The 260,993-nt window shown below is 32.4% G+C and overlaps 15 protein-coding genes, 1 long non-coding RNA gene and 1 other non-coding gene across 28 annotated transcripts; 6 read left to right on the top strand and 11 right to left on the bottom strand.

Annotated features, from left to right (window-relative positions):
• Positions 1-5,312: 5,312 nt before the first annotated feature.
• On the bottom strand, positions 5,313-6,902 carry LOC105784949 (probable inorganic phosphate transporter 1-5). Its single transcript, XM_012610884.2, has one exon. It carries the CDS (start codon positions 6,900-6,902, stop codon positions 5,313-5,315), a length of 1,590 nt encoding a protein of 529 aa, XP_012466338.1.
• Positions 6,903-12,192: 5,290 nt separating this feature from the next.
• Positions 12,193-13,782, bottom strand: LOC105784948 (probable inorganic phosphate transporter 1-5). The gene has a single exon (XM_012610883.1). The coding sequence runs from the start codon at positions 13,780-13,782 to the stop codon at positions 12,193-12,195; it is 1,590 nt and encodes a 529-aa protein (XP_012466337.1).
• A 33,277-nt stretch (positions 13,783-47,059) lies between these two features.
• LOC128039821 (cytochrome P450 CYP749A22-like) lies at positions 47,060-47,834 on the top strand. The gene is made up of 2 exons (XM_052628441.1): positions 47,060-47,327; positions 47,440-47,834. The coding sequence occupies exons 1-2, from the start codon at positions 47,060-47,062 to the stop codon at positions 47,832-47,834; spliced, it is 663 nt and encodes a 220-aa protein (XP_052484401.1).
• Positions 47,835-50,785: 2,951 nt separating this feature from the next.
• Positions 50,786-56,329, bottom strand: LOC105796494 (receptor-like protein 7). Of its 2 annotated transcripts, XM_052627930.1 has the most exons (8): positions 52,731-56,329; positions 52,526-52,564; positions 52,369-52,436; positions 51,983-52,238; positions 51,763-51,884; positions 51,385-51,460; positions 51,166-51,292; positions 50,786-51,082 (listed from the first exon to the last, which is right to left on the bottom strand). In XM_052627930.1, exon 1 carries the CDS (start codon positions 56,304-56,306, stop codon positions 53,151-53,153), a length of 3,156 nt encoding a protein of 1,051 aa, XP_052483890.1. In that variant the 5' UTR covers positions 56,307-56,329; the 3' UTR covers positions 50,786-51,082; positions 51,166-51,292; positions 51,385-51,460; positions 51,763-51,884; positions 51,983-52,238; positions 52,369-52,436; positions 52,526-52,564; positions 52,731-53,150. The 2 variants fall into 2 exon arrangements, with proteins under 2 accessions (XP_052483890.1, XP_052483889.1); XM_052627929.1 differs by lacking the exon at positions 51,385-51,460 and having other exon boundaries at positions 51,166-51,344.
• A 21,846-nt stretch (positions 56,330-78,175) lies between these two features.
• LOC128039706 (receptor-like protein 7) lies at positions 78,176-96,424 on the bottom strand. Its single transcript, XM_052627927.1, has 2 exons — positions 94,667-96,424; positions 78,176-78,277 (listed from the first exon to the last, which is right to left on the bottom strand). The coding sequence occupies exon 1, from the start codon at positions 96,422-96,424 to the stop codon at positions 95,279-95,281; it is 1,146 nt and encodes a 381-aa protein (XP_052483887.1). The 3' UTR covers positions 78,176-78,277; positions 94,667-95,278.
• On the top strand, positions 88,573-89,370 carry LOC105796499 (uncharacterized). Its single transcript, XR_001134463.2, has 2 exons — positions 88,573-88,740; positions 89,059-89,370. It is a non-coding gene; the product is annotated as an uncharacterized LOC105796499 (long non-coding RNA).
• Positions 92,038-136,610, bottom strand: LOC105796495 (receptor-like protein 7). Of its 6 annotated transcripts, none has more exons than XR_008194180.1 (4): positions 133,615-136,610; positions 133,131-133,500; positions 132,907-132,991; positions 132,338-132,822 (listed from the first exon to the last, which is right to left on the bottom strand). XR_008194180.1 is itself a non-coding variant. In XM_052627924.1 (2 exons), the coding sequence occupies exon 1, from the start codon at positions 134,996-134,998 to the stop codon at positions 133,163-133,165; it is 1,836 nt and encodes a 611-aa protein (XP_052483884.1). In that variant the 5' UTR covers positions 134,999-136,610; the 3' UTR covers positions 132,338-132,991; positions 133,131-133,162. The 6 variants fall into 6 exon arrangements, 1 of the variants encoding a protein (XP_052483884.1); XR_008194181.1 differs by having other exon boundaries at positions 133,131-133,858; positions 136,105-136,610; XR_008194179.1 differs by lacking the exon at positions 132,338-132,822 and adding an exon at positions 92,038-92,137 and having other exon boundaries at positions 133,131-136,610.
• LOC105796496 (receptor-like protein 43) lies at positions 92,134-94,667 on the bottom strand. The gene is made up of 3 exons (XM_052627928.1): positions 92,586-94,667; positions 92,361-92,445; positions 92,134-92,276 (listed from the first exon to the last, which is right to left on the bottom strand). Exon 1 carries the CDS (start codon positions 94,112-94,114, stop codon positions 93,185-93,187), a length of 930 nt encoding a protein of 309 aa, XP_052483888.1. The 5' UTR covers positions 94,115-94,667; the 3' UTR covers positions 92,134-92,276; positions 92,361-92,445; positions 92,586-93,184.
• On the bottom strand, positions 130,643-199,212 carry LOC105795594 (receptor-like protein 11). Of its 2 annotated transcripts, XM_052627926.1 has the most exons (3): positions 197,233-199,212; positions 195,663-195,685; positions 130,643-130,697 (listed from the first exon to the last, which is right to left on the bottom strand). In XM_052627926.1, exon 1 carries the CDS (start codon positions 199,182-199,184, stop codon positions 197,523-197,525), a length of 1,662 nt encoding a protein of 553 aa, XP_052483886.1. In that variant the 5' UTR covers positions 199,185-199,212; the 3' UTR covers positions 130,643-130,697; positions 195,663-195,685; positions 197,233-197,522. The 2 variants fall into 2 exon arrangements, with proteins under 2 accessions (XP_052483886.1, XP_052483885.1); XM_052627925.1 differs by lacking the exon at positions 130,643-130,697 and having other exon boundaries at positions 195,631-195,685.
• On the bottom strand, positions 144,332-199,810 carry LOC105796497 (receptor-like protein 35). Its single transcript, XM_052628433.1, has 5 exons — positions 199,690-199,810; positions 189,480-190,827; positions 189,200-189,431; positions 144,747-145,798; positions 144,332-144,532 (listed from the first exon to the last, which is right to left on the bottom strand). The coding sequence occupies exons 2-4, from the start codon at positions 190,610-190,612 to the stop codon at positions 144,779-144,781; spliced, it is 2,385 nt and encodes a 794-aa protein (XP_052484393.1). The 5' UTR covers positions 190,613-190,827; positions 199,690-199,810; the 3' UTR covers positions 144,332-144,532; positions 144,747-144,778.
• A 2,209-nt stretch (positions 199,811-202,019) lies between these two features.
• Positions 202,020-206,253, bottom strand: LOC105796492 (probable magnesium transporter NIPA1). Its single transcript, XM_012626221.2, has 9 exons — positions 206,063-206,253; positions 205,772-205,972; positions 205,599-205,655; positions 204,495-204,585; positions 203,949-204,109; positions 203,678-203,805; positions 203,266-203,403; positions 202,708-202,800; positions 202,020-202,393 (listed from the first exon to the last, which is right to left on the bottom strand). The coding sequence occupies exons 2-9, from the start codon at positions 205,899-205,901 to the stop codon at positions 202,223-202,225; spliced, it is 969 nt and encodes a 322-aa protein (XP_012481675.1). The 5' UTR covers positions 205,902-205,972; positions 206,063-206,253; the 3' UTR covers positions 202,020-202,222.
• A 4,268-nt stretch (positions 206,254-210,521) lies between these two features.
• Positions 210,522-217,288, top strand: LOC105796491 (uncharacterized). Of its 4 annotated transcripts, none has more exons than XR_008194176.1 (10): positions 210,522-210,597; positions 210,974-211,529; positions 211,889-212,329; positions 212,609-212,960; positions 213,428-214,689; positions 214,806-215,000; positions 215,077-215,513; positions 215,815-215,890; positions 216,090-216,217; positions 216,904-217,288. XR_008194176.1 is itself a non-coding variant. In XM_012626220.2 (7 exons), exons 2-7 carry the CDS (start codon positions 210,998-211,000, stop codon positions 215,112-215,114), a joined length of 2,982 nt encoding a protein of 993 aa, XP_012481674.1. In that variant the 5' UTR covers positions 210,522-210,597; positions 210,974-210,997; the 3' UTR covers positions 215,115-215,594. The 4 variants fall into 4 exon arrangements, 1 of the variants encoding a protein (XP_012481674.1); XR_001134460.2 differs by having other exon boundaries at positions 212,447-212,960; XR_001134461.2 differs by lacking the exon at positions 210,522-210,597 and adding an exon at positions 210,637-210,786 and having other exon boundaries at positions 212,447-212,960.
• A 2,894-nt stretch (positions 217,289-220,182) lies between these two features.
• LOC105796490 (chaperone protein dnaJ 20, chloroplastic) lies at positions 220,183-222,639 on the top strand. Its single transcript, XM_012626218.2, has 2 exons — positions 220,183-220,783; positions 222,281-222,639. The coding sequence occupies exons 1-2, from the start codon at positions 220,364-220,366 to the stop codon at positions 222,428-222,430; spliced, it is 570 nt and encodes a 189-aa protein (XP_012481672.1). The 5' UTR covers positions 220,183-220,363; the 3' UTR covers positions 222,431-222,639.
• Positions 222,640-229,000: 6,361 nt separating this feature from the next.
• Positions 229,001-235,104, bottom strand: LOC105796489 (DEAD-box ATP-dependent RNA helicase 42). Of its 2 annotated transcripts, none has more exons than XM_012626214.2 (5): positions 234,990-235,104; positions 233,581-234,518; positions 230,250-231,312; positions 229,535-230,000; positions 229,001-229,400 (listed from the first exon to the last, which is right to left on the bottom strand). In XM_012626214.2, exons 2-5 carry the CDS (start codon positions 233,656-233,658, stop codon positions 229,202-229,204), a joined length of 1,806 nt encoding a protein of 601 aa, XP_012481668.1. In that variant the 5' UTR covers positions 233,659-234,518; positions 234,990-235,104; the 3' UTR covers positions 229,001-229,201. The 2 variants fall into 2 exon arrangements, with proteins under 2 accessions (XP_012481668.1, XP_012481667.1); XM_012626213.2 differs by having other exon boundaries at positions 234,822-235,095.
• Positions 235,105-238,506: 3,402 nt separating this feature from the next.
• Positions 238,507-238,623, top strand: LOC128040099 (U5 spliceosomal RNA). The gene has a single exon (XR_008194759.1). It is a non-coding gene; the product is annotated as a U5 spliceosomal RNA (small nuclear RNA).
• A 1,786-nt stretch (positions 238,624-240,409) lies between these two features.
• On the top strand, positions 240,410-242,060 carry LOC105796488 (glycine-rich RNA-binding protein 2, mitochondrial). The gene is made up of 5 exons (XM_012626212.2): positions 240,410-240,566; positions 241,137-241,270; positions 241,358-241,426; positions 241,525-241,631; positions 241,714-242,060. The coding sequence occupies exons 2-5, from the start codon at positions 241,150-241,152 to the stop codon at positions 241,846-241,848; spliced, it is 432 nt and encodes a 143-aa protein (XP_012481666.1). The 5' UTR covers positions 240,410-240,566; positions 241,137-241,149; the 3' UTR covers positions 241,849-242,060.
• A 3,354-nt stretch (positions 242,061-245,414) lies between these two features.
• LOC105796487 (UDP-glucuronate 4-epimerase 6) lies at positions 245,415-247,365 on the bottom strand. The gene has a single exon (XM_012626210.2). It carries the CDS (start codon positions 247,230-247,232, stop codon positions 245,871-245,873), a length of 1,362 nt encoding a protein of 453 aa, XP_012481664.1. The 5' UTR covers positions 247,233-247,365; the 3' UTR covers positions 245,415-245,870.
• Positions 247,366-260,993: the final 13,628 nt, after the last annotated feature.

Raw genomic sequence — 260,993 nt, 5'->3', positions numbered from 1 at the left:
AATGGATTTTCATTAAATTTAAATATGAAACATTTTAATCTTTAAATTTTGATTTAAAAATTAAAGTTCAATTGATAACATATATTTAGTTCATAGTATTACCAATTGAACTTTAATTATTAAATCAAAAAGTAATGAGATTAAATTATTGAAATTAAAAGTAAAGAGACTAAATTTTAAAGTCCAAAAATAAAGGGTTGGGGTATAATTAAACCTTCCAAATTGAACATGAAAGGAATGTATTAAAATTTATATATGGTGTAGGTTAAACAATTAGATGAATTATAGAATATATTGCGACCATCGTATACCAATTTTATCCATAAAAACAAAACATAAAGTACAAAATCATAGATATATGATTACAAAAGTTTAAATACATATATCTATTTAACTTTGATGGGAAATACCAAGCAAGTTCTTAGGAAACAGCTAAATGAATCAAGTCATTTTGCTCCCCTAAGATGGAAAATCTAGTCCACCTGATTGACCTAATTACTTCTGATGGTTTTTTTGGGGGTTAAATGATGCTATTAGTCCCTGAACTTTGTATAAGTTATAGGTTTAGACTCTAATTTTGTAGAAGTTAAAATTGTTTGGTTAATTTTTTATGCTTGTCCTTGTACTGTGCCTAAGGTTGAGTTGGATCATTATTAGTCCCTATTTTTTATAATTTTTTTGAAATTTCTGTCTTGATATAAATGACATCAAATTTAAATTCATAATTGACTTTTTTATAACTAATACATGGAAATAGCAAGTGACGTGATATTATATATACGATAATATGTTGTTACATCAAATTTTGGAAATAGCAAAATTTTTGCTTAGGATTGAAATTTTAAAATTCATAAAGTACAAGGACTAAAAATGACCAAATTAAAGTACAAAGACTAAATCTACAATTTATGCATAGTATAGGGATTGATGACAGAATTTAATAATTTTCTATTGAGATTAAGTAGGGTTTGAACTAAAATTTGAGTCGAGCTAGATTAGATCTCTAAATGGGGTACAAAGCTCTCCTAAAATTATCTTCTTCACCCACAAGGCTTGAACCCGAGACTTGAATTAAGGGGCATTGAATTCCTTAGCAATTGCTTCTTTAAGGACATATAGTTAATTATTATTTATTATTCACCACTGAGAATTACAAAAACTATGATATAGTTCTTTTCAAACCTTTGTAATTATATGCTTTAATCTGGCAATTGTATACAAGGGTTTGTCTACTTAGACCTTATCTTGACAGTGCATATTGTATTGACCAGGAAAACAGGACTTGGACAAAAATAATAATTTTTTTGAGGTTGTCAAGGCATACATAGACCCACGAACACAAGAAATTAGAGACAACAATATTGGGATTAATTTATATTTTGAGATTATCAAAGTTGATTTAGGCATATGAATACAAAAGAAATGAGAGGGGCATTAAAGTTTGGACTTCATATAACATTGTTTTATTAGGTGGAGGATTAATTGATAAATTAATGCCATAGGCCAATGATGAATCTAAAAATTATAGATAATAAACTGATAAAGGGTCGGTTTAATTGATCCATTTTCTTTTATAGGTTCAATTGATGAATTGTTTGTATTATTCAAGTGCTTTTGTTTTCGAATTTTACTTAACAATTTTGTATACCTCACTTGACTTGTCGGGTATGATACAAATTGCTACGGCTTGAACAATCAGTCCATTGTCAATATTTTTCAATGAAACTAAAAATGGTGGCAATCCCCCTCTAGAGATTGGGTATTGGTAGAAGTGAAAGTCCAAATTTTTCTTGAAAGTGATAAGTTTGAGAGTTAAAACACAATTTTATTAATATATTAATTTTGTAATCTTACAATTTGTAAAGGAGTTATAAAGCAATATCGGAATTCATCGATATATTTCTCGAAACAAACAAAAAGGAAACGAAAGCTGAAACATAAATCATGGATCAACTAAGTCCTCTTGGAGACTTGCTTAAGAGTAAGAAAGAGGAATCTCATGTAAATACCGTTGAATAAGGTTTGATCCTATTAATGGGGATTCCGTAAATATTCTCATTCCAAAAATAGAAAGTTCGAAACAATTGTGATTTTTTTGGAGATTGGATGCAATTACTAATTGATGATCTGGCATGTACAGAATGAAAACTTCATTCTCAATTCTACGAGAATTTTTATGAAAGACTTTCATTTGCTCCTCTTCGATGGAAGTTTTGTTTTCCCAGAATGTATTCTAATTTTTGGCCTAATTCTTCTTCTAATGATCGATTCAACCTCTGATAAAAAAGATATACCTTGGTTATATTTCATCTCTTCAACAAGTTTTGTAATGTGCATAACGGTCCTATTGTTCCGATGGAGAGAAGAACCTATGATTAGCTTTTCAGGAAATTTCTAAATGAACAATTTCAACGAAATCTTTCAATTTATTATTTTAGTATGTTCAACTCTATGTATTCCTCTATCCATAGAGTACATTGAAGGTACAAAAATGACTATAGTAGAGTTTTCGTTATTTATATTAACAACTACTCTAGGAGGAATGTTTTTATACGGTGCTAACGATTTAATAACTATAAAAGGTAGGGGGAAAATGGTGCTCTCTTGCCTAATTCCTTTCATCCTTGAATCCATCCACCATTGAGTTTGTTGACCCTCATTGCCTTCTCTAATTTTTTGTACAAATTTTTTTATGGGTTGTGTTAGAGTTGTGTGACCCAAATTCTAAGAGATTGCTTACAAGTCAAGTTAAACAAAATATATCTTCTTTCTAGAAGATTTAGTATTTATGAGTATAATATATTTAACATTTATTAACATAATATATTTGACTTTGATTAGAATTAAGTTTTTTTTAACCTATAAATAAATGTAGTCGAAATTCCTCTTGTAATCATTCGAATTCGACACAGTGAATTTTCTTCTCCTCTACCCGTGGTTTTTTTCCCGAAAGGGTTTCCATGTAAAAATCTATATGTTCTTTATTTTTATTTCTCTTTTCTTTATATCGTCATTACCGACGTTCTATTTTCACAGATTGAAATTTGGAATCAGCAAGAGACACATTAATGTATTTCTCGCATTTGTTAATCAGAAATTGGCACTCTCTCCTCCATAACAATCCCTTTTGACTAAAGTGCATCGTTGATCTCTTCAAGAATCTTCATTTTCCTTGTTTTTAATTATGAATCCTTATCCTCTTTAGTTATTTTTTGAGTTAGCCCATCACTATTTGCTCCATTAATTCTAAGGTCATTATATCTATTTTCATTCTTCAAGAGTTCAATCATGACCTAATTATGTATTAACACTCAAAGAATTTAGGTTACATAACATAAATAAATCCATGAATTATCATTATATAGTACTAGTGTATTAAGTGACACTTTATGTCTCATTTACATTTTTGCACCAAAGTGTACCCTCATTTACTTTTCTTGATGAGTCAACTCATCACTATCTTCTCCATTAATTTCTGGTAACTGGTAATTGCATCTCTCTTCTCCAGTTGCTTTTTATTTTTCTCTTTCTTTTAAGTTTTTGACAAGCAATTATAACCAAACCGAACTTTTCTTTAGTTTTTAACAATCTCTTCAAGTCTTTAGTTTCCTTAATTTTAATTATCGACACTTATTCTCTTCAATTTTTCTTTTGAGTCAATCCATCACTCTCTTCTTTATTAATTTCTGAGACATTATATCTATTTTTATTCTTCAAGAATTCACTCATGGATTAAAAAGCCCATAAATTATCACCATTTCACTTATCATTGGTTCTTAATTTTTTGATAATAAAATAACGTAATAATTACAACCTAGCAGAAGTAACATTTGAAGTTGAAGATAAAGACTTTATTTTTAACGAATCTAATCAGCAGCTTTAGTAGGGGACTTGAAATACTTGTGGACTCATATGACAAATCCTTCATAATTTTTAAAATTAATTATTTAATTTTTAAAATTTTGTTAAACTAAATATTGAATAAATTTGTAAACAAGATATATACCCTTTATAAACTTAAACATTAATTATTTAATTATATTTTTATTACAATAAAATAAAATTAAATATTCAATTCTATTTTATCACAGTAAAACATTAATTTTTAATTAACATTAGCATTAAAGTTCTTATAAATTAAAATTCCTTAATCTATTATTTTATTACATTAAACATTTTTTATTTTTATTTTCTATTTACATTAATATATATTTTGATTACTTCACGTGCAACCTGAGTTAAGAAATATAATAATAACTAAAATATTTAACTAAATATTATAATTATCATGAAAAATATTTAAATGGATAAAGAACATAAGTTCAATAAATAAATTAATTATACAATAAATAAATTAAAAACAAAACAATTTAACATTTAATTTAATAAGGAAAATATTTGATGTATTAGCAATAGAATTTTGGATTCCACAAGGAGGAATATGGTGATGACAAGTGTTCATAGAGTATATTAAAATATTAGAAAAATATGTAAAAGAAATGAAACACATGATAATTTTCAACTTTGCTTGTGTAATTAAAAAAACATCTTGACAAAGGTACCAAATATTAACCCTTTAATGAAATTATTTTATATTTTATTAATTAATTTAATAAAAATAATTAATAAAATAATTGATTAATAATTGAAAAAAATATTTGATTCAGATAAGTATTTTTAAAAATAGCTAATTTTAATTTAAACTTTAAAATAAAAAAATTAGTTGATATTCAATTTAATAAAATTATTTAGATAACAAATTTTATGTGGAATTTTATTTTAATAAATAATTAAGAAAATATAATTTAATAAGGATTTTAATAATACTGATAGTAAAAATAAAAAAGTCATTATTATTTGGTTTTCATTAAAAATTATTAAGGGCATAAAAGATATAAACGTTCACTATTTTATGTTTTAGAGTTAGTTCTTAATAATAATAATTTAATATATTGATGTAAATTTTTATCACAAGCGGGTGATTTTACCATATATTTTATTTATTTTAAAAATTTTAAACATAATTTAAGGACACGTAAAAAAATCACAACCTGAATTAAAAAAATTCTTATAATAATAATGTATAGTCTCTATATGGAATATAAAATATAATAAAATCATATAAATATGAATAATATATGTACCTAAAATATATTAAATATTAAGGAATTATATATACAAAAAATATGTTTATAAATAATTTATAAATATATATTTTAAAAACAATATTATACTATTACTTCAATTCCTTGTCCTTGTTATGGTCTTATTCAGTTTATGATCTTAAACATCCTAGTTGAACTTGCTATAGCTCAGACTGGAACTTTTTCAACAGAAAATCTCTGCTCATACCCGTTATCTTCTTCATTTTCACCTGTTATATCTTCCAATGATCTCCCCATGGTTTCAGGTACTAAAAGAGTGAAAAGCATGCCCAGACAGTTGACTGCACCAAGCACGATCAGTGCATTTTTAACTCCGATACCAGTATGGTAACCTTTATCAACCTTATCATGATTTGTGCTTTGTGCAGCATACAAGAACCCTAATGAGCCTACAATGGCACCAGCTTTTCCGGCCGCTGCTGATATCCCGTGGCAGGTTGATCTCAGCCTGGCAGGGAAAATTTCAGCCGGCACGATGAATGTGGTGGCGTTGGGTCCGAAGTTGGCGAAGAAGAAGGTCAATGAATACATGATGAGGAAACCTGTGTTGTGAGTTTTCCAGTATGGGTAAGGGATGGCAAGAGCAAACATGAATACAGACATGAAGAAGAAGCCCATCAGTTGGATTGCGAACCGGCCAAGGTGTTCAATGAAAGCCACCGTAAACCAGTATCCAGGAACCGTGCCGCAGAGTGCAATAAGTGTTTGAGCCTTGGCAATTTGGTAAACCTCTTTAGTTGCACTCATGGTTTCCGCTTTAGGGAGCCAACCAATTGCACTGAAGATATCTTTTTGGAACAGATTGGAACTGTAAAAGGCAATGTCCAACAAGAACCAAGTTGAGGTTGTTCCAAGCAAGTGTAATCCATGGCGTTTGGCAAATTCCTTGCTGAATAGACCAAATTGTTCTCTCCCTATCTTATCCACCTTCTCTTGTTCCGCATTGAGTTCCACCTGCAAGACCTTAGACATGTCTGCAGCTGCCTGTTTAGCATTTCGGGCTACAAGGGCGGTGTAACGAGCTGTTTCAGGCATCTTCATTCGCCAGTAGTAAGTGAGAAGAGCTGGAATTGCACCAAACATCAGTATGATCCGCCAAATATAGTCGGCTTGGGGTGCCGTTGAGTGTTCTCTGTCAACATTATATGGAAGGGCCTTGTAGGCATGATCAAATGCAGCTGACACAATCAGAGCAACAATCCCACCTGTTAAAATTCCGAATCCTTGCATTGCAAACACCGCCGCAATAAACGCTCCGCGAGTCTTCTTGTTGGCATATTCAGACATGATTGTGGCTGACAAGGGATAATCACCACCGATTCCAAAACCAAGCCAAAACCTGAAGAAGCAAAGGGTTGCCATTACACCATCTGGGGACTTTCCAAAGGAAAGTCCGGAGGTAATGGAACAGATCACCATGAGCATCAAGGTGAGTCCATAAACTCGTTTTCGGCCTAATTTATCACCGAGCCAACCAAAGAAAAGCTGTCCAGCCAAAGTTCCGCAAAAGGCCACACCATTAACAGCAGCTGCAATACGAAGAGGCAAAGTTCCAGGCTTTTTAGAAAGTGCATCGAAGTAGTAAATACGACCGAGCAATTTTGTGATAAGAGAGATGCTAAAAAGGTCATAAGCGTCAGTGAAGAAACCCATTCCAGCAATCACAATTGCAGTGAAATGGTACCATTGTGTCTTTGCTGCATCTAACGCATTAAGAACTCCAAGCTGGTTTGCCATTGCTGTCTTTTTTACCTGAAACAAGATCAAATAAGAAATTAACAAAACATATATAGGAATTCTGGGTTTTTTCAGATTAAAATATCCCATGTCCCAAACTGTTTCAGCTTTTCATCTGGGATGATTACTGGAACATCATTTTTCACATGCAGCACTCTTAATTTGTTGTTCATCGTATTATATAAATTCTTAAAGATTCAGAATTGCCTAACCTTTTGAAGCCGAAGATGGGGACCTAGCTAGTTTTAGGCATAAGGGAGAAACATGCCTGAGTTTGTAAGGTGATTGAGTTGTGTGATTCATTGGTGATCAAAACCAAAGGTATTTAAATATTAAGTCCCCAAGAATGAGCTTTGGGTATCAAATGGCATATACCTTTTTCATTCCTTTCATTATTAACAAGAAAATCAATGGAATTTGACAACAATGGCGTTGCTATTTATTCAGTATATATATCAATACAATAATTCGTCTCGTTACATTGCCCATTTTCAGCTCAACACGAAAACTATCCTAGATGATATCAAAGACAAAAGGGACAGCTTAATAATTTTAACACTGATTTGACGTGTTGCTTTCTTTATTATTTCTTTATTTTATGTCAAGTTACGGGTACATAACTAAATCAAGTAAATTGCAAAATTAATTATAGTTAGTATTTTCTTTTTCGTTTTTCGCTCAATTACTCTTAGCTTATTTCGGTTAAATGATTAACGATGATGCTCACTTGTTATTTTTTTTATTTTCCATCTAACTAAATTATATTTATTAAAGTCCTCGTGTAATGGTAATTTAGTAAAACTAGTTAACTTTTTCTTTTACGATGTAAATATTAGGGGTGTTCACAGTTCAGTTAAAAATAATTTAACTGACAGAATTGATCTAATTGGATTAACCGGTCGATGGCAGAATTAGTTTGGTCAGAGGTCAATTAATGATATTTTGGAATTTCGGTTTTCAGGTAATTCGGTTCGAATCGAGTAATTAACCGAATTAACCTATTAATCGAAATATTTATTATTTTCAAGACTTATGTAGTGTTTCTAATATCTTATTTGTTGTTTTCACCTCCATTTAAAGTTTTTTGAAATATGAAATAAAAGAAAACGAACATTAGCAATGTATTTTTTTTATAAGTTTTATACTTATTTTAACCAAAAGACAAAAACATATAAATTTCTAATTAAATTAACTGAAATATTTTAGTTCGGTTAATGTATTTAAAATTTTTTTTGACTCGATTAACGATTAAAAATTTTTACATTTCAGATAATTCGATTAATAATAAGTCGATTCGAGTATTAACAAAATCCACTTAACACTCCTAATAAAATCGCAGGGCAAAAGGTACTTTCAAGGTGGAAAAATGCAGGCCAAAAGGACGGACAAAAAACAAGAAATCAAGAAGAGTATAGCAGATCAAGGTTGAGAAATCAATAAGAAATCATGAAGCTAAAAATTAGGACATTTGATAATCTTAGAGTTTAGTTTCGGTTGTTTTATGTTTTAAGAATGCTTTTATTATTTCCTTTTCTTTTAAATGGTTATATATATATATATTCTTATGATTATTTATAGTATTTCTTTTATATTTTTATTAATACATTATTTATAGTATTTCTTTTTATTTTTTATTAATAAAAATATGGATTTATTTAATTCTTTGGTAAACTCGATGATTAAGACACTTGTTTTGTAAATTCTGATACAACACATTCTATCCCTAAGATAGAAGTAGTGCAAAATTAATCTAAGGCTCTGGAAGCTACGATAATATTATTCCAAGAAGAAGTTATTGATGTTCGTTGAAATGGATGTCCATTGAGACTAAAATGAAAAAAATATTGAATATCTACAAATCATAACAATTTATCTGAAAAGAAAAATGACTTGAAAAATTATATGTTGCGTCTTTTTATAGACATTTATTAAAGAACTAGGACTAGAAGATTCTTTAATTTAAAGAATTCTATTAGTTGTTTGTTCTCAATGAAAATTGATTATAAAAACTCACTAGGTAAAGTTGAAATTGGATGTCTTGCATTTATGAAATGAATATGGATTTTGATAGATGCATCTACATGATAATCTCATGTGTTATCAATTCGTAACTTGTTATTTGTGAGCTTGTTTGTTGAAAAAATATATTTTCTGATTATGTAATTAAGAAAATTCTTCTTGTTAATGTTAATGAGTTTATATCTTAAGCTTTTAATGATTGTTGTGTATAAATTAAAATAAAATTTGTAAAGCTTTTATTTATATGCAAAATGGTTTAGAGAAATTATTGATTGAATGTCTCCAGTTAATATTTAAACTATTATTTATGAGAACGAAAGTTCCTATTCCAACATAAGATTATGTTGATTTACATACTACAACACTTGCACATCAAGCCATTGAGTAATAATAAATACTTCCCTTTGACTAGAAGCCAATATTTTCCAATTTTAAATTTTTTTGGATGTGAGATAATGTTTCAATTACTCCACCACAACGCACAAAGATGAGTCCTCATGAGGTTGGAATCATACATTGATATGAGTCTCCTTATATTATTAAATGTTTTTGAGCTATTAATTGTAAATTTAGTTACGACATGATTATTAATTACAATGAGATAGTTTTTCCAACGTTCGGGGGAGAGAATAAACATTTGAATGAATAAAATATTTGGAATGAATTATTATTATCTAATATCCTCGTACAAAACAATGTGAACTAAAAGTTTATAAGATAATTCATTTTACAAATTAACTGCCTGATGCATTTGCTAACCTGCATAAAGTAAACAAATCTTACAAACCCATTGAAAAATACTCTAATTTCAACAGCAAGTCCCAACAGGGCAACCCTTTAGAATAAATGAAAGTAATGCATACTTAAAGCATGATAGATCAATTAGTTTCAAAAATGAAAATTTTTGTAAAAGAAAGTAATGAATTTAGATGGTTACATAGTGGAAACGAGTGCTCCTGAAAAGACTCAAGACATAACTAATTATAAAACTCAAGAAGAGATTCAAGAATCTGAACTGAAAATGAAAATAATAAAAATAAAGAGATCTCGATAAGTTGTGTCAATACGAGAAAATATGGAACCGAAATTAAAAATTTATCAACAACGTTCTTACTTATAATGTTGCTATCAACAGCAAAAGAAAATGAGGATCCTGAGCCTAAATCTGTTGAGGAATATAGAAATAGAAAAGATTGACCAAATTGAAAAGAGACAATTCAAATAAAATTAAATTCAGTTGCTAAACATGAGGTTTTTGGACCTATAGTCCAAACACCTAAGGATGTAAATTTGGTAGGATATAAATTGATGTCTGTGTGAAAACAAAATAAGAAAAATGAAGTCATAGGATATAAAGTGCGACATGTAGCACAATGGTTTTCACAAAGGCCCTAAAGATGTAAAGTTGGTGGATATAATCATGTTTAAATATCTTATTAGTTAGACAGTACATGAAAAACTTGATATGCGTCAAATATATGTTGTTACAGCCTACCTATATGACTCACTGGATGGTGAAATTTATATAAAAATCCTTAAAGGAATTAAAATCCCAAAAGGATATAGTGTTCCCCTAGAAAATTGTTATATTAGATTAAAATAATCCTTACATGAATTAAAATAATCTAGATATATGTGGTATAATTGTCTTAGTGAATATTTGTTAAGAGAAAGTTATAAAAATAATGAAATTTGTATGTGTTTTTATAAAAGGTCTAAATTAGATTTTGTGATAATTATGGTTTATGTTGACGATTTAAATATTATTGGAACTCTTGAAGAGCTTCAAAGTACAACAAATTGTTTAAAGAAATAATTCGAGATGAAAGATATTGAAAAAAAAATCTGTCTCGGCTTGTAGATCGAACATTTAAAGGATGAAATTCATATCCATCAGTCAACTTATACAAAAAGATCTTAAAGAAATTTTACATGGATAAAACATATCCATTAAGTACCATAATGGTTGTAAGATCACTAGATGTTAATAAAGAATAATGAACTTTTGGTCTTGAATAGGGGCATTAATGTATCTTACAAACAACGTACGATCTGATATAGCATTTGCTGTAAGTTTGTTAGCAAAATTTAATTATTTTCCAACACATAGACATTAGAATGAAATTAAACATGTATTTAGATATCTTAGAGGAACAATTGGAATGATGTTATTTTATTCAAGTTCAAGATCTCTATTAGTTGGTTATGCTGATGCTAATTATTTATCAAATCCACGTAAAGGTCAATCTCAAATGAGATATTTATTTATGTTTGGAGGTACTGTCATATCATAATGTTCAATAAAACAAACATTAGCTGCTACCTCTTCCAATTATGCAGAAACAATTGTCATGCATCAAGAAAGCCAAGAATGCGTTTGACTAAGGTTATTGACCCGGCATATTTAAAAGATATGTGATTTGTCTCTATAAAAAAAGATGTCAACTATGTTATACGAAGATAATGTTATGTATAACTCAAGTGCTAAGAGAAGTGGGCACTCATGCATTTATGCTTCTTTTTTTTTCACTTGGTGACATTGGAGTCCTTGCAAGCTTCACATTATCCATCCTAAATTTCTTAAATTAGTGCTTGACATAGTTTTCTTGTGACAGAAAGATGTCGTTCTCAAGTTGCTTGATCAGAAAACAAATGAAGTAGGATAATTCTCCTACCATACTCATCTTAAACTCGTTTAGAATTATCTTAACAAAGCTTTCCCCTGGCACTAATATATGTGAAACCAAAGATTATATCATCAGCATAGATTATTCCATGTTTGATGAATCTGGACACCTAAATATTTCTCTCATTGATAAAACCCTTCTATGCCATTAATTGCATCCTTTAGTAACTTGCAATATCAGCTAATTTAGGTTTCTTTGCTATTGAGACAACAATAGAGTTCTTTTATTTGCCAGTAACTTCATCCTTTTGGAACTTGCTTTTGAGACAGCAACAGAATATGTATAGTGGGAGAGTGAGTAGAGAGGTTTAGGTAACATTAATGATTGAAACAATTTGCTTTCTCATTTGCAAAATAAAATGTTGCTTTGAATATTTTTTTCTTGTATTTTTTTATCAAAAATTGAAAGGTTTTAAAAGTTATAAAATTCAAAGGTGATGGTAGATGATTAATTTTGTGGGATGTTCAATGATATCATAGTTTACAATTTATTGTTTTGATATATAACTGCTTCAGTTTCTTGTCCTTGTTATATGGTCTTATTTAGTTTATGATCTGAAACATCCTAGTTGAACTTGCTATAGCTCAGACAGGAACTTTCTCAACAGAAAAGGTCTGCTGGTGCCCATTATCTTCTTCATTTTCACCCGTTATATCTTCCAATGATCTCCCCATGGTTTCAGGCACCAAAAGAGTGAAAAGCATGCCCAGACAGTTGACTGCTCCAAGCACCATTAGTGCATTTTTAACTCCGATACCAGTAGGGTAACCTTTATCAACCTTATCAAGATGTGTGCTTTGTGCAGCATACAAGAACCCGAATGAGCCTACAATGGCCCCAGCTTTTCCGGCCGCTGCTGATATCCCGTGGCAGGTTGATCTCAGCCTGGCAGGGAAAATTTCAGCCGGCACAATGAATGTGGTGGCGTTGGGTCCAAAGTTTGCGAAGAAAAAGGTCAATGAATACATGATGAGAAAACCTGAGTTGTGAGTTTTCCAGTGCTGGTAAGGGATGGCAAGAGCAAACATGAACACAGACATGAAGAAGAAACCCATCAATTGGATTGTGAACCGGCCGAGGTGTTCGATGAAAGCGACTGTAAACCAGTATCCAGGGACCGTGCCGCAGAGTGCAATAAGTGTTTGAGCCTTGGCAACTCGGTAAACCTCTTTAGTTGCACTCATGGTTTCAGCTTTCGGGAGCCACCCAATAGCACTGAAGATATCTTTTTGGAACAGATTGGAACTGTAAAAGGCAATGTCCAACAAGAACCAAGTTGAAGTTGTTCCAAGCAAGTTTAATCCATGGCGTTTGGCAAATTCCTTGCTGAATAGACCAAATTGTTCTCTCCCTATCTTATCCACCTTCTCTTGTTCCGCATTGAGATCCACCTGCAAGACCTTAGACATGTCTGCAGCTGCCTGTTTGGCATTTCGGGCTACGAGGGCTGTGTAACGGGCTGTTTCCGGCATCTTCATACGCCAGTAGTAGGTGAGAAGAGCTGGAAGTGCACCAAACATCAGTATGATCCGCCAAATATAGTCGGCTTGGGGTGCCGTTGAGTGTTCTCTGTCAACATTATATGGATGGGCCTTGTAGGCATGATCAAATGCAGCTGACACAATCAGAGCAACAATCCCACCTGTTAAAATTCCGAATCCTTGCATTGCAAAAACCGCCGCAATAAACGCTCCGCGAGTCTTCTTGTTGGCATATTCAGACATGATTGTGGCTGACAAGGGATAATCACCACCGATTCCAAAACCAAGCCAAAACCTGAAGAAACAAAGGGTTGCCATTACACCATGTGGAGACTTTCCGAAGGAAAGTCCAGAGGCAATGGAACAGATCACCATGAGCATCAATGTGAGTCCATAAACTCGTTTTCGGCCTAATTTATCACCGAGCCAACCAAAGAAAAGCTGTCCAGCTAAAGTTCCGCAAAAGGCCACACCATTAACAGCAGCTGCAATACGAGGAGGCAAAGTTCCAGGCTTTGCAGAATGTGCATCAAAGTAGTAAATACGACCGAGTAATTTTGTGATAAGAGAGATGCTAAAAAGGTCATAAGCGTCAGTGAAGAAACCCATTCCAGCAATCACAATTGCAGTGAAATGGTACCATTGTGTCTTTGCTGCATCCAACGCATTAAGAACTCCAAGCTGATTTTCCATTTGTCTCTGTTACCTGAAACAAGATCAAATAAGAAATTAACAAAACATAGGAATTCTGGGTTTTCTTTGATTAAAAAATCCCATGTCAAATAAAAATGGAAAAGGCAACAAGTTGAACAAAAACTGGTTCAGCCATTAAAGCAACCAGTTTCAGCTTTTCATTCTGGGATGTTAACTGCAACATCATTTTTCACATGCAGCGGTCTTTTAGTAGTTCATTTTATTACATAAATTCTTAAAAGATTTAGAACTGCCTGACCTTTAGAAAAGAGACCAAGGGTATTGATTTAGGTTGTGGTCCAATGGTGATCAGAACCAAAGGTATATAAATACAGATAATCTCTTAAGTCCCCAAGAATGAGCTTTGGGCATCAAATGGCATATACCATTTTCATTCCTTTCATTAATACCAAGAAAATAACTGGAATTTGATAACAATGGCGTTGCTGTTTCTTCTGTATATCAATACAAGATGTCATTACATTATCCATTGTCAGCTCAACACAGCAACAATCTTAGACAATGTCAGAGACAAAAGGGACAGGTTAAATTGGACGAAAATTGAAAATAAGTCTAACAAGAATATTTATAGAATATATTGTGATTATAATATACCATTTTTCCCCATGGAAAACAAAACAGAAACTACAAAATCATATATATGATAACAAAAGTTCTTGATGATGACCAGCTTACATAAATATATTTGTTTAGCTTCGATGGAAGTTTCCAAGCAAAGTTCATAGGGAACGGCCAATGAATAAAATAATTTTGCCCCTAAATCTGACTCACCTAATTGGATGTCAAAATTCAAACCATATCTGTTGTAGTATATATTTGACAATTATTTGATTCGCTTTATTCGTTCTACTATATCAAATTACCATTTGATTTATATATATATATATATATATATATATATATATATATATATATATATACTAATTTTACCCACGGTGCATATTTTACCTAATGAACATAATAAATATTAGAAAAACTTACTATAATTAATAATAATATTTAATAACATAAAATAATTAGGTGAGTCAGATTTGATTGCTACCATTTTAAAATAATTCATATAAATTATAAATTTTCGAATAATTACATATTAAAATAAATTTTAAAATCATAAATTTAGTTGTTAATATTTATTTATTATCACTTTTACTCTAATTTTGAATCATTTTGAATCATTTCGATTCTCAATTATGAATTGAATAGTTAATTTTATAGTGTCAAATTTAGATCTTTAACAAATATTTATATATAAAAAGTAATATTAGTTTTGAAATAATTTAATATCTTAAATCTTAAATCTTAAATTAATATTTAATTGCTGAAAAAAGTAAAAAATGCGTTTAGATTTAACAAGTTTTATTTAATAATTAAAAGTTGAAATCCAAAAGAAAAACAAAATTAATATTTAAAAGTTGAAAGATAAGCCTTTTAAAATATTTAATATAATATTTTGTTTCAAAATTTTTTATTTAATTTATTTAATTAAAATTTGAATTGAAAAAAATATTTATAATTAAGACTTTATAGTAGAAAATTTAAAAAAATATGAATTTACCATTTAAATAGTTAATTTTAAAAATTATTAAGGACAGATATGTCGTTATTTTAATTAAAACGTGAAAAAATAGAAACGTGAAGTACATATATAATTATTATGATATAATGCAGGAGGATGTGGGTTCGGGTGCGCCGAAGTGCATTATCCTCTTATTTATGGGTCGGAGAGTGACTATGGGTAGTTTTAAGTATTTTGTAAAAAAGAACAGATATGATCAGAACTTATAATGAGATTGTTGAAAATAAATAATTTTAAAAATACAATGGTCCTTGCCATTCGAATGTTACTTTAATTAATATTTAAGAATATTCTTCAAAACGTTGATTGAGTCTTAACTTGATTCGTATAGGTTTTGTTGCCAATGCAAGGGACATGGATTCGAGTACACTGAAGCGCATTATCCTCCCATTTATGGATTGATGATCGAATATGAGTAATTCTAGGCACTGTGTTAAAAATAACATATATAATCAAAACCTATAATGAGATGCTCGATGTTAGTAATTACATCCTTTATTATTTTTAAAATCAAATGCCTATTCAAATTCAAATTCTAAAGCACTATACCCTTGATTTTATCATCCATAATCGAGTAGAGTAGAGTGTGTTAACTGTAAAGTGTGCAATATTCACTATCGCCTGGATTCATTGTCATCATGAAATTTAATTTTGATTATAATTAGTATAATTAAATAATTTATAATTAGGATAGTGAAATTTAAATTAGAATAAATGGTTTAAGAGTGAAATATGAGATCACAAAATTGTGATTAAACCAAAACTTCAGTGGTTAGTTAATTATTTATTATCAACAGCTACTAATGACAAAAGCTATGGTATATAGTTATTTCCGAAGCCTTTTAATATGTTCAATGCAAATATATACAGAAGTTGTGTATACCCAAATTTGATTCCTAGAACATATCTTGACAGTGAAAATTGAGTTGCCAAAATATTGGATATTCGGATTTTGATATTATCAGGCTTTACTTAGACATACAAACACACAAGTAAAGGGTATTCAACATATAAAATTGTTTTATTAGTGTAAAGAAGAGGATTAATTGATTTATTTACGCTATAAGTTACTAATGTGGTATACATGGAATTGTCACGTTAGTAAAATAAATAAATATTAATTTTTCTATTTCTTTTGGGTGATTTGGTAAAGATAGCTAATTCAAAAGAATAAAGTAGATGACTAAAATATTTTTTTAAATAATCTCATTATAAATTCTGATCATATTTGTTCTTTTTAAATACAATGCTTAAAACTACCCATATCCGGTCCCGAACCCATAAACAGTAGGAAAAAATACTTCAAAACACTCGAACTCATGTCCTCCTACATTAATAACAATATTCATTCAATCGAACTAATATTCAATCATTTTTTTAATTAGAACTATTCCAAGATTAAACACAAACTAAACCATAGATATCATCTTACGAAAAAAGTTTCCTTAATTAGTCGGTCAAGATTTAAAATTCCCGATCGGCTCACCTAATCATGAGACTGACGACGACTCTTAAGTCTTAATCCATTTTATTCTGTTCTTAAGGGAAAAAACTCTTAAATATTATTTATTAAATTAATGGACGAAAATGTCAACATCTAGCATATTGTTTTTCACACTTCTGGAATATGTTTATAATATTATATAGTTGAATGCAAATAGCAAGCAATTGTAAACAAGGTTGTCTCTAAAACATAAATAGACAACATGCACTGAATTGTCAAAAAAGCAAAACAAAAACCGGATTTGGACAAAAACATTTTATTGTTTTTATCCAAACCTATTCAATGTTTATTGTAATTAAGTTTATTTTAATATTTATATATTTTTAGTATTCATAAATTTGAATTTATAAGAACTAATCTCAATTGTATTTAAATTCATATATTAAAATGGACTTAATTCAAGTATAAAGTGAAAAAAATATGAATTTCATGTGTTGGTCGATGATTAGGGTATTCACTGTTCTAGATGTAGCCTAAGTTCGAGTCACGTTAATATTTATAAAAATTGCATTAACTCAATCACAAATTACAACATCTCTTTAACTAAAATCCTTTAAATGTGTAGCAATTTTTTTAATAATCTTGTTATAGGTTCTAATCATATTTGCTTTTTTGGTACAATGTTTAGAATTATCCATAGTCTCCCCAACCCATAAATAGGAAGATAATACACTTGAGCACTTGAATCTATATCCTCCTATATTAACAATAATTCCCATACTAATCAAATTAAGACTCAATCAGTGTATAGCAACAATTTTAAGTTTTCACAAAAGAAATTACACTTAAAATAAGCATAGTTGAAGCTCAAAATTGAAAAAACTGTTCATTATTGATTGCAATTAATCGTGTCTATTCGAATTTGATATTTCAAAATAAAGTATATGAATCAAATAATTTAATATAATTAGATTCATTAATGAGTTATTTTATTCGGTTTAACTGAAAAACTTTAAAATCTTTTTTTTTGGTGAATTATAATAATAATTAAGGTAGAGCCTAAACAGCAAACGTAACTAGTACGACTCGAACCCAGGTCATACATGAGGCAGTGAATACCCTTGACTATCAAACCATCATGGGGTCCAAAATCTTATTTTCTTTTAATTTTGAAGAAAATTAGAGAGAAAGATTTGAATTAGCTGTTCTTAAATAGAATATTCATGTATTTATTACCGAATTGAATACTTTGATATAATTAGTTTTGGGTTGGAAAGGGTAGATAAGAAATTTTTTTTAGTTAGATCGGTTGGATTAAGAAATTATAGGAAATCTATTTTCTTTTAATTTTGAAAAATGAAAAATTTGAATTTATTGTTCCAAAAAGGACTACTCGTTCCATTTCATGTTCGAACAACACAACTGATAGAACAAAAGCTCTAGTGCAGTTAATGTTTTTCTGATTGGTATGTTTGATTGAAAGAGCTGATTGCATCTACCTATAAATAGGCCTGACTGCCGCACATTGGTGAAAGGTTTTGGAGTGTTTTTCGGTTGTTTTGTAGAATCTTCTTGGTTGTGTAGTTTGACATTCCTTTTAAGTATTCCTTAGAGAGTTTACATTGATTGTAAGTGAAGTAATTGGGAGCTGTTTGTAACAATTTAGGTTCAATATTGACCTGCAAATATACATGTGTGTAAACGGTAGTTTGAGTTTTAGCCAATAATTGAATCGAACAAATTGTTAAATAAAATCATTTTCTTTGAGCGAGGCTTTGCGGAGATACGATTGTTGATCCGAATTGCATTAAAAAATATTGCATGTTATTTCTTTCCTTACTTTGCATTTTGTTCTACCTTGTTAAAAATTCATTCTTCTTAACTTCAGTTCCAACATAAGATTGGACGAAACTGTTTTGAACGAGTGCAAATTGAGGCTTTTCAATTGGTATTAGAGTAGACTTTAGATATACATGAAGATCCTGAGTTTGGGTTTTCATTTTGGAATCCATGAAGGATGATGGTTTGATTACTGAACCACCGTTGCTACTTAGTTAAAAAAACTATGCATATTGGAAGGCTTGTATGAGGGCTTTTATCATGTCTTTTTGTGAACTGCTGGTGATGGAATCACATGTTCTTAAGAAAGAAGCAAATACACTACCAAAGAAAGAAAGGTTACTCTTGGAAATTCGGAAGCTCTAAATATGATTTTTAGTAGAGTTAATTTGGATAAACTTAAAGTCATTTCTACGTGCGGATCTACCAAGGAGGCTCTTGCGAAATCAACATGAAGGAAATGATGTCGTATGCATGTCTAAGATTGGAACAATCAGGTTTGGAAATTTTAAAATCCTTTATTTTATGCAAGATCATGTTAGATTTCTAATAAGACTTTCTGTCTTGGTGATCGTTTTCTTGCGGATAAATTGGTACATAAATTGTTGTGGTCTTTACTAGAACGGTTTGCTAATAAAGTCATGACAATAGAAGAGAGAAAATATATTATCACTCCAAAACTGGATGAGTTAATAGGTTTACTCCAAACCTTTAAACTGAATTTGGAGGAAGCAAAACGAATGAATATTAAAAAGTATATAGCATTCAATAGTTAAAAGGTTGTTCCAACAATGAAACAGACAACGGAGGCTATTGATGAGATCAATGAGCAATTAGCCTTAGTCACAAAGAGCATGAAGAGATTCTCTAAGAAATGAACCAAATGAAATTTTGGTGGGCAAAAGAAGACTCACATGAAAGAGGAAATAAGTGTTGGTTTTTAAATCAGCAACAAAGTTTAAAAAACAATCAAAACCGATTGTAACAGTGTTTGAAGGATTAAAACAGAAGCAAGACAAAAAAAAGGTGAATGAACAAAGTGTTTTTTTTCATTACTTGAATAAGAACATTGTTACATACATAAATAGTTCAAAATACGTTGAAAGAAAACAAACCTTGCTTGTGCAAGTATCTAAAGGTTTACATCAATATAATGACAACCTAAAATGACTACTAAATCAGCTAAGCACACAATTTACCTTAGCTGATCAAAGCAAAAAATGATTACAACATTAACTAGAAAAAGTCAACTGAATAAAACAAGCTACTGTCGAATTACACCATGAACATTAGCATGCTTCTGCTGTGTTCTTGGTTCTCTGCATGCAACGTCTGCCTAGCATGGTTTCTTGCATGTTGCTGTTGTTGTTGCCACCTTTGAACAATAAGTGTTTAAACGTTGCTAAAAGGGCTGTTTGTATCATCCTATAAATATTACATAATTCGAAAAATACATTAAAAATGTACAGCCAACGGAAAAACATAATTTTTATGATTTTTGGGCATTCTAAAACCTATATATGACAAAAATAAGAAAATAGGAGTGAGTCGTCATATAATACTCAAGAAAATATCTTGAAAAACACCATTGAAGCTGATTTTGAAACAGATTTTCATCAAGATTGAAGATCCCTTTTTGATTTCTTTTGAGATTATGATGAGTTTATTTGTTTATTGTGATTATACTATATTTTAGATGTTTTTATTTGCAAGCATGAACTAATTTTCTAAACACCTAGATCTTGATCGTAATTATATGTGCTTAATTCTTGGTTTAATATTTCTAGACCATTGATCCATGTTTGATGTGCTTAAATCAGATGATGAATAGACTATGTTTAAGAGTAAATATAACGTAATTGAGTGGAGTTGCATAAATCTGAGTGCATGTGCTTAAATCGATTTAAGACTCCTATATAATCCCCTTTGGTTACATCGTTTACATGCACAGTGCAAATAAAAGGCTTATCATAGTGTTTTTATTTTGGGGGGTTTTGAAATTTTGCAGGAAATGGATAACCGGAAACACAAAAAGGACATCAATGTTTCGCCTGGTCCTATCCCTGTAGGCTGGGTTTTGGATACCAAGTTCAAAAAGGGTGGACTGAAATCAAGCTATATATTGAAAAATATGGTATACAATATAAGTAAATTAATATACTAACATTTTAAATTGAAACATATCCAATTATTTGAGTCATCAAATGATATGTCTAATAATTTAATAATGTGCGTGAATGTGAGTTGTACTTGAATATATAATATAAAAATAATTTGGATTAATAAATTTAATAATTTGTTTGGATTAAGTCACACACACAAAATAAAATAATTATATATTATTATTTACCATCGTTGTCTAAATTATTAGTGATCAAACATAATTATAACTTATTAGGTTTCAGTTATTAAATAAAGTATAAGCAAAATATATGCGGATATTATAGTAACTAATTTTAATTAATTATGGGCCAAATAGAAAATAAGATTAATGTGTAAAAGTTATATATTAGGGTTATAGTATTCAAATTACACATACATAATTTTTCGACATCACATCTTTAGAAAAAAGAATCACCTTCTCTAAAAATACTTATTTGTCAATTTGATGTGTGCTGATTTGGGAGATCAAAACAATAAGACTCGAATATTTCAACATATTGATGGATTCCAGTACATTTTTGCATATGCTTTTTTTTTATTGTTGATCTAACATGACGGAACCTGATTTATTGAGTTGTATATAAATTTTTTATTAAGTTATATATATATATATATATGTATATTATTTTGTTGATACAGGAAACCAACAAGAAGAAGAGGATGACGGAGAGGAGTGTTAGTTCACTTGCGACAAGCAGAGAGTCGGAGTCAGGAAAAGGAGAATGAGGAAGAGGAAGAGGAAGAGGAAGAGGAAGAGGAAGAGGAGGAGAAGGAGAATGTTAGGGTTACTGTTTAGGGTTTTTCAAGGTTTAAGGAGGTGATCCTTGTTTCATCGTGCTCTAAAGTTTATATAGAGAGTTACCCCTTGTCCTATAGTGCCATGTAGCTGACAATGCAATGTTTTGCAAGGTTGTGCGTGTTGGCCAAATGGTAAGGCTGTTATAGGTTAGTTGTCGCGCGCCGTGTAGGGTACTGTGTGGTCCTCATCTGACATTCTCGTCCTTAAGGTTGCACGAGGTTGTTTCGCCTTAGTGGTCTCCACGTGGAAGCATAGTGGGTCGTCACCTTCCCCCTCTCCTACTAAAGTTCCTCCTCAGTTTGCTTCACCTCTTCCTCTTATTTACATAGGGCCTCCTCCAACTTTGCAATTTGGGTACAATCCCTTTCCCGATCAGCCAGGCACCCTTTGCAATGGTCCTTCAAATTATTCTTTTCTTTGTGTAGTGAAGTCATGCCCTCCTCAAAGTATTCAACCTAGACCCTCCAGATTTTACCCTCCTCTCGAGCCCTAGCAAAGACAACCTCTACCTCAGCCACCTCCCCTCTTGCTCTATGTCCCTATTTCTTCAACATGTTTACCTCTTCCGAGGCTTTCTCCAAGGCACTTGAGAACTTATCTCTTTTCTCCTAGACCACAAGGTAGTGCTTTGAAAGATAGTTCAACTCTGTACAGATGGCTCAAAGGTGCACAAGTTTTCAAGGGGCATGGTCCACTTAATGGAGAAAATCAAAATTGTGCCCAAACTTCGGCTCCACAAGTATATACTTGTGCCTATTCGGACTCAAGTTGCTAGCCTTCCCACACAATAGATTTTCCATGGAAGGGGACCTCTATCGTCTAGATAACAACAATAGCATAAGGTGTGTTTTCTAGTTTAACTGGGATAGCCCCTACAAGTTTTGAAAGGCTATCATATAGGGGACCTCATCCCGCTCATGACACAAGTCCTTGCTAGCTGCATGCTTTGGAGCTATCCCATAGTAATTAAACACGTTACATGTGAAATGGTGGGGTAGGAAGTTAAACCCTACCTCCAACACATATAAGGGCATAGAACCTAGGCCTCCTCCGCCGTGATTGGGCCCCCTCACTGCATTTAGGGAAAACACATTATCAGAGATGCTAAAATCATATCGATGGTGGTTTGGCTCCAGTGCCATGTAGCAGAGCAACCATTGCATTCCCTTTTCTTGATGGTGCACTCAAATGAACAAAACACCACCACCTCCCTCTCCAACCAAGGGGGCTCTTCGTCTTCTTTGTCACCCTATATGAAGTATTGATCCCTCCTCCCCTATTTACCCCGACCATTGTCATTGACTTAGTTAGAAAAGAAATTAAATACGAAAATTCAAAGAAATTGAACCCTTAACCTCAACAGAAGCTTTAACCGAACAAGAAACGACGATGGTGAAAGAGCAGTGAGAGAAAATGGAGAACAACACTTAGAGAATTTTGAGAACGACGAAAACAAGAAAACTTAAATAGTTAAGGTGTGACGGCCCAATTTTTGGTGGTATCGGAAAATATGGTTTCGAAATCCTATTTTCGTAAATCAAGTCCGTAAATATTAAATATGAATATTTATGAGGATAATATTAAAAACATTGCAATATTAAAATTTTCCAACTAGGAAACCTTAGGGATTTTTACCATATATAAAAATAATTTGGCCAACCTAATTAAATCTCCAAATCAAGACACGGCTGTTATTTTTTTTTCCTTTTCTTTTCTTTTTCCAAGTTAAAACGGCTGTTTCTATTTTATTTTATTTTATTTCATTTGTTGCATGAACTCACAAGAACCAGCCAAGCAAAGAAAACTAAAACTGCAACATCACATTTTACTCGATTCCCTGCAAATCCAACTCTTATTTCTTCAACGAAACACCCCAAGGCACGTGTGTTCTAACCCATGTTTTCTTCTTTTTATAGACTCCTATATTAATCCTCTTTGCTTGCATCGTTTACATGCGCAGTGCAAATAAAAGGCTTATCATAGTGTTTTTGTTTCTGGTGCTTTGATATTTTGCAGGAAATGGATGATCAGAAAGACATAAAGGACATCAAGGTTTTGCCTGCTCCTATCCCTGAAGGTTGGGTTTTGGATACCAAGCTCAAAGAGGATGGTACTGAAGTCAAGGTATATATTGAAAAATATGGCATAAAATATAACTATTTATATATTTATATTTATATTTCATAGTTCTTAATAAAAAATTTAGAGTGACAAAAATAAATTGGAGTAATGAACTTCGCATTGGAAGCTTCGCATAACTCGTGCCGTAGTTGGATTAATTAATTATAATAATAATTGAGGAAATTGCAGTGCTACTTATGTCCAGCCACTGAACAACGATTCTACACATATGAAGATCTTATGCGATATGTGAGATATGCCAAAGCTGCCAAGGTTTCCATCTATAGTCCCGTAAGTTTTAACTTTTTTTTCCCCTTATTTACTTCTTTATTTTATTTTAATTAAAAAATAGATTCGAAAGAATTAACTAGAAATGCATTGGATAAGAGATTTTCAAATTTGGATCATCCTTAATAATAAATAATAAAAGGGTAAATATATTGTTTGGTACTTGTGTTTGGTTTCGATGTTCAACTAGGTACCTAAGTTTTTTGGTTCAAATTTGGTATCTGTGTTTGACTTCAGTTTCGTATCCCATACAAGTACTTAAGTTTTGCTTCAATGCTCAGTTAGGTACCTAAGTTTTTCTTTTGCCCCCATTAAGTACCTATGGTCTTTTTACTAGAACACAGATTACAAATATTTATAAGATCGCATGATGTTGTTTGGTTTGAGCACCAAATTGAGACAAAAAAACTTATATACAAAATTGAACATTAAAACCCAATATAGATACTAAATGATATATTAACTCACAATAAAATTGTTTTTTTCCTATAGATAATATTTTGATAACTCGGCGAATAATGGTCTAGTTTTTGATAAAAAAAAATTATGAAATTTGGTCGATTGACTTGACAAGACCTGGCTTGTGAACCTGTTTGCAAAATGTTGAATGCATACATATTTATTTATTACGATTATGTTTTAAATTTATTTGGGTCATTATTCATTTGTATTTATCCTTGTTTGACAGTATTTTGAGGGCAACATGAAGAAAGAAGGCTATAAAAGGTTAAAGAAAGAAGGCGAAAGCTAGTATTGATTTTAGAGAGGAACAAGAGGATGAAGATAGAAATATGAGCCAGCTTGAGTGAAATCTGTGGCAAAATGTTGTGTTTAATTAACAAATGTTGATGGATTGTGTTTCTATTTTGCAATGTTTGGGTCAGTTTGAATTTCGTATTATTTTATGTAGTGAGTTTAATGATCAAAGTTTGGTTTTGGTTTCAATTGAAATTGTTTTCCATTGTTAATTTCAAGGTTTCTTTTTTTTCATAAATTTTGACGGGACTGAATCTTCCATTCAAGTGGTTTTCTGATCATAAGTCTTTCTCTAATTGGAGCACATGCTGCAATTTCATATAAATCATGTCCCTAATTCTTTATTAATCAATTAAACAAGATCTTTTGAAAGCAATGAGAAGCCTCATCCGTAATTTTCACCCATAAATTGTCAAACATAAAGTTATAATCCTATTCTTTCTTTCCCAAATCATTAAAAATAATCATAAAGTTAGGGATTGTGGGTTTATTCAAACAGTTTGGAAATCAGTGGTACCAAGGAGTTGTTGGAATGTTTTCTTTAATTTGTCGCTCCTTCGTTCGATTATTTGAAATATTAGGAATGAAGATAAATTAGAGTTCCAGAATAGCGAATGGACTGTTTTTTTTTCTATTGTTAGCTGGTCCCTTTGGAAGAGTCAGAATGACTTCATATTCAATCAGGCTAGTGGCAGTAGCCATTATCTTCTAACATTGGCCGAAGCTTGGACGAGCTCTTTGTATATCGAAGGAGCGACTGAACATTGGCCATGTAAGTCTATGACTAAGAGATAGTGGCAATTCCAACTCATGGATGGTTTAATGAATGTGGATGGTTTGGTGTTAGCGACTAGACCGAAGGTGGCTATTGGTGGAGTGATGAGAGGGTCAAATGGAGGATGGATGGGGGGTTTCGACATGATGATAGGTATGTCTAATATCTTTCAGGTTGAATCTCGGGCAATGCTTGAAGGATTAAAGCTAGCTTGGGCACAGGGCTTCCGTCAAGTGGAGCTAGAGAGGGATAATGCTTTGCTAATTGACGTTATACAGAATGGGTTAGCAACGAGAAACAATTATAGCGAAATTAGGCTAATACATGACCGGTGTCCTAAAGATTAGGGCGTGAAACTCCAACATATTTTGGGGGACAGTAACAAGGTGGCAGATCGCATCATCAAAGAGGCTAGAGGAGGAATGGAATAGTTGATTATTCATGTGGATCCACCGGCATATGTGAGAGATTTATTGGAGGAAGATGTCCATCGCGCAATACGTATAATGGTTGATGGAAAATAATAGTGCTGTATTTTTAGCCTATGGCTAAACTCTTATTTATTTAACCAAAAAAAAATAATTTTAATATCAATATTTTTATTTTATAAATATTTTGTGATTTGTATAATTTCAATAACCTATTTTTTTTCTAAATTAGTTGTTTATTCAAAATGCTACTATTTTAGAAATTCCTCATCTAAAATTTTTAATTACAACTCTAAAAGTATATTAATTAATGTGAAATCCCATGTACTTAAATTTGAAATATCAACCAATGAGGTAGTAAGATTGAAATTTTGGATCCAAAATCATATTGTATAAAATTTGTTTAAGTTTGTGGTTTAAGTATCAAGAACTACAACATGTGGACACAATCCAGATTTATTCTTGTTTAGGTTTACATATATCTTGTTTTCAATTCATTTGTGCACTATAGTAATTTGATTATGAATATAATTATTCAAACATGTATTATTTGTGAGTACTTTGTATATATTATACTTCGAATAACTAATCAATATATCCACGATGAAAATTTTTAACTTTGAAATTAAAAATTGCAATATATCCTATTTATTTATATTTTAATTTTGTGAATACAACTTGAAACATTAAAACAAAAAAAGAAAAATTGAAGCATTAAGTTGCCAACTAGGAAACCTGAGGTAATTTTACTACATATATATATATATTTGAACAATCTCATTATAAGTTCTGATCATATTTATTTTTTTATATAATGTTTAGAACTGCCTACAGTCTTTCCCTAACCCATAAATAGAAAAATAATACGCTCCCATAAACTCAAACTCACATTTTATTATATTGACAATAATACTCATATTAATCAAATTAAGATTCAATTCATACCATATAAACTTAATTTAACCAGCCTAATTAATTCTCCAAATCATGAAACGGCTGTTTCGCCCTTTTCCCTTTCTTCAAGATAAAACGGCTGTTTTTCTTTCCGTTTTCTTTTATTTTATATTAAACGGCTGGGTTTCTCACCAACTCCAATGGTCCACAGTTATTTAATTTTGTAATTTCTTGCATGAACCCAAAACAACCAGCGAAGCAAAGGAAAAGGAAACTGAAACTGAAACTGAAACTTTTTTTATATTCTTTAACATAACTTTAAAACTGGTTGAACAAGATCCTAATGTCATATTGTTTAATTAAATTTAATTTTTGAAACTGTTACATAAAAATTATTTTGATTTTTTATTATAAAATATATAGAATCTAATCTTCGAATAAAGAAAATAATGCAATTTCAAATCTTTCAATAAATGAAAAACCTAGAAAAGATTTTTCCGTCTTGTTTTTTCTAACTTGGACATGTTATTGTAACTTCCAAGCTTGGTAGTCGAAGCATGTCGATCAAAAGACCAAAGTCCTAAAAAAATCTAATCCGAGAATTGAAAATACAAACTAAATTGAACTAATGGAGATAACTTTGTCAATTCCATGTCTCATGTAGATGTACAACTTTATCTCTCTCTAATACCTATAAATTCATTTCGTGTTCGTTTGTTTTTGAATCATTTGATATATTTTGTTTGATTTTTATTTTATTTTATTAAATACATATGTTTTTATTTTTGATTTATAATTTATTTATACTTTTTATATTTTAAATAATTTTTATAAGTTTTTAATCCAAAAATAAATTTTAATAAATTTTCTTTTTAAATTTTTTAGAATTAGAGTTAAATTGACAAATTTTGTAAATGTACTTGATGGTTAAATTTATTAATGTTTTAGAATTGGAACTAAAATGATAAAATCATTGAAGACTAAATTTGTTGACTTGTTTAGATTTAGGATCAAATTGATAGAATGTGTAAACACTGAAGGGTTAAATTTTTTATTAGGCCAATTAAAAAAGTCCACATCAGCTTCCATCACTTATCTAACAACAACTAAGGATAAGTGAAATGTATGAATAATGTGACCAAAGATGGTTCATGGTTGTGACATTTAAGTTTCGGGAATCTTGGATTTCCTGTCTTGAAGTTATTGTCAAAAGCAAAGATGATGAATAGATTGCTAGAAATTAATCCTCTTGATCAACTATGTGAAACTTGTTTTAATGGAAAACAACACAGACAAAGTTTTGAAGTTGGAAAATCTCAACGAGCCAAGAGACCATTGGAGCTTGTACACTCTGACATAGCAGGTCCTTTTGATATACCTTCACGTGGCAGAAACATGTACTATCTTACTTTTATTGATGTTTTAATAGAAAAAGTTAAATATATCTTCTTAAAACAAAATCAGAAGCACATGACAAATTTATCGAGTTCAAATCTGTGGTAGAAAAATAGAATGGATATTATATTAAGATACTCAAATCTGATAGAGGAGGTGAGTATACCTCGAATTCATTTGAAAGCTTCTACAAAATTGATTTGCTGAAAGAAAGAGCTGCACTATTCTTGATATGTCAAGAAGCATGGTTAAAGAGAATCATTTACCAAGAACTTTTTGGGTTGAAGCTACTTAATTGTTTATTTGTTAAACTGATGTACATGTCCAACCAAAATTGTGCAATACAAGACACCAAATGAAAGTTTGAGCAATCAAAAGCCAGGAGTTGGACATCTCAAGATTTTTGGATGCATTGCATATGCTCATGTTCTTGACCAGATGAGAAAGAAGTTCGATGAAAAAAAAGTGAAATGCATTTTCATTGGTTATGAAAAAAGAAATAAGACATATAGACTATACAACTCTTTCACCAAGAAAGTTATTATTTTAAGAGATGTTGAATACGGTGAAGCTGATTACTAGAGATGAAGCGAAGAAGAAAAGAAAATTGAAGGATTGTTTTTTAGTTATGATAAAGACAACGGCTTCATCAATCAAGATGAATAAGGTGATGATCAAATTACTCCACCAAGTCTTGTTGCAACAACACCTACAACATCATCATCATCAACCAATAGTAATATGAACAGCTTAGAGGAAGCACCTGCAACAATGCTTAGTTTACACGATATTTATGATGCCACAAAACTAATAGAAACAACACTTGGTTATTCTTTATTCTGTTTAATGATAGAATGTGATCCAATAACATATGAAGAAGCAAATGAAGATGTCAAATGATATAAGGCAATGGGTGAAAAAATTACAACAATAAGAAAATTTGGCACGTGGGAGTTAACAAGTCTGCCAGAAGGATATAATCCAATTGAAGTCAAATGACTGTACAAAAAAAAGACTAACAAATAAGGAAAAGTGAAGAAACAAAAAGAAAGACTAGTTGCCAAAGACTACAAGAAAAGACATGGAATGGACTATCATGAAGTATTTGCTCCAGTCGCTAGAATTGACACTATAAGGCTTCTCATGGCAATTGCAGTAGAAAATAAATGGAAGATTTATCAGATGGATGTGAAGTCAGCTTTCCTTAATGACTACCTAGAAGAAAAAGTTTACATCGAACAACCACCTAGGTATAGCAAACAATGACAGGAAGACGAAGTCTATCACTTGAAGAAAATTTTATATGGACTAAATCAAGCCTCAAGAGCATGGAGTTGGTGAAAAGTCCATACAAGCACGCCTTATATATGAAGAAAAATAGAGTTTGTGATATCATGATCGTGTGCTTATATGTAGACGATATGATTTTCATGAGAAACAATCCAGGTATGTTTAATGACTTTAAGAATTTGAAATGACAAATATTGGTGAAATGCCATACTTTCTTGGAGCCAAAGTGAAACAAATGAAAGATAGAATATTTGTGTCCCAAAAGAAGTGTGTAGAACATATTTTAAGTAAATTCAGAATGAAAGATTGCAAGCTAGTAGCCACACCAGCAATAGGCATGAAAATAAGTGTTGATTCAACTAGAGAGCCGGTAAATCTGACGTTTTTTAAAAACATCGTTGGAAGTTTAAGGTACTTAACTATCACATGACTAGACATCATGGACGTAGAGGGATTAGTTAGTAGATACATATAGAAGCCAAAACAAGATCACCTGATTGTAGCAAAGAGAATTTTGAGATATTTCAAAGGTACAATGGATCATAATTTATTTTATACACACTCCCAAAGTTCAAAATTGGTTGGTTATTCAAATAGTGGTTATAGTAGTGACTTGGATGAGTGCAAAAGTACATTTGGATATTTATTCCAGATTGGTTCAACAACATTTTCATGTTCATCAAAAAAACAACAAATAGTAGCCCTCTCAACATGTGAAGTAGAATACATGGTTGTTGCTACGTGAATATGTCAAGTAATTCGGTTGAAGAATATTTTGGGGGAATGTTCTACTATACAAGAAGGTCCAATTATAATTTATGTTGACAACAAGTCTATAATATCTCTTACAAAGAATCTAGTGTCTCATAATCGAAGCAAACATATCGATACAAAGTATCATTTTATTTGAGAGCAAGTGAAATAAAAATATGGAGTTAGTTTACTACAAAATGAAACATTAATTGATAGATATTTTTACAAAAACCTTTGAAAATGGATGCATTCCATAAATTCAAAGAAAAACTTGGAACGAAAAGCTCGATTTAAGGGGGAATGTTAGATGCCAACCCAACTTTTCAAGGTCAGCTAAACATGGTCATGAAAAGTTGGAAAATATTAGCCTACAACTTCGAAAAATTAGTAACGTGGCAACTTGCTAATTGTTACTTAAGGGCTAAACATGATGAGTTGGCTAGGCATGATTGGAAGCATTATCCATAATAATGGATAAGTGTAACAACTGGATTTCATGAAATAATGATCCGCAATAATACATTATCTAAAGTTGCAAAAATAAGAGCTTCAATCCCACTTGTAAATAATCCAAGAAACATGACATGTATAAGGACAATTGAAGGTACTAAAGAAACAAGAACAACAACCACTAATTTATCAGCTAATATATTCCCAAAATGTCGAAAACTAAGTGATAAGGGTTTTGTGAAATCCTCTAAAATGTTAATAGGTAAAATAATAGGAGTGTTTTGAATGTATTTACTGAAATACCCCAATCCTTTTTTTGAAAGATCCGCATAGAAATATGTTATTGATGTGAGTAAAGCTAAAGAAATAGTAGTATTTATATCATTCGTGGCGGTGGGCCAACTCTCCATAAGGTAATTGTATAAGTTTCCGAGGTAACAAAGCACCAGACCATTTAGAAACAATAATAAATAGAAACATAGTTCCAATAAAGGGAACACATGGACTATATTCTTCTCCAATACAAGTTTTGCTTACGTCTTGAATGAATTCAAGAACATATTTGAAGAAATTTTGACTGGCGGTTGGAATAGTTTGTGGATTCCGAACAATGATAATGGCAGAACCTAATAAGATATCAATTACAACCTAAAAAGTAATAAGTACTTGGGCCTGGACTTGGAAACCTACTATTGCTAATAGAAATGTTAGTCTACTTCCACACTAGAGATATCCTATAACTCGTTTAGTGCATTGATGGAACATGATATACCATTCATATCGTCCTTTGACATAAATAGAACTATACTTTTAAAAAATAAATTACATTGATTCAATCTTCTCTTGCATACTCAAATTCAATATTTTTTTACATCGACGAAACTAATCACACAATATTCATAGTTTTTTTTTGTGCGATTCAGGATATAATAATTGATTCCATAGATTTATGTAGTTCCAAAAAATAATTTACTTATCTTATTATTAATCAAGAATTTCGTATATAGCTAGAACGACCTTCACAAATTACAACCATTAATTTGTTAAGAATTAATCAAATTGAAGCTATAGCGTCATCATTTGCTGGAATCAAAATATCTGCGAGATTGGGATCGCTATTTGTACCGATTAAACAAATTATTGGAATTCCCAAAGTGATACATTCTCAAAGAGTCGTATATCTTTCTTGATGATCAATGATGATTACAATATCAGGAAATCTTGTCATATATTTAATCCTGCCCAGATATGTTTCCAAGTGAGATAATTGTCTTTTCAACATAGTTGCATCTCTTTTCGGAAGACGATTGAGTCCTCCATCTTTTGTTCTATTCTTAAGTCCCTAAACTTATGGAGCCTTGTTTTTGTAGTGGGCCAATTTGTTAAAATACCACTAAGCCATTTTTTATTAACATAATGACATTGAGCCCTTATTGCAGCCCATACAACTGAATCAACAACTTTATTTTTTGTACCAACAATTAATAATTGTTTCCCCTTGCTACATCAAAAACTAAATCACAAGCTTTTGATTAAAAAAAGATCAGTTCTAGTCAGATTTGTAATATGAATAGCTTTACATTTTACAGAGATATATGGCGCCATTCTAGAATTCCATTTCCTAGTACCATGACTAAAATGAACTCATGCTTCCAACTTCTCTTCCAAATTTATGTTCCAATATCTTCTTTCCACTTCTCTTTCCACTTCTCTCTCTCTCTCTCTCTCTCTCTCTCTCTCTCTCTACTAGGGATTGGTCGTTTATCCACGAGCCAAGCCATTACTTTCTATTCATTATTCTCTTAATCCCTATTAACAAATTAACAACTCAAATGACCACAGCAAATTATCTTAAGAATCATGAAATTCTATACCTATAAAAGAGCGGCCTGATATATCATGAACTGTTTGAAATGCAAGAGTCAAATAATTCTCAATGGTGGAAGAAAATATCTCTCATTTCTCCCCTGAATAAATTCTTTTTTTTTTGTTTCCAAAAGAATGTTGTTATGTTGTTGTGATTGGAGCAGTAATCCTTTAAATTCGGTATCAGCGGGTATCATACCCTCAAGCACAATGTTTTCTTTTAAGCCTTTCAACCAATCAATATGACCCCGTAGAGCAGCTTTTGCTAAAACTCAAATAGTTCCTTGAAAACTTGCTTAAGATAAAAACTTTGAGTGTTTAGAGATGCTCTCGTTATTCCCAATAAAACGGCTCGATAACAAATTGCTTTCTCTAAAGCACGCCCCATTTGTTCTGCTCGCAATAATCCAATCAATTCCTCAGATAAAAAAAATTAGACATTCCATCTTCTAAAACCAATAGTTTTGATGTTATTTGACATATAATAATTTTTATATGCCTATTATGGATCTGTACCTCTTGAGATCGATAAACCTTTTAGATCTTATTAACCAAAGAGAGCCAACTTTGCACTATAGTTAACTTAGCACCAATAACGAATCCCAAAGCATTCCAAGAATTCTTGTTATACATTCGTTCTAGCCCTCAATTCTCCTTTTTAGGTTCATCTATTTTGAATCAATCGAATGCATTTCTAACACTTGTTCCACTTTTGGAAGGCCTTGCGTTATATTACCCGATCTTGATTTTTCATATATAAATAAAACTAATGTATCTCTTTCATAAAGGATTTCTCCATAATGCCCATGGACAGTTGCTCCCAGAGTCGCCATATAAGGCTTATCCGATCTTATTATAGAATCAGCTTGAACAATAAAAACTTGAACCAATTTTTGGCATGGTCCGCTTTTGGCTATACATGCATTTTCAAAAATAAATTACCCAAGACTAATTATTGTGGACGTTTCTTCACAATAATTATGATGATAATGATGATAAGGAAAATACCAATTCAAATTGACTACATACAAAAAGATGTTACAGTATGGATTGAAATTATAAATTTTGCCATTTTCAGCTATTAAATAATAGTTAAGTACTTGAAAAGCCTGTTTTAAATTGTCAAGCCCCAAATATATTATATGGAATCTGACATTAATCCTCGCATTCCCACTAATTGGTGCACGTGAGATGCATTTCTTTTAGCTCTTGAAAAAGATATTATATGGAAGGGTTAAACAGGTCAATCATCCTAAAATTAGGATTCATTTATTTTTGCAAACCATATCTCAATAGATTGACATAATTTTTCTATCGCATTGATCATTTGTCCTTGGGGATCTGACAATAATCCTGTCATTCCCACTAATTGGTGCACGTGAGATGTATTTCCTTTAGCTTTAGAAAAAGACATTATATGGACTGGGTTAAACATGTCAGTCATCCTAAAATTAGGATTCATTTCTTGTCGTAAACCATACCTCAATAGATTGGTGTAATTTTTCTACCGCATCGATCATTTGTCCTTGGGGATCCGACAATAATCCTGTCATTCCCACTAATTGGTGCACGTGAGATGCATTTCCTTTAGCTCTTGAAAAAGACATTATTTGGACTGGGTTAAACATGTCAGTCATCCTAAAATTAGGATTCATTTCTTGTCGCAAATCATATCTCAATAGATTGGCGTAATTTTTCTATCGCATCAATCATTTGTCCTTGGGGATCCGACATTAATCCTCTCATTCCCACTAATTGGTACACGTGAGATGCATTTCCTTTAGCTCTTGAAAAAGACATTATATGGATTGGGTTAAATAGGTCAATCATCCTAAAATTAGGATTCATTTCTTGTCGCAAACCATATCTCAATAGATTGGCGTAATTTTTCTATCGCATCAATCATTTGTCCTTGGGGATCCGAAATTAATCCTCTCATTCCCACTAATTAGTGCACGTGAGATGCATTCCCTTTAGCTCCTGAAAAAGACATTATATGGACTAGGTTAAATAGGTCAATCATCCTAAAATTAGGATTCATTTCTTGTCACAAACTATATCTTAATAAATTGGCATAATTTTTCTACCCCGTGTACATTCCCAGAATGATGGTGTTTTTCCAAAATCAAACTTTATTTTTCAGCATCTTGGACTAGCCATTCCTTAGAAATAATTTTTGCTCTTTTTGACACAATGCTTAAAATTATCCATAACCCCTCCCTAACTTATAAATAAGAGGATAATACGTTTTAGCGCACTCGAATCTACGTCTTCCTGTATTGACAACAATGCATATGCCAATCAAATTAAAACTTAATCGATGGTGATTGATGATTTTTAATTTCAAAAATAGTGTTAAAAACCTCCAACATATCCTATTTATTTATATTATAATTTTTTAAATACCACTTGAAAACATTAGGAAAAAAAATTGAAGCATTAAAGTTGCCAACCTAATTAACTCTCAAATATTGAAACGGCTGTTTTTTACTTTTTCTCTTTTTTCAAGATAGAATGACTGTTATTTTATTTTGTAATAAACGGCTGTCTTTTCTTCTTACCAAACTCCAAAGGTCTGCTATCATTTAATTTTGTCATTTCTTGCATGAACCCAGAAAAACCAGCCAAGCAAAGGAAACAGAAACAGAAACATCACATTATACTCGCTTCCCTGCAAACCCAATTCTTTATTCTTTGACAAAACAACACAGTGCACATGTTTTCTAATCCATGTTTTTCTCTTTTTCTAGACTGCTATATAATCCCCTTTGGTTACATCTTTTAGATGCACAGTGCAGATAAAAGATTTATTCAGAGAGTTTCATTTTTGGGGTTTTGAAATTTTGCAGGAAATGGGTGACCAGAAAGACAAGAAGGACATCAAGGACTCACCTGGTCCTATCCCTGTCAAGGACTCACCTGGTCCTATCCCTGAAGGTTGGGTTTTGTATACCAAGTTCAGAAAAGATGGTATTGAAGTCAAGGTATATATTGAAAAATATGGTATAAAATATAAGTATATGTATAATATTTGATAGTTATGACAGAAAAATATGGTATATTTGAGTCATCAAATAATTCGGATTAATGAACTCAGCATTGGATATGGTGTTCATCTCATCTATAAGATGCCACATCCATAGCCTGTACGATAGTTTAACAATATGTGTCGGTATGTGAGTTGTATTTAAATAATATAAAAGAAATTGGATTAATTAATTTTAACAGTTTGTTTGGATTAATTAACAATAACAATTATTGAGAAAATCGCAGACCTACTTTTGTCCAGCCACTGAGCAAGAATTCTACACTTATGAGGATCTTATGAGATACGTGAGGTATGCCAAAGCTGCCAAGCTTTCCATCTATAGTCCTGTAAGTCTTTACTTCTTCTTTTCCTTATTATTTTTAAAAAAATTTTAATTAATAAAATGGGTTCAAAATAAATCAGTAATAAATAATTAAACTGTTTACCTATAAATAATATTCTTTTGAAGCAGCTCGATTAATATTGATCGATAAAATTTTATGAATTTTGGTTGATTTGACTTAACAAGACTTGGCTTGTGAACCTGTTTAGAAAATGTTAAATGCATACATATTTATTTATTATGATTATTTTCACATATGTTTAAAATGGATTTTGGCAGCTTATTATTCATTTGTATATATCATTGTTTGACAGGAGTTTGAGGAATACATGAAGAAAAAAGGCCAAAGCTAGTTTCATTTTGGAGAAGAACATGAAGATGAAGATAAAAAAATGAGCCAGCTTGAGTGAAATCTGCAGCAAAATGTCATGTTTAATTCAATAAATGTTGATGGGTTGTGTTTCCATTTCGCAATGTTTGTGTCAGTGTGATTTTCATTTCATTATATGTACTGTGTCGTTCAATGATAAAATTTGCTTTTGGTTTTAGTTGAAATTGATTTCCATTGTTACTTTTAAGGTTTCCTTCTTTTATTTTTGATGGGGACTGAATCTTCCATTTAAGTGGCTTTCTGGTCATAAGTCTTAACTAGATGGTCTTGGGTTTTTATTTTTTACCAATTGAAGGTGTGATCTTGGCTTGATGGTGATGGATGCTCTTAAACGTTGGTGTATTATTTTGTTCAAGATGGTCTTTTTCTGAAGATCAAATGACTTGATGAGTGAATTTTTTGGTGTGGTATGTTGTTGAGATGGGGGAGGGGGTTGATTTGCTGTGCTTTTTGAAGCTTCAAACGCTGCTTGTGTTTATGGAGTTTTTGGGATTTGCTTTATGGCATCTTTGGTTTTAAGATTAATTTTGATTTGTTATAATGAGTGTTCAATTCAACCCTTTAAGAATAAAATTTTGACAAACTCAACTAGTAGCTCTAATAGAGACTTTCTTGGCAACGAAGAAATTTTGCCAAAATCTTGAACAAGAAAAGAGAATCTGTTCCAACAAATTTGACAGATTGGAGAGGTCTTTAAATTTCTCCATTGTTTCTTTAAATTTTTCTTTCTGGTTGATTTCTTACATTGATTGTTGTTTGGTAATTCTAAGAACATGGAACAATCTGTTCAAACAAACTTGACACATTGGAGAGGTCTTTTTGGGGTCATGTCGGATTAAACCCTTGAATTTTTTCCACCAGGGAGATCAATCAATGGTTAAACCTCCAACTGGGGTAACTGAGGAAGGGATTCGAGTTTGACAGTACTCTTTAAGGCAATTTCTTAGAAGGCCTCCAAATGTTGGTGTGAGTCTTGACGGGGATAATCTTTTATTGTTCAAAATTTCTAATGCTGAAGCCGGGGACTAGTTTTGGAGCATGGTCCCTGGCATATTCAGAATAAGCCTGTTATTTTGTGAGAATGGGAAACTAATATGAAATGATTGGATTTTGATTTGGAAAAAGTTCCCTGTATGGATCCATCTCAAGCAGGTTCCTCTAGAACTGTTTATTAAGAATGGATTGAGTTACACTGCACGTGTTTGTGGCACTCCTTGATACATGGGTGGGGTTATTATTTTTAAACAGAGGTTGGCATATGCTAATGTTTATGTTGTGGCGTTTGCAAATCTAGTCTCATCTAGGTTTATAAATGTTATGCTCAATAAGAATTGGTGTCGAAACTAATAAAATAATTTTATTAAAAATATAAATTTTTATATAGCAATGATTAGGGTTAAATCTTTAGTAAAAAGGAAAATTAAAATTAAAACTAAAATTATGTAAAGAAAATCACAATTAGAATTTAAGAAAAATCGATCGATGAAAATTTAGTTAAATACAAAATTTCGGTTTGGATTCATAGATTTGATCATCGATGTAAAGATAATTTCAATATTTTATTATAAATTGGTTATAGTTATTAACGAACGCATAACAACTAATATTTTCATACTTTTTGGATAATCAAGATGACCACCATTGATTACTCGCATTATCGATGAATAATCCTGTAACAAACGCCTAGAATTTATTTTGTTAATAACATTAAGAATGAAAGAGACACAATTATAGCTAATGAATATACAAACAAAATTTATTTAAATTATGTCAGATATTCAAATAACATGAACTGAAAGTAACTTATACCCTTTCATACTATTTGCCGTAATTATGAAAATAATTAAACAATTACGAATTTAATCATTTTAAGATAAATATTTTAAGTTATCAAATATGAGCACTATATTCGGCAAAATCTTAATATTTGGTAGGCTTTGGATTCTTTGGAAGGAGGGTATTCATCTAGATTTGGTAGCTATTACTAACCAATGTTTTATCTTGTAGTACTCTTTACAAGAATAGAAAGATCCTTTTCATTGTTGTTTATGGAAACAATGGTGGTAGACTGAGAAGGAATTTGTGGGCTCACTTGGGAATTAAATAATTAATTGGTTCTAGTCTCTGGTTGCTTGGGGGGGGGGGAGATTTCAATGTAATTGCCAGACCTGAGGAGAGCTCTAATTTTGAGGGTGCCCATTTGATTACCTTTGGTATGAGGGATTTTTAAATTTGCCTAGACAATTTGGAAGTTCAAGATCATGCTTGTAGTAGTAGGTCTGGTTTTACATGGACTAACAATCAGTAGGAGAGGTTTGTAGCAAAAAAGGTTGGACTAGGTGTTGGTGAATCCGCATTGGATTAGCATGTTACCTCGGAATTTCAAAGGCAGTGGTAGAAGATTTGTTACAGTATGTTCTCCCAGCTGAGGCTCGGGAAAATTTGGTAAAAGGAAATTACTAATGAGGAGATTAAAGATGTTATATTTGAGCAAGGTAATAACAAGGTTCTAGGCCTTGATGGATATTCATCCCTATTTTCCAAAGCAGCTTGGTCTATTGTGTGCAAGATTTCATTATAAGATACTTCTTCCGAACATAAAAAATTCACCCTGCTTTCAATTCTACCATTGTTATTCTTGTTCCCAAGTGTCAAAATCCTAATTATACTACCTATTTCTTGTTGTTCAATGATTTACAAGTGTATTACCAAGATAATGGTTAAAAGACTCTCCATATTTCCCTGTCATGATCTCTTCTAGTTAGAGTACATTTGTACAAGGTAGAAGCATCATTGATAACACGTTATTGGCACATGAATTAGTCAAAGGCTATGGTAGAAGTACCCTCTCCCTCAGATGTGCTCTTAAGATCGATATTCGAAAAGCCTTTAGTTCTCTTAATTGGGAGTGTTTACTTGTTGTTCTAGATGCTAAAGGAATGTCGAACTTTGTTGCAAGGAGATGGAAACAAGAGTTCACTTGTTCTATGGATGTAGTTTCTGAAAGATAGTTTGGAAAAGTATCCTTGATCTCTTATCATATTCAGAAGAATGTTATGGACAAAATCAAGAACTTCAATGAGCTTGAACCAAACTGAAAGAGAAGAGTTTACTTACTGTATCTTGAAACTAGCTTGTACTTCTTTTGTTTATTTGATTTGGAAGGAAAGCAACCAAAGGCAATTTAGGGGACTGTCTAGTAATGAGCAACTACAGTGTCGCGGAGGACCCTAAAATGGTAAATTTTAATTCTAATCATTTATAATTTATAAAATTTTAAATTAGTAATGGTAAAATTATACTTTAATCTTTTCAAAAATGATAAAAATTTTAATTTAACCTTTTAAAAGTTATAAAGATATACACTATTAAAATCATTAACTAATTGTTATAAATGTAAAAAGAGTTGTCCAAATTAGATTAGAGGGTAGAGGCCATTGATGGGGTTGTATGAGTGTTTTTACTATATTTATACAATTATTTAAGTTTCGGACTCAATTGATATTACTTAATTAATCGGGCACTAACTCAGTAAAATTATAGAAATATATTTTTATAATTGAAATAAATTATATTATCTGAATATATTTTAATCTTTTAATTTTTAACAAAACTCAATAAAATAATGTACATGTGCTTGAATTTGAACCTGTGTTATTTACATCAATAAGACATTAATTTTATCACTAAACCAAAACTTTATTTTAAAATAATATTTACATTTTAATTTTATTATGCAAATTTTATTACCTCCATCAAATATATATATTAATAATATTATTGATCGAGTTAGTGCCACAAATTAACTCGATACTAACTTGAACCCAAAATATCATAATTTTCAATATTTACCATTTCAACTTAAACTTCATTTAATTTTTAATTCTTTTATAAATATATTTATTAAATAGTTTTTTTCATTCTATGTATACCATAATCTAATATTAAATTAAATTTGAATTAAAAAATAAATATTTGAAAGTCAACCCACTTGGTAAAGTTGCTTTTTTGGTCATAGTTCCTCATAATAATGTTTCCACTATATGGGGTGCAATCGCTCAAAGATTAATGGCCATTTTTTATGTGGTACAATCACGGGTTGCACATGAAGTGTCTGTATTTCCATAATCACTAAATAATTATGGTATAATAAAATTTTAGCCTTTAAAATTTAATTTTTATCAAATTAGCCATTATATTTTTAATTAAGTTTGAACTCAATTTTTTTGAAAATCAAATTTAATCATAATATTTTTAATTAAATTTGAACTCAATATATTAATTATTTTAATTAACTATTATTTTGAATAATATTGCTTTGAATTAATTATATGAAGTCAAAGTATATTTGACATTGACTATAGTGAAAATGCTTTAATGATGATTTAAATTTTTTATTATAATATTTGAAATATTAAATAAATTAATATATTTTAATTATATTCAACAAATTTAGATAATGAATATTACTTTATACTAATTAAAGTAATTAAAAATACATTATTATTTATATATTACTGTTTTGAAATTTTAAGTTTGCTTTTTTATTATTTATAAAGATTTATCACATTTATCTATAAAATTTTCATCTTATTAAATTTTTGTTTAATTAAATTCATTGAATAAAAAGATTCATCATACTTATAAATAAAAATTTTGATTATGTTAAAAGATTTTTTCATTTTAAAGGACCTTCATTAAATAAATTATATAATAACACATAAAAAGCTTAAAATTTATATTGAACTATTTTAAATTTTAATTTTTTATTAAATAGACAAGAAAATATATATTATTTAAGTTTTCAATATCAAAGTTTAATTATAATATATATTTATAATTCAATAAATATAACATATTGTATTTATTTTAATTATATATTATCTATGAATTATTATTGTTAATTTATTGATTATAAAGAAAAGAAAAGAAAAGAAAATTGAACAACAAGGTGTATTAATTTACAATATATCAAAATTTTTTTATTACACAAATGATTTAATAATGATTAGGAATTTTTTTTGTTTGTTTAAAAAAAGAGCATTGTAGACCATTACATATAATTAATCTAGAAATAGATAAACCGATAAAGTTTGTATGCGGCACATTCAAAGTAAAATTAGGGAGTTAAGACCAAAGGTGAAAGTCAATGTCCATTCCATCTGCAGCCCTTGCTAAACAATCAGATAATCTGTTTGCATACAGTACACATGAATTAAACTAACATTCCAATCACGCCTCAACAAATCTTGAATTGCATTTATGACGTGCAATTCCGGCTAATTAATCATCAAGATCCCCTTAACATGGTGCAGCGCTTCCAAATAATCTGATTTTAACAACACATCTCGACAACCAAGTTTCCAAGTTTGTTCAAGATCATCAAGTATGTCCTAGAATTCTGTCTCATATGCGCTACACAACCCTATGTTCCTTGCAAATCCCTGGCACCACAAACCATCTGCATCTTGTATCATACCATCAGCCATACCTATTCCACTTTCCAAATTCTGACTACCATCCACATTAATTTTCCATTTTCCCACTGGCGGTGGAGACCATAAAAGCTACGTCCATCTTCTCCAACTCTTTTTGGACCTTTGCCCCTGATTCAATTGACTGGCATACACAATCTCCTTTTTATATCTCATGCAACGATAAATAAATCTTTCATTATTTACACAATCAGCTTTAAAAATACAATAATCATTTCTTTTTTTCCACAAAGACCAACATGTGACCGCGAATAAGATATCTTAGTCTTCCATATCATTGGAAAACAACCAAGGTTTGGTGAGGTTAAGACTTAGCCAATCCTCAATATTTAAATTATAAAACTCCGCTAACATGTCTTTGTTGACCAGATTAGTCTAGCAGTGGACCGTTAGCGAGCATTTCCTCAACATATGGTCAATATCTTCGACACTAGCACCACAAATATGACAACTCAGATCCAAAGTTAAATGTCTTTTAACTCTTTCAGCATTAGTTAGTAACTTCCCCTTACCAACCAGCCACAAGATCGTCCGAACCCGTTGTGGACACCAAGATTTCCATATAATTCTCCATCTCAGATTCATACAACATTCCCTCTTAGTCATGGCTACATAGGCTGATTTTGTAGTAAAGCATCTTCTTCTTTCCCATTTCCAATCAGGCCAATCCATAGTCTTTTCATCACAAGGAGGACGAGTAATTGCAATCTTGATCATGAGACAGAAGTAAAAAAGGCAAAACGATTCCAATTCCAATGTCCATTCTCAGTCACCAGATGTCAAACTAAAACATGATAACTCGGTAACAAATCTGGTTGTGACACATAAGCCGCAAGAGCCTCACTGTCCTGGATCAAAGTATCTCTCCAGATGTGACACATAATTAATATATTTTAATTATGCTTATGAGTTAATATTTTAAATAATATTATTTTGCATTAATCATATAAATTGAAATTATATTGTTTAATAAATTTTAAATTTTAAACATATAAAATCACGTGCAAAATAGATGACATTAGAAATTAATAATAATTAAGTTCGATAAAAATAAAGGAAGATAAAGAGATTGAAAATTTAAATATTTGTACACACAAAAAAAAAACAAAAGTGTAACTCATGGAGAAGAGAAAGAAAGCCCAACAATAAAATAATACTGAAGGTGGCTATATATGCAAGTATCCCTAATTCTAAACCTAAAATTATGTATTTATAGGACAAAATTCGTAATAAAGAGAAAAATAAAAATGCCTTTAATAAATAAAATGAGTTTTTCTGGGTTTTTGGTTGATTTCCATCACAAACTAGGTCATTTTTGGGCCCCTTTCTAATTTATTTTTTGGGTCTAAGCTATGAAATAAGTCCATGTAGATCTCTCGATTCCCTTTAATGTGGCCTATTATGAACCCAATTAATTAGAGTTCTTTATCTCATGATATGGTCAAAATATTAAAGCAAAATAAGCTGAAAGTTCAATCTGTAGACACTTGTGAAAATTGAAATTAATCTTCAACCTTAATTTTCTTAAATCATTTTGCCTAATCCATTAAAAAAGTATGAGTCAAAATAAGGCATTATGTACTTATCACATGTTTTCTTTCGCTCATATCTCGAGTGTGATAAAATCTAGTAGTACTAGAAATCATATGTGTGAAAATTATGTATTTAACACACGTGTGTTTGAAAATAACATATAACAAATAATGAAACGTCAGTTTGAAAATAATAACAATTACAATGATATGAAATATGTATGAAATTAAAAAAAAGTTTAAACTGTGAGTAAAATGAAATTTAAATTGGTAAATAACTGAGATTAGAAATATTATATGCACTTCAATTGTTTTATTCTAGTATTGCCATTTTCCTTGAGTTGGTCTCGAGTTGAGTTGTGACACCACGTTAATTAATGACTCTATTAATATAAACAAACAATGCGGATTAAGCAGTTTGTGTAATAACATTAAGGGTAAACTATGTTAGTAGTCATTCAACTATTAGTAAATTTCTTTTTTGGTCACCCAAGTATGAAAAGTTAAAAAAAATGATCACTCAACTATTTAATTTTGTCTTTTTGCCACTGGTTGGGTAACGATGGTAGCTTTTAGATTTTGGTATAATAGCAACTTTAACCCACAACCTTTATAAATTATGTTAATCTTGATTTTTAAAAAAAAATCAAACCTCAACATTTACAAATTGTGTCATTTGGTCTCTTTCTCTTTGCAATTTTTTTGTGTAACATTCGTGGTTAATTTTAAAAGAAAAGAAAAGATAAAATGATTACCTTGGATTTTTAGGTGTTTCCATTTTTGTATTTCTTTTATTAAATTTAATGATATATATATATATATAAATATATATATATATATTTAGCTTTTAGGTGAAAGGGCCACAAAGAAAAGTAAAACGCAAATAAAAATTCAAATTATATAATGCATAAGTATGGAGTGTTAGAATTTTTAGAATCAAGACTAAATGAACACAATGTATAAATGTTGAAGGTTAAAGTTGCTATTATGTGAATTTTAAAAGTTGTTGCCGTTAGCTAACTAGTGACTAAAAAGACAAAATTGAATAATTGGGTGATAATTTTGTAACTTTTCATAGTTGAGTGATGAAAAAGAAATTTACTAAAATAGTTGGGTGACTACTAATGCAATTTACCTTAACATTAATATGTATAAATATATCAAAATAAAATTTTGTTTGAACTAGTAAAACTGATTTTATAAATGTTAGCAGCATTTGTTCAAATCTATTTCTCGTAATATTATTATAAGAGTATTTTATTATTTCAAATAATATGAAATCTAAAAAATGAGTTGAATCTAAAATATTATAAATTTAATATATTTATCATTTTAATTAAAACTTTATTTAATTTTTAATATTTTAATAAATATATTTATTACATAATTTTTTAATATAATATTAAATTATAATTTAAATTAAAAAAATAAAAATCTTAAAGTCCACCCACATGGTAAAGTTGCTTTTTTTTGTCAAAGTTCCTTGTAATAATGTTTCCCACTATATTTGGGGCCGCAATTGGATAAAGATTATTTGACAATTGTTTCCTTCAACGTGATAGGAGTGAACATAATATGAAACACTACTATATCTCTTTTCAATTATTTAATATGAAACATAATTTTGGTAATTTTTTTTACTTGAATCCCGAATCCTAAGCTTCCAAACTCAAACCTAAATCCTAACCCGTAAACTTAATCCTCAAACTCAAACCTAAATCTTGAACTTAATATTTTAGTTTAAGGTTCAAGGTTTCAGATTTAGAATTCGAGTTTAAAGTTTATGGTTCGGGGTTCAAGAATTAAGTTCAAGGTTCAGGTTAAAAATTACCAAAATTATATATTAATGACATGAAAAAATTTACTAAAATGTGATGACATGATGCCCCTATTTCATACAATCTTTTCTCTTAAACTATTATTAATTTTAACCAACATTTAAAAAATAAATTATTATTATTTTTAATGTAAATACTAACTATAAAATATGATATCTTATCATGTGTACTTGTTCAATATGGAAATCACAATATAAATACAAATGGAATATCTAGATTCAGGGGTAGAGAAGAAAAAAGAGTGGCTTGATGGAGCTTGTAATTCTTGTCCCATGTTGTTTCTTCCTCATAGCTTTAATAAAGTTCTTTTATGAGTACATGTGGATACCTCCCCGTATACAAAATATGATGAATTCGCAGGGAATCAAAGGACCTCCTTATAAATTCATCTATGGAAACAACAAACAAGTTACCAAAATGAGAATGGAAGCATTAAGCAAATGTTTGGCCTTAACAGATGATATATTTCCCAAAGTACAGCCACATTTTTACACCTGGATCAACAGATATGATAAGATCCATGCATGTTTTTCATTATGGTTTCTATGTTATGGCTCCAAGAAAAGATAGATCCTTTTTCTTTTATGTGATTAGGGAAGAATTATCTTTCTTGGAGCAGTGTTCGAGCTGAACTGGTGATTTCAGACCCTGAACTTGTCAAAAAGGTTCTAAGAAATAGTGAAAATTTCTTTCCGAAAAGGAAGCTTTCAGATATTGGTGAGAAGCTCTTGGGAAATGGGCTTGCGTTCATTGAGGGGGAAAAATGGGCAAAGCATCGAAAGCTGGCCGATAAAGCTTTCCATGGGGAAAGGCTAAAGGTAAATCCTCGAAATATATAAATTAGTTGTAATTATACATAGAATACTGCAATATAATCAGAGCACTAACATATTGGAGGATTGTTTGGGCAGAACATGACTCCAACAATAATTGCTAGAGTTGAAACAATGCTAGAAAAGTGGAAAGCCCAAGAAAGCAAAGAGATTGAGGTATTCGAAGAATTCAGATTATTGACTTGAGAAGTGATATCAAGAACAGCTTTCGGTAGCAATTACTTGGAAGGGGAGAAGATTTTTGTCATGTTGAAAAAGTTGAACATACTGGTGAGCCGAAATATTTCCAAGACTACGATTCCTTTCATTAAGTATGTTCCCTCTAAACTTAATTTGTTAATCCCATGTTTTTCCTTGATTGTGTTCTGTTGAAGTTGGTCTGCATGCAGCTAAGAAGCAGACAAGCTGCCGAACCATGCAGTTGCAGCTGAAGCCAATGTTGATGATTTAGTTACTTCAAGTTAATGTTTTGTTGCTTAGTTAGTTTGAACTAAGTTGGTAATATGTTTGATGTAATCAGGTGCTGATAGATTGATAAATCAGCTTACCTATGTGTGCAAGTTATGTTTAACTAGTTTCAAGACTACTTAGTGGTAGTAGGTAATGTTTAGGTAACAATTTGTTTATTTTTGACCAGCTCATGTCTGGTATATGTATTGGCATTATGCCATCTTTCAAGTTAATGAAAAATTCATCAAAGATTCAACATCAAACTCTCTCTTCTTGCTTTTCTTTTGTCTTTCAAGTTCGATTCTCTTTTGTTTGCTCAGCAACTATCGAGCTTTCAAGCTCAAGGAACTGCTTACTTCCTTCATTTTTCACATTCTTAGTTCCAACATGTTCTCAATCCCCATGGATATAGTTTTCTCCTTATATATGGCTGACCTTGATTTGCTTTATGGTAATCTGCTGATTTGCTAGAGTCTGAAAAACTTGAAAAAGGCATACAAAATTGTGTGATGGAGATAATTAAGAAAACAGAAAACAAAGTTGTGAGTGGAGAAGCTGACAGCTTCGGTGATGATTATCTGGGATTACTTGTAAATGCTTATCATGATTTGAACGATAAAAACAAGCTTTCATTAGAAGACTCGGTAGGTGAATGCAAAACAATCTACTTTGCTGGACAATCAACTCTAGGTTCATTGCTTTCATGGATAGTCCTACATTTGGCAATCCATGGAGATTGGCAAGAAAAAGCAAGAAGAGAGGTGATTGACATATTTGGTAACCAAAATCCACTTCTTGAAGGCATCACCAAACTCAAAACGGTAAGTAAACTATAACCAGGTATTTAAATAGTGATCGCTACACTAACATATTTCGTTTTTGCAAACAGATGTTTATGATCATCAATGGAACTATCTAAGATTGTATGGTCCAATAAATGGCCTGCCAAGAGAAGTTGCAGGAGAAGTTCAGTTAGGAAAGCTAGTCTTGCCTGCTAATATAGATATTCTGGTTCTAAACAGCGGACTTCATCGTGACCCTTATTTGTGGGGTGATGATGTGCATCTTTTTAAACCGGAGAGATTCTCCGAAAGGATTGCCAAAGCTACCAACTACAATGCGACTGGATCGGGACCTCGATCTTGTGTTGGTATGACCTTTGCAATGATAGAAACTAAGGTTGTACTCTCCATGATTTTACAACGTTACACCGTTACCCTCTCCCCTATGTCCACTCTCCAATACCTATTATTTCCCTTGTACCACAACATGGAATTCAAGTAATACTTGAGTCACTGCATAATAATGCTTGTAGTACATAGTTGTTAAGAAATAGGGGTTTAGCATAATTGGTTTATGTTTGTTTTTTATTAGAATAAAGACATGTTTAGGTTATCTATTAATACAAGTCGTTTTTCTGTATTATGATTCGACCATATAATAACACTTAGTATTAGTTAAAAGTTTAATAATCAATAAGCTAATATTTACTCCTCTTTTGTTTTGCATGTAAAAAGTATTGAGAATAATATACAAAGGATATTAATGTATTTAATTGATATTTTATTAAACAATTTTGTTAAAATATATAAATATACAAAGACGAATCTTCTATACTTTGGACAACTAGATTCTAGTAGCACATATAGGACTTGTCCTTCTACTAAAACCCATTTTACAAGCCAAGAAGATCTTGTACACAATTTCGTTGAAAGAATCATATTTAAATTTGTTATTTGAAATTTGGTCATCAATGAAGATGTCTTACGATATTATAAAATTTTCATTTCTTTAGAAAATGCACTCCAATTCCAAATTTCTCTCTCTCTCTCTTTTTCTTCTTCAAATTTTATAAAATCAATTGAAATTTGATGAAATTAATGAATACTAAAAATTTTATCACACGCGTTTACATGTAAAAGTCACAAATTTAAAACACAAATGTGTATTTAAAATAACACAATAAATAATGAAACATATAGTTTGAAATTTGATGACTCTTTATCATTTGATCATTTCGGACTATATCTTGCTTGCATTTGCTTAGTTTTTTTTTTAGTGTTTTATATGTTTTAAATTCATTTTAGTTTATTTTACTTTTTTATGTTTGCATAGTAAACATGATGTGTTTTTAGTGTTTTCACACATTTAGTTTCAATAAGATGTTTCATGTGGCATTTGCAAGTAAAATAGGTTTGGGAATATGTCAATACATGGAACCATGAGATTAAATACACTAAGCCTAAAGTTGATCCAATTTGATGAGTGACAGTTCAATGCTTAAAGATTCAAAATGTGTAATTTGGGCGCATTTAGAACTCCTGATCGGAACACTACTTTGGGTGTACTTTATATTGTCGAAAGGGGTTTTGAAAATATATTCAAATATCGGAACACCAATGCTAAAACGCATCAGGGAGAAATCCAAAAGTAAAAAAAAAAAATTACAAGCTTCAAATTGATGGACAATTTTACAGCATTTTTGTATTTGGATCATATCTTCTAATATATTTAGAGTTTAGAGTTGAAATTTTTACAATGAATGTACAAGATGCAGATATGCAATCAACTTTCTTTGATTTTTTGCTTTAGGAGTTGTTAACTTGAACGAAGAAGTCAACAAATAACATGTGAAAAATGATTCAAAAAGATGACAAAGAAGCGGGCCTAGCAATTTATTACTAGCAAGTCCTTTGCATTGTCATTTTCCTCTTCCCAAATCTCTATAAACAACCTTTAGTTTTAGAATAGAAGGCAACGTGGAGTTGAGATCATGATCATTTTCCTGCTAGTTTTTGTTTGTTTCTTTATCCTTGTAAAATCTCAAGTTTCTTATATCTATTATGTCTTTTTCACCTAAGTTTGAGTTGTTATATTTTGTTATGGTATTTTAAGTTTTCAATGCTGAGGTAACAGGGTGAGACTCTTGGAAAATATTAAAGTAAATTTCATCATCATTTGAGATAAAATTAATTATCAATCACTTGTCATAATCATACTTGCAAAGTAAGATTTTTTATTTATTTGTTATAGACAATAGATGGCACAATGAATGCTTAGATAAATTAACCTTGGTTTGTTGAAGACATAAAATTGGTATAATAAATATTTGAGTTCTTTTTTATAAGTTTTGAAGTTATTAAGTGATTATAACATCATATGTTATATTTTGCTCTGCATTTGAACAGTTGAACTTTCATTATTGCATCATACTTTGCTTATTGATTCATTTGCTGAATTCTTGGGCTTATCAGACAATCATATTGGACACTTATTTGATGGCATACCTTTACTTATAGATTCATATGCTTAATTATTGGACGCAAGTTGCTAAATTATCCTATTGGAACCTTTGTGTGGATGCTAATTGAGCAATAACATTAAGTATTAAAATTTAATCTTAATATGATACAAAAATTGGATTCTCTAACCTCAACACATTTTCTTTCCAGATATATATTTTTTAGTTTTTTATTTACATTTCTAGTGTTTTTTCTCCTACATTCATTTTTGACACTCATTCCAAAGTTAAGTATTTGTTTTAGCATAATACTTGTACCTTTTAAGTTCTAAGCAACTTTCCTATGGATCGAACTCGGCGCCTCGAGATTTTATTGCTCGAATATAATCTACACTTAGGTTGTAAACTTAGAAAACGTCTGTCAAAACTAATTAGTGATAACACATGAAATATTTATGTTACTACAATAAAAAATTAAATTACTTATCATAATATCATCATCAATCTTGAATTAGTGTCGAATTAAAAAAAAAGTTATTCTAAGTCTTTGATCTGACATGTTAATTTTTGTCCATTTTCTTGATTACCATAACCTACACAAACACACACCTCAAAAAGGAAAAAAAGCATTAATGGTTTATTTTCAAGCTAAATTATGAAGGGTATTTACAATTATTATATTTTCTGATTTGAATTTTCATAAATAATTTGATTCTTAAAAATATAAAAGTGTACCATTCAATTCTTTCAATTAAATTTTGGTATTGCCCAAAAGAACAAAATAAAATCAATTTATCAATAGGTTTTTTAGTCCTAATTTATTAATGAGTATCAAAATTATAAATATGTCCGAATTTATCAAAGGGTTAATTCACTTGATGTCCCTAAATTATAGATTAAATTTTAAATTAATATTTAAACTTTAAAAATATATTTAAATCATCGAATTGTAAGTAACATTCTAATTTGAAAATTTTAATTTTGGACTAACAAAGAAAATAATATGCTAATTATTATTTTTATCATAGTATTACATACAAGGTTTAATTGGACAGTATTTTTTAAACTAATAAAATTATCATTGAAAGGATAAATAAATTAATATAAAAACAAATGTTGGGCTGCACTAAAACCCGGACCAACAGGTCCACCCTTTACACCCGGACCTATAACCCAACACGTGTTTGATAAAATATAAAGCCAATGGCCCTTTACACAGTCGGTCCAATGACCATCAGATATGGCTTTCATCAATGTCATGTCATCAAATCTCCTTAGCTGTACAGACATTCTGAAGAAGAAAAAATTTGAAGTTAAAGTAAATTGCATATAAAAGAAAGCTTGGAAATTCAGTAGTAGTTAAACATTACATACCCCAAATGGCTTGTGAATTGAAGCAAGGCATGCCATCATCCTATATGTCTTCAAATATCTGCAACTGCCAATGATAATTCAACCACATCCTCTACTGTATGCACATTAAAGTCCTATAAACCTGATACTATTGATGGTAAATTCCATTGTCAAGATTTAAGACTATGCTTTCTCAACATCTGCATCAGAATCAAAACCAGATACAAAATAAAGCATTACCATCTTGTAATATAACATCTAGTAGGTTCTTGGACAATGTGAATCTACCAACACCAAGCAATACCATGCTCAGGGGCTGCATAAATTGCAAAATAAGCTTTTCAACTATATAGCAATTCCCAGGAACAAGGAAAAAAGAGGCTTCAGCCTAGCATTGCTGCCTTTGCTTCAAATCCCCCAACTTAGTGTTGTATGAGGATCAGAACTAATCTCACTATCAGGAAATAATATTTCATCATTCTGAAAGACGAAACATTCGAGGTACTGCAGTTTGACCTTCAAACTTATTCAGAGACAAACTCAGTGCCCAAGTCTCATTCATTTGAACAAATAATTGTAAACATGTAAGTGTGTTTGTTTGTATGTATATATATTTACCTGGTGAAGAATTTCAGAACCAGGAGGAACAAGAACCAACCAAGGACCCTTTGTCACCTCTTGCATCTCTCTGTTCAAAAACTCTTTTGGTGATGCGAAACGCCATCTCTGATTTTAGACACCTGTTACAATTCTATTATTATACTTTGGGTTGTTTCTATTTGAAATGCCACCACTTACATGCAATCACTTGAAGCTTAGGGGGATAGAGGTCATTTACCTATGACAGAATATGATACAAAAGTCAAACCACCAAGGATATAACTTCTGCAATTTTATAGAAACCCAACGGTAGTTCAACCACACCCTCTCCTATAATTCAACAAGCACGTTTTTGAAGCAGATGAATCCCATTTAATGAAAGAAAATCTCTCTTTGTTCCTTTGGAATTCAAATTCCATTGTTGCTAGAACAGCATTTTTAGATCTTGTCACATTAACCTGGACTGAGTGATCAACAAAAAATTCCACTGGGACCTGGATGCAAAATGAATTAACAGTTATACACTCATGCCAAGCTACAGAAGGAAAAAAAGTGCATATAAAAGCAAAATTACAAGCCAGTGCATTGATCTTGTTAGGATCATTGCCTAGATTCTTCATGTACCTCATTTCAGTCCATTCCATGTTATGGATCAAGTACCTATGCAATTCATCAAGGTAACTTTGTCGTTGCTACAAGAACAAATACAATATGATATGATAGTGAACTTTGTCAATATTTATTAAGAAAAAAAATGCTCATAGTCATAAGAAACTAGTACCGTCTGACTCTACTTTCCATGTCCTGCTTCAAGTACCTCCTGCATGGCGAAATGGTAACATAAAATTACAATAGAGTCTGGAAAATGAATGTCAATGTACAAGTACGATATGATAGTGAACTTGGTAAAGACAGAGAAAAATGCGGTTATGAAAAACAATATATATCAACAACTATCTTTTCAAATTAGAAAGACTAATGCTTACCAGCTAATTTTGAAACAAGAATTATGATGGAGTCACCTACATCTTGTTCTGTTTCTTTTCCCACCCTTTTTGAACTTGTTAACCCATTTGTTTCCCAACTCATTCAGCACTGTATATCCAATACATAGCCCAACGACCAATCCACTAGCGTAACCTATCAACACAATTTTCCAAGTAGACATAGCATATAACCATGAATCTTCATCTTCCCAAGGAAGTGGTGGCATTGGAAGACCAACTTCATTGCATTTCTTGGACAATGGTTGACCGCATAATTTTGGATTCCCACGGTAAGAATCATTTGAAAATGTAATGAACTGATTGCTTTGTGGTATGCTCCCTTCAAGTTGGTTGTAAGACAAGTTCAATGCTGCTAAGAAAGTTAAATCTGTAAGCTGTGGAGGAATCTTCCCTGACAGCTCATTCTGTGAGAGATCCAAAGACTAGATCTTTTAGGTTTTGAACTGCTACTGGGATTTCGTCGTCGAAGTTATTATACGACAAGTTTAGCACTTTGAGTGACCTCAACATTTGTATTTCTTCTGGTATTCTCCCATGGAAACTATTGTTGGAAAGGTCAAGACAAGTAAGAATTGTCAAGACTTTTTGGTACAACATTTCAATCCCTTTATTAACAATTGTCACAGAATCTTGATAGTATTGCTCTCCGATATAAACCAGCTTAGCTTTGTCGTCATTTGTTATCTGCATCATTGCCTTCAAGCTTTGCAAAAATGCAATGGACAAGTCACCTGAAAAGTTGTTGGAAGCAGTGTCCAATATGCGTAGCTTTGGAAACCCACGTTCCGTGTCGAATTTTGTAATGGTGCCGTAGAATCTGTTTGCTCGCAAAATGAGAACCTTCAAGGAAGGCAGCTTCTCTAACCAAAATGGGAATGTATCATGAACCACAAGTGCTGTGCAATTGGCTAATGATCTTGGCAGCTTCCCTTCCAATTTATTCCCACCTATTTTGAGTGACCTTAGTTGAGTGGCTTGAACGAAATCAATGGATAGTTCACCAGAAAACTGATTTGAAGCAATGTCCAACACATCCAAAGTTGGGAAAACAAATTTATGTTTAATTTGACCATAAAATCTGTTTTCCCGCAATATGAGAACTTTTAGCTCAGTCAGTTTCTCCAACCAAAAAGGGAATGTATCATGCATCATGTTGTTTCCCACATCCAAAACTTCAAGCTGAGTGCATTCCGCTAATGATCTTGGCAACTCTCCTTCCAATCTATTCTCACCAACGTTGAGAAGCCATAGTTGGGTTGCTTTTGAAAATTTTGGTAAGATTCCATTGAAATTATTTCCATGAAGATCCAACCGACTCAGAGCACTCATATTGCCCAAGCAATTTGGAATTGGGCCACTCAAACTGTTATAAGATGCATTGAAACCACTAAGTCGACTCATTTTGTATAAGCAATTTGGAATTGGGCCGCTCAAATTATTATTAGAGACATCGAGGTCAATGAGTTGACTCATATTGCATAAGCAATTTGGAATTGGGCCACTCAAATTGTTATGAGATGCAGTGAAATGCGAAAGTTGACTCAAATTGCAAATAGGTCTAGGTAAGGAGCTTTGTGAAGAAGTTGAACTCTGGTTGGGTAAAAGTTGGTCCAAAGATGAGAGATGGTTATTTGCAAGATTGAGATAATGCAAACTTTTCTTCCACGCCCAGTTTGGTATTGCACCACTTATTTTGTTATTTGAAAGGTCAAGTTCTGTTAAATTTTCTGGACTCCTTAAAATCTCTGGAAACGAACTTATGTTACAGAATTCTAGATACAATTCCCTCAACTTTGGAACGGAGAAGTTTGCATCACTTGAGGGAAGCTGATTTGGAAAATCAATCATATTGAAAGAAAGGTCAACCCATGAAAGGGTGCTCTTCCACAACCAATTAGGCACAACCCCATAGATATGATTGTTAGAAAGATCTAACTCAACCAACTTGTCTTGTGCTTTGATGAATTCGGGAAATTCAGTAAGGTTGCATGACCTTAGGCTTAGGCTCTCTAATAGGGGAAAAGTAAGACTTTCGTTGTCACTTTCGGTTACCAAGTTTATGTTGGACAGCGTCAGATCCCTCAAGTTATTCAATTGGACAGACATGTCAAGCTTCATAAAACTAAAGCTATTGCCTTCAATATGAAGCCTTTCAAGCCTTGGAAGTTGAAGCATTGACTTTGGGATTGGTCCTGTTAAATAATTATTGCCTATATATAGTACTTTAATCAAAGAAGAAGATGCATTGGGGAACTCATCAATTTTCCCAACCAATTGATTGTCTCCAAGATACAAGGTCTTCAACGATGGAAGAGTAAATAAAGAAGAATGTATTGACCCAAAAAGCTTGTTCCCATCCAAATAGAGATTTACAAGATTAGGAACTCCAAATCTATGAAACGAAGGGATTAAACCACTGAAATTATTATATCTTAGATCTAAGTTCACCAGGTGACTAAGATTTGCAATTGACGATGGAATGGGTCCAAAAATATTGCAATAAGAAAGCTCTAAATTTGTCAGGAACTTCAGATTTCCAATTGATTCAGGTAGTTTTCCACTAAAATTTGTATAAATAAGCGACAATCTCTGTAAAGCACTGTTTGAAGGAAATTCTGGCAACTCACCCATAAGTTGGAAGTTTAATGAAATGTCAATGCTTTGAATTTTTGGCAATAAGAGAATTCCGGTAGGAAAATGGCCACTCAAAGTGCAATCCCTCAAACTGAGAGAAACCAAACGAGAGGAATTTACCAAGAAATTGGGAGGTAAATAAGAGATTGGGTTCCCATCAAGGACAAGTTTGGAAAGAAAAGAGAGTCTTGAGAGTGAAGAACATAATGGACCTTCTAAACCACAGCTTGACAGACTCAACACATGCAGGTCTGGAAGTACAAGAGATGTGGTTTCACACCATTTAGTACTTTGAGTCGAAATGTCGACACCATCCAAATAAAGCTCCGTGAGAAACTTCAAATTCTTGATAAATGTCTTGAAGTTTGGTTTCTCTAGTTTCAGAGATAGTAAATAATAATCATAACCATTTCTTTGATAGCAACTACCTTGATAGGATAGATCAAGAGAAACTAACCTTGTTAAGAATGAGATGTTCATTGGAATTTGGCCATGGAAACATGAGCTTGAAAGGTTGAGATGAGTAAGATTTTGGAGTTTATCAAACCCATACGAAAACAACGTGGTATTAAAGTTATTTCCAGCAAGATTCAGATGTTGAAGATGATGGAGATTGACTATGGAGTGAAAGCTGCCTGAAAGGTTTTTGTAACTAAGATCAATGCCAACGACATGACCATAAGCATCACAAGTGACTCCTTCCCAAGAACAACAATCAGTGTTGGGATCCCAAAGCTCGAATTTGGAAGAGAAAGTAAAATTAGGGGCATAATAAAGATGCTGCTGCAATTTCAACAGAAGAGATCTCTGGTCATCAAGGCATTGCTTAGGGAGATGAGTTTGAGGAGGTGAAAAAGACAAGACAAGAGGAAGGAAGCATGAGAAGAGAAAGAGTGAAATAAGGAAATGAAGAGTGTTCATGTTTGGTGGGTGTGGAGGAGGATTGTTTCCATACAACTTATTTATACACAAATGTGTAGTTTACATACAATTTTTTTATTATTTTTGGACTAACGTAGAAAATGATGGTAAGAAAGACTTTTTGAGATTCCAAAGCTAAAGTAGCAACAAACATTCGTCAAATTAACAAAGAGAAAGTAGTTGAATTTGCTTTACGTCTTTCCTTTTTATTTCCTTCTCAACGTACTAAAGCAAGGGATAATAATAATAATATATTAAAGCTCTTAGTCATAATGCATGTATCATTTATTCTTAATATCTTAACAGTAATTTATTCCATTCACACTTAATTTTCTTTACATCTTGTTAATTGAGTATTAGATCGATTGGTATAGGTATTATTATCAATGTAAAATGATGTAAGTTTAAGTGTGCTAAGACGATTATCCTCCTACTTTTGGATTAGAGTAGGGCTTTGGATGATTGTAAGTATTATCTAACAAAAGAAACATATTTAAAATTTCACTTTGAAGTTAATTAAAATTATAAAAAAATGAAAGAAATGGAGATGGTTCTTTTGCTCCATCTTTAGTCTATATGAATAATATTCCAAGGTTCCGTCTTTTCTCCTTAAGCAATGGATTAAATTCTAAATTATTATCCCAACTTTAAAACATTTTAATAAAATCCTCAAAATAACTGTCTAATTTGAAATTTTTAATAATTTTAATTTTGAACTAACAAAGAAAATGATATTATTAGCCTTATTCTTAATTTTTTGGCATGCATGTAAATGTAACGGTAAACAAATCTTGGTTTGATTAGAAAAAATCAAATTTCGAGTTAATTGAATTAAATTATTCGAGTAAACTTAGATAAGTATTTTGAGTTTCGAGTTCGAATTGAGTTGAATTTTATAATTTGAATAACTCGAATAATTAAAATAACAAATTGGTGTAAATAAATTTTGGTCCCTATCAAGTATGAAAATGAACAAATTGGTCTCTATCAAGTTTTTTTTTTGCTTTGAAAAGTTTTAAATACACATGGTTTCAAATTTATGTGCTCTAACATGAATTAGTTATATTGTAACAATATTTTAAATTGACATGTTAAGTTTTTTTTAATTTAACTCGAACAATTTCACTCGACTTGATTCGAAAATTTTCAAATCGAGTTAGGATGGTAAAATAGGATTTGTCAACTCGATTAACTCAAAATTTTTCACTCAATTTGATCTAACACTCACATGTATGTAAATGTTTAAAACTAAGTCCTCTTACCTTTTTCATTTAAAAATCTCAACGTAGTCATTAAAATCGCAAGTATTTTTCATAAAACTTTTCAACTTGAAATTTTGATTAGTTTATCCTCATATGACGTGGCATATGATTAATATAATTAAACATATTAAATTGAAATATTTTATAAAAACTACCAATGACGATAATAATTTGACTAGATTTTTAAATTGAAAAAGTAAAAGTATTGATTTTTAATTTTTAAAGTATAGGGTCAAATCTCAAGTTTTATACAAATACAGGACTAACAACGCATTTTAACACCCCAAATTATGGGTTGAATTCTAAATTAAATAATAGTATGAGATATTGTTAGTCTTAATCTTAATTTTAATATTTAGCACTGCATACAAATGTCTAAGTCTTGATAAGTATTAAAAAGTAACATATTTTAACCTCGTTCTTAATGTGTTTGTCGAAACCATTTTTAAAAAATAAAAAATTTTAAGGTTGTCGACTTTAAAAAATGAAAATTGGGAGTCGCCACCAATCTTTTATTAAGGTGTGATTGGGTCACCTAAAAACGACTTTGGTCTACGAATTTTAGAAGAACGGGTCCGGGAGTCGGTTACGCATGAGGAAGGATTAGCACCCTCATTACGCCCAAAAATTGGTACCTAGTTAATTAATTAATGTCTTAAGGTTGAAAATTTTAAAAATATAATCTTTAAAAACTTAAAACGTTGCATATTAAGACCCTTTTCAATTTAGAGAAGCAAAAATGCCACACCCAATACGTTAGGGCACAACATTCTAATTTCCCCCAAAATGAATTAGGTCAGAATACTTATACAATAAAACTTTAAAAGAACATCCACTCATCCAAGATTTAAGAAATCACACCCAATACGTTAGGGCACGATCCCTTTAGAATCCCAAACTCGAATATTTCCTTTACTTTAAAAGAACATCCACTTATCCAAGATTTAAGAAATCACACCCAATACGTTAGGGCACAATTCCTTTAGAATCTCAAACTCGGAATATTTCCTTCATGATTTTTTAAAAAAATTTTCATTTCGAGAAATCAATGCGTCACATCCAATACGTTAGGACACAACGTGTTGAATTCCCAATAATGAGTTTTTATTTTAATTAAAAGAATATCCATTTTGAAAAAGTTTGATTTTAAAAATCGAGTAAAAAATGTAATGTTATGCTACATTAAATATATAATGCAATAATAAATACTACGATAGCATAGAAATAATACAAATATATGAACAAATAAGTAAAATAATGGCCTGCAAAATATCAAATAAATAGACAAGATAATAAAAATATATGTAAACATAAATTAATAGACAAATAACTGAAATAAATAAATAAAATATACATACATCCATGAAAATATATAAGTTTAAAATAATTAAGATAATATCAAAATTAATAAAACATGTGTCTAAAATATACGAAAAATATTAGTTTTTTTTAAGGTGTAAATACATGCAAAAGAAACATATTTATATATATACATATAATAATAATAATTTCATAAAAAAAATTAGAAATACTGATTTTAAGAAAAATATGAGAAAGGACTAAATTGGGTCGGAAGTAAAAAAACAGGGGTAAATCCGCAAATAAATAAAAGTAAAAGGATTAATTTGAACGCGCGAATTACATAGAGGGGCTGGAAGGGAAATTTTCCCTTCTCCTCTAAAACGACGCCGTTCAACTTAGACCCAATTGAAATAAAAATAAATAAAAGGGTAAATTAAGAAAAATAAAAATAAAAAAAAACTTAATTACAAAAACATTAAAAGGCGGAGGGGCTAAATAAAATAAATAAATAAAATTCGCAGTGGTATCACCTTCTCCCCCTTTTTAAAATCGTAAATAAGTAAAAAAAATAATCGAAAGAAAAAAATAGTAAGCCACCTTTAAAAAACTGCCAATCGTTCTCTTTTTTATTCCTCTTCCTCCTTTTTTCTCTCCTTTCTTTACAATGAAGGGAGAGGCCTCTATTTATAGTTGAGCCTCCCCAAATCCAACGGTACAGATCAATTACATCAACGGCTGAGATTAAAGGGTATCTCTAAGATTACAAAATCATATCTTCTAAGATTGCATATCATATCAAAGATTATACATCATATCTAAGATTGCATATCATATCTAAGATTGCATATCATATCTAGGATTGCATATCATATATAAGATTGCATATCCTCAAAAATTATGTTTCCATATGTGAGCCCGGGCTAAAATTGGGTATTACAGTGTTTTTGGGTGATTATTCAATTTTAATGGTGAATTTTATGCTCCTAATCCTTTAGATTCATGATTTTATGCTTAATAGAGCATTTGGGAGTAAAAGAAGCGAAAAATGAGTGAAAACCGGAGCAAGCTATAGAAGCCACACAAGCTGACCCATTCCACACGGCCTACCACATAGCCATGTGGTAGACTATATCAATTTTAAGGGATTTCACACCCAGCTGCGGAAAAATGCGATTTTTAGGTTTTTTGGGCATTCTAGGATGTATATATGACAAAAATAAAAAGAGAGGAGTAAGCCGCATAGAATATTTAAGAAAACAACTTGAAAAAAATCATTGAAGCCGTCTTGGAAGATTTCCGTCAAGATTGAAGATTCTCAGATTCTTAGGGAGTTATCATGAGTTCCTTTATTTCTTTCGGTTATTCTATCTCATGGATGTTTTTATTTTCGAGTATAAACTAATTTTCTAAATACCTAAGAAAGACGAACCCTGTGATGAATTCTGTCATTTGATTTTTATTTTACATAATAGACGCTTAGTTTCTTATTTTCAATTATGTGTGCTCAATTCTTGGTTTAATATTTCTAGATTATTGATCCATGTTCAATGTGTTTAAATCAAATGAAGAATAGATCAAGTTTAAGAGTAGATCTTGCGTGGTTGAGTGAAGTTGCATGCAATTCTAGAAATAGGACAACATAAATCTACCGAATTAGAGTCAAATCTAATAAGGAATCTATAGAACAAGTCAATGCGATAATAGGGATTTTAATTAGACTGAAATTTCAAAATCAACCTAGCTTTCCCACTATATTATTTCTTTGACAGGAATTTGGGTCACGCAACTCTAATAGTTAAATAATAGAAAGACGGTAATTACTAGTACGTTTATCTTCGTGAAAATGATATCTTTATTCACTATAACTATCCTATTAATTGATAGGTACAATTACTTTAGTCAAATTTTTAATTACTTTTATGACCCATCAAATCTTTCTTTTTCTTTTTTTTTCTTTTTTTTTTTTTCTGATTTTTAGTATATGAATGTAATGGTCTCCCACTTCATTTAAGTCTAAGTCATTATAAAAACAAGGGTGGAAATTATGATGACGGAACTTAACATAATTTCTTCGAAAAAAGAAAAGATGGAATTGTGGTGAGTGTCTTAGCTGATTGAGATAAATTGATGGCTCAAAGACTAAATTTCCTCATAATTTAGTGACTTTTCAATAATCTCCTTAAAGCGTATGAAATGAACAGATACACACTGAAATTAACGACTAAAAAAAGTCAATAATGGGCTGCTTTGAGGAAAATATAAACTATCCTTAGTCTTTGCTTTTAATCTGTGGAATTGTTTGGCACTTTTCTTATAATATTTCAACTTGAGTCCTCACTTTAAATTTTAAACCCTTTATTATGTGCATTAAATCATAATATTTTTATTCAAATTTTAAATAAAAAGTTTATCTTAAATTTAAAAGTCCAAAATTGTGAGTCCATTGTTTACAAAAGTAAAGCTAATTTGAAATACAGATATTCAAGGATTAATATTTACATCTATTCCAAATTCATTATAGATAATAATTAGAATATTTAAATTTAAATATGATCAGAATTTATAATATCAAAATTCATAGCAATATTAAAATGAGGGAAAGTAATTCCAAATTGATAGTGGGCACTTTTTCACTCACTTTTTCGGTCTTTTAAAATTCTAAAGTGATGAAACTTACTAATTTAATTTCTGACTTTCTTTTAACTTATTTACATTTCCTGAACTTTCTCAACATATTAAAGCAAGGGATAATAATAATTAATTATTATTAGAATAAATTACACCAGCAGCCATTTAATTTTGATCTCAATAACAAAACAGTCACTCAACTTTTAAAAAATAACAAATTGATCATTAACATTATTAAAAACTGACAAATCAATCACCCACTAACATTTTTCGTTATAGGTCTAACGAAACAGGTGACGTGGTCAATTAACTTGCCACAATGGAAACCCATTTTAAGAATCAAACAAAACACTAAAAGAAGAAAAAGATGAGGAGGAGAAGAAATGGATATGTTGAAACAAGAAAAACCATCATAGATCCAAACTTTTCCTTCCTCATTGTTTGTTCACCCCCTCCCAACTTCCCGTCGCTTAACTCGGTGAAGAAGACCTTCCTTAATAATTTTATAGATTTCCTTAACAATGTTTCATTTGTAAATCAACCTTGATTTTATAGATTTTTTTAACTATTTCTAGATCTAGGGTTAGATTTTATTGGAAATTGGGGTTATAGATTTTCTCTCTCTGTTTTTGGGTTGAGTCATTACAATTTATTGAAAAAGGGTCGAGATGAAGAGGTAGGACCCTTGTTCTCGTGTGGATGAACCTTGGATATTACAAGAGAAGAAGGCCTAAACTTCTCTCTTTCATTTTACTTTCTCTTCTTTTTTGTGCCTTCATATTGGCTCCTCACTTCTTTAAATTTTTTTTTTTTTTTGCTTTATCTCATCTCTTAAGCTCTTCTTTTTCCTTTCTTGGGCTTCAATTAATTGCCTTTGCTTTTTTTTTTTCTCTCTCTTGTTCATTCATCTTGACTTCTCTTACATATTTTTTAACATATTCTTTTGGTGTACAAAATGATAGTATTGCTAGAGATATGGATGTAAATGCTCCTATTTGTTCTTCAATCTCTAATGGTTAGTAGTTAGTACTATTTTTTTTGCACCTTCTTGGTATAATTGAACAACCTTTCATATCAGGAATGTCGAAACCCTTTTTTGAAATCAAATTTTTATTTTTTAAAATGAAAATGGAGTCGCCATCAATCTTTTTTATTTAGGTGTTGTTAGGTCACCTTGAAATTCAATCATTTTAATAAAATGTTAAATTTACTAAAATGATGATTTTTTGTCTACAAACTCTGGAAATGAGTTCTAGAGTCAGTTACGCATGAGGAAGGATTAACACCCTTATAATGCCCAAAATTGATACCTAGTTGATTACTTGATGTCTTAACATCGAGACTTGTGGATTAGAAGAAAATTTACAATACGACCCTTTTTTTTGGCATGATGTTATTTGATTAAAATACAGCTAATTAAATCAAATTTTATGAAAAATGCCTTTGTATTTCGAGTTAATCGGGAAGAAAATCATGTCTCGTAAGTTAGGGCATAATGTCTCAAATCTCCAAAAATAAGAAATTAAATCAAATTTTATGAAGAATGTCTTCGTATTTCAAGTTAATCGAGAAGAAAATCATGCCTCATAAGTTAGGGCACGATGTCTCGAATTCTCGAAAATAAGAATGCTCATTTCTTAATTATTGCTCAAATCTTATATATTTTTAATTATTATTTCTTCCAAAAAAGAGAAGGGATGTTTGATTATTTTGGTTCGAGGGAGAAATTGTACCCTGTAAGTTAAGGGCACAATTTCTAGAAATCCTCAAAATAAAGAATATCGCCTTAGTCTTTATTCTTTTATGCACTTATGCCTAAAAATAGATGTATGTAGCAATTGTTTACAATGTAAGATAATGGAAAAATTATGGTAAAATAACATAAATAATAAAACAAAATGACAATAATATAATGAGTACAAATGAAAAGCCAATAAAAATATTTAATTAATAATATTATCTAATAATACTAATAATGAAATAATATAAAATTCATGATAATAATAGAATTATGTTAATAAAATATTGGTTCTTTAAGCTTAATTTTAACAAAATTAATATCAATTAACAACTATAATTACTTAATAATATTAGTAATATCAATAATTAAAAGTAAGGATCAAAATTTAAAAATAAAAATCGACGGTAAAAAAATAAAAAAGTAAATATATGGACTTAATTAAATGAATGGAGGATTAAATTAAAATTCAAACAAAACGTAAAGCACAAATTGCAAGAAAAAAATAAAGGAAAGGGGAATAAAGGACTAAATTAAAAATATAACAAAACAAAAAGCCTAAATTATAAAGAAACAGAACTTAAAGGATTAAATTAAAATAAAGTAGAAAACTTTAAGGGGTCAAATGGAAATTATCCCCTTCATATTGACACGTGTTACTCCTCAAGGGGTCATAGTGGGTCAGAGGACTAAATTGCAAAAGAAATTAAATTATAGGGCAAAAATTAAAACAAATAAAATGAGCAGGACTAAATTAAAAAAATGAAAAAGTGAAAGGACCAAAACTGCAAATATCCCCTCACTTCAAAAACACCCGAATCGTAAGGGGAAAATAGGTCAGTTTTTTGGTTGAGTTCAAAACGACATCGTTTTGGGGTTTCTGAAGCTAGGCCAAAACGCCATCGTTTTGATATGTCTATATAAGTTAAAATTTTGAAAAAAAAAATCATTTTAGCATGTTCTTTAAAAACAACTTCATTCTCCTTTTTTTTTTCTTTAAAGTGGCTTCAAATCCAGCCATGGGGCCAGCGAGTCTCCGCTGTGGCCGCCGGTCACCCGCGACAGAAACCGTCGCCTTCGGTGGCCAAAGATTGCCAAATAAATTCCCCATAATCCTTTTCCGTGTAGATCTCTGATCTAGAGTCAAAATCACTAAAATCTTAGCCAAAATCTCAAAAAATGAAAAAAACCTTTCGGTTTCTACTCTCTTCGACGAGGCTTCTCAAGTCGAAGGGGACCTCTGACGACGGCGCAAAACAGGTAAAGTTTCTCCCTTTTTATTTTTTATTATTTCAAAAAGAGAAAAATCAAAATAAAATAATAATAATAAACAATAAAATGTACCTTTTTGAATTTTGTGGTATTTTTATTTTGATTCTTCTGATATATTTTTTTGTATTTCGATTTTGTTTTTTTATTTCGGTGTATTCGATCCCCTTTTCGTGTTACAAAGATCGGTTTTTATAACTGAAATAATATTACAATATATGTTTTTTTCAATTTCTTGTTTCTACTTCTTTTCCTTTTTTGTGTTTCTTGCAAAGGCGATGGAAGTCAACGGGGTTGCTACTGCCATTTTGGTGCAAGGGGAAAGGTTTTCGGTGTAGTGTCCGCTGACATGCCGAGGAGCGATGCAGTAGGGGGCTAAGGCAACTAGGGTTTCTGCTGAAAGATTAGGATTTTGGGCCATTGAGCCTTCTCTTTGTATTTGGGCTTGTAATAATTTTTTGGGCTCTCGAGCTTTGTAAATGGATTGTTATTTTTTGCTATTGTTTTATTATTGGGCCCGAGCAAAATTGGGCTCTTACAATTGCCCTTATTTGATTATTGTAGTGTAACGGGAATGGAGCAAAGACTTTAAATGAGGACCAATTTTGTTCAGTCCCGTTGAATCTTGACTTCTCTAGTGCCTCTGTTTTTCAAGCAACTCACTCTTTCAGTTCCTTGGTTACTATACTTTACTGTATTCGCTTCACTACAACTTTAGGAAGGTAGGATCTAGTATTACGATTTCATCTTGCTCCATTGCAACCTCAAGGAGTTAAGATTTGTTGTGGTAAATTCAATCTGACCCACTGCAACTTCAGGGGTATAGAATTTGTAGCTTCATCTTGCTCCATTGCAACTTCAGGGAGATAAGATTCACTATTGGAACTTCAGGGAGATAAGACTCGCTATGGTAGATTCAACTTGACCCACTGCAACTTCAGGGGAATAGGATTTGTAGCTTTAATCTGCTCCACTGTAACTTCAGGGAGATAAGATTCGCTATGGTAGATTCAATCTGACCCACTACAACTTTAGGGGCATAAGATTTGTGGTTTCACTGATCTGTTACACCGTTCTCTAGGGAACAGGACCTGTAGAATCCGTTTCATAGGCCTATATTTCATGTCAAACGATTAGAATGTTATGATCGGAATGAATTAAATGCTCCTAAATAGATGTATATGAATGATATTTGTATGAATGCAACATGCCATTTTTTAGAATAATCCCCTTTTTAGTGCCAAGGTTGACATTAATCGTTGTTCGTCAAGGTTCTATCACTGATGTGTTACCATGCCTTTTTGTTCAGATCTGGTATCTTTGATAGGAAACCCGAAAAGGTAATCACAATTTGGACTATTTGTTTCGTGATGTTTCCAACTTTCAAATTTGGTTAGTTCTAACTAGTGGTCCTGTTTCAGGTCCCTGTACTATTTAGAGATTTTTCATAGCAGCACGTAGAAATCCTTTTAGTTTAATATTGTTTGTCCATTAATCGCCATTTTAATGCAAAAATGTTTGAATAAGGTCGTAACAATGGACAAAATTAAAATTTATTGGGAGTAAAGCTCTAAATGAAAAGATAATCAAAATAGCAGACATTGCTAAAACATAAAACAAGTGAAATGAAATTAGGTGCCTCAGATATCGTAGCATGAACTTCTTCGCACAAACTTTTTAAGGACCATTTTGAGCCTAATATGTGTTTAGGGGATCTAGAATACTTCGTTGATGCTTCAAGATACATATTTTTTCCTCCTTGTTACTTCTGAGGGGACAAGGCTACCATATACCCTACCTTTGATCAAAATTTGAGCCGCCTTTTTTGGGTTTTCAACTCAAAACTCCTTTAGTCTCAAGACGCCCTTTGCGGATTTTTTCCTTGGCCTCTCCTTTTGTTTTTTTGTTTTTTTAGGTGAAATACCTCTTTATTGAATCTGAATTCACAGGGTTAGGCAAATCTCTGCCATCCATCTCGGTCAAAACCAATGCTCCACCAGAAAAGACTTTTTTACCATATAAGGTCCTTCCTAATTTGGCATCCATTTTCCTCTAAAGTCTTCTTGTATGGGAAGGATCTTTTTCGGCACTAAGTCCCCATCATGAAATTCTCTGGCGTGAACCTTGTTTTCATAAGCTCGCATAATTTGTTTTTGGTACATCTGACCATGACGGATAGCTTTTAACCTTTTCTCTTGGAACAAGTTCAACTGATCATATCGAGATTGGATCTATTCTACTTCATCTAACTTCAACTCTGATAAAACTCGCAAAGAAGGAATCTTAACTTCAATGGGCAAAACCACCTCCATTCCATAAACCAATGAGAAAGGCGTTGCCCCGGTTGAGGTTCTGACAGACGTTTAATAAGCATAGAGGGCAAATGGTAATTTTTAATTCCAATCTTTATAAGTCTCTGTCTTTTTCCCATTATCTTCTTAATGTTCTTATTTGCTGTCTCCACTGCATCATTCATTTTTAGGCGATATGGTGACAAGTTATGATGCTTGATCTTGAATTGGTTGTAGACCTCCGATGTCATGCTGTTGTTCAAATTCAATGCATTGTCAGATATGATCCTTTCTAACTTCTATATCGACATTTGATCTTTTTCTTCAAGAATTTGTTAACTGTCGATTTTGTGACATTGGCATAAGAAGCGGCATCTACCCACTTGGTAAAGTAATCGATGACCACAAAGATGAATTGGTACTCGTTGAAAGCTTTTGGCGAGATTGACCCAATGACATACATGCCCCGCATAGAGAAAAGCCATGGAGAAGTCATAACATGAAGAGTTAAGGAAGGCACATGAATTTTGTCTCTATAAATTTGGCTTTTGTGACACCTTTTGGCATAATTGATACAATCACCTTCCATGGTGGACCAATAATATCTGAATCTCATGATTTGCCTAGTCATTATAAAACTATTAGCGTGTGTTCCATAAACGCCTTCATGGACTTCTTCTAAGATTTTCTTGGCCTCTACGACATCTACACATCTTAGTAACACCTAATTCTTTCTTCTTTTGTATAGGATCTCCCCATGTAGGACATACTTATTAGCCAGTCTTCTAAGTGTCCTTTTATCATTCTCGATTGCCTGCTCAGGGCATTCATGATCCTTTACATATTGTAATATGTCATGGTACCAAGGGTGATCATCCTTTTCTTCTTCCTCGATATTGTGACAATGGGCCGAAGCTTCATAAATACTCATCTGGATAGGTTTTACATCCTCTTGTTTGTTCACTTTGACCATAGAAGCTAAGGTAGTCAAGGCATCGGCCATTTGATTTTCATCTCACGGGAGGTAGCAAAAGATGATGTCATCAAACTCCTTAATTAACTCAAGGAGCAGCCTTCGATAATCAATCAACTTGGGATCTCTTGTCTCTCATTCACCTTTAAGTTGATAGATCACTAGTGTAGAATCCTCATATAACTCCAACATTTTGAATTGCATTCTATAGCTACACGAATACCCATGATACATGCTTCGTATTTTATCATATTATTTGTGCAATCAAAGTCAAATTTACTGGTGAAAGGATAATGATCTCTATTTGAAGATACCAGGACTGCCCCAATTCTGTTACCCATGGCATTTGAGGCTCCGTCAAAATTTAATTTCCTGGGATATTCTCTTGGAGCACCTTCTTTAGTGGTTGAAACATACATCAAATCCTCGTTTGAAAAATTGAAATTTAAATACTCGTAATCTTCTAGAGCTCTGCTAGCTAAGAATCCGCTATTGCACTCTCTTTTATTGCTTTTTGGTTTACATAGATCATATCCAATTCGGATAGTAGAATTTACCACTAGGCCATTCTTCCATTTAATGCAATCAATTCTATCATGTATGGTACAACATGTATTATCTCAGCTTCAGGGTAGTCCAGGTTAAGGCGCAACATGATTTCTCAATTGGTGAATATATTGTCTCACATTCAGTGAACTTCTTACTGAGGTAATACATTGCTCTTTCTTTCCTCCCTGACTCATCATGTTGGCCAAGCAAATACTGCCAAGTACAGTATCAGTGGCTTATCTGGGCTAGGTAGCATCAGCACTAGGGCATTGGACAAGTAATGTTTAACCTTATCGAAGGTTTTCTGGCATTCCTCATCCCATACACCTAGATCATGTTTCTTAAGGAGACGGAATATGGGGTCATATTTCTCAGTTAGTTGTGAGATGAACAGGGTAATGTAATTTAATCTCCCTAAGAAACCCCAGATCTCCTTTTGGGTACGCAGTGAAAGTAACTCTTGTATAGCTTTAAATTTATCCGGTCTATCTCGATCCCTTTTGCTGCTAACTATAAACCCTAGCAATTTACTCGACGTGGCCTTGAAAGTGCATTTTGCAGGATTCAACTTTAGCTGGAATTTTTTCAACCTCAAAAATAGTTTCCTCAAGACTTTTACATGCTCCTCTTCTGTTCAGGATTTTTTGATCATATCATCGACGTAAACATGGCTCTTTGATACATCGCTCCTATATTTTTCAGCCTGAATGGCATTACTTTATAGAAAAATGTTCCCAACATGGTTACAAATATGGTCTTTTTCATATCTTTCATATGCATCTTTATCTGGTTGTATTTGGAGAAACTGTCCATGAAGGAGAACAGTGAATAACCTGTCGTGTTGTCCACTAAGGTATGGATGTAAGGTAACGAGAAATTATCCTTCAGGCAGGCTTTGTTTAAATCTCCATAGTCTATACATATTCGTACTTTTCCATCTTTCTTAGGGACGAGGACTATGTTGGCTACCCACTCCGAATATTTAACCACTTGTAGGAAATCAGCATCAAATTGTTTCTTAACCTCTTCTTTTATTTTCAACAGGACGTCGGGCCTCATCCTTCAAAGTTTATGTTGAACCAACTTGTATTCTTCCTTTATGGGAAGCCGGTGTACCACAATATCAGTACTTAGACCAGGCATGTCTTGATACGACCATGCAAAGACATCTTTAAATTCTTGGAGTAACTCAATGAGGTCTCGTTTTGTCTCTGCAGTGATGCAAGTTTCGATCTTCACCTCTTTCTTTTCTTGTTTGTCTCCTAAGCTCAAAATTTTCACTAACTGTTTGTGAGGTAGAATCTGTTTCTCATATTGTTCTAACATACTTAACAAATTAGGAGATAAGTTGTAATCTCGATCATTTTCAAAGTCTTAAGGTTCCTGCTCAAAAGGAGACTCTAAGTCAGCAGCAGCGGCGCTTGTATCATTGATATTTGGAGACCTGTTATAGGAATAAAAGAAGACCCCAAAGAACAAATGAATTTAAGAATAATTATCTGTGTGGTATGAGTATGAATGAAATGAAAAAATAGAAGAATATTTGCCAAATGAGACACAAGGATTTATTATTTTATTGAAATAAAAAAGTTTTTTTTTTATTTTTTTATTTCAAAATTTAACAAACCAATTGATACCCAATGAGATTAAAGAATATATAATTATTTAAATCTAAAATATGAAAAAAAAAATACTCTTGCAAAACACAGTTAATTTTTATTTTTTGTGGTCTCCACAAATGGCCAGCTACCTGTACCAGGACACTGGCAAATAACCGCCTGCAGCGGTACATTCCTCGGCACCATTCTGCATAGCCATGGCACCGCAGCTCTATGAGGAGCACATACTCCTTCCCTCCAAGCTCCTATATAGGAGGATCCAATAAAAATACAAAAAGAGGTTAGCACCGCCGCCGCCAGATTTGCCCATATGTTAAGAGTATTCATCAGTTATCACGCCGTAATCAATGAAATTCATAACCCGATAACAACGGTGATTCCATTACCATTTTTTTTGTTATTAGTATTTTTCTTAGTATTGTAGCATACCAATTCTTCCCTGCATCTGGGAAACTAGTTTAATCCTCTGTTTCATTGGATAAATTTCCCTACAAAGTATGTGTACATTGTAATGATAGTGTGACACATTGTTGGCCTTTACTAGACTGTAAGACATAATTTCTTTCATTATCTTTTAATTATTATTATCATATTATAACATAAAAAGTTTAATTGAAGGGTATTTTTTTAAAGTAATAAAACTATCATTGAAAGTATAAATAGACTAATCCCAATACCAATTTAGAATAGAATTATTGTATTTAAAGCAGAAGTTCAGAGTTGGGTAAACTAAATCCTAAGATAATAAGATCCAACATCCGCGTATGATACAATCTACATGTAAGAGAACGTCGAGTGCAGCATATCAGTTTTGGGATAATCCTTTTTGCCATATGCTTCTCCTTTTCTCAACTTTATTCTGCCAATCTGTGCTTTCTTCTCAGACTATTGGCCCGAAAATTAGAATATGAAGCTTCTCATTTCACTTGCAATTATCATGTTTTTCATATGCATAACATGGCTAATTTTTATTTCTTGTGAATAAATATTTCATTTCTGTAAATTCACTTAAATGTTTCATAATGGGAGAATCATTTGAAAAAGCTATCATATTTATAGTGTTTTACATTGTTTGTCAACTCTGGAAAACGGATCATATTTTAAGATATCTAATTTTTCATCATTTTATTTACTTATTTTTAAAGTAATAAAATTGTTATTAAAAGATAAATTAATTATTTGTACAAAACGAATGTCAGATTGCACAAAAACTCGGACCAATAGGTCTACCCATTACACCCGAGCCTAAAGCCCAACATGTGTTTGACAAAATATATAGCACAAAAACCCAAACAAAAAAGACAAAATTTATCATGCTTTGCGTGGTTTTCTACTTGAAGCTTAGAAGGACAGAGGTCATTTCCCTGTGACAAAATAAGAAACACAAGTCAAACCACCAAGAATATAACTTCTCATAAGCATACAAATATGGGAATGTTGCATAGGAAAAACAAAATCACTGTGTTACCACTCCTGCTGCTTAAATTAAGGAATTGCAATGTTGTATGATCCAAAATTAGTTTGTAACATCAATCTTTTCAAAATATAAAGACTATAGTTTCAAAAGGAAATGTATACCTGTTGACTTTAATACATGAATTCCGACACGATCACCTAGATCTTCTTCTTTTCTTTTCCGTGTTTTTGAACTTGTCAACCCATTTGTTTCCCAACTCATTCAACACTCATATCCGATACATAGCCCAATGACCAAACCACTACCATAACCTATCAAAACAATTTTCCAAGTTGACATAGCATATAACCATGATTCCTCTTCCCCGGAGGCGGTGGCCTGGAAGACCGTCTTCATTGCATTTCTTGGACAATGGTTGACCGCATAATTTTGGATTCCCAAGATAAGAATCATTTGAAAATGTCTTGAATTGGTTGCCTTGCGGTATGCTCCCTTCAAGTGGGTTGTAAGAAAAGTTCAGTGCCTCTAGGAAAGTTAGAGTTGTAAGTCGTGGAGGAATCTTCCCGATAGCTCATTCTGTGATGATCCAAAGACTCCGGATCTTTTAGGTTTTGAACGCTCTTCGGGATTTCACCGAGAAGCTATTATAGGACAAGTTTAGCACTTTGAGTGACCTCAGATTTGTATTTCTTCCGGTATTCTCCCATGGAAACTATTGTTGGAAAGGTCAAGACAAGTAAGAGTGGTTAAGATTTTCTCGTAAAATGCCTTAATCCCTTTGTTGAAAATTGTCACCGAATCTTGATAATAATTCTCTCCGATGTAATCCAAACTTAGCTTTGTCGTCATTTGTTAATCGCATCATTGCCTTCAAGCTTTGCAAAAATTCAATGGACAAGTCGCCTGAAAAATTGTTGGAAGCAATGTCCAATATGCGTAGCTTTGGAAACCCACGTTCTGTGTTAAATTTTGTAATTGTGCCGTAGAATCTGTTTCCTCGCAAAATGAGAACCTTCAAGGAAGGCAACTTCTCTAACCAAAATGGGAATGTATCATGAACCATATTATTTCCAAGGTCCAGAACCTCAAGTGCTTTACAATTGGCTAATGATCTCGACAACTTCCCTTCTAATTTATTCCCACCTATTTTGAGTGACCTTAGTCGAGTGGCTTGAAGGAAATCAATGGATAGTTCACCAGAAAACTGGTTTGAAGCAATGTCCAACACATCCAAAGTTGGGAAAACAAATCTATGTTTAATTTGACCATAAAATCTGTTTTCCCGCAATATTAGAACCTGTTGGTGCAACAATAGAATCAAGCAGACTCAGCAAGTATCTTGTCGAGCAAGCCTCGAAACTTGCTGAGCAAATAAACAATTTCGAGTTAAAGAAAGAAGAAAATAAGCTGGGGAAATTTGAGAGAATATTGATGAACAAAACTGATTTGATTCATACAAAAAAACAATGGCTTGAAGCCAGTACATAACTCAAGCATAAGGCTTGTCAAAATCAACAAGTAATTACCTACCTCCACTAATTACATAGAAACTTGAAATCTTAGCTTGTAAACTTATACAAAAGTGTGTTTACAGCTCATACATAAGCTAATTACATCAATCAGAAAGCTAACTTAGTTAGAAATGAACTAACACTCATTTCATCAACTAAATATAACAAAATGAACAAAATGAGCTTGCATCGCAGCCTCTTGCATCTGCTCCACTTTGCTTGGTCTTCATGGCTTGTATGGAATCGAGTGTTGGCTTCATGCTGACCAACTTCAACACTCCTCCTTGGTTAGCATGGTGCAAACACCTAATTTTCTTCTTAAATGCTCAAACCTTGTGACATTAAGGGCTTTAGTCAAAATGTCCGCAAGTCGGTCCTCTCAATTGCAAGTGAATTAGCTTCACTTTCGAGCTTGCTCCATTTCTCGAACAACATATAGCTTAATGCTAAAATGCTTTGTTCTTCCATGGAACACAGATTTTTGGCAATTGCAACAAGAGATTGATTGTCACGAAGATCTCTGTTGCTTCCTTTGATCCATATTCAAATCACCAGATTTTCCTAAGCCAAATGGCTTGGTTGATAAGACTTGTCTGCGCCACATACTCGCTTCAGCAGAGATTGTGCCACCAGACTTTGCTTCTTCGAGCTCCAGCAGAACATAGTGAACCAAGGTTGAAAGCATACCCCGAGGTGCTTTTCATGTCATCTATCGATCCAAATTACCACTATCAAGTACCCAACTAGATTTAGATTTCCTTTCCTCATTGTACCTTAAGCCATAGTCCAAAGTGCCTTTGACATATCTCGAGCACTCTCTTGGCGACTGAAAATGCTTCTCATTGCAACAATGCAAGAACCTTGAGAGCAATCCTACAAGATACATTATGTCCGGTCTAGTGGCGATCAAGTATAGCAAACAACCAACTAGACTCTCAGTAGGTAGTTTCACATACCTTCTCAAAATTTCCTTGGCTCGATAGTTTTTCTCCAACAAAGAATGGTGTTTTAGTTGGTTTGTTGTTTTGCATGGAGAACTTGGTCGAATCTTTGTGGCAAAGCTCTTCCGACTTAAAAATATCCCATTCGTGCTTGAGTCACCTCCATTCCAAGAAAATAGGACATCTCCCAAGATCGACATTTCAAACACCTCTTGCATCTTGGTCTTGAAATTAACCAAGATCGCCGATCTCCTCCTGTCACCAAGAAGTCATCAACATATAGGGACACAATGAGTTGTGTTTGTGTCCCTTGCTTCTTGACATACAAGGTTGGCTCACTCTTGCTTCGATTGAATCCCAGATCACCAAGTAGCCATCGATTCTGCATGTGCCCTTGGAGCCTGTTTTAAGCCATATAGGGCCTTCTTCAATTTGTAGACCATATGCTCTCTCCCACTATTTCAAACCCTTGTGGTTGTTCAACATAGATGTCTTCATCTAAAAACCATTCGAAAGGCTGATTTCACATCGAGTTGATGAATTTTCCATTCGAGCTGGGTGCTAAGGCAATCGCCATCGATGGTGTCGAGCCCGCCATCGGTGCAAAGGTCTCCGTAGTCCAAGCCATACCTCCGATCAACCCCTTGACAACCAACCTTGCTTTCAGTTTGTTCAAGGTACCATCAAGATTTTGCTTGGCTTTGTACACCCATTTCACCCCAATCACCTTCCTTTTGATGGCCTTTCAACCAATTCCTGTGTCCGGTTCTTCTCAATCATGCCGATCTCCTCACCATTGCTCGCTTCCACTCTTTGCCGAGCTTCACCTCTTCAAAGTTACTTGGTTCAACTATGGCTATATGAGCCCTTTCATAAATCTCACCATTGATCTTGTTCCTCCGACCGGTTCATCATCAATGTCCATTTCAGAACACTTTGTTCGCTCACTTGGTTTGTTGTAAGTTCTTCGAAACTTCCTCGTGTTCATGCCTTTCCCGGCCAACATGACCTTTCATCAAATACCACATCCCCGCCATCGACACTTTGTTTGTTGAAGGATCCAAGATCCTATAGCCTTTCTTAACAATGTCAGAGCCCACCGTAAGACCGTGTCGAGCCCTTTCGCATAATTTGTCCCTTTTAACAGCGGTACATGTGTGTAACATATGCATCCAAAGACCTTCGATGAGCCGTTGATGGCTTGAAGCCAAACCAGCCTCGAATGGAGTCTTCGATCCAAAGCCTTGGTTGGAAGTCTATTTTGAATGTATGTTGCAAGATAATCGCTTCGCCCATAGTGCTTTAGGCGATTCTTCGAATCATTAAGCACCGCCATATCCATTAAGCTCCTATTCTTCCTTTCACTTACACCATTCTCGCTGAGGTGTATAAGTGTTGGTAAGTGGTTTTGATGCCCGCCTTATCACGAAGGCTTGGAACCGAAATGAGGTGTACTCGGTCCCATTATCGACCTTATGGTCTTCACTTGCACTTTGTTTCGCCTCACAGCAGCTTTAAACTTCCAAAACACAAGGGCCACTTCGATTTCTTTTAAGTAAAGCCAAGAATATCTAGAGAAATCATCAACAAACAAAGATGAAGTACTGCTTCCACTTAGTGACTCGATCTTCATAGGGCCACACACATCAAGTGTGCACCAGTTGGAGTTTTTCGAGGCTCTCCAGCTTGATTCATGGAAATGGCAATCGGCTGCTTTTCCTAGTCGACACACTTCACACACATCATCATGGTCCACCGAGTTGATGAAGTTTTCAGCCAGTCTTCTCGACCATTCGGCCATCGATCCGAAGTTGGCATGTCCCACCTTTGATGCCACAACTTAGATTCATCCGATGTGGTCATGTAGGCAATGTCCGACTTCTTTGTCCATCAACCACAAAGCTCTTATCACCATAGGATCGCCATCGCTTTGGATCCACTTGGATCACCGATTTGGCAATCGCTTGTCCTTGAACACCACAGAGTAACCTTTCTCCAAAGAATTGAGCTATCTTGAGTAGGTTTCACAATTTCGTGCACCAGAGCACATTTGAGATCATTTTGGCACTGTGGAGTGCATATCAGCACATCACCTTTGCCTTCAGCTTGAATAAAGTGCCCATTACCAATTTTGACTTTGGTTCTACAGTTTTTGTCTAAAGACTTGAAGATTGCAGCATCAGGTGTCATGTGATTGGTGCATCCACTGTCTAGGAGCCAACCAGATGAAAGCCTTTCCTGAGCAACTGAGCATGACACAGCAAAGACTTGCTCCTCTTGGTCACTGTCCTCCTTAGCTACTCGAGCCTCAGCTTTCATCTGTTGAGACTGGTTCTGTCTTGTTTTGGTCTTGCTCTTGCAAACTCTCTCAACATGACCCTTCTTCTTACAATGTCGACACACAAAGATCTGGATTGAACCAAGATTTTCTTCTGGATGACCAAATTTTCGCAGGTGCTTGCAAGTTTGACCTTCTCTTCTCGCAAAGATCATTCTTTGGCTTGTCTCTCCGTGCCTTCTTGCCTTTGTAGGCGATTTGTCCTTGCTTGAAAGGCACCTTCTTGATGCTCTTCCAGTCTACTTGCTCTCCTCTCGCTCTTGAGCATATAGAGCATTGATCAACTCGGCCGAGGAAATGGTGGATGATCCTTGAGTCCTCGAGAGATGAGATTTTGCCTCATACCTCTCGAGCAGAGTTGCTATTACTTTCTCCACTATCCTAGCTTCATTAAACCGCTCTCCAAGGAGCCCGATGCTATTAACCACGACCATAATCCTGCCGAATATTGTTTGATGCTTTCTTCTTCTTTCATCTTTAAATTCTCAAATCTCTCCTCAAATTCAAGAATCAAGCTGTCGCCTTGTCCTCTCTGTCCCTTGAAACTCTTCTTGCAACTTATCCCAGTTCGTTTTGGTGATTCACAGTGCCATAATCCTTGTGAAAATCACATCCGACATCGAGTTCAATGCAAGACATGGCCTTGTGCCTCTTGGTCCTCTCATCAAGATGTCAGCCTCGATCCGAGCCATCGTTGATTGCCTCTAAGTGGTTCGGTTCAACATCCGAGTTGACCACCTCCCACGGATCATAAGCCCGCAGTAAGTCTTCATTTTGACCACCCATATGTGATAGCCTTCTCCATTGAATACTTGAGGTGCAAATGGTGAAAAGCTTGATGAAGCCATGGATTTGTATAACAGTCCCTTAAGAAATAAGCTCTAGATACCAATTGTTGGTGCAACAATAGAATCAAGCAGACTCAGAAGTATCTTGTCGAGCAAGCCTCGAAACTTGCTGAGCAAATAAACAATTTCGAGTTAAAGAAAGAAGAAAATAAGTGGGGAAATTTGAGAGAATATTGATGAACAAAACCGATTTGATTCATACAAAAAACAATGGCTTGAAGCCAAGACATAACTCAAGCATAAGGCTTGTCAAAATCAACAAGTAATTACCTACCTCCACTAATTACATAGAAACTTGAAATCTTAGCTTGTAAACTTATACAAAAGTGTGTTTACAGCTCATACATAAGCTAATTACATCAATCAGAAAGCTAACTTAGTTAGAAATGAACTAACACTCATTTCATCAACTAAATATAACAAAATGAACAAAATGAGCTTGCATCAGCAGCCCTTGCATCTGTTCCAGCTTTGCTTGGTCTTCATGGCCTGTATGGAATCGAGTGTTGGCTTCATGCTGACCAACTTCAACAGAACCGTCAAGTAAGGCAACTTCTCCAACCAAAAAGGGAATGTATCATTCATCTTGTTGTTTCCCACGTCCAAAACTTCAAGCTGAGTGCATTCAGCTAATGATCTGGGCAACTTCCCTTCTAATCTATTCTCGCTAACTTTAAGAATATATAATTGGGTTGCTTTTGAAAATTTTGGTAACATTCCACTGAAGTTATTTCCTTGCAGATCCAACAAATAGAGATCATTCATTTTGCCTAAGCAATTTGGAATCGTGCCGCTCAAATTGTTATGAGATGCATTGAAATTTCTAAGTTTACTCAAATTGCAAATAGGTCTAGCCAAGGAGGTTTGTGAAGAAGTTGAACTCTGATTGGGTAAAAGTTGGTCCAAAGATGAGATATGGTTATTAGCAAGAAACAGATACCGCAAACTTTTCTTCCACACCCAGTTTGGTATTGCACCACTTATTTTATTATTTGAAAGGTCGAGAACTACTAAATTTTCTAGACTCTTTAAGAACTCCGGAAACACACTTATGTTACAAGATTCCAGATACAATACCCTCAACATTGAAAAAGAGAAGTTTGCATCATTTAAGGGAAGCTGTTTTGGAAAATCAATCACATTGAAAGAAAGGTGTAAGAATGAAAGACTGCTCTTCCACAACCAATTAGGCACAACACCATGGATATGATTGTTAGAAAGATCTAAGTCAACCAACTTGTCTTGCCTTTTAATGAATTCTGGAAATTCAGTAAGGTTGCATGACCTTAGGCTTAGGCTCTCTAACTGGGGAAAAGTAAGACTTCTGTTGTCGCTTTCAATTAACAAGCTTGTGTTGAACAGCGTCAGATACCTCAAGTTCTTGAGATGGACAAACATGTCAAGCTTCATGGAACTGAAGCTATTGCTTTCGATATAAAGCCATTCAAGCCTTGGAAGTTCAAGGATTGACTTTGGGATTGGTCCTGTTAAATAATTATTGCCTATAGATAGTACTTCAATCAAAGAAGAAGATGCATTGGGGAACTCATCAATTTTCCCAACCAATTGATTTTCTCCAAGATAAAAGGTCTTCAACGATGGAAGAGTAAATAAAGAAGAATGTATTGATCCAAAAAGCTTGTTCGTCTCCAAATTGAGATTTTCAAGATTAGGAGCTCCAAATCTATGAAACGAAGGGATTAAACCACTGAAATAATTATATCCAAGATCCAAGTTCACCAGGTGACTAAGATTTGCAATTGACGATGGAATGGGTCCAAAAAAATTGCAACCAGAAAGATGTAAATCTGTTAAGAACTTGAGATTACCAATTGATTGAGGTAGTTTTCCACTGAAATTTGTATAAGAAAGCGACAAACTCTGTAAAGCATTGTTTGCTGGAAATTCTGGCAACTGACCCATAAGTTGGTCATTGCCTGAAATGTCAATGCTTTGAATTTTTGGCAATAAGAGAATTCCGGTTGGAAAATGCCCATTCAAATTGCAATCCCTCAAACTGAGAGAAACCAAACGAGAGGAAATTTCCAAGAAATTGGGAGGTAAATAAGAGATTGGGTTCCCATCAAGGATAAGTTTGGAAAGAAAAGAGAGTCTTGAGAGTGAAGAACATAATGGACCTTCCAAATCACAGTTTGACAGACTCAACACACGCAGGTTGGAAAGTACAAGAGATGTGGTTTCACACCATTTAGCACTTTGAGTTGAAATGTCCACACTATCCAAATAAAGCTCTGTGAGAAACCTCAAATTCTTGATTAATGTCTTGAAGTTTGGATTCTCTAATTTAAGAGGCTGTTGAAGTTCGTAAGGCAATGAAAAACGGTTGTAGAAGCCAGGGTAGAGAACTTTGTAATATCTCAAATAACAAGAATCTTGATTGGACAGATCAAGAGAGACTAACGTTTTTAGGAATGAGATCTCCACTGGAATTTGGCCATGGAAACATGAGCTTGAAAGGTTGAGATGAGTTAGATTTTGGAGTTTATCAAACCCATAGGAAAACAGAGTGGTATTAAAGTTGTTTCCAGCAAGATTAAGGCGTTGAAGACGATGGAGATTGAATATGGAGTGAAAGCTGCCTGAAAGGTTTTTGTAACTAAGATCAATGCCAACGACATGACCATAAGCATCACAAGTGACTCCTTCCCAAGAGCAACAATCAGTGTTGGGGTGCCAAAGCTCAAATTTGGAAGAGAAAGTAAAATGAGGGGCATAGTAAAGATGATGTTGCAATTGCAGCAGAGGAGATCTCTGGTCATCAAGGCATTGCATTGGGAGATGAGTTTGAGGAGGTGAAAAAGACAAGAGAAGAGGAAGGAAGCATGAGAAGAGAAAGAGTGAAGAAATAAGGGAATGAAGAGTGTTCATGTTGGGTGGGTGTGAAGGAGGATTGTGTTTGGCATACAACTTATTTATGAGTGATTGGCATTGCATGCAATTTCTAAGTCATTTTGCCAAATCAAGACTCCATCAAAATACTGTTCCACCACTTAGTCTTTTTGGTCAATTTTTTCCAACATAGGATAATAATTTATTATTTAAAGCTGTTAGTGATGATGCATAAATTATTTATTGTTAGTATTAGAGATAAGTTGTTAAATTCACACTTAATTTACTTTATGTCTTTCCTTTTTGTTAATTTTAATTTTGAAGAATGAGATTTTAATATTTTATGGATCTCATTAAATTATTAATGCCAAGGTTGTAGTTTTCTTGCCCACTCCTTACTCTATATAAATAATCATTTAAATCTAAGTTATTAAAAAGACTAAATTATAGCACTTTAAACCCTATTAGAACCATTACTACGCATAGAATGAGCAAAGATGACAATTCAACTGATATTTTGAGTTTAAATTATATATTTTAGGTATCGACTTTTTAGCACAAAAATTACAAATATTTTAACTTTAATTTATTTAAACTCGTAAATTTTATCATTTTATGTTATATATAATTATTTCTACATCATTTAATTTTTTTTAAATAAAAAAATTACAATTTAATTTTTTAAGTAAACTTTGTTATAGCACCAGAAATATAAATTTTAACTTATAATATAAAATCAATTTTTTAAGATGAAAAGATCACTTTTGAAGGGACATGGACGGAAGCGTCAGTCCCGTAGTACGGAGAAACGATAAACATTTGTTGAGAAGGCTAAGTGCGGATTCTAAGCCTCATGAACCCTTTTTGGGGAATCTCGACAACATTTGGCTAAATGAATTTAATGGCTCATGCTTTTTGGGGAAAAATAAATAAACTTAATAAAAATGAAATTTTATTGAATAAATGAAAGAAACAAATGCTAAAGCTTTTTGGGAGAGAGAGCTTTTACAGAAAAGATGAGTTAAATCTATGTCACTCCATCCCCTATTTATAGTACTCAAAAGACCTAGTTTATTCCTTTCTAAATTCTAAAAGATAAATAAAGATAAAAGCTAGAATTAAATCTAAATAATAATCTTAACAATAATCCTAATATAATTAAAATTCAAATAGAGTCTTGTGTTTATAAAATCTCTTTTTTGAACTATTGCCCCCAAGTTTTCCACACTTTGCATTTTCGGCACCATTTCTTTCCTATTTTGCATCCTGACCCATTTTATCTTCAAATTCATGATTTTTGCCCCTAAATTTTATTTTTCCTTCAATTTAGTCCCTACAATATAAAAACCATAAATAGCTCAATTTAGTAGGATCATACTCAAAATAAAATATATATGTAATTAATATATAAAGATATGTCATTCCGAGTATTATCAACAACGTTCAACCATTGTGTACAAATCAAGTCACATTATAAAGACAAAATTATAGTAAGTTTCTTAGTTGGATGAGTGGAAATTTTGATGATACAATATATACAACTTTTCACTTTTAAAAGAAACATTTTTAAATTTCGCTTTCAAACTTTCTTAGACTGTATTTGGAGGAGAAATTTGGAGAAAAATTTCATTTCTATATTATTATTTAATTTTAATATTTCTTATGTTTTATATTATTAAAAATATTTATAATTTGATTTGAGTTGTATTTTACAATTTAAATAACTTGAATAATTCAAACAAAAATTGGTGTACATGCTCCTTTGGTCCTTGTCAATTTTAAAATTTAACAACTTGATCTCTCTCAACCAAAATTACAAAATAATTTAAAATAATTTTCAAAATATTCAAAATAATTTTAAAATTCAAAATATTCATAAAAATTCCAAAATTTTATATTTTTAAAAATTAAAATATTTTTTTATTTTACATTTTGGGGAGATGAGATTGAGAAAGAGAGGATGAGAAGAGAAAGAAGAAAGGTAGAAAAGGTGAAACAAGGAAATGGAGTCTCATGTTGGTTGGGTATGAAGAAGGATTATTTTCATGCAACATTTTATACATAAATTTGTAGTTTCCATAAAACATTATCCTTTTACTTAATAATTAATTCCAATGCATATCATTATTTACAAAAGTAAAGGTAATATGGAAATTTTTGAAATATTTTAATTAAATCCTTAAATTAGTTATGATGATTCAATGTGCAAACTATTTAAATTTTGGTTAAAATATGTTGTTAGTTCTTGTATTTTGGTCAAATTTAAGATTTAGTTCATATATTTAAAAGTTAAAATCTCAGTGCAATCATTAAATCGCAAGTATTTTTGTAAAACTTGTCAACTTGAAATTTTGATTAACGTGTCATCTTATGGCGTGACATATGATTGATAAAATAAACATATTAAACTGATAAATTTTGACAAAAACTATCAACGATGATAATGGCTTGATTATGATTTTTAAATTGAAAAGTAGAAGAATTGAATTTTTAACTTTTAAAGTATAGGGATCAAATGTTAAAATTAAAAATTAAAAAATATGTTAATTTTTTAAAAAAATACATAAAATTGGAGTAAAATGTTTGACAGGCGTGTGGAAATATTGCAGCCTATTGCCCTATTGTTGCTTTATGCAATTAATCTTTTATTGGCCAAACAAACATGAGAAATGAGTGGCAAAAGTAATTCCAATTTCCAATTATATAATGGTAACCACTAAAAGCAAAAGTAGTGGGAAACATCCACCAAATCAACAAAGAGAAACTGCAAAATCATTGATTTCAAACCCATGAATCTTCCCCATATTTTAAAGTCATCCTAATTTACAATTTTAAAATTTTTCATACTCTCTTCTTACTCTTCATATCAATTTCTTTATGTTTCACACTTATTTTGCTTTACCAATGTCTTTTTTGTTTTTCCATTTGTTAATTCCAATTTTGAGCATGATATTTGATTGGAATTTGTTGGGTTGTTTTCTAGTCACCATCAGCCCGACTTTAGGGTAGTTTGGGAGTGTGGCCGTCTAGGGCTCTAAAAATTTCTTTTTTTGATACAATGCCTAAAACTACCCAGTCTCTTCCCAATCCATAAATAGGAGGATAATGCACTTCGGCGTACTCGAACCCACGTCCTTCTGTTAAAATAAAAATCTAAGTAAAATTATAAAACTAATCCCTACAATTTTTGTTTTGAATGAATTTAATTCTTTTGGCTTTTATTTCTACCGGGGATAGTTTCGTTGAAGTAAATGATTTCTTCTCTTAGCTAAGTAATTTTCTCTCGCATTATGAGTACTTCATATTTGCTTCTTTAAATTCAAACCAGAGTCATATCACAGCAAAGGATGATGATGAAGCTATTAGTCTTAATGGATGAATTATTTATTCTTAGTCTTAGCATTAAGGTTTTCAATTCACACTTAATTTGCTTTGCATCTTCAATTTTTATATATATATTTTTTCAATTCTAATTTTGAAATGAGATTTTATTGGTCTTAGTGTTCTTATTGATGCCAATATTTTAGTCTTTCTGTCTCATCCTTATTCTATATATATATGAAAATTTTCTTATATCTAAATTATTAAAAAGACAAAATAGTAGCAATAATAACATAAAACCTTGTTGGAGTCATCACCACGCAGAGAATGAACTGTGTCACCACTCCTGCTGGTTAAATTAAGGAATTGCAAGGCTGTATGATCCACAGGAAAGACAACCCATGGTTGCACATTATTCAGGTCCCATGTCTGCAACTATGGCTCGACCATGATTAGCTAAAGATAATTCAACCACACCCTCTCCTATAACCACATTAAAAATAGTTACATTGATGATAAAGTCCTATAAACCTGATTTTTTTATAGTAAAATCATTCTATTCTTAAGATTTATGATCATAGACTTAACCATAAAACTAAAAAATTTTGCCAACACTATGCTTTCTCAACATCTTGTAAGTTCTTGGACGATGTGAATCTACCAACACCAAGCTATACCATGCTCAGGGGCCGCATAAATTGCAAGATATAGAAGTAAATAAGTTATATACTCCTGGTAAAATATAGAGGGAAAATTAGAAACTAGTGGATTAATCTTGTTAAGATCATTGTCAAGATTCTTAACAGTGTCTCACATGCTAGTGAGGTCAACTGCCGGTGGCACTCCAGTATAATCCTAAGATAATAAGATTTCATGCAAATTACATGTAAGAGAACATGAGCCACCTTAAACAAGATGTAGACTTGCTTCGATGATAAGCCTTTGCACCTTATGCATATCCTTTCTGTACTTTATGTTGGCAATGCACGTTTTCTTTTCCATATAATAGATAACAAACTGCAATCAACACGCCTTACTGTCTTCTTAGACCATTAGCCTAAAAATTAGAACATGAAGCTTCTCATTTATCTACCAACAATCATGTCTTTCATATGCTTAAACTTAATTCAAGCATGATTAAAGAAGATGTCAAGGAAAAGATAATTAGTTAGAAAGTTTTACCATTGTTTTCAAAGATAAAGTTAACGATCTTTGCTTGAGTTTGTCCTGTTTCAAAGAGGCACATCTAGCAGTGGTGTCTCTTTGCAGAATCACTCTGTTAAATGTGGCTTTCATCAACATCAACTCATCATATTATCTTCCAAGCTGCACAGAAATAATTTGAAAATAAAATTCTGAACTAAAGAGTAAATTCATATTAAAGAAGGCTTGGAAAAGCCATGATCCTGGTTTATAATATAGCATTATTGGCATGAAAGTTCAGTGCTAGAGACAAATTACGTACCCCAAATGGCTGTGAATTGAAGCAAAAATGAATCTCACAAGGGAGATTCTTGATATTAGATTTTGCATATCAAGTATGCTGCTCATGTTCAACTCACAATATTCATATAGCATTTCAAAACTCATCCTTACCATAAATGAGTTCGATTAAATTAAAGAAGATTGGTAGCCAAGACATTGGGGAGTTTGGCCACTGCTACAAAATCGAGAGAAAAAAAAAGAATTTCAGTATCTGGATTTAAGAATTATGGATTAGTTGCTCTAACAGAGGAATGCTTCCTAGGAAATAAGTTATAGAAAGGATTTACATGAATCATATAGAAGTGAGTCTATGTAAGTGCATCATCACAAACAGCCAAGGACCCTTTTGTCGCTTCTTTCATTGCTCTTTTCGAAGAGTCTTTTGGAGTTGCAAACCTAATGAGCCGTTTCAGCTTAGCCTGTTTCAGTACCTCTTGCATTGCGAAATGATAAAATGAATGTCAATGCTACAAGCCTACGACTACAAATACCATATGATAGCGAAGTGTGTCAAGGGACAAAAAATAAGCTTAGGAAATTCAGAGTTAGTTTGTAACATCAATCTTTTCAAAATATAAGCCAACGACTACAAATACCATATGATTTTGAATAATTTGTGAAAGATAATGGTTCTTGCAGTTTTTTAATTTTAGTTATTAATATTTTTATCACTTTTCAAAGATAAATTAAAGAAGTGCTTTAGGTTGTTTGCCAACTCTGGAAAGCACACCACATTGTAATTAAGACATCATTTAGAATGCCAAATTGGATTGAGTCCCTTACGTTATATCCACTGCTTTGCATTCGCATTCAAATATAACTGGCTTTTTATTGGTTGAATTGGATTCGAAATATAAACAATTAATTTTTTTTTGAAAAAATCATTTAATTGAACATTATAAGTATGAGTTAACTCAACAGAGTCGGATTAATTATCTGATTTTGTATTGAAAATCATATAATAAACATGTCGTTGTTAAATAGTTGAGATTGGATTTTTTTTTCATTATCCAATCCAAGTGTTCTTATTGATGCCAATGCCAATGTTTTGGATGCTTAAAATATTTGGGTTTGGATTTTTTTTCATGTGTTTGATGCTTAAAATATTTTAGATGCGGGCTGCCTTGATTTTATATCATAATTGCTTATATATAATTTAATTTTTTAAATGTAGAAGTGTAGCATTACAATCTTTTAATTAAACTTTGGTATAGCACCCAAAAATAAATTAACTTATATGTGAAATCAATTTACCAATAAGCATTTTAGTCCTAATTTATTAATGAGTATGCAACTTATGAATATGTTAGGATTTATCAAAGGTTAATTCACTTGATGTCCCTAAACTATGGATTATATTTTAAATTGAACTCTAAACTTAAAAAATTTAATTAAGTCCTCAAACTCTAAATCACATTCTAATTTGAACTTTTTAATTTTGGATTAACAAAGAAAATAATAGTGTGAGATATTGTTGGCCTTTGGCTAACATTGGAAAGCATACCAGATTCTAAGATGACATTTCTTTCACCATATTTTAATTCTTATTTTTACCATATTATTACACACAAAGTTTAATTGAATGGTATTTTTCAAAGTAATAAAATTATCATTAAAAAAGATAAATAGACTACTGTAAAAACAAGTGTTGGGCTGAACTAAAACCCGAATCAACAGGTCTACCCTTTGCACCCGGACTTAAAGCCCAACACATGATTAATAAAATATAAAGCTAATGTCTCTTTGGAAGAGCAAAGGGTGGGAGTAGCAACATCTGCATCTCTTTACACAATTAGTCCAATGTCCATTAGATAAGGCTTTCATCAGCATCAAGCTATTAAATCTCCTCAGCTGTTAGGATCATTGTTGGGATCACTGCCTAGATTCTTCATGTACCTCGTAACTGTTCATTCCATGTCTTGGATCAAGTACCTATGCACTTCAACAAGGTAAATTTTTCATTGCCACAAGAACAAATACAATATGATATGATAGTGAACTTTGTGAGAAAAAATGCTTGTAGTCATTGTCGAAGTGATCGGGTCACCTCGTAATTTGATCGCTTTGATTTTCTAAAATAAATATTTAAGGTCTACAAAATTCAAGAAACGGGTTCGGGAGTCAATTACGCACGAAGAAGGATTAGCACCCTTGCGACATTTAAAATTAGTACTTAGTTGATTAATTAAAGTCTTAGTGTCATGAATTAAAAAAATTGAAGAGAGTTTAAAACATGATCGCACTTTGCATCATGTTACTAAAAATCACTTGAATAAATCAAAAATATATGTAAAAGGCCCTCTTATCTCGAGGTAACAAAAGGTTATATCCCGTAAATTAGGATACGACATCTCAAATCTTTGAAAATAAGCTTGCTCTTTATTTAAATTATTATATAAATTTCACGTGTTTTAATTTTAAAAAGATATTTGGTCATCTAAGTTTAACAAGAAAGCCAAGCCCCGTAAGTTAGGGTACGACTTCTTGAATCCCCAAATACAAAACATTGTCCTTGTCGAAACCATCTTTTTTGAAAACAAAAATTTAGTTGTCGACTTTAAAAAACAAAAATTGGAGTCGCCACCGATCCTTTATTGAGGTGTGATCGGCTCACCTTAAAAACGACTCTGGTCTACGAAATTTGAGAAAACAGGTTCGGGAGTCAGTTACGCACGAGGAAGGATTAGCACCCTCGTAACGCCCAAAAATCGGTACCAAATTGATTATTTAATATCTTAATGTCGAGGGTTAAAAAGATTTTTAAAATTCAAATGATGAAATCTGAAAAGGATAATCAATTATTCAAGTCATGTGAAGAAATTGAGACCCAATACGTTAGGGTACAATTTCTCAAAATCCCTGAATTTTGAATATCACTTTTGCCTTATAAGTAAATATTCGTTTCGAGGAAGCAATTATGTCATGCCCAATACGTTAGGACATAACAAATTAAGTTCCAAAAATGATTTTTACTTATATATTTTAAATAACAAATATTCTCGGTCATTTGGAATTAACAAAGAAAATCGGAACCCAATGCGTTAGGGCTCAATTTTCCTCGAAAATCCCTAACTTTGAATATCGTTTTTTATTTTGAAAACCTTTGAATCATAAAAATAATTTTAATGTTTTGATAAAATCAAAATATTTATTTTTTTAAAGTATGACAAAATATTGATGCATATATATTCATGTATACAAAAATAATAAACATAATAAATAAATAAATAAATAAATAAATAAATATATGTATATATATAAAGTTTATAAAACTAAAATATAAGCATAATATTTAGTAATTATAAAAATATTGACATATGTATGTATATATATATATAATTTAACGGATATATTTATAAAAATATGGAATAACATAGGTATATGTGTATATATATTATAAAAATATTTATTTTGGATCATAAGGTATAAAAATATAAATATTATAAAAATATATACGCATACATACGAATATAAAGCTAAGAAAAATAAAATAATAATAAAATATATGATATGTATATAGTATATATTTAAAACATTTTAAAAGGTATATGTGTATATTAAGAGGCATATGCGCATATAAATAAATATAATAATAATATAACATATAATAATGAACTAATAACCATACAGTAATAATAACGTCAATGAACCATATTGACAATATAATAAAAACTAAAAATAATAAATTAAGGATTAAATTAAAAAAAAATCAACAGAATTTAAAAAGCTAATTACAAAATAACATGAAAGGGAGTAAATTAAAACACGCACAACAGGGGGAGGACTGAACGAGACATTTACCCAAACCTACAATGTTGCGCAGCATAGGACCAATTTAAAACAATTATAAAACATGCAGTAAAATTTAAAGGAAATATAAATTTAATTTAAACAACCCCAAAAAGCAAAGGACCAATCGCGCAAATGGCCCCTTTTGAACCCCTATAAAAGCCCATTTTAAAACCCTAAAGCCATTCCCTTTCTCTGCCATTTTTGTGGTGCGCCGCAACTCCTCTCAAAGTCCCCTTCTCTGCCGCTCCGACTCCGACCAGACAACGGCGAAAAGAGGCCTTCAATCGCCTCCAAAAAACAGTAAGCCCTCCTATTTTCCCCTTATCCCTTTTTGTTATTCAAAGAAATCAAAGAAAAACAAGATAAAAGAATAAAAACAGTAAAAAGAAGCAAGGAAAAGAAACCTGAATTCGTCACCTTCAAAATGTTTTTTCTTTCTCTGGTATTTCTTTTTCAGTTTTCAGCAAAAAATTTGCTAACCCCTATTACAGTTTTTCGATATATGTGTGTGTAACCCTTTTACAGATTTGATTTGGCTTTAAATAGCCAAAATAACGAAAAGAAAAAAAAACCCCCGAGAACCTCTTTTCCACCTTTTACTGTTCGTGGTTATTGCAGGTACAAACGTGTGGCGTGCGCGAGTGCTGAACGTGGAGTGATGTAGAGCTGGAGATTGCTGCGACTTGGGGCGTTGTTGTGAGAGAAGAACGTGGGCAGTTGCGGCGCTGGCTTGCTAACTGCTAGGGTTTCTGATTTTGTTTTGTTTGGGCCACTCTGTAATTGGGTCACAAAAAATGGGCTTTTAATTCAGCTATTGGGTCGGGGTGTTATTGGGTTAAAAATGGGTTTGTAATTTATTGTATTTTTATTTTAAGGTTTATGTATTTGGGCCCGGGCTAAAATGGCCTATTACAGCCCTAATTTTAATTATTTCTTATAAGTTGTGTAAAAAACGGATTCACTATTTAACACAATACGAGATTGGGCCATAGTGAGGAGCAAATAAATATATCTAAACCTAAGGGAAAATATGGTTAGGTCTAAAATAAAAATAAAATGGCTACACGAATAAAGAGAAAAGAAATCGAAATGGTCATGGTAAAAATGATAATAAGTAGGTAGTTGAGATCACGTTAATATAATAGTAATAATGCAACACAAATTGATTATAATAATAACGATAATGACTATAATATGATTGATATTTTATTTAATAATATAATGAAAAATAATAATAACGCAACACCAATTTATAATAACGGTATAATAATATGCATAATAAAATATAAAAGTATAGCAATAATAATATTAATATGCATAAACAAATAATAATAATAATAATGAAAATGATAATATAAATGACAACAATAATAATAACAATAATAATAAATAATCTATTTTTCTAAGTACATAAAAGGTAATAAATAATGGAATAATAACAATAATAAAGGCAAAATAAAAAATGCACAATAAAAGGAAAATACAAAAAGCAAGCCAATTAAAAATAAAAACAAAAGGAACAATAAGTAAATAAATAAATAATGTAAAAAATTGATTAAAATTGAAAATAAATAAATAATAAATGAAACAGTTTGTAAAAAAATTTGAAGTTAAATAAACTAAGGATCGTATTGAAATTGGAATAAAATTAAGGGGTATACATTGTAAATAAAAATAGGCTAATAAGGATTCAAATGTAACACGTTAAAAAAACATGGACCGAATAGGAAAATATCCTTTGCCCTTATGCAGGACTAAAATGAAATAAAATTAAAATTTCGTGGTAAAATTTTCCTTTTTACTTTCCTCTCTCTATCGGCCTCCCGAGCTTAGATCTGTCGATCACCGTCCGAAAAAATAAGAAAGTTTTGATTTTTTTTTTCTTTTTTTGTTCTTTTTTCAAAATAAATAAATAAGAGAAAAAAGATCACCTTTTGAAAGTTTTTTTTTTGTTTCTTTTATTTCTTTTTCCCCTTTTTTTCTTCAAAAACAAAAAAGCCCCTTACAAATCTGTCCAAATGGCTTTTATAGCCGTTTCATACAATTTTTATATTTTTTCACTGTTATTGCTTCTGATTCTGTCTTTTCCTTGCAGGAGTAGTTGGTGGCTGACGTGGGAGGAGCGGCGGCTTGGGTTCGGTTAGCTACTATATTTTTTTTTTTAGGCTTTCGGGCCTTTTAAATTTGTGTCTGATATTTTTTTCTGTAATGGACTTGGACTTACATTGGATTTTTATTTATTTGGGTTTCATTTATGGGCCGGGCAGAATTTTCCCAACCGAGTGATTTTCTCCAAGAGACAGGGTCTTAAATGATGGAAGAGTGAAAGAAGAATGTATTGATCCAGAAAGCATGTTCCCTCCCAGATATAGGTTGACCAGATTTGCAATTGACGATGGAATGGGTCCAAAAAATTTATGGTATGAGATATTATTGGACTCAGGTCTTAGCCTTTTGGCACTGCATGCAAATGTCTAAATCTTTTTTACCCCATGAAAATAATGTTTAGCAAGTTTCTTAGGTAGTTGAGATGGATTGATGGGCTCAAGTAGTGGAAAAAATTAATTTCAATTAAATTTTTTTTTCAAAGTTTATCAAGCCAATTAAAACACTATGAGATTAAGCAACATATAATTTTTATTTTTTGTAAATAAATATTTGAACAAAGAGAATGGATTGTATAAAACTGTGATTCCATGTCATCCTTATCCCTCTCTAATAGGAGAATAACAAATCAGATTTTTCTCTTGATTTTTAACTTTTCCTCTTAGAAAATTCAAATCTAATTAAAATGCTACAAATCGAATAAAAATCTAATTTGTCATTCCTCTTCTATTAGGAAGGATAGAGATAACGTGAAATCACAGCTTTATACCATCTTTTCCTTAAATAAATTCTTTTAAATGTTTTACAATGATAAAATTGTCCCTTGAATTAATTCTTATAAATGTTTTACAATAAGAGAATTGATTTTCTTTATTAAGGTCACATATTTATTTCTAATGTTTTAGATTGTTTGCCACACACCACATTATAAGGCATCATTTCTTTCATATATTTTAATTTTTATCATAATTTACTTTTGTCTAAATCCAAATGAGCATTTTTAGTACTAATTTATTAATGAGTATGGAACTTATAAATATGTTAGGATTTAGCAAAGGATTAATTCCTTAAATTATGGATTAAATTTAAAATTGACCTCTAAATTTAAAAATAAAATTTAATTAAGTCCTCAAACTATAAATAACATTCTAATTTGAAAATTTTAATTTCGGACTAACAAAGAAAATATTAGTGTGAGATATTGTTGGCCTTTGGCTAACATTGGAAAACATACTAGATTTTAAGACATAATTTATTTCATTAAATTTTAATTATTATTATTATTATTATCATATTATTACCTAATTCAACCATATTTTTTGAAATTAATAAAACTATCACTGAAACAATAAATAAACTAGTATAAAAATAAGTGTCGGGCTGAATTAAAACCCGGACCAACAGGTCCACCCTTTACACCCGATCCTAAAGCCCAACACGTAATTGATAAAATATAAAGCTAATGTCTATTTGGAAGAGCAAAGGATGGAAGTAGCAGCATCTGCGTCTCTTTACACAATCAATCCAATGTCCATTAGGTATGACTTTCATCAACATCATGCCATCAAATCTCCTCAGCTGTACAAATATTCTGAAGATAAAAAAATTTGAAGTAAAAGTAAATTATATATAAAAGAGAGCTTCGGCAGCCATTTCCTTGTTTATAATATCATTATTAGCATGGAAATTCAGTAGCACTGAAACATTGCATCCCCCAAATCCACAGGTACCTGGATGCAAAATGAATAAACACTTATTTATACTCATGGAAAACTACAACAGGAAAAAAGTGCATATAAAGCAAAATTACAAACCAGTGGATTGATCTTGTTAGGATCATTGCCTACATTCTTCATGAACCTCACAATTGTACATTCCATGTCCTGCTTCAAGTACCTCCTGCATTGCTCAATGGTAACATCAAATTACAAGTACGATATGACAGTGAACTTAGTAAAGACAGCAAAAAAATGAGGTTATGAAAACCTATATATATAAATCAACAACTATCTGTTCAAATTAGAAAGACAAACGCTTACCAGCTAATTTTGAAGCAAGAATTCTGATGGAGTCACCTACATCTTCTTCTATTTCTTTTACCACACTTTTTGAACTTGTTAACCCATTTGTTTCCCAACTCATTCAGCACTGTATATCCAATACATAGCCCAACCACTAATCCACTAGCATAACCTATCAACGCAATTTTCCAAGTAGACACAGCATATAACCATGAATCTTCATCTTCCCCTGGAGGTGGTGGCATTGGAAGACCAACTTCATTGCATTTCCTTGACAATGGCAGCCCACACAATTTTGGGTTCCCACGGTAAAAATCATTTGTAAATGTAATGAATTGGTTGCTTTGCGGTATAATCCCTTCGAGTTGGTTGTAAGACAAGTTCAATGCTGCTAAGAAAGTTAAACTTGTAAGTTGTGCAGGAATCTTCCCTGACAGCTCATTCTGTGAGAGATCCAAAGATTCAAGATCTTTTAGATTTTCAAGTGCTAATGGGATTTCACCAGAAAAGCCATTGTTGGATAAGTTCATCACTCTGAGTGACCTCAGCATTTGTATCTCTTCTGGTATTCTCCCATGGAAACTATTGTTGGAAAGGTCAAGACAAGTAAGAACAGTTCAGATTTTTTGGTAAAATAGTTCAACCCCCCTGTTAACAATTGTCACAGAGTCTTTATAATAGACGTCCCCAATGTAAACCCGCTTAGCCTTTTCGTCATTAGTCATCTTCGCCATTGCCTTCAAACTCTGCAAAAATTCAATGGACAAGTCACCTGAAAAATGGTTGGAAGCAATGTCCAATATGCGTAGCTTTGGAAACCCACATTCCGTGTCGATTTTTGAAATTGTGCCGTAGAATCTGTTTGCTCGCAAAACGAGAACCTTCAAGGAAGGTAGCTTCTCTAACCAAAATGGGAATGTATCATGAACCATATTATTTCCGAGGTCCAGAACCTCAAGTGCTGTGCAATTGGCTAATGATCTCGACAGCTTCCCTTCCAATTTATTCCCACCTATTTTGAGTGACCTTAGTCGAGTGGGTTGAAGGAAATCAATGGATAGTTCACCAGAAAACTGGTTTGAAGCAATGTCCCAGACATCCAAAGTTGGGAAAACAGATTTATGTTTGAAATGTTTAATTTGACCATAAAATCTGTTTTCCCGCAATATTAGAACCCTCAAGTAGGGCAATTTCTCCAACCAAAAAGGGAATGTATCATTCATCTTGTTCTTTCCCACGTCCAAAACTTCAAGCTGAGTGCATTCAGCTAATGATCTAGGCAACTTCCCTTCCAGTCTATTCTCACTAACTTTCAGAAATTGCAGTTGGGTTGCTGTTGAAAATTTTGGTAACATTCCACTGAAGTTATTTCCTTGCAAACGCAACAAAATCAGAGCACTCATATTGCCCCAGCAATTTGGAATTGGGCCACTCAAATTGTTATAAGATACATCGAAAGTGTCAAGTTGACTCATATTGACCAAGCAATTTGAAATTGAGCCACTCAAATTGTTACAAGATGCATCGAAAGTGTAAAGTAGACTCATATTGCATAACCAATTTGAAATTGGGCCACTCAAATTTTTATAAGATGCGTCGAATTCTTCTAAATTTTTTTTGACTCTTTAAGAACTCTGGAAACGCACTTATATTACAGGATCTCAAATCCAATCTTGTCAACATTGGAAATAAGAAGTTTGCATCATTTAAGGGAAGCTGTTTTGGAAAATCAATCACATTGAAAGAAAGGTTTACCCTTGAAAGGCTGCTCTTCCAGAACCAATGAGGCACAACACCATGGATATGATTGTTAGAAAGATCTAAGTCAACCAACTTGTCTTGTGTTTTGATGAACTCTGGAAACGCACTTATGTTGCAGGATCTCAAATCCAAGTCTGCCAACATATGAGAAGTTTGCATCATTTAAGGGAAGCTGTTTTGGAAAATCAATCACATTGAAAGAAAGGTCCACCCATGAAAGACTGCTCTTCCACAACCAATTGGGCACAAAACCATGGGTATGGTTATTAGAAAGATCTAAGTGAACCAACTTGTGTTGCCTTTTAATGAATTCTGGAAATTCAGTAAGGTTGCATGACCTTAGCCCTAGGCTCTCTAATTGGGGAAAAGTAAGACTTCTGTTGTCGCTTTCAATTAACAAGCTTACGTTGGATAAGTAGAGACGCTTTAAGTTCTTAAGTTGGACAAACATGTCAAGCTTCATGGAACTGAAGCTATTGCTTTTGATATAAAGCCATTCAAGCCTTGGAAGTTGAAGGATTGACTTTGGGATTGGTCCTGTTAAATAATTATTGCCTATATATAGTACTTCAATCAAAGAAGAAGATGCATTGGGGAACTCATCAATTTTCCCAACCAATTGATTGTCTCCAAGATTCAAGATCTTCAACGATGGAAGAGTAAATAAAGAAGAATGTATTGATCCAGAAAGCTTGTTTAATGTTGAAGAATAAATTGAGATCGGGATTGAAATGAGAATAAGAGAGAAAATTCAGAGAGAAAAAAAACAGTAGGAAGAAATAGAGACTGAAAACAGGATTCAAAATTGCCTGCCTTTCCTTTTCGGTCACAAATCATATATGGACAACCATAACCGCTATACTGCAATAGACAAAACGCATCCGTTTTGACTAAGTAAAACTCACCGTATCACTAAGCCACTTAAATGAAACGCAGCGTTTAACTAAGTATTATTTTAACAGTCTTAACAGAAATATAAACAAAGATGTGACCGTTAATGAAACCATAACATTTAATCTTAGATCCAAGTTCACCAGTTGACTAAGATTTGCAATTGACGATGGAATGGGTCCAGCAAAATTACAATAAGAAAGCTCTAAGTTTGTCAGGAACTTAAGATTACCAATCGACTCAGGTAGTTTTCCACTGAAATTTGTATAAAAAAGTGACAAAATCTGTAAAGCATTGTTTGCTGGAAATTCTGGCAACTGACCCATAAGTTGGTAATTAGCTGAAATGTCAATGCTTTGAATTTTTGGCGATAAGAGAATTTCAGTTGGAAAATGGCCACTCAAATTGCAACCCATTAAACTGAGAGAAACCAAATGAGACGAAATTTCCAAGAAATTGGGAGGTAAATAAGAGATTGGGTTCCAATCAAGGATAAGGTTGGAAAGAAAAGAGAGTCTTGAGAGTGAAGAACATAATGGACCTTTCAAAACACAGTGTGACAGACTCAACACACGCAGGTTGGAAAGTACAAGAGATGTGGTTTCACACCATTTAGCACTTTGAGTTGAAATGTTTACCCCATCCAAATAAAGCTCTGTGAGAAACCTCAAATTCTTGATTAATGTCTTGAAGTTTGGTTTCTCTAATTTAAGAGGCTGTTGAAGTTCGTAAGGCAATGGATCATAGTAGTTGCGGACGCCTCTATATGGGTCAAGAATGATGTAGTATCGCGAATAACAAGAATCTTGATTAGATAGATCAAGAGAGACTAACCTCGTTAAGTATGAGATATCCACTGGAATTTGGCCATGGAAACATGAGCTTGAAAGATTGAGATGGGTTAGATTTTGGAGTTTGTGAAACCCATAAGAAAGCAAAGTGGTATTAAAGTAGTTTCCAGAAAGATTCAAGCGTTGAAGATGACGGAGACGGAAAATGGAGTGAAAACTGCCGGAAAGGTTTCTATTACTAAGATCAACGCCAACGACATAACCAAGAGCATCACAAGAGACTCCTTTCCAAGAGCAGCAATGAGTGTAGGGATCCCAAAGCTCAAATTTGGAAGAGAAAGTAAAATGAGGGGCATAGTAAAGATGATGTTGCAATTGCAGCAGAGGAGATCTCTGGTCATCAGGGCATTGCATTGGGAGATGAGTTTGAGGAGGTGAAAAAGACAAGAGAAGAGGAAGGAAGCATGAGAAGAGAGAGAGTGAAGAAATAAGGGAATGAAGAGTGTTCATGTTGGGTGGGTGTGAAGGAGGATTGTGTTTGGCATACAACTTATTTATGAGTGATTGGCAATGCATGCAATTTCTAAGTCATTTTGCCAAATCAAGACTCCATCAAAATGCTGTTCCACCACTTCAGTTAAGTCTTTTTGGTCAATTTTTTCCAACATACAAAAGCAAGGGATAATAATGTATTATTTAAAGCTGTTAGTGATGATGCATAAATTATTTATTGTTAGTATTAGAAATAAGTTGTTAAATTCACACTTAATTTGCCTTACCTCTTTCTTTTTTGCTAATTTTAATTTTGAAGAGTGAGATTTTAATATTTTATCAATCTCATTAACTTATTAATGCCAATGTTGTAGTTTTCTTGTCCACGCCTTACTAAATCAAGTCATTAAAAGACAAAATTATAGCAATAAAATGTACTTTAAACCCTATTAGAACCATTATTACGCATAGAATGAGCAAAGATAATAATTCAACGGATATTTTGAGTTTAAATTATATATTTTAGGTATGGACTTTTAGGAACAAAAATCGATGTTACAAATATTTTAACTTTAAATTATTTCAAACTCGTAAATTTTATCATTTTTATGTTATATATAATTATTTCTACATCATTTATTTTTTAAGTAAATTTTGTTTTAGCACCAAAAAATAAAATTTAACTTATAATATAAATTCAATTTGTTAATTTGTATCCAAGTTGTAAATATGTTATGATTTATCAAAGGGTTAATTTTGGACCGAAAAAATGATAGTTAGAAATATTATAGGACTTTTAAGTCTTAGGTCGTCTTTGGCATTGCATGCAAATGTCTAAGTTTTTATTGCACAAAAACAACGTTCAACCACTGTGTACAAGTCAAGTCACATTATAGATTGATAGACACAATGAGTGAATTTTTTTTATAATAAAATATGTAGAATTTTTCACTTTTGAAAGAAACATATTTAAATTTCAGCTTTGAAACTTCCTTAGAGCATATATGGGTGAGAAATTTGGAGAAATATTTTCATTTCTATATCATTATTTAATTATTATTTTATTTTAATATTTTTTATGTTTTATATTTATTAAAAATGTTTACAATTCGAGTTTCAAGTTAAATTTTATAATGAAAACTCGAATAATTCAAACAATGATTGATGTACATACTCCTTTAGTCCTCATTAATTTTAAAATTAACAAATTGATCTCTCTCAACAAAAATTATAAAATAATTTAACTTATAATGTAAAATTAATTTGTTAATGAGTATCGAATTTGTAAATATGTTATAATTTATCAAAGAATTAAATCACTTTATATCTCAAAATTATACATCGAGTTTTAAATCATAATGGTTTAAATTGAAAATTTTAATATCTTTAATTTTGGACCAAAAATGATAGTGTGGAAATATTATAGGCCTTAAGTATTAAGTATTTGGCATTGTATGCAAATGTCCAAGTAATTAATAATGGACAAAACAACGTTGAACTATTGTGTACAAGTTAAGTCTTAGCTAGATTGATGGACACAATAAGTGAAAATTTTGATGATCCAATATATAGAATTTTCCACTTTTGAAACAAACATATATTTAAATTTCATCTTTAAAACTTTTCTAGACTGTATTTGGATGAGAAATTTGAAGAAAAATTTCATTTCTATATTATTATTTAATTTTAATATTTTTATATTTTCTATTATTAAATATTTTAAGATTTAGTTCATATATTTAAAAAGTTAGAAAGTTAAAATCTCAAGTGCAATCATTAAATCGCAAGTATTTTTTATAAAACTTGTTAACTTAAAATTTTGATTAACGTGTCATCTTATGACGTGACATATGATTGATAGAAATAAACATATTAAATTGACAAATTTTGACAAAAACTATCAACGACGATAATGGTTTGATTATGATTTTTAAATTAAAAAGTAGAAGAATTGAAATTTTAACTTTTAAAGTATATGGATCAAATATCAAATTTAAAAATTTAAAAATATGTTAATTTAAAAAAAAACATAAAATTGGAGTAAAATGTTTGAGAGGCATGTGGAAATATTGCAGCCTATTGCCCTATTGTTGCTTTATGCAATTAATCTTTTATTGGCCAAACAAACATGAGAAATGAGTGGGAAAAGTAATCCCAATTTCCAAGTATATAATGGGAAGCATTAAAAGCAAAAGTAGTGGGAAACATCCACCAAATCAACAAAGAGAAACTGCAAAATCATTGATTTCAAACCCATGAATCTTCCCCATATTTTAAAGTCATCCTAATTTACAATTTTCAAATTTTTCATACTCTCTTCTTACTCTTCATATCTTTCACACTTACTTTGCTTTACCAACGTCTTTTTGTTTTTCTATTTGTTAATTCCAATTTTGGAGCTTGGGATTTGATTGGAATTTGTTGGGTTGTTTTCTAGTCACCGTCAACCTGACTTTAAGGTAGTTTGAGAGTGTGGCCGTCCAGAACTCAAAAAGTTTTTTTTTTTATTTATTTTTAAAGTGAATTTTTTTAACTTTTTTAGTCTTTCGATTTATTGCAGGCAGAAAAAATATAAAATAAAAAAGGCTCAATTTTTTTAATTTTTGTATTACATTTAATAATTTTTTAAACAAAACCTTGATTTATTGTTTCGCTAGGGTCTCAAAAATATCAAAAACGGTCTCGATCACCATTATAAACATAGGTCAAATACAAATATATAATACCTCAAAAGATAACACTAAAACTAACAATGGTGTGATTTATTAGTACAAAATTGGGTTTTTGATTATAATGATTAAAAATCAAACCCAAAACACTTCAAATATACATAAAAGATATTATGAAAAAAATAAATAAATAAACAAAAGGAAACTAAAAATTCTATTTTTTAAACTTTTTAGTAGCAACTTTTTACATTATAGGTTTTGATTAAATCTATTATTTTGATACAATGCCTTAAAACTACCCATAGTCTCTCCCCAACCCATAAATAAGAGGATAATGCACTTCAATGTACTCGAACCTGCGTCCTCCTGTTGAAATGAAAATTTAAGTAAAATTATAAAACTAATCCCTACAATTTTTGTTTTGAATGAATTTAATTCTTTTGGCTTTTATTTCTACCGGGGATAATTTGGTTGAAGTAAATGATTTCTTCTCTTAGCTAAGTAATTTTCTCTCTCATTATAAGTACTTCATATTTTCTTTAAATTCAAGCCAGAGTCATATCACAGCAAAGGATGATGATGAAGCTATTAGTCCTAATGGCTCGACCATGATTAGCTAATGATAATTCAGCCAAACCCTCTCCTATAACCACATTAAAAATAGTTACATTGATGATAAAGTCCTATAAACCTGAAATTGTTTATAGTAAAATCATTCTGTTGTTAAGATTTATGATCATAGACTTAACCATAAAACTCAAAAATTTTGCCGACACTATGCTTTCTCAACATCTTGTAAGTTCTTGGACGATGTGTCTACCAACACCAAGCTATACCATGCTCAGGGGCTGCATAAATTGCAAGATATAGAAGTAAATAAGTTATATACTCCTGGTAAAATATAGAGGGAAAATTACAAACTAGTGGATTAATCTTGTTAAGATCATTGTCAAGATTCTTAACAGTGTCTCACATGCCAGTGAGGTCAACTGCTGGTGGCACTCCAGTATAATCCTAAGATAATACGATTTCATGCAAATTACATGTAAGAGAACATGAGCCACCTTAAACAAGATGCAGACTTGCTTCGGTGATAAGCCTTTGCACCTTATGCATATCCTTTCTGTACTTTATGTTGGCAATGCACGTTTTCTTTTCCATAGAATAGATAACAAACTGCAATCAACACGCCTTACTGTCTTCTTAGACCATTAGCCTGAAAATTAGAATATGAAGCTTCTCATTTATCTACCAACAGTCATGTCTTTCATATGCTTAAACTTAATTCAATCATGATTAAAGAAGATGTCAAGGAAAAGATAATTAGTTAGAAACTTTTACCATTGTTTTCAAAGATAAAGTTAACGATCTTTGCTTGAGCTTGTCCCGTTTCAAAGAGGCACATCTAGCAGTGGTGTCTCTTTGCAGAATCACTCTGTTAAATGTGGCTTTCATCAACACTAACTCATCATATTATCTTCCAAGCTGCACAAAAATAATTTGAAAATAAAATTCTGAACTAAAGAGTAAATTCATATTAAAGAAGGCTTGGAAAAGCCATGACCCTTGTTTATAATATAGCATTATTGGCATGAAAGTTCAGTGCTAGAGACAAATTACATACCCCAAATGGCTGTGAATTGAAGCAAAAATGAATCTCACAAGGGAGATTCTTGATATTAGATTTTGCATGTCAAGTATGCTACTCATGTTCAACTCACAATATTCATAGAGCATTCCAAAACTCATCCTTACCATAAATGAGTTCGATTAAATTAAAGAAGATTGGTAGCCAAGACATTGGGGAGTTTGGCCCCTGCTACAAAATCGAGAGAAAAGAAAAAAAAAATTCAGTATCTGGATTTAAGAATTTGGATTAGTTGCTCTAACAGAGGAATGCTTCCAAGGAAATAAGTTATAGAAAGGATTTACATGAATCGTATAGAAGTGAGTATATGTAAGTGCATCATCACAAACAGCCAAGGACCCTTTTGTCGCTTCTTTCATTGCTCTTTTCGGGGAGGTGAGATTGAGAAAGAGAGGATGAGAAGAGAAAGAAGAAAGGTAGAAAAATATGTTAATTTTTTAAAAAAATATAAAAAATCCATAAAATTGGAGTAAAATGTTTGAGAGGCATGTGGAAATATTGCAGCCTATTGCCCCATTGTTGCTTTATGCAAATAATCTTTATTGGCCAAACAAACATGAGAAATGAGTGGCAAAAGTAATCCCAATTTCCAAGTATATAATGGGAAGCATTAAAAGCAAAAGTAGTGGGAAACATCCACCAAATCAACAAAGAGAAACTGCAAAATCATTGATTTCAAACCCATGAATCTTCCCCATATTTTAAAGTCATCCTAATTTACAATTTTCAAAATTTTCATACTCTCTTCTTACTCTTCATATCTTTCACACTTACTTTGCTTTACCAACGTCTTTTTGTTTTTCCATTTGTTAATTCCAATTTTGGAGCTTGGGATTTGATTGGAATTTGTTGGGTTGTTTTCAACCCGACTTTAGAGTAGTTTTGGAGTGTGACCGTTTAGGGCTCAAAAAGTTTCTTTTTCCAGTTTTTAACATGAAATTTTTAACTTTTTAAGTCTTTCGATTTATTGCAGGCAAAAAAAAATATAAAATAAAAGGGCTTATTTTTTTTGTTTTATTGTATTACATTTAATATTTTTTAAACAAGACCCTAATTTATTGTTTCGCCTAGGATCTCAAAAATATAAATAACAGGTCTGGTCACCATTATAAACATAGGTCAAATACAAATATATAATACCTCAAAAAAAAACACTAAAAACTAACAACGGTGATTCCATTACCATTTTTTTGTTATTAGTATTTTTCTTAGTAATATTGTAGCATACCAATTCTTCCCTGCATCTGGGAAACTGGTTTCATCCTCTGTTTCATTGGATAAATTTCTCTACAAAGTATGTGTACATTGTAATGATAGTGTGACACATTGTTGGCCTTTACTAGACTGTAAGACATAATTTCTTTCATTATATTTTAATTATTATTATCATATTATTACATACAATGTTTAATTGAAGGGTATTTTTTTAAAGTAATAAAACTATCATTGAAAGAATAAATTGACTAATCCCAATACCAATTTAGAATAGGATTATTGTATTTAAAGCAGAAGTTCACGGTTGGGTAAACTAAATCCTAAAATAATAAGATCCAACCATCCGCGTATGATACAAACTACATGTAAGAGAACGTCGAGTGCAGCATATCGGTTTTGGGATTAACCTTTTCGCCATATGCTTCTCCTTTTCTCAACTTTATTCTGCCAATCTGTGCTTTCTTCTCAGACTGTTGGCCTGAAAATTAGAATATGAAGCTTCTCATTTCACTTGCAAATTATCACGTTTTTCATATGCATAACATGGCTAATTTTTATTTCTTGTAAATAAATATTTCATTTATGCAAATTCTGTTAAATGTTTCATAATGGGAGAATCATTTGAAAAAGCTATCATATTTATAGTGTTTTACATTGTTTGTAAACTCCGGAAAACGGACCATATTTTTAAGATATCTAATTTTTCATTATATTTTATTTACTTATTTTTAAAGTAATAAAACTGTTATTAAAAGATAAATAAATTATTTGTACAAAACAAATGTCAGACTGCACTAAAACCCGGACCAATAGATCTACCCATTACACCCGAGCCTAAAGCCCAACATGTGTTTGATAAAATATATAGCACAAAAACCCAAACAAAAATTATCATACTTTGCGTGGTTTTCTACTTAAAATGATTCATTGCCACCAATGACATGCAATGACTTGAAGCTTATAAGGACAGAGGTCATTTCCCTGTGACAAAATAAGAAATACAAGTCAAACCACCAAGAATATAACTTCTCATAAGCATGCAAATATGGGAATATTGCATAGGAAAAACAAAATCACTGTGTCACCACTCCTGCTGCTTAATTTAAGGAATTGTAATGTTGTATATATGATCCAAAATTAGTTTGAAACGTCATCAATCTTTTCAAAATATAAAGACTATAGTTTCAAAAGGAAATGTTTACCTGTTGACTTTAATATATGAAGTCTGACACAGTCACCTAGATCTTCTTCTGTTTCTTTTCCCATGTTTTTTGAACTTGTCAACCCATTTGTTTCCCAACTCATTCAACACTGTATATCCGATACATAGCCCAGCGACCAAACCACTACCATAACCTATCAAAACAATTTTCCAAGTTGATATAGCATATAACCATGACTGTTCCTCTTCCCCTGGAGGCGGTGGCACTGGAAGACCGTCTTCATTGCATTTCTTGGACAATGGTTGACCGCATAATTTTGGATTCCCACGATAAGAATCATTTGAAAATGTACTGAATTGGTTGCCTTGCGGTATGCTCCCTTCAAGTGGGTTGTAAGACAAGTTCAAGCCTCTAGGAAAGTTAGAGTTGTAAGTCGTGGAGGAATCTTCCCGATAGCTCATTCGTGAGAGATCCAAAGACTCGGATCTTTTAGGTTTTGAACTGCTCATCGGGATTTCACCGGACAAGCTATTATAGGACAAGTTTAGCACTTTGAGTGACCTCAGATTTGTATTTCTTCCGGTATTCTCCCATGGAAACTATTGTTGGAAAGGTCAAACAAGTAAGAGTGTTTAAGATTTTCTCGTAAAAGCAGCTCAATCCCTTTGTTGAAAATTGTCACCGAATCTTGATAATAATTCTCTCAATGTAATCCACTTAGCTTTGTCCTCATTTGTTAACTACATCATTGCCTTCAAGCTTTGCAAAAATTCAATGGACAAGTCGCTTTGAAAAATTGTTGGAAGCAATGTCCAATATGCGTAGCTTTGGAAACCCACGCTCGTGTTGAATTTTGTAATTGGTCCGTAGAATTTGTTTGCTCAAAAATGACAACCTTCAAGGAAGGCGCTTCTCTAACCAAAATGGGAATGTATCATGAACCATATTATTTCCAAGGTCCGAACCTCAAGTCTTTGTGCAATTGGCTAATGATCTCGACGACTTCCTTCCAATTTATTCCCACCTATTTTGAGTGACCTTAGTCGAGTGGGTTGAAGGAAATCAATGGATAGTTCACCGAAAACGGTTTGAAGCAATGTCCAATACATCCAAAGTTGGGAAAACAGATTTATGTTTGAAATGTTTAATTTGACCATAAAATCTGTTTTCCCGCAATATTAGAACCGTCAAGTAAGGCAATTTCTCCAACCAAAAAGGGAATGTATCATTCATCTTGTTGTTTCCCACGTCCAAAACTTCAAGCTGAGTGTATTCAGCTAATGATCTGGGCAACTTCCCTTCCAATCTATTCTCACTAACTTTGAGAATATATAAGTGGGTTGCTTTTGAAAATTTTGGTAACATTCCACTGAAGTTATTTCCTTGCAGATCCAACAATAGGAGATCATTCATTTTGCCTAAGCAATTTGGAATCGTGCCGCTCAAATTGTTATGAGATGCATCGAAATTTCTAAGTTGACTCAAATTGCAAATAGGTCTAGTCGAGGAGGTTTGTGAAGAAGTTGAACTCTGATTGGGTAAAAGTTGGTCCAAAGATGAGAGATGGTTATTAGCAAGATACAGAGACCGCAAACTTTTCTTCCACACCCAGTTTGGTATTGCACCACTTATTTTATTAATTGAAAGGTCGAGAAATATTAAATTTTCTAGACTCTTTGTTAAGTTTAGTTCCCATGCAAAGGTGGCCATGCACGACATGCAAAGGTGGTCATGCTCGAAGAAATAGCAGCAAACAGTGGTGCCATTGTGTGCAAAGAATCAAGTTTGAAGTCGCCAATCCACTTCTTGTTTTGGTTTCATTTTGATTGTTTTGTAATCTAGTTCATGTTGAACTAAGTAGGTAAATGTTTTGATATTGATTGATGAAAAGTCAAGAATGCAAGTTGTACAAGCTAATCTTGTAAGTTTCAATGCAAATTAGTGGAGTTAGGTAGTTGATTAGGTGATTACTTGTTTGTTTTACTTGTTGACCGAAATATGTAATGGCTTAATGCCTTGTTTTGAGTTAATGAAAAAATATCAGCTCATTTTCATTCATTCTTCTTCTCTCTTTTACATTATTCACCGCTAGTTTCATTTTCTGTTTTGCTTCTGAGTTTGTTTCTTCAACAAGGCTCGAGGCTTGCTATTCAAGCAAGATACAAAACAGCCTGTTATTGTCTCTTTGTTCCAACAATTGGTATCTAGAGCTTCATTCTTAGTGGACCTGTTGTATTAAACTAAGAAAGCTGAATGTCTTCCTCAAGTTTTTCACCAGCAGCCCCACCAGTCTTCAATGGAGATGGCTTCCACATATGGCTGGTCAAGATGAAGACTTACCTGCAGGCCTTTGATCTGTGGGAAGTTGTTAACACAGATGCTGAGCCAGCACCACTGAGGGCTAATCCCACAGTAGCTCAGATAAGGCAGCATGCTGATGAGAGGACCAAAAGGCATAAAGCCATGTCCTGCATCCAGAACTGTGTATCAGATGTCATCTTCACCAGAATTATGGCCTGTGAGACTCCAAAACAGGCCTGGGATAAGCTTAAGGAGGAGTTTCAAGGCACTGAGAGAACAAGGCAACAGCAGCTATTAAATTTGAGAAGGGATTTCGAGAATCTAAAGATGAAGGAAGAAGAAACAGTGAAGCAGTATGCAGACAGAATCATAGCAGTGGTTAACAGTATAAGGCTCCTTGGTGAGCACTTTGATGAGGCAAGAATTGTGGAAAAGGTCCTCTCCACTTTGCCTGAGAGATATGAGGCCAAGATATCCTCCTTAGAGGACTCAAGAGACCTTGCTACCATCTCTTTGACTGAGCTAATCAACACTTTCTATGCTCAGGAACAAAGGAGAGCTAGCAGAGCTGAAGATCACCAGGAAGGTGCATTCAATGCCAAGGCGAGAGAAGCCTCGAGCTTCAAAGTCGCAAGAGGCAAAAGGCCTTGGAAAAAGAGCCTAAGACGACATCGCAGGAGTAATGACCAGCCCTGCAGACATTGCAAGAGGCCAGTCATCCGAAGATGATCTTGGTTTAGGCGGATCAGATGCCAACACCGCAAGAAGAAGGGCCATGTTGAAAGGGTCTCAGTAAAAGCAGGAGTAAGCCAAGGCGTAATCAATTTCAGCATCAAAGGTTGAAGCTCGAGTAGCCGAGGACGAGAGTGACCAAGAAGAACAGTCTTTCTTTGTTTCTCGCTTAGTTGCTCGAAGAAATGCTCAAAAGGTCGGTTCTTTGGACGGTGGTTGCACTAACCACATGTCACCAGATGCCTCCTTGTTTAAAACCTTGGACGAAGTTATAAAACCAAGGTCAAGGTTGGAAATGGTCGATTTATAAGGATGAAGGAAGAGGAGAAGTCTTGATATGTACTCCCACAGCAACAAGATCATTCCAAATGTCTTTGTTGGTGCGAGATTGATGAAACCTTCTCAAAGATAGCTCAACTGCCGAGAAAGGTTATTCATTGTGTTCAAGGACAAACAATGCCACATTATCGATCCAAGTGGATCAAGCCTTATGATGATCACAATGACCGATAAATGCTTTGAGGTTCACTGGGCAAATGACTCAAACTCAAAGATACACCTCTGTTGATGACTCCAAGCTTTGGCATCAAAGGCTTGGACATGCCAACTTCGGATCAATGGCTCAGATGGCCAAAGAGGGTTTGGCAGAGAACTTCACCAGCTCAGTGGAGCATGATGATGTATGTGAAGTTTGCGAGATGGGGAAACAGGCAAGACTGCCATTTCCTACAAATTCAGCTTGGAGAGCTACTGAAAGACTGCAGCTGGTGCACTCTGATGTATGTGGCTGATGAGGATCGAATCACTCAAAGAAAAACAGTATTTCATCCTCTTCATTGATGATCTTACAAGGTTTTGCTGGATTTTCTTCTTAAAACACAAGTCTGAGGTAGCTCAAGTGTTTGTGAAGTTTAAAACTGCTGTAGAGAAAGAAACAGGTTGCAAGCTGAAATCGATAAGGACAGACAATGGCACTGAGTACACTTCAGCTCAGTTTCAAGCCATTTGCAATGATGCTGGTATCAAACATCAGCTTACAAATGTCTACACACCTCAGCAGAATGGGGTAGCTGAAAGAAAGAATAGAAGCCTGATGGATATGGCCAGATGTCTCCTGTTTGAAAAGAAACTGCCCAAAACCATGTGGGCTGAGGCAGTAAACACTGCAGTTTACCTTCAGAACAGGCTTCCTACCAAAGCTCTTGCATCCGAGACACCTTTCGAGGCTTGGTTCAGTTTCAAGCCTTCTTTGGCACATCTGAAGGTGTTTGGTTGCCTTTGTTATGCACAAATACCAGCAGCAAAGAGAGACAAGCTCTCTAAAAGGGCTCAACCAGGTGTTCTAGTAGGCTACAGCTCAGTCAAGAAGGGCTACAGGGTTCTGGATCCCTTGACAAACAAAGTCCAGGTGAGCAGAGATGTCATCTTTGATGAAAAAGCCTCTTGGAATTGGGAGAAAGATGAGCGAAGCGGTTTGAAGACCTAGTGCCTAATCAAGTGAACTTGAGCAGCTAGGACCGAAATGGATGTTGATGATGTGCTGTGAGAGGCACAAGGCCCTAGATGATATTTATGAAAGGGCACGAGGTTGCAATAGCAGAACCTAGCAGTTTTGAAGAGGCTGAAGCAGATGAAGGTTGGAAACTAGCTATGGTCAATGAAATCAACATGATTGAGAAGAACCAGACATGGGAGCTAGTTGATAAACCTGCTGGAAAGAAGACCATTGGAGTAAAATGGGTCTATCGAGTAAAACAGAATGCAGATGGCAGTCTGAACAAGCTAAAAGCCAGGCTTGTTGTCAAAGGATTTAGCCAAAGGTATGGTCTGGACTACCTGGAGACATTTGCACCAGTAGCCAGGCTTGACACAGTTAGAATGATAGTTGCCTTGGCTGCTCAACATCAGTGGACCATTCATCAGCTTGATGTTAAGTCTGCATTTCTTAATGGTTTCCTGGAAGAAGAGATCTACATCGAGCAGCCTCAAGGATTTGTGATCACTGACAAAGAACACATGGTGTACAGACTGAAAAAGGCTTTATATGGCCTGAAACAGGCTCCTCGAGCCTGGTATGCTCGAATTGACTCTTACTTGCTCAGTTTGGAATTTGAGAGAAGTCCCAGTGAACCAACACTGTATGTGAAGAAGAACCAAGCTGAAACTCAGCTTATCCTGTCACTCTATGTTGATGATTTATCGTAACCGGAGGAGATAGAAGAATGCTCGCAGATTTCAAAAGAAAAGTGATGGAAATGTTTGAAATGTCGATTTAGGCGAATGAACTACTTCCTTGGAATGGAAGTGAAGCAAATGAAAGGGAATCTTTCTTAGTCGAGTTCTTTTACTATGAAGATCCCGGATAAGTTCTCTATGAAGAACGCAAGCCAACAAGCACACCAATGGTCATTGGAGTGAAGCTTTCGAGGCAAGGGAGTGGTGAACCAATTTGTGAGACTATGTACAAGAGTCTCATTGGTAGTCTGTTGTATTTGATCGCAACAAGACCCGATATCATGTTTTCTGTTAGTGTGCTATCGAGATACATGAATTGCTGCAATGATCAGCACTTTCAAGCAGCTAAAAGAGTGCTAAGATACATCAAAGGCACCATTGATCATGGTGTATTGTTCAAAAGGGTGAAAACATGAAGGCGATAGGCTATGTTGATAGTGGACGGGGTTGGATCGAGTGATGACATGAGGAGCACATCCGGATATGCATTTAGTCTTGGCTCAGGCATGTTTTGCTGGAGCTCTAAGAAACAAAGTCAGGTGGCACAATCAACAGCAGAAGCTGAATATGTTGCTGCTGCATCTGCTGTGAATCAAGCCATATGGCTTAGAAAAATCTTGGCTGATTTAAACCATAACCAAAAAGAGGCAACAGAGATTTATTGCGACAACAAATCTGCTGTTGCAATTGCAAAAAATCCCATTTTTCATGGTAGAACCAAGCACTTCAATATTAAGTTGCATGTTATAAGGGAGATGGAACAAGCTCATGAAATCGAGCTGATTCATTGCAGTTCAGAAGTGCAAATTGCTGATATCTTCACAAAGGCACTCAATGTGTCTAAATTTGTTAAATTCAAAAGGGAATTAGGTGTTACTAGCATGGAAACTAAGGAGGAGTGTTAAGTTTAGTTCCCATGCAAAGGTGGCCATGCACGACATGCAAAGGTGGTCATGCTCGAAGAAATAGCGAAGAACAAGTGGTGCCATTGTGTGCGACAATCAAGTTTGAAGTCGCCAATCCACTTGCTGTTTTGGTTTCATTTTGATTGTTTTGTAATCTAGTTCATGTTGAACTAAGTAGGTAAATGTTTTGATATTGATTGATGAAAAGTCAAGAATGCAAGTTGTACAAGCTAATCTTGTAAGTTTCAATGCAAATTAGTGGAGTTAGGTAGTTGATTAGGTGATTACTTGTTTGTTTTACTTGTTGACTGAAATATGTAATGGCTTAATGCCTTGTTTTGAGTTAATGAAAAAAATATCAGCTCATTTTTCATTCATTCTTCTTCTCTCTTTTCTGTTATTCGCCTGCTAGTTTCATTTTCTGTTTTGCTTCTGAGTTTGTTTCTTCAACAAGGCTCGAGGCTTGCTATTCAAGCAAGATACAAAACAGCCTGTTATTGTCTCTTTGTTCCAACACTCTTTAAGAACTCTGGAAACGCACTTATGTTACAGGATCTCAAATCCAATTCTGTCAACATTGGAAATGAGAAGTTTGCATCATTTAAGGGAAGCTGTTTTGGAAAATCAATCACATTGAAAGGAAGGTGTAAGGATGAAAGACTGCTCTTCCACAACCAATTAGGCACAACACCATGGATATGATTGTTAGAAAGATCTAAGTCAACCAACTTGTCTTGCCTTTTAATGAATTCTGGAAATTCAGTAAGGTTGCATGACCATAGGCTTAGACTCTCTAATTGGGAAAAGTAAGACTTCTGTTGTCGCTTTCAATTAACAAGCTTATATTGTTTAGCCAGAGAGTCCTTAAGTTGTTGACTTGGACAAACATGTCAAGCTTCATAGAACTAAAGCTATTGCTTTCGATATAAAGCCATTCAAGCCTTGGGAGTTGAAGAATTGACTTTGGGATTGCTCCTCTTAAATAATTATTTCCTATACTTAATTCTTGAATCAAAGAAGAAGATGCATTGGGGAACTCGTCAATTTTCCCAACCAATTGATTTTCTCCAAGATACAAGGTCTTCAACGATGGAAGAGTAAATAAAGAAGAATGTATTGATCCAGAAAGCTTGTTCCCTCCCAGATCTAGGTTGACCAGGTGACTAAGATTTGCAATTGACGATGGAATGGGTCCAAAAAAATTGCAATCATCAAGCTCTAAATTAGTCAAGAACTTGAGATTACCAATTGATTGGGGTAGTTTTCCACTGAAATTTGTCTCAAAAAGTGACAGACTCAATAATGCATTGTTTGCTGGAAATTCTGGCAACTAACCCATAAGTTGGAAGTTGAATGAAATGTCAATGCTTTGAATTTTTGGCGATAAGAGATTTTCAATTGGAAAATGGCCACTCAAATTGCAGTTCCTCAAACTGAGAGAAACCAAACGAGAGGAAATTTCCAAGAAATTGGGAGGTAAATAAGAGATTGGGTTCCAATCAAGGATAAGTTTGGAAAGAAAAGAGAGTCTTGAGAGTGAAGAACATAATGGACCTTTCAAACTACAGCTTGACAGACTCAACACATGCAGGTTTGGAAGTATAAGAGATGTGGTTTCACACCATTTAGCACTTTGAGTTGAAATGTCCACACTATCCAAATAAAGCTCTGTGAGAAACCTCAAATTCTTGATTAATGTCTTGAAGTTTGGATTCTTTAATTGAAGTGGCTGTTGAAGTTCGTAAGGCAATGAAAAACGGTTGTAGAAGCCTGGGTAGAGAACTGTTGGAACAATGGCAGCAGAAAAAAGAAAACAAAGTTGCAAAACAGAATTTGCAAAAGCAAGCAAGAAGTATCAAGCAAAAGAAATCAAAGCAAAGCAAAAAAAGTGAACAAAATTGAATACTCAAGAAATTGTAACCGAACATTCACCTTTTTTTCATTCAAAATTTGAATATATAAAAGAGTTACAAATTTGATTCATTTGACAGATTACCTAATGACATAACTGCTCCCACTTAAACTAAACTAATACAAGCTTAAGTCAAATACAAAATAAGTGACATACCGACTTTTACATCATCAATCCAATCACAAACTTAATCCAACTAACTTTGGAAACTAGTTAAAGTTGAACTAAACTAAATTACAAAAGAACAAAACATCCAAAGTTGATTGCTTCATCTGGTTCAGCTTCAGTCTTGCACACCAAGCATTATCACCAAGCTCGACAGCCAACCATGCTGCTGGCCACATGTTGCTTTGCAGTCCAGCTTTCAACACTCCTCCTTGGACTGTAAGCAACACATACCAATTCCATTTCTCAATACCTCAAACCTAGCAGCTCCTAAGGGCTTAGTCAACATATCGCCTAATTGTGCCTCGAGCTACAATGAACAAGGCTGATCTCTTTTGTTTGTTCAGCCTCTCGAACAAAGTGTAACTTTATCTTAAAATGTTTAGTTTTCCCATGAAACACGGGGTTCTTAGCTATAGCAACTGCTGATTGATTGTCCACCCAAATTTCAGTTGCTTCAGCTTGTGTTTCATTAAGGTCCTGAAGCAATTTCCTGAGCCAAATGGCCTGATTGACTGCTGCTGCTGCTGCAATGTACTCTGCTTCAGCTGTGGACTGAGCAACAGTTTGTTGCTTCTTTGAACTCCAGCAAAACATGCCCGATCCAAGTGTGAAGAAGTATCTAGAGGTACTCTTCATGTCATCGAGGGATCCTGCCCAATCACTATCAGAGTAACCTTCTAATTTCAGTTCCTTCCCACTTTCAAACATTACACCAAAGTTAGCTGTGCCTTTGATGTATCTAAGAACCCTTTTGGCAGCCTTCAAATGCGCCTCATTACAGCAATGCATGAACCTTGATAGCAGACTAACACCAAACATAATGTCTGGCCTAGTTGCTGTTAGATACAACAAGCAACCTACTAGGCTTCGATAATGCCTCTCATCAACCCTTTGCTGATCACCATTGCTGGTCAATTTTTCACCTTGAGCCACAGGTGTGCTGACTGCTTTACAGTTATGCATGCAAAATTTGTCTAGGATCTTCAAAGCAAATGAGTGTTGGCTGATGAAGATACCTCGATCAGACTGGTGAACTTCCATGCCAAGGAAGTAAGTCATGATCCCCAAGTCTGTCATCTCAAACACTTGTCGATTTGGACCTTGAACTCATCAATGAGCTCAACTTTGCTCCCTGTCACTAACAAGTCATCCACATACAAGGAGACAATCAGCAAGGTTTCAAATTCTGACCTCTTAACATACAGAGTAGGTTCACTAAGGCTCTTCACAAATCCAAGCTTGGTCAGATAAGCATCAACTCTGTCATACCGGGCCCTTGGTGCTGTTTGAGCCATAGAGGGCCTTTCTTAACTTGTACACTTTGTCTTCATGCCCAGCAACTTCAAAACCTTCAGGTTGCTCAATGAAGATCTCCTCCTTGAGAAAACCATTTAGGAATGCTGATTTGACATCCAATTGGTGAACTCTCCATCTGCTTCCGAAATGCTAAAGCAAACAATGACTTAATTGTATCCGATCTTGCCACTTTGGAGCAAAAGTCTCCAAGTAGTCCACACCATACTCGCCGATCAGCCCTTCACCACAAGCCCGGCCTTGTGCTTGTTCGATGAGCCATCAAGATTGTACTTGGCCCGGTACACCCATTTAACTCCAATGACCTTCTTGTGTTCTGGTCTGCTCACCAACTCCCAAGTCTGATTTTTGTTGATCATTTCTAACTCATCTTCCATAGCTTTCATCCAACTTCTGTCCTTGGCAGCCTCTTCAAAGTCTGAGGGCTTAATCACAGCAACATTGCACCTCTGATAGACATCAGCCAAAGTCCTGGTGCCCTCATTTGGTATGTCATCTACAGCATCTTCACTTGGTCCCTCTTCTATAGGTTCATCAACCAAGTCCAACTGGTCCATTTCAGACATGTCAGCTTCAACACCATTCCAATTCCACACTTTTTCTTCATCAAACTTTACATCCCTGCTGACTAAGACCTTCTTTGCTGTAGGATCATACACTCTATAACCCTTCTTGTTGTCTTTGTAGCCAACAAAGATTCTGGAGTAGCCCCGCTCTCGAGCTTGGTCCTCTTCTCTCGTGAATAAGAGCATAACATATACTGACCAAACACTTTTAAATGTGTTACCATAGGTTTGACTCTATGCCAAGCCTCAAAAGGTGTTTTATCCTTGATCGCCGAGTTGGCGCCTATTGAGCGATACACCGAGGTGTTGATCGCCTCACCAAAACGGCTTGGAAGCTTGCCTTGAAACAATAAACACCTAGCCATATTCAAGACAGTCCTATTTTTCCTCTCACAAACTCCATTCATTGAGGAGTATAGATCATTGTGGTGATGGTGAATCCCAGCACTATCACAAAGCTTTTGAAATCTCTCAGACACATATTCAGAGCCATTATCAGTCCTCAAGGCTCTTATTTTGCAGCCTGACTGATTTTCAGCATATGCCTTGAATTTGCAGAAGGCCTCAAACACTTCTGACTTTTGCTTCAAGAAGTAGACCAAGCACAACCTTGTTAAATCATCTATAAACAGGGCAAAGTACATGTTCTCACTGATTGAAGGTGTTCTCATAGGGCCACAAACATCAGAGTGCACCAATTCGAGCTTGTTCTGAGCTCTCCAAGCACTTGTCGTGAGAAAAAGGCGGTCTAGCACGCTACCAAGTCGACAAACTTCACAAACATTCCCACTAACTTCAATTTTGAAATGTCATCAACCAAATTCAGCCTATGTAGCAGATCGATGGATCTGAAATTTGCATGGCCTAGTCTCCTATGCCACAAGTCAGTGCTTTCAACAAGGCTGGTGTATGCCTTTCTTTTTATTTGGCTAACATCCAGCATGAAGCACCTATCAGTCATAGAGACAGTAACTAACTCCAGACCATTCATGTCTTGAACAATACAGCAACCATCCTTAAAAACCAATGTATAGCCCTTTTCAACTAATTGGCCAACACTAAGCAGATTCTGGTCTAAGTCAGGTACAAAAAACACATCTGAGATCAGCTTATTACCTGAACCAGTGCTTATCAACACATTGCCCTTGCCTTTAGCCTCAATTAGCCTGCCATCTCCAATTCTAATCCTCGAGTGGAAGCTTCTGTCTAGGCCCTTGAACAGCTTCTCATCTGCAGCCATATGGTGTGAGCAACCACTGTCTAGTAGTAGCCAATCATTGTTGGCCTTGGTTGTGCCAACAAAACAAGTTCTTTGTGAACACATGCTCCTCCCGAGCTTGAATGTCCTCAGCAGTCTAGCTTGTTGCAGAGCAGCCTCCTTGGTTTGCCCTTGCACACCTTCTCCACATGGCCAAACTGCTTACACTTTCTACACTGAATATCTGGCCTAAACCAGCAATACTTTTCTGAATGTGTTGTCTTCTTGCAATGAACACATGGTGGGAACACCCTTTTTGCTTCATCTCTTCCTGACTTGACCCTTTTGTTGTGCCAAGGCTTCTTGCCTTTTGCATTCACACTCGAGCCTTCACTGGCTTTAGCCTGGAAGGCAGCTTCAGGATTCTCCTCCGCCTATTTGCCCTTCTTTGCTCAAGTGCATACAGGGAGTTTATCAGCTCAGACAATGAAATGGCTGATAAATCCCTCGAGTCCTCAAGTGAAGAGATTTTTGACTCAAATTTCTCAGGGAGAGTTGTAATGACTTTTTCAACAACTCTGCTCTCTGTGAAGTTCACTCCCAGGAGCCTAATGCTGTTGACAATGGCCATTATCCTGTCTGAGTACTGCTTGATGGTCTCGCACTCCTCATCCTCAAATTTTCAAAGTCTCTCCGAGGTTGATCACTGCTGTTGCCTTGTCTTGTCGGTCCCCATGAACTCCTCCTTGACTTGTCCCAAGCACCTTAGGTGTGTCACATGCCATGATGCGTGTGAATATCACATCGACACTCCACTCTGCAGACAGGCCATAGCCTTGTGCTTCTTAGCTCGTTCCTCAGCATGTTGCCTCATCTGTGCAATAGTGGGATTGGCTCTCAATGGAGGTGGTTCAGTATCATTCTCGATCACACTCCAGAGATCATGTGCCTGGAGGTAAGTCTTCATTTTAACTATCCAAATGTGATAGTTTTCTCCAGTGAACACAGATGGAGGTGGTGGAGTGAAACTCATCCTGCTAGACTGAATCCAGATGCTTCGATCTTACCAAATTTTGAACTTGCTGTTGGTTTTGATTTGAACACAACAGATTGCATACAAAGGCCCCTCAAAGACTCGGGCTCATGATACCATTTGTTGGAACAATGGCAGCAGCAAAAAGAAAACAAAGTTGCAAAACAGAATTTGCAAAACTGAAGCAAGAAGTATCGAAGCAAAAGAAATCAAAGCAAAGCAAAAAACAGTGAACAAAATTGAATACTCAGCAAATTGTAACTGAACATTCACCTTTTTTTCATTCAAAATTTGAATATATAAAAGAGTTACAAATTTGATTCATTTGACAGTTACCTAATGACATAACTGCTCCCACTTAAACTAAACTAATACAAGCTTAAGTCAAATACAAAATAAGCTGACATACCAGCTTTTACATCATCAATCCAATCACAAACTTAATCCAACTAACTTTGGAAACTAGTTAAAGTTGAACTAAACTAAATTACAAAAGAACAAAACATCCAAAGTTGATTGCTTCATCTGGTTCAGCTTCAGTCTTGCACACCAAGCATTATCACCAAGCTCGACAGCCAACCATGCTGCTGGCCACATGTTGCTTTGCAGTCCAGCTTTCAACAAGAACTTTGTAATATCTCAAATAACAAGAATCTTGATTGGATAGATCAAGAGAGACTAAATTTTTTAAGAATGAGATCTCCACTGGAATTTGGCCATGGAAACATGAGCTTGAAAGATTGAGATGAGTTAGATTTTGGAGTTTATCAAACCCATACGAAAACAGAGTGGTATTAAAGTTGTTTCCAACAAGATTAAGGCGTTGAAGACGATGGAGATTGAATATGGGGTGAAAGCTGCCTGAAAGGTTTTTGTAACTAAGATCAATGCCAACGACATGACCATAAGCATCACAAGTGACTCCTTCCCAAGAGCAACAATCAGTGTTGGGGTGCCAAAGCTCAAATTTGGAAGAGAAAGTAAAATGAGGGGCATAGTAAAGATGATGTTGCAATTGCAGCAGAGGAGATCTCTGGTCATCAAGGCATTGCATTGGGAGATGAGTTTGAGGAGGTGAAAAAGACAAGAGAAGAGGAAGGAAGCATGAGAAGAGAAAGAGTGAAATAAGGGAATGAAGAGTGTTCATGTTGGGTGGGTGTGAAGGAGGATTGTGTTTGGCATACGACTTATTTATACACAAGTGTGTATTTTCCATAGAAAAATGTTTATGTAACACCCTCTAACCCCGAACCGTCACCGGAACAGGATTACGAGGCATTACCGAACATATCAGACAACTTACGAATAATTTATAAATAAAATAACATTTGTAATATAATTGAATAACTAAGTCCTTGTAATGAACTTTCGAAGGCTAAAACATGTATTAATAATGAATGGGACTCGTTTAAGTACTCCGAATTTTTCTCTTTTTTTTTCTTTTTTTTATTATTATAAATTTCGACAGCACTTCTGCTTATTTTTACATAAAACCTCCTGCAATTAAAACTGTATCATTTCCAAACATAACCAATTCAACCAATTCATTTCACATTCTCATTCTATTCTAAATACCTTCTAACCAAACTCAATCAATATAATATCAATTTAAATTTATCAACGTACTAATTAAATTGAAATGGATAAACTTCTTTCATTATAATTCTTAGACTTATAATTCTAACATTTTTAACCATTTATATTCAAAACATAATAACTTTTATACCCATCCTATGTACATGCCACATTACCAAAGAAAATATTCATCACCAAAATTTGCTGAAGTCGGGTCTGGCTTCGGATGCTGAAACGGAACCTTTGACTTCTATCGACCTGCGCACAGAAACAACTGTACGCTGAGTATTTCATACTCAGTGGTATCACTATAATTCAATTTACAATTAAATACATTAAATCACACACATACTTTTTCATTACAATCATCACTACTAATAAACAATTCGATCTTTTTATATTATCAATTAATCTTATATATAAATATCATTCTTATTTCTTTATTTCAATTTTCATTTTTCACATATACTATATCATTCGAGATTGGTTTTATCAGTAAATTTATTTCATTTATCCCTATTAACTTAACTCGGACTCGGCGGATACACGGATTCCAACCAAACACACTAATAAACAGTAACCAGTAACAGTAGCAATATTCGACACACAAAGTGCCGAATCGGTAACAGTAATGGTAACAGTATTCGACACACAAAGTGCCGAATCGGTAACAGTAACAGTAGTCGGCACATAAGTGAAACACCCCTTACCCGTATTCCTTGATGGAATAGAGCACGAGGTATTACTATTTTTTTTTGTAAAATTTCGGCAGCATTTCTGCTTATTTTTACATAAAACCTCCTGCAAATTTTCAAAGAACAATTTCAAACGATCTTAATATTTCAACCAATTACAGTATTATATATGCATACACAATTTATTCAATAATAAACACCAACATTTTTAACCGAACAATATTTTACAAACATATTTATATCATATTAAATTAAGTCATCTATACATGCCATGTTTCAAAAGTATTGATTACAAAATACCCCGAGAGATGACGATAGTGTGGATGATTTCTGACTTCGTCCAACTTCAGGCAGATTGTTATCACTATAATCAAGAGAAAAATAAAGAAGAGTAAGCATATAGCTTAGTAAGTAACCACATGAAAAATTAATAAATTTCTCATAATATTACAAAGTGATATAATTTTAATCATTCATAAATTTCATTGTTTGCTCAATTTCCAGCAACCTGTTTTTCTGCATCACAGTCACTAATTTATTTTTATCTGGAGCTACAGAGCTCCAAATTGAGTTCTGTAAATTTTATCTGAAACTATACTCATATACCTTTCTACCATAAAATTTTCAGAATTTTTGGTTTTGGAAATTAGTACATTTTATTCTTCAAACCTTCCCCTTTTCACTGCTCGACAGCTCTGACCACCCTTTACTAAAATCTATACTCTCTGTGCAAAATTCATATAAGGTTCTTGTTTATTTCTACAGAAAATAGACTTAATGAAGAAATTTAAGTATATAAATTTCAACCCACAATTATTTTTTTACAATTTTTGGTGATTTTCCAAAGTTGGAACAGGGGATCTCAAAAGCAATTCAGCCCTGTCTCACTAAAATTTAAATATTTCAAAATATATAACTCTTTTGCTTGCTATGATTCTTTCATATGAAAATAGACTCATTCAGCTTCAATTTCATATATTACCCAACCTCTAATTCAAATTCCACCATTTATGGTGAATTTTCCAAGTTACCCAACTGTTGTTGTTTTAAGCTGTTTGTGACCAACTTGCTCTTTTGTAGTTTTGATACTTCCATTCATCTTACACATGGGTTGATTAAATATCAAACCCAATATTCCCCACACAATCATATTTAATTTACATGTTCAATCACCCTTCCAATTTTCCTGTTGAACACTCAGAATATTAACCGTTATTTGGTGGATTCAGCACGTAGCAACCACAAGTGAGTCGGGGAATTAGCACTTAGCAACCCCTTGGGGGAATCAGCACTTAGCAACCTCCTTTTGCACATTCAAAAATATGGTGGAATCAGCACTTAGCAACCACCAATGATTCGGGAAATCAGCACTTAGCAACCCCTTATACAATCCGTTACGGTGGAATCAACACTTAGCAACCACCAATGATTTGGAGAATCAGCACGATGATTTGGGGAATCAGCACTTAGCAACCCCTTTCATATTCGAAGACACGGTGGAATCAGCACTTAGCAACCACCGATGATTTGGGGAATCAACACTTAGAAACCCCCTTTTATGTTCAATGTATCCCGGCTTATTCCGAGTGTTCAACCGGAAACTTTGATTTTCAACGCTTTACTACCTTCCAATTTAACCACATTTTAGAGTCTATATCGAGTATTCGTTCCATTTTCAATCAAATCCCAGCAATATATATAAAATAACATTAAAATAATACATTAAATCACATGCATACTTACCTCGGAACAAAATATTTTGATTTTGTGATTTACTCCTCGACCTTTTCTTTTTCCCGTTTAAGGTGGTCTTCACATCTTTCTTGATTATGGAGCTTGGAAGCTTAAAAACCCTAAATATGGCTTTCCCCCTTACTGATTTCATTCACCATGAAGAAGATGAGCATATTTTGTCATCTTTCACCCATTTAATTCTATTTAATTACCAAATGACTAAAATGCCCTTACTTAAAAAAATCTTTTTCACTAATTCTATGCTCATTTTTGTCCATCAACTAACTAATGGTCTAGTTACCACATAAAGACCTTCAATTTAAAATTTCATAACAATTAGACACCTCTAAGATGTAGAACTCAACTTTTGCACTTTTTACAATTTAGTCCTTTTGATTAAATTGAGTGCCCAAACGTCAAAATTTTCGAACGAAATTTTTACAACAATTTTTCTTGAAATTGTAGACCATAAAAATATAATAATTTTTCCCTCGTCGGATTTGTGGTCTCGAAACCACTGCTCCGACTAGGCCTAGAATCGGGTTATTACAATAAGTGCCTGATCAGTAAGCCAGCAAATACCCCGTACTCTTCCATATCCTATGGCATGCCAACTATATCCGACTAGCCCGACTAGTTAATAGGGTATTTAATTCACTTTTCAGTATAATTTCCATTTTAGTTTAGTATTAATTAAAATTCCTTATTTCAATCAGTTTCACAGTATTGCAATAATTCATTACTTCCGTAATTTCACAGTTCAATTCAGTATTCAAACAATATTCAGTATTTCATAATTCAGTTCAGTATCGGTCTCAATTATACTTTTCCATTCACTATTCAAAACACAATTTATTACCGAAACATACTTTTCTCATTTCAATTTAATTTTCCAAATTCAATATAAATAAGTCACTTACCTTATTATTCACTTACCATACAAATAATTTTAATTTAATAATAAGTAATAAATAATTTGAATTATAGTAATACAAATCGTAAATCTCCCGATTTAATCCTCGATAGCTTTCTCCTTTCCTTTTGATGCCGATGTCTCGGGTTCTTTGTTAGCTACGAAAATAATAATAATTTTCGCTATTAATTACAACATTAAATTAAAATAATTAATTAATTTTTTAATCAATTCTTACCTTATTCTAAATTTAATCTTAACTAAGTTTACTTACTTTTCTAATTCAATTCACACTCTTTTCTATTCAAATTTCATCCAAACTCAAATTTAATTATTAAAATTTCAGCATATTTTTCTAATTTTGAATTTTCCTCAATTTAGTCCCTACAATATAAAATTATAACTTACTTCACAATTTAATCCTTTTATCAATTCTAACTTGAAATTCATTCAATTAAATCCCTAATTTAACAAATTGTCCAACATGAACCATGCTCTCTAAACTTATAAACTTCCAAAACCTCAACTTAATTTCAACAAAACTTTGTTTTAAAGCTTCTAAAACATCAAAATTAAGAGAAAAATGCTAAATTTAGCTAACCAATTAAACTTGAAGCTTTAAAATCCCAATTTTCCCCTTTTCTTTTCTTTCCCTTTTCTTCCCCTGTTTTCGTCTCTTTCTCTGTTTCTATTATGTTCTTCTTTTGTTTCTTTTTATTTCATTTGCTTTCTTTTATTTTATTTTCTTTTATTTACTTTATATTATAATAATATATATATATTTTATTCTAAATATCTATTAAATATTCAATCATTTATTCACATTTGTACACCATCAATATCATACAATTGTCACTATTTAATTTGTTTATCAAATAAAAATCTAATAATATAATTATTTAATTAATTAATATCTTTTACTTAAATTTTAAGTAAATAATAATTATAATACAAGTGTATATATATATATTATTACACTTGTACCATCTTATCACCAAACACTTGTCTTAATTTTAATTTATTCTATAATATAATAATATAATTAATATAAATTACAATTTGAATAAATAATAATTATTATAACAATTATATACATATAATATTTATAAATAAAATCTTGGATTTAATGCATATATGTCGCCTCTTTTCATGTAAATGGCTTAATTTCATTTTAGTCCTTTTACTTTCTTTTAATCTATAATTAGACTTTCACTCTTTATTCGATTTGATCCTTTTTTCTAATTATTCTTAATTAGACTAAATTCACCTAATTAATACCTAATTAAGCACTCAACTAAACTCATACTTACTCCTAATAATTATTTACTAACTCGGTTTACTAAGATAGAGGCCCGATAGTATACTTTTCCACTGCCCACGGATTTTGGGTCGTTACAGTTTATGAGTGATTGGCATTGCATGCAATTTCTAAGTCATTTTGCCAAATCAAGACTCCATCAAGTATTATTTAAAGCTGTTAGTCATGATGCATAAATTACTTATGATGCATAAATTACTTATTGTTAGTATTAGAAATAAGTTGTTAAATCCACACTTAATTTGCCTTACGTCTTTCTTTTTGTTAATTTTAATTTTCAAGAACGAGATTTTAATATTTTATCGATCTCATTAATTTATTAATGCCAAGGTTGTCATTTTCTTGCCCACTCCTTACTCTATATAAATAATCGTCTAAATCTAAGTCATTAAAAAGATTAAATTATAGCACTTTAAACCCTATTGGAACCATTACTACATAAAGATGATAATTCAACCGATATTTTGAGTTTAAATTATATATTTTAGGTATCGACTTTTTAGAAAAAAAATCCATGATACAAATATTTTAACTTTAAATTATTTTAAACTTAGGTAAATTTTATCATTTTATGTTATATATAATTATTTCTACATCATTTAATTTTTTAAAATAAAAAATTACAATTTAATTTTTAAGTAAATTTTGTTATAGCACCAAAATATAAATTTTAACTTATAATATAAAATCAATTTGTTAATGAGTATCCAACTTGTAAATATGTAATGATTTATCAAACGGGTTAATTCACCTTACATCGCAAAATTATACATCAATTTTAAATTGACACATAAACTTTACAATGCTTTAATTAAGTTCTCAAATTATGAGTAACATTTTAATTTGGAATTTTAAAATCTTTAATTTAGGACCAGAAAAAATGGTAGTATGAAATATTATAGACCTTTTAAGTCTTAAGTCTTTGGCATTGCATGCAAATGTCCAAGTTTTTATTGCACAAAAACAACGTTCAACCAATGTGTACAAGTCAAGTCACCTTATAAATTGATGGACACAATGAGTGGAAATTTTGATGATAGAATATATAGAATTTTTCACTTTTGAAAGAAACATATTTAAATTTCAGCTTTCAAACTTTCTTAGAGCATGAGAAATATTTTCATTTCTATATTATTATTTAATTTTTTATTTAATTTTAATATTTTAATGTTTTATATTATTAAAATATTAATAATTTGAGATTTGAGTTAAATTTTATAATTTAAATAACTCAAATAATTCAAACAATGATTGATATATATACTCCTTTGATTCCTGTCAATTTTAAAAATTAACAAATTAATCTCTCTTAACAAAAATTACAAAAAAAATTAAATAATTTTTAAAATCAAAATATTCATAAAAATTCTAAAATTTATATTATGTAAAAACTATAATATTTTTTTATGAAACCTTCAGATTGTTCAACATATATCTCATCATCAAGAAAACCATTGAGGAAGGCAGATTTTACATCGAGTTGATGAATCTTCCAATGATTCAGTGCAGCCAAGGCAACCAGCAGTCTAATTGTGTCAAACTTGGCCACAGGTGCAAATGTTTCAAGTTAATCAATGCCATACCTTTGACTGAATCCCTTCACTACTAATCTTGCTTTCAGCTTGTTCAAAGTTCCATCAGCTTTATGCTTGGCTCGAAACACCCACTTCACTCCTATAACCTTCTTGTTGGCTGGTCTTGCAACGAGCTCCCAGGTCTTATTCTTGTGAATCATGCTCATTTCATCAAGCATTGCATGTTTCCAACCTTGTTGAGCTTCAGCCTCTTCAAAGCAATTTGGTTTAATAGCAGCCACATCAGCCCTCTCATATATTTTAGCCAATGGTCTGGTTCCTCTAACTGGCACATCATCAATGCCCATTTTAGGATCATTTCGATCAGCTTCAGTTTGATTTGTCACCAGGTCTTCAGTAGCAGTCTCTGGTTTATTTTTATCCCAGTTCCGGCCTCACTTCTCATCAAATACTACATCTTTGCTCACAAAAACTTTATTGGATGAAGGGGCCAAGACCCTATAGCCTTTCTTGACACTGCTATAGCCCACCAGGATGCCAGGTTGAGCCTTCTTGGCCAACTTATCTCTTTTTACTTCCGGGACATGTGCATAGCATATGCATCCAAAGACCCTCAGGTAAGCAACTGATGGTTTGAACCTAAACTAGGCCTCGAATAGAGTTTTATGAACCAATGCCTTGGTTGGTAACCTATTTTGAAGATATACAACAGTGTTAACTACCTCAACCCACAAGGTTTTGGGCAAATTTCTCTCAAACAACAGACATCTTGCCCTATCCATCAAGCTTCTATTCTTTCTTTCACTAACACCATCCTGTTGAGGTGTGTAGGTGTTGGTGAATTGGTGCTTGATGCTTGCTTCATCACAAAAGCCCTGAAACATAGTTGAGGTATACTCTGTCCCATTATCTGACCTTAATGTCTTTAGCTTGTAACCTGTTTCTGTTTCTACTACAGCCTTGAACTTCCAGAATATTAAGGCTACTTCTGATTTGTCCTTTAGGAAGTAAATCCAATAATATCTTGAGTAGTCATCAATGAAAAGGATAAAATACCTGCTGTCATTCAAAGATTGTGTCTTCATATGGCCACACACATCAGTGTGGACTAGTTGCAACTTTTCAGAGGCTCTCTTAGCCTTGTTCAAAGGAAATGGCAGTCTAGCTCACTTTCCTAGCTGACACACTTCATACACTTCTTCTTTCTCAACTAATTTGGAGAAGTTTTCAACCAAGTCTTCTTTGGTTAGCTGAGCCAGTGACTTGTAGTTGACATGGCCTAGCCTTTTATGCCACAGCTTGGATTCATCCAAAGCAGCTGTATAGGCACTGTCTGAACCCTTGTTCCAGTCCATAACAAAACTTCTGTCAGCCATGGTCACTGACATGAGTTTCGATCTATATGGATCACTGATCAGGCATTCTTTGCCTTTGAGCACTATTGAATAGTCCTTTTCTAGCAACTGAGCTATACTAAGTAGATTTCTGTCAATTTCAAGCACAAACAAAAGATTTGAAACAAGTTTGATACTTGTAGGAGTGTTAATCAGCACATCTCCTTTGCCTTCTACTTTGATGAAGTGTCCATTACCAACTTTCACCCTTGTGTTGAAGGTTCTGTCTAAGGTCTTGAAAATAGCAGCATTAGGAGTCATGTGGTTTGTGCAACCACTGTCTATCAGCCATTCTTTTGTGGCTTTTCTTTTGGCAGCTGAGCATGAAACAACAAAGACTTACTCTTCTTAGTCATTACCTTCTTCTGCCATTTGAGATTTAGCTCTTGGCTATTGAGGTTGGTTTCGTCTCAGCTTGCCTTTGTTTCTGCAAACTTTCTCAGCATGACCCATCTTTTTGCAGACTTTGCACTGCACATCAAACCTGAACCAACAGTTTTCTCCCTGATGACTAAGCTTTTTGTAATGTGGGCAAGGTGGATATCTTCTTCTTACTCCATCTCTTTTAGGCATTCTTGCTAGGTCTTCTTCCCTTTATAGCTAGAGGAGCTCGAGGTAAATCTACTTTTAGCTTGGAATGCACATTTTTTATGCTCTTCTTGTTTGATGGCTCTTCTTTGCTCTTAAGCATAAAGAGCATTGATCAGCTTAGTCAATGAGATGCTAATCAGATCTCTCGAGTCTTCAAGGGATGAGATCTTGGCCTCATATCTTTCAGGCAAGGTTGAGATAACCTTCTATATAATTCTTGCTTCACTAAACTGGTCCCCAAGCAATTTGATGCTGTTCACAACAACCATGATTCTATCTGAATATTGCCTCACTATTTCTTCTTCCTTCATCTTCAAAATTTCAAAGTCCCTTATCAAATTCACTAATTTTTGCTATCTCGTTCTTTCAGTCCCTTGAAACTCCTCCTTCAGCCTATCCCAGGCCAGTTTTGGTGACTCACAAACCATGATACTTGTGAAAATCACATCAGACACACTGTTTTGGATGCAAGACATGGCCTTGTATCTCTTAGTTCTTTCATCTATGTGCTGCCTGATCTGAGCCACTGTGGGATTGACTCTTAGAGGTGCTGGTTCAACATCCGAGTTAACCACTTCCCATAAGTTGAATGCCTGCAAGTAGGTTTTCATCTTTACTACCCAAATGTGGTAGCATTCTCCATTGAAGACTGTTGGTGCAGCTGGAGAGAACCTGAAGAAGACATAGTTTTGAGGAATGAAAAATGACATGTCCACTTAGAAGATGAGCTCTAGATACCAATTGTTGGAACTAAGAATGTGAAATGAATGAAGTTAGCAGTTTCTTGAGCTTGAAGGCTCGATACTTGCTGAGCAAACAAAATATAACCAGGCTTGAAAGACAAAAGAAAGCAAGAAAAGGGAATTTTATGATGAATTTTGATGAATTTTCATTAACATTGAAAGATGGCATAATGCCAATACATATACCAGACATAAGCTAGTTAAAAATAAGTAAATTGTTACCTAAACATTACCTACTACCACTAAGTAACCTTGAAACTAATGAAACATAACTTGCACACTTAGTGAAGCTAATTTATCAGCTCAAAGCATTGACAAATTACATCAAGTACATTAACAACTTGGTTTGAATCTAACTAAGTTACAAAATGTTAATTAAAGTAACAAAACTAAACAAAAACAGCAGCACCATCTTCAACTGCAACATTCATGGCTCGGGTTGCTTCTCTGCTTCTTGGCTGCATGCAGGCCAACTTTAACACAAACCCATAAGAATGCAAAGTGGTATTAAAGTTATTTTCAACAAGATTCAGGTGTTGAAGATGATGGAGATCGAATATTGAGTGGAAGATACTGGAAAGGTTTTTGTAACTAAGATCAATGCCAACGACATGACCATAAGCATCACAAGTGACTCCTTCCCAAGAACAACAATCAGTGTTGACATCACAGAGCTCAAATTTGGAAGAGAAAGTAAAATTAGGGGCATAGTAAAGATGATGTTGCAATTGCAGCATTTGGGAGATTAGTTTGAAGAGGTAAAAAAGACAAGAGAGGAGGAAAGAAGCATGAGAAGAGAAATAGTGAAATAAGGAAACGAAAAGTGTTCATGTTGGATGGGTGTGAAGGAGGATTGTGTTTGGCATACAACTTATTTATTAAGGCACTGCATTAGGAGATGAGTTTGAGAAAGAAAGGATGAGAAGAGAAAGAAGAAAGGTAGAAAAAGTGAAGCAATGGACTGAAGAGTCTTCATGTTGATTGGGTATGAAGGAGGATGGTTTTCATGCAACACATTTATACATAAATTTGTAGTTTCAATACAACATTATTATTTTACTTAATATTTAATTCCAATATTCAAATCATTATTTACATTAAGTTGTTAATATAATTTCTTGGGAAGAAACATATTTAAATTTTTACTTTGAAGCTTCCTTAAAGTTAATTAAAATGATAAAGAACGAAAGAAATGAAGACCATTCTTTTTCGCATCTTTATTCTATATGAATAATATTCCAAGGTTCTGATCTTTTCCCCTGAATAATGGATTAAATTATAAATTAATACCTAAATTTTAAAATATTTCAATTAAGTCCTTAAATTATCAATAATTGTCTAACTTAAATTTTTTTAATATTTTTTTATTTTGGACTAACAAAGAAAATGATAATATGAGATTTTATTAGCCTTAGTCTTAATTGTTTTGGCATGCATGTTAATGTCTAAGGGTGGATTTGGATGGGCGGTGCGGTGCGTTTAGCTTATTTTTTATCTCATGTTACAGTATCATTATAGTATCTAATCTTACCGTCACCGTTGTTTTTAGACTAACAGCAAATAAATACACCACCTATCCAAAACTACCCTAAGTCTTCTTGGTGGACCACTACTGCATGAAATCAATGTTCAACCGATTTGTTTAAGTCATTATAAAGACAAATTATAGCAAGTTTCTTAGGTGATTTGAGATGAACCGATGGACACAAGGAGTGGAAATTCTGATGATTGAATGCACAAAAATTTTAAATTACGTGTAGAAGGATTTATCTATGATTTTTAAATTAAAAAAATAGAAACAATAAATTTTTAATTTTTAATAGGGATCAAATCTCAAATTTTAATTCATACTATTCATTTCTTTCTTTTTTTGTCCTTTTTTTCTCTGTTTAGATTCATAAGCAAAATAAAAATAGAAATAAGTAGGAAATTAACAAAGATAAAGTGGAAGTGAGAATTATAGAGTAAAAATATATAATTATAGAGTAAAATATTTGAAGGTTAAAATATATTTTAATTCTCTCTATTTTGTACATTTAGAATTTAGCTTCTCTATTTTTATTTTAGAAATATGATTTTCTACTTTTAAAATTTAAAATTTTGATTCAATTATACTATCATTAAAATTCTTCTATTAAATTCTCTGAGGTGATATTTTGAAATTTAAAAAAAATCAATTGGTAGTCATGTAACAATAAAAATAACTTTTAAAATATTTTATAAAGACTTTTCCTTAACAACACTCATTCACATCGCCGATAAAAAAATCCTATCGAAGCATATTGTTTTTAAGAAAAATTGACATTAGCATGTTGATAGAAATAACCAACAACATTAACTATTTTGACTAGCTAATTACATTATAAAAGTAGATGAACTAAATTATATCAAAATTAAATATATAGATTAAATATTAAGTTTTAGTATAGCTTACAAAAAGTGATGCAAACCTAAAAGAAATGGAAAGTAATGTGTCAGTCTCTAAGACTCTTATGTATGCAAACTATCAATAACCACGTAATGTTTCACGAAAAGTTAATCATATTAATAATTTGGACTAATTAATAACATTTAAAGATGTAGGGCCCAAATTATGTTAAAGATTAAAGTATATAGATTAAATCTCAAATTTAGACATATTAGAGGATTGAAACTGAAATTTAACATTTTATTGTAAAATTAAAAAAAAGGATAAAGGAAAGGACAGCAAAATGGTTGGATGTGCCACGTGTAAGGACTAATCTATTACATTATAAAAATATAGTGCCTAAATTATGTTAAAGAATAAAGTATAGATTAAATCTCAAATTTAGGCATATTAAAGAAACTAAATTTTAATTTTAATTTTTTTGTAAAATGTAAATTAAAAAGAAAGAAGGTGGAAACCAATTTTATATATAGGTATATAGATTATATATAATTATTCTTACATAATTTAATTTTTAATAAAATTACTATTAAAAATTTTAAATTAAATTTTGGTATAACACCCAAAAGAATTAATTTATATACGAAATTAATTTATTAATGAGTACTTTTATGTCCTAATTTATGAAGCAGTACCAAACTTATAAATATGCTATGATCTATTAAAGGGTTTAATTAAATTTAACACCCCAAATTATATGTTGCATTCTAAATTTATCTCTAAACTTCAAAAACTTTTAACTAAATAATAGTAAAATATATTGTTGGCCTTAGTCTTAGTTTTAATATTTGGCATTGCAAGCAAATTTCTAAGTCTTAGTATAAGAATAAAATATTATTAATCTTAATCTTATCCCGATCACTACTGCATGAAAATAATGTTTCTACCACTTCATTTTAGTCAATTCATAAAAAGTAAAGGAATTTCTTTTTAATCTAAAATATGGATTTTTTTTCTTTTTTAAATCTAAAGTCACTTCCAATTTTCTAGTGTTTTAGATTGTTTACTAACACTAAAAAGCACACCACATTGCAAGGCATCATTTCTTTCATTATATTTTAATTTTTTTTTTACGTAGACACCAAATTTTATCGGGATACAAATCAGCATTTTGTGGTAAATTCAATTTAACTCAATTTTAATTGTAGCAAAGCTTCTAACCGGGGGCTCTTTTTCCACCATTTTTCTTCTAACACTTTCGGCTCCCAGCACTCTGGAGGCATCCTCCATCACTGAACATTCTTCACTCACCTTCATCATTGCCACCACCAACCACATCAGCATCAGCATCAACATCATCATCTTCATCTCAGTCACCTCTCTCACCTCTAACCCATACCAACATTTTTAGGGTACAAAATTGTGCTCCAAGACAAAAGCATAGTGACACCCGAGAATCATCCAATTCATCTTCATGTATACGATTTCTATATCATTGCACAACGTTTAAAGAACTTCGATCCTAAAAAGGATATTTCTAAATTCAGCCTTGTTGATCCACCTGTGAGGAACACTGTTGGAGTGCCTGTGAATGGATGGGCAACCATTAGATTCGTCGCTGATAATCCAGGTAAACACCCTTCTTCGTCATTTCAATTACTGTGATTCCATTACCATTTTTTTTTTTTTGTTATTAGTATTTTTCTTAATCATTTTCATAGTATTGTGGCATTCCAATTCTTCCCTGCATCTGGGAAACTAGTTTAATGCTCTGTTTCATTGGATAAATTTCCCTAAAAAGTATGTGTACATTGTAATAATAGTGTGACATAGTGTTGGACTTTGGCTAACATTGGAAAACATACTAGATTGTAACACAAAAATTCTTTCATTATATTTTAATTATTATTATCATATTATTACATACAAAGTGTAATTGAACAGTAATTTTTAACGTAATAAGACTATCATTGAAAGGATAAATAGACTAATATAAAAACATACTAGATTGTAACACAAAAATTCTTTCATTATATTTTAATTATTATTATCATATTATTACATACAAAGCTTAATTGAACGATAATTTTTAATGTAATAAGACTGTCATTGAAAGGATAAATAGACTAATATAAAAACAAGTGTCAAGCTGCACTAAAACCCGGACCAACGAGTTCACCCTTTACACCCGGACCTAAAGCATAAAACGTGATTGAAAAATGCTTGTAGTCATAAGGAACTAATTACCATTTTCCTCAAAGATAACGTACCTCCTGACTGGATATTCCATGTCCTGCATTGCTAAATGAAACATAAAATTACAATAGAATATGGAAAATGAATGTCAATGCTACAAGTAGGATATGATAGAGAAATTTATTTTTCAACAACTATCTTTTCAAATTAGAAAGACTAATGCTTAATTAGACTAATGCTTACCTGCTAATATTTCAAAATAATTTTTAAAATTCAAAATATTTATAAAAATTTTAAATTATATATATTTTTCAATTGTAAGAATTTTTATTATTATTTTGTTTTGAAAAAGTTTTCAAATGTATATAGTTTTAAATTTATGTGTCCTAACATTAAATTAATTATCCTATAACAAGATTTTAATTTGATATATTTAATTTTTTAATTGAACTTGAATAATTTCACTCGATTCAATTTGACTCGAATTTCATTTCACTCGACTCAATTCGAAAAAATGTCAAATCAAGTTAGGATGATAAATAGGACTCATCAGTTCAGTTAACTCAAAAAAATTTTACTTGATTCGATTAAACACTCATAAAAAATCATCAAAAATAAATGAGACGGAGATAATTTGCTGAAGGATAAGATGAAATGTGTTTTAGAAATTAAGGTTTTTTTTCTTTGGCATGCAAGCTAATGTTCAAGTCTTTTTACCCAATAATGAGTACTCCTAAATCCTAATTATTAAGTAGTATCCAACTTATAAATATGTTATGATCTACCAACGGGTTTAATTAAATCCAACACCCCAAATTATGGGCTCAACTCTAAATTCAAGATTTGGCATTGCATGCAAATGTCTAAGTCTTTGCCCGATCCTTACCATATGAAAACAATGGTTTACCACTTTGTTTAAGTCAAGTCATTATAAACACAAAAATAAAGCATTTGTGTTAGCTGGTTTAGATGGATTGATGGGAATATATGGAGTGGAAATTATGATGACCACACAATTTTTGCGAAACTTCGATTGGTACAAAATAAGTGCGAGGCTGTACCAAAACCCAACATGTGTTTGATAAAATAAAAACCCAATGTGTCAGCAAAAGGTGGGAGAAGCAGCAGCAGTTGTCTCTTTACACAATCAGTACAATGTCCATCAGATATGGCTTTCATGTTTGCTGGCTGTGAAGGAGGATTGTTTCCATACAACTTATTTATACACAAATTAGTACTTTCCATACATTATTTTTAATTTTGGACTAAGCCCGATCACTACTGCATCAAAATAATGTTGTACCACTAATTTTATTTTAGTCAACTAATAAAAAAAAATGGAATTGTGGTGAATTTTTTTAGCTGGTTGAGATAAATTAATGGCTCAAAAACTAAATTTTCTCATAACTTTGATGACTTTTCAATGAACTTAAAGTGTATGGAATCAATAGAAATTTATGGAATGAGATATTATTGGACTTAGTCTCAGCCTTTTGGCACTGCATGCAAATATCTAAATCTTTTTTACCCCATGAAAACAATGTTTAGCAAGTTTCTTAGGTAGTTAAGATGGATTGATGGGCACAAGTAGCGGAAATTTTGATGATAAAATGTTTACAGTTTTTCTCTTCTTAGCAATTTCTTTGAAAGAAACTTATTTAAATTTTCACATTAAAATTTCTATAGATTTAATTGAAATTATCAAAGACAAATGAGACTGACAAGATATCTTATATTATTAACAATTTTTCGATTCTTTGAAAAAATTAATTTCAATTTCAAAAGTTTTTTGAAATTAATATAACTATCATTGAAAGGATAAACAAACTAGTATGAAAATAAGTGTCCGGCTGAACTAAAACCCAGACCAACAGGTCCACCCTTTACACCCGGTCCTAAAGCCCAACACGTGATTGATAAAATATAAAGCTAATATCTGTTTGGAAGAGCAAAGGATGGGAGTAGCAGCATCTGCGTCTCTTTACACAATCCATCCAATGTCCACCAGATATGGCTTCCATCAACATCATGCCATTAAATCTCCTCAGCTGTACAAATATTCCGAAGATAAAATAATTGAAGTAAAAGTAAATTGCATATAAAAGAAAGCTTGGGCAGCCATATCCTTGTTTATAATATCATTATTAGCATGGAAATTCAGTAGCAGTGAAACATTGCATCCCCCAAATCCACAGGGACCTGGATGCAAAATGAATAAACACTTACTTATACTCGTGGAAAACTACAAAAGGAAAAAAGTGCATATAAAGCAAAATTACAAACCAGTGGATTGATCTTGTTAGGATCATTGCCTACATTCTTCATGAACCTCACAACTGTACATTCCATGTCCTGCTTCAAGTACCTCCTGCATTGCTCAATGGTAACATCAAATTACAAGCACGATATGATAGTGAACTTAGTAAAGACAGCAAAAAATGAGGTTATGAAAACCCATATATATAAATCAACAACTATCTGTTCAAATTAGAAAGACAAACGCTTACCAGCTAATTTTGAAGCAAGAATTCTGATGGAGTCACCTACATCTTCTTCTATTTCTTATCCCACACTTTTTGAACTTGTTAACCCATTTGTTTCCCAACTCATTCAGCACTGTATATCCAATACATAGCCCAACCACTAATCCACTAGCATAACCTATCAACGCAATTTTCCAAGTACACAGAGCATATAACCATGAATCTTCATTTTCCCCTGGAGGTGGTGGCATTGGAAGACCAACTTCATTGCATTTCCTTGACAATGGCAGCCCACACAATTTTGGGTTCCCACGGTAGGAATCATTTGTAAATGTATTGAATTGGTTGCTTTGTGGTATGCTCCCTTCGAGTTGGTTGTAAGACAAGTTCAATGCTGCTAAGAAAATTAAACTTGTAAGTTGTGCAGGAATCTTCCCTGACAGCTCATTCTGTGAGAGATCCAAAGATTCAAGATCTTTTAGATTTTCAAGTGCTAATGGGATTTCACCAGAAAAGCCATTGTTGGATAAGTTCATCAGTCTGAGTGACCTCAGCATTTGTATCTCTTCTGGTATTCTCCCATGGAAACTATTGTTGGAAAGGTCAAGACAAGTAAGAATTGTCAAGACTTTTTGGTAGAACATTTCAATCCCTCTGTTAACAATTGTCACAGAGTCTTGATAATAATTCTCTCCGATATAATCCAGCGTAGCCTTTTCGTCATTAGTCATCTCCGCCATTGCCTTCAAACTCTGCAAAAATTCAATAGACAAGTCACCTGAAAAATTGTTGGAAGCAATGTCCAATATGCGTAGCTTTGGAAACCCACGTTTCGTGTCAATTTTTGAAATTGTGCCGTAGAATCTGTTTGCTCGCAAAACGAGAACCTTCAAGGAAGGTAGCTTCTCTAACCAAAATGGGAATGTATCATGAACCATATTATTTCCAAGGTCCAGAACCTCAAGTGCTGTGCAATTGGCTAATGATCTCGACAGCTTCCCTTCCAATTTATTCCCACCTATTTTGAGTGACCTTAGTCGAGTGGGTTGAAGGAAATCAATGGATAGTTCACCAGAAAACTGGTTTGAAGCAATGTCCAATACATCCAAAGTTGGGAAAACAGATTTATGTTTGAAATGTTTAATTTGACCGTAAAATCTGTTTTCCCGCAAAATGAGAACCTTTAGCGCAGGCAATTTCCCCAACCAAAAAGGGAATGTATCATTCATCATGTTTTTTGCCACGTCCAAAACTTCAAGCTGAGTGCATTCAGCTAATGATCTGGGCAACTTACCTTCCAATCTATTCTCACTAACTTTCAGAAATTGCAGTTGGGTTGCTTTTGAAAATTTTGGTAACATTCCACTGAAGTTATTTCCTTGCAAACCTAACCAACTCAGAGCACTCATATCGCCCAAGCAATTTGGAATTGGGCCACTCAAATTGTTATAAAATACATCGAAACTGAGAAGTTGACTCATATTGCATAACCAATTTGGAATTGGGCCACTCAAATTGTTATAAGATACGTCGAAATAGAAAAAGCCTCGTGAAAAAGTTGAACTCTGATTGGGTAAAAGTTCGCCCAAAGATAAGAGATGGTTATTAGCAAGAGACAATTGATGCAAACTTTTCTTCCACACCCAGTTTGGTATTGCACCACTTATTTTGTTATTTGGAAGTATGAGATATTCTAAATTTTCTTGACTCTTTAAGAACTCCGGAAATGCACTTACGTTACAATATCCCAGAATCAATTGCCTCAACATTGGGAAAGAGAAGTTTGCATCACTTAAAGGAATTTGTTTTGGAAAATCAATCATATTGAAATAAAGGTCTAAGGTGTAAGGATGAAAGACTGCTCTTCCACAACCAATTGGGCACAAAACCATGGATATGGTTGTTAGAAAGATCTAAGTAAACCAACTTGTCTTGCCTTTTAATGAATTCTGGAAATTCAGTAAGGTTGCATGACCTTAAGCTTAGGCTTTCTAATTGGGGAAAAGTAAGACTTCTGTTGTCGCTTTCAATTAACAAGCTGATATAGTTTAGCCAGAGAGTCCTTAAGTTGTTGACTTGGACAGACATGTCAAGCTTCATGGAACTAAAGCTATTGCTTTCGATATAAAGCCATTCAAGCCTTGGAAGTTGAAGAATTGACTTTGGGATTGCTCCTCTTAAATAATTATTGCCTATATACAGTACTTCAATCAAAGAAGAAGATGCATTGGGGAACTCATCAATTTTCCCAACCAATTGATTGTCTCCAAGAAACAGGATCTTCAACGATGGAAGAGTAAATAAAGAAGAATGTATTGATCCAGAAAGCTTGTTCCCTCCTAGATCTAGGTTCACCAGGTGACTAAGATTTGCAATTGACGATGGAATGGGTCCAAAAAAATTGCAACCAGAAAGATCTAAATTTGTCAGGAACTTAAGATTACCAATCGATTCAGGTAGTTTTCCACTGAAATTTGTGTCATAAAGTGACAGACTCAGTAATGCATTGTTTGCTGGAAATTCTGGCAACTGACCCATAAGTTGGCGGTTCAATGAAATGTCAATGCTTTGAATTTTTGGCAATAAGAGAATTCCGGTTGGAAAATGCCCATTCAAATTGCAATACCTCAAACTGAGAGAAACCAAACAAGAGGAATTTACCAAGAAATTGGGAGGTAAATAAGAGGTTGGGTTTTCATCAAGGATAAGTTTGGAAAGAAAGGAGAGTCTTGAGAGTGAAGAACATAATGGACCTTTCAAACTACAGCTTGACAGACTCAACACATGCATGTTTGGAAGTACAAGAGATGTGGTTTCACACCATTTAGTACTTTGAGTTGAAATGTCGACACCATCCAAATAAAGCTCCGTGAGAAACTTCAAATTCTTGATAAATGTCTTGAAGTTTGGTTTCTCCAATTTTAAAGTAGCTGAATCATAATCGTAACCATTTCTCAAATAACAAGAACCTTGATTGGATAGATCAAGAGAGACTAACCTTTTTAAGAATGAGATCTCCACTGGAATTTGGCCATGGAAACATGAGCTTGAAAGGTTGAGATGAGTTAGATTTTGGAGTTCATCAAACCCATACGAAAACAGAGTGGTATTAAAGTTGTTTCCAGCAAGATTCAGGTGTTGAAGATGATGGAGATCGAATATGGAGTGAAAGCTGCCTGAAAGGTTTTTGTAACTAAGATCAATGCCAACGACATGACCATAAGCATCACAAGTGATTCCTTCCCAAGAACAACAATCAGTGTTGACATCCCAGAGGTCAAAATTGGAAGAGAAAGTAGAATTAGGGGCATAGTAAAGATGATGCTGCAATTGCAGGAGAGGAGCTCTCTGGTCATCAAGGCATTGCTTAGGGAGATGAGTTTGAGGAGGTGAAAAAGACAAGACAAGAGAAAGGAAGCATGAGAAGAGGAAGAGTGAAATAAGGAAATGAAGAGTGTTCATGTTTGTTGGGTGTGACGAAGGATTGTGCTTGGCATACAACATATTGATACACAAATGTGTAGTTTTCATGTTTGGCATATAAATTATTTATTATTAGTATTATTATTATTATCCCATGCCGGAAAAGGTTGACCAAAAAGACTTAACTAAAGTGGTGGAATACTTCTAACAATAAATTGGTGTACCTGCTCCTTTGGTCCCTGTCAATTTTAAAAATTAACAAATTGATCTCTGCCAATAAAAGTTTTCAAAAAAATAATTAAATAATTTTTAAAATCAAAATATTCATAAAATTTCTAAAATTTATATTATGTAAAAACTATAATAAATTTAAATCATAATGGTTTTAATTTGAATTTTTTAAAATCTTTAATTTACGACCAGAAAAAATGGTAGTATGAAATATTATAGACCTTTTAAGTCTTAAGTCTTTGGCATTGCATGCAAATGTCCAAGTTTTTATTGCACAAAAACAACGTTCAATCAATGTGTACAAGTCAAGCCACCTTATAAATTGACGGACACAATGAGTGAAAATTTTGATGATAGAATATATACAATTTTTCACTTTTGAAAAGAAACATATTTAAATTTCAGCTTTCAAACTTTCTTAGAGGCTGAGAAATATATTATTATTTAATTATTATTTAATTTTAATATTTTTATGTTTTATATTATTAAAATATTTATAATTCGAGATTCGAGTTGAATTTTATAATTTAAATAACTCAAATAATTCAAACACAAATTGATATATATACTCTTTTGATTCTGTCAATTTTAAAATTAACAAATTAATCTCACTCAACAAAATTACAAAAAAATTAAAATAATTTTTAAAGTTAAAATATTCATAAAAATTCTAAAATTTATATTATGCAAAAACTATAATAATTTTTTTATTTCACTTTAAAACAGTTTTCAAATATTTATGATTTCAAATATTAATTATACTATAACAAGATTTTAATTTGACATATTTAATTTTTAATTTAAATCAAACAATTTTACACCATAATATTTTTATAGAGTCAAACAATTGTTTGATTTATTAGTAGAGAATTGGATTTTAATTCTAGTGATTAAATATCAAACTCAAACAAATAAAAAACAGAAGGAAACTAGAAAACCTATTTCTTAAACATTTTAGTAGCAACTTTTCACATAGAAAATGTCCATAAATCTCAAATAAAAAATAAAAAACTCCTAATTCTACTTTTGTTTAGTCATAAAATTGAATTATTAATGAAGCCATAAGATCTTTATGTTAAAATTTTATAAATTTTATTTAAAAATTCACATTTTACATTTAATATATTTCTTAATTCCAAAATACATAGTGACAAGAATCAAGATAATTGAAACAACTAAACAAGCAAAGAAGCTAACCCATATAAAAAGATTAAAATATAAATTATGAGGTGATGTAAGTTAATAAAAAAATTGATTATGGTGGATAAATTTTATTACGGTGAGTGACAGTAGTTATAAGGACCCAAAATTATTTTTTAAAATTTAACTCGAATGAATTCCATCTGATTCGACTCAATTCCAGAAAATTTCAAATCAAATTACGATGATAAAATATAATTTGTCAACTCGGTTAACTAGAAATTTTTTCATTCGATTCGATCAAACACTCGCCCCTAACTGCATGAGAGTAATGTTCAACCACTTTGTTTAATTCAAGTCATTAAAATATCAAGTAGTGGAAATTTCTAAGTCTTTGATATGCATGCAAAATTCTAAGTCTTTATAACTGCATGCCAATAATAATAATGATGATGATGATGTACCAATTTGATTAAGTAAGGTCATAAAAGAAAAAAGAAATAATGGTAATTTTTAAATAAAATAGTTTACTATTGATTTTTTAAGTAAAATTTGATAAAAGACCCAAAATGATATAAAATTGGTTCCTTAATGAATATTGAACATATATAAACATTATCGTTAATACAAGAAAATTTTAATACTTTGAACTTATAAAAAAATGATAATATGAGATATTATTGGCTTTAGTCTTAGTCGTTGACATATCATTAATGCATGAAAACTATGTTGATCCACTTTGTTGAGCTCTTATTCTTCTTATTAATGCCAGGTTTCAATCTTCTTGTCGGCTCTTTATTCTATATAAATGATTTTCTAATTTTAATTTTCTTAAATTTAAATCATTAAAAAATAAAATTATAGCAATAATAATGTCCTTTAAACCTCATTAGAGCCATGATTACACGTAGAATGAACAGATGTTTTTGTTCTAACTTCACTTGGAATAATGGTTGAAGTGGTTGCCTACCTAATCAGCACCAAAAACATGCCATCTACCTAATCAGTCACACCTTCTCCTATATGCACTTTAAAACCAATATTATTGATTGTAAAGCATTCCATTGTCAAGATTTATGACCATAGACCTAACCATAAAACTCAATAAACTCGCCAACACCATCATGACCATGTTTCCTCAACATTGGTGTTCGAGTCAAAACCGTATTGGTTTCTGTAAAATTTAATATGGGCCGAGCCGGGCTAAGCTCGGGCTTAGCAATTTTCTTTTTGGCCAGGCTTAGACAAATTTTTTAGGCACATATTTTGGGCTGGGCTAGACACGGGCCTAGAAAATGAGCCTAAAATTTTGTCTGCTCCCGACCCAAACTTGGCCCGGCCCATGATCACCTCTACACTGGGCCATAGGCTGCTGATTTTTGAAAACTGAAATTTTGTATTGAATTTCAGTTCTAAGTTTTGGTTTTACATAAGTTTAGGATAATGTCAATAGTTTTGCATGCTTCGACCAGTACTGCCCACAATCAGTGCTCCATGGTCTATAACAGGCTCCGCATGCAAAATTTACCCAAAGGTTTTGCATGCAAAATTGGAATTACTTCCAATTCCCAAAGGTTTTTTTATTTTTTATATTTCAAAATTTACCAATGAGAAGGCCAGCATATATAAAATTCAGCTCAATTGATGGACCTTTGGTCGAAAATAGTTTATCATACCAATTAAAACGCAATAATAGGACATATAGTCTATTAAATCTAAAATATGGATTTTTTTTCCCTTTCTTTATTCTTCATGTGCTAATTTTTATTTCTTGTAAATATTTTAAATAAGTATTAATTTCTATAAATTCGTTTAAATGTTTCGTGAATCATTTGGATAAGCTACTATATTTATAGTAAAGATGATGTTGCAATTGCAAGAGAGGAGATATCTGGTCATCAAAGCGTTGGCTTGGGAGATGAGATTGAGAAAGAGAGGATGAGAAGAGAAAGAAGAAAGGAAGAAAAAGTGAAACAAGGGAATGAAGAGCCTTTACGTTGGTCAAACCTGGTCCAAGACCATCCAGAATGCCCCATAGTTCTGAATTATGAGATTTTATTGGTCTTATTAATCATATTAATTTCAATATATTCATAGACTTAGTCTTAGCCTTTGACATTGCATGCAAATGTCTAAATCTTTCTGCATGAAAACAATGTTTACCAAACCAATTCCAATTCCAAAAGGTTTTTTTTTTATTTTTTTATTTCAAAATTTACCAAACCAATTGAAACCCAATGAGATTAAAGAATATATAATTATTTAAATCTAAAATATGATTTTTTTTTATCCGTGCAAAACACGGCTAATTTTTATTTTTTGTGGTCTCCACAAATGGCCAGCTACCTGCACAAGGACACTGGCAAATAACCGCCTGCAGCAGTACATTCCTCAGCACCATTCCGCACAGCCATGGCACCGCAGCTCTATGAGGAGCACATACTCCTTCTCTCCAACCTCCTGGATCCAATAAAAATACAAAAGGAGGTTAGCACCGCCGCCGCCAGATTTGCCCATATGTTAAGAGAATCCATCAATGAAATTCATAAGCCTAATAACAAGGGTGATTCCATTACCATTTTTTTGTTATTAGTATTTTTCTTAGTATTGTAGCATACCAATTCTTCCCTGCATCTGGGAAACTAGTTTAATCCTCTGTTTCATTGGATAAATTTCCTACAAAGTATGTGTACATTGTAATGATAATGTGACACATTGTTAGCCTTCACTAGACTGTAAGACATAATTTCTTTCATTATATTTTAATTATTATTATCATATTACATACAAAGTTTAATTGTAGGGTGTTTTTTTAAAGTAATAAAACTATCATTGAAAGAATAAATAGACTAATCCCAATACCAATTGTAATAGGCCAATTTGCCCGGGCCCAAAAGCACAAATATATAAACCAAATCCAAAAATTAATAACAGTCCAATAGCAGTCCATTTACAATAGCCTGTGTGGCCCACTACCCAAATATTAGCCTAGCCCAATATCCCCAACCCAATTAGCCCAACACCTAACCCCAGCCCAAATCACCTAAGCCCAAAAGAAAAATCACAAACAGAAACCCTAGGGTTTCTGAGATATCAGCCGCCGCTCCAGCAAGCCATCAAGCCGTAGCAGTAGCGCCTCTCTGCTCTCCCTCTCTACGCACGCCACGTCCACCCTCCGTACGCCGTACCTGCAAGAAGGACAAACAAACAAGAAGAAAAATAGATAGCAACAGCAAAGAAAGAGGCAACAATTTGACAGTAAATACCGGTAGTAAATAAGAAGAAAAATGTAAAAAAATAGAGAAAATTTGATTTTTTTCTTTCTTTTTCTCGGTTCGGCTATAAAGAGGGCCGATTGAAATCTGTATAAGGGGATTACACACACAAATAGTGTATCAGAGAGAAAATTTTGAAAAGCAATAGAAAAACAGTTTCTAAAGGTGATTTCGAGTATTATTTTCTTTTTTGGCTCTCGATCTTTTTTTCTTTTTCGATTCTTTGCTTTCTTTTTTTCTTTTATTCATTGTTTAAAAAAAAAAAGAAATCGAGGAAGGATGAGAGTCCACCTGCATAACGTGACCGTCGAATCCCTGCTTCTCTCGTCGTAATCAGAGCAAATGGGATCTGAAAGGTTGAGCGGCGCAGGGAGAAATCCTTAGGTTTTAGATTTTCTTTAGGTTTTTTTTTTTTTGTAAATGACTGATGGCTGATTAGTTTTAGGTTTATTTTAGCCTTTGTACGGTGAAAGAAACGACAGCGTTTTAAGCAGGCCATGTAGCTTTAAAAACGATGCCGTTGGGAAGTTCAAAATCGCGTGGTGACCCGACTCGGGGCAGGATCCGCGTGCTTCTGTTCATTGGTCTATTTTCACGACGAGTCCCTCTAGTTTTGTGGAATTTCGATTTGATTTTCTTCGATTTTAATTTGTACAGCAAACAATACGACGCCGTTTAACGACCATACCCGATGACCCGATCCAACCGTGGCTAGATCTGCGCGTTTTGGTATGGAGAGGGATAATTGCGTGCTCGGTCCTTCTTACTTCGCGTTGTGTTCCAACTCGATCCTTTAAGTTTCTTTAATTTTGGGTAGCATAATTTGTTGCAGATTTCATCTAGGTCCATATGCAACGCTGCGTTTTGGAGGGTGGGGAATATTCCCCTTTCAGTCCCCCATGTCATTTGCTCTTTGTAATTTGGACCTTTCTTTTTATTTATTTTAGATTTCTCCCCTGAATTACTGCTTTAATGCCAATTTTGTCCTCTGTTTTGTTATTATTGCTAAAATTGTTTAGTTTATTATCTTTATTGTTGTTATTATTGGTATTATTATCATATTAGTTTATATATTTACTTATTTTCATATATATATATATACACTATTTTATTTTATTACATACTGTCTATTCTAATGCATTAGTATATATTTTATGTTAACTATATTATTTATACATTTTAATTAATGAGTTTATTTTATAATACTTTTTCTTAAAATGTTTATTCATATATACTTTTATGCTTTAAAATCAATAACATATTTATGTAATACTATTATATCTATATAAAATTTGTATTAAGTTTTTTTTTATTATACGTATATACCTAATGTATCGTCAATTTCATATTTACATTTTTACTTATTACATATATAACTGGTTTCATTTAAAATTTTATTTCATTATATACTTGATTTATATCAACCTTTTATACATACTATTATATTATATTATCATAAGAAATTTTCCAATCCATATGTAATATTATTTAAATTAATATGCATATATTATTTCATGTACTTTGATTTTCTTCATATACAATATTCATTTTAAACTTCATTTTGATATTATTTTTATAGTATTTTTTTATCTTCATTTTGACTTATTTTAAACTCATATATGTATATTGTTTATTTTAACATTTTACACATATAACACTTTTTTTTTGTATTGATAATTCATTTAATCTTTGAATGTCGATATTATTAGCATTGGCATAATGTATGATTGAGATTATTGTTACTATGTTTATTTGTATTTACCTATTGATTATTTGTTATTCATTAATGTATGTTATTTACAAATCACCATTTCGTGTGTACGTTATTATTTCATTGTTTTTATTTGTTCAAAAGATTATGTTTCATATTATTTAAATATCAAAAGCATTTTTATTCAAAAAGCTTTCAAAATAACGCAACACTCGGAATTTGGGATCCTTGAAAAGATTGTGTCCTAACTTACAGGATTCCAATCTTCCTCGGGATCTAAGAGACCAAATATCCTTTTTAACTAAAACATAAATAAAAAGCTCATTCTCGGGAATTCGATACGTGGTATCCTAACGCATTGGATATGACATATTGTTTTCTTAAGACGAGGATTCTTCTAACAAATGGAAATAAAGGCAATATTCGATATTTAGAAATTTTGTGAAATCGAACCCTAACTTACTGGGTTTTGATTTTCTCATTTGACCCAAATAATCAGATATCCTTCTCAAAATGCATAGGTTTTAAAAGTCAAAAGATGAACTTAATTTCTAGGATTTAAAATGTTGCACTCTAACTTACTAAGTGTGACAATTTATTTCTTTGAAAGAAGAGAGCCTCATCATCCAATTTATTTCATTCAAATTTTCTTTTCAAAGGATCGTATTTTAAAATCGTTTCAAATTTTTGACACTAAGACATTAAACAATCGATTTGGTACATTAAACAATCGATTTGGTACCAATTTTGGGCGTCACAAGGGTGCTAACCCTTCCCCGTGCGTAACCGAATCTCGAACCTATTTTCTCAAAATTCGCAGACCTAAAATTATTTTCAAGGTGATCCGATCACACCTCAATAAAAGATCGGTGGCAACTCCAATCTCAATTTTTCAAAATCGATTCCCATTTTTCAAATTTAAAAATGGTTTCGACACCAATTTAGAATAGGATTAATGTGTTTAAAGTAGAAGTTCATAGTTGGGTAAACTAAATCCTAATATAATAAGATCCAACCATCCACGTATGATACAAACTACATGTAAGAGAACCTCGAGTGCAGCAAATCGGTTTTGGGATTACCCTTTTCACCATATGCTTTCTTCTACCAATCTATGCTTTCTTCTCAGACTGTTGGCCTGAAAATTAGAATATGAAGCTTCTCATTTCACTTGCAATTATTATGTTTTTCATATGCATAACATGGCTAATTTTTATTTCTTGTAAATAAATATTTCATTTTTGTAAATTCGTTTAAATGTTTCATAATGGGAGAATCATTTGAATAAGCTATCATATTTATAGTGTTTTACATAGTTTGCCAACTCCGGAAACGGACATCTTTTAAGATATCTAATTTTTCATTATATTTTATTTACTTATTTTTAAAATAATAAAACTGTTATTAAAAGATAAATAAATTATTTGTACAAAATAAATGTCAGATTGCACTAAAACCCGGACCAATAGGTCTACCCATTACACCCGAGCCTAAAGCCCATCATGTGTTTGATAAAATATATAGCACAAAAACCCAAACAAAAAAGACAAAATTTATCATACTTTGCGTGGTTTTCTACTTGAAATGATTCATTGCCACCAATTACATGCAATGACTTGAAGCTTAGAAGGACAGAGGTCATTTCCCTGTGACAAAATAAGAAACACAAGTCAAACCACCAAGAATATAACTTCTCATAAGCATGCAAATATAGGAATATTGCATAGGAAAAACAAAATCACTGTGTAACCACTCCTGCTACTTAAATTAAGGAATTGCAGTGTTGTATGATCCAAAATTAGTTTGTAACATCAATCGTTTCAAAATATAAAGACTATAGTTTCAAAAGGAAATGTTTACCTGTTGACTTTAATACATGAATTCCGACACAATCACCTAGATCTTCTTCTGTTTCTTTTCCCATGTTTTTTGAACTTGTCAACCCATTTGTTTCCCAACTCATTCAACACTGTATATCCGATACATAGCCCAGCGACCATACCACTACCATAACCTATCAAAACAATTTTCCAAGTTGACATAGCATATAACCATGACTGTTCCTCTTCCCCTGGAGGCGGTGGCACTGGAAGACCGTCTTCATTGCATTTCTTGGACAATGGTTGACCGTATAATTTTGGATTCCCACGATAAGAATCATTTGAAAATGTACTGAATTGGTTGCCTTGCGGTATGCTCCCTTCAAGTGGGTTGTAAGACAAGTTCAGTGCCTCTAGGAAAGTTGTTGCAAGCTGTGGAGGAATCTTCCCTGATAGCTCATTCTGTGACAGATCCAAAGACTCCAGATCTTTTAGGTTTTGAACTGCTACTGGGATTTCACCGGAGAAGCTATTATAGGACAAGTTTAGCACTTTGAGTGACCTCAGCATTTGTATTTCTTCTGGTATTCTCCCATGGAAACTATTGTTGGAAAGGTCAAGACAAGTAAGAGTGGTTAAGATTTTCTCGTAAAACAGCTCAATCCCTTTGTTGAAAATTGTCACTGAATCTTGATAATAATTCTCCCCAATGTAATCCAGCTTAGCTTTGTCTTCATTTGTTAACTGCATCATTGCCTTCAAGCTTTGCAAAAATTCAATGGACAAGTCGCCTGAAAAATTGTTGGAAGCAATGTCCAATATGCGTAGCTTTGGAAACCCACGTTCTGTGTTGAATTTTGTAATCGTGCCGTAGAATCTGCTTGCTCGCAAAATGACAACCTTCAAGGAAGGCAGCTTCTCTAACCAAAATGGGAATGTATCATGAACCATATTATTTCCAAGGTCCAGAACCTCAAGTGCTTTACAATTGGCTAATGATCTCGACAACTTCCCTTCTAATTTATTCCCACCTATTTTGAGTGACCTTAGTCGAGTGGGTTGAAGGAAATCAATGGATAGTTCACCAGAAAACTGGTTTGAAGCAATGTCCAATACATCCAAAGTTGGGAAAACAAATCTATGTTTAATTTGACCATAAAATCTGTTTTCCCGCAATATTAGAACCGTCAAGTAAGGCAATTTCTCCTTCATCTTGTTGTTTCCCACGTCTAAAACTTCAAGCTGAGTGCATTCAGCTAATGATCTGGGCTACTTCCCTTCCAATCTATTCTCACTAACTTTGAGAATATATAAGTGGGTTGCTTTTGAAAATTTTGGTAACATTCCACTGAAGTTATTTCCTTGCAGATCCAACAATAGGAGATCATTCATTTCGCCTAAGCAATTTGGAATCGTGCCGCTCAAATTGTTATGAGATGCATTGAAATTTCTAAGTTGACTCAAATTGCAAATAGGTCTAGTCAAGGAGGTTTGTGAAGAAGTTGAACTCTGATTGGGTAAAAGTTGGTCCAAAGATGAGAGATGGTTATTAGCAAGATACAGATACCGCAAACTTTTCTTCCACGCCCAGTTTGGTATTGCACCACTTATTTTATTATTTGAAAGGTCGAGAAATATTATATTTTCTAGACTCTTTAAGAACTCTGGAAACGCACTTATGTTACAGGATCTCAAATCCAATTCTGTCAACATTGGAAATGAGAAGTTTGAATCATTTAAGGGAAGCTGTTTTGGAAAATCAATCACATTGAAAGGAAGGTGTAGGGATGAAAGACTGCTCTTCCACAACCAATTAGGCACAACACCATGGATATGATTGTTAGAAAGATCTAAGTCAACCAACTTGTCTTGCCTTTTAATGAATTCTGGAAATTCAGTAAGGTTGCATGACCATAAGCTTAGGCTCTCTAATTGGGGAAAAGTAAGACTTCTGTTGTCGCTTTCAATTAACAAGCTTATTTTGTTTAGCCAGTGAGTCCTTAAGTTTTTGACTTGGACAAACATGTCAAGCTTCATGGAACTAAAGCTATTGCTTTCGATATAAATCCATTCAAGCCTTGGAAGTTGAAGAATTGACTTTGGGATTGCTCCTCTTAAATAATTATTGCCTATATACAGTACTTCAATCAAAGAAGAAGATGCATTGGGGAACTCATCAATTTTCCCAACCAATTGATTTTCTCCAAGATACAAGGTCTTCAACGATGGAAGAGTAAATAAAGAAGAATGTATTGATCCAGAAAGCTTGTTCCCTCCTAGATCTAGGTTGACCAGGTGACTAAGATTTGCAATTGACGATGGAATGGGTCCAAAAAAGTTGCAACCATCAAGATCTAAATTAGTCAAGAACTTGAGATTACCAATTGATTGGGGTAGTTTTCCACTGAAATTTGTATAAAAAAGCGACAAACTCTGTAAAGCATTGTTTGCTGGAAATTCTGGCAACTGACCATTAAGAAAGTCATTATCTGAAATGTCAATGCTTTGCATTTTTGGCGATAAGAGATTTTCAGTTGGAAATGGCCACTCAAATTGCAGTTCCTCAAACTGAGAGAAACCAAACGAGAGGAAATTTCCAAGAAATTGGGAGGTAAATAAGAGATTGGGTTCCAATCAAGGATAAGTTTTGAAAAGAGAGTCTTGGGAGTGAAGAACATAATGGACCTTTCAAAGCACAGCTTGACAGACTCAACACATGCAGGTTTGGAAGTACAAGAGATGTGGTTTCACACCATTTAGCACTTTGAGTTGAAATGTCCACACTATCCAAATAAAGCTCTGTGAGAAACCTCAAATTCTTGATTAATGTCTTGAAGTTTGGATTCTCTAATTTAAGAGGCTGTTGAAGTTCGTAAGGCAATGAAAAATAGTTGTAGAAGCCAGGGTAGAGAACTTCGTAGTATCTCAAATAACAAGAATATTGATTGGATAGATCAAGAGAGACTAACCTTTTTAAGAATGAGAACTCCACTGGAATTTGGCCATGGAAACATGAGCTTGAAAGGTTGAGATGAGTTAGATTTTGGAGTTTATCAAACCCATAGGAAAACAGAGTGGTATTAAAGTTGTTTCCAGTCAGATTAAGGCGTTGAAGACGATGGAGATTGAATATGGGGTGAAAGCTACCTGAGAGGTTTTTGTAACTAAGATCAATGCCAACGACATGACCATAAGCATCACAAGTGACTCCTTCCCAAGAGCAACAATCAGTGTTGGGTTGCCAAAGCTCAAATTTGGAAGAGAAAGTAAAATGAGGGGCATAGTAAAGATGATGTTGCAATCGCAGCAGAGGAGATCTCTGGTCATCAAGGCATTGCATGGGGAGATGAGTTTTGAGGAGGTGAAAAAGACAAGAGAAGAGGAAGGAAGCATGAGAAGAGAAAGAGTGAAATAAGGAAATGAAGAGTGTTCATGTTGGGTGGGTGTGAAGGAGGATTGTGTTTGGCATACAACTTATTTATACACAAGTGTGTAGTTTCCATAGAACAATGTTTATGAGTGATTGGCATTGCATGCAATTTCTAAGTCATTTTGCCAAATAAAGACTCCATCAAGTATTATTTAAAGCTGTTAGTGATTATGCATAAATTATTTATTTTTAGTATTAGAAATAAGTTGTTAAATTCACCCCTAATTTGCCTTACGTCTTTCTTTTTTGTTAATTTTAATTTTGAAGAATGAGATTTTAATATTCTATCGATCTCATTAACTTATCAATGCCAAGGTTGTAGTTTTCTTGCCCTCCTTACTCTCTATAAAGAATCGTCTAAATCTAAGTCATTAAAAAGACTAAATTATAGCACTTTAAACCCTATTGGAATCATTACTACGCATAGGATGAGCAAAGATGATAATTCAACTGATATTTTAAGTTTAAATTATATATTTTAGGTATCGATTTTTAGAAAAAAATCCATGTTACAAATATTTTAACTTTAAATTATTTTAAACTCAGGTAAATTTTATCATTTTTATGTTATATATAATTATTTCTACATCATTTAATTTTTTAAATAAAAATTACAATTTAATTTTTAAGTAAATTTTGTTATAGCACCAAAATATAAATTTTAACGTATAATATAAAATCAATTTGTTAATGAGTATCCAACTTGTAAATATGTAATGATTTATCAAATGGTTAATTCTCCTCACATCGCAAAATTATACATCAAATTTTAAATTGACACATAAACTTTACAATGCTTTAATTAAGTTCTCAAATTACGTTTTAATTTGGAATTTTAAAATCTTTAATTTAGGACTAGAAAAATGATAGTATGAAATATTATAGGTATTTTAATTCTTAAGTCCTGGGCATTGCATGCAAATGTCCAAGTTTTTATTGCACAAAAACAACGTTCAACCAATGTGTACAAGTCAAGTCACCTTATAAATTAATGGACACAATGAGTGGAAATTTTGATGATAGAATATATAGAATTTTTCACTTTTGAAAGAGACATATTTAAATTTCAGCTTTCAAACTTTCTTAGAGCGTGAGAAATATTTTCATTTCTATATTATTATTTAATTTTTATTTAATTTTAATATTTTTAATGTTTTATATTATTAAAATATTAATAATTCGAAATTTGAGTTGAATTTAATAATTTAAATAACTCAAATAATTCGAACAACAGATTGATATATATACTTCTTTGATTCCTGTCAATTTTAAAAATTAACAAATTAATCTCTCAACAAAAATTACAAAAAAAAATTAAATAATTTTTAAAATCAAAATATTCATAAAAAATTCTAAAATTTATATTATGCAAAAACTATTATAATTTTTTATGAAACCATCAGATTGTTCAGCATATATCTCCTCATCAAGAAAACCATTGAGGAGGGCAGATTTTACATCGAGTTGATGAATCTTCCAATGATTTAGTGCAACCAAGGTAACCAGCAGTCTAATTGTGTCAAACTTGGCCATAGGTGCAAAAGTTTCAAGGTAATCAATGCCATACCTTTGACTGAATCCCTTCACTACCAATCTTGCTTTCAGCTTGTTCAAAGTTCCATCAGCTTTATGCTTGGCTCGAAACACGCACTTCACTCCTATAACCTTCCTGTTGGCTGGTCTTGCAACGACCTCCCAGGTTTTATTCTTGTGAATCATGCTCATTTCATCAAGCATGCCTGTTTCCAACCTTGTTGAGCTTCATCCTCTTCAAAACAATTTGGTTCAATAGCAGCCACATCAGTCGTCTTATATATTTTAGCCAATGGTTTGGTTCCTCTAACTGGCACATCATCAATGCCCATTTCAGGATAATTTCGATCAGCTTCAGCTTGATTTGTCGCTAGGTCTTCAGCAGCAGTCTCTGGTTCATTTTTATCCCATTTCCAACCTCACTTCTCATCAAATACTACATCTCTGCTCACGAAAACTTCATTGGATGATGGGGCCAAGACCCTATAGCCTTTCTTGACACTGCTATAGCCCACCAGCATGCCAAGTTGAGCCTTCTTGGCCAACTTTTCTCTTTTTACTGCTGGGACATGTACATAGCATATGCATCCAAAGACCTTCAGGTGAGCAATTGATGGTTTGAACCCAAACCAGGCCTCGAATAGAGTTTTATGAACCAATGCCTTGGTTGGTAACTTATTTTGAAGATATACAGCAGTGTTAACTACCTCAGCCCACAAGATTTTGGGAAAATCTCTCTCAAACAATAGACATCTTGCCCTATCCATCAAGCTTCTATTCTTTCTTTTACTAACACTATCCTGTTGAGGTGTGTAGGTGTTGGTGAGTCGGTGCTTGATACCTGCTTCATCACAAAAGCCCTGAAACATAGCTGAGGTATACTCTGTCCCATTATCTGACCTCAATGTCTTTAGCTTGCAACCTGTTTCTGTTTCTGCTACAGCCTTGAACTTCCAGAATACTAAGGCCACTTCTGATTTGTCCTTTAGGAAGTAAATCCAGTAATATCTTGAGTAGTCATCAATGAAAATGATAAAATACCTATTTTCATTCAAAGATTGTGTCTTCATAAGGCCACACAGATCAGTGTGGACTAGTTGCAATTTTTCAAAGGCTCTCCTAGCCTTGTTCAAAGGAAATGGCAGTCTAGCTCACTTTCCTAGCTGACACACTTCACACACTTCTTCTTTCTTAACTGATTTGGAGAAGTTTTCAACCAAGTCTTCTTTGGTTAGCTGAGGCAGTGACTTGTAGTTGACATGGCCTAGCCTCTTATGCCATAGCTTGGGTTCATCCAAAGCAGCTGTATAGGCACTGTCAGAACCCTTGTTCCAGTCCACAACAAAACTTCTGTCAGCCATGGTCACTGACATTAGTTTTGATCCACATGGATCACTAATCAGGCATTCTTTGCCTTTGAGCTTTACTGAATAGTCCTTTTCTAGTAACTGAGCCATACTAAACAGATTTCTATCAATTTCAGGCACAAACAAGATATTTGAAACAAGTTTGATACCTGTAAGAGTGTCAATCAGCACATCCAATTTGCCTTCTACTTTGATGAAGTGTCCATTGTCAAATTTCACCCTTGTGTTGAAGGTTCTATCTAAGGTCTTGAAAATAGCAGCATTAGGAGTCATGTGGTTTGTGCAACCACTGTTTATCAGCCATTCTTTTGTGGCTTTTCTTTTGGCAGTCGAGCATGAAACAACAAAAGCTTGCTCTTCTTGGTCACTACCTTCTTCTGCCACTTGAGCTTCAGCTCTTGGCTGTTGAGGTTGGTTTTGTCTCAACTTGCCTTTGTTTCTGCAAACTTTCTCAGCATAGCCCATCTTTTTGCAGACTTTGCACTGCACATTAGACTTGAACCAATAGTTTTCTCCCTGATGACTAAGCCTTTTGCAATGTGGGTAAGGTGGATATCTTTTTCTTACTCCATCTCTTCTAGACATTCTTTCTAGGTCTTCTTCCATTTATAGCTAGAGGAGCTCGAGGCAAGTCTACTTTTAGCTTGGAATGCACATTTTTTATGCTCTTCATGTTTAATGGCTCTTCTTTGCTTTTAAGCATAAAGAGCATTAATCAACTTAGTCAACGAGATGCTAATCAGATCTTTCGAGTCTTCAAGGGATGAGATCTTGGCTTTATATCTTTCAGGCAAGGTTGAGATAACCTTCTCTATAATTCTTGCTTCACTAAACTGGTCCCCGAGCAATCTGATACTGTTCACAACAACCATAATTCTATTTGAATATTGCTTCACTATTTCTTCTTCCTTCATCTTCAAATTTCAAAGTCCCTTCTCAAATTACTAATTATTGTTGTCTCATTCTTTCAGTCCCTTGAAACTCCTCCTTCAGCCTGTCCCAGGCCTATTGGTAACTCACAAACCATGATCCTTGTGAAAATCACATCAGACACACTGTTTTGGATGCAAGACATGGCCTTGTGTCTCTTAGTTCTTTCATCTATGTGCTGCCTGATCTAAGCCACTGTGGGATTGACTCTTAGAGGTGCTGGTTCAACATCCGAGTTAACCACTTCCCATAAGTCGAATGCCTGCAGGTAGGTTTTCATCTTTACTACCCAAATGTGGTAGCATTCTCCATTGAAGACTGGTGGTGCAGCTGGAGAGAACCTAAAGAAGACATAGTTTTGAGGAATGAAAAATGACAGGTCCACTAAGAAGATGAGCTCTAGATACCAATTGTTGGAACTAAGAATGTGAAATGAATGAAGTTAGCAATTTCTTGAGCTTGAAGGCTTGATACCTGCTGAGCAAACAAAATAGAATCGGGCTTGAAAGACAAAAGAAAGCAAGAAAAGGAAATTTTATGATGAATTTTGATGAATTTTCATTAGCATTGAAGGATGGCACAATGCCAATACATATACCAGACATAAGCTAGTTAAAAATAAGCATATTGTTACCTAAACATTACCTACTGCCACTAAGTAACCTTGAAACTAATGAAACATAACTTGCACACTTAGTGAAGCTGGTTTATCAACTCAAAACATTGACAAACACATCAAGTACATTAACAACTTGGTTTGAATCTAACTAAGTTACAAAATGTTAATTAAAGTAACAAAACTAAACAAAAAAACAGCACCATCTTCAATTGCAACATTCATGGCTCAGGGTGCTTCTCTACTTCTTGGCTGCATGCAGGCCAACTTCAACACAAACCCATAAGAATGCAAAGTGGTATTAAAGTTGTTTTCAGCAAGATTCAGGTGTTGAAGATGATGGAGATCGAATATTGAGTGGAAGATACCAGAAAGGTTTTTGTAACTAACATCAATGCCAACGACATGACCATAAGCATCACAAGTGACTCCTTCCCAAGAACAACAATCAGTGTTGACATCACATAGCTCAAATTTGGAAGAGAAATGAAAATTAGGGGCATAGTAAAGATGATGTTGCAATTGCAGCATAGGAGATATCTAGTCATCAAGGCATTAATGCATTGGGAGATTAGTTTGAAGAGGTAAAAAAGACAAGAGAAGAGGAAAGATGCATGATAAGAGAAATAGTGAAATAAGGAAACGAAAAGTGTTCATGTTGGATGGGTGTGAAGGAGGATTGTGTTTGGCATACAACTTATTTATTAAGGCACTGCATTAGGAGATGAGTTTGAGAAAGAAAGGATGAGAAGAGAAAGAAGAAAGGTAGAAAAAGTGAAACAATGGACTGAAGAGTCTTCATGTTGATTGGGTATGAAGGAGGATGGTTTTCATGCAACACATTTATACATAAATTTGTAGTTTCCATACAACATTATTATTTTACTTAATAATTAATTCCAATATTCAAATCATTATTTACATTAAGTTGTTAATATAATTTCTTGGGAAGAAACATATTTAAATTTTTACTTTGAAGCTTCCTTAAAGTTAATTAAAATGATAAAGAACGAAAGAAATGAAGACCATTCTTTTTCTGCATCTTTATTCTGTATGAATAATATTCCAAGGTTCGATCTTTTCCCCTGAATAATGGATTAAATTATAAATTAATATCTAAATTTTAAAAATATTTCAATTAAGTCCTTAAATTATCAATAATTGTCTAACTTAGATTTTTTTAATATTTTTTTTATTTTGGACTAACAAAAAAAATGATAATATGAGATTTTATTAGCCTTAGTCTTAATTGTTTTGGCATGCATGTTAATGTCTAAGGGTGGATTTGGATGGGCGGTGCGGTGCGATGCATTTAGCTTATTTTTTATCTCATGTTACAGTATCGTTACAATATCTAATCTTACCGTTATCGCTATTTTTAGACTAACAGCAAATAAATACACCACCTATCCAAAATTACCCTAAGTCTTCTTGGTGGACCACTACTGCATGAAATCAATGTTCAACCGATTTGTATAAGTCATTATAAAAACAAATTATAGCAAGTTTCTTAGGTGATTTGAGATGAACCGATGGGCACAAGGAGTGGAAATTCTGATGATTGAATGCACAAAAATTTTAAATTACGTGTAGAAGGATTTAGCTATGATTTTTAAATTAAAAAAAATAGAAACAATAAATTTTTAATTTTTAATAGGGATCAAATCTCAAATTTTAATTCATACTATTCATTTCTTTCTTTTTTGTCCTTTTTTCTCTGTTTAGATTCATAAGCAAAAGAAAAAATAGAAATAAGTAGGAAATTAACAAAGATAAAGTGGAAGTGAGAATTATAGAGTAAAATATATAATTATAGAGTAAAATATTTGAAGGTTAAAATATATTTTAATTCTCTCTATTTTGTACATTTAGAATTTCGCTTCTCTATTTTTATTTTAGAAATATGATTTTCTACTTTTAAAATTTAAAATTTTGATTCAATTATACTATCATTAAAATTCTTCTATTAAATTCTCTGAGGTGATATTTTGAAATTAAAAAAATCAATTGGTAGTCATGTAACAATAAAAATAACTTTTAAAATATTTTATAAAGACTTTTCTTAAAACACTCATTCACATCGCCACGATAAAAAAAAAATCCTATCGAAACATATTGTTTTTAAGAAAAATTGACATTAGCATTTTGATAGAAATAACCAACAACATTAACTATTTTGACTAGCTAATTACATTACAAAAGTAGATGAACTAAATTATATCAAAAATTAAATATATAGATTAAATATTAAGTTTCAGTATAGCTTACAAAAAGCGATGCAAACCTAAAAGAAATGGAAAGTAATGTGTCATCTCTAAGACTCTTATGTATGCAAACTATCAATAACCACGTAATGTTTCACGAAAAGTTAATCATATTAATAATTTGGACTAATTAATAACATTATAAAGATGTAGGGCCCAAATTATGTTAAAGATTAAAGTATATAGATTAAATCTCAAATTTAGACATATTAGAGGATTGAAACTGAAATTTAACATTTTATTGTAAAATTAAAAAAAGGATAAAGGAAAGGACAACAAAATGGTTGGATGTGCCACGTGTAAGGACTAATCTATTACATTATAAAAATATAGTGCCTAAATTATGTTAAAAATAAAGTATAGATTAAATCTCAAATTTAGGCATATTAAAGAAACTAAATTTTAATTTTAATTTTTTGTAAAATGTAAATTTAAAAAAAAGGAAAAATGATTGGGTATGCCACATGTAAAAAGAAAGAAGGTAGAAACCAATTTTATATATAGGTATATAGATATAGATTATATATAATTATTCTTACATAATTTAATTTTAATAAAAATTACTATTAAAATTTTTAATTAAATTTGGTATAACACCCAAAAGAATTAATTTATATACGAAATTAATTTTAATATAGTGCTTTTATGTCCTAATTTATGAAGCAGTACCAAACTTATAAATATGTTGTGATCTATTAAAGGGTTTAATTAAATTTAACACCCCAAATTATAAGTTGAATTCTAAATTTATCTCTAAACTTCAAAAACTTTTAACTAAATAATAGTAAAATATATTGTTGGCCTTAGACTAAGTCTTAGTATAAGAATAAAATACTATTAATCTTAGTCTTATCCCCATCAGTACTGCATGAAAATAATGTTTCTACCAATTCATTTTAGTCAATTCATAAAAAAGTAAAGGAATTGTGGTGATTTTCTTAACTGGTTGAGAGAGATTGATGGCTCAAAGACTAAATTTTGTTGGTGACTTTTCAATGAACTTGTCAAAGTGTATCAAATCAATAGAAACACAATGAAACTAAAGACTAAAAAGAGTCAATAATGGTTTGCTTTGAGGAATTGCTTTCATTTGCACAATGTTTGGCACTTTTCTTATAATATTTGAAGTTCACTCCATATGTTTGCTTTCAATTTAAAACCATTTATTATGTGGATTAAATCATAGTATTGTTATTCAAATTTAAAATAAAGAATTTATCTTAAATTTTAAAAGTAAAGTAGTTAATTGATTCCGAAATTCTACTCCATTATTTATAAAACCAAAAAAATATATTTCTCAAGATCTAGTCGGTAAGTAAATATTTGCATTTTGTAAGCCCATTTAGGGAGTAGATGCCATGAGCTTTAAAGTTGCTTCATACTTAATGCGAGGATCAAACCCTCAACCACGGATTAAGGTAAGAAAGATCCTTACTATATATCTCACCTAACTCTAGTGATTAAAACTAAAACTAATTTGAATACCGTAAATTCAAATATTAATATTTACAGCTATTCCAAATTCATTATAGATAATAATTAAAATATTCAAATCTAAAAATTATCAGAATTTGTACTCTGTTGATTAAAATATTTGTATCCTATCAGTCATATTAATTATGATATTTTCGTCTTTTTGCTTCATCTTTATTCTATATGTTTCAATTGATTTGCCTCAAACTATGAATCAGATCTAAATTAGTATCTAAACTTTAAACTATTCTAATTAAGTGTTGAAACTATGACTAATAGTATGAGAGATTAGTCATGCAAGCAAATGTTCAAGTCTTTTGCCTCCTCATTACTGCATGAGTTGAAGTCATTAAAAAAGCAAATATAAATATTGTTGGCCTTAATCTTTAGTCTTGGGCATTGCGTGCAGATGCAACTGTTGAAGTCTTTTTGCGATATCATTAATGCATGAAAACTATGATCAACCACTTTGTTGAAGTCTTGTTCTTCTTATTAATGCTGATGTTTCAGTCTTTTTAAGTCTAAGTATTATTATTAAAGTCCAAAACAAATAATCATATGTTGAAATATGTTCAATATTTAAATTTAATAAATAAAAATTTAAAAGAAATCAAATAATAGATTAGATATTAAAATTTGTTGAGTCAAGTTTTTGGGTTGCCTATCAGAAGTAGTCACCTCTATAATCCTCGCAACAATTTTATACTCGTTATATTTGATGTTCGCGATTTATTGATATAATTTTTTTAGACATTAAATGAGGTTAGTATTCCAAATATATGCAAGCTCGACTTTGAAGTCTAACCTATTTAAAACATCTTTCCTTGTTGATTGTGGAGAATGGACTGTGATTGCATTGAAAATACCATTGAAGAATGACAATTAAAATAACCATATTTTATACTGTAAAATATTTATTATTGAATATTTATAAATTATATATATTTTTATCATTAAAATATCAATATCAATATTTTTAATAATATATTGAGAACATTATTTAAAATTAAATTAAATTATTAAAATTTATTAATAAAATAAAATTATAATATTAAAATAAAATATATTATTAATATAATTATATTAAACTTGATTCAAAATAATAGTATATAATAAATTTAAAAATATTAATGATAAATTTGAAATAGATATACATGATAAATTTAAAATAATGTTAACAATAAATTTAAAATAATAATATTGATAAATCACAAACAATAAAACATGATAAATCTAAAATAATAATATACAATACACTTAGATAATTTTAATGATTAATTTAATAATAAGTATAAACATTCAAATAACATCATATTCAAAATTTTGAAAAACATAATAATAAATACTTAAATAAATAAAACATAAGCAAATTAAATCAAACTAGTGAGGATTAAATTGAATTTAAAAGTAATTAAAAGGACAAAATGAGAATAAAACCAAACTGAGGGCCAAAATATGGAAAAATAGATATTATAAAAATAAATTGCAATTGATAATATATGGAAAAAATTTAAAGCAAATAATCAAACAATTTAAAATGAATGATTTATAACACGAGTTTTAAAAATAAACAACATGTGTGACATAATATTAAAACAAATAAAATATATAATTAATGAAAAATAAAAGAATGATAAGAATGGTTAAATGAATGAACAATATAATGATAAGAATGGTTAAATGAATGAACAATATGTAAATAAGAAAGTTGATAGATAAATAAACAAATAAAAGTAAGAGAATAATTAATGATTAAACAATTAAATAGATAATTAAAAAAGGTTAAAAAATGTTTAAATCAGCCTTACTCCCACAATATGAAGATTCAAAGAAATTCCTCCACCAAAATCCAACTCAAATGAAAGCAACTTAAAAAGAAACGAAGATGAACGAAAAACAAAATAAGAACAAGCCACAGAAAATAAGAACGCAAGAGAAGAAGAACTTTGAGTGGATGCTCTTAAGAATTATTATTGCTCCCAACTCCAGTGTTTTACAATGAAGTGGGAGGCCTCTATTTATAGTTGAGTCTCCCCAAATCCAACGGTATAGATCAATTTCATCAACGGCTAAGATTTAAAGGGTATCTACAAATTAAATATCTAAGATTACAAAATCTTATCTTCTAAGATTGCATATCTTATCTAAGATTGCATATCATATCTAAGACTGCATATCCTTTTTCAAGTAATGGGTCATTCTGATCGGGCCAAATGATACAATTTTGGACTGGACTTGGACTTTATTTTATTATTTTGGGTTTATTATTTTTTTGTGAGCCCGGGCTAAATTGACCTATTACAGCTGCCCCTCTTTACTCATTGTCGTGTAATGAGAATAGAGCAAAGACTAAAGAAGGCCAATTTTGCCCGGTCTTGTCGAGTATTGACTTCTTTTGGTAAGTATCTTCACTCCGACCTACTATTTTCAAGGGTATAGGAGTTGCTACTTCGATCCACTCCACTGCAATGTCAGGGAGATAGGATTCGTCATCTTCTGTCTGCCTCCACTGTAACTTTATGGGGATAAGACTTGTAGCTTCAACTGTTCCATTGCAATGCTAGGAAAATAAGATCTGTTGTTGTAACTTCAATCTATTTAACTGTAATGTCTGGGGAACAAGATTCGCTGTTGTAGCTTTAATATGTTCCACTGTAATGCCAAAGAGATAAAATTCTCTGTCTTAGATCTGCTCCACTACTGCTCAGGGAGACATGATCTGCAATCTTCAACCTACTCCACCGCTACTCAGGGAGATAGGACTAGTGATTTAAATCTGCTTCCCTACTACCTTGGGAAGATAAGATTCATGATCTGCTCCACTACTGCTTAGGGAAACAGTATCTACATTCTTCAACCTACTCCATTGCTGCTCAGGGAGATAGGACTGGTGGCTTAAATTCGCTTTCCTACCACCTTGGGAAGATAAAATTCACCGTCTTCGACCTGTTCCGCTACTGCTTAGGGAGACAGAATCTACAATCTTCAACCTACTCCACTGCTGCTCAGAGAGATAGGATTGGTGGCTTAAATTTGCTTCACTGCTATCTTAAGAAGATAAGATTCACCGTCTTCGACCTGCTCCGCTACTGCTTAGGGAGACAGAGTCTATAATCTTCAACCTACTCCACTGCTACTCAGGGAGATAGGACCGGTGGCTTAAATCTACTTCTCTACTATCTTAGGAAGATAAGATTTGCCGTCTTCGATCTGCTCCACTACTGCTTAGGGAGACAGGATCTACAATATTCAACCTACTCCACTGCTGCTTAGGGAGATAGGACCGGTGGCTTGAATCTGCTTCATTACTATCTTAGGAATATAAGATTTGCTGTCCTCGATCTGCTCCACTACTGTTTAGGGAGACAAGATTTGCTATTTCCAATGGTCTATTCTCTAGGGAACAAGACCTGCATGAACCTAATTATGCCTAATGATTGGGATGCCATGATCAAAGTGAGTCAAATGCTCCTAACTAGACATGTATGAATGATGTTTGCATGAATGCAGAATGTCATTTTTTAGAATGATCCTTCTTTATCGCTTATGTTGCCATTGCTTAAAGTTTATTAAGGTCTTATCACCGAAGTGCTATAACGCCTTCATGCTCAGCCAGCATCCAAAACAGAATTTAATCAGATTACCCCACTATAAACTTCAAGGCTCAATCCACTGGGACACAAAATTTGTACCATCTTTTCCTTCTGTAACCCAAGGGTAGAGAAAAAAATCTGGTTTTCCCTCAATCTTCTCTTATCGCAATTCAAGGATATGGAATGTGAAACTCTTTGGCTCTCTACACCATGCCTATACACAATGAATTATTCTCTTCTCCAAGAAAACCCCTTTTTATTGCTTGGTGATTGAAGCTTTATCTCCAACATGACATCTTGTCATTTTGTTCAATTAATACTTTTGACAACAAAATCTGAAGGGATATCTAAAGGGATAGTCTGAATTTAGACTTTTCATTCCTAGATATTTCAACATTTAAGCTTGGTGTATTCTAAACACTAGTCCCGTTTCAGATTACTGTATTATTTAGAAACTTCCAGAGTAATATGCAAAACTTCCCTTGTGAAATTTTTATTAGTCTATTAATCAGTATTCTAACGCAACATGAGTGCGAAAGATTATAACACTGGATAAGAATAAGATAGTTCAAAATGAATAAATTGTCAAAAAGTATGTAAATATATAAAAAAACTGATTGAGAACAAGTTTCTTGAAAAGAATAAAGTATTCCAAGAATAGCAAAGAATAAAGTATTCCAGGGATGACAAGTTCAATATAAATAGTAGGAAGGCTAGGTGCCCCAGATATCGCAGCCTGAGCTTCTTTGTACAAACTTTCTGAAGACATGTGTTTAGAAGATCTACAGTACTCTGTCGATGCCCTAAACATCGCATACCTCCTTTCTCCTTAATTCAGGCATAGCAAAACCACCACATGCCCCAATCAAAATTTTGAGTTACTTTGATCACCTCATGTCTCACCTTGATCAAAATCTGAGCTACCCTTTTCGGGTTTTCAACTCAAATCCCCTTTGGTCTCAAGGCACCCTTTACGGGTTTTCACCTTGGCCTCTCCTTTTCTCTTTTTTTTAAGGACTCAAAGCGTCCTTTGCGGGTTTTCACTTTGATCCTTCTCCTTTTAGGTAAAGTACCTCTTGACTGCATCTGAGTTTATAGGGTTTGGCAAGTTTCTGCCATCCATCTTCCTCAAGATTAGAGCCCTTTTGGAAAAAGCCTTATTTACAACATATGGACCTTCTCAATTTGGCATCCAGTTCCCTCTGAAATCCCTTTGCATGGGAAAGATCTTTTTCAATACTAGGTCCCCCTCGTGGAATTCTCTTAGACGAACCTTTTTGTTGTAGGCCCGCATCATTTACTTTTGATACATCTAACCATGTTGAATAGCTTTCAATCTTTTTCCCTCTATTAAGTTCAACTGATCATACCGAGATTGAACCCATTCTACTTCATCCAACTTTGGTTCAGTCAACACCCAGAGAGAAGGGATTTCGACTTCAATAGGTAACACTGCCTCCATACCATAAACCAAGGAGAAAGGCGTTGCCCCGGTGGAAGTCTTGATTGACATTCGATAAGCAAGGAGGGCAAATGGTAGTTTCTTATGCCAGTCCTTGCAAGTCTCAACCATTTTCCCCATAATTTTCTTGATATTCTTATTGGCAGCTTCTACTGCTCCATTCATTTTTGGGCGATACGGTGACGAATTATAGTGCTTAATCTTAAATTGACTGCAGACCTATGCTATTGAGCTGTTGTTCAAATTCAATGCATTGTCAGATATAATTCTTTCGGGCATTCCATATCGGTATATGATCTCCTTTTTTAAGAACATGCTGACTGCTGACTTTGTGACATTAGCATATGAAGCAGCTTCCACCCACTTAGTAAAGTAATCGATAACCACAAAGATGAAATGATGCCCATTAAAAGCCTTTGGTGATATTGGCCCAATGACATCCATACCCCACATGGAGAAAGGCCATGGAGAAGTCATAACATGAAGAGGCGAAGGAGGTGCATGCACTTTATCACTGTAAATTTGGCATTTATAGCACTTCTTAGCATAATTAATGCAATCTCCTTCTATGGTGGACTAGTAGTATCCGAATCTCATAATCTGTCTAGCCATTGTGAAACCACTGGCATGTGTTCCACAAATACCCTCATGGACCTCCTCCAATATTTTCTTAGCCTCCACAGCGTCCACACATCTTAATAGTACCTGATCCTTTCCCTTTTTATATAAGATATCTCCATCTAGGACATAATCAATGGCTAATCTTCTCAGAGTCCTCTTATCATTCTCAGCTGCCTGGTCAGGATATTCAAAATTCTTCACATATCACAATATATCTTGATACCAAGGGCTATCATTATTTTTTCCTTTTTTGATATTGTAACACTGAGCTGGGGCTTCATAGATGCTCATCTAGATAGGCTTCATGTCCTCTTGTCTGTTCACTTTAATCATGGAGGCTAGAGTAGCTAACGCGTCAGCCATCTGATTTTCATCTCGTGGGAGATAGCAGAAAGTAACATCATCAAACTCTTCAATCAATTCGAGAACTAGCATTCAATAGCTGATTAATTTGGGATCTCTCGTTTCCCATTCACCTTTGAGTTGGTATATCACCAATGTAGAATCCCCATATACCTCTAGTACTTTGATATCACGCGCTATAGTAGCACGAATACCCATAATGCATGCTTCGTATTCTACCATATTATTTGTGCAACCAAAATCCAACTTGCAAGTAAAAGGATAGTGATTCCCATCTGGGGATATTAAGACTGCCTCAATTCTATTGCCCACAGGGTTCGAGGCTTCATCAAAATTTAGCTTCCAAATGCGACCCACTTGGGAATCTTCTTTAGTAGTTGCCACATATATCAAATCCTCGTTCGAAAAATTAAAATTCAAGGGCTCGTAATCTTCTAAAGCTTTACTAGCTAGAAAGTCAGCTATTGCACTCCCTTTCACGGCCTTCTGACTCACATAAACTATGTCAAATTCAGAAAGTAAAACCTACCATCTAGCCATCCTCCCATTCAAAACAGGCGCCTCCATCATATACTTTAGAGAATCTAATTTTGAAATTAGCCAAGTCGTATAGTACAACATGTACTGCCTCAGTCTCCGAGTCGTCCAGATCAAAGCGCAACATAATTTCTCAATAGGCGAGTATCTCATTTCACAATCTGATATAGTATATTGCCCTTTTTTCTTTCCTGTCTCATCATGTTGGCCCAGCACACATCCCATGGAATTGTCAAACACTGTCAAATACAGTATCAGTGGCCTATCGGGGCTAGGTGGTGACAGTACTGGAGTATTTGACAAGTATTGTTTTGCCCTGTTAAAGGCTTCTTGGCATTCCTCATCCCATTCACCTGTATTATGTTTTTTTAATAGACAAAATATTGGGTCACATTTCTCAGTTAGTTGTGAGATAAACCGGGCAATGTAATTCAATCTCCCTAAGAAACCTCGAACTTCCTTCTGAGTACGTGGTGGAGGTAAATCTCGTATCGCTTTAGCTTTTTCTAGGTCAATCTCGATCCCTTTTTTACTGACTATAAAACCCAATAGCATTCCTGACTTAGCTCTGAAAGTGCATTTCGTTGGGTTAAGCTTGAGCTGGAATTTCCTCAGTCTTAAGAACAGTCTTAAGAACAGCTTCCTCAGGACCTGCACATGTTCCTCTTCTATTCTAGATTTGGAAATCATATTGTCAAATTAAACCTCGATTTCCTTATGCATCATGTCATGAAACAAGGCTACCATAGCTCTTTGATATGTTGCCCCAGCGTTCTTTAAACCAAACGGCATCACCTTATAGCAAAACGTTCCCCAAAGGGTGATGAATGTGGTCTTTCCCATATCTTCGGGATGCATCTTTATCTGGTTGTATCCCGAGAAGCCATCCATAAAGGAAAACAGAGAATAGCCCGCTGTATTATCCACTAGAGTGTCGACATGAGGTAATGGGAAATTATCTTTTGGGCTGGCCTTGTTCAGTTCCCTGTAATCCACGCACATTCTTACTTTCCCATCTTTTTTAGGGACTGAGACAATGTTGGCTACCCATTCAGAGTACTTGATCACCTGTAAGAACCCAGCATCAAACTACTTTTTGACCTCCTCCTTTATTTTTAGCACAATATCAGGCTTCATCCTTCAGATTTTCTACTGTACTGGCTTGCAATCCTCTCTTATAGGAAGGCGATGCACTACGATGTTAGTGCTTAATCCCGGCATATCTCGGTATGACCATGCGAAGATATCTTTAAATTCTTAGAGTAACTTAATGAGGTCTCGTCTCGTCTTTGTGCTAATATCAGTTTCAATATTCACCTTTTTTCCCTCTTCCAAACTCATAATTTCTATTGACTCCTTCTGAGGTAAGATTTGTTTCTCTTCCTGTTCCACCATCCTCAACAAGTCCGGAGATAGGCTACAATCTATGTCATCTTCAAAGTCATACGATCCCTCTAAACACATGTCTCGTTCAAAAGGAAATTCTAAGTTTGTAGCAGTGTCACTCATGTCATTGATATCTGTGGACCTACGGTAGGTACCAAAGAATATACAAAGAATATATAAATTTATGAACATGATTATAAATGTAATGAAAGAATGATTTGGAAGACAATTTCAAACAAATGAAAGAATAAAAGAACACTTTGCTTAAAGCGAATGCAAAAATGTGTTTTATTAGAATAACATTCAGACATGAGCCTATTTCACAAAGGATTTCCTCTTATTTTTAGGCTAAAAACAACAAGAATGTTCGGAACATTACTCTAAATAAGCTCTAAAGACTACAGGGCTTTCTTCTGCAGTCCAATTATTTAGCTTGCTTCTAGATTCGTTAGGACGGATTACTAACAGGGTCCCTCTTTCAGCTGTGTCTATGGCATTATTATGAAAGCCTCCCAACATCTCTTTAATACTTTCTTTCATTGGCGTCTTTTGCTCAGATACCATAACAAGGTTTGGTTGGTAAGTTTTTTTATCGGTTTCGAGATAAACTAAAATGATTTTAATTAATTAGGACCCTTTTAGTGGATTTTAATGCATATGATGTAATGCAATGCAAATGCATAAAGTGAATGCAAAAAGGGATGTTGATTCTAATTCAATTCCATTTAGAAGACTTTACTAGAAAACAAACTTCTTTACACAAAACGGATGCATGTACGGCCTCGCCCTTATACTCTAAGAAACATCGGTTTCTTTCTTTATTCGTATGTTCAAGATAAATCTCACAAATTTCCAATGGATGCTACTACTAGCTCCTTTTTCTTAATCCTGGTCACGATCCATCATTTGCCCATCCTCGTAATACTAATCAGCTCTTTTAAGGAAGTTAGAATGTCAGTAGCTCTTGAATAATCTGCTTGAATCCTTGGGCCACTAAGTAACATCATGTACTTTTTTTGTTCTGTTTTTTGAAATATATTTGGGCAGCCATATTATCTTCCACTTTATCAAGAAATTCGTTTTCCATGACAAGCCTTCTAATTTAGTAATCAAACTTGAATCAACACCCTTTTTTTATGATGATAATGCAATGTAATCAAAATGCCATGCAAACACAACAAAACACAACCATAGTTAGTATCATGTATAAAAACATAATTCATCACAAACAGGAAATAATAAAAACACCTATTCAAGAATTGGCTAAGGTTTGGTATAGTTCTACCTAGGGCAAGTTTCTAAAGCTCACTATATGAGGTTTTGGCTTCTAGAGCAAAGGTACCCGAACCAGCAGATTCCTCGATCCTCACCCATTATAGGCTCATATGGACCGAGTTTGGTTCAGGGGAATACATTTCCCTATGGCTGCACAGAGATGAAAATCTCACGAAGACATAGGTACGGATTTATTCCGAAAGCGGTCCACTACCCTGCACGGAGGTGAAAACCTCACGAAGGACTAGCTTCTCACTCCCACTTAAAGGGGTAAATTCGACCAACTTATGTAATGCAAAATACAAATTTACAGACTTAAACCAAGCAAGTATGCCATGATGAAAACCAATGAATGCGAAGGAAAAACGTAATTTAAAACAAAATTTGATTTTTCGACCATGAGACAAAAATTAATTAATTTATGGCTCGACTCTCTTAGGTCCCCAGTGGAGTCACCAAGCTGTCGAAACCACTTTTTGAAAACAAAAAACTTTTAGTTTCGACTTAAAAATGAGAATTGGAGTCGCCACCAATCCTTTATTGGGATATGATTGGATCACCTGAAAACGATTTTGGTCTACGAGTTTTAAAAAAAATGGGTTCGGGAGTCAGTTACGTACGAGGAAGGATTAGCACCCTCGTAACGCCTAAAATTGGTACCAAATTAATTATTTAATGTCTTAAGGTCGAATGAATAATTTGCTTTTGTTTTAAAAACTCGTCTCGAGATAACAAAATGTCACATCCAGTGAGTTAGGACACAACCCTTTGAATTCTTGAGAATAAACTTTTATTAGAAATTTGTATGATTTTATTGAAAAAAGGGATACTCGGCTATTTTGAATTTAAAGAGAAAATTGAAGCCCAGTAAGTTAGGGCATAATCTTCTCGAAAATCTTAAATATCGAGTCTTGTTTTATAAACTTTTGAATAAAATGTAATGTGATTAAATGATAACATACGACGCAAAAGGATAATTTGTAAATAAATCACACACTAATGAATAACAAATAATTAATAAACAAATATAAACATGCATGGCAACAATAATTTCAATCATACATTATACAAATACCAATATCAATATTTTAAAATTAAATGAATTAATAATCAATTTTAAAAGATATACTAAAGAAATCAATGGCAAGAGGAGAAATAATAATCAATAAATTATAGGATGAAAATTTTAAAATAAACAATATATATGAGTTAAAAATAATAATATATATGAATGTACAATTTAATACAAATAATATCTACAATTTAAAATGAATTGGATAGTTTACAATAAATAATATATAATAAATTTGAAATAATAATACATATAAAATTTAAAAATTTTGATGATAATTCTAGAATAATCATACGTGATAAATCCAAAATAATAGCATACAATAAATTTAAAAATATTAATGATAAATTTGAAATAGATATACATGATAAATTTAAAATAATGTTAACAATAAATATAAAATAATAATATTGATAAATCACAAACAATAAAACATGATAAATCTAAAATAATAATATACAATACACTTAGATAATTTTAATGATTAATTTAATAATAATAAGTATAAACATTCAAATAACATCGATTCAAAATTTTGAAAAACATGATAATCAATACTTAAATAAATAAAACACAAACAAATTAAATCAAACTTGTGAGGATTAAATTGAATTTAAAATGTAATTAAAAGGAAAAAAATGAGAATAAAACCAAACTGAGGGCCAAAATATGGAAAAAAATAGATAGTATAAAATATAAATTGCAATTGATAATATATGGAAAAAATTTAAGGCAAATAATCAAACAATTTAAAATGAATGATTTATAACACGAGTTTTAAAAATAAACAACATGTGTGACATAATATTAAAACAAATAAAATATATAATTAATGAAAAATAAAAGAATGATAAGAATGGTTTAATGAATGAACAATATGTAAATAAGAAAGTTGATAGATAAATAAACAAATAAAAGTAAGAGAATAATTAATGATTAAACAATTAAATAGATAATTAAAAAAGGTTAAAAAACGCTTAAAGCAGCCTTACTCCCACAATATGAAGATTCAAAGAAATTCCTCCACCAAAATCCAACTCAAATGAAAGCAACTTAAAAAGAAACGAAGATGAACGAAAAACAAAATAAGAACAAGCCACAGAAAATAAGAACGCAAGAGAAGGATAAATTTGAGTGGATGCTCTTAAGATTTATTATTGCTCCCAACTCCAGTGTTTTACAATGAAGGGGGAGGCCTCTATTTATAGTTGAGTCTCCCCAAATCCAACGGTATAGATCAATTTCATCAACGGTTAAGATTTAAAGGGTATCTATAAATTAAATATCTAAAATTACAAAATCTTATCTTCTAAGATTGCATATCATATCTAAGATTGCATATCCTTTTTCAAGTAATGGGTCATTCTGATTGGGCCAAATGATACAATTTTGGACTGGACTTGGACTTTATTTTATTATTTTGGGTTTATTATTTTTTTGTGAGCTCGGGCTAAATTGGCCTATTACAAACTAAATGCAAGAAAGCTATGGATTAGAATCCAAATACGAATTCCAAACCTGTAGGGCTAACTATCTAGATTCGGCGATTGTATTTGGTTCAAGAGATGTATAAACAGGGAGTCTGCCACTAGAATTTTTTCCCATGTCTTTGTTTTTGTGAAGGAGGAATGTGCCTGATAAAATTGTAACAAATCCACATAATTCTGTAGTAATCTTTGTCCCGCCTTGTGAGTAGGATTGTATATGAATTAGGTTTGATCCGTCAGTTTATTTTTTTTTGGTCTATTTGTGTTCACGTTTATTCATATAAACTAAATAAATGTGTCTGCGATGTTCATTAAAATAGTCAAACATATCCATAAGAAAATTAGTCAAAACAACGTCGTTTCGGGATTTCTGAAGTCAGGCCAAAACGACGTTGTTTTGGTATGTCTATATAAGTTGAAATTTTGAAAAAAAAAATCATTTTAGCCCGTTTTTTTAAAAAAAAAAACTTTACTCTTCTTTTTTTCTCTAAAGTGGGTTCAAGTCTGGCCATGAGGCCAACAAGTCTCCACAGTGGCTACAGGTTATCAGTGATAGAGACTGTCACCTCAAGTGGTCGGATATCACCAAAAATTTCCCCAAAATCTTTTTCCACGTAGATCACTAATCTGGAGTCAGAATCACCGAAAACTTAGCCAAAATCCTAAAAAATAAGAAAAACTGTTGTGAACGATCCACCAAGGCAGCAGTAGGCTACTGGAATAGCAAATACACAGGCTACTAGAGGAAGCACTCGGCCTAGAATAGCTCCCAAATGGCTGAAGGATTTTGTCAAGTGACACCTCAGCTGGTTGCACGTAGAAAGGAATAACGGTTGACACTTCCCTCATGCAACTACCCTTTTTTTTAAAGAGGAAAAATACTAGAAAATGTCATGATTTCAGCACTATGTTTCTATTCTTTTCCCATCCCTAATTCTGTAACTTTCTTCTCTCAACTCATATTTTCTGCAAATTTTCCTTGTAATTCGTTATAATTTCATCAAGTACCTGTCCATTATCTACCCAAAATTACTGTTCCATTGGTATTTTTATTTCTTAAATTGTGAAAAACACAACATTGGTGCTTTCATTGAGCCTCCCCAGCCATGGGTGAACATCAAACTCGTCTTAAGGTCTTGGATGATAATATCAAGGCGATTGTCGATTCTCAAACGACGATGCGTCGTGATTTTGACCTATTAGCTTCTTCAGTGGAAGATCAGAGGCATCTTCTTCAGGACGTTTTGGCTAAGCTCAAGGGGACATCCATTGTTGATTCTTCAGGTGCTTCTCTTTCGATGGATTCTGTTGGTTTCACACCTTTGGGCCATCATAAACCCACTCCGGTATAGATGGCTCGATTTGCCGGCGACCATCCTGAACATTGGGTAATGCAGGCAGAACGTTACTTTGATTTTTATCAAATCAAACTGGACGATCGGGTAACTATTTCTTCATTTTATTTTGACGGTGCCGCTTTAGATTGGTATGACTGGATGCATAGAAATAGACAACTTACGTGCTGGAAGCGATTTCGTTCTCAAGACCTAGAGGAACCCGAGGGAATTTTAGCAAAGTTGCAGCAGAACTCTACCGTGGCTCATTATCGCTCTCAATTTGAAGCCATTACAAATCACACGATGCATCTTCCGACCCAGTTCTTGACTCATTGCTTTATTTCTGGGCTCCGCGCTGACATTAAACACTCCGTTTTGGTCTATAAACCAGCCACCTTGTCTGAAGCCATGCATCTAGCCCAGCTCCATGAACAGCGCATTCAGCTGGAACGTGGGGTACTTAAGCCTAGCCTGGGTGGTTCCAAACCATTGTTACCAACTCCCAAACAATCTCCTGGTCCTTCAGTGTTTTCTCCTTCCACCCCAACAGCCACTGCAACCTTACCTAGTGGTAACCGCGTTCCATTTCGCCGCCTTACTTGTACTGAGGCTGCCCACTACCGTTCACAGGGCCTCTGTTATCATTGTGATGAGAAGTATGAGTGGGGACACAAATGTAAAGCAAAATCCCACCTGTTACTTCTGGAAGAAGAGTCCGAGCCACCTGATGCTCTCGCGCCTGAACTTTTATCGCCATCTTCACCTACTAAATTTCGATTCCACCACACCTGACACCAACTTACAGCTCCATTCTTCGATTTCTTACAACGCCCTGGCTGGAGGTTGCTCTTCTTCTACTCTTCGATTTGAGGGTACAGTCCGTGGCAAGCAAGTCCAGGTGTTGTTCGATGGTGGGAGCACACATAACTTTGTGCAAACCCGTGTGGCCACGTATTTGAATCTTCTAATAACTGCCTCTCCTAGTTTCTCTATATTGGTCAGCAGTGGCGAGCGTTTAGTTTGCACTGGTATTGTCAAACAAGTACCCTTAGTAATTCAATGCTGTGAAATATGCATTGATTTTTATGTCTTACCATTAAAGGGATGGGACATGGTCCTCGGTGTTACTTGGTTATCCACTCTTGGACCAGTTATGATAGATTATGGGTCATCAATTTTTGAGTTCAAGCATCACGGTCAATCTATTCGATGGACAGGAGAAGCTTCATCTTCGGTTCAACCGGTACAATTTAATGGGTTGCGTCGCCTTCATCAAATCAATGCTATTGCATAGTATTTTCATTTGGAATTGGTTTCCTTTCAACCTATTAACTCCACGCCCCTTCCATTGGAATTAGAACAACTGGTTACTTCATTTGCTGATGTGTTCCTCAAACTGCAGGGTCTGCCTCCTATCCGTGCATGTGATCATGCGATACATTTGTTGTCTGACAGTGAGCCAATCAATGTTAAACCTTACCGTTATCCATATTTTCAAAAGTATGAGATTGAAAAATTAGTTGCTGAAATACTTCAGGATGGAATTATTCGGCCAAGCACTAGCCCTTTCTCTTCTCCGGTACTACTTGTGCGCAAGAAGGATGGCACGTGGCGATTTTGCGTTGACTATCAAGCCTTAAATGCCATTACCATCAATGATCCATTTCCTATTCCATCCATTGATGAACATTTTGATGAGTTATATGGTGCTGTTTATTTCTCTAAATTAAATTTGTTGGCCGGCTATCATCAACTGCGAATTCGCATTGGCGATGAGTACAAAACTGCCTTTTGAACTCATGAGGGGCATTATGAATTCCTCGTAATGCCATTTGGCTTGTCCAATGCGCCATCCTCCTTTCAAAGTCTCATGAACAATGTTTTTCGACCTTACTTGCAGAATTTTGTACTCGTTTTCTTCGACGATATCTTAATTTACAGCCCTTCTTGGGAGGCTCACTTGGAGCACATTCATCTTGTGCTCTCGATTTTACGGCAACATCAATTAGTGGCAAAGCAATCCAAATTTATTTTTGGCCAAACTTCTATTGGATATTTGAGGCATATCATCTCTAGCCAAGGCGTATCTGTCGATCCGGATAAAATTGTTGCAATTCAAAAATGGCCATTACCACGTTCAGTTAAGGAGATTCGCGGGTTTCTTGGTCTCGCAAGATACTATCGGTGTTTTGTTCGACATTTTTCTTCTATTGCAGAGCCCCTTACTAATCTTCTTCGCAAAGATAATTTTTTTGGACAAAATCTGCTACCAATGCTTTTGTCAAGTTGAAAGAGGTTTTAAGTTCATCCCCTGTCTTAGCCTTGTCGGACTTCATGAAACCTTTTGCAGTTGAAATAGATGCTTCTGGTACTAGGATCGGAGCTGTTTTGTCCCAAGATAAGCATCAAATAGCATTTTTCAGCTAGTAAATGAGTCTTCGCATGCAACAATACTCGACGTACCAACGTGAAATGTATGTGGTCACTCAAGCTGTTTCGAAATAGCGGTAATATTTGTTGGGGAGGAGATTTACAGTTATCACTAATCAACAACCACTTAAGAATATCATGCATCAAGTTATACAAACCCCTGAGCAACAGAAATAGTTGAGCAAGCTTATTGGTTACGACTTTGACATTATCTATCGCTCTGGGAAGTTGAATGTTGCTGCTGACTCTCTTTCTCGCATCCCTTCCTCTCAATTACTTACTTTATCTACTGTGCAATTTGATCTTATTGCTGATCTTCGTGCAGCAAACTTACAACACCCTGAACTTTTGGGTATGCAGCAACGAGTGTGTGCTGGCCCAGCACAATTTCCTGACTTTAGTTTCCATGATGGCCTATTATTATTTCGGGGTTGCCTAATGATTCCAGCTGATTCTCCTATCCGTTTACAGCTTATTCATAAGTTTCATGCATCTCCCATCAGTGGCCATTCTGATATTACACGCACATTTCATCGTCTTTCCTCCAATTTCTTTTGGACTTCTATGCGTCGAGATGTTAAGCAATATGTCAAAGAGTGCCAAATTTGTCAACAAATGAAAGCCTCATCCTTGAGTCCTAGTGGATTGCTGTAGCCATTACCGATTCCCAATTTGGTTTTTGAGAGCATTTCTATGGACTTTATTATAGCATTACCTTCTTCCAAAGGCAAAATTGTTATCTTTGTTGTCATTGATAGATTATCCAAATATGGCCATTTCATCGGGTTGCCCACTAATTTTACTAGCATCTCAGTGGCTGCTGTTTTTGTTCAGGAGATTATTCGTTTGCATGGCATACCAGTGGAGATTGTTTCAGACCACAACCCTCTATTTCTCAGTGACTTTTGGAAGGAAATCCATCATTTATAGGGTACAACTTTGAGTATGAGTACTGCCTACCATCCACAATCTGACGGCCAAACTGAAGCATTGAATAAATGTGTTGAAATATATCTTCGCTGCTATACTTCGGATCACCCCTCGACTTGGACAAACATGCTGCCATGGGCTGAATTTTGGTATAATACGGCATATCAAATGGCTACCAAAATGACACCATTTGAGGTTCCATATGGTCGCCCTCCTCCTACTGTTGCTCGCTATGTACGAGATACTTCTGGTAATGCTTTGGTAGAAGCTCAACTCGTGGAACGTGATCAAGTTCTTCGGGTGTTAAAGGAGAATTTACGGTAAGCACAGAACCGAATGAAGTTACTGGCTGATAGGAGCCATCGTGAGTGACTTTTGTCGTAGGAGATTGGGTATATGTCAAACTCCAACCGTTTCGCCAACATTCTATTCGTTTGCAACGCCAGCACAAGCTGAGTAGACGTTATTTTGGTCCTTATAAGGTAATTGGTCGTGTTGGTGAAGTTGCTTACAAATTGGAGCTACTGGAATCCGCGCATATCCATCCTGTATTCCATGTTTCTTTGCTCAAGAAATGCCTCGGCCAACCAGATCAACAGGTAACACCTCTCCACCTCATTGATTCTACTTCTGCTCTTATATTACAACCAACAGCTATATTGAAGACGGGGTCTATTCAGCGAGCTAATTCCTTGATTAAGCAATGGCTGGTACAATGGGACGGCTCATCTGTTGATGAAGCAACTTGGGAAGATAAGGCTCACATGTTGAAATTATTTCCTGATCTCAACCTTGAGGACAAGGTATGTCTCGATGTGGGGGTAATGTTGTGAACGATCCACCAAGGCAGCAGCAGGCTACTGGAATAGCAAATACACAGGCTACTAGAGGAAGCACTCAGCCCAGAATGGCTCCCAAATGGCTGAAAGATTTTGTCAAGTGACACCTCAGCTGGTTGCACGTGGAAGGGAATAACAGTTCACACTTCCCTCATGCAGCTACCCTTTTTTTAAGGAGGAAAAATACCAGAAAATGTCATGATTTCAGTAATACGTTTTTGTTCTTTTCTCATCCCTAAGTCTGTAACTTTCTTCTCTCAACTCATATTTTCTGCAAATTTTCCTTGTAATTCGTTATAATTTCATCAAGTACCTGTCCATTATCTACCCAAAATCACTGTTCCATTGGTATTTCTATTTCTTAAATTGTGAAAAACACAATAAAAACCTTTCAATTTCTACTCCCTTCTACGATGCCTTCCATGGACCCCAAGGGGTCTGAGTCTTCTCAAGTCGGAGGGGACCTCCGGCAACAGCATAAAACAGGTAAAGTTTCTCCCCCCTTTTTTTTGTTTCAAAAAGAGAAAAATAATAATAAAATAATAATAAACAATAAAATGTTACCTTTTTGAACTTTGTCGTATTTTTATTTCGATTCTTCTAATATTTCTTTTTGTATTTCGATTTCATTTTTTTATTTCGATGTATTCGATCCCTCTTTTCGAGTTACAAAGATCGATTTTTATAACTAAAATAATATTACAATATATGTTTTTTTCGATTGCTTGTTTCTGCTTCTTTTTCTTTTCTGTGTTTCTTGCAAAGGCGGTAGAAGTCAATGAGGTTGCTGCTAATATTTAGCATTGCATGCAAACATCTAAGTCTTGATAAGTGTTAAAAAGTAACATATTTTAAGCTCGTTCTTAATGCGTTTTTGGTTGATTATTCAATGTTAATGGTGAATTTTATGCTCCTAATCCTTTAGATTCATGATTTTATGCTTAATAGAGCATTTGGGAACAAAAGAAGTGAAAAATGAGTGAAAATTGGAGCAAGCTATAGAAGCCACAAAGGCTGACCCATTCCACACAGCCTATCACATAGCCATGTGGTAGACTATATCGATTTAATGGGATTTCACACCCAGTTGCGAAAAATGCGATTTTTAGGATTTTTGGGCATTCTAAGACTTATACATGACAGAAATAAGAACAGAGGAGTAAGCCGTTTAAGAAAAAAACTCAAAAAAACCATTGAACTTGTCTTGGAAGAAGATTTCAGTTAAGATTGAAGATTCCTAGTTGAATTCCTAAGGAGTTATCATGAGTTTCTTTATTTCTTTCTATTATACTATCTCATGGATGTTTTTATTTTCGAGCATGAACTAATTTTCTAAATACCTAGGAAAGACGAACCCTATGATGGATTCTATCATTTGATTTTTATTTTACATAATAAACGCTTAGTTTCTTATTTTCAATTATGTGTGCTCAATTCTTGGTTTAATATTTCTAAATTATTGATCCATGTTTAATGTGTTTAAATCAAATGAGGAATAGATCATGTTTAAGAGTAAATCTTACGTAGTTGAGTGAAGTTGCATGCAATCCTAGAAATATGACGACATAAATCTACCGAATTAGAGTCAAATCTAATAGGGAATCCAAAGAACAAGTTAATGTAATAGAGATTTTAATTAGACTGAAATTTCAAAGTCAACCTAGCTTTACCAGTATATTATTTCTTTGACAGGAATTTAAGTCTTCGTGAAAATGATATCTTTATTCACTATAACTATCCTATTAATTGATAGGTACAATTACTTTAGTCAAATTTTTAGTTACTTTTATGACCCATCAAATCTTTCTTTTTCTTTTTCTTTTTTTCTGATTTTTACTATATGAATGTAATGGTCTCCCACTTCATTTAAGTCAAGTCATTATAAAAACAAGGGTGGAAATTATGATGACGGAACTTAACATAATTTCTTCGAAAAAGAACATATTTAAGTTTTGACATAAAGAAAAGATGGAATTGTGGTGAGTGTCTTAGCTGATCGAGATAGATTGATGGCTCAAAGACTAAATTTTCTCATAATTTAGTGAATTTTCAATAATCTTCTTAAAGCGTATGAAATGAATAGATACACACTGAAATTAACGACTAAAAAAAGTCAATAATGGGTTGCTTTGAGGAAAATATAAACTATTCTTAGTCTTTGCTTTTAATTTGTGGAATTGTTTGGCACTTTTCTTATAATATTTCAACTTGAGTCCTTACTTTAAATTTTAAACCCTTTATTATGTGCATTAAATCATAATATTGTTATTCAAATTTAAAATAAAAAATTATCTTAAATTTAAAAGTCCAAAATTCTGAGTCCATTGTTTACAAAAGCAAAGCTAATTTGATATACAGATATTCAAGGATTAATATTTACATCTATTCCAAATTTATTATAGATAATAATTAGAATATTTAAATTTAAATATCATCACAACTTATAATATCGAAATTCATACCAATATTAAAAATGAGGGAAAGTAATTTCCAAATTGATAGTGGGCACTTTTTCACTCACTTTTCGGTCTTTTAAAATTCTAAAGTGATGAAACTCACTAATTTCTAACTTTCTTTTAACTTATTTACATTTCCTTAACTTTCTCAACATATTAAAGCAAGGGATAATAATAATTAATTATTATTAGAATAAATTACACCAACAGACATTTAATTTTGATCTCAATAACAAAATAGTCACTCAACTTTTAAAAAATAACAAATTGATCATTAACATTATTAAAAACTAACAAATCAATCACCCACTAACATTTTTCGTTATAAGTCTAACGAGACAAGTGACGTGGCCAGTTAACTTGCCACAATGGAAACCCATTTTAAGAATCAAACAAAACACTAAAAGAAGAGAAAGATGAGGAGGAGGAGGAGAAGAAATGGATATGTTGAAACAAGAAAAACCATCAGAGATCCAAACTTTTCCTTCCTAATTTGTTCACCCCCTCCCAACTTCCCGTCGCTTAACCCGGTGAAGAAGACCTTCCAATCGATATGTAAATTTCCTTAATAATGTTATAGGTTTCCTTAACGATGTTTCATTTGTTAATCAACCTCGACTTTATAGATTTTTTTAACTATTTCTAGATCTAGGGTTAGATTTTATTGGAAATTGTGTTTTAAAAAAGATGAAAAAAGTGAAAGGACCAAAGCTGCAAATATCCCCTCCCTTCAAAAACACGCAGATCCTATGGGGAAAACGGGTTTTGATATGTCAAAACAACGTCGTTTTGGGGTTTCTAAAGTCAGGCCAAAACAACGTCGTTTTGATATGTCTATATAAGTTGAAATTTTTTTAAAAAAATCATTTTAGCCTGTTCTTTTTTTAAAAAAAAAACTTTATTCTCCTTTTTTTTTCTCTAAAGTGGGTTCAAGTCCGGCCACGAGGCCAACAAGTCTCCGCTGTGGCTGCCGGTCACCATTGACGGAGACTGCCACCTCCGGTGGCTGAAGATCACCAGAAATTGCCCCGAAATCCTTTTCCGCGTAGATCACAAATTTGGAGCCGAAATCGTCGAAAACTTAGCCAAATTTGTAAAAAATGGGAGAAACCTTTCGGCTTCTACTCTCTCCAACGATGCTTTCCATAGACCCTAAGGGGTCCAAGTCTTCTCGAGTCGGAGGGCACCTCCGGCGATGGCGCAAAACAGGTAAAGTTTCTTCCCCTTTTTTTTTGTTTTGAAAAGAGAAAAATCAAAATAAAATAATAATAAACAATAAAATGTTACCTTTTTGAACTTTGTGGTATTTTTATTTCGATTATTCTAATATTTTTTTTGTATTTCAATTTCGTCTTCTTATTTTGATGTATTCGATCTCCCTTTTCGTGTTACAAAGATCAATTTTTATAACCGAAATAATATTACAATATATGTTTTTTCGGTTTCTTGTTTTTGCTTCTTTTTCCTTTTTTTGTTTCTTACAGAGGCGGTGGAAGTCAACGAGGTTGCTGTTGCCGTTTTGGTGCAAGGGGAAAGGTTTTGGGCGCTGCTTTTGCTGACATGTCGGCTAGCGGCGTAGCATGAGGCTAGGGCAACTAGGGTTTCTACTGAAATATTAGGATTGGGCCTCTCTTTTGTATTTGGGCTTGTAATAATTTTTTTGCTATTGTTTTATTATTAGGATTTGAGGCCACTGGCTTCTTCTTCTTCTTCCTAGCTAGGGTTCTTAAATGGGGTTGTTTAAATGACAATAAACTCTCCAACATGGTCAATTAAATGACAACAATGACTCCAACGTGGCCAGTTAAATGACAGGTCACATTTTCGTTATATCTATAACGAAAAATAATTAGTAAGACTGGTTTGGTATTTTTTGAAAATTAAATGATTGAGTTGAAAGTTGAATAATTTTTTTTGTTATTGAAATCAAATTTGAGTGGTTTGATGGTCTAACTTTACCCTTATTATATATATTAAACCTCTTAGTAATAAAGCATGAATCATTTATTCCTAGTCTTATGTCCCATTCACACTTAATTTGCTTTACATCTTTCTTTTGTCATTTTGTTAATTTTAATTTGGGATTATGAGATTTTATTGGTTTTATTAGTCATATTAATTTCAATGTTTCGGTCTTTTTTTTCTCCATCTTTATTCTATATGAATAATATTCCAATAGTGGTGGAGCATTTTAATTTTCCAAGAATTTCTAATTAGAAATTATATATGTTTTGGACTAATAAATAAATGATGGTATGAGGTTTTATTGATGGGAGTTTTAGTTGTTTTGAAATATTAAGTGTTAAAATTAAATATTAAAATAGGTGTTAAATTTAAGTTATAAAATTTATTTAATAGATTTTTAAAATTAATTATAGAATATAATTTAATTAGTTGATAAATGTAATTTTAAAATTTAAAAAATATATTAAAAGACATAAAATAATTATAAAAATTCTACATCAAATGATAAGTTGCCCGTTACATTTTAAGATTCATAACAGGGATTCTTAGTTGTCCTTTTGCTAATATTGTTGTTCAAATTATATTTATGAAATTTGTAGTTTCCATACAACATTATTCTTTTACTTAATAGTTAATTCCGATATTCAAATCATTATTTACAAAAGTATAGAAATTTTTAAAACATTTTAATTAAATCCTTAAATTAGTTTAACTTGAAATTTTTAATATTTTGGACTAACAAAGAAAAGGATAATATGAGATTTTATTAGCCTTAGTCTTAAATTTTTCTTCCATATCTGCTACCAATTATAGTCAAAATATTATCCAAAACCATAATATTCAAACTCGAAAGAGAAAATGGAGTACCACCAAATATTTTAATTCATTCTATTCATTCCTTTCTTGCTTTCTCCTTTGTTTTCACTGTTTAGATTCAAAATCAAAAGCAAAAGTTGTGGAAATAAGTAGGAAATTAACAAATAGTTGAAGGTTAAAATATGTTTTCATTTTTTAAGTTTAAGTTTAAATTTAATTTTTTATTTTTATTTTTAAAAGATTGAACTTTTAAACTTTCTTGGTTTAACTGAAAAATGAATTTGTTGACGCTTGAGATGTGTTGGACGCTTTTCATTTTTCAAAAACTACTTCAAAAATATATCTATTTTTCAAACCAAATAAGATTGAAGAGTTTGTTGACTGACTGATCATAAATAATGAAATTTCCAATTATTTTGGGAATTCAAAATACTTTTGATCATCATTGCTTAATATGTCAAATGCTTTGAAATTTTGGCAACAAAGAGAATTTCTTGGAAATTAAATTTTGATGAAAATAGTTTATATAGGTGCTTTTATAGGGCATTTTACTAAAAAAGACCCCTTTCCAACTTTATTTACAAAAATGGGTCATTTAAAAGATTATTTACTAGAATAGGTTAAAAAACTCAAAACTAGGGAGAGTGGTGAAGAAGATTGTAAAAGATGAGGACTATGGGTTTGATAAAACAATTGAAGCTATAAAAATCCCGTCTTCTTTACCAGAATTAAAGATGAAGAAACCCATATATAGGTGCTGCAATGGACGATAAGAACAAAAATTATGGTATTTGCTGGAAACCCATAGATGAAGAAACCCAACACGTGTTTGATAAAATATAAAGCCAATGTCAAGGAAAAGACAATTTTAAGGAAAAATATGCTCATATTTGTTAGACACTTTTACCATTTTCATTAAAGATTTTTGCTTGAGCCTCTCTGTTTTAAGTACCTTCTGCATTGTAAAATGGTAACATAAAATTAGAATAGACTGAAAAACGAATGTCAATGTTACAAGCTACAAGTCCAAATACCATATGATAGTTAACTTTGTCCACAGATAAAAAAGAAATAAGGTGGTGCATACCCGCTGATTTTGAAAAAAAATGAATTCTGAGGAAGTATTAGCATCTCGTGACGCCCAAAATTGGTACTTAGTTGATTAATTAAAGTCTTAGTGTCGTGAATTAAAAAATTTGAAGAGAGTTTAAAACACGATCCCACTTTGCATTATGTTATTAAAAATCATTTGAATAAATCAAAAATGTATGTAAAAGGCCCTCTTATCTCGAGGTAACTAAAGGTCATATCCCGTAAGTTAGGATACAACATCTCGAATCTTCAAAAATAAGCTTGCTCTTTATTTAAATTATTATTTAAATCTCACGTGTTTTAATTTTAAAATAATATTTTGTAATCTAGGTTTAACAAGAAAGTTGAGCCCCGTAAGTTAGGGGATCACTTCTCAAATTCCAAATACAGAACATTGGCTTAATTTTAATTATTTCTTACAAGTCGTGTAAAAAATGGATTCACTATTTAACACAATACGGGATTGAGCCATAGTGAGGAAACAAATAAATATATCTAAACCTAAGGGAAAATATGATAAGGCCTAAAATAAAAATAAAACGGCTACACGAATAAAGAGAAGAGAAATCGAAATGTTCATAGTAAAAATGATAATAAGTAGGTAGCTGAGATCATGTTAATATAATAGTAATAATGCAACACCAATTTATAATAACGGTATAATAATATGCATAATAAAATATAAAAGTATAGCAATAATAATATTAATATGCATAAACAAATAATAATAATAATAATAATGAAAATGATAATATAAATAATAAATAATCTTTTTTTTTGAAAGTACATAAAAGGTAATAAATAAATAAATAAATAATGGAATAATAACAATAATAAAGGAAAAATAAAAAAATATTGCACAATAAAAGGAAAATACAAAAAGCAAGCCAATTAAAAATAAAACAAAGGAATCAATAAGTAAATAAATAAATAAATAAGTTGAATACCAATAAAACATTTGATTAAAAATTGAAAATAAATAAATAGTAATAAAATAATAAAATAATAAATGAAACAGTTCGTAAAAAATTGAAGTTAAATAAACTAAGGATCGTATTGAAATTGAAATAAAACTAAGGGTATAAATTGTAAATAACAAAATATGCTAATAAGAATTAATAACACGCTAAAAAGAACAGGGACCGAATAGGAAACTATTCCTTGACCTTATGCACACCATTTCTTAGGGGACTAAAATGAAATAAAATTAAAATTCCGTGGTAAAATTAAAAGAGAAAAAAAGAAATAGGACCTCATTGTAACTCATCAAAACAGTGAAAGGGCCAAAAGCAAAAATAGATCATTTTACAAAAAATCCTAGGGAATGGATCGGATCAGATTGGGTCCACCTCAAGACGACGTCATTTTGAGAGTCTGAGGCCAGTCCCAAAACAACGTCATTTTGTCTGCCTATATAAGTAAAAAACAAAAAAACAAAAAAAAATCATTTCACCATATTTTCAAAAATAAAAATAGAAATCCTCTCCCATTCTCTCTGGGCACAGCCCAGATTTTGGCCATTGGCCACGTGGCAGCCGCCGTCCGAAAAGGTAAGAAAGTTTTTCCTTTTTTTCTTTCCTCTCTCTATCGGCCACCCGAGCTTAGATCTGCCGATCACCATCCGAAAAGGTAAGAAAGTTTTTATTTTTTATTTTTTTGTTTCTTATATATATATATATATATATATATATATATATCAAAATAAATAAATAAGGGAAAAAATATCACCTTTTGAAAGTTTTTTTTTTTGTTTCTTTTATATCTTTTACAATCTGTCCAAATGGTTTTTATAACCTTTTCATACAATTTTTATATTTTTTTTTAGACTTAGGCTTAGTTTGGATGGGCGGTGTGTTTAGCTCTGGTGAGATTAAAAACAGCGGTGGTAGTGAGATTAGTTACTGTAGCGGTAAGATTGGATATTGTAGCAGTGAGATTAGAAACAGCGGTGGAGTGTATGTTTGGATTCAAAAGCAGCTGTAGCGGTGAGGTGAAAATAGAAAATGACTTTTAAGGACATTAGATTAAAAATGATATATAATAGAAATTTTTAAAATCATTTAACAATTACAAAATTAATAAATGATTAAAAATTATTACAATTATATTTATTTTTAATAATAAATAATTAAAAATAAATTAAAACTAGAGAAAAATTCAAAAATTATTACTATTCATTCTTCTTTCAAATCTTTTTAATGAAATATTTACAATACCCTTTTTCTCAATGTCTGTGCGTCTTAATGCATGTTATTTCAAATGTTTGTCATCAATAACTCAATGCAAGACATTTCTAGCACCAAATAACTTCAAAACTAAAACCAACTGTTGGCTAGTAACTGAAATAGCCTATGGCCACCATGTAGAACGTGCAATGTCGAGCCTTGAGCTGGTCATCAATGCTAAAGGGAAGAGTTGAAAATCACATCTGTTGGGGTTTTGATAGCAGAGAAAGAAAACAAAAGCAAGTAACCCGGATGATGTAAAAATTAACTTCATTACTTGAATAAGCAATATGCCATATACATAAGTAGTCCGGATTACATGTGTTGGTTTTTTTTAGCATAAAAATAAGGAGAAAAAAAAACGAATGCAAAGAAGTTTGAACAAGAAGAAAACTGAATTTGATTTCCAAAAATCAGATCTTTTTCATTGACTTGAGAAGCATTTATGTTACAATGAAATATGGCAGTTAACTAATGTATAACTGCTCCCTCTAATACATGACTAAATCCTAGATACAATTTCAAACAAAATGTAGCTGACATACCAGCTATAACATCAAACATAAATCAACAACTACTCCTACTAACTTTAAGTATAAATTACATTGCAACTAAATCAAGTTACAAATGAACAAAATAAACAAAATGTCATTGCTTATCTCGTTCAACTTGGATGTCGGTTCGCATGTTGGTTTGTCTTTGGTTTCCTATTGCATTGCAGGCCAAAGTTCAACAACATCCTATACTTTGCTTACTAACAAAGTAGTCAATATTCCTTTTAGTGCATTAAGGGGAATTATGATTATGGTATGTTAGACATCAGAAGAACCTATATATTCTTAAAAAGTAAAGATATGAAAAAACAGAGTGTTGAAATGACATTGAAAATAATATATGGGTGTCCAAAATTCAGATTCAAGGGCATAAGCAAAGCAAATAACAAAGACAATGTCACCACAGAAACTGTAAACTAAATGAAATATCGTGCAAGGCTGATCCAGAGATAAGAAATAAAATCCTTATTTGAAGTTCAAGGTCTTTGAAATGAACATACCCAAGCAAGCAACAAGGTATCTTCCAAAGCAATACATTGCAAATGATTCATAGCAATCATGTAGTATCGAACAATCAACACTAACTGATGGATGCACCAAGGATACAAACTGTTAAAATAATCTAGGTTAGTAAGACTGAAAATAACATATAATTACACCAGATGCATGGTGCAAAATTAACATGTTGCATGCTGTGCCAAAACTATACTCAAAACTTCAATAGTAATCTAAGTTGAATATAGGTCAATTTTTTTGTACCATAAATATGCTACTGCTGGTTTTTACTAATTCCTAGCACATAAGTTCCTGAACAGCTCAGTTTAACAAGAAGGTTTAACAATGTTACTCAATTGGATTAATTTCTTAGTGTTCATAAAATATGAGGACCATTCTGACAAATCAGAGGGACTAACTTCTCAGATGCTGTAAAATAAAGGGACAAATTTCATAATTAGACCTAAAAAAGCATACTTGAAAGAAGAAATTTCAGCCTGTGAGTTCTCCAATTGCCTCTCCAATTTTAGCTCATTTGACCTTAATCAAATTGCCTACAGAAAGGATATTAAAAACATTTTAATCTAGCAGAAGACAAGTAATTTCACTCATCTAGGCGTGTACTTGGGGTCTTCCCAGAATATGTTGTGGCCCCTGGCTATTATTTGGTGAGCTCTAACAAACTCCAGCATTTGGTCAGCTAAGGTGTAGTTGGTCTTCCCTTGATCTGGTTCTGTTGCATACCATTTCAGTTCATTTTCAAACACTGCTGCATTGAATCGTTCAACAAACCAGTTCTGGAAGACAAAAAAAAACAAGATCAATTAGCTAGCATTGTCCGATAAGTATTAAGAAATGAATATGAACACATACCTAATAGGGCAAATTCCCAAGAATGGTGTGTGCTATTGCAGAACCAAATGGGAAATCCTTTGAGACTTGGTTTATAGTTATTGCTGCTCCTTGCAACCTATTACCTTGTTGATCTGAGACATGTATTGTTACAGCACGCTTCCTTTACTAGACAGTAAGTAATTTTGTTAAGATATTGAACATTACCATTGTTGAAATATCATTTCACAAAGTGTGTCAATAGTAATTACAGTGTTAATCATGAATTGCTGATTGAACCTCCATTCTTGATCTGTAAATGGCTGTAACGAGGAACTATCAATTGTTATATCAATGTCTTTATCATCTGAGTTCTGCATATCCAGGACATTAGAAAAAAAAAGGGTTCTTAGAAGCAAAAATTAGTGACAGCATTAATAATCTAATGCTCAATTGTTTTCACATATAAAAGCCTAAATTTATATTGATTTGAAAACAGGTTCACCTGGAATAGCAGTAAAGCTAAATTTGAAGGTGAATCAAGAACAAATCCACCTTTGAGAAATGACCAGCAACCATTCTTAGCCAAAACAGTCCCTATACAATTATATGTTCTGTTTTCTGTCTTCAAGCTTGCCCTAATGAGAGCTGAATTTGCACTTTGTATTTTGATCCAAGCAGTAATTGCACCAAACAGAGTAAGCCAATCCTGTAATGTTTCAAAATATAATTTGTCTGATATTCATAGTAAAAGTTTTTGTCTATGTTAAAATGTCAATTGCCTCTACAATAGGGGGATGTTCCTGAATTGGGGCCATATCTAGCATTTGCATATGTCGGTTGCCACTTTATTTGATAAACCCAAACCATAAACATTGCCACTTGTTGGGCCACGGGTGATACAGTGTGACATGCCAGTAAGTCAGTAACAGGTACATTAAGGGTTCACCTATGTCGATGAACTTGTTTATTCTTTTTTAAAGTATTTGTGTTTTAATATTTGTATCCAAATTCATATGGATGGAGAACTTAACTGTAGAAACAAGAAAATTGCCCACCGTGAGATTCTTCAAGAGAAAACCGGAGTGTAAAACCAGCTTGCAGTTTAGCCAAAATGGCAGGTCTCATAATGGGAGGCTCATCTTTCGAATCCTCCTTGGTACAAGTGTCTCCTCCGGTCAGTGCTTTACATCGCAAACCAACAACATCATCAACAATTATTATGGACATTGCGGTGAATCAAATAACTTCGACTACATATTCATGATATAGTCAATAGATAAATGATCTATTCTCAAACTGTTTTACCTCTGTGTAAGCAGTAAAATCATATAAAGGCCCATATGCAGCAATAAAAAGAAAAAGAACCCACTTAAGTTTTCTGAAAATCCCATTAGAATGTTTTGAATAGTCAAACCAAATGTAGACAGGGAGAGAGAACCATATGAAGCAACCAAGGAACCACTAAGAAGAATGAAGAAGGCCCAGAAGTCACTAAAAACAAGAGAATGTTTCATGTTCCTATTTTGAACAAACTGCTATTGGATTGAACAAATGTTGAAGCTTACATTATATCACATACAGAAAAAAAAATGAAATGATTACCATGATATTAAAAAAAGGCACAGCGGATTTCAATTGACTATAATTCGATAATTTCATTCTCAATCTTAAGTACAACCACCCACCACAAAGCTGAAAATAAATACTATTTTCCACTTGAACAATTATCATTGCAAACAATTAAAATTATAAAAAAAACATAAATTGATTCCATAATTCTGATATTCACTAAACCCTCATCATTGGTCAAAAGCAAGATCGACCCAACACTTCTTTTTGCAATCGAAAGGTCATTAATGTAATCCAAAGACAACCAATCTAGTCAATGTCATCACGATCTGACAACGAAATATATATTTTTCAAGGATTCCAACAAAACCTAGAAATTCAGTAGAAGAAAAAAAACCTCATATAAGAATTTCCACAACGAACGATTTTTTTCTTCAAATAATTATATGCATGCACATTTAAAAATTGATAAATAAAAGCTATTAGTTTTTAATGGAATACCTTATTAGAGCATGTAGGTCTTCGGATTTCTCCTTGATTTCAACGATCTGAAAAAGGAATGAAGAACGGAAGAAGGAGAAGGAGCCTTACCTGGATGAAGGAGGAATCGGAAGAGGTGCTTGACCAAACTGATTTGCAACCCAAGGGGAAGGGGAAAGTGAAGGGGAAAGGGGAGAAGAAGGGTAACCAAACATAAAAAAAAACCTGAAGAATGCAACCGAAGAATATATGGGTAAAAGAGGAAAAGAAGTTGCTAAAGTCAACTTAAGGCTGTCCAGTGTAGTAGAAATTCTTCACTGTGCTGGAAGCCAACACATCCAAAGGCTGTCCAGAGTTCAGTCCAGTGCAGTGAGATAGATAATAAAGGAGAAAAAATTCAAGGCACTGTTGTGCGTTGGCATCCAAAGGAGCCCTTAGTCTTAGCCTTTTAACACTGCATGCAAATGCCTAAATCTTTTTTACCCATGAAAACAATGTTTAGCAAGTTTTTTAGGTAGTTGAGATGGATTGATGGGCACAAGTAATGGAAATTTTGATGATATAATGTTTACAGTTTTCTTCTTCTTAGCAATTTCTTAACATATTTCCACATTAAAATTTCTTTAGATTTAATTGAAATTATCAAAGACAAATGACACCGACGAGATGTCTTATATAATTAAGAATTTTTCAATTCTTTGAAAAAATTAATTTCAATTTCAAAATTTTTTTCAAAGTTTATCAAACCAATTAAAACACTATTAGATTAAACAACATATAATTTTATTTCTTGCAAATAAATATTTGAATAAAGAGAATAGATTGTATGAAACTGTGATTTTATGTCATCTTTATCCCTTTCTAATAGAAGAATAACAAATCGATTCTTGCTCTCGATTTTCAACTATTTTCCTCTTGGAAAAATTTAAATCCAATTAAAGCACACCACATTATAAGCCATCATTTCTTTCATATATTTTCATTTTTATCATAATTGACTTTTGTATACATCCAAATCAGCATTTTAGTACAAATTTATTAATGAGTATGGAACTTATGAATATGTTAGGATTTACCAAAGGGTTAATTCCTTAAATTATAGATTAAATTTTAAATTGATCTTTAAATTTTTTAAAAATTTAATTAAGTCCTTAAACTATAAATAACATTCTAATTTGAAATTTTTAATTTTGGACTAACAAATAAAATATTAGTGTGAGATATTGTTGGCCTTTGGCTAACATTGGAAAGCATACTAGATTTTAAGACATAATTTATTTCATTCAATTAATTATTTTTATTATTTTATCATATTATTACTTAATTCAACTATATTTTTTAAATTAATAAAACTAACATTGAAAGGAAAAATAAACTAGTATAAAAATAAGTGTCGGGCAGAACTAAAACCCAGACTAATTGGTCCACCCTTTACACTCGATCCTAAAGCCCAGCACGTGATTGATCAATTATAAAGCTAATGTCTGTTTGGAAGAGCAAAGGATGGGAGTAGCAGCATCTGCTTCTCTTTACACAATCAGTCCAATGTCTATAGATAAGGCTTTCATCAACATCATGCCATCAAATCTCCTCAGCTGTACAAATATTCTGAAGATAAAACAATTAGAGTAAAAGTAAATTGCATATAAAACAAAGCTTGGGCAGCCATTTCCTTGTTTATAATATCATTATTAGCATGGTTATAAACAAGGAAATTGAGTAGCAGTGAAACATTGCATCCCCCAAATCCACAGGGACCCGGATGCAAAATGAATAAACACTTATTTATACTCATGGAAAACTACAAAAGGAAAAAAGTGCATATAAAGCAAAATTACAAACCAGTGGATTGATCTTGTTAGGATCATTGCCCTACATTCTTCATGAGCCTCACAACTGTACATTCCATGCCCTGCTTCAAGTACCTCCTGCATTGCTCAATGGAAACATAAAATTACAAGTACCATAAGATAGTGAACTTGGTAAAGACAGCAAAAAAATGAGGTTATGAAAACCTATATATATATATATATCAACAACTACCTGTTCAAATTAGAAAGACAAATGCTTACCAGCTAATTTTGAAGTAAGAATTCTAATGGAGTCACCTACATCTTCTTCTATTTCTTTTCCCACACTTACTGAACTTGTAAACCCATTTGTTTCCCAACTCATTCAGCACTGTATATCCAATACATAGCCCAACGAATAATCCACTAGCATAACCTATCAACGCAATTTTTCAAGTAGACAGAGCATATAACCATGAATCTTCATCTTCCCCTGGAGCTGGTGGCATTGGAAAACCAACCTCATTGCATTTAGTGGACAATGGTAACCCACACAATTTCGGGTTCCCACGGTAGGAATCATTTGTAAATGTAATGAATTGGTTGCTTTGTGGTATGCTCCCTTCAAGTTGGTTGTATGATAAGTTCAATGCCGCTAAGAAAGTTAAACTTGTAAGTTGTGCAGGAATCTTCCCTGACAGCTCATTCTGTGAGAGATCCAAAGATTCAAGATCTTTTAGATTTTCAAGTGCTAATGGGATTTCACCAGAAAAGCCATTGTTGGATAAGTTCATCACTCTGAGTGACCTCAGCATTTGTATCTCTTCTGGTATTCTCCCATGTAAACTATTGCTGGAAAGGTCAAGACAAGTAAGAATTGTCAAGACCTTTTGGTAGAACATTTCAATCCCTTTGTTAACAATTGTCACAGAGTCTTGATAATAATTCTCTCCGATATAATCCAGCTTAGCCTTTTCGTCATTAGTCATCTTCGCCATTGCCTTCAAACTTTGCAAAAATTCAATGGACAAGTCACCTGAAAAATTGTTGGAAGCAATGTCCAATATGCGTAGCTTTGGAAACCCACGTTCCGTGTCGATTTTTGAAATTGTGCCATAGAATCTGTGCAAAATTATTTCCAAGGTCCAGAACCTCAAGTGCTGTGCAATTCGCTAATGATCTCGACAGCTTCCCTTCCAATTTATTCCCACCTATTTTGAGTGACCTTAGTCGAGTGGGTTGAAGGAAATCAATGGATAGTTCACCAGAAACCTGGTTTGAAGCAATGTCCAATACATCCAAAGTTGGGAAAACAGATTTATGTTTGAAATGTTTAATTTGACCATAAAATCTGTTTTCCCGCAATATTAGAACCGTCAAGTAAGGCAATTTCTCCAACCAAAAAGGGAATGTATCATTCATCTTGTTGTTTCCCACGTCCAAAACTTCAAGCTGAGTGCATTCAGCTAATGATCGGGGAAACTTCCCTTCCAATATATTCTCACTAATTTTGAGAATTTGTAGTTACGTTGCTTTTGAAAATTTTGGTAACATTCTACTGAAGTTATTTCCTTGCAGATCCAACAAATAGAGATCAGTCATTTTGCCTAACCAATTTGGAATCGTGCCGCTCAAATTGTTATGAGATGCATTGAAATTTCTAAGTTGACTCAAATTGCAAATAGGTCTAGTCAAGGAGGTTTGTGAAGAAGTTGAACTCTGATTGGGTAAAAGTTGGTCCAAAGATGAGAGATGGTTATTAGCAAGAAACAGATACCGCAAACTTTTCTTCCACACCCGGTTTGGTATTGCACCACTTATTTTATTATTTGAAAGGTCGAGTTCTTCTAAATTTTCTTGACTCTTTAAGAACTCTAAAAACGCACTTATGTTACAGGATCTCAAATACAATTCTGTCAACATTGGAAATGAGAAGTTTGCATCATTTAAGGGAAGCTGTTTTGGAAAATCAATCACATTGAAAGAAAGGTGTAAGGATGAAAGACTGCTCTTCCACAACCAATTAGGCACAACACCATGGATATGATTGTTAGAAAGATCTAAGTCAAACAACTTGTCTTGCCTTTTAATGAATTCTGGAAATTCAGTAAGGTTGCATGACCTTAGCCTTAGGCTCTCTAATTGGGGAAAAGTAAGACTTCTGTTGTCGCTTTCAATTAACAAGCTTACGTTGGATAATTCGAGACCCTTTAAGTTCTTAAGTTGGACAAACATGTCAAGCTTCATGGAACTGAAGTTATTGCTTTCGATATAAAGCCATTCAAGCCTTGGAAGTAGAAGGATTGACTTTGGGATTGTTCCTTTTAAATAATTATTGCCTATATATAATTCTTGAATCAAAGAAGAAGATACATTGGGGAACTCATCAATTTTCCCAACCAATTGATTTTCTCCAAGATACAAGATCCTCAACGATGGAAGAGTAAATAAAGAAGAATGTATTGATCCAGAAAGCTTGTTTGAACTTAGATCCAAGTTCACCAGGTGACTAAGATTTGCAATTGACGATGGAATGGGTCCAAAAAAATTGCAATAAGAAAGCTCTAAATTTGTCAGGAACTTAAGATTACCAATCGATTCAGGTAGTTTTCCACTGAAATTTGTGTCATAAAGTGACAAACTCTGTAAAGCATTGTTTGCTGGAAATTCTGGCAACTGACCCATAAGTTGAGGATTAAATGAAATGTCAATGCTTTGAATTTTTGGCAATAAGAGAATTTCGGTTGGAAAATGGCCACTCAAATTGCAGTTCCTCAAACTGAGAGAAACCAAACGAGAGGAAATTTCCAAGAAATTGGGAGGTAAATAAGAGATTGGGTTCCAATCAAGGATAAGTTTGGAAAGAAAGGAGAGTCTTGAGAGTGAAGAACATAATGGACCTTTCAAACTACAGCTTGACAGACTCAACACATGCAGGTTTGGAAGTACAAGATATGTGGTTTCACACCATTTAGTACCTTGAGTTGAAATGTCGACACCATCCAAATAAAGCTCCGTGAGGAACTTCAAATTCTTGATAAATGTCTTGAAGTTTGGTTTCTCCAATTTTAAAGTAGCTGAATTATAATTGTAACCATTTCTCCAATAGCAATCATCTTGATAAGATAGGTTCAGAGAGACTAACCTTTTTAGGTGTGAGATGTTCATTGGAATTTGGCCATGGAAACATGAGCGTGAAAGGTTGAGATGAGTTAGATTTTGGAGTTTATCAAACCCATGGGAAAACAGAGTGGCATTAAAGTTGTTTCCAGCAAGATTAAGGTGTTGAAGATGATGGAGATCGAATATGGAGTGGAAGCTGCCTGAAAGGTTTTTGTAACTAAGATCAATGCCAACGACATGACCATAAGCATCACAAGTGACTCCTTCCCAAGAACAACAATCAGTGTTGACATCCCAGAGGTCAAATTTTGAAGAGAAAGTAAAATGGGGGGCATAGTAAAGATGATGTTGCAATTGCAGCAGAGGAGATCTCCGGTCATCAAGGCATTGCATTGGGAGATGAGTTTGAGGAGGTGAAAAAGACGAGAGAAGAGGAAGGAAGCATGAGAAGAGAAAGAGTGAAGAAAAAAGGGAATGAAGAGTGTTCATGTTGGGTGGGTGTGAAGGAGGATTTTGTTTGGCATACAACTTATTTATACACAAATGTGTAGTTTTCATGTTTGGCATAGCATGCAATTTCCAAGTCTTTTTGCCCAATCAATACTGCATCAAAAGAATGTTCCACTACTTTAGTTAAGTCTTTTTGGTCAATTTTTTCCAACATATTAAAGCAAGGGATAATAATTTATTATTTAAAGCTGTTAGTCATGATGCATAAATTATTTATTGTTAGTATTAGAATTAAGTTGCTAAATTCACACTTAGTCTTTCTTTTTTTGTTAATTTTAATTTTGAAGAATGAGATTTTAATATTTTATTCATCTCATTTTTCTTATTAATGCCAAGGTTTTAGTTGTCTTGCCCACTCTTTACTAAATCGAAGTCATTAAAAGACAAAATTATAGCAATAATAATGTACTTTAAATTCTATTAAAACTATTTTTACGCATAGAATGAACAAAGATAATAATTCAACTGATATTTTAAGTTTAAATTATATATTTTAGGTATGAACTTTTAGGAATAAAAATCGATGTTGCAAATATTTTAGTTTTAATTATTTTAAACTCGGTATATTTTATCATTTTTATTTTATATATAATTATTTCTACATCATTTAATTTTTAAGTAAATTTTGTTATATCACCAAAAAATAAAATTTAATTTATAATATAAAATCAATTTGCTAATGAGTATCCAACTTGTAAATATGTTATGATTTATCAAAGGGTTAATTCACATTACATCTCAAAATTATACATAGAATTTTAAATTGATCCTAAACTTCATGATGTTCTAATTAAATTCATAACGTTTTAATTTGAAATTTTAATACTTTTAATTTTGAACCAGAAAAATGATAGTTAGAAATATTATAGGACTTTTAATTCTTAGGTCTTTAGCATTGCATGCAAATGCCTAAGTTTTTATTGCACAAAAACAATGTTCAACCATTGTGTACGAGTCAAGTCACATTATAGATTGATGGACACAATGAGTGAAATTTTTTATAATAAAATATAGAGAATTTTCACTTTTGAAAGAAACATATTTAAATTTCAGCTTTAAAACTTCCTTAGAGCGTATATGGGTGAGAAATTTGGAGAAATATTTTCATTTCTATATTATTATTTAATTATTATTTAATTTTAATATTTTTATGTTTTATATTTATTAAAATGTTTACAATTCGAGCTTGAGTTGAATTTCATAATGAAAACTCCAATAATTCAAACAACAAATTGATGTACATTCTCCTTTAGTCCTGTTAATTTTAAAATTAATTGATCTCTCTCAACAAAAATTACAAAATAATTTAAAATAATTTAACTTAAAATATAATATCAATTTGTTAATGAGTATCGAATTTGTAAATATGTTATAATTTATCAAAGAAATGTGTACAAGTTAAGTCTTAACTGGATTGATGGACACAATAAGTGAAAATTTTGATGATACAATATATAGAATTTTCCACTTTTGAAACAAACATATTTAAATTTCATCTTTAAAACTTTTCTAGACTATATTTGGATGAGAAATTTGAAGAAAAAATTCATTTTATAGTATTATTTAATTTTAGTATTTTTATGTTTTATAGTATTAAATATTTTATAATTCAAGTTTAGAGTTGAATTTTACAATTTGAGTAACTCGAATACTTCAAACAATAAATTGGTGTACATGCCCTTTGGTCCCTGTCAATTTTAAAATTAACAAATTGATCTCTCTCAACAAAAGTTTTCAAATATATATATGGTTTCAAATTTATGGGCTCTAACATAAAATTAATACCATAAAAATATTTCAATTTGACATATTAAAATTTTAGTTTAACTCAAACAATTTCACTTGATTCAATTCAACTCTAATTTCTTTGCACTCGACTTGACTCAAAAAATTTTAAATCGAGTTAAGATAATAATATTTTAAATTTCAGCTTTCAAGCTTTCTTAGACTGTATTTGGATGAGAAATTTGGAGAAAAAATTCCATTTCTATATTATTATTTAATTTTAATGTTTTTATGTTTTATAATATTAAAATATTTATAATTTAAGTTTCGAGTTGAATTTTATAATTTAAATAACTCAAATAATTCAAACAATAAATTGGTGTACATGCTCCTTTGGTCCTGTTAATTTTAAAATTTAACAAATTGATCTCTCTCAACACAAATTACAATCTAATTTAAAATAATTTTCAAAAAATTCAAAATAATCTTTATGCAAATAATCTTTTATTGGCCAAACAAACATGAGAAATGAGTGGCAAAAGTAATTCCAATTTCCAAGTATATAATGGGAACCATTAAAAGCAAAAGTAGTGGGAAACATCCACCAAATCAACAAAGAGAAATTAACTGCAAAATCATTGATTTCAAACCCATGAATCTTCCCCATATTTTAAAGTCATCCTAATTTACAATTTTCAAATTTTTCATACTCTCTTCTTAGTCTTCATATCAATTTCTTCATGTTTCACACTTATTTTGCTTTACCAATGTCTTTTTGTTTTTCCATTTGTTAATTCCAATTTTGGAGCTTGAGATTTGATTAGAATTTGTTGGAGTCGGCCCGACTTTAGGGTAGTTTCAGATTGTAGCCGTCTAGAGCTCAAAAAGTTTCTTTTTTTTAATTTTTAAAGTGAAAATTTTTTTTAACTTTTTTAGTCTTTTGATTTATAACAGGCAGAAAAAATATAAAATAAAAAGGGCTCATTTTTTTATTTTTTTTGTATTACATTTAATAATTTTTTAAACAAGACCCTGATTTATTATTTCGCCTAGGGTCTCAAAAATATCAAAAACGGGTCTGATCACCGTTATAAACATAGGTCAAATACAAATATATAATACCTCAAAAATAACACTAAAAATTAACAATGGCGTGATTTATTAGTACAAAACTGGGTTTTTGATTATAATGATTAAAAATCAAACCCAAAACACTTTAAATATACATAAAAGATATTATGAAAAATAGTAATAAATAAACAAAAGGAAACTAAAAATTCTATTTTTTAAACTTTTTAGTAGCAACTTTTCACATTATAGGTTATGATTAAATCTGTTATTTTGATACAATGCCTAAAATTACGCATAGTCTCTCTCCAACCCATAAATAGGAGGATAATGCACTTCAACGTACTCAAACCCACGTCCTGCTGTTGAAATGAAAATTTAAGTAAAATTATAAAACTAATCCCTACAATTTTTGTTTTGAATGAATTTAATTCGTTTGGCTTTTATTTCTACCGGGGATAGTTTGGTTAAAGTAAATGATTTCTTCTCTTAGCTAAGTAATTTTCTCTCGCATTATGAGTACTTCATATTTGCTTCTTTAAATTCAAGCCAGAGTCATATCACAGCAAAGAATGATGATGAAGCTATTAGTCTTAATGGATGAATTATTTATTCTTAGTCTTAGCATTAAGGTTTTCAATTCACACTTAATTTACTTTTGCATCTTCAATTTTTTATATATTTTTTTTTCAATTCTAATTTTGAAATATGAGATTTTATTGGTCTTAGTGTTCTTATTGATGCCAATATTTTAGTCTTTCTGTCTCATCCTTTTTCTATATATATATGAAAATTTTCTTATATCTAAATTATTAAAAAGACAAAATAGTAGCAATAATAACATAAAACCTTGTTGGAGTCATCACCACGCAGAGAATGAACTGTGTCACCACTCCTGCTGGTTAAATTAAGGAATTGCAAGGCTGTATGATCCACAGGAAAGACAACCCATGGTTGCACATTATTCAGGTCCCATTTCTGCAACTATGGCTTGACCATGATTAGCTAATGATAATTCAGCCACACCCTCTCCTATAACCACATTAAAAATAGTTACATTGATGATAAAGTCCTATAATCCTGAAATTTTTTTTATAGTAAAATCATTCTTTTGTTAAGATTTATGATCATAGACTTTTTTAAAATTTTTTGGCTTTAAGGCCTTGTAAATTTGGGTCTGATTTTTTTTCTGTAATGGACTTGGACTTATATTAGATTTTTATTTATTTGGGTTTAATTTGTGGGCCGGGCAGAATTGGCATGTCACAGTCATAAGAAACTATTACCATTTTCTTCAAACATAACGTACCTCCTGACTGGACATTCCATGTCCTGCATTCCTAAATGTTAGCATAAAATTACAATAGAATCTGAAAATGAAGGTCAACGCTACAAGTACGATCCTTACTATATGAAAACAATGGTTTACCACTTTGTTTAAGTCAAGTCATTATATACACAAAAATAAAGCTTTTGTGTTAGCTGGTTGAGATGGATTGATGGGAATATGGAGTGACAATTATGATGACCACACAATTTCTGCGAAACAGATTGGTACAAAATAAGTGCGAGGCTGTACTAAAACCCAACATGTGTTTGATAAAATAAAAACCCAATGTGCCAGCAAAAGATGGGAGTAGAAGCAGCAGCTGTGTCTCTTTCCAGTACAATGTCCATCAGGTATGGCTTTCATGTTTGGTGGCTGTGAAGGAGGATTGTTTCCATACTTTCCATACATTATTTTTAATTTTGGACTAAGCCCGATCACTACTGCATGAAAATAATGTTGTACCACTAATTTTATTTTAGTCAATTAATTAAAAAAAATGGAATTGTGGTGATATTTTTTAGCTGACTGAGAGAGAGTGATGGCTCAAAGACTAAATTTTCTCACTACTTTGATGACTTTTCATTAATGAACTTAAAGTGTATGGATCAATAGAGAATTATGGAATGAGATATTATTGGACTTATTCTTAGCCTTTTGGCACTGCATGCAAATGTCTAAATCTTTTTTTACCCCATGAAAACAATGTTTAGCAAGTTTCTTAGGTAGTTGAGATGGATTGATGGGCATCAGTAGTGGAAATTTTGATGATACAATGTTTACAGTTTTTCTCTTCTTGGTAATTTCTTTGAAAGAAACATATTTTCACATTAAAATTTCTTTAGATTTAATTGAAATTATCAAAGACAAATGAGACTGACGAGATGTCTTATATTATTAACAATTTTTCTATTCTTTGAAAAAATTAATTTCAATTTCAAAAGTTTTTTGAAATTAATAAAACTATCATTGAAAGGATAAATAAACTAGTATAAAAATAAGTGTCCGACTGAACTAAAACCCGGACCAACAGGTCCACCCTTTACACCCGGTCCTAAAGCCCAACACGTGATTCATAAAATATAAACCTGATGTCTGTTTGGAAGAGCTAAGGATGGGAGTAGTAGCATCTGCGTCTCTTTACACAATCAGTCCAATATCCATCAGATATGGCTTTCATCAACATCATGCCATCAAATCTCCTCAGCTGTACAAATATTCTGAAGATAAAAAAATTGAAGAAAAAGTAAATTGCATATAAAAGAAAGCTTGGCCAGCCATTTCCTTGTTTATAATATCATTATTAGCATGGAAATTCAGTAGCAGTGAAACATTGCATCCCCCAAATCCACATGGACCTGGATCCAAAATGAATGAACACTTATTTGTACTCATGGAAGACTACACGATATGATAGTGAACTTGGTAAAGACAGCAAAAAATGAGGTTATGAAAACCTATATATATATATATATATCAACAACTATCTATTCAAATTAGGAAGACAAATGCTTAGCACCTAATTTTGAAGCAAGAATTCTGATGGAGTCACCTACATCTTCTTCTATTTCTTTTCCCACACTTTTTGAACTTGTCAACCCATTTGTTTCCCAACTCATTCAGCACTGTATATCCGATACATAGCCCAACGACTAATCCACTAGCATAACCTATCAACGCAATTTTCCAAGTAGACATAGCATATAACCATGATTCTTCATCTCCCCGTGGAGGTGGTGCCACTGGAAGACCGACTTCATTGCATTTCCTTGACAATGGCAGCCCACACAATTTTGGGTTCCCACGGTAGGAATCATTTGTAAATGTAATGAATTGGTTGCTTTATGGTATGCTCCCTTCGAGTTGGTTGTAAGACAAGTTCAATGCCGCTAAGAAAGTTAAACTTGTAAGTTGTGCAGGAATCTTCCCTGAAAGCTCATTCTGTGAGAGATCCAAAGATTCAATATCTTTTAGATTTTCAAATGCTAATGGGATTTCATCAGAAAAGCCATTGTTGGATAAGTTCATCACTCTGAGTGACCTCAGCATTTGTATCTCTTCTGGTATTCTCCCATGGAAACTATTGTTGGAAAGGTCAAGACAAGTAAGAATTGTCAAGACTTTTTGGTACAACATTTCAATCCCTTTGTTAACAATTGTCACAGAGTCTTGATAATAATTCTCTCCGATATAATCCAGCTTAGCCTTTTCGTCATTAGTCATCTTCGCCATTGCCTTCAAACTTTGCAAAAATTCAATGGACAAGTCACCTGAAAATTTGTTGGAAGCAATGTCCAATATGCGTAGCTTTGGAAACCCATGTTTCGTGTCAAATTTTGTAATTGTGCCGTAGAATCTGTTTGCTCGCAAAACAAGAACCTTCAAGGAAGGCAGCTTCTCTAACCAAAATGGGAATGTATCATGAACCATATTATTTCCAAGGTCCAGAACCTCAAGTGCTGTGCAATTGGCTAATGATCTCGACAGCTTCCCTTTCAATTTATTCCCACCTGTTTTGAGTGACCTTAGTCGAGTGGCTCGAAGGAAATCAATAGATAGTTCACCAGAAAACTGATTTGAAGCAATGTCCAACACATCCAAAGTTGGGAAAACAAATTTATGTTTGAAATGTTTAATTTGACCATAAAATTTGTTTTCCCGCAAAATGAGAACCTCTAGCGCAGGCAATTTCCCCAACCAAAAAGGGAAAGTATCATTCATCATGTTTTTTCCCACGTCCAAAACTACAAGCTGAGTGCATTCCGCTAGTGATCTGGGCAACTTCCCTTCCAATCTATTCTCACTAACTTTGAGAAAGTTTAGTTGGGTTGCTTTTGAAAATTTTGGTAACATTCCACTGAAGTTATTTCCTTGCAGATTCAAGAAAAAGAGAGCATTCATTTTGCCGAAGCAATTGGGAATTGGGCCACTCAAATTGTTATAAGATACATCGAAACTGACAAGTTGACTCATATTGTCCAAGCAATTTGGAATTGAGCCACTCAAATTATTATAAGATGCATCGAAACTGTAAAGTTGACTCATATTACATAACCAATTTGGAATTGGGCCACTCAAATTGTTAGAAGATGCGTCGAATTCTTCTAAATTTTTTTGACTCTTTAAGAACTCTGGAAATGAGCTTATGTTACAAGATTCCAGATAAAATTCCATCAACATTGGGAAAGAGAAGTTTGCATCACTTAAGGGAAGCTGTTTTGGAAAATCAATCACATTGAAAGAAAGGTTTACCCTTGAAAGGCTGCTCTTCCACAACCAATTAGGCACAACACCATGGATATGATTGTTAGAAAGATCTAAGTCAACCAACTTGTCTTGCCTTTTAATGAATTCTGGAAATTCAGTAAGGTTGCATGAGCTTAGCCCTAGGCTCTGTAATTGGGGAAAAGTAAGACTTCTGTTGTCGCTGTCAATTAACAAGCTTACGTTGGATAAGTCGAGACCCTTTAAGTTCTTGAGTTGGACAAACATGTCAAGCTTCATGGAACTGAAGCTATTGTCTCCGATATAAAGCCCTTCAAGCCTTGGAAGTTGAAGGATTGACTTCGGGATTGGTCCTGTTAAATAATTCTTGCCTATATATAATACTTGAATCAAAGAAGAAGATGCATTGGGGAACTCATCAATTTTCCCAACCAATTGATTCTCTTCAAGATACAAGATCTTCAACGATGGAAGAGTAAATAAAGAAGAATGTATTGATCCAGAAAGCTTGTTTGAACTTAGATCCAAGTTCACCAGGTGACTAAGATTTGCAATTGACGATGGAATGGGTCCAAAAAAATTGCAATCATAAAGCTCAAAATTTGTCAGGAACTTAAGATTACCAATCGATTCAGGTAGTTTTCCACTGAAATTTGTATAAGAAAGAGACAAACTATGTAAAGCATTGCTTGCTGGAAATTGGGAGGTAAATAAGAGATTGTGTTCCCATCAAGGATAAGTTTGGAAAGAAAAGAGAGTCTTGAGAGTGAGGAACATAATGGACCTTTCAAACCACAGCTTGACAGACTCAACACATGCAGGTTTGGAAGTACAAGAGATGTGGTTTCACACCATTTAGTACTTTAAGTTGAAATGTCGACACCATCCAAATAAAGCTCCATGAGAAACTTCAAATTCTTGATAAATGTCTTGAAGTTTGGTTTCTCCAATTTTAAAGTAGCTGAATTATAATCGTAACCATTTCTCCAATAGCAATCATCTTGAAAAGATAGGTTCAGAGAGACTAACCTTGTCAGTTGTGAGATCTTCATTGGAATTTGGCCATGGAAACATGAGCTTGAAAGGTTGAGATGAGTTAGATTTTGGAGTTTATCAAACCCATAGGAAAACAGAGTGGTATTAAAGTTGTTTCCAGCAAGATTAAGGCGTTGAAGACGATGGAGATTGAATATGGGGTGAAAGCTGCCTGAAAGGTTTTTGTAACTAAGATCAATGCCAACGACATGACCATAAGCATCACAAGTGACTCCTTTCCAGGAGCAACAATCAGTGTTGGGATCCCAAAGCTCAAATTTGGAAGAGAAAGTAAAATTAGGGGCATAGTAAAGATTATGTTGGAATTGCAGCAGAGGAGATCTCTGGTCATCAAGGCATTGCATTGGGAAATGAGTTTGAGGAGATGAAAAGGACAAGAGAAGAGGAAGGAAGCATGACAAGAGAAAGAGTGGAGAAATAAGGGAATGAAGAGTGTTCATGTTGGGTGGGTGTGAAGGAGGAATGTGTCTGGCATACAACATATTTATACACAAATGTGTAGTTTCCATAGAACAATGTTTATGAGTGATTGGCATTGCATGCAATTTCCAAGTCATTTTGCCAAATCAAGACTCCATCAAAATACTGTTCCACCACTTTGGTTAAGTCTTTTTGGTCAACCTTTTCCAGCAAGGGATAATAATGTATTATTTAAAGCTGTTAGTGATGATGCATAAATTATTTATTGTTAGTATTAGAAATGAGTTGTTAAATTCACACTTAATTTGTCTTTTTTTGTTAATTTTAATTTTGGAGAAGATTTTAATATTTTATCGATCTTATTAACCTATTAATGTCAAGGCTGTAGTTTTCTCACCACTCTATATTCTATAAAAATAATCGTCTAAATCTAAGTCATTAAAAAGACTAAACCATAGCACTTTAAACCATATTAGAACCATTACTACGCATAGAATGAGCAAAGATGACAATTCAATTGATATTTTGAGTTTAAATTATATATTTTAGGTATCGACTTTTTAGCACAAAATATAAATTTTAACTTATAATATAAAATCAATTTGTTAATGAGTATCCAACTTGTAAATATGTAATGATTTATCAAATGTTTAATTCACCTACATCTCAAAATTATACATCAAATTTTAAATTGACCCCTAAACTTTACAATGTTTTCATTAAGTTCTCATATTATGAGTAACGTTTTAATTTGAAATTTTTAAAATCCTTAATTTAGGACCAAAAAAAAAATGATAGTATGAAATATTATAGGCCTTTTAAGTCTTAAGTCTTTGGCATTGCATGCAATTGCAAATGTCCAAGTTTTTATTGTACAAAAACATCGTTCAACCAATGTGTACAAGTCAAGTCACATTCTAGATTGATGGACACAATGAGTGGAAATTTTGATGATAGAATATATTTTTTTTTTTTACTTTTGAAAGAAACATATTTAAGTTTTAGCTTTCAAACTTTCTTAGAGCGTGAGAAATATTTTCATTTCTATATTATTATTTAATTTTTATTTAATTTTAATATTTTTTATGTTTTATATTATTAAAATATTTATAATTCGAGATTCGAGTTGAATTTTATAATTTAAATAACTCGAATAATTCAAACAATGATTGATATATACTCCTTTGATTCCTATCAATTTTAAAATTAACAAATTAATCTCTCAACAAAATTACAAAAAAATTAAAATAATTTTAAAATCAAAATATTCATAAAAATTCTAAAATTTATATTATGTAAAAACTATAATAATTTCTTTTATTATTTTGCTTTGAAACAGTTTTCAAATATTTATGATTTCAAATATTAATTATACTATAACAAAATTTTAATTTGACATGCTTAATTTTTAATTTAAATCAAACAATTTCACACCATAATATTTTTATATACCCTATAATTTTGACCAGTCAACACTATAAACGGTCAAATACAAATACATAAGAGCTCAAAAATAACACTAAAAAAACAATTATTTGATTTACTAGTAGACAATTGGATTTTTAATTCTAATGATTGAATATCAAACTCAAACATATTATGAAAAAAGTAACAAATAAAAAACAGAAGGAAACTAAGAAAACCTATTTCTTAAACATTTTAGTAGCAACTTTTCACATAGAAAATGTCCAAAAACCTCAAATTAAAAAAAAAAACCATCCTAATTCTAGTTTTGTTTCTCTTTTTTTTCTTTTTTCTTTTTTTATCTTTCTTGTACGAAACTAAATGCAAGAAAACTAAGGATTAGAATCCAAATACGAATTCCAAACCTGTAGGGCTAACTATCTAGATTCGGCAACTGTATTTGATTCAGGAGATGAATAAACAGGGAGTCTGCCACTGGAACTTTTTCCCATATCTTTGGTTTTGTGAAGGAGAAATGTGCCTGATAAAATTGTAATAAATCCACATAATTCTGTTGTAATCTCTGTCCCGCCTTGTGAATTCCAATCCTTCAAGAAAACAAAAAAGAAAAGAATGCATTATTATATACAAAAACACAAGATTTTTGTAAGTAGGATTGTATAGGAATCAAGTTTGATCAGTTGGTTTATTTTTTGGTCTATTTGTGCTCACGTTTATTCATATAAACTAACAAAATGTGTTTGTGATGTTCATGAAAGTGGTCAAACATATCTCCATGAGAAGGAGAGTTAAGCTCAAAAGTAAAAAAAAAAAAATATATTGTTGGTTAAAAGATCAATTCACTCGCCCTCCCTACCAATATATAAGTGGATTAAGGCTGTAAAAAAAAAAAAAACCTTACCTTAAACATGATAATGCTGGCAATAATGGTGAATGTTGTGAACATGACATAGTAAACAGGACACACAACAGCAGTATTAAAGGTGTCTAAAGCCTGCAAAATTTTGAGCTTTCAGTACCATCAAGAATAACAACAATAACATAAATTTAGAGTCAATCATCACATTAAATTAAGAAAATAAGGTTGAAAGAAATTATTTTAAAAAAAACACATTTATGCTTTTTTATCCTATAAACGACTTAATAACGAGTAACTAACAATGTTGATGTCCAAATTACTCGTAGTGCCAAAACTTGTAAAGCACTTAATTTACGTATTTCAACTTTCAGTTTCATTAAAATACTCATGTCATACACACACACATATACATATATATATCTAGACTCGTGTATGGGAATAAAATCCTTTAAATACATGGAAAACAGTTAAAAAATAAAAACCTCCATGTCTAATATGCCTGTATTCAACATTCAAACAAAATTCGAGTGACACAAACTAAACCAATACATAAGTATGCAGATTGACAAAGGGTAATGAAATCTAAGTCTCATCACTCACCTTGTTCAAGTAATTTATTTGCAGAAGACAGCAAAAGATCACAATTATTGTGAAAATCCATGTTTCGAAGTATTTAAACTGATTCACTCCTCCAAACGACAGCTTCAGCGCGATTCCTACTGCTTTAACACCCATTACCTATGAGAACGAAAAGATGGTTGTTAAAACAAATGTATTGGAATGCAAGTTGAATATGGATATGTATTCGATACAGATATATTCATTTTTTTTCTAAACTTTTCATGCATTTAAAGAATCTTTGAAGATTCATATCCTCATAATGATATCCTGAAGTGTGTCAGATGAAGATCTTCAAAAAATTGAAGAATAAATATAATATAAATAAAAATAAAAATAAAAGAAGAAGAAGAGAAAGAGAAAGAGGAAGAAGCCTTAAAAGTAATCAACAAACCGTAAGAGATCCCATAAGAGAGCAGATTCCGATATAAACTACCAAATGGGTTTGGCCATAGCGTGGAACATAATGAAAAATAATCACTGCTACCACAGCCAAAGCAACCCAAAAGTATACAAGAAATCCTGTCAACGCAAAAATGCATATATTAGTTCAACATAAGTGTTGGACACAGATCCTTCAAGAAAAATAAAAACTCAAAACAACTTACGTTATTTTAAAGTAAATCTTAAAAAATAAGTAGCTATATTGGAATGTTCTTACATACCTGGCTCAGTTGCAAGATGCCATACTTGTTTCACAGATTCAATATGTCTCTCCTTGGGAGCATGTAAGACAATGGTTGTAGAGCCAACTACGCAAAGAGCACATCCAAGCATACCAAAGATGTGCAATCTCTCTTTCAAAATAAAATGTGCTAGCACTGCACTGCATAATAATGTTTTCTTCATAAAATTAGTCAAATCTACAGGCCAATCCCATCCATCAATGGCAAACATGTTTCTCCACGTGCCTTCATAAATAAATATGCTATGTTACTCGAACTTGAGTGTGAATGTTGGAGGCAAGAATTATCCAACATGGGTCTATTAAAGTTTTTTCAAATCTTTAAATGTATCTAGAAGGTCACATCCCTGTATCTTGTCCAAATGTGTTGAACACAAATGTTAGACATGAGTCCTTCAAGAAAACGAGTAAGAGCAACATAGAAAAAGATGTAAGCTTATAAACACCATTTCTTATATGAGCATGAACGCAACTGGGTTGTTAAATGATTCTCATATTTTTAACAAAAATGGAACTTAATACATACCTGAAAATAATACTTAAGGCTCCCAATGGTGTTACAAGAATTGCAGGAGCATACGCATAAGCAGCGAAATTAGCTATCTCCCCGATTATCACTATAAAATTAAAGCACATTAACTTAACTCAAGCAGTTATATCTGGCAGTAAGGAAAAAAAGATGCTACAGTAAGTAAACATGCAGTATTAAAGGCCATAACTAACGTTGTTCAGACTCTTCATTTTTTTAAGCATGTGTGTTTGACCATCTTGTCCAAGACATATCTAGATAAAGATAAGGGACATAACCCTTCAAATACACAAAAAAGCTTCAAATTTTTCAACATACCAATCTCATACCCAACACTCACACCCGAGTCTGAGTAAAATAAGATCATAACAACCTAGTACAATTATCTACTTTGGCACACTACTGCCCTATGGCATTGCATACAGATTTGCTTTGATGATAAATTCCTTGAAAACTGAAGAAAGATTCATTGCTAATTTTCCCTCTGCCTTGTAACATTTTTTTGCAGATTTGGTATTATCGTTCAAGTAAAATTCTCCTATTATACATCACTTCAAAACACATCTAAAAGCAAACAGATTCTTTTCCTTCAATTTGGTTATTCACTTGAAAGGACAAGATGTATGTTACTTAGACTTGAAGAAAAGTGTTGGATATTAGCATTAATACAACTTAAGTATTGTTGATCATACATGTATATCTATACAACTATTCGGGTGTTAAACACAAATACCGAACACGAATAATTGAGAGAATATAAAAAAATTGGTGCGAATTTCCAACAAAGGCAGCTACAAAGCATGTCATTGTCTACATTATTTCGACTTTTGCTTTCATTGAAGTACCAATGGACGACAGTGACAGACATGTCTCACCCATATCCATACATGTATATCGAAAACCATAAAAAAACTGAACATAGTCATATTGATCACAAATCCGTTAACAATTTATCCTACAAACAAAGGACCTCCTTAATCTCAAAACTTCATTTCTTCCGACATTCCAACTAATTCTCATCAATTACAATTCACAACTTAAAAACAAAGAAACAAAAATGATAAGAAATCAACAAAATTAGAAGTGGATTGTTGAACTAACTGGTTATCATTCCAGCCCACCACCAAGGTTCATACAAATAAGAGTGTCCTCCTTGCCCTAATATCAAAATTTTCAAATATCCATTAAAAAAACACTTGAAATTAGACTCTAATTCAAATACTTTAACAAAATTAAAATCAACAAAAATTCAAAGAGAAAGCAAAGAAAGAAACCGGCTCTTGGTCCCGATGCTCCAGCTTTCTTAAGACCCTGTTTCTTGATAATAAAGCTAGATCCAATAAAAACGCTCGATGAAACAGCCAAAATGAGGCCACGAAAATTGTCCATTGACATTCCGTTCATCTTTCGTACCAAAAAAAAAAAAGAGACTTAAATCTTCTTTCGCAGGGCCAAGATTTTCAATCCAGATATTCCTATACCCAAATCAAATCAAAATATCACTAAACAATTCTGGAAAAAAAAAAACACTTTCAAAAAGCATGATTCTTTTAACTTATATATACCTTTTATTCAATTTTTTTCTTGGCACACTGCAAAATTAAAAAAAAAAAAAGAGAAAACTAGAGATTCATATCATAATAACAATCAAGAATTTGAAGAGAAAAAAAAATAAAAATAGTGAATTTCTTGAAAAATATATTCTTTTCTTTGAAAAGAAAAGGAATTGCATAGAGAAAAAGAGTTGTAAAATAAGCTAAGTTCGTTACTTAGGTTTACACAATCGTTGTAGAAACAAACTACTACTTTATATCGCCTCCGAATCCCGCGTTAATCTCTTTTTTTCACTTATAGTCCTTCATTTTTCATCATTTTGCTAATTCTTTTGTTTTTTTACAATGTTTTCAAAATCGGGACCGATGATAGAACAAATCAGGCCACTAGTTTTCAGTTCAATCAGTTTGCTTAATTTTTTTGGTTTAATTTAATAAATTATTTTAAAATTAATAAAAAATAAAAATAAAAAAAATCAGTTCAATCGATTTTTTTATCACGATTCAACCATCAACTCTAGTCTGATACCCCTGAATAGTTCATGGTCTAATCGCTTCAGTCCGATTCTAAAAACAATAGCTTTTTTAATAAGAGATAATGTTAAAAAAGGATAAACTACCGAAATAGTCACTTTTGTTTACCTCAAGTTACATTTTAGTCACTTATATTTGAAATGTTACATTTTAGTCACTTACGTTATCGCATTGTAATATTTTAGTTACTAAGCCATTAATTACCGTTAACGGTGTAACGGTAAGCTGACGTGTCATGTTAAATCATCATTTCAAACAAAAATTTTAAGTTAATTTATACAATCGGTCCTCATTTTTTTCGTTTGGAGCAATTTAATTTTTTTCTTTTATGTTCTTTTAACGTTTTTTTTCTTTATTTTCCATTCTCGTTTGCTTCTTCCTCTATTTTTTTCCCTTCTCCATTTCTTTTAACGTATGTTTACTATGTATTCCATTTGTTAAAACTAGTCCCTGTACTTTTGTTTTTTTTTGAACAATTTCTTTTTCTGAGTGAGGCGAGCTTGTGAACTTGTTTTAACAAATGGAAAATATAGAAGAACTACATTAAAAGAAATGAAGAAGGGAGGAAAACAGAGGAAGAAACAGAAGAGAATGAAAAAAAGAAAGAAAGTTAAAAGAACATAAAAGAAGAAAACTAAATTGCTCAAAATTAAAAAAATATAGGGACCAATTGTAGAATTTAAGCTAAAATTTTTATTTGAAACGATTATTTAACGTGCACGTCAACTTATTATTACACCGTTAACAACAATTAATGGCTTAGTGACTAAAATGTTACAACATGATAATGTAAGTGACTAAAATGTAACATTTCAAACATAAATGACTAAAATGTAACTTGAGACAAACAAAATAATTATCTTGATAATTTACCCTTAAAAATAGTTTAATTATGCTCTTAGTTCATGTACTCTTTGAGGCTTTAAAATTTAATTTTTCTACTTTTAATTTTAGAATTTAAAACTTCTACTTATTTGATTTAAAAATAAAGTCTAATTGATAACCTAATTAATTAGCTTTCATTAAATTTGAATATCTTTTATTAATTCAGCTTTAATTTCCGAATAAGAACTTACCATATATTACATATAACAAACATCAATTAATAATGTTATTAAATGCACTTTATGTTTTAAATTAGACAATTACATGACTAAATTCTTAAAAGTAAAAACAAACGAACGGATTAAATTTTGAAAATCTAAAAATACAAAACTAAACTAGAAAAATCATTAAATCTTAAAAAAAATTCATGTCTAAAGTAAAATCAATGAATTTTTCAAATCATCGAGCCAATCTCGAACTACAAGATGGCAATGGTTACAAACTTACCCAAAAATATACAGTTGTCTCGTTAGACTATTTAGTAAAAATGGTAATCTTACCAATAAGTACATTACACTTTCAGTGAAAGAACTCTAGTTAAAAACGTGGAATAATACTATTAAAAGCAGCCATGAACTCTAAAGAGATTAATTTTTTTGAAATATAAAACAGACACAAAAGATACATTGATCATACCAAAACACTCATAGAGATTGTAGAGGTTAGGGACTTGCCCTTAGCTCTCTTAATTGACCAATTCAAACTTCTTGTTAAGAATCATGTTGTGCTTGAAGCCCCTTAGTTCTAATAAGTGATCCCTCATTTCAACATGATCTTTTTTTTTTTCAGTGTAATTAGGTATTTTGACTAAATATATTGAAAAAGTTAGAAGGCACAGTGTGGTACCAACCTTTTAATTTATCCACAGTAGTCCTTGGTAGTATAATGTGCCACTAAATTTTGGGAGTTCACTTAAAATTTTAAAATTTTAGGATTTAATATGAATTTTCAAAAATAATAAGGTTTAATATTTTTGCGAGGACTAATGAATATTTTCAAAAATATTAAAGGGTCTAATTAAAATTTTGAAACGTTTCAAGGACCTAATTAAAGTTTTTAATGAATTTGAGAATTTAATTGAAATTTCAAAGAATTTCAAAGGGTTTAATAGAAATTTTCTAAAATTTTGAGAGCCAAGGCTCCTCCAATAACTTTTCACCCTTTTAGTCCTTGTTGTTAGTTTTATGGATCATAACAAGGTAAAAATATTTCTTTATTTCTAATTGATGCGAGGTATTTATAAACTCGAATTATATCATCTTTTTGGACATAAACTCTAATAGAATGACCTCTTTATCTCTCTATATTTGGACATAATCAATAAATTGATTGGTTATAATAAAATTTTTAATTATATTCTTTTTGTATAAAATAACTTAGGTCAAATGTTAATAGGATAAAAAAGGCATTTTGCGTTTTAAAGGAAACTAAAATCCCTAGTTTTTCCACCTAATTGAGGTAAAAAAAAAAATCTAAATGTTTAAATTAGGGCTCAACTTTTTAGGAATTACTCATATAAAAACCAAATCTTTCAAAATAGTCATATAAGGGTTCGATTTTGACAGAAATGTTCAAAAAAGGGCTTTTTACTAACTTTTAACCTGGTTTGTAGTAAAAATTAGGTGAATGTTGACGTGTTTAAAATAAAACACGTGATAGTTGAATTAGATATTGATTAAAATGAAAAGAAAAAAATATAATTTGAAACATGATATACGTATTTGAGAAGCCTTTTATTTAAGCGGTATTTATATGACTATTTTGAAAATTTTAATCCTTACGTGAATAATCCATTGATCCTCCTTTCATTTATTTTTATCCTTTTATTATACTCAAATTTAAAATTTAAATTTTGGATTTTAATTTAGCATAATCTATTCAATTTATTTTAAAATATCATTAATTAGTTTAAATAATTATTCGTTAACTATTTCAATTAACTTAATGACAAATTTTTCTGAAAACACCACTTCCAACAAAATAAAATTTATGCTAACATAAGGAATTAAAAAAGAGCTTATTTGGACCTCATGTGATGGTCTAATTGTCAAGGGTGTTTACTATCTCAGGTGTGGTCTGAGTTCGAATTCCACTAGTTGCATTTATTGTTCGGGTTTTGCTCTGTTATTATAATTCACACACACAAAAAGAGCTTGTCCACGTCATTAAGATTTTTTGTATAATTCAATCACCTTTTATAATTTAATCGATTTAACTCACCAGCTTTAAATATAATCAATTAATCAATCACTTATCGATCTAATTAAATTAATCTTATATTCGCCCAAATGACTTTTATTTTTTAGTCGAATAATTAGGTTGAATTAATTTAAATTATATTATATATTATTACATATTTAAAATAACTAGAAATAATATGAATTAAATTTGGTTAAATCATTCTATTCGATTATAGAATTCATTAATCGACAATCGATTGACTTAACATTTATTTGGATCTTAAATCGATTTAATCAAACCAATAAATCTAAATGTGTTAGTTAATTCAGTTATTAAAGGAAGGTTGACATGACACATTCCCATAAGCTCCTTTTATTTCTGCATTTTATGAAAAATGGATCATTTTCGGTTATGGTATTTTTGATACGTTTAAATTTGAGATTTAATTTTTACATTTTAATTTTTAACATAATTTGCACTAAATTTCATATATAAAAAGTGTAGAAATTTAAAGTCATGATTGTTTAAATTTGACTGGACTGACTAGAACATCGGTCTAAAGAGGCATCAAACTGGTTGACCTGTGAATTGGTATGGGTCAGTTGAACTAGGCTAAAAACTGATTGAATCAATTTTTTATTTTATTTGATAGGTTTTTGATGATTTATTTAATCTAACAATACAAACAATGCATGAGTTATGAGAACCTAGAGTATATTTTCATTTTTAAATTTTTACTTTATAATTTTACATAAGCAAATAATCAAGCCAAATGTTTACATAATAGACGGACCCAAGCCAAAATTTGACCAAATTTTTTTGTTTATTCGAAAGGTTTATAATTAAATCCCGCTTTTGCCCCCATCACATCGCTTTCAGCCCTATATATGTACACATATTCGTTATCCGCCCGATTTCGCCGTCGGATCCCAAAATTGCAGCATAAGGTAATGCCCCTTTCCTTCTTCTTTTTATATATATTTTCTTACATTTTCCTTAATTTTCTTTGCATCCAAACATAGCCTAAGGGACTCCAAAAGTTATCAAATTATGAAAAATGGAATCTCAAATGCTTAATTTTAACGTATTTCTCTCCCTTTTTAGCTTCGAATTTAAGGTTTTGCTTCACCTATTCGGTAGGTTCTCTTTCTAGGGTTGCATTCGAATTGCAAATTGAAATTGGTATAGTTTTTAGTTTTGGAGTTTTCTAGGATTATTGAAGTACATCAGATCGCTTTTTTTTTTTCCAATAATTGAAGTGGAATTGGTATTTTTAGATTTTAGAATTTGGGTAATTGCTAATTTTATTTTTTTGACTTTTAGATCTTTAGGTTTTTTTAAAATTTGATGGCGGATCGGACCTCAGCTGCTCCAAAGCCTATATGGATGAAACAAGCTGAAGAGGCCAAGCTGAAAAGTGAGGCTGAAAAAGCTGCTGCTGCTAAAGCGGCTTTCGAAGCCACATTCAAAGATGTTGATAAGGGCCGTAACAAGGAGGTGGTGGCAGCTTCATCGGATAGTGAGTCTGAGGACACCAATGACTTGGTGGACAAACCGGTTGGACCTGTGGATCCTGCTAAGTGCATGGCAGCAGGACCAGGAATAGCTGGTGGCACAGCATGCGCAGCATCCACCTTTATGGTGGTAACAAAGGATGCAGATGGGAGGAAAGTGCAGATTGGAGGTGCGCAGATTAAGGTGAAAGTTTCGCCAGGTGTGGGTGTTGGGGGTGCGGAACAGGAGGGCATTGTGAAGGATATGGGAGATGGGACTTACACGGTGACTTATGTGGTGCCCAAGAGAGGGAACTATATGGTGAACATTGAGTGCAATGGGAAACCCATCATGGGCAGCCCATTCCCAGTGTTCTTTAGTGCAGGTAACATTGTTAAGGCTACGTCTATTCATTTTTAGTTGTATCTTTTGCTATCACTTGTCATGTAGATTTTTCTATATTCGTTAACCCTATTTGATTGTCCTATATAATGTAAATTTCTTAATGTCCAAGTAGTTGAAATAGTATTATTTACCTTGTTCGTTGTGAAGAAGTCTCACAATTTGGAATGAGAAAAGTTCCTGATGTGATTCACCTTCATATAATTTTGCCCACTGCCATCTAACTTGCTGTAGAATTTCTGTTATTGCTTAGTGTTGAGATGTTTGACTTCACTTTCGGGCATAGCTTTTGATTGCATTCTTAGCGCTCATGGTGCAGATGTTGAATTTGTTGTAATGCAGGTACTTCTACTGGAGCTGTACTAGGGGTGGCGCCTGCATCCACATATCCAAATCTAGTAAATCAAACAATGCCCAACATGCCAAACTACACAGGATCTGTTTCTGGAGCTTTCCCCGGCTTGTTGGGTATGATCCCAGGCATTGTTTCTGGTGCTTCAGGTGGTGCTATTTTACCAGGAATGGGGGCATCTCTTGGGGAAGTTTGTCGAGAATACCTCAATGGCCGTTGTGCTAAAACTGATTGCAAATTGAACCATCCTCCCCACAATTTGCTGATGACTGCTTTGGCAGCAACAACCAGCATGGGAACTCTCAGTCAGGTTCCTATGGCACCTTCTGCAGCTGCAATGGCTGCTGCTCAGGCTATTGTTGCTGCTCAGGCCCTTCAAGCTCATGCTGCTCAGGTGCAATCACAAACTCAGTCAACCAAAGATTCATCTGGTACTGTTTATACTATCTTGCTTTCCACTACTGTCGTTTCTTTAATTTACTTTCCAAGTCCTATATATTTCCTTTTTAGCTAAGTGTCCAACCTCACAGTTATCTGCTCCTTGTCAGACTCTCCTGACAAAGCTGCAAAGGCTGATGCATTGAAAAAAACCCTACAAGTTAGCAATCTTAACCCACTTCTCACAGTGGAACAGTTGAAGCAGCTTTTTAGCTTCTGTGGTACAGTTGTTGAGTGTACAATCACTGATTCAAAGCATTTTGCATACATAGAATATTCAAAACCAGAGGAAGCAACGGCTGCTTTGGCATTGAACAATATGGATATTGGTGGTCGACCATTAAATGTGGAAATGGCCAAAACACTTCCTCCGAAACCTGCTATTTCATCCTTGACTTCTTCATCTCTACCTTTGATGATGCAGCAAGCTGTTGCCATGCAACAGATGCAATTCCAACAGGCTTTGCTTATGCAACAAACATTGACTGCTCAGCAGGCAGCTAACCGAGCTGCAAGCATGAAGTCTGCAACAGAATTAGCTGCAGCAAGAGCTGCAGAAATAAGTAGGAAGCTAAAAGCTGATGGACTTGTTACTGAAGAGAAGGAAACCAAGAGTAAGTCTAGGTATGTCTCCTCATCAGGACAAGTTTATTTCCCCGCAAGCATGTATTGTTTCTTAAGGCTTAATATTGTTAAAGAATATGGAGTTACTTGTGTTCTCCTATGTTTGCCTAAAAGCTGTTATTATAAAGTTGCATGGGATTAAGTGATTTGCAAGCAGAATGTCACTGCTTAGCATGTTTGGAGTATCTATATGTTGGTCCTTTTGGTTTATGGGTATACAATAGGTTGCTGTCTGCAGCATTGTTTTCCAATCAATACTGTTTATGATGTGTATTTTATCATGAGTAGCACATGTCTTTTTTGCACTGATTCTCTCATGTTTTTAAATCTTCGTTGTCTTACAGATGATATTTTACATATTGGGAATCAAAAAATCAAAGTCTTCCCTTGTTTGTCTGTATGTTCCTAGGTTTCAATTTCCATAATGATAAATCAGAGTTATACTAATTTATAACTCCTGTTTATAGGTCACCATCCCCTTCTCGTGCAAGGTCAAGATCCAAATCAAAATCACCCCTTAGTTATCGGAGAAGATCAAGATCAAAGACTAGATCACCAATTAGTTATCGGCGAAGATCAAGGTCCAAGTCAAGATCACCGATCATTTATAGGCGAAAGTCAAGGTCAAAGTCAAGATCACCTATCAGTTATAGGCGAAGGAGGAGGTCTCGCTCTTATTCACCTCTGCCCCGTTTCCAACGAGACCGTAGGTCCAGATCACCTGTGCGATCTCATCATCGTTCAAGATATGAAAGTGAACGACGTTCATATAGAGATAGAGATGACAATGACAGGAGTGGCAGACGAGATTTGGAGAGATCGCGTGATCGTCATTCATCTATTTCGAGGAGAAATAGGAGTATTAGTCCTCGAACTAGAAAATTAACTCCTGTAGATTCTGACTCCCCTAAACATAGTAGAGAAAGTTCACCTAAGCTTAGGAAATCATCCCATCCAGGTTCAACATCACCAAGGCATCACAGAAGAAATAGGTCATCCCCAAAGAATGATGATGAAAGGAAATTGAAATATAGAAAGCGCTCTAGGTCAAAGTCTGTTGATTCGGATAACAAAAAGAATGAGACCCCAGATGAAAAAACAAAGCACCGCAGTAGAAGGCGATCCAGGTCATTATCTTCAGAAGGTAGACCTCAAAGAAGAAGCAGGTCTTCTTCTGCAAGTTCAGATGAAAACAATTCAAAACACAGAAGGCAGTCCAGATCAATTTCTGTAGAAGGCAAGGTTCGCTCCGGCAGTAAAATTGATGAAGTGAGAAATGATGAATTGAGACATGGCGATAGAAGGCGATCACGATCAGGATCTGCTGAAGGTAGGCATTACACCAAAGAGAGGAGTGAGAGAATCAGAGATAAGAAATCTAAGCATCGGGATAGAAGGCGGTCGAGGTCAAGATCTGCTGATGGCAAGCATCGGGATAGAAAGAGGTCAAGGTCAAGATCTTTTGATGGCAAGCATCACAGAGGAAGCAGGAGGTCCCCCAGAAATTCAGATGAAAATAGATTAAAACACCGACGGCGCTCTAGGTCAAAGTCTACTGAGGGAAAACATCGATCCATTGATAAAGTAGATGAAAGATCAAAACGTCATGACAAAAAGCATTTAGCATCTGCTGAAGCTCAGCCTCCTAGAGGAAGCAGGTCTTCACCAAGAAGTTCTGAAGACAATGATTCGAGGCACAGAAGGCATTCAAGGCCAAAGTCAGCTGAAGGTAAGTATTGTTTAGATCGTAACAATAAAAGTTCACATTTTGGCAAAACAATAGGAAAGACTGGATATGGTAATGGGCTCTGCTTACTTCCGTTTTTAATTATTTGAAAAATACAGGGGATGATGGAATGCTGGTTTCAAAAGAGGAGGCTTATGACACGAAAGTTTCAGTGAATGATGATCAGGAGCTGAGAAGCAAATATTTACCAATATTTGACAGTGATGAAGGGTACTCACCAAATAGCAAATTGAATGCAGATGAACCAGACAGACTTGAAAGATCAAGTAGTAAGCAGTGGCTTGGTAGTAATGGTAATGTCAAAAATCACCAAAAATGAAATAACACTAATAAAGTTGTACGGTTGGTGATTAATGTTTTTATTTGCAGGGTCAGGAGATCAATCCATTTCTCCTCGTCAGAAATGAGCCGTGGGCTTAATGTGTTACTGAACCTTGGGGATTTTTTAGACTAAAGCTGTTCCAAGCTGTCTGACTCAGTCTCCACTTTACCCTTTGATCAATTCAAGCTTGTTCAGATATGAACAAGCTATTAAGATCTATGAGAGCTTTTGGCTCCTATATGAACAGCAGTTCACTTAAGACATTGCTTAGTGTTTCTTTTGGTGTTTGGATTTTTCAGACAATTGTTGTTTCTTCATAAATGTACGCCATTGTGCTCTTTTATCCTTTGCAGGCATGTGGAACAGATTGGCATTGAAGTCTTTGAGCTCACATTTACAATGGATAAAGTATTTCAAGCAGTGTTCTGCTTTCTTCTGCAATCAACCATGCAATGTTTGTAGCAGGGCTCTTTTACTGCTAGATGTATGTTGGACCATTATCTCTACTTATGAACTGTAATTTATGAAGTGTTTACTTGAAAGTTTGCATCTTTGTTTAGATCTATCCTTTCTGCCTCTATTTATGTTTATGTATGTATTAGCAAAGTGTTCTTCGTGCGTACATCTTTAAATTCCAACGCATGCTTATCTTCCTCGATCGTTTTTGTCTTCTAGCCGTATTGATGTCCTACGACTCTTGGCCTTTGATTGATGTGCTTGATCATAGGACCTGTTTTATTTGCCTTTGATGGTCTAGACAGCCTGTTATATCCCAACTCATGCAGGTTTATTCACGGTGTTCCTGTTGGACCTGTCAGTGATCAGTTTGGAGGGTTGATTTTTAACTTTATCTATGTGAAGGTATGCAGTTGCTTTGTGGCAGAGAGCTAATGCTATAAGATATATATTTTGATTAAATTTCTTTAGTGTTGATTGATTCAAATTAGGTGACTGCTGCGTTTTGGGCTTGGTTCTATCTTTTCACTTTGCTTGTATTTTTTTTCTTTCTTTTTCCTCCTTTTTTTTCCCTTTTTTTTTCCCTTTTTTCGTCATTTCCAAGGAAAATTCTTTTCCAAAGCTACTTTAAGGTCCTGTGTAACCAGACTCCGCGGGGATGAATAGCGTCTATATTTGAGCCCCATAGCCAGATTGGTTGATCATAAAAATAATTTCGTGGTTTATTCACAGGTAATCTTTCATGATACTGCTTGTCTCAGTTCTGTATATGGTAGTACTTGTTCAGTTGGATTTGCTTCCATTTGTGGCCTACATAGTACTGCTCTGGCTGTGGTAGTTTGATGCAATTGCTCCCTCAAACTCTATTTGATCAAGGAAGAAATTTGAAATCATTACATTCTACTTTGTTGCATGGTTGTCTCCTGGAAAAATTAATGTCAACCATTTCCAGGTTTCCTATTTTAGAATTGAAACATTACATGGCCTTTCCTTTGGGGTTTAGCTTGTAGTTGAGACTTACTTGAGAGTGAAATTTTTGTTGGCTAAAAGATTAAAAAAATTAATCCTGAACCATTTCACTTTTCTTAAGCAAGTCCCAAATTAGTTTTTTTATCTTTTGATTTGTACCTGATTAAAGATTTTTATTTCAAATGAAAGGTATAAAGGGTAGGGGTTTATTTGAGTGTAACAAAAGTATAGGGACTTGCATAGATAAAGTGATGACACTCAAGGGATTTTATTATTATTATTATTATTTTAGTCATTTTTGTTTTAATTTGGAATTGGTAGACAGCTGATGATTTGTTATGGTTGATTTCTATTAGGCCTGTGATGGTATTGTCGAAATCTCACCCATTTTTTATCGTCTTCGGTCTTCCTCTTTCTTTTTCTTTTTTTCTTTTCCCCCTTCTTTCCAGATTTTTTTTTTCTTTTTCCTCTCCCACCCCCTTTTTTTTGGCTTGTATTTTTGTTCTAGGAGGCATGGATATGGTGGTATAAGAGCGCAGCCTTGATGTCAAACACTGGAAATTGTTGAGTTAGCATGCAGCACTATATTTACTTGGATTCATGTGTGCGTGATTGATACTAATATTTTTCTAACATGACTGTTCAATTTTTTCATTTTCATGGTTTGGAGAGTTTAGAGGGTATATTTCAAGAAAAATGAAGAGTCAAAGCAATATTTTAGTTATTTTTTTAAACGTGTTTGGATGGCCTTTAGAGGATATCTGGGAACATGTGTGGAATGCGATGAAGCAGACATCAAAACGATGCTGCATTTAAGATAATTTTTTAACCTAATTCTCTAAACCCTAATTGGATGTCACACTGTACTTCATAATTTTTGTATTCTTTATTTAGCTGTGTTCTTTGTTGTTAACTACAAATTCTTAATTAATCTGTAATTTAGCTCCTAATTTGAAATCATTATCATTATCATTTATGCATTATAGGATAAATGGGTCAATTCTCTTTAAGTCTCTACCAAACATTTTTCTTTTGGTTCTATTTCAGTTCCTTTTTTCATTTGAGTCCCAAAATTTTTGAAACATAATATTTGTCTATGTAAATAATATAATTTTAAGAAAAAAGGCTATCAAGTCAATAAAAATTAATAAATGTTGTTTTGTCCCAAATATATATTACAATGTTTAAAGGATAGTCACTGAATATATACTAGGGTAGGAGTTTTTTATATTACAACTAGGATTAGAAAATCATTTGCATGCCTTTAATTAAAATTTAAAAATTAAAAATAATTACAGTCCAAGTCAGAAAAGTTATAGAAATTTTTTATTCATAATCTCTTCTTAATATTTAAATATGAGGATAATGTGTTTTCCTGTACTAGTAATAATGTTTATACTAATCGAGTTAAGACTTAATTGATTAAAGGATAAAATATAATGAGCAAGTTAAAAGGAAAAAATAAAAAAGGGAGATTGGGTTGAAATTGATAAGTTTTTGTGTAAGGTAAAAAAAAAGCGAATTAATTGAATTTTTAAAATTTGCAGGATTGTAAATTAAACTTAATAATAAATCTAAAAATTTAACAATTGACTCAACCATAATATATAAAACTATATTATAGAAAAAAGAACAAATGAAATTGAAGAGAATTGATGGGTTACGTGACATGATGTGGAAATTTTGAAAAGTTGATTTGGACATTTCTCAAATGGTATTGCAATTTTTTTGAGAAAATAGATAAAACCAAACTCCAGAGTAAATGATTTTATGATTAGACTTGAAAGTAACGGTTCTGAGATGTCACGTGGTTAGGGGTTAGGATTTATACAAACCAAACTTCTCCCTCTATTTTTTATTTTGAAAAATAAAATAAAATAATATCAAATCAATTATTAAGAAATACTAAATGCTTTGTCTTGTCGAAGAACCGAAGACACTATATTAGGAGGCACTTCAAGGATTTGTAAGCTTGTCTATTAAGTAAAGTTAGTCTTTGCCAATTGATTTGCATTTAAAATGCAATATTTGTGCACCTTACTTTCCGATGTCCTTCAGAAAGCATAAGTCTTTGAATCTTTTTGAGTAAAGTAATTCTGGAGTCCATCATCTCTTTCATAGTCAAAGCTTTAAGCACCTCTAGATTATCAGTCTAACTTGTGGATCATTTGTATCCTTTATTTAATAATATGACGAGTCCGTCTAGAATATCCTAAAGTTCTGCCTCAAAATGTGAGTATTTTCTCAGACAGTGATTAAAGTCTCCCTCTAATTTTAAATCACTTATTTTAACACTTCATTCATCTTTTCGTCTTTTTTTTTTAATTTGTGTTTTTATTGGTGTGGTATACACGTGGCATTTAATTAATTTTTAGAATATTAAAACAATATTTTTTTATAATTTTTATACTTTATTAATAATTTTGATGATTTTCAATTTTAAAAAATATTATATATATTTGAATTTTAAAATTAATTAAATGTTGACATCCACTTGATAATCCATGTGTATGTCTAGTCAAAAAGTTAAAAATATTAATTTTCCATCTATTTTAGGATGATTTGATAAAAAATAAGTTTAAAAATTAAAAACGAAAAATTAAATATTATTTTTATAAAATTAAAGGGTCAAATAAATCATTATATTTTATAAAATGAAACAATTCCCAAATTTCCTTTAAAGTATAAACAATATGTTAATTATATTAATTATATATATAGATTTAGGGTTTATTTGACTAGTCAATAAAAACATTTAACTAATTGAAAATTCATCTTTTCAATAATTTACTTTTCTAAACATGTTTAGGATAAAACTACTTAATTGGATTTCTCAATAAAATATTGAAAATGATAGATAAATAAAGTTATTTTGTCACTTAACAAAAACATGTTAAGTTTACTTTATTTATTTATTTATTTATTTTAGTCTAAGACTATTTTCAATATTTGACTATTTATTTATTTTTCATTCCCATTTTGTTGAGTAATTTTTTTGCTAAACATATCCATATAATTTATATAATTCAAATTCAATATAATCTTTGTATTTTAATTTGATATTTTTTAATTTCTAAAATTTAAAATTTTAATTCTAATCCAATTGTCGTTATTATCTTGTTCAGGTTACTAAATAATAAGATGAAGAAAATTATTATTTATTAATTATATGCTATAATAATTAGACATAAAATAAAGAATAATTACTATAAATTTAAACTTAAAACTGAAAAATAAGTAAAACTCGTATAAAAATATGACCTCTACAAAATAAGAAGAAAAAACTTTTCTCTTCTCCCAAAACAAATCGAGTGAGTGGTTGAAAATTACTAATTGAAATTAATTTATTGTTAACTCAAAAACGTGATGAACAAATAATGCTCCTATCAAACATAGAATATATACATAATACTATGTTAGTTTGTTATGTTTACGTAATATTAAAAAGAATTTGAAAATTTTTATTCTTATCATATCTAATTTTTTTATATAATATTTAAAAGTTTCCTTAATCTTTTATTAAAATAATATATTTTAATACACTTGAATTCATATTTTTTATTTATGACAATCGAGTTAAGATTCATTGATGAAGTTCATATCAATTTCGTAATTAGAAAGGTAAATATAACAAAGCTTAATAAAGGTTTCGAGTTTAGAAGGGACACGTGTCTTCAAAACCTTCCAAACAAATTATCCTTTCACTTTCATCCCCCACAAAATATCACTTTCCCTTCCTAATCTCCCTTTCTTCCTTCCCTCTCCACACAACCAATAATTTCTCCCTTTTTCTCATAATTTATTGCCATTTTTGCTTCTAAATTTCATCTCAATTTTTGCAAAACTTAACTAATGAACAAATTTCCCTCATAATTGGCTAAGAAATCCTTTCCAATTCCCCCCCCCAAGATGCGTTGCAGTTATGGATTGACAGCGATACCGGGGACAGACGCCCGATTCTTTTCGCCGGAAACTTCCTTCCTCAAGTTACGTAGAACGTTCCAACCGACCCGGATTAAATTTGGGTCGTTCAAAATCAAGGCGAAAATCGATGAAGCGAGGAAAGAGATGAGTTTTTATGAGTTACTGGGGATATCAGAAACGGGTACTTCGTTGGAGATAAAACAAGCGTATAAGCAGCTAGCAAGGAAGTACCACCCGGATGTTTCGCCGCCGGATCGGGTCGAGGAGTATACGGAGCGCTTTATACGGGTCCAGGAAGCTTATGAGACTTTGTCGGATCCAAGGACGAGGGCTTTGTATGATAAGGATTTAGCTTTGGGGATTCACCTTGCTTTCTCTGCTAGACGACGTTATCAATACGATGAGGTATTCTTCTTTTATATTCTATTCTATTTTTCTTATTAATTCTAACTTTGGGTTTTTTTTAATGTTTTTGGGAGCATTTCATATCTGGGTTTTATTTGTTTTGCTCTTGAAATAGGTTTTTGACCAATTATTTTTCTTTTCACTTTTTATTATGGGAATTTTCAAACTTTTTTGGTTCTATTCCATGAATCTAATTTCTTTCTCCAAGATTTGAACTTTGGTAGCTTTTAAGTTGGAATTTCAAATTGTAATAATTTTGATGTCTATTTAGGGTATTGGATTGATGGTTTGACAAACTTTTCAATTTATATTGTAGTTGGGATTGGTTGAAATTTAGTATATTTTGTCTGTTGAAATTGAGAGAAACATATGGAAACTTGGTCCTTTCCAATATAATTAGAACATAGAAAAATTATTGTATTTGCTAAAGCTTCAAGGGTATTGAAGTGTAGACTAGGTACATCTTTTAGAAAATTGGTTTATGAAAATTCTACTTTTTTTTTTCAGAAAATTGATAGTCTATTTGTTGGGTCATCCAGTTTAATATAACTTTTGTCGGTGGTTGTTTTTTCTGCAAATTTCTATTGATATAAACAGAATTGAACAATACTTAGGATTTCTTTTTTATGCTTTGCTTTAAAGTGGGATCGAACTCAATTCGTAGGGGATCTATAGTGCTTAAAGCTTAAGACATTTTCCGGAAGAATGGGTTAATTTTTCATTGACCAAGTTGTCTCTCGTGAAAGAAATACTAGTAAACGAGGACATCGTTTCTAGAAGTCATTTTCTGCAAAATTAATGGACACTTATAGTGTTTAATGTGTTCATTTTGTCTTTGAGTCTAAGCTGTTAGTTCGACTTCCGTTTATAAGTTACCTGGAGTTTTCATATACTTTGCAATACGATGAAACTGCCTTTGCTAGCTCCCTTGTCTTTGCAAATGTTAATGATGGTTAACTAGTCCTTCTCCTTTGCTTTGGAACTTATTAGTTGTTTCTTGATGCATCATTTTCAAACATTTCCTTAACTTTGATAGATTTCATATGAGCAAGATGTGATTGCCACACGTGTATGCTTTAAAACTCTCGGGTTTAAACATGGGCACCTGCCATACTCCCTCAAATTGCCATGGTTATTAAAGCAAAGCAGAGAGACCTCATTTGTTGCTTTCCTTGCAAGTAGGATTTGCTTGTTGTGACTAAATACCGCTAATGATGAAGTCCTTAAGTTTTGTCTGGTCCCTTAATTATACTATATGATATTCGGCAAGTCTTAAGCTTTTGTTATCTTCTTCTGAACCTTCTACTTTTGGATTGTTTTCTGATGAAAGTTGCTTTCCTTCTAGCCTGTAATAATTTGTTTCAGGGCTGACAAATACGCATAACTGTTTAGAGTCTTTCGACATTCCTGCGTTACTGTCAGATGTCGTATTTTCTGGTCCGTTGAGAGAATCCATTACGTTTTCGCTTTAAATTCTTACATTTTCTTCACAACCAGGACCTAGAAGATCGGAGTGAGTGGAAAAATCGATGGCAATCTCAGCTATCAGAGCTGAAGAGAAGAAGCATGAACAGGGATGCCGGAGGAAACATGTCATGGGGAGCTCGAATGCGTAGGCAAAGGGAAGAATTATCTAAAGAACTATAAAACAGAATTTCCCTTTCAACCTCTGTTCATACAAAACATGAAACGCCTTCTGCTAGCTTTTTTGGCTTTCTCTTGTATATATATAGCATTGCTCAAATATATGACTTCCAGTGCTAATTTTAGAACTTGTCTTCCAATATGTACATAAAATCTATCAGAGTTTGACTTGCTCGTCTTAAATTTTACTTTGCTCATATTTTGGTCTTGAAGTTGAAGCCTCTTTGTGATTTTTCATTTTACGCTTTGTTTTTTAACAAATGATCACAGTATATGGTATAATCATTCTTTCCATCAAATTACAATGATGAGTAAAAAAATTTGAAACAAAGGTTAAACCGATCAGGGTTTCAGATTCAATCACAAATACGAATGGAAGTGTGAAGAACAAGATCAGTGAGCTGATGAAATTAATAATATTATCCGTAAATGCATTAAACAGAAGTAAAGATTATAAATACCGTTACCGTACTTCAAGCAGGCAACAGGCAACAGCATTGCTCGTATTTAATCTTAATAAGCCCCATAACTTTAAGAGCTTGTTTGGTTTGGTGTATTGGCTAAGCCAATACACCCCTAATCGGTGGGCCCTATTTAATCCCACTTCAATCCTCTGTTTGGTTCAGGGTATTGGCTAATACCCGTCTATTACATTACACCCCTAATCCCCAAAATCCACCGATTTCTATTACGTTCCTCTTTCTCAGATTAGGTGCTGCTTGAGTTTTAGACCCTGTTTTACCCTCATGCTTCCCCTTTCCGTCTTCTGTTTCTTCCTTCTGTCTTTCTTTTGCTGAAGATTACAATAGAATCGACGCTTGGCCTTCTCAACCTTTTATTTTCGGAGTTTACTGCAACTGGAAAGGTAAATTCATATTTCTAACTCTCTTTTGCTCTCAAATTTATATGGATTCTGTATTTTAATTAGCTTAAGTTAGAGTAGATTTCTATTTCTTAAAGGTTTTTGTTCTTTGGTGGAAATTGGAACTCGATTGCAATGTAAATTGTCTCGTTTTCTCTGTTTTAATTAGCAATGTAAATTGCTTCAAAACCCAAGACCTGAAAAACCACTACTCTCGAACTACCACTCGACCCTCGGGATTTTAAACTTACCCTGTTTCTCCTACTTTGGCTCGATTCCTTGGAGCCCCGAGGCTTCCCGTTCGATGCTTTTAAGCATATCCGAGCTATATCAAATCCCATAACCTTCAGGTTCTCTCCATCTCTATTGCGTCCTATATAAAGTTATATTGTTTGGTCTAAATAAATGTGGGCTTGAGTAAATATCTGGGAAAATGTTGTTCAATTTTGGTAGTTAATTTGTACCATTTATTAATGGTTCTTGTTGCGAGTTGTTTGCTTGATGGCTTTATGAGGTTTCTTTACCCTTTCCATGGGCATTTGTTCCCTCTATAATATTTTTTTGTGCTTGTTAATGCTGGGGTTTGGACCTGTTTGGTGTTTATTGTTCAAGAGTAGTTAAGCTAGCAGCTGTAGTAGGATTAGTTCATTAGGTAAATAGTTCTCTATGATTGGATTCAATAATTCAATTATATCATCAATCAGTTCCGAGTGAAATGTTTGCGGATTCATTTGTTCTAAATTCATTCCACATTATGTATGTTTGATCTAAATTGTTAACCACTATGGTCAATAATTGATAAATGTGTTTTTGTGAAGAATTTGAACGAGTTGTGTATGCTTTTCATTGCGTTTTTCTTTGTGGTATTTGAGACTAGATTGTTTTCACATGAGCTATTGGCAATTTCGACTACACAGTCCGATCTTATCGCCTCACTCGTTAGTTTATTTACTTGAATATAGTTATGAAACCGCAATGGTTGTTTCTTTGTTAGGGAGATTGATGATGTGCTGGATATGTGATTTCAGTTTGGTATGATCATTGACTCTTTTGCTTTTTTTGAAATTGACACTGGCTCCTCTATTAGTAATCAGATTGTATTTTGTTTCTTTTACTAAAAATAGGTAAATTAATATTTGTACATTACATCAAAGAGCAAACTGGTCATTCTTTAGTCTTCATACCTTAGTATGAGGTAGATGCCACGTGTCACATTATTCTATTAGTTATGCTAGTTTTTAAGAGTACAAATGAATGAAATTTTTAATAGAAAGGATTAATTTGTTCTTTGATCTAATGGACAATGAATAATTTAAAATACAATTTGATTCCTATTGCAGGGCCTCCTTATACTTTTACCGCCATTTGGATGTGCTTCATTTGGCTGGTGATCTATTCCCCTCTACCCTATATTTGTCTTTGCTTTCATCTGTCATTGGGACATTTGCTATTTTTCTTCATTCATTCTTCATCTCAAGTTGTGTTGCTCCTAAACTCTTCAGTACTCGATTCAACAATCTCAAAATCAATATATACCCCAAGACTTGTTCTACTTGTATGAACCTACAAGTTCCACAGAAAGATCATTCTCGCCAAAATCATGAAAAATCAACAATGCTAAATACCATGTTTGCTATTCATTTCTTTAGTCAATTCATTCGCACAAATGACATCTTAAAGAATCCATCTTGGAAAATTTCTGGGAAAATGTTGTTCAATTTTGGTAGTTAATTTGTACCATTTATTAATGGTTCTTGTTGCGAGTTGTTTGCTTGATGGCTTTATGAGGTTTCTTTACCCTTTCCATGGGCATTTGTTCCCTCTATAATATATTTTTTGTGCTTGTTAATCTTTGGGTTTGGACTGTTTGGTGTTTATTGTTCAAGAGTAGTTAAGCTAGCAAGCGTAGTAGGATTAAATTTTATGAATATTCATTTACTACGATTAGTTTCATTGATGGAGATTGGATTGTTATGGTTCATAAATATAAGTTTAGCCTTTTCACAGTTTTATATATAGCTTACATGCTAGCTCGCTGTTTCATTTTCCTACTAGCAGGTTTTTGTGGTGTTTTAGTTCTCTTCTTTCTAGATTTCTACCTCCTAAGCAACATTTTCACCCTCTACTTCCTTTCTATCCTTTAGTGCTTGCTCAATTATGGTTGTTTTGAAATATAAAACTAGTCACTTTTATCTCAGGAAGACAAACAAACAACAAAATTAGTCAAAAATAACCTGCCTAATCACATGAACCCTCTGAAGTCTGAACAAAAAATAAAACCACTACTGAACTGCACATGATATCTCACTTTAAAATTTTCGTTTTCTACAACTTTATAAGCATCAAGATTGGGAGAAAGAAACCAAAACATAAAACAACTTTGTTTCACTAAATGAACAAGGATTCCTCATGGTACTAAAAGTTCCTCATGGTACAATGTATAGTTAGAGGAATTTGAATTATTCATTAAGATCAAACTTTGTTTGCTGAATTAATCATTTTTTAGCCAATTTATTTTATAGGTTGTTATTATCTAGTTGATGCTGGATACACAAATTGTGAGGGATTTCTTGCACCATTTAGAGGACAGCGATATCATCTGAACGAGTGGCGTCAGGGTTATCAGCCAAGTTCTCCGCAAGAGTTTTTAATATGAAACATGCCTCAAGACGTAATGTCATTGAAAGATGCTTGACTTATTAAAACTTAGATGGGGAATACTTAGGAGTCCATCGTTTTATCCTGTAAGGTGCACAATAGAATTATTATTGCATGTTGTTTGCTCCATAATTTTATTCGAACCCATATGAGTATTGATCCCATTGAAGCGGAGGTGGGAGAAGGATTACCTACTAATGTGGTGGATGACGATGAACTGAATATAACAAATATTCATCCATCGGATGCTTGGGCTACTTGGAGGATGGAACTAGCCAACCAAATGTTCGATGAATGGCAAGCATCTAGAAATTAGTTAGGTTTAGGGACAATTTGAGTTTGAATTGATTTGTTGATGTTATTTTATGTATCTAGTTTATTAAACTTTGGTAGTCTTTGATTACAATTACATTTGTACTAAACTTTGTTGAATTATAATTTAATTATCTTTTCATTCAAAGATGTGTTATAAATTTAAATTTAGTATTGAACTACCGATATAATATATATAAACTGTTCACCTTTTGATTCATGATATTCAAAATAGTAAATAATGTGTATTTGTTTTTTTCTTAAGAACAATATGTCAGGTGTTCCACCAACGGGTGCTTCTTCTCAAGCTTCTCGAGGAAGCAAAAGAAAATGGGTTCGAAGAGGATGCGCCTTGATTTCTTGCATGGTGGATTTGCACAATGTAGGAACATTTAATGTCGTCTAGGGTTCAAAGCCGGTTATTTGAACGAGCTAGAAAAATGCTAGAAAAGGCTTTACCAAGAGCAATGTTGAAGGCGAGACCAAATATTGAATCTCGGATTAGGTGCCTAAAAGGAATGGTCGATCGTCTCGACATGCTTAATGGTCGAACAACAATGGTTTTGGTTGGGACGAGCATAAGCGGCTTCGTTGTTCTTGAAGATCTTGTTTGGGAATCCTATGTTAAGGTAAAATGTATTTCAAGTATTAATTTGTTTTTTACAAAACACATGGACTAATATGATTTCCTCGTTTTTTAGAGTCACAAAAAGCCTCTCGGTTCGGACATCGTTCTTTCCCTTACTACAACCACCTTCTTGCCATATACGCAAGAGATCAGGCGATGGGAAAGACGCTCAAACAATTCTTGATGTTCTTGAAGAAATACATCTTGAGGATGAGCGTACTGAGATATGAATGAAGAGAGAAACACATTCTATGACTGCGAAGCTGACGTCTCTTTAGACGACATGGATGTTTCTGGTACGGATTCGCGAGGAGATAGAGACCAAGGGGGTTCCTCATCTTCAAACAAGAGAAAGAAGAAATCTAATGCTCGTGATGATGTGTATTCTTCATTTGAGGAGGCTGCCACCTTGTTGGGGGAAAAAATCCAGGCCGTTGGCGATAAAATCAGTAGGAGTATTGCCTCCGAGGTGGTAGTTCAGCACAAGTCAGAAGAGAATATGGAAGAAAAAGCTTCAAATTTATATTCAGCCTTATGGTCAATTGAAGGTTTAACCGACGATCAGCGGTATGATGCTTTGAGTAAAATTCCCGATCATCCAAATCAAATGATCGTTTTCTTTAGTTTACCTTCCGTTGCCCGATTGGAATGGGTCAAAAGATTTCTTTCTCACCATTAAATATCAATGTTCAAACTTTTTGATGTTGTAAAACTATATAACATATGGATTATGATGTATAATTTCATTTTCATCTAACTTTTTCTTAGTATAAGTTAATTATGTTTATGCAGAAAATAATTCTCAAGTTATATTTTTATTTTAGTAAATTCATAAGAACATTTTATGAAATTATATTTAATAATAATTATTTTAAATTGTATTAAATCATATATTTTAATTAAAATATATTTAATATTAATTATTTCAAATTTTCATTATATTATGATTTGAGTAAATTCATATAAGAATATGAATTATTAAGAATTTTATTAAATTATATACCAAAATTATAATGTATTTAATAATAATTATGTTTAAATATGATTAAATTATTTATTATTGATATTAATAATCTTATTAAAATTTAAATAACAATAACAAATTTCGCTAATTATAAGAATTTTATTAAATTATATATTTTAATTAAAATATATTTAATAATAATTATGTTTAAATATGATTAAGATATTTATTACGATAATAATAATCTTATTAAAATTTAAATAACATTAACAATAATCATTTACCAAAACAATTTTCTGCTAATTATAAGAATTTTATTAAATTATATATTTTAATTAAAATATATTTAATTATAATTATGTTTAAATATGATTAAAATATTTATTACTGATAATAATAATCTTATTAAAATTTAAATAACAATAACAATAATCATTTACCAAAACAATTTTATGCTAAGGGTATTCTAGTCATTTTAGTTTTTTCCATTATGCTATTACACCTCTATTCCATTCAACCAAACACAAGATTACTATTACGCCTCTATTCCATTACATTCAACCAAACAGTGGATTAGCTATTACACCTCTAATCCAATACACCTCTAATCCCAATACACCTCTAATCCAATACACCTCTAATCCAATACAGCGAACCAAACGCACCCTAAGTTCTTTAAAAATACACAAATTTTGAGTTCACCGTAGCTTTTCCGGGTCATCTGATTTCCGGTTTCCAGTTTTCACCAGTTCTTAAAATCTTCGATTAAATCAATACAGTCAAACTACTTGACCTAAAAGTTCCCAATTGAATCAACTGGTCTGATCTATATTCTAATATGGGTAAAACCAGATATTTCTAAGTTCCCTTTGTATATGAAGATGTTTGACGGTCATATCCTCACATCCATGTCTGGACACGATTACTTTGAGAAAAATGAGAAGAGTCGGAATAACGTAGCTTACAAGCATGAAGAATCCAGACACTGGCAGAGGATTGAATATAAGACGGTTATGAGAACTAACAGGATGTTTCAGACAGAATAATGGTTTGGTTAATTTCAAGACCAAGACAGCTTCGTGAGACTCAAATCTGATCGAAAAAACCTATAACTGTATACAAAAAGCAAAATGGTAATATGAACAACACTTACAGGAGAGGTGAATAAATGAATGCCACTACTTCTTTTCCCTCTATCTTACATTTATTGTAAATATAAGAGTTCTATGTTACAAATCAAAATTGCAGTGGAATTGCAAAGACCACAGCTAGTTTCTCTCACAATCTCAATTAGAAAGGACCATCTCAGCTTTAAGCAATTCAAATAAGAATATGCACAAGCTTTATACATTACCTTCTCTTAAGGCACCCTTCAGTCATTCGGTTGCTCTCATCGGTTTGTGTGCTTTGAAATGAATTAGTAGCTTGGTACCAGGACGCAGATATGCACCCTACACTTCCAGCAGTGGAATGACGTGATGGACCAACGTGATGGTTGCCGTGGCAGATCAATATGGCAGTCAGTTGTTCGAAAACATTCACTGCAACACTAGAGTTTGACAACAAAAGAATGCTGAATAAAACCAAAGAATCCACCCCCAACAAGGGCAAAACCCTGCTGCAGTGTAGGAGGGTTAACCATGTGCTCACTAAATAAAGATAAATCAATATGGAATAACGTACGGGAGAGCACAAACATCAGCCGACTCTATCTGCAGAGCCTCGGCCCATACTTGTGGTGGCTCGTCAATCTCTGAAAATCCCACCTTGGGTTTCTTTGATTGAGATTCAATACTGTGAAATAGCCATGATTGGTCATCAAAATCAGACCATTGTTCCATTTTGGGCACTGAAAGTACCTGGCTCAAGTACTTCAAGTCCGGATGGGGCGGTCTGATAGACACTTCATCAATTTGACTAGCTTGTGCACTTGATGATAATTGCTTTGGTGGGGAGACAGATAACAGCTGAGCTTCAATGATGCCATTCACCTTGCGTTCTTTATTATCAACCTTAAGACTGGTTCCTGCCCCCTTGCTATCTAAAGTAAGTGGAATGGGAGCTTGACAAGGTTCCAATGTCCTTCCATTGCCCGTCAACGGTTGAGAGGAAGAACTTTTGGGCAACTTATTGGGTTTAATGTCATCAACTGTAAGAAAAAAGCAAAAAAGAAAGTGGAACTTGTTACCAAGATGATTATAGAGCTTTCCAATTCTAGCCCCTGCTAACAAAAAATTTGATAAATTATTGCCATGAAAGCAATTGCTCGATTTTATGGACAGGTTTTCTTAACAGATAAAAGACACCAAAGTTTCAAGTGATCACCTACCTAAACTAACACCAAAAAAGTTTCAAGTGATCAGCGGGATTGTATATACAATCATGGTATAAAACTCACCATGAAAAAATCCATTTTTCTCCAAGTCCTTCCGCTTGCGGAGATTTTCCTCAGCAACAACACCCTTGTTTCCATCCTTGGAAGGATGAGATGTTTTCAGATTAATGTTACCCCCAGGGCCATCTTTGTTGCTTCCTTTTAAGTTATCCAGCTCCAAATTCCTATGTTCACCTTTCGCCTTCGCCTTCGCCTTCTCCTCCTTCGCTTTGTCCCTATCCTTATCTTTGCCGTGACTTTTCTTCTCTCTGTCTTTATCTTTGCGCCTATCCTTGGTTTTATTATCACCTTCTTTTTCTTTAACCTTTTCTTTCCCCTCCCCTCGCTTCTCGGTATTATTCTCCACTTGTTTGGGGATCCCTTCAACTTTAGCTTTAACTGCCCCAGCAAGGTTCGGAACCATAGCATTTCCACCAGCTCTGGTCTCCTCCTTGATCCCTTGCACATCGAACCTCCTATGATCACTTCTCTTGGACTTTTCTTTCTCTTCAGCCGGTTTGTGGGCAGTCTTAGCCACAAACCCGACCATTCCCTCATCTCTTTTCCGGTTAGTACCCATAGACTTATCTGCCAATTGGCTTGCAGCTCCAGCACCTTCATCTCTGACTCTCCCCGCCAACTCCTGCACAAATTTAGAATCCCTAAAACCTTGAGCCGGATGACTATTCTGGCCGATCTTCTCCCGGTTAAAACTTGAAATGTGCCCAGCAAAGTTCTTCTCACTTGAAAAACTGCTTCGATCTTTATCCCTGCCCTTCTCTTTCTGGATAAACTTCTCCCCACTGTGACCTTCAGGTTTTTCCAGAAATTTCTTCTCATCTGAGGTTTTCTCCCCATTTTGACCATCAGGTTGACCAGGAAACTTCTTTTCCTCCGAGTTATTACTTCTTTCCCTCTCTTTTTCTTTATCTCGACTCTTTTCCTTCTTTTTGTCTTTGTCTTTGTGTTTTTCCTTTTTGTCTTTCTTATCCTTATGCTTTCCATCGCTTCTATCTTTCTCCTTTTTTTCTTTCTTTTCTCTCTTCTCCTTCTTCTCCTTCTTATGTGACTTCTCTTTTTGCTTCTCCTGAAAATTGAGAACGATGTTTGAAAAACATAGTCTCACAAATCCAATGCAAAAGAACATTTACGTAACTCGGAAACAACCAAACATATCTTCAGTAAGCCTAAAAAGTTGAAAGTAACACTAAAAGATCCAATAGCACCAAGTTACAATTAATACCGAATAAAGCATACCAACTGAGAAAATACCTCAGTCAACAAATTACACACCAATTGTACATCAAGAAATTATAGACAGGATTAGTTAAAAGTTAGTCCAGAAGATAATCTATGCATTCTATCCTGAAAATCACGACAGAAGGGAATTAAAGGAGACAAGGTTGAACCACCATCATTCACCAATATAACAAATCAGCTTAGTGCAGAAGATAATCTATGCATTCTATCCTGAAAAATCACGACAGAAGGGAATTAAAGGAGACAAGGTTGAACCACCATCATTCACCAATATAACGAATCAGCAAACAGACGGCACTAGCTAGAATAGATTGTTAAGTTCCACAAACCTCTACCATAAAACGTCATATGCTATAACAATTATGAAATACCAAACTTTAAATCACAGACAAAATACCCGTCACATAACATACTACATAATGAATAAAATCAGTTTTTGTCCAAAGAGCTTAACCATGCAAAAACAACTAGGAAAAAATAGCAACTTCTACTAGTTTGAGCATGGAAAATGATATTCAAATCCATAAAGTACTGCCTGTACACCAAAATGTTCCAAAAATCTCTTCTAGATTTTGGGTGCATAGGGTGACCACGGAGCAGTTGTCAACCTAAATTTGTGGATATACAAGCAGTAGAACAAGGCTGTTAAGAAATAGGAACTCAGGTAATACCACAGCCTTCATGGCATTAGTACAAAATAGATGATAGAAAGGAGATATGCACTACGCCACCAAAGCAAGGTGGATTTCATTGACATTTAAAAACATCCTAGTAATGAAGAGATTGAGAACAAACAGAGAGAGATTAGCATTACCATCCCTGGACACTTTCAAGACCAAAGTACTAGAGAAGATCTATTCACTTGAAATTCCATCCTTTAAACAAGAAATTCTCAAGGCGCAATATACTTGTCACACACATTGTCCCATTCAACTTTCAGACACCATTGATTGTTAACATATATACATGCATTGTACTTGAAGGCTTAGAGGAATAGATTTGCCTTTTCAGGTGGGGGGTAGGAGGGGGGAAGCTGCTTCTGCTCTGAACAGTTTGTATACACTAAGGAAATATAATCTACTGACTCTAGTCTCTCAACACCAGCACACAATAACCCAAGCCAGAGGGATAGGGGAAAGAAAATTATGAATGGGCACAAAACTAACGTAAAGTGTTCTAAAACACGAGAAAGAAAAACATGAAAAACACACCAAAAAACATCATTTTCTTAATTGCAGATTCACTTGCAATTCTAGACAGCTTTCATCTACATATTTGATGTCAAATGTGAAAATACTCTTCCTCTCAAATTATGCAGTAAAGCAACAAATAGTCATGGTCAACATAAATATCCCCCAATTAACTATGCTTAAATAATCACTTCAATAAAATGTTTTATTCTCGCTGCAGTGATCCAGGGACTCTTGCCTTATCTTTTTGTTTCCTTTAGAGAAATAGGTGCCTTCTTGTGAAAGATAGGAGTAAGGACTTTTCATGCACTGACCAGAATGGTTACTCTATTAAGTCTAACACACAGTTTTCTCTAGAATCACGCATTCACTTGGTTAAGGCAAAAAATGGGACTTCATAGAATACATTTCAAGACTAAATAGAGTTCATTCAGTCATAAATATCACAGCTAGAGATGTTCATTCAGCCATTAATTAAGATATTGAGATGCTAACTAGTCCTTGAGATTTCCATTCAATCATAAATATCACAGCTAGTGCCTAATGGTGAGTATACAAATTAGTACAAGAAATCCCAGTATACCATTTTAAATAAGCCTGCAGTTTAACTATTTATTCCCATATGATTCAGTTGCTATAAGTTCATAACATACAGCCCATCAACCTAATCTGAAATTATAAAAATTCTTCATTCAGCAAGGCAAGGCATTATTGAATCATCAATAAGAATAAAATCACAGAACACTATATTTACATAATATACATCGAGACAAGATAGAAGAAACCTTATAACATCACTTGGAAATGTTACCGTCGAATTCAGATCAGGGAATTTGTTCTCATGATACTAATGAATGCTAATTCTATCATAAAAATGTTACATAATGTAAGTAAGCGGTGTTAACCTTATTTAGCAAGTCCACGTCATCGGTCCTAGCCTTCTTTTCATATCCTGGTGGTGGGAAAGGAAAGCAACGCGACATTTCACAGAAGTTTAGAACACGAAACAAGAATGCCTTTTGAGCGCAAAAACACTTGGATTATCTTCCGATAGCAATGTCCAGGAAAAGGAACAACAAGTAACTATGCTCCTATCCATGCACCATATCCCTGCATACATTTCCAGCTTCAGTGTTCCTCCATGAAACTCCTGTCACTCTTAATAGCTCAAAAAGAGTTCCTAAACCCACCAAGCTCCTTAATCTCCCTAACCTCAAATGTAACTCCAAGTCAACTATCTATGACTGAATCACTTCAAATAATAAAATCACCACAGCAAGTCTCCAATCACTGCTAAACCCTACTGGTGCTTTACCCTAAGCTACTTCAATAATGCCCCAAATAGAAATATAACTTAAAGAAATGCTGTTTTGATCAAGAATTCTAGCTCAAAAACTATGGTATACCAAATGGTTCTTCAAGAAACAAAAATGGTCCAGTACAATCTGACCCTCACTGTTATCTGCAGCACAATAAAGAATCATCACCTCCTTGTCCCAATAATATAATCCAATGCCAAAACCATCCCCAAATTGAGATCAAACACATAAAAATTTTACTGAAAACCCAAATACCCTATTTCTCTAAAACAACTAAATCTTCAAGCTTTTGAATCACTATCTACACAATTATATACGAAAGCAATCTTCTTCCATGTCCAAAAGCTTTTCAATCACCATTTCCCTTTAAGCAATCTGTTTTAATAACTTAAACCTCGAAACAAACAGCTCTTCAATCCGATACTACAAAAACGAGAGGTTGAGCTCATTTATACTCTAATCAGAACCCTAATCAGTTCCCAATTTGGGAAATTCCCCCCAATTTGTTGATCCGGATGAAAACCCTACAAAAAAAAAATCAATCAAACAAAAACTTCAGCTGAGATAACATCAAGTATCCATTAAATTAAAATTGAAAAAACATTAAGAAAACCCCAATTTTCTCTAACCATCAAATTAAAAAAAAACCCTAAAAAGGGTTTTTAAAGAAAGAAACTTACTTTTTCTAAGTACCTTAATAGTAAATGGATATCGATCAAAAAGCCAAAAAAAAAAAAAAAATCTTTGATTCAAAGCCAAAAAATCAGCTTTTAAAAAAAACAAAAAATGGAATTTGAAGGGTAATGAGGAAAGGTTAAGATTATTACCTTGCCCGCAACAAATTGGGCATTGTAGGAAGGAACAAGATCCTTTCTATTTCTTTTTTTTTTTTCTTTTTTTGCTCTTGAATTAATAAAAAATTAATTATAAAAAATACAAATTAAAGAGATAAGTAGAAGAAGTAAGTAAAGTTTAATCCCAGTTTTTTTTTCTACCTGTTAAATGATTTTCTTTTCTTTTTTGTGGGTTTTTTTTTCCTTAATTTTTTGGGTATTGAAGTGCTGGGTGTTTTGAGAGAAAATAAAGGAAAATTATAAAAGAGCTCTTCTTTGAAAGAAGAGGGCCTTATTATTAATTTGTATTTTCGGAGGTTCGACGCGAGACAGAAAATCTTACAAGAAAATCAAATCCAAACAAAAACAATTTTTAATTAATTAATTTAAGAGAGGCCGACGAAGAAAGCTACAAAAGGCCCAAATATTTTGTAAAAAAAAAAAAAATCAGTCCTAAAAAAAATGGGAGTAATTTAATTTTTATTAATTTCAAAAATAAAGGGTAATTAAGCTTAATGTTAATTTTTTATTAATTACACATAATTTTGAGCTCTCAATATTATTTTGGTTTAATGAATTTAACTGGCAATATTTTTGTAAATATTGAGGTTATTTTTTAATTTTTAAGAGTCATGACTAAATTGACAAAACATGTAAATATTAAGGACTAAACTTGTTGTTACTCCAATTAAAATTATGTATAATTGATGAACTATATTAAATTATTAATATCGTGATTAAATATGCTTAGTTACTCTCTTTCAAATTTGGCAAAATTAAATTGTTTCGATTTTTTAAAGAAATCAATTTTTCAATTTTGAAATTAAGAGGGGTGAAGAAATCTTTTATCCAAATATATATATATATCAAAATTTATATAATACGAATTAAATTAAATTGTAATTTGATAATATTTTAACTTTTTTAATTCGGATGGATTAAGTTTGAGTTGGTTCAATAAATTATATATTACAATTAATTAATATTGAACCTTATTAAATTGATCAATTTAATGGTAGAAGAATTAATTTGAATTAATCTCAAACATCTTATAAATACTTTTTACTTGACATGTGAATAGTGGATAGTCGATTGATTTTTTTAATATTAATATTAATTTTAATTTTAAAAGCAATTTATTTTATTAAATCAATCTAACGAGAATCAATAAAACTAGTTTAATAATTAATCCGATGTTGAAAACGTTAATTTACTAATAAAATGATAAATTTGCAACCCATCTATTGAAATCTTACAATCAAAATTGAACTCGACTAAAACAACAATTATGCAATGCTGAGAATGGATTTGTTAATAGATCGATTTATTTATATAAATTTAAATATTTATTTAAAATTTGAGAAAATAATAAGCTCGAAAAATATAAACAATACATTAGATTTAAAATATACTATTTATAAATATCAACTAAATTAAATTAAAATTTAAACTAAATAAAATATTAATAAATATAAAATATGTATTATAAGAGAGGTTTTGTATCAAATCCTTCCTTCACCCGTCAGTTTAGTTACAGCAAGGAAAGCCATTTTCTTTTTAAGTAGTGGATAATCACCACGTGGCAACACCCCAGCCTATGAGTTCATCCATATGTTTATTACACCTGTAACCCTATCATTTCTCATTGAATATAAAAAGAGAATATTAAAGCAAAAAAATAAGAAAATGTTCGATGATTGAATCTCAAGACTCTCCCCCCATGTGGTTTTGCTTTTACCATTGCACCCCTCCAATTTTTTTTCTCTTTTTAATTAAATTATTTCAATTATAAAGTCAAGCTAAATAATTAACAAAGTCAATAAATCGAAAATAAACATGACTATATAGCTTTTTATTTATATGATATTATAATTAGGGCGAAATCAGAAAATATTTTAGGAGTTGAAATTAAGTTGTAATTTTTACGATAAAAAATACAATATCACCATTTTAATAGATAATATCTTTATAATTTTTAAAGAATTAAATTAATTTTTTATTTTTAGAGGGCAAAATGTAATTTTACCTTTATTAATTTAAATTTTTAAAATTTTAAAAGGTCTATATGAAAAAAAATTCATTTTAGACAAGGCCGAGCCCTCCTAATTTCGCCACTTATTATAATTATTGATCACTTAAATATAACGTTTAATAATTTAATATTACATATTATATATGTACATTTGTTTGTCTTTTTTCTTTTTAATTTTATTGTGTATTTATTTCACTGAAAATAATTTTAGGAGTTGAATTCGATTACCAAAATTTTAAGGTTGACAACAAAATTATATTGGACATTGCCAAACAAGAATATTAATTTAAGCTTATCTTTTTCTAATTAAATATTGTCTAAAAGAAATTTAAAAAGTTAGGATAAAACATAAAAATAAAAATAAAAATAATATTATCTGTTTGGATAGTAATGCAACCAATTATTCTTGATAGGTTTCAGATCAATTGGTTTGATCCGGTGTGAGGCCTAAATTACAATAAAAGAAATTATTACAAGTGACTTGAAAGAGAGTACTCTTTTTCTCATTTTAATATCTGACATGGGTTAGTCGATGTGTTATAAAAAAGGCTAAAAATATATTTTTAATTTTTAAAATTTTTAGAGTTAGAACTAATTGAAAGATTTTGTAAATACTGAGGGCCAAATTTATAGAATTTTTAAAATTAGAACTAAAATGACAAATCTTGAAAACATTAAGGGTTAAATTTGTTATTTTTTACATTTAGGATCAAATTAATAGAATGTGTAAACATAACAGTGCTAATTTTGTTACTAAACCAATCAAAAAGTTTACATTAACTCAAAATGACTAAAATATTTAATTTGAAAATTTTAGTGACTAAATTGAAAAATATAGTTGAAACCATTTTATAATTTAACCATAAAAAATAATTTTAACATAAATTTAACGTATCATGTCATCATTTTACAGAAAAATTTAATAGATAAATTAATTTACACCTCTCGAAATATATATATTTTTAGTAGAGAAATCGAAATGCAATCAATCTACCCTTAATTATTTTTTATATAATAATTATTGATATAATGGCCAAAGGGGCCATAAGGGCCCAATGGGGGGCTTTGCATAGGCGTTTGCCTTATGTTTAGCCAAGATGGGCAAAACCCAAAATCCTCCAATTTCTTTGGAACCCAACAATTGTTCCCTCTGCAAATGACCGAACACTCAAAAACATCATGTTTTTCTTATATACATTTTAATGTGTTTTTTTCCCATCAAACAAATAATTACATGTTTTAAATTAATTCGTAATTTTATAAATATAATTTAAATTAGTAGAATATAAAATATAATAATTAAATTAATTAAATATAAGTCCTGTAAAAGTTTAAAAAATTATGCAAATATGTAATAACTAAATATTAAATTAAAATTTTGAAAAATAAAAAATATATTATGAGCTAGACTAAATGATTTTGAGTTAAATATTTACAAATATTTTATTCAAATAATTTATTTGTACTGATAATATATGATAATTAAATAGCAAATTTTACTCGTGGTCCCTTTTCGATTTCAAGTCCTGAGAAATAAAGATAAAATCGTACTTTATTGCAGCTGTATCCCATATCGATAACAAACATAGGCCAACACTCCAACTTCAGGTATATAAACTAACGCCAATACACCAGGAATGATCACGGAGCCGTGCGGTGAGCACAGAGCGAACTATTCTTTCGCCTTTTACTAAAGAATACCGTGTGCTCGCCGTTCTAAGCGGCATACGCCAATTTTTGGAGGGCTCGTCTTGGTCGATGAGTCCCAACAAGTCTAGTTTCAAAATATTTTGAAATACAGAAAGCTTCAGACTGTCATCTGATAGCCTTCAGGAAGCTTAGTGTACAATTTTCAGTTAGTTTTTAGCTGTAGTTAATAATAATACTAAAGTGAAAAATGTAAAGTAGAAGTAATTATCTATATTATTTTTATTTACATATAAGTTTTAACTCCGTATTCTAATGTAATTATTTATGGGTCACTGAATTTGTTTTGTCAGAACTTTAAACAATAACTAATATAATTATAACACTTGATTACGATTGACTTTGTATGTCTATTTAGGTATTGAGCATTTACCTGTAAAGATAAAATTTCTCGGAATGGATAATTGCAACTCCGTAAAATGGAATCGGGTAACTTTTTTTTTACATATAGAACCGTTCATATATGTAGGGATAACATATAGATTTATTTTAAACATATAGAATATAGATTTATTTTATAGGTATTCGTTTGTATCCATTTGATTCGATTGACTTTTGCTTGAGCCGGATGATGAAAAATATCATGTCTGGTTCCTTTGAGGGATGGATCTAGAAAAATTCACCTATGCTAATAACAAAAAAAACATGACTTGAACGATCCTGTATTAAGAGCTAAATTAGCTAGAGGTATGGGTCATAATTATTATAGGGAACTCGCATGGCCCAATGATCTTTAATTTATTTTCCTAGTAGTAATTCTCGGTACTATTACTTGTAATCATCCTACTGTTTTTTCATACTTTTTTTAATTAACCAAAAACAAAAGAAAATAACGAGTAAGAGAAGCAACCTCTTTTCTCTTGTTTGGATAGCATTTTTCTTTTAAGCAAAGTGGAAGTAAAGGGATTTAACTACTTCTTCTTCTTCTTCTTCTTTTCTTTTTGCTATCATTTGATTTATCTAGATTTTGTTTGATTTTAGAAAGTGGAAAATATTGAAGAAAATATATTTTGTTAAAAATTTTAATATTTTAAAAATAAAATGTGGAAACTAGAAAATAATAAAGAAATTATTTTCATTATTTTTACTAAAAATATTTTGTAGAAGTGAGGATGATGAAATAAAGATTGATAACTTTAGATGACTCAGTATTGGTTTAAACCCATATAAACATAAAATATCTAAATTACTTAGCATGAAAGACGAGTGATTTCCGTCACTCTTAATGTGTAATGACGCAATGACCAATATCATGACCAAATTGCATTAATTGGATCAAAACGTAAACTTAATCATGTAGTTTACCTTATAATGATTGGAAAAGTTGTAATATTTTTTAGGTAAATTCTATTTAATGTTACTGAACTATTAATAAGTTTATGTTTTGATCACTAAATTTTAAAAAATTACAAAATGGTCAATAAACTATTTAAAGGTTTTTGTTTAAGTCACTAAGCTGTTAAGTTTTTAAAAAAAAAAGTTTAGCTAGCAAGCTCCAAGCTAGGATTTAATGATCGGTACAGTGGGTCAATAACCATCGACATGTAGAAGAACATACCTTAAATCCAAGTTGATGTAACAATAAGTGTAAAAAATCAGATAAGAAAGTTGTTTGATGAAAAAAAACTATAGAAGTGAAGGGAAAGAAGAGTTTTCAATTGGCGTAATGCAAACAAAAAATGTCGTACAACAAAGATTTTAACAACCTAGTAACTTAAATGTAAAAATTCAGATACTTCAGTAACCATTTTTTAATTTTTCAAAGTTTAGTGATCAAAACATAAACTTAATAATAGTTAAGTGGCATTTGGATGAATTTACCCATTATTTACTAAAAACGAGCCCGACTTTAAAATAGCTTAAAAAGATATTTCGTGAGGGTCTAACTCTTAAACCCTAGCTGTTTGCTTACTCTCTCTCGTTTGTTTCAAAACCCCTAGCCGCTTCCTTAAATCTCTGTGTCTCTCTCATAATTTTCCTTGTTATTCTTCCCCTTCAAGGTAAAGATCATTGCTTTTTTTTATGATATGGGTCTAATTATACTTACCCGTTTACTAAATTTTCCTTAAGATGATGATTTCATTCTGGGTTTATCGTTCTGATTTGTTTTGATGTTTCAGCTTTTTTAGTTAATTTTATCTTGTTCTGTTGATTTTATCTATGTTTTCATTTATGTTTATGTTGCATGTTTCTTTGTTCTATGACTTCGTGGAAAAATTCTTATATATGATATTGTTCTTGTTCATATGATGTATGAAGCATGTTAAAAAAATTAATGAGGTGTAAATGCTTTCATATAAGAGGAATGATTGAAGAAAGCTGGAAAATTTCACCCTGTTTTTAACAGTGATGTTATGAGAAGTTAAAGTTTTTAATGGGATCATAAACCCTTTTATTTATAGTATAATAGGATTTATTTTTAGGGATTTTTGAAACTTCATATCATTATGTAATTCTTTATTGTGTGTTTTGTTTTGGTTATTAATTAAACTATCTAGCTTTGATCTAACATGCTGTTTTGATTTTGTTCCTTTGGCTTGATATTGTTGCTGCAAAAAAAAATGATACAGTGAAAGCATTATAATGGCATTCTCTAGCAAACTTGGAAGCCTTTTTAGGCAAAATGGGCAAACCCCAATGATATCTTCGATGCTTAATTCACTTCGTTGCATGTCGACATCAACCAAGAAGCTTTTCATTGGAGGTATTTAGACATGTTCAATTGGTGGTCAGAAATTAGATGTTCATCATGTAATGTGTATTTGACTTGAATTGAATCTGTGGTTCTTAGGTCTTTCATATGGAACTGATGACCAAAGTCTCAGGGAAGCATTCTCTGGATTCGGTGACGTTACTGAAGGTGAGATTTTAAATTGTTAAATGATAATTCATTACAGTTTTTATGGTATTGAGGATGGTATCTATTCTTGTTCTCATTCTGTCTTTTACAATTATCAGCTCGGGTTATCGCCGATAGAGACACTGGGAGGTCCAGGGGCTTCGGTTTTGTTAACTTTGCTGACGATGAATCTGCCAGCAATGCCTTGTCAGCCATGGATGGACAAGTGAGGAAAACAAACAATTACTTATATGCAGAACATGTTTCTTTTGAACTACAGATTGACCGTTTTGTACTGAAAATTTCAGGAACTCCAAGGGAGAAATATTCGAGTAAGTTATGCCAATGAAAGACCTAGCGGCCCTCGTTCATTTGGCAACAATGGTGGTTTCGGTGGCAGTAGAGGCTTTGGTGGTGGATCCAGAGAAGATTCAAGTTTCTAGGCTCCAGTATTATTATCTGTCCGTGGACATGCGTCCATAGCTAATATGCATTTAGTTTTGAGAATGTGTTCATTTGGTTTCAAGGATTTGCTGAACTTATGCAACTACTTTATAACTTATTTTATAAGGTTTAGTTTTGCCAATTGTTTGTATGTTTTTACCCAACACATTATCTATGTTTGGCAAGGTAAGCTTTGCTTTTCTAGTTTCAACATTGCTTGGTTCGATTCTAACATGCTCTTCATTGCATGTATCTTTACTTTCGTTGCAGGGGAATTTCATGGCGTTTGCTTTCAGTATAAGGTAAATGCAGACACGACTAAAGGTAAGATCACAGGTCACAGCCTAGTTTTAGTGAGTTTTTTATCTCTTTCATTTGCTGAGATTCATACCCTATTGATCTTGATTTTTGAGCTTCGAATTTCAAGTCGAATCAACTTACCCTTTTATTGATCGAAGGGAGATTCTTTTCCTCGGATGAAATACAGTTTTTGCCAAATGTGAAGAAATACCTGTTCTACTATGTATTTCACATTCCGAGAGTTATTGGCAATGCATGTTCTACTATATATATACACATAAAAATAGGGCTAACTGTCCCGTATTCTGATGGTGTGATGTGAGCACGAGCACGACTCATGAAAGACGAGCACATGAAAGTGCTAATGAGTATTCGACCAACTATGGGGAATGTCCTTTTTACAATGGATGTTCACTGACATTTCAGGGCTCATGCGATTGTAAATATATTGATATATAATTTGTCTTCAAACTATAACTAAATTATCGAAGCTTTATTTTTGGTGAATGTACTTTAAGTGTCCCTTTATTTTAGGGATTTGATCAAATTAGTTTTTGTATTATTAAATGAAATCAAATAATTTGAATTGAAATATAGTTAACATTTATATTTTAAAAGTGTAATCACAAGAAGAAAAAGCTTATTTATTATCTATGTATTACAAATGGTTTGACATAAGATAAGGAATAATTAATACAAATGTAAATTTGAAATTTAAAAAATGCGCGATAACTCTCGTAAAAATGAGAATATTCAAAATAATACATGCGTAAAAAATAATATTACAATCAAACATTATTTAATTTTGCAAATGGTATTTTTGAAGTTTTTATAATTTTGTAAATGAAATATTTTGTTTATTAATGGAAAATATCATTCAGATTCCATGTTCATGTCTTCAAGGTTTTGTCCTCGATTACGAAGAATGTTCAGGGTGCTTGATGGTGAGTAGTATCATTTTTTCGATGTAGTCTTTATATTTTGAAGATCGTGAGCCGAAAATAAAAAAAAAAATTGTAAATAGAGAATACTATTTTCGCTTTCTTAATATTCAAACCCGAACACTTACTTTTTTTTTTTTCATTAAAATAAATTTGATTCTCAATATATATTCATTTTCAACATTCAAACTCAAATCTCAGTGTAGATTCTCAAAATCTTTGAATATAATGTATTTTACTGTCACAAATTCAACTTTACAACTAATTAATGGAATAAACGAATGAATTAATTAATAAAACAAAAGTAAATTACAAGCAATCCTTTGGGGTTTAACACAACAAAATATGTTCTGTTTTTTGCTTTAAAACAACTCATGTTTGTGTAGTCCTTAAAGGTTGCTTCAACTTTAATTATGGTCCCTCAAAAGAAAGAAAAAATCTACATAAACTGTGCTGTGAATTATTATTAATAATAAATAATAATTCTCATTATTTGTGTTCTTAAATACATGAGATACACGTGATTAAACCATTTGGTTGATAATTCACCTATTAATAATAATTGATAGTAAATTTATATTAGTGAATTTAAGACAATAATAAATTTAGATCTTAAAATAAAAATTGGATTTATCTGATTTGCTAAAATCTTAATTAAATCAAAACATGTGATTGATGATATGTTTTCATTTACACCAATTAAAATCGATGGAATTTCGGTGCTAAAATTTATAAACCGATTTAATCGAGCTTGTATCGAATATCGAGGAGTTAATTTTGATTTAAGCTTATTACTATTTGAATTCGACTCGAGTCTATTACATTTATCTTCGAGAATGTTTAAGTTTTAGTGAAAGTATTATAGAGGTCTTTTCTATTCAGAAAAAGAGTAAATTAGTCTTTATCGTTATATTAAAACTTAAAAGTAAATTGGTCTTTTTTGTTAAAAATTTAATCATTTTGTACCGTTAAAAACTAACGTAATTGACGGAATAACTAGATAATAACATGTGACATGCCATGTTTACCTCATATTGATGTATAACAATCAATTTACGCTTTAATATAACATAAAAAAATTTAATTTATCTCAAAAAAATGTAATACAAATTCTCAATATGTTAGCCTTCACTAACACGATCAAAAGCATGGTTGCCAAAATCTAATGTCGTATCCAAAATACGGGATCAATAATAATACGAGAGACAAAAAAGAAAAAAAAGACAGCGGGGGTCTTTTCGTTGTCTATTAACTAATTAATTAATTAATTAATTAAAATTTATTAGGTAAGAAAAGAGAAAAAGCTTGGTTCCCAAGTCTTCTACCCTGGAAAGTTCACCCAATTATTGTCTTTTGGAAAATTTAATTAATCAATTAAATCAACTTTATCATCCTTCAATTTTTCTTCCTTTTGGGGCTGAATATCTTTTTCATGTATTTAATCCAAATATGTAATCTTTAGAAATTGGACCCAATTGGAGTAAATATTGTTAAATTCATCGCGGATTTATTGTTGGTATACTCTATTTTGATCCGATCTTAACTTATCCTAATAATTAAAACTTGAATATCTTTTATGAGTGTTGGATACATCTATAATATTCCCGTATTGTAATGTTTGGTATTGATTAGTTATTTCTAATACGTTTGATGTAGATTTCGACATATAGACATAAAAGAAACATCCCATAATTATTTTAGGGTTTACTGCATAATGTATAATAATTTTTAAAAATAAATATATAAGATTCAAAAAATAACATCTCGCCTTTTCTTTCCCTTTTAAAAATTAAATAAATTTAAAATTCATCGAACAGTTTGAACTCTATTATTAAATAAAAGAATATCTAAACACGGAAGAATATAAAGATTACATAAACCCTCCATTTCGTGCGGGGTTTGGGTTTTGTTACGTTTCATTGAGTATCATTACTCCGAGAAAGGCTAGACTAATTTATTTCTATTTGAGTCCGAATCCCTCTAGTTCAAGCAATTCAATCGATTCTTACTTTTTATTACAATTGTTTTTTTTTAAGTATTTTATATGTCTACTTTACGGTCTATGCTTAAAATTATAGTTGTTTCTCTTAACAATATCATGATCTCTAAAATTCGAACCTATCGTTACTAAATTAATGTTTAACTTTTTTTTAATATTTTTATTCTTTTTAATAGAATATCTAAAATTACCGATAACTTCTCATCAACTCTTAAATAAGAAGATAATGCGCTTCAACAAACTCAAATTATATCCTCCTACACCGATAACAATATCAATAAGCCAAGATTCAATCCACTATCACCAAAAACAAAAACAACATTCATAACACAAAAAACTTAAAATCTTGACTAAGATATAAAACTCAAGATAAATACAGAAATGCATAAAAAGAAAGAATCTTATGTCATCATTGTTGTTCAATCACAAGTTCATTCTTTTCTTTTGATATGAAAAATCAACGGTCAAGACCTGCCCTTTTTCTTAAGCAGAGCCCACCAAATTATTACACCTCATCTCCACAGATCTACAACCTTTTCTCTCTCCCTTTCATAATTGTGTCCCCCCTTTTTTTTTTCTTCACATTTCCTATATATTTCATCAAAATCTATATATAAAATCTATAAATTTATATATTCTACATGAACGAGAATTGCAACAATTTTGATCCCTTTTCTTTTTTTTGGTTTTCTTTTTTACATCAATATAACCATTAAATAACAATGAAAAATTAAAAAGGACCGGGCAGCAGCCATGGAAATGAAAATATGAAAGCTTGTTCTTAACTGGATTCATCGAAATGTTGGGTTTCTTTCGAGTGTTTCGATTCAATCCCAAAGTAATTCACGTACCATTTCACGAATTTTCTCAACCCAGAAGATAAATCCGTGGTGGGTTTATACCCAAAATCCTTGTAAGCTAACGTGACATTGGCATGTGTGTAGGGGACATCACCATTTCTGGGCAACGTAACCACATGTTTCTTGGCTTTTGTGTTGAGTAATCCTTCTAAAATCGAGACTAATCGGCCGACGGGAACAGGGGAAGTGTTTCCCAAGTTGTAAACCCTTAATTGAGCCGGTCCTTTCTTTTTTCCACCGCTACCGGTGCTTTTTTCCGCCGTGTCTAACGCTCCTAAACAACCTTTCACAACGTCGTCGATGTAAGTGAAGTCACGCGCCACCGCTTTTTGATCTTGGGTTCTGTAGATATCAATGGGTTTCCCTTGAAGAATATCTTTAGTGAAAAAGAAGTAAGCCATATCGGGTCTTCCCCATGGACCATAAACGGTGAAGAATCTAAGTCCGGTGAGGGAAAGGCCGTATATATGGTTATAAGTATGAGCGATTTCCTCACCGGCTTTTTTCGTTGCGGCGTAAAGACTCGCCGGACGGTCAGTTCTATCACGTTCGGAGAATGGGTTTTCAGTGTTGAGTCCATAAACGGAGCTCGACGAAGCCCAAACGATCGCCGGTTGTGGATTCACCGCTTTGGCTACTTCAAGTAAGTTCACAAACCCAGCAATGTTCGACTTAACGTACGACTGTGGGTTTTGCATGGCGTACCGTACACCGGCCTGTGCCGCTAAGTGAAGCACATGAGTGAACGGGACGACGTCGAACAGCTTCGTCAACAACGGGCCGTCGTTCAAATCCCCTTCGACGATGAAAATTTGGTGTTTGCTTAACAAATTCTGCCTCGCCCTTTTCAACGAAGGATCGTAATAATCGTTAAAATTATCCAATCCCAAAACCCCATCGCCGCGTTTTTTCAAAGCAAGTGAACAGTGAGAACCGATGAACCCAGCGGCGCCGGTGACCAAAACGGAAAACCCATTAACCCTACGTGGAGTCGAAGAGTGACGGACTTGTTTCTCCCACGCCGCACCACCAACGAGGGAAGAACCGGAGAACAGTGAAGTTGAAAGAAAGCTATGACGGTGGTGATGGTGAGGTGCACTGTGGGTATTATCCGAAAGTGGAGGGTAATTAATGGTGAAAAACAAGATCAAAACTAAAGCAATAAGAAGGGTAACACGAAATAGAAATTTAGATGAAGCATTCAACAGCTTCGTACTATGGACTTTACGAATATAGCTATTGTATCGTTCTAATTTCATGGGCTTGCTTGTATCTGTTGGCATTTTCTTTAAAATTTGTTGTTTGGGAAGAAAGAAACTGAGAGAAAAATGAAGGGCTCAATTGAAAGAAAAATAACTTTGATTTTCTTTTCCTTTTTTTTTTTCTTTTGAGGATGAGCCCTGAAGTTGTGAAGGGTGTAGAGGGGTAGATTATAAAGAGAGAGAGAAGGGGAAAATGAAAATGAAAATGAAAATAAAATAAATAAAATAAAATAGAAATTAGGGGAAAGGGAGTTGGTATTGGTTGGAAACCACTTTCTGTTTTTGGGTTCTTTTTAACTAGCTTTGCCTTAACTAATATAATATGTTACAATATATGATATAATTATATACTATATCTGTTGAGTCGGGTGATAAGAAAGTTCGATTGCTATTTAAGTAAAGTTTCGATTTTGGGTTTTTTCGATATTATTTATGTTTGTTTTATAATTTTTATTTAGGGTTTATAATTATTTTTTGTTCGAGCACGGTATTTATCATTTAAAAGTGAAATGAGTGAATATGAAAGTTTATAACGTGCTTCAGTATGCTCAAATAATGCCTATGTCAATCGAACTAAAACTCAATCGGCATTATATTATTTATCTAACACTTAATCGATACGGGTTTAAAAAAATATTATTTATTTTACGATTTAGTTTTTATGTAAATCATATTATACCAAATTTAACTAGAGACATTAATATACATTATGATTTGTGGGGATTAAATTGCAAATGGAAAGTGAGCAATAAATTGGATGATAAAAATGGGTATTTGATTTTCAATAATAATTATGATAATGTAAGAAAAATCAATGCATTAACTTATCATACATTGATGTAAATGCGGAGTAAAAGAGAGACTGGGATATTTGCAATTGCCAGCTATGCTGTTTTGAGGAACCCTCATTTTCTCCCCATGTGCTCCACACGTGTTGCTATTTTTAGACCAATTTCCCATATATTTTATTATTATTGTTGTTGTTCCATTTTTAATTACCAAATCTAATTTTTACCATAAATAAATGTAACAACTACTAGACTTCTTGTTACTTCTAGATGGACTGTAAAAATTTATTGATGTAACTAAAATTAAATTAGTTGTTGTAATAATGAAAATCGAAAATTATAGTTAAGCTCGAATCAAACTTGACTCGATTTGATTTTTCAATTCGTTTTAGTGTTGAAATAATAAAGGGTTATTTACCCAACAGGTATTAATATTGTTATCAATATAAAAGGATGTAGGTTCGAGTCGCTTAATCATATATTTTATATTTGATAACTAAATTGGTTAAATTTATATAAATTTTTAGAAAAACTCTAATCTTCTCATTATCCAATAAATAAAAAATGGACCGACCCATATGTAAAACTTGTGGGCAGAGCAGTCCATTAAATTCACTGAAAAATAAAAAAATTTAAATAATCAAATTTAGAAGGCATTTTCTGGGAAGGTTAGGTTTAAATTTTAAACTAAAATTAAAAAAATTAAGATTAATTTTTAAAATATTTTATTAAACTAAATAAAATACCTACAACCATGTGGCCCATGAATCATGACTTGTATTAAACTTAGGTCAACAATTAATAAAACCCTGTTTTACTTTTTTGTAATTTTAATTTTCAATTGTATATTTATGACCGACAAAGAATTTAAGGTTTCGATTCATATTCTAATTTTTGTTTTCAAAATTAAATTACTCTAATTTTATATAAAAATTTTAAATATTTTATTTTTAATATATAAAAAAAATAGATTCTATTACTGCAAGACAAGAAACTTGCCGTGTCGGTGGTCATAATCATGACTTCCCTTTCTTATTTTTGGTGAGCTGGGAGTAGTTTTTTTTTTCTTCCAAAAAAGTAGTCGTTTATTTCCTTTCCTATTTTCTACTGAATTTTTTTAATTAAATTATAAATTTATAAGAGATTAATTATTGTATTATTATTTAATATATTATTTTAGGTCAAAATTTGTGATTTAGTATATATAAGTTAAAAGTTAAAAATTTTAGTCCAATTAGGTTTGCTTATCAAGTTCACGATGATTTACTTTTTGATGTAATTACATGATTAATTTTGACTAATAAATAATATTAACAGTGTCAACGATAATACGAGATTTTAAATTAGGAAACGAATAAGAGAGTTTAGTTTTATTTAACTTTCTCGGCTAAAAATATTATTTGGTACGTGAGCTTGATACTTTTTTTAAATATGGTACTTGTATTTGGTAAAATTATACGTTTTGGTACCTAAAGATAACAATGTTAAATTTTAGTGTTTAATTTGGGTTGTAGGGTTGATTTGATGAAATTTTAATCAACTAATAATATTAGTTATTAATTTTTATCAAATCAATCCTAATCACAAACATCATGCTACATTTAACAAATTAAACACGAAATTAAACAGATTCACAAATAAAACTGAATTTATTCTACTAGCAAGATCATGAAAATTCAAATATAATAATAGCAATGAACTTTCATTAAGTAAATCCTAAAGCACCTAATTAAACACTAAAAAGTCGATCTTAGTACATATGGATACCAAAATATACAATTTTGCCAAAATAAGTATCTCAGTGGACAAAAAACAAAGGTATCAAATTTTAAAAAAGTGTCAAACAATGGTACTAAATAATGTAATCTAAAAACAAGGACTTGCGGCATAATTTTACCATTTTAATATATTTTTAAATAAGTTAATATTATGACACTAAAATTGGTTTGAAAATGAAAACCATATTTCCAGCCCTATGATTAATTCCATTTATCACTCAAAAAACGACTTGAAAAAAAAAACAAAGGATTAATTACAGATGCAAACCCCCAATTAATTTCATCAAGAAAATGACTTTTTGGGCAAAACAAATTCATGTGCAAATTAACTATGGAAAAAATGACTTTGAAACCCTAAATTAAATATTCATATTAACTACGTGATTTTGGCTTGGAAACCCTAAATTTAATGGGTGACTCGTGATCTAGATTCAATGTAATTCTAGTAAATTAATATTTTGGATTTCTTAGCTTGAAATTGACTACTTAATGAATGTTGTAGATCCAATATTAAATAAATTGCTTGAAGATCTCTTTAATAATTAAGTGTTCCTTCCTTGGAAATAAAAACGGAATATACTCATATAAAGTGGGAAAAATAGTGTCATATTCATATTATATAAATTAATTTATTGTATCCTTACGATGTGGGTAGAAATTCTACGTAAGAATTTAATATAAAAATTAAATATGATTATGGTTGAACGAGTAAAGTTGAGATAATAAAGATCATGAAGTTTAAGGTTCAAATCCCATTATTTGTATGTTTATAAAAAGATAAAAGTAACCTCAAAAATAATAATTGTCACTATGTAAAAATAATGAGCTTTTAATAATTTCAGAACTGAGTTAGAACTCAGTCGATGGGTGATACAAACGTAATCAAACTCTTAAATAATAAAATATAAATGGGCAATGGGTTGCTAGATACAATTGGTTTTTGGGGTTTTGCTCAGTTTTTTATGTTGAATTATGGGAAATTTTAGATGGTCTAACTTTCACTGAAAGAGAGGGACGCAATAAGATTTTCATTCATACAGACAATTTAGAGATTGTCAAAGCTCTTCAAGGTATTCATCTGACTGAATTAACTTTAGCCTTGGCTAGAAGAATCCATGTGATTTTACAAACCATGGAGCAATGGGAGTTCAAGTATATTTCTAGAGAGAGAAATCAAGTTCAAGATAGACTAGCCAAATTGGTTTCGGAGAGTAATGCAACTATGCAAGTGTTTGAAATGGTCCTAGACGAGTTAGTAGCCGTTGTTGATATTGCTAGAGCAACAAAACTAATGTTGGTTAGGTGGAGTGGTAAATAGTTTGATGCTTCTTGGTAAGGTTTAGGGTACGGTGAATTTGGAAAAAAAACTTTTAGGGGATCAAAATTAAATTATAAATTTTTATATGAGTTAAAATGTAATTTCACCATTGTATTAGTTAATATATTTATAATTTTTAAAGGGCTAAATTAAAATCTTACCATTTTTTGGAGTCAAAGTGCAATTTTACCATTATTAATTTATAATTTTATACATTTAAAAGGATAATAATCACCATATTTTAATTTTAGGAGGGGTCAAGGCCCTACCTATCCCCCTCTCGCCGCCCTTGGTCTAAGGTTTGAATTTTGTAAATGTAGAAAACAATGCTGGAAGCTTTACCCCTCGAATAAAGATCCATCTTAACTCGACATTAGATTTAGTAGAAACTTAATATAATTATCGGATACCGAAATATATATATTAGATAAACAGAAAAAGAAAAAGTTGAATTTGAATAGCTCAATTATTTTATTCTTATAAAAGACCAAAGTGAATGAATGTAAAGGAGACCCACGCAAGGGTTGACGTAGGACATGGGTACTAAAAACAGGACCAAAAGTGTCATTATCCCCTATTGTGCAAGAAGCTAAGTGGGAAATGCATGGGAAGGTTCCTAGCTCCAATGCCCACTCTTCATATCTTTTTAGGGTCACCTCCCCTGGTCACATGGGAAGATATAAATGCAATTTTTTATTATAAAAATATATAAATTTAATATATATAATTTGATGCATTAAGAAATTAGAAAATTATATTAAAAAAAGACTAGATAAAAAATTAAAATAATAAAACTTGAGAGACCAAAATAAATATTTTACCATTTTTTTAAGTATTTCAAAAGTCCCTCCGATTAAATTAGTCCCTATATTATTAAATGAATCGATGTAGTTCTTATACTATTAGAAAGAATAAAATGGATTACAGTTAACATTTACTGTTTAGTAGGGTTAATATTTTTAAAATTTTTACGATTTTATAAATGGAACTTTTTGTTAGGAATTGATTTGTAGCTGAACCCAATAATTAATCTTCCGCATTCTGTAGACCCATTAAAAGGGTAGACGCTGGCCATGAGTTTTAAAACTGCTTCATATCCAGGACGAAGATCGAATCCTCGATCACTAATTTAAGGTAAGAGAAACCTTCTAAATACTTTAACTGTATGACATATGTAAGATTAAAATTTTATAAATGGAAACAAATCTAGAGAAAGATATGCCAACACCCAAATGTTAATTGCAAACAGATTTAGGGTCAACCGTTCCATGTTGGGTACTTCACTTAAGACTTTTGAACAGCCATTCACATTCTTCTGACTTCCACTAATGATTTTGATTAAATTATAAACAAATTTAGGGTCAACAACTATATGCTATAATTTTCTTAAATTTTAATTTTTTTTCCTTAATACTTAATTTAACCCAATTTAAATATTCGAATCGATCACATAAATTTTAAATTTTTTAAATAAAAATACCATAATTCGCGTTTATTCATCAATAGATATATTTTATCACTGATTTTAATCTCGATTTTATTTAGAGCTGGACAAAAGTGGTTTAAAGTACTAGTAGTTGAAATTCATGTGCCCACAATTTGGATTTTTGGCATTAGTAGTTGAAATATTACGCGTTTTGTTTTTTTTTGGCTCGAGGGGGGCATTATAATAAATAAGAATACACCACAATGAAGTTGTAATGTTGTAAAAGTCTTAAGTTGGAAGTAGCTTTCAAAATTTTAGAAGTTTCATTTATATATATATATATATATATATATATATGAAATTCTCTGATTTTCGATAATTATATTGAATTTTGATTATGTTTGGAGTTGAGTCAAACTAGATCTTTAAATAAAAATAAATTTAGTTTTTGAAAATTTTACTTAAAGGATATCGAACTTCTTACCATTTGACTTAATAAACATAGATATCTAGTATATTATATTTAAGCACTTTGCTGAATTGGTGTCACCCTTAATTGGGCTACCAACTCAATTATGAAATTACAAGACCATCCCTTCTTTTAAATTATAATTTAATATTATTATTGAGTCTTAGCTCGAGGATGTGGGTTCGAGTACGTTGAAACGCATTATCCTCCTATTTATGGGTTAAGAATGGACTATGGGCAGTTTTAGACTTTCTGTGAAAATGAGCAGATATATATGATCAAAAACCTATAATGAAATTATTCAAAAAATAGAAAATAAAACAAAACAATTATAAATTTATAAATACAGAGATCGAACATATAATATTTTATTTCACTCACATTATGAGTGTAACAAAATCGAATATATATATATATATATAAAAGAAATGCAGCTTAAATTAATAAGACAAGAGTGTTTTGACTGTAAAATATAGAGAATATGGAGATGTGGGTGGTGATGGACCATCTTCATTGAATTCCTTCATATGGATAAGATTGTTAGATCATACCCCAACAAGATTCTCAGTGAATTACAAACTAATGTTCCAAAATTTGCTGCTTTTCTCTTTTGGTCTTTGTTTTTCATGGGTGAGTATTAAACTATACACTAGCTTTGACTTAAGCCACTGAAATATAGTAGTTAATTTGTTCATACTAAGTTGTTTGATTCTTGGAACTATGGGTATCAATTGCTTTAAATTATTGTAATATATATAGCTAAACTACACCCATCATCACTTTAAATTAGGGGCTATTCTATTTTCATCATTTCAAATATCTTTTTTTTTTAATTTTGTCATTTTAAATAAGATAATTGTGCGAATTAGTCACTATCATTAAAATTTTTACTTTCTTTTAACGGATTGCTGACGTGACACATTAACTCATTAAGTGATTGAATAGTAACATTTTTCGGTTAAAGTTCAAGGAGAAAAAGTTTTGGACATGTGCCTGCAAATATCTATGCTTAAATCATTATCTTCGAACATACACAACAGTGAAACGTGCCAATAAATTTTGGGTGCCTAATTAAAATGTTGAAAAAGTTCGAAGGGTCTAATTAAAACTTTAAAAAAAAGGGTGTTTAATAAAAGTTTCTAAAAGTTTCGAGAGACCTAATTAAAATTTAAAACTTTTGAAGGGCATGATAATAATTGTTAAGATCATGACATATAATTATTAAAAGAGATTAGAGATGTTCATACATGTCGTCATGAGTGTACAAGTATTCAAAATTAAGGTTAACAAAGGACCTCTCATGAAAACTAGAAATCTAAATCATTTATTGTTGAGATGTATGATTTATTTTAATAAATTTTATGTGACTATTTTAAGTTAAAAAACATTATTTAATTGAAATTATTAATCAATATCTTGATAGTGATTAAATTAACATTTATAAAAGCATATAATTAATATATTATTTTTGAATTTATATTCGATACATTGTAACATTATATAATTTTATACGCTATCAGCTAATTAAATATATTCACGATCCATACATCAAATATAAATACAATTTTTTAATATAATAAAAGTTGTGAAATTTTAAATTTTCAATAATCAAGAACGATAATCATTAAATTCATTATGTTCATTATTTTCAAAATCTAATGCAAAGAAACATATTATCACGTGTGTAATGCTATGTCAACTTGTTATTTTCACATATTATTCACTAAAAATCTAATTAATGGATTAATGACTATCATTTGGGTCAAGAATGAGATTTTAAAATTCAAAAAGTACAAAAACTTAGAATGATCCGATTAGAGAATATGAACTAAATCTATAGCTGTACGCATAGTATAACACAATTAATCGAATTTAACCACAATTAATCGAATTTAACCCAACGAAATTAGCTACTGCTGTTTGGGTCATGACTAAAACTTTAAATTTCAAAAAAATACAGAAACTAAAATTGACCAATTTAAAAAGTAGAAAAACTAAATTCACAATTTTTATGAAATACAAGGACTAATAATAAAATTTAACCTAGCTGTTAACCGATCCATATATTTACGTTGGTTGAAAATCATGGTCAAAAACATGTTGAGACAAAATTATTGCATGCGTACGTATTGAATAATGCAATGAAATGAGAACATTGCGTGTGGGCTATTATTTCCACAAAGAGATGGGATATGTATGTCTTATCTTACGTAACGGTAGACTTGCATTAATGTCGGTATGGTTGAGGTCTTAAGATTTTAAGCGTAAGGATTCGAATTTTTTAATTAATTTGGGTTGAATTAATTGTTGAAATTATTTATTTAATACTTATAATAATTCATTCGAATTAATAATATTAATTTTATATTATGTAAATTTCACGATATGGGTGAAAAATATAATTATATAATAAATATATTTATAAAAAATTGATATCAATAACAAATGAGGCTTTGATTAAACGATGAAGTGTGTGTATATTCGTCATTATTTAACTAAGTTGGTGTTCAGTTGACTCGCGACAACGACTCAATCAAGTGATTAATATATAATTTAATTTGGAAAAATATGGCACCTCTATGTTTATAATGTCATTATTTAAGTCAAATGGTTAATTATTCAAGTTAAAATATTGATGTGGATTACAAAAGAAAGAAAGGAAAACACAATTTTAAAATTTTAACTCACTTTGCTAGGGCTAAATATTAAATTTATACATGAACGTTTAATGTGAAATTTGATACATGAAACTTTAATTTTGGTTCAATTGTACACATTTAAAGAAATAAATAAATTAATACATTTATTTTCATATTGGATTGGATTAATATCATTGTTTGTATAGATAATATATCAGCGTAAAATGATGTTATTTCAATATGAAAATCATAATTTGATGAAAATAAAAGTCAAAGATTAAGGTATAAACACCTTTGAAAATTAGAAATCCCTCTCTTTATCTTGAGATTGAAGTTCCTTTAGCTAAAAATAGCAGAGATAAAAAGGAAGATGCTAAAGTGGTGTGGAGCCAACATTTTGACCAAAATTTGCCATTTCATATTTGATAAAGTAATTTGGTGGGGGACTTTCTCAAATTTTAATGATTCCTTTCCCTGCTTGAAATCCGGGTTTAGCTTGCATTCATGGTTTTCTCCCCATTGCCTTTCTTTTTTTAAATTATTATGAAAACGGTTCAATTAGTTCACTCGATGGATAAAAAGTCGAAAAAAAGGCTTTTGAGGTTAGCTGGTTGGAAAAGGGAGGGGAATTCGAGTGAGAATTAGTTTATTCTCTTGATTGTATTTTAAAGAGGTATTTAAGAGTATTCTCTTTTTTTTTAGAGAGACAAAGCATTATAAAGAACTACTTAGATAAAAACTCAAGCCTCCAAGGAGGTGTTTCAAAAAATTGAAGGCCATCGTTGTAACCGATCGTCATTTTAGCTAGCCTATCAACATCTTTTGAGTTCTCTTGAAACATGATGAATCGATCAATGCACTATCTTAGTCAATAAGAGATGAATTCTTCTGACCAAAGCTAAACTTGAATCTTTTGTAGACTTGCTTTGTAGAGCTTGTACCGCCTGATCTTAACTATCTGAAAAAATTATCAACCTGTCGAATCCTCTGTCCAGTGCAATCAACATACCATTCCAAAATGCCCTATAATTTCGCATCTAAAATAAAACATATTCCAATAAATTATCCAATTGTAACCCAGGTTCCAACACCCATACCTATCTCATAGAACCCCCTATCAAGGCAGCCTCGGTCTCCCCTTTAATTGCACCATCAGTATTCAATTGAATCCAATTCTCAAGTAAAGGTGTGACTAAGTTTGATACTAATTGTCTCAGGGTACTTGCCTTATTGAGTGAGGTGTATTGTTTAGCCCAACTGTATGAAACTTTGACCCACTCCTCAACACTTCACGACGTTCCTTGGAAGACAGATAAATTACGATTTTTTCAAATACATCATGCAACCATACCAAAGAAACATTGCCAATCCACTCCTTCCATTTGCATTCCAAGTTTATTGAAAAAATTGGCAACTATCCATCATGCAATCCCTAGATGAGAAAGCATTGAACTTATCTTCTGGTATTATTATAGACCATATGTCTTTAACTTCAGGACAATCGCGTATGACGTGTTAGATATCTTTAGAAGTATATCCGTAAAAACAATAAGTACCGTCTGACAATATAAAATATATGACTGATAATATAAGCTGCTGGGATACGATTATTAAATATGTGAATGATATGTAACAACAATCCTTAACGTGAGGTTATTCCATCACAATATTCAACAATTATTTTAAAAAGAAAGTAACAATGGGTACATGTTACAATAAATATATTGGTTAACTGATGGAGATAATTCCAATGGGTGCACAAAGTTATTTACTAAGATTAATGCATGAACTTTTAGGAGTGCTTCATGTGATTGTACTATGTATTTTTTTTTTTGTTCATTTGTACTAGGGTTTTGTTTTTTTAGTATAAAGGGAGTAAACTTTAAGACGATAAAATTGTGCGAGGCAATGAACTCTTTTACCTTCATCATAGTATGAGGGCGGTGCTATCACATGAGTCCTAGAAATTGTAAATAATATTAATAACATTAATAAAATTCAAGTGTGAGTTAGATCTATACTTAGATTGGGTTTTGTTTGGCATAAATTTAAATTAAATAATTTTAAAATATTTTATTTTGTCGAGTTTGAACTATTGTTTTTGTTTCGGTTTAGATAAAAATAGATGTTAGCAATAAGTTTTAGAGAAAACCATATAAAAATAAGTCCATTGAGTTTCAGCTCGATTGGAATGAACATCATTGCCAACGCAAAAGGACGTGGACTCAAGTGCACTGAAACACATTATCTTCTTATTTATGGGTTAGGGAGAAACCAATAGCAGATATAAACAGAACCTATAAATTTTATTTTATTTAAAAAAAAAAACCTTTTTCCCTTTATTCATGTTGACAAGATTACCTATCTAACTTCACCTCTTTAATTTTTTTTTTTTTACTTTTTTTTTTCAAGTAAGGTAGATTCACATGAGATTCCTATTTATATCTATGATTAATATTTCATTATGTCAATGCTCAATCAAGATTTCATTGCTAAATAGGAAGGCTATTAGCATAATTAGGTGAAATAGGGATTATAGACCAATTTGGCACTTCTTCTAGGTGTGAAGACTATGCTACCATGGCCAACCAACTTTACCAAATATAAAATTTTATTAAGCTTTATATAAGTACATGTTCACTTATATAAGTAATTAAGAGCTAGCTAAATTATACTTGGGTCAAGTTATATATAGATAATTAAAAAATATTATCAAATATTTTAGTTTACGTCAAATTTTACTATTAATCCGTATATTTTACAAAAGTTATTGGTCATTTTATTTCTTGCAATTTTGATAAATTCATTAAGTTAAGTGATGTTATTTTCAAATTTTGATGCGATAAACATATTATCATATGTTTAATGCTTTATCAGCTTGTTATTTCTACATATTACTTATTAGAAATCTAATTAATAGATTGACAATTGTTATTTGCATCAAGACTGAAATTTCAAAATTAAAAAAAAAAGTATAGGGACGTAGAATGATTCAATTGGATAATATGGACTAAATATACAATTGTACACATGGTGACTAGTAATTGAATTTAACCAAATGGATCTAACCACTACTGTTCGGGCGAGGATTAAAACTTCAAAATTCGAAAAGTAGAGATACTAAATATGACCGTTCCGAAAGTATAAGGACTAAATTCACAACTTTTGCAAAATACACAAATTAATAGCATACATGTTAAGAAGTATCACTTTCATTGCTTTTCTTTTTTTCTTTAAAGAATCAATAAAATCTATCCCAAAGCATAATCCTTATCCACTGACGACTTGATTAGAATTGGGTCCCTTTGCTTTAGTACGGAGGACTGGAATTGAAAAAGAAAATATTCCTTTTAAGTAAAATAATTAATAAAATTTGAGAAAGCTGTTTATTACCAACCAATTATGATATCTTTGCTTCAAATTTAATTACATAATTTAAAAAAATAAAAAAATATGATTGATGTTACTCTTAGTTTTCTTCAAGTCACCCATCTTAAAAAGAAATATTAATTTTAGTTGTTGTGTTTAGTGGCTTCACCCATCCTTATCAATCCAAAATCAGATATTTTTTTTTAAAAAGGGTTAAATGGATAAATTTTATAATATCCTGTTTATTACTTGTAAAGTTTGATGACTCATCACCACGTAGATTGTGAAAATTTAGTGAAGTGATATATAGTTTAAGAGAGAGAGATGTCGATACACGTGTTAACAGTATCACGTGAGTCATTTCATGGACATTTAAAGGAATACACTTATTTAAGAATATGTATATGTAAGATTTTGCTTACTCAAAAGAAAGGATTTATGACACTCTTAGATTATTAAGCTTTCGTGTAAACCTCATATTGTTCCTTAAGCTTCGCCCTTTGCCCTTCGCCCTTCTCTCATATTAGTCGAGCAAGGAGTTTATTTGAAGATTTTATGTGTGATCATGTTATCTCATATGATGAGATTCAATATCTTTCCTTGTCTGATGCCATATAAGAGTCTTATTGAAATACAATTTTAAGATGTCACGTTCACACTAGTCGAATATTCGTTTCACGCGCAATTTGTAGCTAGGTTTTCAATGAGAAAGAGCGATCTTAGTTAATATATGAGCTAGGTTGCAACTAGACTTTTTCAAGAACCGAACAACTAGGCTTGACATGGGTTGAGCTTAAAGTTTTTTATGTCTCAATTCGACCCAGTCCAACCCAAACTCAATTTAAATATTTTTAAAATTTAAAATTGATTATAGCATATATAAAATATTAATATAAAAATATGTTTTTAGTATTTTATTAATTTTGAACAGTGAAACGGGTTTTTCGGGCAAGTGAAGCCAAAAATAGGCTTAGATTTAAAACCGAGATGCAACCCAACCAATGAACAGTACTAGTTGCAACTTGGTAAGTAAGTTGACCTTAAAGGTTTCCGAATCGTGTAACAAACTCATGTGTCCATATCGATTTTTACTAACAACTATTCAACACTTTCAAGTTCAATTTTTTTTTTCCGCTTATGTTCATTTATCAAGCTAAATAAATGAACAAAAAAAATTTCGAGACTCATTATTAAATGAACAAAGCATTAACAAATTTTATTCAAACCATTTATATTTATAAACAAATTCATTTATATTTATTCAAGACTCATTTAATAGATCACTTAAAACTCATCTGACACTCGTTTATTGTTTGTTTGTTTATTATTCATGAGTTTATAAACAAATTCATTTAATTTAAATAAATAAATAAATACAAACACATATAATTTTAAATACATAAATATAGAATATTCTCTTCATTTATCACATGTGAATTTAAAATAAATAAATATAAATAAATAAATAAACACTATTCCTTGCTTTCTCTCCATCCACACAAATTGTCGGCAGAACACTAAATTGGAGAACCTTGCCTTTCATATTAATGTATTGCCAACTTAAAATTAATTTCTTAATTTAAAATTAGTCCTTTGAATCTGTAACAATTATTATACTAATCAGGTAAATAAACATCATATTTACTGATTTAAATTTTTTTATTGTAAATTTGTAATAAATAATTTATCGAATTGAGTCAATTGAATCGAAATTTAAAATTTTATGAATTTAAATTTAATTTTAAAACATCGGATTTTTTGTATGTTGAAAATGGAAATAAAAATTGTGGTTAATTCAGTTTAATTATCAGAACCATTGATTTGATTGGTTCATATTTCGAAGCAAAAAAGTTTGATGTTTGATGTTCGATGTTGGGTTCCTTACTGTTTATGGAAGCTATCAACACTTTGGATTGGGCTGTCTTTCTTTTTCTTTTTTCTCTAAAGTATTGAAATTTTTTCGCATGTCCGTTGAAATGTTGTCTTCTGTCTTCT

The sequence above is a fragment of the Gossypium raimondii genome, chromosome 3, assembly GCF_025698545.1.
Source record: "Gossypium raimondii isolate GPD5lz chromosome 3, ASM2569854v1, whole genome shotgun sequence".
Taxonomy (NCBI): domain Eukaryota; kingdom Viridiplantae; phylum Streptophyta; class Magnoliopsida; order Malvales; family Malvaceae; genus Gossypium; species Gossypium raimondii.
This window is presented reverse-complemented; position numbering and strand designations above follow the sequence as displayed.

What these genes read in the sequence shown, in the direction of transcription:
- LOC105796491 (XM_012626220.2), top strand. Translation starts at nt 210,998, where the DNA reads ATGGCGGATCGGACCTCAGCTGCTCCAAAGCCTATATGGATGAAACAA. An exon ending in AAGGCCAAAGTCAGCTGAAG is followed by an intron (nt 214,690 to 214,805) that starts GTAAGTATTGTT and finishes TGAAAAATACAG; the next exon opens with GGGATGATGGAATGCTGGTT. An exon ending in GCAGTGGCTTGGTAGTAATG is followed by an intron (nt 215,001 to 215,076) that starts GTAATGTCAAAA and finishes TTTTATTTGCAG; the next exon opens with GGTCAGGAGATCAATCCATT.
- LOC105796487 (XM_012626210.2), bottom strand. Translation starts at nt 247,232, where the DNA reads ATGCCAACAGATACAAGCAAGCCCATGAAATTAGAACGATACAATAGC.
- LOC105796494 (XM_052627930.1), bottom strand. Translation starts at nt 56,306, where the DNA reads ATGAACACTCTTCATTTCCTTATTTCACTCTTTCTCTTCTCATGCTTC.
- LOC105796497 (XM_052628433.1), bottom strand. Translation starts at nt 190,612, where the DNA reads ATGGGTCAGTTGCCAGAATTTCCAGCAAACAATGCTTTACAGAGTTTG. An exon ending in GGAAATAACTTCAGTAGAAT is followed by an intron (nt 189,432 to 189,479) that starts GTTACCAAAATT and finishes TCTCAAAATTAG; the next exon opens with TGAGAATATATTGGAAGGGA. An exon ending in TGGACATTGCTTCAAACCAG is followed by an intron (nt 145,799 to 189,199) that starts GTTTCTGGTGAA and finishes GCTTCAAACCAG; the next exon opens with TTTTCTGGTGAACTATCCAT.
- LOC105796495 (XM_052627924.1), bottom strand. Translation starts at nt 134,998, where the DNA reads ATGGTTTTGTGCCCAATTGGTTGTGGAAGAGCAGTCTTTCATCCTTAC.
- LOC105796492 (XM_012626221.2), bottom strand. Translation starts at nt 205,901, where the DNA reads ATGAACGGAATGTCAATGGACAATTTTCGTGGCCTCATTTTGGCTGTT. An exon ending in CTCTTATGGGATCTCTTACG is followed by an intron (nt 203,404 to 203,677) that starts GTTTGTTGATTA and finishes TCGTTCTCATAG; the next exon opens with GTAATGGGTGTTAAAGCAGT. An exon ending in CCAGCATTATCATGTTTAAG is followed by an intron (nt 202,394 to 202,707) that starts GTAAGGTTTTTT and finishes GTTTTCTTGAAG; the next exon opens with GATTGGAATTCACAAGGCGG.
- LOC105796489 (XM_012626214.2), bottom strand. Translation starts at nt 233,658, where the DNA reads ATGTCGCGTTGCTTTCCTTTCCCACCACCAGGATATGAAAAGAAGGCT. An exon ending in ACGTGGACTTGCTAAATAAG is followed by an intron (nt 231,313 to 233,580) that starts GTTAACACCGCT and finishes CTCAATTTTCAG; the next exon opens with GAGAAGCAAAAAGAGAAGTC. An exon ending in GCTGATGTTTGTGCTCTCCC is followed by an intron (nt 229,401 to 229,534) that starts GTACGTTATTCC and finishes GTCAAACTCTAG; the next exon opens with TGTTGCAGTGAATGTTTTCG.
- LOC105784948 (XM_012610883.1), bottom strand. Translation starts at nt 13,782, where the DNA reads ATGGAAAATCAGCTTGGAGTTCTTAATGCGTTGGATGCAGCAAAGACA.
- LOC105796490 (XM_012626218.2), top strand. Translation starts at nt 220,364, where the DNA reads ATGCGTTGCAGTTATGGATTGACAGCGATACCGGGGACAGACGCCCGA. An exon ending in GACGTTATCAATACGATGAG is followed by an intron (nt 220,784 to 222,280) that starts GTATTCTTCTTT and finishes CTTCACAACCAG; the next exon opens with GACCTAGAAGATCGGAGTGA.
- LOC105796488 (XM_012626212.2), top strand. Translation starts at nt 241,150, where the DNA reads ATGGCATTCTCTAGCAAACTTGGAAGCCTTTTTAGGCAAAATGGGCAA. An exon ending in CAAGAAGCTTTTCATTGGAG is followed by an intron (nt 241,271 to 241,357) that starts GTATTTAGACAT and finishes TGTGGTTCTTAG; the next exon opens with GTCTTTCATATGGAACTGAT. An exon ending in ATTCGGTGACGTTACTGAAG is followed by an intron (nt 241,427 to 241,524) that starts GTGAGATTTTAA and finishes TACAATTATCAG; the next exon opens with CTCGGGTTATCGCCGATAGA.
- LOC128039706 (XM_052627927.1), bottom strand. Translation starts at nt 96,424, where the DNA reads ATGCAATGCCCTGATGACCAGAGATCTCCTCTGCTGCAATTGCAACAT.
- LOC105784949 (XM_012610884.2), bottom strand. Translation starts at nt 6,902, where the DNA reads ATGGCAAACCAGCTTGGAGTTCTTAATGCGTTAGATGCAGCAAAGACA.
- LOC105796496 (XM_052627928.1), bottom strand. Translation starts at nt 94,114, where the DNA reads ATGAGTCTACTTTACACTTTCGATGCATCTTGTAACAATTTGAGTGGC.
- LOC128039821 (XM_052628441.1), top strand. Translation starts at nt 47,060, where the DNA reads ATGGAGATAATTAAGAAAACAGAAAACAAAGTTGTGAGTGGAGAAGCT. An exon ending in AGAGGTGATTGACATATTTG is followed by an intron (nt 47,328 to 47,439) that starts GTAACCAAAATC and finishes TTTTGCAAACAG; the next exon opens with ATGTTTATGATCATCAATGG.
- LOC105795594 (XM_052627926.1), bottom strand. Translation starts at nt 199,184, where the DNA reads ATGAAGCTTGACATGTTTGTCCAACTCAAGAACTTAAAGGGTCTCGAC.